This window comes from Triturus cristatus, chromosome 10 (genome assembly GCF_964204655.1).
Source record: "Triturus cristatus chromosome 10, aTriCri1.1, whole genome shotgun sequence".
Taxonomy (NCBI): domain Eukaryota; kingdom Metazoa; phylum Chordata; class Amphibia; order Caudata; family Salamandridae; genus Triturus; species Triturus cristatus.
The window spans coordinates 15,232,691-15,521,048 of record NC_140593.1 but is presented as its reverse complement, the minus strand read 5'-3'; the positions used below and the strand labels follow the sequence as shown (position 1 = coordinate 15,521,048).

General features: G+C 44.5%; 1 protein-coding gene across 1 annotated transcript; it reads right to left on the bottom strand.

The window, feature by feature from the left end:
- Positions 1 to 58,852: 58,852 nt before the first annotated feature.
- On the bottom strand, positions 58,853 to 251,346 carry LOC146788729 (vomeronasal type-2 receptor 26-like). Its single transcript, XM_085630948.1, has 4 exons — positions 251,242 to 251,346; positions 236,582 to 236,809; positions 114,926 to 115,049; positions 58,853 to 59,760 (listed from the first exon to the last, which is right to left on the bottom strand). The coding sequence occupies exons 1-4, from the start codon at positions 251,344 to 251,346 to the stop codon at positions 58,853 to 58,855; spliced, it is 1,365 nt and encodes a 454-aa protein (XP_085487074.1).
- Positions 251,347 to 288,358: the final 37,012 nt, after the last annotated feature.

Here is a 288,358-nt window from a genome sequence, read left to right as displayed (position 1 = left end):
ACATGGACCCAGAGGAGATGGAGAACAGGAAGTTAGAAAGGTAGCTCAAGCTGCAATTGACAAAATGAGTCTAGAGGCAGAGGAGAAGACCGCTGAGAAAGGCTTTTTTGTGTGCAGATTTAGATTCTGTATATCGGTTTCCCGATTAATGCCCTTATATAGTTACAATTCACATTGCCCTTATTTGGACAGAGAAATCCAGCCCTCATTTAGACATTGTCCGTACAAACCAAATACAGGCATGGCCACCTACATCCGTACATCCACGTCACAACAAATTCTTGGAAAACCAGACCCTTAAGCCTTTAGGAATTTCCCTCAGCTTGAATATTGATTTCTCCAAGAACTCATTAAATATGCATGAACATCTATTCTTTAGGGGTTCATTCATGACGTTCCTCTGCCCATTTTTATGTCCATACTAGCATTCCTAGACACCTTCAAGGTATAAATATACCAGCATTTGCCCTGGCAAAAATCTGGTTCCCGGGGGATTCGATCCAACCCAGACTACGCGGTTCACCACGGCAAGTTCGGAAAGAGATCGAGTTCCAGCCTGATGCACTGACCTGATGCTGCCATACTCCTCGCAAAGAATCCAGCTACAGTGCTCTCTGACTTCCCTTGTGGGGGGTTAGACTATTGATTCCAGAAAAGATATTCCAATCTCTCTCATTCTATGGTATGGAGCTGACTAGGACTTAGAGAAACTTATGGCAACTCTTGGCTAAACTAAAATATAGCTAGCTATACTTTAGAAATGCCACCTACTTCAAACCTCATACTGCACTTAGGTTAGGCACACTGGGGAAGAACAATTTAGAAGCATCAGATGAGTATCACATTTTAGCTTATGTTATTTATGTATGTATTTTAATTAATATATGTCATAGCTACAAACCATGCTATTGCAGTTTTATTTTATCTTACTGCTAACCTCGTACATATTGTACTTCGCAGTCTGTCTTACGATTGTAGCAATTCATATCTCTTGCACGAGAAATAAGACTGTTCAATAAACCCTTTTATTGAAATGCCCATCCCTTTATTTCTGTGCAACTCTGTAGAAACGAAGCATGCACTATAGACTGAGTGAAACTTTTATCTATTGTTTCCATGATTCTGAGACTGTTCCGATTCTAAAAGGAAACAAAGTTGTCATGTTTATGCTGTTGTCAGAGACTAATCCCTTCTTGCACACACAAGTAAGTAAGTTTAATATACTCGATAGAGACATACTGACCTTAGTCCTATGTCAAATCTACAGTGTATGTTATTCCAATGCGCAGAGCCTATCAGGGATATAGGAACTACACTACATGGTACCCAACGGTTTGGTAAGGCACTAATTTAACGCTAGATACTGAAGTAACTCAGTTGTGCTTCTCTCAGAGACCCTCTACTCATAAAACTCCATAAGACGTCTGGAGTGGGTAGGGATAATATCAGCCAAAGCTGAGTAGGACGAAAGTCCTATGTATTAGCTGTTTGGTTTTGTTTAACGTTGAAGGATACAGTGTTTCAAAATATTGTGCACCTTATCTTTGTTTCCTTGAAACTTGCTCTGCAACTTTTATTAAACAATGTCGGAGAACGACGATCCTATCGTCAACAACGGTCAATCTGCGGCTGACCTTGCAGGTCTTAATGAAGACGAGGTGGGTGTTATACACATCCCACCAAATTTAAAGAGAACCATCACTCTAAAACTTATAAGACATGGTCTGACACCAAGAGGTGGTAGAGCAGTTTTCGTGATAGAGGCACATGAATCTCACCAGACAGAGGTATTCTATTAATGGATACTATTCCCAGAATCAAATCTAGTAACACATGTGTTTCACTTGTACAAAGAAGATGAACCACTTGAGTTATATATTCCTTTCAAGGATATTGAAATTCCACTCACATACCAGGTGCATGAGCTCTGGTTTAAAGGTACCCTAAAACATTACAATCACATTACCAGGCTCGGTCCACTAGGTAGACCAGGAGCAACATGGCTGATTTTAGACGGCTATACACCTCATCTTGACATTGAAACTATGTCAGATATAGATTTACTTGCTCAACTCATGGATTTAATCAAGATTTAGAGACAATTGGTTCAATATGTAATGCTGACTTTCACAATCTGACAAACATTAACAATTTAAAATCCAGCCCCTCATCAGGGGATTACGTAAAAAATTACTCCACAGACTTTACACTCAGTCATGGGTAAATTACCCGCAAAATGCGAACAAATTCCATTCTGGTTAGCTCAAAAAATTACTCAAATCGAAGCAGTATTTCCTAATACTACCCTTTTTGAAAAACATAGAATTTTAACAATTTGTTTACCAATGGGGATCACACCACATCTGGAAAACTACACCTCTTGGAGCACAGTCTTTGCTGATATCTACACAAAAACACATGGTGTTCCATCAATGATGGTAATACCTGATGTCTTGAAACAGATTCAAAACGAATAAGGGGCAGAGCCTGCTCTGAATTTAGGTATGAAGTTACTTAAAAATTTCGACCAGGTGTCAGCAATAATATTATCTAATATTAAAGGAGAAGCAGCATCAGTGGTGATCCGCCAGAAACTAAGGGAATTTGATGTAACAGAACGACCTCAAGAACTAGCCAGAATAATTGAAAAATCCTATGTGGATTCCGCAGAGACAGTCTGGGAGGGAAACCAGTAAAACCACATCTGTCTGAAAGTCCTGATAAGGTCTTTTTTAAAAACACTCCTGCCTCTTCTAAAAAGAAGTGGGAAAATAGCAAACAGAATTCCAAAGATAAGTGTTCTCATTCCCGAGGCAGGTCTCCTCCACAGAAGGAGCCCTCTGAAAGGAAGTACAACCTCAGGAATAGGGATAATTTGAGAAAACCTGACTGATATCAAGATAATGATATACGTCCCTCTCGTACCTTTCAGATATCATTTTCTGTCTCCAAACCAGACAATACATATTGTCTAATTTTGGATTACAGACACTTAAATTCTTGTTGCAAAACATTTGCAGTGCAAAATGCACATGGTACAGCATTAATAAATAAAATTGTGCGTAAAAAATTTAAAACCACATTAGACATTTCAAATGGTTTCTTTTGCAAAATATTGCACCAGAAGGCAGATTTTTGAGCGCTTCCTCAATAATGGGGACCCAGCGTCAATTTTGTTGACTGCCCCAGGGATTCAAAAACAGGCCGGCGTTATTCCCAGCAAGGGTAACAGAGTTACTACAAACTTATGATGACGAGACATTGTCATATGTCGATGATATATATCTGACAGAAGATGACCGGGATAGGCACTTGAACAGGGTGAGCACCATAACGTTGGGCTTCAGAGGGTTACAAATTCAACTTTAAAAAGTCAAGAATTGCCCACCTCAACGTCCTTTTCCTGGGATATGAACTATCAAGTGAAGGCAAAAGCCTGGCAGCCAACTTTTTAGAAAAGTGTGCGCTGCTCCAACCGCTAAAAACGGTGAAAATTCTAGGATGCCTGAATTTTGAAAGAACTTACATTTTAAATTACACAGAAAGGGATAAACCTCTCTACGAATTAATCAAACCTGATTTTAAAATTACACATTGGACATAAAAACACACAGAAATGTTGCGTTCACTCCAAACAGACATGTTAGCAGCGAAATAATTGCAAACGTGCATAAACGTACGCGACTTAGTGATCCGAATAATTTCGGGTCAATGCGGATTCACCTACTTAACTTTTAACAAAGGTGAAAAAGTACCAATTGCATACAAATCCCACTTGTATACACAAGCAAAAATTCTGACAGCAGTTCAAACCGCTGGAGCAAAAGAAAGAGCCCGAGCACTGGGGAAACGCATTATGGTTGTGACTCCTGTACCAGCCCTAGAGTCAGTTGCAAAGGCGAGCATTCCAAATGCAAAAGCTTTACATCCGAGATGGATACAATGGGTTCATTCTCTTGCTGCAACTGATGTTGAATACGTTTTTGATCCTTATTTAAAGACACAAGAATTCCTGCAATACGAACATGAATGTCCTCTGCCTACTGAAATTCTCCCTCTTGACCAGTACGAATTTATAATTTATACTGACGGATCTGCAAAGCCCGCTACGGATAGTAAACAAGCTTACAGTGCAGCGTGTGTTATCGTTAAAGGTCGCATGCGAGATGGCAAATTCAGACCAATGGTCACAAAAACCCAATCTCTAGGAGACTGTACAGTTCAGCGAGCTGAACTACAAGCATTTAAGATGGCACTTGAGAATACAGATCGCGAATTCCCCACACTGATAGTGTGCGATTCTTTTTTCTGTGTTCAATCTTACATTGAATTCTTACAGAATTGGATTCAAAATGGTTTCAAAGATGCACAAGGTGGCACAATCAAGGACAAATTGCTTTGGGAACAAGTAGTTCAGTTGTGAAACGGACTACAGAACACTCACGTGATACACACGCTGAGTCACCAACGTGATGGCGTTCACGTTGAAGGGAATTCATTGGCTGATGAAGCTGCAAAAGGGGCTGTACAAATGGCTTCCATAGCTGCAATCACTCATTCAAAAATGAAAATACACAGCGAAATAATGCTGGCTGTCAATGCATCAAGCAAAGGCAGCGGTGCGGCATTACCTAAAATGTTTCCACTCAAATACTCATATATAATTGATGCGAACAGCGTTCCGTTTGCTCGAATCCCTGGAGTGGGGGATAGAGTAATTCCAAACAGGGAACGTAGAGCAGCTTTGATTTACGAAGCGCATCTGGGAGAGGGTCTGATACATCAGGGGATCTCAAAGACAATTTTAGAGTTAAAAGAGAAGTACTGGTGGCCAGGGATGAATACTCTCATTCACAACTTCATTAATAACTGTATAGCATGCAATAGAGATCGCAGTACAGAACACCACCAGACACCTGACTACAATGTAGCCAGCCCAGTTCAGAGACCATTGCTAGACAGCATCAGACTAACAATATACATGTGTACTCATGGACAAATGCAATCCCAAAAACACTATGTCAAGGTTCCTATGGATGTGACCTCAGCGCTCGCCTGAAGCTCAAACTGTTATAAAACATTTGCGAGTCCTTGTCGGCACATACGCAATAGGCACACTACATTCTGACCAGGGTCCTGCATTTAGCACTAGGGCTTACAAAGAAGCCATGGCCAGTCTGAGCGTAGCATTGTGGTATTCTTCTCCATTCCATCCTGAGGGAAATTCTGTTGTGGAAAGAAAAAACCGGTACATAAAGCAGTCTATAACAGCTAGGTTATTAGGTTTGGGTGATGGGTGGGTCAAACATTTATATGGGGTCCAGCGCGCAATAAACAACTTGCCATGAAGTTCTCTAGGGAGTGTCACTCCATATGAGGTCCTGTTTGGGACTAGAATATTGGTTCCGGACTTTGATATGAAAGGCACAGTGGTGGATATCAAAGATCGTTTGGCTATTTTACAGGACTTAAATGAACTAAGAACGCAACAAAGCAACGTGGTCCTGAAGTCAACCACCACTGAGAAAAATCCGGCTGTCCCAGCAAGTCCTGTCTGGATCCCAAAGCTTGAGGATCTAGTCAGAGAAAAGATCGCAAATAAGAAGGAATTTGGGCATTCATATAGACAACCAGTACCTGTCCTAGCAATCCACGGATCAAGAACAGTACTTTTGCCGCTGGTAAAAAGGAGAAAATATTTGTGTCCAGCGACCTGATCAAACCACACTATGTGGCCGATACTGAACAGTAGGCCAACTCCGCCAATGTAGCAGACGCACTCCTCTAGCTACAATCCAAGAGGTTCAAACTGAGAAACTCATCACCTTTGAAGATTCAACAGTAAGAAATAGAGGGGTAAGCAACAATGCTATGGACCTTGTACCTCTTGAGACCCAAATAACTGTTCGCCCAGATACACCTGTTTACAACAAAGTAACAAGTGATCAACTGGTTCCAGCAATTTCATCAAATACAGATGCAATTCCAACCATTGACAGAACTGCTTCTGGCTATTTCATGAACTTTGATACATTTTCTGAGTATCCCAGCGAGCCAGAAACGACACCAGTACAAAGAACTTTCAAAGAACAAGCAACAGCCTTTTTTCATCTACTGGAAAAAACTTATCTGGTTTCACCATGAATTGAAGTATGGATTGTTTTGGAAATATTCTTTTTTCTACTTTGGTTAGCTCTGGTAATAACTCTGTGTACGCTGATTAATAGAAGTTATATTCTAATGGACACAGCAAGTAAAAAAGTGAACTTACTTCTCCAGCCACAAAAAACATCCCATCTTGAATCAAGAGAATTGTCAGCAGTGAACATAACAGCGATTCCTATACCAGAGGGTATAGTTTGGGACAAAACAGAATATGACATTTTGGGCCCGTCAGAGCTTTTGAAGATTCCACATTTATTTAAAATTTCATAAGTGACTTTATTACCTCCAGTACCTTGTCTGATGATTGGTTCTTCGAGACTGTTAATAATATGATGTCTGATCTAGAGATGTCAACTGCATTCACTAATGATGAATACTTACAAGGTTCATCAGACTATGAACAACTGTATTGTTATAACCACTATGGTCATCATTTCTTGCATAAATCTGCAACACCTAGAAATTTATTTATGTATAACCAATGGGAACATTGTCCTACGCCACGAAAGGGTAGCTCGAAAACATTTGCAATGAAATTTCCATATTTTTCAGGGTTTAATATCTCGAATGCAGAGACATTTAACTTTAAGAATGTCAATAAGACAGGAATGAAAACTATGTTAACGAATACAAAACAGATTTATTCTACAGCATGTATTGCCCAATTGTCTAGACAGGGTTACAACTTTTGGAACGACAACATTGAGACGAAAACTGTATGGGGTACTAAAGATTGACAAGTACAGTGAATAGAAGCTTTCTTTAGAGCCTGTATCAATCCTGAGCAAATTAGGTTTTTGAACGACACTGTCCAACAAACATCATGCCTTGGAAAAGCCAAGATACAAGACATGAACACTCCGTCTATACCTGCACCTACAAGTGAAAGCACTACACAGGGGGAGGCCGACGTACATACTATTTTGAAGTATAACAGATCAGATCCTGAAAGGAAGAATTTATTGCACTGCCCCTTAGACACAAACAACTGTCAAGCTAGGTTTCTGAACAAAACAAAAGGTTTTACCCACGTTATGTCCAAAGACAACATTCGGGGATAGTAACAACTTACAGTGTAGGGAAACTTTGCCTTGATTGGCTACAGAAAGCTACACTAGAGGACGTAAAAGAACACTTAATTTTACTTCAAGAAGGCGCAGACCTTAAGGAATTCTTGCTAGGACCAAGAAAACCACATCAAAAACGTTTCATATATGCCGGTATCTACGCTGCTTATAATGAAGCATGGAAGGTCACCCAAGCAGAGACTGCAGAACAAATCCGAGAAATCGATCGTATAAATTTAGAGAAATCTATCTCTGTAGTAGACAATGGGTTAACAACTCTGTCATCCAGGATATATTCTTTGGACAGCATTATATCCTCTGTCATACACATCATGGAATAAGACTTGGTCATGTTGCAACACGGTCAGTCACAGCTATGTACTGTCATGCTATTAGGCTGGACGCTTCAAAACCTGCGTTCTGGCTGTGTGCCTTGACGTTTAATCAATACTACTTCACTGTTTGCAGAATTCAATCTGTACGGTGGTGAGCATTTAAAAACTGTAGAAATTCACAGTGGCAGAAAAACCAGCAACTGAGTGGATCATACATGGTAAGATTGCTCTGCCTGTTGCGACTTTCCATTTTCGGTGTTGCCTAAAATATATACCAGCAGGTAAATATGACAGTTTGGGTAAAGAATACATCAAGACATTTACCATACACACACAGATGTTGGAGTGGGGGATGTGCAGTGTTTCTTAGTGGTGAAAACTGTGAACACCCACTAAGCGGTTCTCTCCTTTGTCAGGGTATTAACTTACACGGGGCCTGTGACGGTTCCACTACAAACGTATCCTGCCACCTGCACGGTTCACCGGCAGCAGTGATTAATCCAATCTTTGGTCAACTTTCGAATGGGAGTTACATTATGTTGAATGATCACAGCTGCTGTGGCATGCTGCCAGGTATCCCATATCTAGTAATGGTTACATCCAGCGTCACTTGCTATATGCAAGTCTTGTTTCCCCAAATAGACATAGTCAGGGAGTCACCTTTATGGCCTTCACTGAATATATCTTCTATATGAGTTGATACTCAAAGAAACCTATGATCTCCAGTCGCAAGAACTTCTGCAGAGATACATACCCTTTTGTATACAAACTGCCCTGTGCATTTCTCAGAAATGTTAGGTCGCATCTTAAACATGTCTGATATGAGCGGTATTGTACTTGTATTTAAGAACATGTGTGCAGGACTGTTAGCACCTTTTCAAGCAGCAGTCCTCTGAATTTTTCCAAACTTTGTGCACTCTGTGTTTGGCAGACTGCCACTCCTTTTAGCACTCGTTTTAGGGATACTATCTTTGCTCCTACTACTACAATATGGCAAGCCAAATCACCAGCGACACCCAGTTCTACATGAAAATAACTCTATTGGAGATGAAGTGTCGTGAGTGCATCGTCCAAATTCTGGGTTTACCTCGTCTATGAGAATTAAACACCACTTGGTTTCTGTCATTCAGACCAATCTGGCAAGATTGCATCTTACCTGTTCTACGCTGCCTGCTATGCGGTGAAGAATGCATGCTGGACATTTGTCTGACACTCCCATCAGTCATGCCTACGGATATCGATACTATGCTGGATCCGATAAGGGCCAATGCTGTGTGTTGTACCCAGCGGCTACCAATCCTGATGGCGGAATTCATTGAGATCTCACAAACGCAACATGCTACTGCTGAGGTACGAGAGGAAACACCAGGCGCGCAGGTAACATCCAATCCGGACATTGCTGATGCTTCCCATGCTGAAGGTGATAGTTCGCATCTATGTGCTGTTGATCTTCTACCCAAGGTATTCCAACTCTCACCCACAACGGTAGATGACTTGTTGTCTACAGGTTTAGAAAATTTTATGTTTTCTCCATCCCCACACACTGTCTTTTGATTCAAGCCCAAAGTGTTCTGAAGAGACTCTGAATTTGGCCTTCATTCTTTTTCAAACGTTTTACTGACTTTGGAACTTTTTCTATGATTATATATATATTTTTTTCTTCTTCCCGTCCCAAAATTTTATTTTTCAATTTTTGGCACAGTAATCTGCTTAAAGTAGAACTATTCATACTGAACATAATTCTTTGATAACACTTCCAGGGATAGTATGCCACCTTGTCATGAATAACATTTTGACTTGTGTAACCTGATATGAAATAGTTTTGGCCCCTTTTTCTTCTGTATTTACGAGCCATTTCGTCACATGTATATATTTTGGTTAATTTATTGAACATTCCAGTGTAATCCTATGCTCAGAATGTAACATTGGCTTTAATATGTACACCACTTTATGCAAATATACCAGCACTTGCCCTGGCAAATTGCGGTTCCCGGAGGATTCAATCCAACCCAGACTAGGCGGTTCACCATGGCAAGTTCGGAAGGAGATCAAGTTCCAGCCTGATGCACTGACCTGATGCTGCCATCCTCCTCACAGAGAATCCAGCTCCAGTGCTGTCTGACTTCCCTTGCGGGGGGTTAGACTATCAAGTCCAGAAAAGTGATTCCAACCTCTCTCATTCTCCAATCCAATCCAATCCAAAAAGCTTTATTCGACATTTGTCATAAAAGCAGCGAAACCAGTACAGGAACAGCATATATACAAGTCAAAAATCATTAAAAAAACCCTAAAAACAGCTTGATTGACATGTGCATTTAAAAAAACAATCATTAAAATATATACATAGGTTAAGAATACATTAAAAACAGACTCTCGGTAAATACTGATTCATATCCAGGGGCCACTAGTAAATCAATCAACAATGCCACGTTTTCTTATGATCCAAGCCCATCCTAGAAACTTTGCCACAGCTACAACAATAACTGATGATGTGCTAGTACATAGGATCCTCAATGCCTCACCGCTTAACCTAGTACCCAATTGCTTACAGATTGGTCTCAACCACACCCTCCTAGGAGATAAATATGCGGGACATACAAAAAACATATGACTTATTGTTTCATCTTGAGACTTGCACAATGGGCATAGGGTAGCTTGACTCGTGGAGACATTAGACCATCGAGAAATAAAAGAGTTCAGAGGCAGGGATCCCACCCGCATCTGAAAATACAACTTTCTGTCTAATACTTTAGTAACTAAATCCCAAAAGGGCTCCAGCCTTGGGACAGATTTTATATTCAAAAAGTCATCTGTTAGAGAGGAGGGTTTACAATCAATCACTATCCTTGTATTAATCATCTCCCAGTATTTCCCTTTTAGGTAAGATTTTGACGGGAAAGAAACAACCGTGGGCTTAGTCCATAGATCACTCATACCAAGCGCCTCAAGGGTTTTTCTAAGGTCCTTAAACCACCCAATATCACGTGATCCAACCATGGACAAGATATCTTTAAAACCAGCTGCATACTGAGATAGTGCCGGTGTAGTCCAAAGTCTGCGCCAGTATAGATTTGGGCGTAATCTAGCTAAGTCAGCAATGGAACTCATACCCAGATCATGCCTAAGAGGAACCAGCGGTGTACTCTGTGGAAGAGATGTGATACCTTGAAAGAACCTATTCTCAGAGGTGGTTAAAGAGGACAGGCCCTCGAAGCCCCACAGTTCAGCTCCATATAGTGATGCACTAACTTCTTTAGCGCTATAGACCTGGAGAACAGGCTTGATTGGTTTTGTTATTGATTTCTTAAATTCGCCACTTATTACCCTGGCGAGCTGTCTATGCTTTAAAGCTGCCAGGTCTTTCTGTTTGGACCATTTAAGATTATTCTGAATATTCACCCCTAGATAAGTAAAAGACTGTACTTGATTGGTTAAACAATAAGAACGAGTTTTTAAAATGCCGGTGGGGATTAAAAGCCATAAATTTAGTTTTCTTAACATTTACTTCAAGACCCCGTTCCGTACAAAAATTCTCAAAAATGCCCAATGCTCGCTGAAGACCGCTTGGGGACTTGGCAATTAAAAGCGTGTCGTCAGCGAACATTAGAATCGGAACTCTTGTACCCGCAAGTGAAGGAGCATCAATATTCTCAGCTAAAAGTCGATCCGCAATACCATTAATGTATAAGGAAAAAAGAGTAGGGGCCATTGCACACCCTTGTCGAACCTCCCTTTCTACCGGGAAAGTCTCCGTTGTCTCACCCTGGCCTCCCCATCTTATTCTAGCGGTATTATCCTCATGAAGCCTCTGGATTAAAAGTTGCAGTCCTCGATGCAGTCCCAGATCATTCAGGACCTTCCATAATTTAAGGTGAGGGACTAAATCGAAGGCTGCCCTTAAGTCCACAAAGACCGCATAGAGGCTCCCTTTACCCAGAATCACAGTTTTCCAATATAGGAGGACAAAGCGGAATACCTGGTCCACTGTACTTATGTGCTCACGGAAACCCGCTTGGAATGGAGACAAAATATTATTAGAAGCAGCCCACAAATGCACACGATTTAAAATCAGCCTACCAACTATCTTCTGGGTCGCATCAATCAGGCTGATAGGCCTATAATTTTCAGGGAGCGATCGGTTCCCCTTTTTAAACACCGGAATTATCTCTGCCAATTTCCATGCACTAGGGATGGGAGCACCGTACACCAGGGCATTAACAACCAGTTGAATGTATCTCCCCCACTTGACTTTGTCATACAGAAGAAGGTCAGCAGGGACCCCGTCAGGACCAGGGGCTTTTCCTAGAGCTACACCCATAAGGGCCAAATTCACTTCCGCAGTGCTGAACTCAGAAATTAAGGGGACATCGTCGGCAGGATCTGTACTAACAGATGTATCCTGGTGGGCAGCGTATTGGGGTTTAAAATACTCAACCCACCTCTCTGGGGCAACATTGTTTTGCGGCCTCTCTGGAAGGCCACCATAGCCCCACTTCACAATACCCCAGAACAGTTTACTATTATTCTTAGTACTTGCTTCCAATAGATCCAACCACTTGAGTTCTTCCCATTGACGTTTAGCTCTGGTAATACTATTTTTGTAGTTATTTCTACTAGCACGGATATCCCATACGTCTCCGACCTTTAAGGCTTTCCCCAGCTGTAACCTAGACTGTCTGCAGTCCTCATTATACCATCTGTCTCGCCTCGAGGGCGCTCTTGGACCGATAGTCCCTTTCTGTATAAAATAAGATCTTAGGGAAACAAAAAGACTAGTGTGGATAGTTGTTACGTCCCCTAACTCCCCATTAGAAGAACAAATCTGTTCCATTTCTTGAATAGAACTATCAACCTCTCTTGAGATGCTCTGAAGGGCATTTGAATTCTCAAGTATACAGGACCACCTCAGGCGTCGTTCATCATTAGATAAAATGACATTCGAGGCGGGCAACTCTCCAGCCACCCGTACAGCAAGTTCCCCCTTCCATAGCTTATGGGATAGACAAAGTGGGTTGTGATCGCTTTCGGGCAAGTCAAAGACCTTCATGTCAACAAGGGCATACCACAGACTCCCTGCCGCAAGTATATAGTCAATGCGACTCTGCTTTAGGCCGTTATTAAATGTGTATGCACCAATACGGTCACTAGGCATCCTACCGTTCAGTGCCCTCAAACGTTTCTCCATACAGATAGAGTTGATCTGGATTATTACTTCCGTCCATCTATGTATAGGAGGTAATTCTGATGTGGGGATTCCCCATGAAGTATCTTCATTTTCTAATTCATCACCCACAAATAGTGTCAGAGGATCAAAGGTGACGTTAAAGTCCCCTATTACCATCACCTGGGAACCAGCTGAATAGCAATCAAGCAACCTCAGTAGCTCATCGAAAACTGTGGATCTTGCCCCTCCCGAGCCCGTCGCGTAGATGTTGTATATATCAATTGTGCCCAGGGTTGCTATTTCTAATCTAATAGTTGTATATCAGAGCACCCCGTATGAATAGACTTACTGTTTAAATTTAGACCTTGCCGAAGCCATATCGTTAAACCCCCCGATGGGCGGCCATGGGCCCCTTTTTTTGCTGGGATATGATAATTTAAATATCCTAAACAAAACCTGGGTTCCAGCAACCAGGTCTCCTGGAATAAGCAGATATCCATATTATTAACAAATGCAACCCAATCTTCGATGGAAAACTTAGAATTTAATCCCGCTATATTCCAGGATAAAAAAGAGCCACCCTCCATTGACAAAAATGCATCAATAGGGGTGGGGGGTTGCGGGGCAACACTAACGATATTTGTTGGTAAAATAAGATCAGAAATCTGCTTAGAAACCCTAGTGGAAGAACAATTATTAGAACCTAGAACCCTAGGTGGGACAGACCCTTTACAAAAACCGACGCAGGAGCTGTTAATACTATGCCAAAGGGTTTCATCAATTAGTTCCCTTGGAGCAGAACAACAGAGATCTGCATCACCCAGAGTACTCGGTCAATCGACATTATCCAGAGAAGACCCGACCTCTCTAACAGGGTTACTCTGATGGGCCCACTTAACCCAACTTGGGCCACACAGTATAGATTTCCTTAGCTGGATAGGGGATCCATTGGGAGGACACGACCTAAACTCCAGGGTAAAAACATTCTCCACAAGGTCAATAGTATTTAGCCTTAATCCAATGCAATCAGTAGGGGACAATGGGGAGGATAGTCTAGCTGCACTAATAATATCATCTCTAATAACAGAGCGGCAACCTCTGACGTGTCTAAGCCAATGGATCGCTTTATTTTTCAGCGACTCAGCATTCTCGTGGCCCTGATTATTGGACAGTTTCGGAACATTGGTCATAAAATGTTTGTTATTTATGCAACTATTAACAGAGAACATGGGGTGCTCTTCATACAGCTCGCTTTCTACAAGAAAGCCAGGATCCAAGAAGTAGTTTCAAGCAGATTTATTGAGGTTGGTTACAAGATCAGAAATACAGCCCCACCAGGAGCAACCTTCCAGGTGCTCAGCCCTTCTCCAATTGTCCATTCCCACTCCCAACATTCCATCTAGCATCATACTGTCAACATTCCACTGGCACATCTTAAACCATACCAGACCAGGATACTACATATCCTCCTTTGTTCCAATAAAAACAAAAAGGAACGCCAAAATCTAGAATGACAGGAGAGAAAAAGAACAGCAACTAGACACAGGCTACAAGAAGGAGAAAACTGGAAAACACATAAAAGAGTAAAGGCAAAACATAACGAAAGAAGATGAGAGAGAATAACAAAAACCAAACCCATCTTCCCTTCCAAGGATAGGAACCTAACAAAAACACCAAGGAGAGTAAAGGCAAAACATAATGAAAGGAGATGAGAGAGAATATCATAAACCAAACCCATCTACCCTTCCAAAGATAGAAAGAAATAGAAGAAGAAAGAATCCATTAATGGCTGTCCTCTGCAAACCCACTGGCCAGGTAGAAATACAAGAAGGCAGCTCAAATCAGGAGAAGACAAGACGACAGAGAAGAAGAGAAATCCAAGTACTCACACTTCCCCATCGACAGCAAGAAAAAGAGATTACAAATATAGAATGCAACTGGGCTACAGCGTGCAAAACAAAACTAGAACAATTGAAACGCCCAGTGTAACGTGAACCATGCACTGTGGTGACTTAATCCACACACCCACCAAGGGTAACAACATTTGCTTCTGCAAGGCAAACCTCGAGTGGAGGTATAAATATGTGCACTTTTGAAAAAAAAAACATGTCCAACCTTAGACAACTAAGAAAGGAAAAGCGTGCACTGCCGTGGAGGCAATTGACAAATAATGTGATGTCCACCTACGGACGCACCTCGACTGGAGGTAAAATTGATATGCACCGGATAACGGGGAAAAGCCCCACAACACACCTCCGGAGAGGTCAACAGATTGTGCATAGAAAACACAGGACACAAGTCCGCGCGACACACCTCTACTAGAGGTCAACTAATATGCACATGAACTAGGGACATAACCCTAACACACACCTCACGGAGAGGTCCTTGGATTAACATGTGCGAGTGGGACAGTAGTCCACACATAACCACGTACCCTATGAAAAAAAAGATACACCTCACGGAGAGGACAGCAAACATTGTGCATAATAAAAAAAATCAGTAAATGGAATGAGAGACACTAAAGTGAAATACATTTTGACTTGCAAAATTGGCATACTACTCAGAGAGAACACACCTACAATACTTCCTTATTCACTGAGAGTGGGACCTAATATCCCCAATTGGCTTAATGGCGTTCATAGGAACTGAAGAGGGAGGAGGGGGCCGCTCTAAAGAACATTTCTTAACGGCAACAGTCAAATTTGTTATCACTACTTTCAGAGCACTCACTTCCTCCTGTAGAGAATAGACTAGCTGCACAAGAGTTTGAAGAGAATCTTTGTGTACATTAACTATATTACAAGAGGGGCTTGGTGATAGAGGTATGGAGGAATCAATGACATCTACATTGTTCTGCCCCACCTCATTTACTAGTGGTGCAAATCTATTGGAGCACAGAACCGCGGGAGCAGCTTCCGCAGAAGATATAGAAGCCCCGGAGGGGGTGACCAATTTTCCACCAGACAAAGCAGCCACCTCACCGCAGCTCTGGGCCCCAAGAGAATTTTTCTGCTTAATGCTAAACATAGCCGGAATGGTTGGAGTTAGACTAGGATTACTATGTACCCGAACATCTGCTGGCACTCCCGCTAAGGCTCCAACAGGTTCCTCGTCTGACCCCAATATGGTTTCACACTCCCCCACCAGCAAACTAATACGATTCAATGCCCCCTCAGGGTCGGGAAATTTAGCTGATTTTTTGGCTCTCTTCCTTTTGCCAACTTTAGATACAGTGGTACCCTCACTCCCCACAGCTTGGCTCTCAGCATACTTGAGTTTTGCCATGGAAAAAGATTCAAAGCAATATGAAGAAGTAGAATAAACCTAGGCACAGCAATCCTTGAGCTGAAAGACCCACAAAACTCACAAAGGTACCAGCAGTCACGATCAAAGGGAATGGCCCAGTCCAGCCTCCTTCAGCCCCCGACGGCCACAGACGGCCCGCCCTTTGACCGGGCTTCGTCCGGCGCGCCCGCTCGCGTGCCGCGTAGCTGGGAGCACTATGTATTATATAGCGATGTGGGCGGCGTTTCCAGGCAGCAGGCAGGTCACTGAGCCCCTCTGACCTCTGGGACAATGAGTTCTTTCACAGGCAGCACCCTCCTTACGACGCGTTTCCCGCGAAGCGGGAAGCACTAGGTGCTTTTAAATGCGATGTGGGTGGCGTTTCCAGGCAGCAGGCAGGTCACTGAGCCCCTCTGACCTCTGGGACACTGAGTTCTTTCACAGGCAGCACCCTCCTTACGACGCGTTTCCCGCGAAGCTGGAAGCGCTAGGTGGTTTTAAATGCGATGTGGGCATCGTTTCCAGGCAGCAGGCAGGTCACTGAGCCCCTCTGACCTCTGGGACAGTGAGTTCTTTCACAGTCAGCACCCTCCTTACGACGCGTTTCCCGCGAAGCGGGAAGCGCTAGGTGCTTTTAAATGCGATGTGGGCGGCGTTTCCAGGCAGCAGGCAGGTCACTGAGCCCCTCTGACCTCTGGGACACTGAGTTCTTTCACAGGCAGCACCCTCCTTACGACGCGTTTCCCGCGAAGCGGGAAGCTCTAGGTGCTTTTAAATGCGATGTGGGCGGCGTTTCCAGGCAGCAGGCAGGTCACTGAGCCCCTCTGACCTCTGAGACACTGAGTTCTTTCACAGGCAGCACCCTCCTTATGACGCGTTTCCCGCGAAGCTGGAAGCGCTAGGTGCTTTTAAATGCGATGTGGGCGGCGTTTCCAGGCAGCAGGCAGGTCACTGAGCCCCTCTGACCTCTGGGACACTGAGTTCTTTCACAGTCAGCACCCTCCTTACGACGCATTTCCCGCGAAGCGGGAAGCGCTAGGTGCTTTTAAATGCGATGTGGGCGGCGTTTCCAGGCAGCAGGCAGGTCACTGAGCCCCTCTGACCTCTGGGACACTGAGTTCTTTCACAGGCAGCACCCTCCTTACGACGCATTTCCCGCGAAGCGGGAAGCGCTAGGTGCTTTTAAATGCGATATGGGCGGCGTTTCCAGGCAGCAGGCAGGTCACTGAGCCCCTCTGACCTCTGGGACACTGAGTTCTTTCACAGGCAGCCCCCTCCTTACGACGCATTTCCCGCGAAGCGGGAAGCGCTAGGTGCTTTTAAATGCGATGTGGGTGGCGTTTCCAGGCAGCAGGCAGGTCACTGAGCCCCTCTGACCTCTGGGACACTGAGTTCTTTCACAGGCAGCACCCTCCTTACGACGCGTTTCCCGCGAAGCGGGAAGCGCTAGGTGCTTTTAAATGCGATGTGGGCGGCGTTTCCATGCAGCAGGCAGGTCACTGAGTCCCTCTGACCTCTGGGACACTGAGTTCTTTCACAGGCAGCACCCTCCTTACGACGCGTTTCCCGCGAAGCGGGAAGCGCTAGGTGCTTTTAAATGCGATGTGGGCGGCGTTTCCAGGCAGCAGGCAGGTCACTGAGCCCCTCTGACCTCTGGGACACTGAGTTCTTTCACAGGCAGCACCCTCCTTATGACGCGTTTCCCGCGAAGCGGGAAGTGCTAGGTGCTTTTAAATGCGATGTGGGTGGCGCTTCCAGGCAGCAGGCAGGTCACTGAGCCCCTCTGACCTCTGGGACACTGAGTTCTTTCACAGGCAGCACCCTCCTTACGACGCGTTTCTCTCATTCTAAGGTATGGAGCTGACTAGAACTTAGAAAACCTTTTGGCAAGTCTTGGCTAAACTAAAATATAGCTAGCTATACTTTAGAAACGGCACCTACTTCAAACCTCGTACTGCACTTAGGTTAGATACACTGGGGTAGAACAATTAAGAAGCATCAGATGAGTATCACATTTTAGCTTATGTTATTTATGTATGTATTTTGATTCATATATGTCATAGGTACAAACCATGCTATTGCAGTTTTATTTTATCTTACTGCTAACCTCGTACATATTGTACTTCGCAGTCTGACTTACAATTGTAGCAATAAATATCTCTTGCATGAGAAATAAGACTGTTCAATAAACCCTTTTATTGAAATGCCCATCTGTCTGTTTCTGTGCAACTCTGTAGAAACAAAGCATGCACGATTGACTGAGTTAAACTGTTATCTATTGTTGCCACGATTCTGAGACTGTTCCGATTCTAAAAGGAAACAAAGTTGTCATGTTTATGCGGTTGTCAGAGACTAATCCCTTCTTGTATATTCGAGAAGTTTCTAGTGACCTCTGAGTTAGCTGGAATACACAAGTAATTAAGTTTAACATACTCGATAGAGACATACTAACCTTAGTCCTATGTCAAATCTATAGTGTATGTTATTCCAATGCACAGAGCCTATCAGGGATATAGGAACTATACTACAGCTTGGCAGAAAAAAGAATGCTGCTGGAGCATGAGAGGAGCCTGAAAGAACTAGAGATCAAAGCAAGACAAGGCTGAGAATACAGCTGTGGTAGAAGCTTATCTATAGTGTCTGAAGGTGACGAGAGGTCCGCATACCCAAAGACCGGGTGCCCAACTATGAGGTGGGGGATGATATTGATAGGTGATTTTCTGCATGAGGTAGCCCTGAGGATACCCAAGATACCAGAAGAGTGTTTGAGTTGGCTTGCGGAAGTATATGCTTACAGTGGGGAGGGACACATTACTTCAACTAGCAGAAGATGACCAGACTAAGAGTGCCCCCGTGAAGGCCATCCTGATCGCAAAGTTTGGGCTGACCCCTGAAAAATACCATCAGAGGTTCAGGGACAGCCACAAACTTTCTAACCAGTCTTGGATAGACTTCTTAGATTACTCTAACGAAACACTAAATGGTTAGGTGAGAGTCAGCAAAAGTGAACAATTATTATGGGCTGTACAACCTAATTCTGGGAGAGCACATGCTCAGTATTTGTTTTACAGAGCTGTGCCAGCATCTGGTGGATAAAACTCTGACTGATCCCAGGAAGCTTCCTTGAGAGGTGGACATCTGGGTCAGCACCTGGGTGTCCAAAAAGGCATCTGGGATGGTAATCCCAAAAGAGTGGTCAGGGTTGCCAAAAGAAGGAGTGTCCAGATAAAAAAAAAATAGGAAGTTCTCACATGGCCCCTAAAATAGTTCACAGGGCGGAGGGTCCCAATCTCAATCTGGCTACCAAAAGAAAGGATTTGTTGACAAACACAATGGCAAGTTTGTCCCTAGGTGCTACAAGTGCTACCAGTGTGGGCATGTCAAGTGAGATATTAATGGCTCAATAGGCTAGAGAGCCCTAGTGTTGGGCAGTCCTCAGATTCTTTCTACAGGACTTACCTCATCTTCCAAGTGAGTGGGAAGACAGAGAAGAGACTTAAGGCTCCCCTAACTCCCTTGTCTGTCGCTGGCACCCCCTTTGAGAGGGTGGGAATTGCCACTGTTGGGCCCTTGGACCCCAATTCTGCCTGAGGCAAAAGGTTTGTCCTGTTCCTGATGGCCCATGCCACCAGGTACCCAGAGACCATCCCTTTGAGGTCCATACCTGCACCTGCAGTGGCTAGGGAATTATGGAGATTTTTATCCATGTGGGATTCGCCAAGGAAATGGTGTCAGGCAGGGGCAAGAACTTCATTTCGGCCTTCATGAAGGCCATGTGGAAGGAATGTGGGGCAATCTCCAAGTTGTCCACTCCTTACCAACCTCACCCCAATGGACTTATTGTGAGGCTCAACAAGCCCCTTGAAGGCATGATCATGGGTCTGTCAGATTCCTTGAGGTGGAAGTGGTATGGCCTCTTGCCCTGTCTACTATTTGGCTTAAGGGTGGTACCACAGAAAGGAATAGGTTTTAGTCCTTGTGAACTTCTCTATGTTCACCCTGTCAGGGGACTTCTCAGATTGGTGAAGGAGGGGTGGGAGCAAGCTACCAAGAAACCCTTTCAGGTCGTGGTCAGCTACATGTTAGCATTCAGAAACCAAATGCAGACGCTCTGGAAGATGGCTACCAAGAACTAAGAAGCTAGCTAGGAGATGATGAAGAAATGACATGATGAGATGACCACACTTGTCAAGTTTCAGTCTGGCTAGAAGGTTTGGATGATGGATCCAGATAAGCCCAGGGCCCTCCCAGGGCCCTCCCAGACCATTTGACAGGGCCCTATGAGGTGACTGATTGGAAGGGGGCTGCCACCTACTTGTTGGACCTGCAACCTCACTGCAAGACATATGAGATCAATATGTTTTCGATGATGGATGATGGATGATGGAGTAGAAAGGAGAGTTAACCTCTACCTGATCTCCTGTCATCCAAGTAGAAAGATGGGTTAGTGCAGGGTGTCAGCCTTACCCCTACTCTGACCCCAGAGTGTCAGAGGAACTGTCACCAGCTATTGGGGCAGTTTGTCTCTCTGTTCTCCCTCACCCCATGGCTTTCACACTTGTGTACCCACAATGTTCACACTTCTGACAGTTCCCCTGTCTAGAACAACATCTACAGCCTTTCAGACAATGTGAGGGCTGGAATCAATGCAGAGGTCTTCAAGATGCTGGAGGTAAGAGTTATTTAGCATTCCAGTAGTCCCTGATTCAGCCCAGTGGTGCAAGTTTCAAAGGATGCTCTACCTGGCACCACACCAGAACTTCAGTTCTGTGTGGTCCACAGTGGGCTCAGCTTAATCACAAAGACTGGGGCTCAGCCATTCCAAGAGCCGATAAGCTAATTGCTCAGTTGGGGGCTACCAAGTTCCTGAGTATGTTTGATTTGAATTCATTGTACTAGCAGATTGCTTTAACTGAGGGGTCTAAAGTGAGGATGGGATTTTCTTGCCAGAGAGCCACTTCCGATTCCCTTTGACCTGAAAAATGCTCATGCCACCTTCGAGAGGCTGACAAACTTGTTTTTGACTGGAATGGAGGCCTTCAGCATTGCATACTTGGATGACATTTACAGTGGCAGCAGGGAAGACCACCAATCTCATGTCCAGGAAGTGCTTAAGGCTGGTCAACAGCAGGCGTGACTATCAAGGCCAGTACGTTCCATATAGAGCAGGGATTAATAGTGCACCTGGGACAACTTGTGGGTGGGGGTAGGGTGCAGGCCCTGCACCACGCCAAGATAGAAACCATCATGGCCTGGGACCCCCCCAAATTGCATACAGAAAGGAGGCCTCACTGGGTATTATAGGGAGCTTTCAAGGGGTACGGCACCATTGTTGCCCCCCTGGATTGGGGTGCCTTGAAAGAAGCAGTCAAAGAAGGTGATCTTGACCGAGGCCTTTCAGAAAGCCTTTGGACTCCCTCAAACAGATCATAAGTGCAGCCCATGTGCTCAAGGCTCCTGGGATTCCCAAGGAATTTACCATGGAACCTGACTATAGGCAGTATTGTCAAAGTTAAATGAGGAAGGCCTACACCTGCCTGTAGCCTTCATCAGCAGGAGGATACCTCCTTGGGAACAGAGGTGGAGTGCTATTGAGAGACAAGTATTTGCTGTGGTCTGGACACTGAAGAAGATGGAATCATACCTGTTGGGACTCACTTCTGGGTTCAGGCAGACTGCGCCCCTTAGATGGTTGATGCTGTTGAGGGTTGAGAATCCCAAATTGTTGAGGTGGTGAATCTCCCCACAAACAATTGACTTTACAGTAGAAAACAGCCCTGGGTCAGACCACACCAATCCTGATGGTCTCCATAGGTTTTGCTGCCTTAGTGAGGAGAACTCCCAGGAGGTTTCTTAGTTCTCTAAACTTACATTTGGGAAGGGCACTTGTTATACCTGTGAGCCTTAGGGTGGTCTTCCAGCAAACGTTTTGCGTTTCTCCCCTTATTTTTGCTGATCTCCTTTCCGTCAGCCTTAGAATTCTGAGCACTTTACTACTGCTAACCAGTGCTAAAGTGAATGCTCACTCCTTAAAACATGGTAACATTGGCTTAGCACCCCTCGGCATATTTAATTTACCTGGAAGCCCTTAGTAAACTGATACTACATGTGGCCAGGCCCTGCAGCACTGATTGTGCCTCCCACTTGAGTAGTCTCTTAAACATGTCTCAGGTCCTCCATTGCAGTCAGTGTGTGTGCAGTTTTAAACTGCCATTTTGACCTTGAAAAATAAACCAATCAATCAATCAGTGGGTTTTAAGCATGCTACTCACCCGTGAGGGTCTAAAGGAGATAGGGGGAGGAGGCTGGGCACCTCCAGTCAGTCCAAAATCCAGGTCTTGAGGGTCTTCATGAAGATGTGCAGGGTGGGGGCGCATCTGATGTCCATCGGGAGATCGTTCCATGTCTTCGCCGTTATGCAGGAGAACGTTCTTCCCCTATTCTTGCTCTGCGGATATACGGGGTTTCGGCAAGGGTGAGGTTTGTGGATCAGAGGTTCAATTTGGCTGCGTAGAACGAGATTCTATTGTTGAGATATTGGGGTCTGATGCTATATAGGCATTTGTAGGCATGGGTGAGTATCTTGAAAGGTACTCTCTTTTCAATGGGGAGCCAGTGGATGTTACGCAGGTGTTGGGAGATGTGTTTCTGTCAAGGGATGCAGAGGATGAGACTGACTGCAGTGTTCTGTTTGGTCTGGAGTTTGTGGAGCAGAGACTTGTTGATCCCAGGGTAGAGGGTGTTTCCGTAGTCCAGACTGCTAGTTATGAGTGCGTGGGTGATGGTCTTTCTTAATTCGGGGGGATCCATTTGAAGATCTTACGAAGGATGAGGAGGATGTTGAAGCAGGTAAAGGCGAAGGCGTTGACCTGTCGGGTCATGGAGAGGGAGGAGTCGAGGACGTTGCCAAGGTTTTGGGTGTAGTCCATGGGAGTGAGGAGGATGCCAAGGGCGGAGGGCCACCATGTATTGTCTAATGTGGGAAACAGCCATTCCAACGCAACTTTTACTACCCGTTGCTAATACATTGCATGTGTTACAACGCATGCGATGTAACAACCCGTAGCGCTTACTACTCATACCATTACATCACATGCGCTTTTTTAACACATGCGATGTAATGGCTATCCAAGTCGTTGTGAGGAAACTGAGGCTGTTTCCTCACAACAACGTGCACCGCCCCCCGAAGCAGAAAGCAGGAACCGGGAGCAAAGATGGTGACGCTGGAGAGGAACCACGAGGAAAGAGAGGTAAGGGGGTTTGTGCTTGTGGTGGGGTTACTTTTGTAGAGTTTAGGGTAGTGTCAAAGTAGTGTTGTAATGTGTGTGTTGTGTGGGGTTGTGTCTTACGTTTTAGGGTATTTTTAGGCTGTTTGTGTAGTGTAGTGTAGTGTTTTAGGGTTGTGTCAGTGTTTTAGAGTTTAGGGTAGTGTTGTAGTCTTTGTGTAGTGTTTTAGGGTTTAGGGTAGTGATGTAGTGTTTGTGTAGTGCAGAGCACATGGGAGCTATGACAGGGTTCCTAGAATTTCACAAGCAAGCACAGAGAGTGAGTTTGAAAGGTTGACCCAAAGGCGACCTAGCGATATACATCTCAGTCATGCTTGAAATAAAGGTGAAAAAAATTTGATATCATGCAGGACTCGCTCAAAGCTTTTAAAATTGAGAACTCATGCTGGTGGGAGAGCAACCACTCCTCTTACTTAATGTATACATTAACTTGTGCCCCAAAGCATCCGCAATAAAGCCGTTTGAAGCCATAGTCATTTTCTAGCTGATGACAGAGAATGGCACAGACCACATAACTCTAATCTTCTTCAATCTGAATTGCAGGGTGAGAACACAATTGCACAAAATTTATGAGCATGTTAAAAAAAATGGTGTAGGGCAGCGTTGCAAATCATTTAGCTGCGCTGCCCTATTCCAATTTGAAAGGCCAAGAATGCACCATGGTAGAAGGGTGTCTGTGCTGTGGGCATGATTGTTTTTGTGCTGAAAGGAGCACCTTCCTGCACAAAAACAATCAAAAGAGGGGTTTTCCTTCTTCTATGTGTCCTGTAGAATGCATTCAAAGAGGAAAAACCAGAAGAAATGTAAACATTCCTCTGTGTTATACCTGCTCTGGGGAGTAGTAAATTGTTGGTGCTGTCCTGGATTTACGCTAAGTTGTAATTCTGGGGCAGTGTCAAAATCCATGGTTGTTGAGTGGGAACACCCCCAGCAATACCCGTGGCACGCCTCCCTGTTGCACTGTAATGCAATGCAGCACCTTGCCCTTCGTTGCCATACACCATCTCTACCAGGCTATGAAAAGCAAAACAGGCTGCCTTTGCATGGCCTTGTAGATATGGACCAGCACTGTGCGCTACCGGAGCATCACAGAAATGGACAGGGATTGTAAATATGCCCCTTCGTCTGGATTATTCCAGAACAGACAAAACCTGCATCATGAAGAAAGAAGGCCCAGGCCTTGCAGCTTGCACTTGTTTGAGAGTCACGGTTTTTGCACTATGAATGGAAGATGCACAGAGGACCAGCCCCAGTCCTGGACAAACATCTCACACAGGTCAGCAGCCACAGCCCTGTCTTTCATCAAACACATCAGGGCTTCAATATTGAGGAATGCAAGGAAAGTGATGATACAATCCAGATAGTAACTCAAAAACACGGCCCCCAGATTAAAATGAGGGATTTACTACCAGCCAAAGATCTTTTTTGCCTACTCTAAAGTACAACATTTGAGACCGCTGAGGTAGTAAGAGAATTTGCATGAACAACTAGGGCAAACGTGTATCGAGCTGCGTGATGAGTTGCAGAGACAATACACAATCTGATAACATTGTGGAAACAATATTGCAAAACGCTGCTAAAGAAGTATTGGAAGACGAATGTTACGGGTAACGGGGTGACCATCGAAGGGAAACTACACCCTTGGATAGCCAAACAGCTAATCTCAGTAAGGAAACCACTTAACAGAGAATACCCTAAACTAAAAAAGAATACCATGAATACAATGCAGTGGGAGCAATTAAGAACTATGCAACAGAATTATAAGTGTGCAGTGTGGCAGCCAAAAAAGATGGCCAAGGTCCAGCATCCACGCAAGTCAAAAACCCCAAAGCCTTTTGGAAAATCATAAATTATTATTAAAACTTATATAGCGCACAGCTACCCTGGGGCATCCCGGCGCTATGAACAGTGCATCGACCGTGGGACCATGGAGTAGAGATAGCGACTCACCGGGGAAACAAATGTGTTTTCAAGTCTCTGCGAAAACGCAGGGTACAGGTCTCAGCGCGGAGTTTTAATGGGAGGGAGTTCCAGAGCATTGCTGTATGCACAGAGAATCGCCTCCCTCCCGTGCGTGATCTTTTTACTCTCGGGACCTGGAGCAGACACCTCTGGTCAGACCTCAGTGCTCTATTCGCTTTATAAGGTACTACCAGGCTCCCTAAAAGAGGGGGCCCGCCGCCCTGGAATGTTTTATGGGCGATGGACAGTGCCTTGAACTGTACTCTCTCCCGCACCGGTAACCAGTGCAGTGCCTTGAGAGCGGGTCTGGCGGATTCTGTCCGGGGGATACCCATAAGGAGTCTAGCTGCCGCGTTTTGCACCTGCTGAAGCTTGTTAAAAGTCGATTCAGGGGCGCCCAGAAACAGACTGTTGCTGTAATCAAGGCGAGATGTTATCAAACCCTGAATCAACAACTTCCTTGATGGAAAAGGAAGAAGCGGAAGAATTTTCCGCGCAGCCCGCAGCAGGGCAAAACAGACTCCCGCAGTTCTTTTGGCGTGGGTTCTAAGGGAAAGATCTTGCTCCAGCCAGACTCCTAAGCTCTTGATCTCCTCTTTCATGGTTGGAAAGTCACCCATACAGCTTGGCCAACATGAAGGTGGCAGTGGTGGCGCTTTGTTTCCAAGCAACATAATCTCTGTTTTAGAGCCGTTCAGCTTCAGGGCTGAACTGCTCATCCAGGTGTGGACGTCCGCCAGACATGAGTGCAACAAGTCAGGGTTCTCCACCAGTTGAGGAAGGGCGACCACCAGCTGAGTATCATCAGCGTAGCTGACGATTTTGATGTTATAAGGGGTCACCACATCCTCCAGGGGGGCCATGTAGACATTAAATAATGTCGGGCTCAGGGACGAGCCCTGCGGCACCCCCCACTGGAGAGAAATAGATGGAGACTTGTTGCTTCCTTCCCAGACCTGATAGGAACGGTCTTCCAGAAATGAGCAGAGCCATTTCAGGGCGACACCTGCCACACCCACCTTTGACAGCCGTTGGGTCAACACCTGATGGTCAACGGTGTCGAATGCCGCACTCAGATCCAGGAGGATCACTGCCACTGATCCTCCCGAATCTAAGATGCGCCTCGATTCCTCAACGGCCGCCAGGAGGGCCGTGTCGGTGCCATGGCCGGGACGGAAGCCGGTCTGTGAGTCTCGGAGCAGGCCATTTGACTCAAGAAAGTTGGACAGTCGATGGTTAGCAAGTTTCTCAGCAATTTTGCTGAGACCTGGCAACAGAGAAATGGGCCTGAAATTGGCCAGCTCAGTCGCGTCGAGGTTAGATTTTTTTAGAAGAGCCTTGACCACGGCTTTTTTCCAGGTGGGTGGCACCAAACCACGAGAGAAGGAGGCATTGATCAAGTTCGTAATGGGCCCAACCACAGCGATTGCCGCTTGTTTTAGGATTTTAAAAGGGACAGGGTCCATGGGGGAACCGCTTTTTATGGAAGCTATAGCTTTTAATGTTTCACTTTCTGAAACTGGGCCGAACATGTCAAGGGAGAAGGGACCCTCTTTTATCCCCACAGGGAGGGGTTCTTCTTGAATCCCATGAGATATAGCCACCTGGGGTAAAGAGTCTAGTATTTTTACTATTTTAGTATGGAAAAAATTAGCCAACTCCTTACACCTCTCAGGGTCATGGGTGACTGCTGGCTCAGGAACTTTTAGCAGTTCTTGCACCACCTTAAAGGTCTCCCTGGAGGAGTTTGAGGCAAGTTGTATTCGCTCCTCAAAAAATTGTGCTTTTGCCAGGCGGAGGGCCGCTTTATAGGCTCTCATCGCTGTCCAGTAATCCTTGCGCCTGGCCGCATCAAATTTCTTCCTCCAGGCCCTTTCCAGTTTCTTACATCCTTTCTTAAGCCGGCGGAGCTCATCCGTGAACCAGGGGGCAGAACCCACTCGTTTCTCCCTCTTCTGTAGGGTTTTCACCGGTATGAGGCCATCAAGCGAGGCAGTCAACCATCGGTTGAGGTCAGCATCTCCTTGAATCGGGTCTGCCTCAGCTACGGGTTGTGAATTTGCCAGGGCCTGAGTCCAGTCACCGATCGGTAGTCTCGACCATATACGGTCCACCACCACCTCTTGAGGTGCCGGTTTAGAGGGCAGATTGATTTGCCATTCCATCGACACTAAGGAGTGATCAGACCATGGGAGCGGAAGAGCTGGTCTGGCCCTCAGCCGAGGGATGTTCGAAAATACCGGATCCAGCAAATGGCCCTTCACGTGGGTGGCTCCTGAGTTGACTAACCGGAGCTCACAAGCCGATAGATCTCCTTTGAGGTCTGCTGCAATCATGTCCGCCGTGTCCTCAAAGTGCAGGTTCAGGTCCCCTAGCACAATGAAGGAAGATGTGGATGTTGCCAAGAGGGTTACCGTTTCCATCACAGAGCTTACAAAGTTGCCGACCTTACCCGGGGGTCGGTAAATAAGCAGGCCAGCCAATGTAACCGTTGGTGATACCTGTATGGAAAAGTGGCAACTCTCACAATCTGCCACCAAGCCCCTCCAGACCCTACAGTTAAGGTTATCCCGATAGATAACGGCAAGTCCACCCCCTCGTCCCTCAGGTCTATCCAAATGACCGATAAGGTAACTTGGAGGGAGGGCAAGTACAATGTCCGCATCAGAACCAGGAGTAATCCACGTTTCCGACAGAAACAAGATGTCTAGTTCGTGCTCTTGAATAAGGATGTTAATTTCTACGGCATGACACGGAAGTGACCTGCAATTAAGCATGCCCCATAGTAAAGTACTTGTATCAGGAGGAGGATGAAGCAATGCGTCCAATCCTCGTGGGGGGAGTGTCCGCGCACCCAAGTTGGTAACAGGGTGCTTTTCCGGGGGATTGATGCGTAATGCAAGTAACTCCTCTCGTGAGTAGATGATACGCAGTGGTAGAAAATTTGACATAGTGCCATGCCCTAAGCCCGTCTGAGCCCGGACGAGCCCAGACGGGCAGGACTCTGGCTGGACTCCGGCGTGGGTCCGGCGACTCCGCTGCGCATCTCCGCTGCGCGTCGTCATAGCGAGCTTTAAGTAGGGCGTGGAGTCCGGTCTGCGAAACTAGTGCGCTGGCCGAGTGTCACCACGAGGAGTCCCTGCCTCACCCAAGATGGCGGACGCCGTTCCGAGAGTGTGTCCAGAGAGCTAAGTGAGTCCGCTCCCAACAGCGGTGCTTATTAACTTTTATGTGGGGGTAAGCGCTATATGTCCGGTCGAAAAACACAATTTGCACCTTAAAAACGGGATAATATTAAAAAAGCGCTAAGCGCTACCAAAAATAACAACTAAAGTTTTAAAAGCGCAAGAGCGCTAACCGGTATCGTGTGAGCGCGTCAAACTCCTCCTGGAGCGCGGTACGAGTGCCTTAATTCAAGGCAGAGCGAGCCTCAAGCTCACCTTAAATGAGATCAATAGAGATCCATCATCTTCCTGCAACTCTAAAGTCACTGAGGAGTTATGGGATTGGTACCTGAGGGGCCATAACCCGATCATTGAATTATTATAAGATAACTATAAGGTACTCAATATGGAATTATACAGCACTATAGGAAAAGCATAGGACTCAACTTTGCAGCTGCGAAACAAGTGTACACAGGAAGCGACCAATATAGAATACTAGGTAAACACTCTTAGGGCTTCATCAACAACCCAATTGCGCCGCTGGTGCGTCACTTTTTTTGATGCACCAGAGGCTCATTGGGCATTCCCAAGTTTACAGGGCAACGTACAGTCACTTTACATGGCGCTGTCAATATGGGCCTGTGGGAGGGAAGGTCTGATAAGCAGGCGAGTTTGTTGGACATGCGATATCTGGAGGACAGTGTCCCTTCTGGTTTTCGTCCTGCGAGCGTCTTGGCTGGGTCCGATGGGGATGGGGAACTTGACGTGCCAGGTTTTTCCTCGTCCTTGTCGCGGCCGTCTTCCCGGAGGCTCATAGGAGGAAAAGAGAGGGAGCCGTCAGTTATATCTTTTATAGGCCTTTTCGGCTTCTATTATCACCGTCACCACACCACGAAGTGTTGCTCAGCGTCTATCGCCTGAGGGGTCGTGAAGGGAAAGGGCAGAAAAGGGACAGAGGATGCCAAAACCAACAAGACTCTTCCGATGTGTTACCTGAGCCTTTTTCTACCTATTACTACGATATACCTAGTTTAGCAGTGTGTGGAATCACTGGGGTATCAGGTTTTAACAAAGTGAAATAAGGGTATACGGAGCTATCTGCGTATTAGGGCAAGCACCGTGCAGCCAGGACCTAGGGTGACTATAGCGTGGCAGCCAGGTGCTAGGGTGATGAAAGCACCGCCTTCTTATCCTCCCAGCCTCCCACCCGTACCACTTACTGTACTCACTCTCCCCCCTCCCCCGGAGACCCAGTCGTTAATCCCTTGGGACGGTCGTACTCACCGGCTCCGCCGCAACTCTCCAGAGTTGCGGCCGCTCCCCAGCATCCTCCGGCGGGCACCACCACTCCTCGCACCACCGTTCTTCCGGATCTGCGTCGTCGCTGTCTTCTTTCCGGGCGTCCTCGTTCGCGGTTTCCCCTTCCGTCTTCCTTGGACCGGATCCGTGTTCTTCCTTCCACTCGTCCTGCCAACCTTCTTCTCTCCTGCCGTTGGTCTGAGACCCCGTCTTCCTTCCACCTTCTCCTTTCATTTGATATCTGATTGAGCTTCCGGGGTCAACCCCGCCCTCTTCCGGGTCCTCGGTCCCCGTCTGTGGATAGACAGGAGAGGTGTATGGGTACTGTAGTTCTCGACAGTCCCGCTCTTCCTGATGGTGGGGAGTACTTCATATGTTACGAACAGAGCCCTTCCATGGTGCCATGCTCGTGAGTTCGCACTGCAATCTCTCACACATCCTTTCCCTTGCTGTCCTTCTACTGGGGTTTTGTTCCTGGGGAAACCTAGACAAGTAATCCACGTTTCCTTGTTCGCTCCCTTTCCTATGCTTGGTACGGAATCTGTATGGTTGTAGGGCTAAGAACCACCTAAGGACTCTTTCGTTATGGCCTTTATTCCTGGCTAGCCATTCTAACGGGGCGTGGTCAGTGAATAAGGTGAATTCTCGGCCATCCAGGTAATAGCGTAGGGTCTCTAAGGACCACTTAATGGCCAATGCTTCTTTTTCAATAGTGGCATAGTTCTTTTCTCTCGGGAAGAGTTTGCGACTGATGTATAGGATTGGTTTCTCTCGTTGGGGGGGTCTCCTGTGACAAAACAGCCCCTAGACCCTGATTGGAGGCGTCTGTTTGAAGGGCAAAGGGAAGGGAATAATCCGGACTAATCAATACAGTGTCTGAAGTGAGTGTTTGTTTTCAGGGCGCTGAAGGCTTGCAAAACCTCCAGGGGAGGGTTTCGTAGTATCTCTTCGGTGTTAATATTTTTCTGGAGTAGGTCAGTTAGAGGGGCCGCCAATTGGGAAAACAGAGGGATAAACCGGCGGTAATAGCCCAGGAGTCCAAGGAAGGCCCGAAGATCCTTTTTGGTTTTGGGGAGAGGAATTTGAGAGATTGCGGTCAGTTTAGAGGTTTGTGGTCTTATGACCCCCTCACCCAATAGATACCCGAGGTAGTGAACAGTCTGGGCTGCGAGATGGCTTTTGGCGGGGTTAATTTTAAGGCCGTGTTGACCTAAGGTCTGGATAACGTGAGATAGATGTATTAGGTGTTGTTCCCAGGTGTCGCTATAGATGATTATGTCATCTAGATATGCGCCTGCGTAGGACTCATGGGGTTGCAGCAATACATTCATTGCTCTCTGAAATGTTGCTAGGGCCCCATGTAATCCAAAGGGCAACACCTTAAATTGATACAACCCATCCGGGGTGGAAAAAGCCGCTTTCTCCCTATCCTGTTTTCTGAGCGGCACCTGCCAATAGCCTTTGCACAAATCCAAACTGCTGATATATTTGGCCTTCCCAATCCTTTCCACCATCTCATCTACTCTAGGAAGGGGGTAAGTGTCGAACTCTGATATTTTGTTGACTTCACTGAAGTCGATGCAAAAACGTACCAATCCATCCGGCTTCGGTACGAGAACGATCGGTGAGTTCCATTCACTCACAGAGGTTTCAATGATATCCATGTGCAGCATCTTTTGTACCTCCTCTCTTATAACTTGACGGCGGGCTTCCAGTATACGGTAAGGCCGTAGACGAACCCGTTTCCCTTGAGGAGTTTTTATGGCGTGTTCGATAAGCGTGGTTCGGCCAGGAGTGGTAGAGAAGGTGTCTGTCAGAGGGCGCAACACTTGGGAAAGGCTGTCTCGTAAGGGAGGGGGTAGATCGGAGTCGAAACACTGATCAAACAAGGGAGGTCGTACCCCCGCCATGTTTACCGAGAGAGGCACAGGGCCCTCCCATTTCTTTAGTAGGTTCACCTTGTAGACCTGGGTGGTGTGTCTAGCTGGATCTGTTTCAACACGGTAGGTTACCGGGGTTATCTGTTCCACTATAGAAAAGGGGCCCTGCCATTGTCCCAGTAATTTCTGGTCTGACGAAGCCATCATAAGCAGCACTAAGGGCCTCATGTAGGTAGCATACCAGTTACCACTTCTAAAATACCAAACGATACCGAATCGGTATTTTAGAAGTGGTAACTCGTATGTAGGTAATGAGTCGGTATTTTTTACCGATTCGTTACAATTCGGTAATTACCGAATCGGTATTTACCGATTCGGTAATGAGGCATACCTTCCCATTGAGGGGAAGGTATGCCTCATTACCGAATCGGTAAATACCGATTCGGTAATGGTGGAGAAAATGCAAGGGTGGCAGGGTGTCACATTGACACCCTGTTGCACCCCTGATTCGGCCATGTGTGCACATGTGGCACAAATACATGCCCTAAGGGCATGTATGTATGCCACATTGCACACTGCTACGCGCTTCCAAATGCATACACACATACATTAATTATTTACCACCAACTAAAAGTTGGTGGTAAATACCGACTCATAAACACACACACACACTCCCCCTACATATCATTTCTGAAATTGGAATTTACCGATTCGGTAAATTCCGATTTCAGAAATTGACCCCTACATACCAATAGCCAATATACCGGTCGGTAACGGTATAATTACCGAAAATCGGCCGTTACCGACCGGTATATGGCTACCTACATGAGGCCCTTAGTCACTTACTTGGAATTTCCTCTCTTTGGTTCTTCTGTCATATTGCCCTTTCTGAGCCTTCTGTGCGTACTCTAAATTGGTGCGCAAAATAGTCCTAATCTGACTTAGGTGCGTACGTAAGTTGGACACATAGTCGGTTAGGGGATTGGAGGAGTCTGATTCTTTTTCCCATCCCTCCTGTGCCATTTCTAATAAGGTACGGAGTTTACACCCATATAATAATTCAAAGGGCGAGTAGCCGGTGCTTTTTTGTTCCTTGCATCGAATGGCGAATAAGGCCAGAGGTAGTATATCCTCCCATTTTCACGTTTCCAGGGCAAAAAGCTTCTTGAGAGTGGTCTTAATGGTACCATTATATCTTTCCACTAATCCATCCATTTGTGGATGGTAAGCTGCTGTTTTAATCTGTTTGACCACTAACTGGGAGCAGACCTGTCTCATTAGGCGGGATACAAAAGGAGTACCTTGGTCGGTCAGAATTTCCTTTGGAAATCCGACCCGTGAGAAGACAATAATCATGGCTTTAGATATGTTAGAGGCATCAGGTCGATGCAAGGGTATGGCCTCTGGGAATCGAGTGGCGTAGTCCACTATAACCAGGACATACCGACACCCACTGTGGGAGAGTAATAATGGTCCTATTATATCCATACCAATACGTTGAAATGGTTCGTCTATTATGGGAAGGGGCCGCAGAGGAGCTCTAGGAGGATGATATCTACTATTTCTTTGGCATACTGGACACTCTCTGCAGTATCTCTTAACATGTTGATAGATCCCCGGCCAATAGAACCGTTCTATAATCTGTTTCTCCGTTTTCTCTGCTCCCAAATGACCCCCTAATAAGTGGCTGTGGGCAAGGAACAGGACTTTGTCACTGAAGGGGCCTGGAATCAATAACTGGGCTTGTAGTATGGGGGATCCTTTTATATATAGCAAACCATGTTTCTTAAAGAAATAAGGACCTACGTGGTGTGGATCTTCATTGTCTAGGGCTTCATTCCACGCTTCTTGTAGTCCCGGGTCCTCTCGCTGTGCGGCATGGAAGCTTCTATGTGTTTCCCAGGGGTTCTTGTCCAGAAGGACCGGCAACGCCAGTGGATTTCTGGATTTGTCGGCTCCCCTTTGTTTTCTGCTTTTTCTCGGTTTTGCTGGAGGCCATTCCTTGTCTTTCTCTTGGGACAAGGGCGCAGAAGACCACCATTCTTCTTCCTTGGACCTGGTACCATGTAACAACTGAGACATCTTGGGGTAATCGTTCCCGAGTATAGCTTGTTCCGGTAAGCGAGGTATCAAGCCCACGGTTAGGAGTGTTCCGGAGTCTTATGGATGTTGTATTTGTACTTGGGCTGTGGGATAGGGTTTAGTATCCCCATGTACACAACGGATTGCTACAGTGCCATCGATAGGACCGATACGATTCCCCAGTTCTTGTGGCCGTATTACACTATGTAAACACCCTGTATCAGCTAAGGCAGTCATTGGTTGGCCATTCACGGATATTGTGCATCGGTATGGTGATGATTATAGGCCCCAGCTAGGCCCGCAGAGTACAAGGGTTCGCTCTCCTGTAACGGAAACTAGAAGGAAGTTGGCACGGAAACTGCAAAGTACAAAGACAGAGTTTATTAAAACTTAAGGGTGGTCCTACAACCTATACAACACTCTTCAGTATTGCATAGAGTAGCACAAAGAACTTGCGTACACAGTCCCCTTTTATACACAACAGAGGGGCTCATAAGTGGGTGGATACAACATGAAGCAAGGAATGTTGCCTTTTATGGACATTTTCGATACAGAATCAATATGTGGGCGGAGTTAACACACTCCTTGAGCCCGCGAAAACATGGTCAAGCAAGGACTAACTGATAACATATGTGGTCAAGTCTGGGCATGCGCCAGACGGACAAAGGAGCTATTTATAGACTGTTACTGGGCAGATATAAAGAGCAACTGATACGGAGATAGGACTCTTCTCGTGCTGAGCACGTGGAGACACGACAATGAAAAATGGAGTCCAAACATTAGTCAACGTAAGGGAAGAAACTCGGTCCTAAGGGGAATTCATGTCTTTAGTGAATGCTTAATCACATCGCTGTTTCAATTTTCAACAATGGGGCCTTTTCTTTTTCAGCAGGAGAGCAGTAGTAATTACGGGCCATCCCTATTTCCATCGGTTCCTCCTTCAGGGGGCAAAACCGGGCGATATGTCCCATTCCTCCACACTGGAAACAGTGAGGACCCAGTGACAGGGGTCGAGGAGCGGGGACGATGGTTATAGGCTCCGGTCTTTTAGGTATCTGTGGCCATAGTAGACGATGGGTCCCGGGACATGTGGTTTTCGCTGCGGTCTCTTCACGCCACTTCTGTATCTATTGGGCCCTACTATAGGCACTGGCGATGTCCACTGCTGTTTCAAGGGTAAGGTTGGCCTGTTGTCGTACCCACCTTTGGATAGGGGGGTGCAGGGAGGACAGGTATTGTTCTAAATATATTTTTGCCATAATCCCCTCCTTATCCGTTGTGGTGGGTTTTAACCACCGATCGGCCATGTCCTTCACCCTAAAGTATAGGGCTCGGGGGGTTTCTTGTGGCCCCTCCTTCATTTGCCGTAATCATCGCCGATATGTCTCATCATCTACACCCAACCTTTCCATACGCAGCGTTTTATGTCGGTGTAGGGAACCACCCCCTGTATTGTGGCGGCCTGGTAGGCGGCCTGTAGGTCTCCTGATAGGAGAGGTCCCAGATATTGGCCCCATTTATCGGCCGGCCAGGAAGCCGCAGTCGCCATTCGTTCAAAATTTGTAAAAAAGAAATCCGGGTCTTCACCAGGCACGTAGCGCTGCAGGACCACAGATGGAAGGGTGGTGGGACCTCTCTGATGTCCGAGGGCCTCGGTAAGCTTGTCCATAGCTGCCCCATGAGTTTGGCCCTGCCCTGTGAGCACTTGTTGTCACTTGCCCCGGTCTTCTTCCACAACTGTCAGGAAGCGCTCCGTCACTTTGCCCATATGTTCCTGGTATTCTGCCATTTTGGCTAAGGCCGCCTCCATGACGCCTTTCAATCCCACTTCTGACACCACTTGTGGGAGGGCAGGTCTGATAAGCAGGCGAGGAGGCTGTATATATTTGCCAAAAGAAAGATTTTTATTTCCTTTATTGGACAAGAGATATCTGAAGGACAGTGTCCCTTCTGGTTCCCGTCCTGTGAGCGTCTTGGCTGGGTCCGATGGGGATGGGGAACTTGACGTGCCAGGTTTTTCCTCGTCCTTGTCGCGGCCGTCCTTCCGGAGGCTCATAGGAGGAAAAGAGAGGGAGCCATCAGTTATATCTTTTATAGGCCTTTTCGGCTTCTATTATCACCGTCACCACACCACGCAGTGTTGCTCAGCGTCTATCGTCTGAGGGGTAGTGAAGGGGAAGGGCAGAAAAGGGACAGAGGATGCCAAAACCAACAAGACTCTTCTGATGTGTTACCCGAGCCTTTTTCTACCTATTACTACGATATTCCTAGTTTAGCAGTGTGTGAAATCACTGGGGTATCAGGTTTTAACAAAGTGAAATAAGGGTATACGAAGCTATCTGCGTATTAGGGCAAGCGCCGTGCAGCCAGGACCTAGGGTGACTATAGCGTGGCAGCCAGGTGCTAGGGTGATGACAGCGCCGCCTTCTTATCCTCCCAGCCTCCCACCCGTACCGCTTACTGTACTCACTCTCCCCCCTCCCCCGGAGACCCAGTCGTTAATCCCTTGGGACGGTCGTACTCACCGGCTCCGCCGCAACTCTCCAGAGTTGCGGCCGCTCCCCAGCATTCTCCGGCAGGCACCACCACTCCTCGCACCACCGTTCTTCTGGATCTGCGTCGTCGCTGTCTTCTTTCCCGGCGTCCTCGTTCACGGTCTCCCCTTCCGTCTTCCTTGGACGGGATCCGTCTTCTTCCTTCCGCTCGTCCTGCCAACCTTCTTCTCTCCTGCTGTTGGTCTGAGACCACGTCTTCCTTCCACCTTCTCCTTTCATTGGATATCTGATTGAGCTTCCGGGGTCAACCCCGCCCCCTTCCGGGTCCTCGGTCCCGGTCTGTGGATAGACAGGAGAGGTGTATGGGTACTGTAGTTCTCGACAGTCCCGCTCTTCCTGATGGTGGGGAGTACTTCGTATGTTACGAACAGAGCCCTTCCATGGTGCCATGCTTGTGAGTTCGCCCTGCAATCTCTCACAGGGCCCCTTTCATGCATTACACTGTGTAAAAGGGGCTTTCCATGGGTGTTCCCATGCAACATCCATGGAACCCGACACATTGCCAGATTTAAAATATTTGTAAAGCTGGGAATGTGTCAGAATCCTACGCCATCAATGAAAGTTTTTGTGCAGGAAGGTGTCCCTGCCTGCCTAAATACAATCATGCCCGCAATACAGGCACCCTTACAAAATGACGCAAGGGTGCTCAAGCTGGCGCATGGCAGCAAACTGTGCTCCAGCACAGGGGAAAGCAAAAGGATTTGTTGCATTGTTGTTAATACGATGCAACTGTGTACATTGAAGATGATGCAGCTCGGCCCAGCAAAACGGCTTGTGGCGCCACCCTGCGTCATTTTCTTGTAAATGAGGCCCCATGTATTTATATGAATGTCTTTGTGAAAATACTATGACTCTTAATATTTTATATTACTCAGTGCTGGTGAACCCTTTGATACTGGAGTCATGGCATGGATCAATAATACATCCAACTTATAAAGGGGGAGGGAGGAGCAATCCGTTAAACTACCAATTAATTGCTTTGTTAGATCTCGAAGCCAAATACTTTGCCAGTCTCTTTTTGCAGGACCTAGCAGCATAGGCCAACTCTCTGGACCTTATTTTGCTAACTCAATCTGGTTTCTGCACGGGGAAGGTCACTTTGTCAAATCTAAGTGCTCTCCTTATTTGTATGAGATCCACCTTACCACCAAAACCATGGTTTACACTTATTTCGTGGACTTAAAGCAGCATTTCATAGGGTCCCAGGCAGCCTATTACGTCACGAATTAGTGTGCGCTGAGATCCTAACCGAAACTCTAAAAGTAATTCAACTTTTGTATACTGACACCTGGCTCCACGAAGGGGGGGTGGTAACACACCTTCACAGATGATACAGACAACAATGGGCTTGAAGCAGGGTGTGTTCTTACCCAGATGTTGTTCATCATATACATTTCCCACCTTTCTCATGCTCTAACCACTTTAGAAGTTCACCCCTCAAAATGTGGTGGTTCAACCTCGACGCACATCCTGCATGCAGACGACCTGCTACTAAACCTTGTAAATGTAAATGTTGTAGACTTGTAAAGCGCACAGCTACCCCAGCAACGGGGCGTCCCGGTGCTGTAGACCGCTGGGGAACCCGTCCTGGCTATCCCTGTGAGATGGTCCCTTTCTGGGTATCTCCAAGGTGAAACCAGGGATCCCCGGCGTCTGTGGGGGGCCGTTGTAGAGATGAGGCAAGCTTAGTGCCCAGAGTTGCCGAGTGTGTTCCTGGTTAGAGTAGGTACCGAGGCGAGAATTATCGAGTCCGTTTCTGACCCTGGTCCACGACCCTGCCGTATCGGGAATTGAACCCTGGTCCCTGGCCGATTCTCTGCTTACGGGTCTGCCGCCTCTAACTAGTGAGCCACACCTCTCCACAGCACCCCTTAAGCATCCTTTTATCTTACACACAGCAGAATAAATTTGAGATGAACCTTGCTTAGTAAAATTCATGAAGAAATTTCGATCCCCATGGGCCTGGTTCATCAGAGGATCTCACCTTGAGTGCACTTCATAATATAAATATATAGTGGTGTTTGATTCTAGAGAGTTCTTCATCCCGCACATGGAGCTAATGTCTGAGTGTCACTGCATGTTCCCATCCTTGTCCTGTGCAGCAGATGATGGTAGCCAAACTCTGAAATTGTAGGAAAGGAAAAGCCTTTTTTTAGATCTATTAACTGCTAAGACCTACTGCTCTGTTTTTAACCCCGTCAGCGCGGCGCGGATTACCGCGCTGTGCTGAAGATTCTATTGCGCGGGCGGGGCCATGACGGAGCGGTTCCGTCATACGCACGGCGCAACCCACGCGCATGACGGAACCGCTCCGTCACTCGCATCGATGTGGTTAAATTGCCGACCCACACCTTAGCTGCACCTTTGAATTTGGCCTCACAAAACCTTGCTGGGCTATTAAAAAATCCTTCTTTTTAGGTCTTGGCTAGCGTGGGCTGCGCACATGCGCAGTCTCTCTGGCGAGATTTAACGTTTTTAGGTATATTCTGTAAGAGGCTTTAAGTCTGCCCCTCTTTTCCATTGGCTGGCTTCACCGTTTATGCCAAACGGTGGCCAGCCGTTGGAAAAGAGCTTGTTGTGACGTTTTCCTTCGGCTTTTTGAGCCGTCCCATTTGGACGGCCTCGCCTGCTTTCCTTCTGAAGTAAAAGGTTTCTTATCTTTATGGGGCCAAACACATGGCCCCATAAAGATAAGAAATCTTTTACTTCAGAAGGAAAGCAGACGAGGCCGTCCAAGTGGGACGGGCGAATAAGCCAAAAGTCTACATCATGGCGAGAGCTTGCTTTAAAGCTGTTGTAGTAAGTCCTGTGAGTGACGCATCAGAGGTCCCTGTGATCAGAGCGCTTGTGATCGGAGGGTTTGGTGTTGATTTATTCTCGTCTCCTTCTCAAATAATCGTACAATGTCCCGTGCAACCAAAGGGCTTGCTATTTAAAAACCCCATTAGTAAAGCAGCCGCCTCAGTGAATGTTTTATAATGTAAACATGTTTATTGCAAACGTGCGGCAGCCAAGTTTAGACACCTGCATTTGATTGGATTTAGTTTTGTGGCATCTGCTTGCATTAGACAAAGAGAAGCAATGGAAGCCCCGCCGTTTGTGATTTTAAGGGAGCACAACTGAGTGAGAGCTGTAAGGGCATATGAGCTGAGTGCCCCCCTTCTCTCCCTCACACTGGACAGAGTGCACGTCTATGAGGCTGGCAGGACAATCGCTGTCTGCTCCTGCTTCTTGGCACTACATTTGCAGTTTTCTATAGCGCGACCTCGACCCGAGGGTATCGGAGCGCTTTACATGAGCACCAGTTGTGTTACAAGAGGATACATTCATCTTTGCTCGGCGGGGGGGAATAGGTGATTTGGCCAGAATCACAGGATGTTTAGAGTCATTGCCAAGACTCAAACCTACTCGATCCTCTGCTCCAAAGTCGTCTGCTCTGGGTGTTAGGCCACATCCTCCCCAGGTGCCTGTGCAGCTGAACTCTGCTGCCAAGAGGCGCACTCTTGCACCAAGATGTAGAAACCACTGCAGACCAGGCGTTAACCAAGCGATGAGGGCAAGAACAGGGGCTGTGGGCATGAGAGCACTCTCTGGCACCCCTGCCACTGCCCACCCTTGAAGAGTAGAGTGAGTGCCCCCCACTCCCCTGGTATTGGTCCCTGGTGATGGAGGGCAGAGGTTAGGGCTGCAGAGCGCCTCCTGCTGTGACACGTTACAAACTGGACAGAGCGCACCTCCATGAGGCTGGCAGGACAAGTGCTATATGCTCCTGCTTCTTGGCGCTACATTTGCAGTTTCCTATAGCGCGACCTCGACCCGAGGGTATCGGAGGGCTTTACATGTGCACCAGTTGTTTTACAAGAAGACACATTCATCTTTGCTCGGCAGGGGGGAATAGGTGATTTGGCCAGAATCACAGGATGTTTAGAGTTATTGCCGAGACTCGAACCTACCCGATCCTCTGCTCCGAAGTTGTCCACTCTAGGTGTTAAGCCACATCCTCCCCAGGTGCCTGTGCGGCTGAGCTCTGCTGCCACAAGGTGCTCTGTTGCACCAGGATGTAGAAACCACTGCAGACCAGGCAGTCTGTTGTTGATAGATGCTGAGAAGGGAGATAGAGATGGTGAGGTGGACTCGTCCAGAGCATGTGTGGTTTGCGTTAGATTGCTGGTGCTGTTGAGAAGACGAGGTCATAGTTGTGGCATTTGAAGCGTGTTGGTTGAGTGATGTGTTGTATAGTGTTTACTGTGTCGATGAGGTAGGTGAGGGTGTCTCTTGTGTTTTTGAGCTTTGGTTATCTGTGAAGGTGAAGTTACCCAATAGGGTGGTGTGGGTGTGTCTGAAAGATGAGGTGGTTACACCACCCAAGAACTCATCAATTATGATCATATACGCCCAAGGAGGCTTTGGCGTTGAGTGTTACTTGCATAAGGTGCAGGACCAGGATGATTTACAGGTGATACCAAAGCCTCCTCCTTTCTTTTGTGCACAGTCCACACGACGGCTGCTGTAGCCTGTGTGGAGATGGTTCCTAGGATGTGTGATGATGTGGGTGTGAGCCATGTTTTTGTGATGAGGAGGGTGTCAAGCTTGTCATAGCTGATGCGATCTGCGACGTCTGGTGCATGGAGTATGCTGAGTGAGCGTTAATGAGCATAAGTTGGAATGTGTGCTCTGTAGTTAAAGAGGTGTGTGCATTAGTTAGTGGGGCGTGTACAAGGTTGTGTATGTGTAGCACCAATGCTATGCGAGTGTCTGGCTTGTCTGTATCTCGGTGTGGGGGTTGATGGTATGCAGGGCTGGGTGACGCACAGGGGTTTCTGGCACAAACAGTCAGTGCTTTTGTCTGAGTCCACGCTTTGCTGGGGTGCCCAGGGGAGTTGACTGAAGTAATGAGAAGGCAGGAAGTGATGTCACTTCCTGTGCAGATGAATGATGGGAAGTGAAGTGATCTCCTCTTGTTGGCTTCTCCTTTTCAAGTTGGTTTTGGTGGGATGCCAGTAATGTTGTTTGCTGAGGAGATTAGTGATGGGTCATTTCTTATGTGGTGCCTCGTTGCAAGATAAACCTCTCTTTAAAGTTTGTAATCGGTACTGTCAATTGTAAGCAAGTGGAGAGCCAATTGCTCCTCTAAGCTTCTTAGCTGAGACATTTGGGCATCAAATACTGTTTTTAGGTCGAGCCTGGGCAGTACATGCGCTGCTCTGCGAGGCATGCTGTATTCAGGTATGGACTTGAAGCTCCGCCCACTCTCTGCCCATATTTTGTATTGGCTTGTGCCATTGTCCACAAGTTGCCTTTCTTAAGTATGTGTGAGGTGCTAAGAAAGTGTGATCCTTCGTTTTCCCTGCTGCATTTGCATCAGGTGTGAGGCTCCTGACTGCTCCCAACCAAGAGACTCAAACAAAAGGAGGCCTACACACTTACCTATATACATGCATACATATATATGCATATAGATAAAGATATATATGTATACATATGTCAATATATATATGAATATATCTTTCCACATATATATGCACATATATACATATATGTATACACTAAATAACAAACATTACAAATGCAACAGGTCTCGCATTTGTGAAAGTTGAAGCAATTTTATTAAAGATATCACTATATATACATATATCCATCCCAATATCACAAAAATATGCTTTTATACATGTATATAACTGTATATGTATGCACACTATGCTATTATATACCTATATACATCTATAGACCAACATGTATATGCACATATATACACATACAATACATCTGCATATCTAAATAACAAAACCTCTAAATGCATGCATAAATATGCATATTATGTACATTGAAAACTGCTAACACAATAATAAAAAGACTTCTAAAAAGAAACACCATTTGCAAAAAAAATGCTCTAATTTGGACAAAGACGAGACCTGTTGCATTTTTAATGCTTGTTTATTTCTTCAGGCCAATACCAACACTGTGATAGCTCGGGCCCGGCAGAAAATAAATTCAGGCATCTCAAAAGAGGCGGCAAACGTCTATCTAAAGAATGTAATGCAATCTCTCATACAAAAAACATATGCGACTTGCAAATCTTGCCTGAAGAATCTAAGAGACATATCCATTCTAACACCAAGGCACTCCTTCCAGGAGGACGAATCCACTCTGGCCATGATACAAGCTATTGACTCCTACAAAGTATTAAAACCTCTGTTTTACTTTGACCAGGGATACCCATTTCCTCTGGAGTTAGCGTTCATGCAACTGTGTTTTGTGACCAGTACCCCCGGGATCAGATCCCTGCCTTGTCTAGGACAGGCAAAGCAAACAAAAGCTGGCTGTGGGACCATGTATCGAGTTGATGGACTCTTTGCCCGGTGTTACTTGGTGTTAGAAATGAGGGGGCTCTGGTTGACGCAGGTGTGAACCCACAACAAGCAGGGACCCTTTACTTCTTGTCAGGGCGAAGGATGACTCCCCAGAATAACCCCTGCTCACCCTCTAGGTGCGTGGCGCGAGCAGTCTAGGCTAAGTCTCAGGCGTACACGGTTAAGCAAATGCAATTACGCATACAGTAAACCCCTTGCATGCACCACAAACGGACACCAATCCGGGAGTATATAAAAATAAGCTTTTATGTAGTTTCAGCAGAGTTAAATACAAGGCCCAGTAACGTTGAACTGATGGGGCCACAATTTTTGGAAATACGGTCAAGTTCTCTTGGTTTTACGGAAAGTTCTTTAGGCGGGCACAAGGTAACTTGTAGGCCTCAGCGCACTTCGTGCTGAAGCAGCGCCCGGGGAGCACACAGCAGATGACAGGGAAATAAGAACGTTGCGGACCCTGGATCCGATGCGAGCTCGCGGTCGAGTTCGTAAGTACAGTACCTTGTTTCTTGACGCAAAGGCGGGTGCGGGATTTCAGCGGCTCTTCGACAGAAGAGCGAGGCGGCGTCCGGGGCTCCCACACTTCACGATGGGGGTCTGATCTTCAGGCTCACAACAGGAGCGGGGTGTTGCAGGTGGCGGGTGAACAAAGCGGGGCAGCCGGGCACGCCGATGCGTCCGGGCCGTCCGAGGCTTGGAGATGCTCACAAACGCCGATTCCGGCGGGAGGGTGAAGGGGCACAGCGAGCCTCCACGAGCGAGGTGACGGGGCAGCCCAGCACAGCGTAGGGGGAGCGGCTCCGATCGAGCGAGGCTCTTCCCAAGGCGGGGGCGGCTAAGCAGTCCTGGTCACGGCTCAGGGAGGGACTGGGCACGAGGGTCACAGCTCCGGCGAGGGAAAGGACACCACAGTCCAGCAGCAGGCGAGTGAAGATCAGGTAGAGCCCAATGTTCCTGGGGCTCAGTTCAGGGGGCAAGCTCAGTTCCAAGCCCTTGGAGATCGTTTTGGAAAAGCACAAGTTTTGAAAGTAAAAGTAAAGTAAAAGTATTCAGCAACAGTTTCTCTTCTCTCCTTTGGCAGCAAGGTCACCACTGCAGGCCAATCCCCCAGGATAGGGACAGTCTTCCTCCTACAGCTTTCCCGGTGCCTCCTCCTCAGGCAGAGATTCTTCTTGGTCAAAAGCGGATCTAGTTTCTTAGGAGCAGGGCTCCTCCATTTATACCACAAATCTTTTTGTTCTCCCAGGCCAGGGGGGCCCTTGCCTAGTTCAGTCCGGTTTCTGAGCACTTTGTTTACGTGATGCAGGCTTCTTCTTTCAGAGTGCAGGGCAGAGTCATCAGACGCCCCACAGGGGGTGGAGCCGGCATCGAGGTAGCGGAGCACTGTCCTATTCAGAGCCTAGGAGCACTCCTCCCACCCATCTACCTGTCGATCGTCCTATTCATACCAGGCTACCTAGCCCTGCCCATCTGGGTTCCCCCAGCCCTGTCACTCACACCAGCCAGACATCAGATACACATCACGCAGAGGCGGCTGAAATAGTTAGGCAAGCAAAGGCCAACTTTCTAAAAGTGACATTTGCAAACCCGGAATATTAAAATAAACCTTGCGAAAAGATGTACCTTATCATTCCGAGTTCAGGCATACTAAACTCGATCTCCTACCATGTTCCCTGGGTCGGTTAGGATCATAGGGTGTAATAATCCAGGCCGCCCATACTGGCCTATGAGAACAGGGTAGCCTTACAGTAGTGAACAACAAAATGGCGGTCATTCACTACCAGGACATGCCACGCATCTAGGCTTGTCCTACCTCAGGCTCACAATGCACCCTGCCCGTGGGCCTACCAGAGGGGTGACTAACATGCAGCTAAGGGAAGGTTTCGGGGACCGGCAAGTGTGGGCACTTGTCGGTCGGCGCGTCAGTACCAGACTGCACGCAGGCTCTGCGGCGGCAGACCTTAGACGTATTTTACCGGCCGCTTCCGTGGGTGGCACAACCCGTGCTGCAAGCCCACCAGCGGCTTTTGCCTTTACATGCCCTGGCGCTCCTGGCGCACTTTACTGGGGTCTGATAGTAAATCAAACAATCCAATCATGGAATCCAACCAACACATACAATTTATAAAGGGAGCACTCGCACCGTGACACTGGTTGGCAGTGGCACAGCGCGCTGAGCGGCCTACACCATAAAATCACATGAGGCACAGCGACAAAAAGAGGAAGGGAGACTCACGCCAAGGTGCCAGGTCTAACACGTGTCCCCTCCAGCTGAAAGGTGGGGAGAACTACCCTACCCCAGGGAGTTCCTCACCACTAAGGCGGAAAAATCTGGACAGACCGTCAGCATTGGCGTGATCTGTACCAGGGCGATGTTCCACCGTGAAATCCATCCCCTGTAGGGAAATGGACCACCTCAACAGCTTTGGATTCTCACCCCTCATATGCATCAACCATCTGAGGGGCCTGTGGTCCGTCTGAACCCGGAAGTGAGACCCAAACAAGTAGGGTCTTAGCTTCTTCAGCGCCCAGACCACAGCAAATGCCTCACGCTCAATAGCACTCCATCTCTGTTCCCGTGGAAGTAACCTCCTGCTAATAAAGGCTACGGGTTGATCTAGGCCCTCCTCATTAATCTGTGAAAGAACAGCCCCCACACCATGCTCTGAAGCGTCTGTCTGAACGATAAACTCTTTGGAGAAGTTGGGAGCCAAGAGCACGGGCGCCGTGCACATAGCAGTTTTCAAGGCCTCAAAAGCTCTCTGACAGGTGTCAGTCCAGATCACCTTCCTGGGCTGCTTCTTCGAAGTCAGCGCTGTCAAGGGGGCAATCAGGTTGCCATACCCCTTGACAAACCTCCTGTAGTACCCGGTGAGACCTAGGAAGGCTCTCACCTCCGTCTGGGTTTTGGGCGCCTCCCAATTCAGGATGGTTTCTATCTTGGGCTGAAGGGGTGCCACCTGGCCACTCCCAACTTGGTGTCCCAAGTACACCACGGAACCCTGCCCGATCTGGCACTTACTCGCCTTGATCGTGAGGCCTGCCTTCCGCAGCGCCATCAACACTTCCCAGAGGTGTCGCAAGTGTTCCTCCCACGTGGAGCTGAACACGGCGATGTCATCCAGGTAGGCTGCACTGAACGAATCCAGCCCAGCCAACACCTGGTTGACCAATCTCTGGAAGGTGGCAGGGGCATTCTTCATCCCAAATGGCATAACCCGGAACTGGTAGTGCCCATCTGGGGTGGAAAATGCTGACCTCTCTTTGGCCCCCTCGGTCAAGGCGATCTGCCAATACCCAGACGTTAGATCAAACGTGCTGAGGTAGTTGGCAGCCCCTAGCCGATCGATGAGCTCATCAGCTCTGGGGATGGGGTGTGCGTCAGTCCTAGTGACTGAATTGAGTCCTCTGTAGTCCACACAGAACCGGAGTTCGGGTGTGGCTCCCGGCGCTGCAGCCTTTGGGACCAAGACCACGGGGCTGGCCCAAGGACTGCTAGAAGACTCAATGACCCCGAGTGCAAACATCTTGGAGACCTCCTCCTTGATGCATGTCCTCACCCTGTCAGTCACCCTGTAGGCCTTGTGCCGTACAGGAGGGCTATCCCCAGTGTCCACATCATGGACGCACCAATCAGTGACACCAGGGACCAGGGAAAACAGATCAGAAAATTGTCCCAGCAACTGGCGACAATCATCCTGTTGCTCAGGGGTCAGGGTGGAAGAGAGGATGACACCATCCACTGACCCATCTTGCTCCTTGGCTGACAGGAGGTCCGGAAGAGGTTCGGTCTCCTCTTCCATCCCCGCATCTGTTGCCAAGAGCATGCCCACTTGGGACCTCTCCAAGTGGGGCTTGAGGCGGTTGACATGTAGGACCCGTAAGGGGTTCCTGGGAGTCTTCAGGTCCACCACGTAGGTAACAGGACTCTTTCGCTCCACCACCTCAAAGGGACCGGTCCACTTATCCTGGAGCGCACACGGCTCCACGGGGGCCAAGACCCATACTTTCTGCCCAGGCTGAAGCTCTACCAGAGTGGCATTCTGGTCGTACCACCGCTTCATCTCCTCCTGGCTGGCTTCCAGATTTGCCTCAGCAAGTTGCCTGAAACGCCTAGTCTGATTCCTGAAGGCCAGCATGTAGCTATATACATTCTGGGGAGGTTTCCTGGGAGATTGCTCCCAGCCTTCCTTGACCAGACTTAGAGGTCCTCTGACGGGGTGACCATACAGAAGCTCAAAGGGACTGAACCCCAGAGACTTCTGTGGCACCTCACGGTAAGCGAAGAGAAGGCATGGTAAGAGGACGTCCCACTTGCGCCTCATGGGTCCTTCTAGGCCCATTATCATGCCTTTGAGGGTTCGGTTGAATCTCTCAACCAACCCGTTTCCTTGGGGGTGGTAAGGTGTGGTGAACTTGTAGGTTACACCACACTCTTGCCAAAGAGATTTCATGTACTTGGACATGAAATTGGTACCTCGGTCAGACACCACCTCTAGAGGGAATCCCACTCGGGAGAAAATTCCCATCAGTGCACGTCCCACCACGGGGGCCGTCACTGTCCTCAGAGGAATGGCTTCCGGGTACCGGGTGGCATGGTCCACCAGGACCAGGATGAACCTATTGCCCATCGCTGTCTTGGGGTCCAGTGGCCCTACAATGTCGATCCCCACTCGCTGGTATGGAGTACCGACCACAGGGAATGGCTGGAGTGGAGCCTTCTGCTTCCTTCCACTCTTTCCACTTGCCTGGCAAGTCTGGCATGTCCTGCAGTGAGTATCCGAACTCCTGCGCATTTGGGGCCAATAAAAGTGGGTGACAAGCCTTTCAAAGGTCTTGTCCTGCCCCAAATGCCCTGCCAATGGCACATCGTGAGCCAGCCCCAGTAGGAAGGCTCTGAAGTCCTGGGGTACCACCAGCGCACGGGCTGACCCAGGCTCAGCAACCTTAGGCTCTGTATATAGGAGGTCGTTCTCCCAGTAAATGAAATGTGATCCTGACTGATCACCTGCGGCCTGGTCTGCAGCCTGCTGCCGCATACCCACGAGAGAAGGGCACTCCTTCTGTGCCTTGCAAAAGTCCTCCCTGGTGGGACCCCCTTCCTGCTGCCAGTGGGTCAGCTCCGGCAGGTCTCCCAGTTCAGCTATCTGCTCCCCTGTAGGCTCCAGGGCATCCCCCTCAAGGTCTGCTTCCTCCTGGACCGTGGGAACTTCAGGGGCCGGCTTCCCACGCCCCTTGCCCCTTCTCTCTGAGGCCGGTTCCTGGGCCTCCCTCTCAGGCTCCAGGACCTCTCGAGTACCTTTACTGGCTGCCATGGACCGTGTGGTCACACACGCCCAATCCGGCATACCCAACATCTCCAGGTGAGCACTCTGCTCCACCTGAGCCCAAGGTGAGCTCTCCAAATCGTTCCCTAACAAACAGTCTACAGGCATGGCGGGCCTCACAGCTACCTGAAGAGTACCAGAGACCCCCCCCCACTCGAAGGGAACCTGAGCCACCTTGCAGTGCCTCTCTGTGTTGTCAGCGGCAACAACGGGATAGAATGCATTGGGGACCACCTGCTCCTGAGACACCAGGTGACACCTGACAGCGGTCACACTGGCTCCTGTGTCTCTAAGAGCTTCCACCCTATGGCCATTTATGGTCACCCACTGCCTGTACTTCTTAGTGTTCTCAGGCAGCTGGGTTGGAGGGACCACTTCACGGTCTCCTAGCGAGACCAGGGACATCTCTGCGGGACCCCACCCACCCTGGACATCCCTCTCCTCCCCCAAGGCTACACTAGTCACCTGCCGGGGTGGAGCACCGGTGGGTGCTGGTTTACCAAACATCGGACACTTCACATCAGAGGCAAAATGCCCCAAATTGTTACACCTGTAACATCTTACGGGCCCCTTCTGAACAGGAGGACCTGTCGGGGCCCCGGTCGGTTTCTGGGGTGGGGGAGGCTGAGAACCCTTCCCTTGGTTCCCGTGGGGATTATTTTGTGGCCCTTTTTGGAACTGCTTCTGTTTACCCCTGTCCCCCCCACTCTTCGGCTGGGGACCCTGCCCACCTTTGGCGGAATCTCCCACGGTACCCTTGTGGACCCTGGTACTGACCCAGCGGTCCGCCTCCTCAGCAAGCTTCCTCGGGTTAGTCAGCTTACTATCGATCAGGTGCTGGCGCAGCTCAGGAAAACAATTACTGGACAAGTGCTCCTATGCCATTAGATCAAGAAGCCCTTGATAATCAGTCACCTTACTACCCTTCACCCAACCATCCAGCGCTCTGCAAAAGAAAGTCACATACTCCACATACGTACTATTGGGAATCTTAGTGCAACCCCTGAACCTCTGTCTATATAACTCAGGGGTCAACCCATACCTAGTCATCAATGCTTCCTTCATATGGGGGTAAGAATTACGAACATCAACAGGTAAATCTAACAGTGTGTCCCGCCCTTCACTCAGGAACCTTCCCCACAACCCCGCTCCCCAATCTTTCTCAGGGACCCGGTGGGAAGACATGGCTACCTCGTAGGCTCTGAACCACTGCCCGATGTCGTCATTCCTGAAGAACTCCTTCACTACATCCTTAGGAATGTAAACTCTTGGTTCCGCCGATCCTGGCGGTGTGCTGCCACCAGAGGGATTAAGCTCCAAACTTTTGGCTTTCAGCTCCAGCTCCCTCAGCTTCATGTCATGCTCTAATTGTAGTTTCTTTTCTTCCATGGCTAATCTTTGTTTTTCCATATCCATCTGCCCATGAAGTTTCGCCATTTCCACCTCGTGTGCCCGGGTTGCTGCCCTGTCCGCCAACTCCTCTGGCGACAGGCATCTGCCGAACTCATGGACACTTTCTGGTGGAACCACTTCCACCTGATTCTCTGGTGCCTTTGACTCATACCAGGCCCTCAGCGCCTTTACGAGTTGCTCCTTCTTTTTCAATCCAGTTTGGGCAATCCTGAACTTGGAGCAAAGACCTTTCAAGTCTTCATTGGTACGATCATGAAGTGCGCCTTCCTCCCAACCTATGTCTTCAAATCCAGAGATTACGGAAGCCGCCCTTCCGGCGGAAAGTGAACCAGGCATGGCTCTAACAACGGAGATTCTTGGCAAAACAAAAACAATGCTAGCCTTGTGGCTGTGTTACTGGTCTGCTCTCACTACGTGGTGATCAGTGATTCAATACACGCAAACCACAAATGCAAATCCGTAAATCCCACCGCTGCCACCAATGTTAGAAATGAGGGGGCTCTGGTTGACGCAGGTGTGAACCCACAACAAGCAGGGACCCTTTACTTCTTGTCAGGGCGAAGGATGACTCCCCAGAATAACCCCTGCTCACCCTCTAGGTGCGTGGCGCGAGCAGTCTAGGCTAAGTCTCAGGCGTACACGGTTAAGCAAATGCAATTACGCATACAGTAAACCCCTTGCATGCACCACAAACGGACACCAATCCGGGAGTATATAAAAATAAGCTTTTATGTAGTTTCAGCAGAGTTAAATACAAGGCCCAGTAACGTTGAACTGATGGGGCCACAATTTTTGGAAATACGGTCAAGTTCTCTTGGTTTTACGGAAAGTTCTTTAGGCGGGCACAAGGTAACTTGTAGGCCTCAGCGCACTTCGTGCTGAAGCAGCGCCCGGGGAGCACACAGCAGATGACAGGGAAATAAGAACGTTGCGGACCCTGGATCCGATGCGAGCTCGCGGTCGAGTTCGTAAGTACAGTACCTTGTTTCTTGACGCAAAGGCGGGTGCGGGATTTCAGCGGCTCTTCGACAGAAGAGCGAGGCGGCGTCCGGGGCTCCCACACTTCACGATGGGGGTCTGATCTTCAGGCTCACAACAGGAGCGGGGTGTTGCAGGTGGCGGGTGAACAAAGCGGGGCAGCCGGGCACGCCGATGCGTCCGGGCCGTCCGAGGCTTGGAGATGCTCACAAACGCCGATTCCGGCGGGAGGGTGAAGGGGCACAGCGAGCCTCCACGAGCGAGGTGACGGGGCAGCCCAGCACAGCGTAGGGGGAGCGGCTCCGATCGAGCGAGGCTCTTCCCAAGGCGGGGGCGGCTAAGCAGTCCTGGTCACGGCTCAGGGAGGGACTGGGCACGAGGGTCACAGCTCCGGCGAGGGAAAGGACACCACAGTCCAGCAGCAGGCGAGTGAAGATCAGGTAGAGCCCAATGTTCCTGGGGCTCAGTTCAGGGGGCAAGCTCAGTTCCAAGCCCTTGGAGATCGTTTTGGAAAAGCACAAGTTTTGAAAGTAAAAGTAAAGTAAAAGTATTCAGCAACAGTTTCTCTTCTCTCCTTTGGCAGCAAGGTCACCACTGCAGGCCAATCCCCCAGGATAGGGACAGTCTTCCTCCTACAGCTTTCCCGGTGCCTCCTCCTCAGGCAGAGATTCTTCTTGGTCAAAAGCGGATCTAGTTTCTTAGGAGCAGGGCTCCTCCATTTATACCACAAATCTTTTTGTTCTCCCAGGCCAGGGGGGCCCTTGCCTAGTTCAGTCCGGTTTCTGAGCACTTTGTTTACGTGATGCAGGCTTCTTCTTTCAGAGTGCAGGGCAGAGTCATCAGACGCCCCACAGGGGGTGGAGCCGGCATCGAGGTAGCGGAGCACTGTCCTATTCAGAGCCTAGGAGCACTCCTCCCACCCATCTACCTGTCGATCGTCCTATTCATACCAGGCTACCTAGCCCTGCCCATCTGGGTTCCCCCAGCCCTGTCACTCACACCAGCCAGACATCAGATACACATCACGCAGAGGCGGCTGAAATAGTTAGGCAAGCAAAGGCCAACTTTCTAAAAGTGACATTTGCAAACCCGGAATATTAAAATAAACCTTGCGAAAAGATGTACCTTATCATTCCGAGTTCAGGCATACTAAACTCGATCTCCTACCATGTTCCCTGGGTCGGTTAGGATCATAGGGTGTAATAATCCAGGCCGCCCATACTGGCCTATGAGAACAGGGTAGCCTTACAGTAGTGAACAACAAAATGGCGGTCATTCACTACCAGGACATGCCACGCATCTAGGCTTGTCCTACCTCAGGCTCACAATGCACCCTGCCCGTGGGCCTACCAGAGGGGTGACTAACATGCAGCTAAGGGAAGGTTTCGGGGACCGGCAAGTGTGGGCACTTGTCGGTCGGCGCGTCAGTACCAGACTGCACGCAGGCTCTGCGGCGGCAGACCTTAGACGTATTTTACCGGCCGCTTCCGTGGGTGGCACAACCCGTGCTGCAAGCCCACCAGCGGCTTTTGCCTTTACATGCCCTGGCGCTCCTGGCGCACTTTACTGGGGTCTGATAGTAAATCAAACAATCCAATCATGGAATCCAACCAACACATACAATTTATAAAGGGAGCACTCGCACCGTGACACTGGTTGGCAGTGGCACAGCGCGCTGAGCGGCCTACACCATAAAATCACATGAGGCACAGCGACAAAAAGAGGAAGGGAGACTCACGCCAAGGTGCCAGGTCTAACACTTGGCGAAATGAAAACAAGCATTTTCAATGAAATCGGTATCACATTTTTTAGAATTAGAGCTATTGACATTGTAAGTGGTTATTTTTTATACATATGTGTTTTGTTTTTTAGTGTAGTGTCTGTATCTGTTGTGCAGTAGAAATGTTCTTATTTTTTATTTGTTAGTAGTGTATTTGTGTATGGTGTGGACTGTGTTGGTGTATTGTAATTATGTGGTAGATTGTTTATTGGTAAAGGATTATGGTGCTAAAGATAGTGGTAGTTAAAGAAAGTATGAGTGGCTAATGTAAAGTAAGAGTGGGCTTAAGAAATATGTAGCTAGATCTATCTAGTTTGTGAAAAAGTGGCATTACATGGAGTAGCATGCAGCGGCATGGAGTTCAGCATTGCATGGAGTTGTGTTGTGCGGAGCAGAGTTGTGCTGTGTAGTGTGATGTTGTGTGGAGCAGAGTGTTGCGGCATGCAGTGTCTTTGCATGGAGTGCTGTTGTTAGGAGTGGCGTTGCATGGAGTGTCTGTGCTTGGATTGGGGCTGAGCTGAGTAGTGCTGTGAAGAGTGGTATTGCGTGTAGTTAGGTGAGATGTGCTGTTGTGTGGAGTACAGCAGCAAGGGGTGGCATTGTGTGGATCAGGGTGGCGCTGCATAGAGTGGCGTTGCATGGAGCAGAGTAGCGTTGTGTGGATTGGTACTGCATGGAGTGGCATTGCTATAAGTGACTCTGCTTGAAGTTGTGTTGCATGGAGTGGCACTGTGTAGAGTGGCGTTGTATGTAGTGGCATGTGGTGTACAGTTGCCTAGATTGCAGCTAAGTTGCATTGCGTGGAGTGGTGTTGCATGGAGTTGCATTGTATAGAGTACACTGGTGATGCGTGGTGTTGTGTGCAGCAGACTGGCACTGCGTAGACTGGCACTGAATGGAGTGGAGTGGCATTGCAAGGAGTGTTGCTTAGAGTGGCATTGCTTTGAGTTTCGATGCTCGGAGTGGAGCTGCATAGAGTGGAGTGGGTTGGGTAGTGTGAAGTGCACTTGTATGGAGTACAGTTGCATACATTTGTTTTGTGTGAAGTGGTGCTGCATAAAATGGAGTGGTGTTGCATAGAGCAGGGTGGCGTTGCATAGAGGCGGGTGGTGTGGCATTGTCTGGAGTGATATTGTACTGAGTGGCATTGCTAGGAGTGTCGCTGCTTGGAGTGTTGCTGGGTGGAGTGTCACTGCATAGAGTGCCTCTTTGTAGTGTTAGTGCGTAGAGTGTCACTGCAATGAATGCCAGTGCTTGAAGTAGCAATACATGGAGTGGTACTGTGTAGAGTGGCATTACATAGAGTTGCATGCAGCGTGCAGTTGTGTGGAGTTCAGCAGAGTGGAGTGGCGTTGTATGGACTGGCATTGCATGGAGTGGCATTGCATGGAGTTGCATGGAGTGGTGTTGCATGGAGTTGTGTTGCATGGCGTGACGTTGTATGAAAGGACGCTGCGTGGAGTGGCACTGCATGGAGTGGCTTTGCCCTGAGTGTCACTGCTTGGAGTGGAATTGCATAGAGTACAGTGGGTTGGGTAGGGTGAAGTGCAGGTATATGGAGTACAGTTGCATATTGTGAAGGTGCATTGCATGGAGTTGCATTGCTTGTGCATTGCATGCAGTGATGTGCATCATGCAGTTGTGTGGAGTGCAGTGGAATGGAGTGGAGTTGCGCTGCGTATGGTCATGTTGCATAGAGCGGCGTTGCATGGAGTGGCATTTTGTGGAGTGGCATTGCATGGAGGGGGTGTTTTGTAAAGTGGGGTTGAGTAAAGCTGGTTTGCATAGAGAGGTATTGTCCTGAGTGTCACTGCTTGGTGTGGCATTACATAGAATGGAGTGGGTTTCTGTATGGTGAAGTGCAGTTGTATGGAGTACAGTTGCATAGCGTGAAGTTGTGTTGCATGAAGTTGCCTAAAGGGAGTGGTGTTGCATAGAGTGTTGCACTGTATGGAGTGGCATTTTACTGAGTGGTGTTAAGTTGTGTGTTTTTTCTTGGAGCAGCCTTGCATGGAGTATCATTGCGTGGATTGTCAGTGCTTGGAGTGTTGTTTCGTTGAGTGACGTTCTATAGGGTGGCCCTGTGTAGCATGGGGCTGCGTAGAGTGTTGCTGGGTAGAATGTTGCTGCCATGAATCCCAGTACTTGGAGTGGTGTTGCGTGGAGTGGTGCAGTGTAGAGTGGCATTGCATGGAGTGGTGTGCACCGTGCAATTGTGTGGAGTTCAGTGGAGTGATGTGGCACTGCATAAGGTGGCATTGCATGGAGCAGAGTTGCATGGAGTGGCATTGCGTTGCGTGGCATTGCGTTTAGAGGCATTGTGCGAAGCAGGGTTGTGAGAAGTGGTGTTGCGTAGAGTGGGGTTACCCTGAGTGTCACTGCTTGGAGTGCCTTGAGTTGAGTAGGGTAAAATGCAGTTGCATATAATACATGGTTACATGGAATACAGTTGCAAAGAATTAATTTGCAATGCGTGAAGTTGCATGATATGGAGTACCATTGCGTAGAGCGGGTGGCGTGGCGGTGTATGGAGTGGTGTTGCCTTGAGTGTTACTGCTTGGAGCAAGTTGTGTGGAGTGGCTTTGCATGGAGCAGAGTGGAGAAGCATAAAGTGGTGATGGGTGGAGGGGAGTGGGTTGCGGCGTGCAGTTCTACAGTTGTGTGGAGTGCAGCAGCGTGAAATGGTGTTTTTTGTAGAGGTGCTGCATGGAGTGGCTTTCCATGCAGTGTTGTTGCATGGAGTGGAGTGGCATTGCATGGAGTGGCATTGCGTGGAGCAAAGTGGTGTGTTTAGTGGCACCGTGTAGAGTGGTTTTGCATTGAATGGTTCTGTGTCGAGTGGCATTGCCTTGAGTGTCATTGCTTGGAGTATTGTTTCATAGAGTGGAATGGTACTGCATGGAGTGGAGCTGCGTGGAGCAGAGTAGCATTACATGGGTGGAATTGCATGGAGTGGTGCTGTGTAGAGTGACGTTGCCTTGAGTGGTGCTGCTTGGAGTGGCGCTGTGTAGTGTGACATTGCCTTGAGTGTCACTGCTTGGAGTGGCGTTGCTTAGGATGACTTGTGATTGGGAGGGGGAAAGAAGCTAAATAGAGGACAGAGAGTGAGTGAAGAGACATCTATTGCAAACATTGGCCAGGTCATGCACTGAGGCTTCACAGAACTGAACACAAGGACAAGGGAAACAGGGAAAGAAAGGGTTAACCACCTGTACATGCCGCAGCCACTGCTGAAGCGAACAGAGTCAGGCAGGGCCAAGTACTGGTGCTAGAGGGGGGATTTGCAGATCAATATATTTCCGCCATGAGAAACCCACAGCTGTGTGTGTGCTAGGAAGGTGGGGGAGGGCTGCGATTGCAAGGAGGGAGGGGAAAAGGCACAACCAGGCAGACAGATTTTCAATGCGTTTGTGAAGCCGAGCGAAGGGAAAGGAAAAGAGAGTGTGCAGGAACAAACATATATGAAAAACAGAGTACTACCAATTTAATAGGGCTAATCGGTTGGGAGGGTAGATACCAGAAACACCATGCCTCGCAGGGCAGTGCATGCGTGCTGCGCTAGGCCCGATCTAAAATCTATTAATTTCCTCTTTTAACCAAATCAGAGTTAGAACTTGTAGAGAAGCACTCATGCAGGGCCTCAACCCTAAAAATACCCGTTTGAAGATAAGGGTTGTTAAATGTGTAGATTCGTTTCTGGTGAAGGTAAAGGGCCAGTTGTTGAGTGTTAAACAACACTTTTAGGTGAAAGCAACACAGAAAATGAGGTAGCTACGGAACTGAAGATACTTTTCTAACTGATTTAATGTGAATGTTTGTTGTTCTGAGAGCATTTATCATTTTTACAATGTATATACCTTACGGAAATGTTTTTAAAATGTATTTTGGAGTAATAGTTTTAATTAACTATGCACTTTATCAATAAATCTGAATTTGAATAGACAGGGTTCCCTTGCATGAGACAATTTCACTTGTTTTTGATCCATTCAGTGCCAGAAGTAGAAAGATAGAGAGAGAGAGAGAGAGAGAGAGAGAGAGAGAGAGAGAGAGAGAATTAAGAGAGAGAGAGAGAGAGAGAGAGAGAGAGAGAAAGAGAGATGGAGAGAGAAAGAAAAGAGAGATTGAGAGAGAGGGAGAGGGAAAAAGAGATAGGGAGAGAGAAGAGAGAGAGGGAGAGAGAGAGAAAGAGTGAGGGAAGAGAGAGAGAGAAGAAAGAGAGATGGAGAGGGAAAAAGAAAAGAGAAATCGAGAGGGAGAAAGAGATGGAGAGCGAGGAAGGGAGAGATTGAGAGGAAAGAGAGAGAGAGAAGAAAGAAAGATGGAGGGAGAGAATGTAGAGAGAGATGGAGAGTGAGTGCTACTCTCTGTTTTCTGTAGCTCTTGACATGAGAATTGCCACTGTTCCAATTACGGCTGCTGGTAGCCAGGTTGGGAGGCTGCTGATCCACCCATTGTGGGTCTGCTTTGATTGCAAACTCAGTAACTTCTCATGTGCAGTGCATGTAATCACTGCTCTAAGTAGGCAAGCCAGGATATGTCACTTCCAGCACCTGGTGGAGTACAGCATGTGGACAGCATCATGCAGTGCTTGCCAAGCTGCTCTTTGAATAGACCATGTTTCATGGTTGCTGAGCTGCAGTACAGTTAGCAGGTGCTGTGTCACTGAAACACAAGAATACACAATACCTGGACAATAGTTGTCACACTTTGCCACCACAATGAGTTTCACCAGTTTTGTTGTTCACTCCCATGTCATCTGGAAAGAGCAGAGGAGGAAGTAATTTCAATCCCCTCATGGGTCTAAGGTATCATCAAGCGGTAACTGTGCTTCCGTAAGGCTGGCCAACTCAGCACCTCACTGAGACAGGCTTAGTTGTAGGAGCTTCTATTGGGTTTATGAAGCACCACAGATGGTACATACCTTTGGACAGCAGCTTCTCATGCTTTTGTAACAGCATTGAACCTCCACTTACAGCTACAACCCATGCCATCCTCTTGCAACAATATGCAGTTATGGTAGCCTCTAATTGACCTCATGTTCAAGAAAGTGTTGATGATATCTTGTCAGATAATCTAAGATACAGCCCCTGTGCAGGATCAGCGATGGTGTTAACCTCAAAAACATATGAGGCAATGTGCTCCAACAGATAACAGTGTGGCAGCAAATACATCAGCATTGTTGATTGAGTAAACCTGCTGCAAGGCTTTGAACCAATGAAGGTTTATCTAATAATAAAGTGCGATACAGAAGCCACTATTAATAGATAGTAAACATGCATGGTAAATCAATACAGCCAGTTAGCATGAGGCTGAGTAAAATGCAGCAAAGAGAAGGACATGAAGTCAAATCTCAGAGTAAACTACTCTATGTCATAATCAGGAGACTGATTAAAGCGGGTCTGCTAAATAAAGTCAGGGTAAACCAGACACAGCTCACATCCAAAATAACTATTTGTGGAACAAGTTTAAATATGAAAATCACATAGTCAGCATAAGGTGTTTGTGTCATTACACATAAAGGACAAATACAATACAAAATGTAATGCAGTATCATTTACCACCATCCCAACACCAACCCCAACCCCAATGTGGAATATTCCCTAATCAACCAGATGTCTCAGAACAAATCAAGTTACACTTAAACCCTTACTATCTCAAAACATAAAGTGCACTAGAGGAGTACAGACAGTAGAAGCCTTGAAATGAAGTAAATTATTCCTCTGACATTCTTCAAGAAAAGCATGTCAACACATGATGCTCATTTTTGTGATAAGAAAATACATTAAAATGCACATTGTGGCTGCTTTAGAATTCAGGATGGAGTTTATGCCTAGTTTGCACCAAGTTCTGACAAGCACAGGAAAACACAGTTTTACAAAGCACAGTGGTTTTTTTAGCGCAAAAATATAAGCACACATTTAAATAAATAAAAATCATCTCTATCAGCAGTAAAGCTTTGATAGCTAGAATCACTGATAACATATTCACTAAAGGATCAATGTTCAAGTCAGTACAATTTTGCTGTGTGCAATACAAAGCTGTTTGTGTGTAAATGATGAGCTGTGTCAATACACAAGCACAGTGTGACACCTATTTTCTTGTTCTTCATTGGGCTCGAGTGGATTTTCTACCACAAAACTGAGTGCAGAATATTGACCTGCAAAAATATCGTCAGGACAGAGTCTGCAGCTGTAATGTCAAGGTGCGTATATTGCTAAGTCTAGATTTAACGGCATATTTACTAAGACATAAGCACTGCACTGCATGATAGGGAAAGGGTATGAATGTGCCGTACTTAACAATATATGGTTCATTCCTATTGTTTCCCTGCACTGGTGTACAATGTGATGCCTAGTGCCAACGCCTGCACCCTTGCACCCGGGTGCCTGCATTATCAGCAGGATTGTTTTTGGCCAGGGAGGGAGACCTTCACCCTGAGAAATCTTCTTTCTATGTGTGCTGCAGAATCCAGCACAGATAGAGAGATGAACAAGGATATATACAGACATTTCTCCTTGTTACGCCTCACCTGGGAAGGTAGAGCATTACGATGCATTCCCAGGTCTGAGAACACAAGGAAAAGGTGAGGGGAGTGTCCAAGGGAAAAATGTAGAGACCTGCGAGAAGTGACTCCCCATATATAATAATCATAACACAATACTTCTCGGGTATATCATGAAGTGTGGTGATAATGTGTCTCTCAATAAAGCCCATCTGGGGGGGAATCAATTTCCTGTAAGTCTCAAGTGGTCACTTGCTTTCCCATTAGATATTCCTTGGTGTTGAGCTCAGGCCTAAGGAGGATGATGTAGACTTTGGGGATGAAGATACAGCCCAGCAGTCCAGCACTGGAAGTCAAGATGGTGAATATCTCCACAGCCAGCATGTACCTGCCCTTAGTGCTTAGGTATGCTGGGATGAAGGAGATCCAGACACTGCAGAATACCAGCATGCTGAAGGTGATAAACTGGGCCTCGTTGAAAGTGGCCGGTAACTTTCTTGCTCTGGTCGCAACAGCAAAACTCAGAAGAGCCAAGAATCCCATATAAGCAACCACAGCAAAGAACGCAGCAACAGAGCCCTCGTTGCATTGCAAGAGTATCTTACCAGTTTCTGACCTGGTGTCCACGTCTGGGTGTGGGGGTTTGTTGATGAGCCACACAGTGCAGATCACCACCTCCCCCAATGAGCAGAGAACCAGCAGAAAGGTGGACACTTGGGGACCCATCCACTTCCTCAGCTTGCTGCCCGGCTTTGTGGCATTGAAGGCGATAATAACTGTGATAGTTTTAGCTAAAACTGAAGAAACAGCTATAGTGAAAATGATCCCAAAGGCAGTTTGCCGGAGGAGACAGGAAGTCTTTGAAGGGTGTCCAATAAACAAAAAACAGCAGAGGAAAGACAGCAGGAGGGAGACGAGGAGGATGTAGCTGAGATCCCTGTTATTGGCTTTAACCAGAGGTGTGTTCCTGTATTTAATAAAGACTCCCAGCACTCCAGCAGTGAGGAGGGAGAAGAAACTTGTAACGGAGGTTAAGGCAACTCCCAGCAGATCCTCATAGGACAGGAACTCTACCACCCGTGGAATGCAGGCATCTCTCTTCTGATTGGACCACTGGTCTTCAGGGCATGTTATGCAGTTTGCCAAATCTGCATGAAAAGAACATTGCTCAGAATTTAATAAGATACTTTTAAATATACATATTTGAATGGAAAGAGACACAATATAGTTAGTGTGACCTACCCTATGGCTAATGGTGTACCAGTGTGTTGGTGTGTTCACAGTGGAACATGTAGACTGGGCCTTCCAACTCCGTCATAAAAACACATTGGCCAAGGAGATTTATAAAGACTACCAGGATGACAAACACAGGGGGGCAGATTTACATGCCCCTTGTGAGACATTTACGCCGCCGCTGCATCACTTCTGTGACGCAGCGGTGGCGTAAACCATGCGCCATGCTGCGCCTTATTTACAACATGACGCATCTAGGGAGATGCGTCACGTTGTAAAGCCCTGTGCTACATTAAACCTGCGTCAGGTTTAATGTATGCAGGGTGGGTGTTCCGTCGAAAAAAGCCTCGGAAAAGTGAATCAGTGAAATGTACAAGATTTCACTGAGTCACTTTTCCGACGCTGCTGCGTCAAAACCCTGCGCCTGCTTGAAGCAGGCGTACGGCATGACGCAGCATGTTAGGTATGGGCAGCCCCTGAGCATTGCTGGAGTTGCGTCGTGCTTGCGACACGACTCCAGCAATGCGCCGCCTTTATGCCATCAGATGCGTCACGCATTTGTTTATCCTTGCGCCACAATGCGCTGCATTGTAAATGCAACGCATCTGTGGTGGCGCAAGGGTAAACTTGCGTGACGCATCTTTCCTGGCGCATCCCTGCTGATGTGCAGGGATGCGCCAGGAAACATAAATCTGCCCCAGGGTATTTTCAGAGCGTAGTTATAACTGGCGGATTACGGTGGTGTCCCTCCAGCTCTTGAGTGTCTTATAAAATCCCTTATAAACCTAGGAGTAGCTCTAGATAATTTTTTAAGTACTTGGTGTAGGGTGTGCATACACTCATCCTGTCTACATAAGTGCATATATGAATCTGTGATGTGGGCGTGCACTTTGGAAACAGAAAGTTTCTCCTTTTTACAGTGTGTTGCCATCAAGAAATAAATGAATACCCAGATTTTTATGTTTGTAATAGAAGTTTACATCTGTCTTTAGAGAAGGGATCATGGAGCTGCACCTGTAATGTCAAAGTCTGGCCCTGCTTGGAGAAAGTCTCCATATTGTATATGCAATGGTGCTGCTGGGTTGGAATTGCTGCCCCTTCTGCTAATTTATGTGACTATTACAGTTTTTCAATCTAATGTCCTGACCTTATATAAACCTCATCAATATCAAGGCCCCTCCTCTGTATTATATGAACAATCTTGAAATGTATCCTCTTCCTCTTCCTAAACCCCAATACCTCAACGCACAGCTCTGATTTGCTCTAAATAAGGTTCCCTCTATAACTATTTACACCTATAAATAAATAAACATCATACTGAAAACAACAAAACAATATTGTTTGGACACTGAACAAATGCGCACGTGTCATCTTTAGATTTTTTACCAGAATGTTCTCTTCTCAAACACAAGTGCACTTTATAAACCTTAGCAACATTGTCATTTCATTAACTTGTGTTATTCATATTCAGGTCGAGCCAGACGGTGCATGCGCTGTCTCTTTAAGACTTGCTGTAATCTGTCTGTGGGCTTGAAGCCCATCCCCTTTCTTGTCATTGCCTTTCATTTGTCTATGTCAATGTCCCCTAAAAATCCTTGCTTGCTAGTGGTCAGTCCTGCATCTTTGTCCTTCCTTTCTCTCTTCTGTTCCTCCTGTAGAGCAGGGACTTAGTACTGTCTCATTCTGCTATTTTTCTTTATCTGTTCTTTTGGGGGACAATTTTTTCTTGAATTCCTGCTCTGTTACTGTGTGTCTGTCGTTAGGTTCAGTACCCTAGCTGCTTACATTGCAATGTAACATTTTTCCTCACACTGCCTCTTAATTCCACAGTTGTGTTATTTCTGCCTTTGTTACTGCTGCCTCCCCCACCGTGGCTCCTTCTCCAGTGCTTGGTTAATATATGTGAGCCCGGTGCTGGTTTCACCTTCATTTTTGTGTACTTTCTGGTATCTCCGTCTGCCTTTCTCTGCTCTCCCTCCCCCCCCCCTCTCCCAATCAGTTAGGAGGCTCCAGCCTGGCCGGCCTCACAGTAGAGCAGGGGAGCCAGGTGGACAGAGAGGGAGGGCTGTACTGCTACCTCCCTCAGAGCAGGGGGCACTGCTGTCTGTGCCTACCCCTCTCAGCTACCCGGGATGTAGAATGCCTCTGGTATTTACTCTTTGCAGAGAACTGCAGAATGAGGTATTTCAATCAGTGTAGCCCCCTTTCACAATCACTGCCCTGATTTTGCTTTTATTGTCTTTTATTCCCCCCCGCTTCTTCACCCAACTGTCTCTGCTCTCCCTCCCATCTCCCTTTCAATCAGTCACAGGGGCTGTACTTGTAGTTGAGCACTGTAAACAACGTCTGGTTTCTGGCAAGCGCTGGTGCCTTTTTTTTATTTTTTTTTTTTATATTTTTTTATTGGTTTTAACATATTTATTCCCCCCCCACCGGACAGGTAAGCATTCTGTACATTAATATCATATACTTTATGTATGTCAGTCTTAAAATAAGCATTAAAGGAAATTTTGCAAGGCATATTCAATACTTCACAGGAAAGAAAAAAGAAAAGAAAAAAGAAAAAAAAAAAAAAGACCCCTAATCCAAACAATAACATAAATACATTGTGGCATTGATAATAAATCAGATTTGTTGCTCTCGCCATGATGTAAGTGGAGACCAGATGTTCATGCCCCTTTCACGTCGCCTTTTCCCTTTCCGCTTATATATAGCTATCTCGATGTTATGCACCGCTAATAGCCTAGCAAGCCACTGTTGAAAAGTGGGTGGTAACGGGTCTAGCCACGCCGAGGCTAGACATAGGCGCCAAACGGCCACGGCAACAAAAATAAAATCATAGCGGTTTTCAGGTTTATCTGAGTCTTCTTCCCCAAGTACCATTACCTCTGGTGACAAGACAACTTTTCTATGAAGAACAGCGGTTAAAAACCTCTCTATATCTTGTACCAGAGGCATTAGCACTGGGCAAGAAGCGAAGATATGGACAGAGTTTGCTTTAAATAGATTGCATCTCGGACAGAAAGTCCCGATACCAGTTCCCCATTTTGCAATCTTGTTAGTTGTATAGTAAAGGAAAAAGCAGGTTTTATAAAATTGTGCCAGAAGTTTAATAGAAATAAGAAGAGTCTGTGCTAATTGGTAAGAGCCAAAAAATCCTTCTTTAGATATATCAAGTTTACTTTGCCACCTTATTGCCATTTTATCTAGATCGTCAGGGAGCTTGTCCAGCAATAACTCATAAACACCACCAATCGAGTGTTTCCTAGAATGTATAACTGTCTCTACTACAGTGGATTCTTCCCATAATGTTTGTGGTCCGGATTTATGAGTTAGGAAGGCCCTAATCTCAAGATATTAAAAAAAAGTCCTGCCAGTCTAAGCCAAATTCTCCCTTCAAAGCTTCGAAAGATTTAATACCCTGGTTAGTATAAAAATCACCTAGTTGTGTTATTCCCAAATTAGACCATTTATTAACACAATTATCTTTAAAGATAGTTGCTGGAAGTATCGGGTTATTTAATACTGGGGTGTAGTATGAGAATCGTCTGATTCCTAGTACTTTTTTGACAGCCTTCCATACCTTAAAACAGCTGTAGAGAGTCTTAAATTTGACTTTTTTATGGTAGCTGTCATGTATGTATTTCCACAAATAGCCATAGCAGGAATTCCCCACCAATAGCTGAAAAATTGAAGCGGTATGTACCTCTGTGTTATTTGGGCTTTGTAATAGTTCCTTGCTGTATAATAATACACATGCCCAATAATATCTCCTTAACTTTGGAAGTGCGAGCCCTCCTCTATCCTTAGACAGGGTAAGATATTTATATGCCCGTCGGGGTTGAGCATAAGACCATATAAATCTAGAAAAGGTACGTTCCATTGCTATGAACCACTGATTAGAGATTTCTAGGCAAACTGCCCTGAGTAAATACAATATCTTAGGAAAGTACACCATTTTAATTGCATTAGCTCTTCCAATGATAGACAGGTGGAGATTGTCTAACCGTCGTAGATCTTTTTGTATCGTATTTAGTAATGGCTTAAAGTTCAGATCCACAACTTCCTCTAAATTGGAGGAAATTGTAACCCCCAGATATGTCGCTCCCTTCACCACTCTAGGATCATCCAAGGAGATTTTTTGATTTAGAACAATTTGCGTCTTTCCTTGATTTAATGCATAGCCAGAGACCAATCCAAATTTCTTGGCTTCAGCCTTTATGGTCAGCATTGCTACTCCGGGGTCGGCAGTAATTATAGCGATGTCATCAGCATATGCTAATGTTTTTGTTGCATATCCCTGTGATATAATGGGGGTTATACGAATATTTTTCTCCAAGTAACGAATAAAGGGATCAATATATATTGCAAAAAGCAATGGCGAACAAGGACATCCCTGCCGAGTTCCCCTAGAAACTGTAATTTCCTTGGTTAAAGTTCCATTAACAGATACAACAGCCCTAGGATTTTTATACATTTTTTGTAGCGCCTGTATGATTTTAGTTTGAAATCCCACCGTCGCCATGGCTTTCCAGAGAAACTGCCAGGAGATCCTGTCAAAGGCCTTCTCTGCATCCAGAAGTATCAGGGCCATAGGGTCTCCGGTAGCTTCTGTTCCGTCGAAAAGTGTAATGTCCCTCTGGATATGATTTATCGTTGACCTTCCAGGAACAAAGCCATGCTGGCTTTTAGCGATAACTTTATGTATTATAGGTGCTATTCGATTTGCCAAGATTTTGGAATATATTTTTGAATCAGCATTTATAAGGGTTATTGGCCGGTATGATCCTAGCTGTTCTGGTGGTTTCCCCTTTTTGGCAAAGATGACAATTTTGGCTTTAGACCAAGAGCCTGGAGGTTCTCCCCCAGAAAAGATATGTATAATTAAGTCCCTAAGTATATGTTTAATTTCTTCTATAAATATACTATAGAATTCTGATGGAATACAGTCCAATCCTGTTGCCTTTCCTTTAGGGAGACTCTTGACTGCAATCAAAATCTCTTCCATACTTGGAGTTTCCTCTAGAGCCAGCTGTGTATTTACCTCGAGCTTTACGGTTTCACAATTCTCTAGGTATCTTTCTATTTCTGTGATATCTCTATTACTATTATCCGTATATAGTTCTTTATAGAACCGCCAAAATGCTTGTTTAATCTGTTCTGAGTCTTTTAGCTGGCCTTCTACTGGATCTACAATCTCCCTTATTAGATTAACATTGGCTTGTTGTCGTATTGCCAATTGATGTCCCACTTGCTCGTTAACTTCATAAATTAATTCCTTTCGGGCCGTGGCTTTCCGAATTGCCTTATCTGAAAATATATTAGTAATTGCTGCCTTGGCAACTGCTACTTGAGCTAATGTACTAGAAATATCCCCAGATATGTCTATGTTGCTAGTAGCACTAATCAGTCCTATTTCTGCTAACTTAAGTTCATCCTGTAGCCTCCTTAGCTCCTCTTTCTCTCGTCTGTTTACTCTGACTGAATATGAGATAGTTTCACCCCAGACCCCTGCTTTCAACGTATCCCAAACAACCTCTATTGATGTACTATTAATGTTTTCTGCTAAGAACTTGGGTATCCAATCTTTCATATGATTACGATACTGAGGGTCATTTAGTAATGCTTTTTCGAATGACCACAAAGTAGGCTCTGATTTAGCTAAGCTAATAGTCAATGTACAGAAAAGAGGGTTGTGGTCAGACAATACCCTGGTCAATTTAACAGTTTGGGAGTTCTTGATTAATGTGTTAGAAAGTAAGATATAGTCGATTCTGGTATGCGTGCGATGTGGGTTTGAATAAAAGGTGTAGCCAAGGTCGCCAGAGTTAATATTAGAAGTCTGCCAGCTATCCACCAGTCCATGTACAAGACACATATCTTTAAGAGAGCGATATACTTTAGGCTTACGTCCTTTATAGACCCAGTCATCTTTTAAGGACCAGTTGGTCGGAAGGTTTATATTGAAGTCCCCACAGATCAAGGCCGGAAGAGGCCAGTGTGATAATTCATTGGAGACCTCATCGAAGACCCCAGGGTCATCTTTATTGCTCCCATAAATAGCACAAATTGTTACATTTTGTCCAGTTTCGTAGCAGCAATTAGTGATAGCCCAACGGCCAAGTTTATCAGTTTTGGAATTCTTGAACATCAATCCCCTACCTTTAGCCAGGATAGCAACCCCCCGATTTTTAGCACCTTGTGAGGTAGCACACACCAATTTATACCCTAGTGTATTTAACAGCATGCTCTGGGACCCTTCAATATGCGTCTCCTGCATACATACGATATTAGCTCCCCAGTTTTTTAACCGAATCGCAACCATTTGCCTTTTCTTAAGATCATTCAGGCCGCCGATATTCAGAGATAATACTTTTATTCCAGCCATGCTGCTATAATAAAAGTGCCATGTTTTGTATCCAAGACGATCTGGTTTCCTGTTGTCCCTGCTGTCGTATCCCTCTTCATTTTTGACATAAATTTGCCGTCCTTTATGTCTGACCTGTCCAGCCTTCCCCCTTCCCCTTCCCCCCCCCACCCTGGTGCCTTTTTTGACATTCTTAATATATTCAGGATTCAAAATTTACCCAGACACTACTGAATTTGACATCGCCTTTCACACTCTTTGTGGCATTTGCTAACTCTGTAAATAGAATATTGATGGCATGGTGCTGATAATCTGCAGCTTCAGTAGTGTTTCAATGCATAAAAATGAGAAATTGATTAATGTCAAGCTTTTTCCTCTAACTCCAGCCTTTGATCCATTACGAAATCTGTTTTTTTTCCAACTTTCCACTAGACCTCTGGTTTCATTTTAAAGCAATTACTGAAACTGACAGACCTATTTTTCAGTAATATTAAGGGGACTTCCCATAAAAGACATCAACTTCTGAGAAAGTCAAATCTTCTTGAGCAGAGCAATTCAGCTGAAGTTTCGTTGCTGCTGACTCGCTACTTTGCCCAAACATTAAAAAGTATTTGCATTAGCTATCACGCATCTCAGTCTTCGCTCCACACTCCAGTGCACCCTTGTTTCTCCATGGAATCCCTTGACAAGGTGCATATTAAAATGTGTTTTTATCATGTTAACACATACCAAAGCAACAAAATACTTTGGGCAGCTTTACAAGGCCCTTGTTCCAGTTTTGCATCATTTTTAACATGGGAAAAGTAATGCAAAAGTGGCACAAGAGGTTTGTAAATCTGCCCCTTTGCCTGTATTACAGAGAAAATGCATGCACACTAGATATTTGAAATAATGATTAGGCTTAATTTAAACAGTGCAATAGATTAACCAAATATCTTTGGAACATTGAAAACTATAGGGCTTATTTACAAGCCCCTTGCGCTGCATGTGCGTCACTGTTTCCCATATAAAAAGTCATGTACCGGCTGCACAAGAGGCTTGTAAATAAGCCCCTATGTTCCTAGGTGATTTTATTTTAGTGTGTGCTCTTAATTGTTATTGAGAGTGTTTTCTTAAAAATATGTTATTTACAAAAGTACAGAGAAACAGATACATTTGTAATCTGTGATCCTGGGTTATTTTTTGTGGGATATTAATCTCACATCCAGGTCTGTTTTAGCTTTCCATTCTGCCTCGAATGTTCTTGAAATGAAAGTACGAAAATCCTAAAACAAATACATTGGTCCGGATGCCCCACTCTCACCTGTTATGAGCCACTTGACACCTCCCTCTAACCAGGATAACCTGCTTGAGATGGACTAACACATTTGCCCTTTACAAATGCCATAGTTTGATACTGAACTACCTGACAAAAGGTCAGAGGCCAAAACCTCAGCTGAGGTCAACACACAGGAGGACAACACACAGGAAGACAAAGCACTTTATCTTTATGGGTGGTTGGGGGGTGTGTGCATAGATGTGTGAGTAGGTAATTCACAGCGTGTATGGGTTCAAGAGTGTATTTGTGAAGGGCTGTATGGGTGGCTGAGTGTGTGTATGTGTGTGTTGGTGAATGAATGGATGTCTCAATGGTACATGTGTGAGTAACTACAGATGTAAAAGACAGTATAAGTGAGTGCTGGAGTATATAAATCACTATATGTGAGAGTGAGTGATTGTGACAGTGGCTGTATGGATGAGTGTGTGCTTGCATCAGTGATTATATAAGAGAGTAAGTATGTGTTAGTATCTGTATGAATAAGTAAGGTGATATGTGCATAACTATATAGGTGAGTAAATGGGAGTGTGAATGATTGTTTGCATGATTGACTAGGTGTGTGAGTAACTCTATGGATAAGTGGCGATGTGTGAGTGTCTGTATAGGCGTATGAGTGCAAATGATAGTGCTGTATTTATACGTGACTGCATGTATGAGTGACTGTATGGGTGAATGAATGGACACCTGTGTAGACTTAGGAATCAGTGAGTGGGTATGTAGTAACTGGTATTGGTATGTCTATGGTTTCGAAAATGGTAGTCTGTATTTTAGAGTGGGTGTATCAAAGGTTATATTAGCGTGTGAGGAGGTACATCAGATTATCACGTGGATGATGCCATTATTGATGTCATCAGTGATGTCATTTGAGATGTCATCAGTGATGTCACTGAGCATGTCATGAATGATGTAATATGTGATGTCATCAGCAGTAAATTGCGGGGGCGAGTTGTAGTTAGCTCAACTAACTATAACAGCTGAATTTCTCTGGTTTTGTACGAGTGAAATGTGCAAATAACTATAAAGTCCCTGAAACCTATGGTTTTTTCATTGAATGTCTATGGTTTTTAAAATGATAATATCTAACTATAACGTCTCTGAAACCTATGTTTTTTCAGTGAATTTCTCAGTTTTTTAAATGATAATTTCTAACTATAACGTCCCTGAAACCTATGGTTTTTACAGTAAATTTCTAAGGTTTTTTAATGCTAATTTCTAACTATGCCTACAGAGGTAGGACATGTGAAGAAAGAGGAAGAAACACACAGAAAGAAGCAAGAGAAATGCAGAAAGTGGCAACAGAAGTCCAGAAAGACGAAGCAAAGTGCAGAAAGAAGTAAAAGACATGCAGGAAGAACCAAGAGAGGTGCAGAAAGAGACCTTGTTTCAATGTCATCCTGTGCACCCAACTTTTTACTGACTGGTAACTGGTGGTAACTGACTCTGCCTAACAAGGCCTAGAGCCAGTGCTATGCTAAAAGACACTTAGAATACAGTGAAAACTCCTACATACACTCGGGATCACTATGTGTCGGGGTACCCCTGTGATTGGCATGACCTCCTCTGTAAGGTCGTAGTACATACTAGGGCAGGGGGATTAAAACTATCTCTAAGTCAAAGGTGCAGAAACATGCTTCTTTAAGTAGTAATCACATCTGCAGAGTGGTAGAGAAAGGGTGCTGAGCCTCTGACCAGCACTCAGGAATTCCGCAGAGTAGGACTTACAGGGGGTACCAGGAGGGCTTTTTTTTTTAACAGAGTTTTATATAGTGCGAACTTCACTCAATCACCCAAATCAATAGTCAGAGCACTTTACATAGCACCAGTTGCATTACATGAGGACATAGTCATTTTTTTTTGTTATGCACGGGGAGCTTAAGTGATTTGGCCAGAATCACAGGATGTTCAGCGTCATTTCTGCGACTTGAACTCAGTTCTCCAGATTGGAGGTCCACCGCCCTAGCCGTTAGGACAACTCCTCTCCCCCTCAGAAGTAAAGTGGACTTCATCCCCCATACCGTAGTCTGCCAGGAGGCGTGTTTGCTGAGTGGTGGAGAAAGGGGGCAAGGCCTCCGAAGACTTCTTACTAATCCCACTGTGTGGGACTTACTGGAGGTAACAAGCGGGCTACTTGGGGGCCGACTACCCCTCGTATTACCTCCAGTAAGTACCCCACAGCAGGGTTGATATGATCTCATAACAGTCCATGCCCCCTTTGCCCACCACTCCACAAACGCACTCCCTGGCAGGCTCTTGGATGGGAATTAAAGTCCCCTTCGCTGCTGGGGGTCATTTAGGGGCCGACCAGCCTACCTCTTACCTCCAGTTAGCCCCACACAGTGGGATTGCTGAGAGGTGGAAACAGCCATGCCCCCTTTCTCCAGCACTCTGCCAACACACCCTCTGGTACGTTCTAAGTTGGGGGATTAAGTACCCTTGAATACTGAGGGTCCCTGGGGGCCAACTAGCCTACCAGGTACCTCCAATAAGCACTACACAGCTAGATTGCAGAGAGGTGGTCTGAGGCCACAACCCCTTTTTACAGAACTCTGAAAACATGCCTCTTGGTGCACTGCTGCTCGGGGATGAAGTCCATTTGGTTCCTGAGGTCCTCAGGACACAAGAGGACCTCATCGCCCTACCAGCAGCGCACCAAGAGGCACTGTAATTCAGAAGGCTTTGTCCAGCTGCTTCTCACAGCGTGCTGATACTCCTCGCTTGCCACAATACACAAAATTCAGCCTGCTGGAGCCCGTTTGTAACACTGGGTGTCCTTGAGTTTCAATATCTCAGTCTATGGCACAGAGGTGCAGAGAAAATAAAAAGAAATGAAGCGCGGGCTCCCACGCTTCATTTTAATGAACATTTTTTGTTTAGCTTATAACCTTGGCGTCGTTTGATCAATCTTCATGACATTTTCCAAACTAATTCTTTGTTCATATCAGCTCCTATGTGGGAAGTTTGGGGATGATTCGTCAAGGGGGTTTGGATAAAAGGGAGGTCCCAAAATGTGTTTTCTCCATGTTAATTTCCATAGGACACTTTAGACAAGGCTACAGGTCGAACGGGTGAATGGAATTACCCCAAATTTGGCAGGGAGAAGAGTATTGGTCTAGAAAGCACACTTTTGTTTATTTGGTGTAAATCCATTCAGTAATTTTTGAGAAATATCGAAATTTACAGATATCGATATTTGGGAATTCTGCCATTTGAATGGCGTTACGAATATGAGCTTGCTGCTTATTGGTTGTGAGCGCTGCGAGCGGTTGCAACTAGGAAGTGTTGGCTGCCATTTTGTGATTCTGTTGAAGTGAGTAAGGGGAAAAAAGGGCAAGAAGAGTAGGAAAGAGGAGGGTAGGAGCGCTGTGAGGTCTGTGGGGTGGTTAGGGTGTGCTACACAGGGAGTGTGAAGCGATGTCTTCACCCCTACCCATTTGAAAGTGCTGTTTTGCCCAGAGTGAGATGGTGCTGAGGTGAGGTGCCGGTACACTCAGGGATGTAACCGTGAGCTGATTGCTGTAAACTGATGTGCTCTGGGTGCTGTAGGATACTGGCCGCTGTAGCATAGCTGTGCAAGTGGTGTTAGTATGGGTTTAGACTATAGCGGGAGTGAGAAGCAAACTACTCACCCCTACAGGACTGAATACTCGAATGGAGTGTTTTAGCAAGCAGGAATAAAGAAATAATCGTGTAGAATATAATGCAGAATGTTGCAATGTCACAGAAGACAAATGGTGAAATCAGGTGTGTTTAAGAAAGTGTCTGTTTGTAATAAAGCAACGGAGTCTGCAAGTTATATAAAAAGTGTCTTTATTTAAGTGCTGTAAATGGACCCACTGGTGCAAGAGCTAAGGCATCCAGTTGAGGCAAACTCCAACCGCTTCAAACCTAAGCTCCTGCATCAGTCAATTCCAGATTACATGTTACAGTTCCATGTGACATAAACAATATATATTAGACATGAATGACTGTAAACTGTATAATGAAAATAAAGGTAGGATACGATTACCACACTGTGCCAACCAGTTCCTAAACAATGCCGTGTCTTTTGTTCTTGATCACCAGTTCGTGAGCAGAGGCTGAGGATGAGCTGATTTGTGTGAAAGGGCTTCGTGGACAAGAGGCAGGCAGAGAAATGTGTGAACAATGAATAGATGTGTTTTCAAAATGGATGTTGGGTTTAGGCCAATTTAGCAGGTAAATAGTGCATTTGCATAGGCCATACATCATCCATCCCTGGTTAGTGTGGAGAGGTGAGGGCCAATAATGAAAACAGAGTTCAAATCCCTAAGCATACTTAGAAATTTATTATATGAAAATAGTTCAGTTGAAGTGTATTAAAAAATCGAATAGGAAAAAGTCAAGAAAGTTGGAAAAAGTCAATCCAAGAATAAAGTGAATTTCTTACAAGTCTTGGAGATTGAAGTCTGGAAGTTCTTCAGCGGCTTGAGATGCATAATGTTCCAAGAGGCGATTTTTGCCATCATGTGAGAAAAGCAAAACGATCCAATTCATATCCTTGAAGGGACAGTAATGTTCCTCGAATGTTGGAGTGACAATTTGAATTGGCAGGCAATCTGCAATGTTGTCAAAGGTCGCACATTGCAGGCGATCTTTTGCGGCTGCGCAGAAATCCCATTCCGCCAGGAAACCTTTTTGCGTTGCATCCGCCATTGCTCCACTGCCCGAACAATCAAGTTCATGATTTTCAAGATACTCCATTACTTGCTGGATATCAGGAGGGTTTGCTGGGATGTTGGCAAGGCATAGATCCATTCGCCAGTCGATTGGGCAAGTTTTGCAATAAAAAGATGGTTGCACGCAGATTGTATATGTGTAAATAAATGTCATGTTGTAGCTGGCTCCGATAATAGATAGAGTCAGGCAGCCAAAAAGTTGTTCCATTTTTTCACGGTATTGATGTAGCTTCACATAGAGTCGTATTCTGTCGGACATGCGTGTTACCACAGGGAGCGTAGCCATTTTTAACAAGCTAAAATAGTAGTAGGATGGCCACAAACAGAGCGAGAATTATGGGCACTGTTTCTGTTATTCCAGAGATGATCGAATGAATGAAGTCTGGTATTAGACTAAAAACAGTTTGGAAGTCTGTGAGTAGTCCGGAGGAGACAATGTTAAAAAAGTGTGCCAGACCTTAAATGTCAGATGTGTTGAAAATTGTGTAACAATTCAGAAAGTGTAATGGGAGGTTTGTATTTAAAAGGGAGTGTATTTTACTTGAAGTTTGTGCTATCTGCAGTCGATAAATTACTTTTGGAGAAGTGAGGGACACTTCTGTTTGAAACAAAAGCGCTTTCAGTTTGCTCCATTTAAAAAAATCTGTTTTCAAAGTAGATATTGAAGGCCAAGTTGAACTTTGGGAGTTACTTTGCGTGGGTAGGAATAGAGATTGCCAGAGGAAGTTATCCGGTTTGAAACAGTAAGGACATACGGTATGCCAGCTCACATTGAGTAGCAGTCCATGTTATTAAGAAGCAGATAGCTGCCGTTAGAAAGCTGTGTGAATGTTGGACTGATTGTGGGAGTTGGTGTGCTTTTAAGAAAGCACGCAAGATTGGTGACTGTAAGGTTAGAAGCGTCATGCAGTTGGACATTCTTGTATAGTAATGAATGATTGCCATTGTGGTCACACTTTTCAGCTGTGAGAAAAACGTTGGTATCCTCTTTAAGACAGCGATATGTAAATGGGAGAAACCACCGCTCGTGAATGAAAGTGGTACCTTATGTAATCACATACATGACAAACAACATGTACACCTAGCAGACACAACAACACTACGTACTGTGGGAGTCGTGGCTAGCCATGTACACAAACCAAACATGGCATGGCACCTCTGCACACTGATGAGTACAGGCCCCAGCTAGGCCCGCAGAATACAAGGGTTCGCTCTCCTGTAACGAAAGCTAGAAGGAAGTTTGCACGGAAACTGCAAATACAAAGACAGAGTTTATTAACCCTTAAGGGTGGTCCTACAACCTACACAACACTCTTCAGTATTGCATAGAGTAGCACAAATAACTTGCGTACGTGGTCCCCTTTTATACACAACAGAGGGGCTCATAAGTGGGTGGATACAACATAGAGCAAAATTCATTACCATTTATGGACATTTTCGATACAGGATCAATATATGGGCGGAGTTAACAATTTCCTGAGCCCGCGAAAACATGGTCAAACAAGGACTAACTGATAACAGATGTGGTCAAGTCTGGGCATGCGCCAGACGGACAAAGGAGCTATTTATAGACTGTTACTAAGCAGATTACAAGAGCAACTAGCGAAAAGGTAGGACTCTTCTCGTGCAAAGCACGTGGAGACATGACAATATAAAATGGAGTCCGGACATTAGTCAACATAAGACAAGAAACACGTTTTAACTGAAGAGAATTCATGTCTTCAGTGAATGCTTAATCATATCGCCGTTTTAGTTTTCAACAACACAATGCAGAATGTGGGGAGAGATGGGAGCAAAGTATGTGCAAAGGTGGCAAGTGATTCTCGATTATAAAAGTATAAAATGCAAAGTGTTGCGGGGATGTGCCGGACCGACTTGAGTATGCAGAGCACAGATATTTACATGTCAACATACACTGATGGTCTATTGAGTGAAGTCGACAGTGGACACAAACATGATAGTACAGTGAGTAGGGAAGATTATGAAAGCATAGCGCGTATGTGCCCCCCCCCCTTAAATCTTTAGCGTAGTGGGCTGGCTCAGCGTACTGAAGGCTAGCAAAGGGGAATGAATAAAAGGGACATTTCTCTGGGTGTGGTTCTCGTCCGGAATGGCAAACATGTCTGTCAGGTCTGCTCAGCTTACACCGCCACAAGGCTGACTGCGTGAGCGAAGGTGGCTGCGGGAATAATGCTCTCAGCCTGCTGCTACCCAGAAACTACTGCCTTCAATTTGCACTGCAGACAGCAATGTTCACAATTCAGATCGAGTCGCAATTGTAGATGACGCAGTCCTATAGGCAAAGAACATTGCTCCAGTGCTCTCTGTCCGCACCACGCATACGCATCATCACAGGGTCCGCACACAGTATTTGTTGCTTTGCGTATGGCAAACTGGGCAGTTCAAGTCAACGCCACGTGGCTGTTGGCCCTTGCTGACCACTCTCTGGCCTACACTGCAGACAGCAGTGTTTACAATTCTGATCGAGTCGCTATTGCAGATGATGTAGTGTTGTAGTCAACAGACATTGCTCCAGTGCGCTCTGTCCGCACCATGCATACGTCTCATCACAGGGTCTGCACAAGCTTTTTGTTGCTTTGGTGACGGCAAACTGGGCAGCTCAAGTCAACGCCACGTGGCTGTGGGCCCTTGCTGACCGCTCTCTGGCATACACTGCAGACAGCAGTGTATACAATTCTGATCGAGTCGCTATTGCAGATGATGTAGTGTTGTAGGCAACAGACATTGCTCCTAGTATGGCCCGCCCGCAGCACGCATCATCGCTGACTGTGCACATGTTGAATGCTTTTGATGTGGCTATCTGAGTGCACTAGACCTGATGGACCCTTTATGATACAATCTTTTTGTCTATCATTTCAGATCTACTGCCTGTATCACAGTATACCACACGTTATGGTTATTTTACGATAGAATATTTTCTGTATTATTTCACATCTAGTGTCCCTACTTTACTGCAGCACAAACTATTGACCCTTTATTATTGAATCTCTGTGTGTGGTCCAATGATTACTGTTGTAGTTGATGCTAGCAGCAACCATTCCCGGAGGGCTGGTTTACACTCACCCCACACGCATTCAGCACAGACGTCACTGGATATGTGACCTTGGTAATAAAAAGGAGTCGAGCGCACGTGCCCGTACCCACTTCCACTAGTATCTATCTGTGTCCGTGTGTTCATTATCTATGCATGATGCTGCCCCTGGGCCGTACCACATTACATTGTGCTGTGGACAGAGTATGCAACCATGTTACCTCTGGCAGTGGGGAAAAGTTCTGTTATGTAGCTTTTAGATGCATGGCTATCACAGGTGGAAGGCTGCTTTACAGAGCATGAATATTGTTGAAGATGATGGTTGCATGTTGTGTGTACTGTCAGATATGTGTACATAGCAAAAAGTTTTCAAAAAAGCTCTGTAAGCAGAAGAGGAGTCTCTTATCAAACGCTGTAGAGAGAATGGCGAACATGGGTGGCGTTCTCTAAATGCTACAATGGGAAATATTATGAACCAATCAAATGCTTTTCTTTAAGGTCACATGGCAATCGCGTAGCGAGTGCGCAAAGGGGACGCACCCGACGTGATTTTGAGAAAATATTACCATAATATAAGTTTATTACAGTTAGAAATATATAAATGTTTAAAATATTTTAGATTATCGCTTGTTCTCATATACACTTTAAACTTATTTAGATATAGTTTTGAGACGGAAAAAAAATGAGGGAATTGCATTCCCAACACGACATCATACGTCTATGATGTAACACAGGGCCTGGCAGCGTACACTCATCGCATATGCAATGCGCAGCAGGCGTGACCCCATGCATACATGACATAAGGCGCGGCTTGGTACTGTGTACCTGTTGCATACAAAAGTAGCAGCTGGCGCGACCACATACGTATATGATGTTACACGTGAAGCGGTGCCACGAACCCGTCAGATTCGAAATGTGCATCCTTTACGAGTTTAGCAATATGGCAGACAGGATTTGCGTGCTGATGGAGCTTGGTAAACAAATATACATTTTTTTAAAGATATAAACCATTACATATTTTTCAAATTAAAACATAAAAGGATAATAGAGTTCCAAAATATAAAAAAAAAATAGAAAAAATATAGGTTTTATAGATATTAAAATATGAAATCACCATTTAAAAAACCTTTGAAATTCACTGAAAAAACCATAGGTTTTACAGAGGTTATAACTAGGAATTAGCATTTAAAAAACCTTAGAAATTCACTGAAAAAAACATATGTTTTACAGATGTTATAGTTAGGAATTAGCATTTAAAAAACCTTGGAAATTCACTGAAAAAACCATAAGTTTCAGGGACGTTACAGTTAGTTCTACCTTTGACTCATATAAAATCAGAGAAATTCGCCCGTTATAGTTAGCTGAGCTAACTATAACTCGCGCGACCGCAATGCACTGGTGATGACGTCACATATTACATCACTCATGACATGGTCAGTGACATCACTGATGACATCTCAAATTACATCACCGATGGCATCACTGATGACATCATCCACCTGATAATCTTATGCACATACTGTAGTGAAGATTGCTATCTATATACGTACAATGCTAAGTTAGCACAACCGCGTTAGATGTTAGAAAGCCATCTTGCCGCTTTTGCTGCTTATGCACACAACACTGTAGTTAAATGTTATTAATTGAGAAATGCTTGCTCGACTTTGCTTCACATGAGAACTGTCTGTTGTTCACATCTCAAACAGTGAGCAGCGACCTTGGTCTGAACATCATGTAAAGAAACAGTCTGGGTCGCTAGACGGTGCATGTTGTTGGGTTCAGGTTGATCGGCCCACTATTTAGCCATAACACGCACACAGCTGCAAATACCTGAAAGTCGGGTGCTTTTACAGTGTTGCATGTTTTTCATGACATTCGGAGGAAGAGCTTTCCCAGGAGCAGAGTCTAGCTGATCCTGTGATGTGATCTCACTGAGCTGATCTTTACGGTATGGGGTTCCCCATTCAAGCCTAGAGACCTTTTATTAGTCTAATAATAATAATATTAGTTTATTAGCAAAAGGAAGGTGGCTGATATCCACTGTCATTTTAGTATGATTACTCCTTTAATTTTCTATGGTATTGTAACTATGCTGATGGTTTTGATCTTAATCATTTGTCTGCTTATGTTAGCCAAAGTACTGCATCTTAGGACACGAGGTTTATAAAATAAACTCTTTAAACTTTACCGTGTCTCTGTTTATTCTGTTGTGGACTGATATGGGAATAATTACGAACAGGTATTTCTTATTCCCACCATTCCTGAGAATACCCTAATTCATTTGTTCTGGGTTGTCTATACATTGTGTCCGCCGAGATAAATCTCGGATAACGAATGGGACACTGATGCTGGTCGAATAAGGGGTTCTGGGTTCTGAGGTGAGTTTTTGGTACACCACAATTCACTGAGGTCCTGGTTTCCTGTGCATAGTTCTGTGCAGAAGCAGAATCCCTGCAACAATACTGATGGCCTAAGATAAACTTTGATACACGCACTCTAAAATACAGACTACTATTTTTGAAACCATACACATAACAATTGCAGATACTACATACCACCCACTATTTCCTAGGTCTACACTCACATCCACTTGCTTATACATGCAGTTACTCATCAATACAGTACTATAATATGCACTCATACACCTATACATACAGTCACAGTCCGCCTCTCATCCATAGAGTTACTCACACACCAAGTCAGTCATGCAAATAACCAATCACATACCCATTTACTCATGTATACAGTTATACACACCAACTGTGTAATTTATACAAACACCACATCACTTATTTATGCAGATACTAACACAAACTTACTGTCTTATACAAGCACACACTGTTATACACCCACTCCTTCAAATAACTTACTCTCAGGTATAGTCATTTATATACTTCAACACTCACATATACTGCCTTAAAACATATGTAGTTACTCACACATATACCAGTGAGGCATTCATTCACTGGCCAACACACCCATACACACATTAACTCACCCATACAGCCCTTCCCAGATATACTTTTGAATCCATAGAACCAGTGAATCACCACTCAGACATGTATGCACAGTCACACACCCCCACCCACCCACACAGACACTCAGGCACTCATACAGATACTCAGACAACAAATCAATAACCCATATAGACACTCATGTAGCAACTCACCAATCCAACTGAGACACTAATACAGACTTTCACACAGTTTAGTCACTAACCCATACATACAGTAACACATGTTCAATCACTTAGTTATACAGTCAGTCATGCACCTACTAAATAATCTATTCAGGGACTTGCAAATCCACTCTTTCTTCAATACACCTTGGCATAGATATATATGAAAAATGTTTAAACTTCACAGAAACACACGTTCACTGGATTGCATATTTAAGTAGCTGTATAGATGAGTGACTGCATGAATGAGTGACCGTATGGGTGAGTGAGTGGGTGTGTGTAGACCTATGAATCAGTGAGTGGGTATGTACTAACTTGTATTTGTGTGTCTTTTGGTTTGAGAATGGTAGTCTATATTTTAGAGTGGATGTATCAAAGGTTATATTAGGGTGTGAATAGGTGCATCAGATATTAAGTGGATGATGTCATCAGTGATGTCATTTGAGATGTCATCAGTGATGTCATCAGTGATGTCACTGACCATGTCATGAGTGATGTAATATGTGGAACACTTAGAGGACATTTACCTTTAACAAATGATATTCGTGAATAGCGAAAGAAAAATATCCAGATATCTAGGCTCATCATTCCCTTGTGATTTTGGAACATTACATGTATTCCATCAACAGTTCCAGAATAGTGAACTCACTCCTGGAATCAAGTACCAAAACAAGTAAAAAAGGAGTCTCCCCTCATTACAGATTGTAATTGTTTTTGTAGACAAAATCAAGAAATCCAATGATAACAAATTTAACAATAATGAACATGAAGTGCGATACAATTGTCAGGAGTGTTGAGAATGCATCCACTGTCGAAATCATAAGGATTTTTCAAAACATAAACTTGTATAGTCAACCAAGCTGGTCATAGTTGTTAACATAGGACGGCATGGTTTTTACTTTAGGAATTAATAGACGTTGCTTCTAGGCAGTGGGGCCATTATAAGTTGAATGTGGGATCACTCATGATATTTATTGCTAACATTTCTACTTATCCTTTGTGCCTGAAATTGAGGGCATCACATGTGGCAGCTGAAATGTAAAGTTGTAAACACACTTATCATTGTATGTCCAATGATGTTGTCCCAGATTCAAGTACCCCCATTGAATTCTGCTACAAGGTTGGCTGTGACATCTGGTCAGGGACCATGATAAGTAAACCCAAGAATAATGTACCTGAATATTCATGCTTATGTAAAGTGCATTTAAACCCCGCTGTATGTTGTATGTGTATTACAACACTGTTGTCCTGCATCACAGTATGCCTACCTATGGCATTCAACCACATACCAGATCACACCATGGTGGCTAGTGAAAGGATGACACAAAATGTATTCCAAGTGAGTGCAGAATCGACATAAAATAGAATATAGTGTCATATAAAGTATACTAGCCACTAGGCCTGGGCAGTGAACTCCGCTTCGCTCGTGGAGTTTGCAGAGTTTCCTGCACTCTGCGTTACGCGGAGCTCGCGGAGATCTAATAAACTATGCTTCGCGCAGCGCAGTGGAGTTTTTTTCCTCGCTCACATTCACCAACGTCAAATTGGCGAGCGCGGCCGAGGAAAATCCACCTCCTGGCGAGATTTTTCCTCATTTGCGATCTGGTCTCGAAATACATCATATAATTTCATGATACTGGTAGTACTGCTCTAGTTGACGAGTGTGGAAAATAAACCTCCCGGCGAGATTTCTCAACGCGGTGGGGTCTGGCTTCTCATTGCAAGTGGTTGTGTATGCTCGCGACCGCGCGCGTTGAGAAACTGCCCATTCGTATTGAGAAAGCTGCAGCTCGAGTAAAAATCTACTTGAGCAGCAGCAGAAAAGGTAAGCTTGTGCTGTGCATGGTGCTGTTCACAATGATTGCACAGTGCAGAAAAGCATCCGGCACTGTGCAATCACTGCAATCACCACAAATGGCATTTTTCTACCATACTCTGCCACTCACCGAGCCCCGCGGATTGTGGCAGAGTTTTTTTTGCACTTTGCCTAGCTTCATTTTAGTACAACTCCGCGAACTATGCCCAGGGTTACAAGCCACAACTGGATTGATTTGTGCTTCAATTGTTGTAAATTGAAACAGCAATGTGATTAAGCATTTACTAAAGACATTAATTCCCTTACTTTAGATCATGTTTTCTCTGTTATGTTGACCGAAGTTCGGACTCCATTTTGTATTGTCATGCTTCCACGTGTTCCCCACGAGAAGAGTCCAACCTCTGTGTTAGTTGCTCTTGTAATCTGCCTAGTAACAGTCTATAAATAGCTCCTTTGTCCATCTGGCGCATGCCCAGACTTGACCACATCTGTTATCAGTTAGCCTTGCTTGACCATGTTTTCGCGGGCTCAAGGAGTGTGTTAGCTCCGCCCACATATTGATTCAGTATCGAAAATGACCATAAATGGTAATGTTCTTCGGCCTCATGTTGTATCCACCCACTTATGAGCCCCTCTATTGTGTATAAAAGGGGACCATGTACGCAAGTTCTTTGTGCTACTCTATGCAATACTGAAGAGTGTTGTGTGGATTGTAGGACCACCCTTAAGGGTTAATAAATGCTGTCTTTGTACTTTGCAGTTTCCGTGCCAACTTCCTTATAGATTCCATTACAGGAGAGCGAACCCTTGTGTCCTGCGGGCCTAGCTGGGGCCTGTATTCATCACAATGATATAAAAAAACTCTTGGAAAATATCAAGGGACAAATACTATTGAAATTTGTGTGGCTGAGGATTGCATTTATGCCAGTTGTGCACTTTTGTGATGAACGTATGGGTTGCTAAGATGAATCTTGAAGAAGTGAATTTTTCAATTCTCTTGGCTGAAAAGCACAAGTTTGAACTGATGTGCAAATGTGAAACTGGTCAGCCTGGTGATGTACACTTGCTTCGACTTGTCAACAGACAATATTATACGCAAATATAAGTAACCTTCTCATACACGTTTGTTTGTTGATATGTCATCTCATTGATATCAGTGTTGTGTGGAGTTAACAGCTGCATGTGAGCAGGGGCCCACATGTAAAGTTCATGAGGTAAACATGTTGCACATTGGCAAGGAATCAATGGTCCTTGAGAATAACACATACATGTTAGCTCATAGTTACCATCTGCCGTATTGACCACTAACTGGTGTTGATGTAACAACTCATCTGGTGTACTGAAATATGGATATTTATGTCTCAACACAGCTGCTGATAAGATGACACCAGTGCCACGTACAACACCACCCAGGGGAATGCAATACATCCTGGCAGCAGCAGTGAAACCCTCTCGCACCTGTCCATCAGGTAAGTGTGGTGTGAAGTGTTTCCCTTTCATAGATTCCAAAACCGTGACAAAGATCCAAATGCCCTTCTGCATAGAATCTGCAGCTGGTGTTTACAAAGTTACATACATACCACTTCATTAATATAAGTGTCACATGTGCCTGTTTGTAAATTAGTAATGCAGATCATTGAGTATGGTGTCACTTCCCTCTACAGTTGCTGAATCAGGGACTGCTTTGTCAACTCCACCTATGAGGAGCCAGGTTCAGCAGTTGATATCAGGGGGGATCACAAAGAGACCAAAAGCTGTGGCTGGAGCTGGTGAGTTTGCTTGTGCAATGTTCTTCTCTGTTCAACACCTCAGTGCTATTGTGTGAGCTGTCATGTGTAGGGGTACCCAAACCAGATCACATGTGCTTTATCTGTTGATGCAAAGTACAGTAGAACCAACCCTTGTGTTGCACCACATCTTAAACTAGGTCAATTACTTATCCTATAACAACCTCTGTGTTCCAGGTGATGATGATGATGATGAGGAGGATTGACCTTCCACCAGTGTTGGGTGACGGGCAATCAAAGGGGAAAATCCACGGCTCCTGCAGGCAGATATGTTGGCTGCAAGTACTGCGCAAGAGGAGGAGGAGGAAGTACCTAAGGAGGCTGAAGAATTTAATGATGATGAAGACTATTTGTCTATCCTCTCAGAGGATGATGATTCAGATGCCATGGCCAGAAAATTTCCCTCAAAGGTCAAATTTGGCAAGTCCTCACACCCTCTGCCCAGCAAAGTGCCTCAGCCTCCAAAAAGAAAAATTGCCTGTCATCAGGATAGAGCTAACCAGCAACAGCTCACACGCACCCCAACACAGACATCACTCCCTCACATCCCTCACATCCAGGGCAGATGTGGTGGTTCCCCTACAAACTCCTCCCTAAACAGCGTATCCAAGGCATTCTCTCTGCAATCTGAGGGAAGTACCGACCCTGTTGTGGTACAGGTATCCCCTGGGCACCATTCTCTTGTCCACAGGCTTCCACCTGCCACTCTCCTGCTGGTAGACCTAGTGGTCTCATCCATGGCCAACCCCTGCAGAGAGGGCCTGCACCTGACCATGGTGGCCAGTGGGAGCAGTACTTCTTCCAACAGCAGGCAGGTGTGAGGCTGGACATTCGTGCCATAGGGGCTACCCTGTCAGACATGTCTGAGGCCCTGCCGGACATGTGTACGATCCCTCAGGTGGTAGACAGACTGAGCCATGTTTTGGACAGGATGATGTGAACTTGGCGAGACATGTCCAAGAATATAGGAGACATGATATAAATCAAAAGGGAAGAGAGTTCAAGATACCATGCCTTAGCCATGAAGATGATGGCTGGCATGCTGAAAGTGACCCAAAGTCTCCCTCCATGGTCAATGCAGGGAGGGGAGCCATCACAACTCTCTGCAGCACATCACAGCCACACACCTGTACCACATATTACACAGGACCACAGCAAGGGTAAACCCCCATCACAGCCCCCTCTCCCGGTACTCCGCCGCCTGCACATCTACCACCGCCCCCTATCCAGGCACTCCCTCCACGTGCACATCCACTCCAACCCCTGAACAGGCGCTATCACCACCTGCACTACCACCCCTATCTCATCACAAGTCAAGACTATGTTACGTATTATTTCCTGATAGGCAAATGTTTACCAATTGTGGTGGCTCACAGATTTGAGGATGAATGTGTGTGCGTGACACATGTACAAGTGTAACACCATCATTGCAACATGCTCTCATGCGCTGAGCGAATAACTCCCAAAATATATGTCCATATTTTATCCAATGCTTTAACAATGAAGTTAAACAAGATAGAGAATGTATGATTCAAAATAGCATTTTATGAAAAATAAGTGTGGGATTAGAAATACAACTACAATACGTTTGGAAGGGAGAAAGGAAAACAAATGATATTCTTAATAAAGAAGAAGGTAACTTGGAGTGCGGTGGTGCAACATAAATATAATACATCACGGAGAGTCAGGGGAACCAGTCTATATACAAGAGGCGAAGTAAATAATTGTCTAAAAATAAATCTGTCCAACAGGTCACGTATCAATCTGGTCATCCTCAATTTGTTCAATATCTAGTTCCTCTGAGTCCAAAGCCGGTTTCTGGGTTGCGGTGCAGGACCAGGCACTAGATGGGGTTAGGACACATGAGGAGTATGGGGGTAACAGTGTGGCACAACGGACAGGGGGCGACATTGAAGGTGGTGTGGGAGGGAGGTTGGGATAGGATAGAAATCATGGCTGCACTGATGAATACAGGCCCCAGCTAGGCCCGCAAGGCACAAGGGTTCGCTCTCCTGTAATGGAATCTATAAGGAAGTTGGCACGGAAACTGCAAAGTACAAAGACAGCATTTATTAACCATTAAGGGTGGTCCTACAATCCACACAACACTCTTCAGTATTGCATAGAGTAGCACAAAGAACTTGCGTACATGGTCCCCTTTTATACACAATAGAGGGGCTCATAAGTGGGTGGATACAACATGAGGCCGAAGAACATTACCATTTATGGTCATTTTCGATACTGAATCAATATGTGGGCGGAGCTAACACACTCCTTGAGCCCGCGAAAACATGGTCAAGCAAGGCTAACTGATAACAGATGTGGTCAAGTCTGGGCATGCGCCAGATGGACAAAGGAGCTATTTATAGACTGTTACTAGGCAGATTACAAAAGCAACTAACACAGAGGTTGGACTCTTCTCGTGGGGAACACGTGGAAGCATGACAATACAAAATGGAGTCCGAACTTCGGTCAACATAACAGAGAAAACATGATCTAAAGTAAGGGAATTAATGTCTTTAGTAAATGCTTAATCACATTGCTGTTTCAATTTACAACAGACGACCCTTTCAGCATTTACTGAAGACATCCGGTTTGATAGGATAATCATCATATATGTCAATTGTCATCATTTCTTCGACTTCTTTAGCTAAACGTTTCTGGTGAGCAACATCGGCAATAGCTTTCTTATCAGGGATACAGAATGATACGCATAAGGAACAAAGCAAGGGACCACATTGAACACAGATACAGCAAGAAAACAGAACTGCTACAATAATACAAAGACCAGTTAAAACCTTCCATCCCCAGGCAGTAATCAATGCCCAAAACCATCCAGAAAAGGACCAAGTGCCGTTTTCTGTATGGATTTCAGCTGCAATTTTGTGTAATTTGTTTATGGCATTATAAACTGATGGCGTATGATCAGGGATAAACACACAGCAACTGCTTCCGATGATTTTACATGCTCCTCCTCTGTCAGCTAACATAACGTCTAATACCATACGATTCTGTAATGCAACAATTCTAGTAATTTGCAATTCCTCCGTAAGATTCCCAAGAGCAGCAGCAGTCTGGTTTGTCACAGCCTCTACCACTCTTGTTAATCTTCGGATCTTCCTACTGTTCAGGGCAGCTCCAACAAAGAAAAACAGTCCTAAGTTAAAATCAATATACTGTTGCAGACTGGTATCAGTCTGATCTACATCATCAATTGATAAAGTACGTTTATACCTATTTACAGTTACATTATTCAATAATTTCAGATCTTTATGATAAGATGCGGGTGCTAGGAATACAGGAGGTAATAGAAATGATACATAGCATACCCCAGACCACCCAGCCGGCAAACGGTAATAACCTTTATTTCCACACACAAAGTAGGTATTATGGGACGCTAGGAAGGTACTGTTGTTCAACCCATCAATGTTCAGGACGGTGATACAATCGCTGACACCGACAGGAATAGAACCCACACTCTGGACACACAGGTCCGCTTGAGCTTGTGCTACTTGAATCACAAATTTGTCCTTTCCCACAGTGTCTCTTGTGTTCGTGAAGATGTAGGGAATGGATTCATTGTCTGGTCGGTACTCTTCCCATTCCCAAATTGTCCCATTCGCTTGTGGATACCCATTTTTATCCTGATGACATTCTTTATTGAGTCTGAAAAGCAATCGTCCCACTGTCGGTTTCCGAGTGGCAAAAAGCAAAGTGTACCATGCTCTACAAGAGCCATTATGAGAGAAAGGAAGTGGTATGAATGGCGTACCTCCTTTCTTCTGATGGGCTGGCATCATCCCACATATCCAACAGTTCGTAGCGTTCGTAGCAACGTGGGTATGATGCAGCATCTGGATGAAAGTGTTATTCAAGTAAGACTGTCGATGCTTCAACTCTTGATACGGTAATGTATAAAAGTAGTACTCCTCAGGCGCCGGAGTTGTCAACACAAGTATTTTCCGAGCGGGAGTTACATCCTCCACAAACCATGTGGTTATCCCAACAATAGCTACTGTCAACATGAACCCTGATGCACAAAGGATTTTCTTTTTCTCCATGTCAAAAATAAAAAAAAACAATATCTTCCTGAAACTAAAAGTCTGTCAGAACTCTTCCCCTTGGGCAGCGGTCGATTTCTTCACCAGCGGGCCAAGACGGGTGTCGCTACACTAATGCAGGGCTGATCCCCCCCCCTTGCCTCATCGGCTCTCCGTTTCACTAACCCAAGGGCCGTTCTGACAGTATGTCCCAGCACTGGAGAACTCACTTCCTTGGTCGAAGATGATATCGCCTTCCTCCGGGTGTCGCGTGGTCCGGAAAGAGCTCCTCAGTGACGTTTGGCTCCGCAGCACGGCCTGTCTCTGCAGCCAGGATTTCTCGTTGATCGGTCAGCACGGCAGGTTCCACCAATCCGGGCGGCACCTTCCTACAGTGCAGGGAATGGATCCAATTCTTTCTGTTGGAGACTCGCACAGCCGTCCTCGTTGCGAGGAGGACCTGCTCAGGACCCACCCATCTCGGTTCCAAGCTGTTTGTTCTGTCAAAAATTTTCACCATCACGTGGTCACCAGGTCGGAGACCATGTCCTTCACCGGTAGACCGATCAGGGAGCGCCTCTCGGACCTGTTGATGAATAGAAACCAAGTTATCCGTTAACTGTGCCAGATAATCGTTCATCATTACACAAGGTACATCATACACAGCCTTAGGTTTTGGTGGACCCCAAATATTCATTGGGCGTCCGAAGACAATCTCGTACGGTGTAAGGCCAGTTCGAGAGTGCGGTACCGATCTAATTGACAATAACGCCAGTGGCAGAGCGTCTGGCCAAGTCAAGGACGTAGAAGCTTGAATTTTAGCGATCTTGAGCTTCAGTGTACCATTATACTTCTCGACTAGTCCTGCAGACTGAGGGTGAAACACGGCGTGGAACTTCTGAGTGATGCCTAGGCCCTTCAAGACATACTTTATAACATCCGCTACAAAGTGAGGCCCATTATCACTCCACAGAAGTCTACAAACGCCATATCGAGGGAAGAACTCTTTCAGCAGCAGCTTCGCAGTAGTCATTGCAGTATTGTCTTTCGTAGGGTACGCTTCAACCCATTTACTGAAGGCGCAAACCACTACTAGAACATACTTCAAATTGTTACAGCGCTCAAGCTGGATGTAATCCATCTGCAAAACCTCGAAGGGTGCAGTGGGTGTCACAAATCCTCCTGCTGGAGTTCGAGTACCCTTTCCTGGGTTATACCTCAAGCAGATCATACAGGTCTGCACCACCCTCTTTGCTGTGCTAGCAATCTCTGGATGCTCCCAGACTTGGGTAAGCAATTTCACAATTGCGGAAGCTCCAACATGTGCTAGCCCATGTGCCATCTGAACCATAGGTTGTACAAAAGCCGTAGGTAATTTCCATCTATCCATCTGCTTATTTCTCCAGCAGCCCTCGTCATCCAGTTCTCCCTCGCTAGCCCATTGTTCCCGCTCTTTGTCAGAAGCAGTCCTTTGCATTTCTCGCACTTCCTCCTTCGCATCATGCCATCTTTCCACCTGTGACTTTACTACATACATAGCAGTAGCACCGGGCTGCATCGCAGTCTCCCGTGCCACTCGATCTGCTAACGCATTCCCTTCTCCAACTTTATCAACTACTTTCCTATGGGCACTACACTTAACGATGGCAATTTTCTTTGGGTATGTCAATGCGGTTAAAAGATTGTGAACTAACTCTCCATGCATTATCTGTACCCCATGTGACGTTAAAAACCCTCTCTCCTTCCAGAGTAGGCCGAAGTCATGCGCTACTCCGAAGGCATAACGGCTATCTGTATAAATATTCACACACAGTCCTGTACTGAGCTCACATGCTCGTGTTAATGCTATCAGTTCCGCTGCTTGAGCTGATTTCTGTGGTATGCGTGCTGTCTCCACTATCGTTTGTAATGTGGTAATTGCATACGCTGCTGAAGTCGTACCATCTGGTAGCTTCAGGCATGATCCGTCCACCCACAGTTCTCCATCTACATATGGAAAGGGCGTATCCTGGAGATCAATACGACCCTTTGTTTGTTCCTCAGTCACGAGAATACAATCATGTGCTTTCCGCGCCTCAGGCTGGGTTTCGGGGTATGGCAACAATGTTGCCGGGTTTGACGTTACGCACCTTTTTAACGTAATATGAGGAGCCAAAAGCGTCAACTCATATCCCGTTAAACGGGCACTGGTCAAATGCTGCATCTTTGTTTGATTAAGCAGGGCATCGACAGCATGGGGAACTAATACCAACAGCTTATGAGATAACACAATTCCCTCACTTTGGCGTATTGACACAGCTGTCGCCGCAACCGAGCGAAAACACCCTGGTAATGCTCGGGCGACAGGGTCAAGTACAGCCGAAAAATATGCACAAGGGCGCTGCTTATCGCCGTGCATCTGCACTAAAACTGATAATGCACATCCATCTTTCTCATGCACATACAACGAAAAGGGTTTTGCATAATCAGGGGTCCCTAACACTGGTGCTGAACAAAGGGCCTGTCGTAATTGCTGAAAAGCAGCATCACACTCATCTGACCAAGGGATCGGGATAGGCGTGTCCTTTGTCAAAAGGGCTAACAATGGCTTAGCTATGTGTGAAAACCCCAATATCCACTGCCTACAGAAGGAAACAAGACCCAAAAATGCACGCACATCCTTCTGCGTGGACGGTGTCGGTGTGTCCAAAATTACTTGGATACGATCCGGTGTGAGTGCACGCCCCTCCTTAGACAAAAGGTGGCCCAAATAAGTCACCTTTGGTCTACAGAATTGCAATTTCTTCCTAGACACCTTATGATTGTGGGATGCTAAAAAGGAAAGTAAGGATAACGTACTTTTTTCACACAACTCCAGGGTGTCAGCCGCCAGCAAGATGTCATCGACATATTGAATGAGGGCGACCCCCTCGAGCAAAACAAAGGAATCCAATTGTCTTTTCAAAGCCTGACTGTAAATACTAGGGCTTTCTGTGTAGCCCTGGGGGATCCTACAAAAACGATAAGATCTATTATTTAATGTAAACCCAAAAAGATATCGGCTATCGGGGTGAATGGGAATGGAAAAGAAGGCATTCTTCAAATCGATCACAGAGAACATAGTCGCCGTAGGTGGGACCAAAGTAAGCAACGTCGTGATATCGGAAACCACTGGGTACTGAGGTATCACGATCTTGTTTACTTCTCTCAAATCAATTATAAACCGATAGACTCTGGCATCCGTATCCTTTTTCAGAATGGGAAGAATCGGACTGTTACAGATGTTGTAGGGAACTTCCTCCACTACCCCTACCGCAATCAAATCCTGCACTATCTGTATGAGAGCCTCCTCGCCCTCCTGGGAAATACGGTACTGTGGGAGGCGTGGTAACACCGCCCCCTCCTGGACACTAATGTGGACCGGTGGAATCACCATTTGTCCCACATCAGTGTCCGAAGTTGCCCACAAAGCCCGAGGGAGGGTAGCTAACAGCGCATCCTCTGACATCGCACACATCCGTTCAGACCGGGGGTAATTGTCATTCAATATCACCCGCACACCAGCAGGGGAGCAGCGGATCGTAGCCCTAAAATGCTTTAACATATCAAGGCCCATAATGTTGTCTGGTGTGTACGGGGCAAGCAGAAACAGACAGGGTGCAGAAAAAGAGTCAACCTTAAACATGAGGGGCTGCGAAAGAGGGCTTCGGGAGAGTGTACCGTCAAACCCTACCGATGTAACCATTAAGCCGGATGGGGGAGCCCCCGGAACCAATTGCTTAGACAGCGCACTACGTGTCGCTCCTGTATCCACTAGGAACTGATCAGTAGAGCCCAAAACCTCAGCCGATACATAAGGACCCTTCTGATCGACCGGCACCTCAACTGATTCTAACCCCCATCCAACGCATTCCTATGCATGCTGAGAATCATGGTACCCCGATTGGTCAATCCCCGACACTTGATACTGATGCTGGCGATCGAAAACGTTTGATCTATCTCGGTGCTGCCCAGCAGAGTCAAAACGAGCCTGTTCGTTAGAATTCCCTCTAAAGTTCGAGAAACCCCCTCTACATCGCGGGCCACCCTGAGTATGCCCCTGACGCGAAGCATGCAACACCGGGCAGTCCCTAGCCCAATGACCCGATTGCTTACAATACGCACATTGGTTCCTATTCAAATCAGATCGGCCCGAGGGAGGACCATAAGATCCTCCCCTACCTCTATTACTACCCCGTCGGGGCGGGCCATATACTTGTGCCAACATCACCTTTGTTTTTAGATCTTTCGATTTCTTTTCCTCCTGGCCCTTTGCTTCTTGCTCCTGACGTTCATAATACTGAGCGATAGTCAGGAGGGCCGTCGGGGTTGCGGAAGACCAAGAACTCTCGCTCGCTTTTAAACGGGCCGCAACTGCCGGCAGCAGATTAGCCACATATTTATCCGCAAAAAGGTGGCGGCCCGTATCGTCAGTAAGCGACTGGCCACTAAAATCATGAAACGTCTCCTCAAAGCGCGTAAAGAAGTCTGCAACCGACTCGTCAACTTTCTGTTTACATGCGGCTAACATATTCCAGTCAATCTTTTTAGGGGGGATAATTGTCTTCAACTTAGCCACAATAGCAGCAGGGAGATCTAAAATACTCTGGGGTGGTTTCTGCGCGGGCTTCCGCTCCCTATCCTCATCCTCAAGGTCAGACCACCGGGCCTTAAAGGCAACTATATCATCTACCTTTCGGACAGATCGCCACATATCCGGTGGTAGAATAAGGCCAAAGAACAGGTCTATATCTGCTAAAGTCATAACGCAAGAATTCAAGGCCCCCTCGACTTCTTCGTAGAAGGCCGCTGGATTCTTGCGGGGGTCAGGCAACGCATTCTTTAGTGCCATAACATCAGCTCTATGCCATGGAGTATAAACCCAATTGTACACAAAATATCCCTTAGCATCGGCGGAGGTAATGTCCGAGCTAGTTCCCGCTCCTTTAGGAGGAACATACAAAGGCGCCGCCTCTCGCATTGGTTTAACATGCACTATGCCATCCTTATCTGACTGGGAGGTGGATGAGTGGCCCTCTGCGGTACACGAATCCGACTGCTTCTCCTCCCCTGCTCGTTGGCGCGCTTTTTCTTTAAGGGCCAGCACCGCGTCCCGCAAGGCGAACAGCCGCCGAGCCGTATCAGGAGCCTTAGAGGGAGAGAAAACACCATCATGCAATGCTTTAGCATCCGATGTCACTTCTTCAGGCTCAAAGACACTAGAATATTTCCGGAAAGCAGCAATCACTTCCTCAGCGAAATGACTCAGAAAATACAATCTCTCTCTATCCTGCCACGGCCCCCAAGTATGGAACAATTCATCCACGGACACCTTGCCCTTAAGTGCACGGAAGGAAATTTGCCGAAGCTCAGCCATATGCTCAGCCGATAACATGGACCGCGTATCTACCTTACCCGGACCCGGGACAGAATCTTGTGGCCTCGGAGCAGATGCGCCAACATAAGGGGGCGGAGAGCGATCTAGTAAATAAAAATCATCATCAAGATTAGTAAGGACAGGATAAAGTGGCTGCCGAACAGCATATTGACCCGAGACTTGCAGCCTACGCTCTTTCTCTTGTCTCTCCGTCTGTTCTCTGTCCTCCCGACGCTTCGCTTCCTGTGCTCGCACATGATCATTCTTCCGTTGTTCTTTATCAAACAGTGCTTTCTCACGCTTCTCTCGCTCACGCACCTCCTTCACCCACAACCTCACACACTCAAACATATCCTGACGAGCACTCCGCTTACACATACACTGTTCCACATACTCAATCTTACGTATATCAAACGATCCATACAAAGGCCATCGTAACTCAGGATCTTTTTTAGTATATTTCCTCCATACTGTGCTGTACATTATGGAAGAAAGACCATGCTTCACATACATATCCCTATTAGGAGTCCCCTCTGGGGGAGCTGGAGCAGATTCCTCGAGGTTCAACCGGTTTCCAAAGCAGCAACACCACTTACGGAGTGCGCTAAAAGCAGGCATGCTCAGGAATAATGCAAAATATGCAATATTATAGAGAAAATGGCACTTAATCGTTGCGCCGTTCAAAGTTACACAGCTCCGGAGAAATCTCTCCACATTACCTGCCTATATGTGTTGCAACGCATATATTTTCACAAAAACAAACACAAAATATGACTAGTCATCACAAATCAAACTCAAATAGCCAGACCAGGCTTCAAAAACTCGGAGCAAGTACCGTACACAGGTTCTTACCAATCAAGAGTCCAGATTCCAACTGCCAAGCTCCAAAATCGCCCAAACGGCTTTCACGGCAAGACCGACAGAAGAGGTCTCAGTCGAGGACCGGCGCCACCCAGACGGTCAGCTCGGAAGGGAAGGAAGAAAAACCTCGGGATGCCAGGGCTAAGACGCCGCTGGCAGTGATCACGTCCCCGGCCAAATTCCTCACCTTCGTCGCGACCAGTCCTTCGAGCATCCGAGTCGCCGATGAGCCCCACGTGACGGGCGCCAATTGATGAATACAGGCCCCAGCTAGGCCCGCAAGGCACAAGGGTTCGCTCTCCCGTAATGGAATCTATAAGGAAGTTGGCACGGAAACTGCAAAGTACAAAGACAGCATTTATTAACCCTTAAGGGTGGTCCTACAATCCACACAACACTCTTCAGTATTGCATAGAGTAGCACAAAGAACTTGCGTACATGGTCCCCTTTTATACACAATAGAGGGGCTCATAAGTGGGTGGATACAACATGAGGCCGAAGAACATTACCATTTATGGTCATTTTCGATACTGAATCAATATGTGGGCGGAGCTAACACACTCCTTGAGCCCGCGAAAACATGGTCAAGCAAGGCTAACTGATAACAGATGTGGTCAAGTCTGGGCATGCGCCAGATGGACAAAGGAGCTATTTATAGACTGTTACTAGGCAGATTACAAGAGCAACTAACACAGAGGTTGGACTCTTCTCGTGGGGAACACGTGGAAGCATGACAATACAAAATGGAGTCCGAACTTCGGTCAACATAACAGAGAAAACATGATCTAAAGTAAGGGAATTAATGTCTTTAGTAAATGCTTAATCACATTGCTGTTTCAATTTACAACAGCACCCAAGGAAGTGACACTGGCAGTGAGGATGGCCATAGCTTGTGCATTATTCTCTCACATCATGCACAGCTCTGTACACATCTACAGCATGATGCGAGAGGCCATGTCTGGCTGACCCTCACATGCACACATCACTTCCTGTGGTGCAGCCACAGGAGTTACAAAACTGGGAGAGATTTGGGTGGAACATGAGGGGTGTGGTGCATCAGGTTCGGGGCCAATGTATACACACAGAAGAGGTCAATAGAGGATTGGGACACATGATGGTACAGCTCTGTCTTCACTCACATCATACTTTCAGACACATATTGCATATAATGTACTTAACAGGTCTCTTATCAGGTCTCGGCTGCTCAGCTTAGCATGGGTGGTCGGCAAAGATGCATGCAGTACCCTCCTGTACAGATGCGAGAGGTGGGGACAATGCATATGGTGCTGGGAAAACTGCAATAACAATCCCCAGCACACATCACATAAAAAACAAACACTGGACAGCAGTAGCACACGTAAGCTCATTACCAATTTGAATTGAATTGATTAATTCATACTGATGTAATATGTTATCTAACAGCAGTTGTTACTACAGGTATAGTCACTGACTTTGAGATTTGACATCTATTGAGGTTGCTTTTGAAATTACACATATCCCTTCACCCTTACTAAGTATTCGTACTGGAGACCAGATCGATAATCAATTTGTTGGGTGTGTAGCATGTTTGGTTAAATTATGTATTTGATAATTTTCTAAACTTGGAACTTGCAACTAGGAAGACTTGGATCTTTACATGAGTATATAGATATTTCATGTACCAGTAATTGAACATATATCAAAGTAAGATGTGGATGGGCGCAGGTGCATATAATGCTGATGATTACTTGGTTACAACAATTGTACCAATTAAAGTTGTGCCGTGTGAGGATCACAGAATAATCTCTTCTATGTTTTATAAACTAGAAAGAAGTATGATATGCATAATAGCCAAGTGAAGTATAATTGGACTACTATTTGGTGTTGTAATTGATCAGGTTGAATGTGGCATGCCCTATACACCATCCCGATGCAATTTGAACGATTAGAAAACATTCCGAGATGGCGCCTGCCCATTCTGGTTTTTCAGTTAGTCCGTCGTTAGTCTTTATTCACACGTGACTAATAGCGAAAGCATTTGAGTGTTGGAACGATGGAACACTGTCCAAGATGGCGCCCGTCCTTTCGGGATTTATGGCTAGCCGTCTTTAGTCGTAACTCACACGTGACTAATAACGGAAGCATTTCAATGCCAGGGAATCAACTTCGTACTCAAGGGACCAGCATGCAACGTTTATGCAATCAACTAAGAAAATACACGGTAAAGAGTAGCTAAGGTGGAAGAGTTTAAGTCAGGACATAGATGCAGATGATGAATTTTAAATGGCTATGATTGATAAGCTAGTATGGTTATTTGTGCTTCAAGTGTCATTGGTATTAATGGTTGTTTTTTTTACGGGGATATCAGTTAAGGAAACGAAGCCCCAGGAAATCTGATTGTTTAATAAAATTGTAACAACAATAATGGATTGACCGGGAGCGGTAGTACCAGAATGATGAAATGATATGATATATTTCGAGACCAGAGATGTGCATGGTTTTGAATTCTACCCCTTTTTTAACAGACGACACACCCATATGTTCAGTGGTCATTTTATGAACTGTTTGGAAGTTACTTGAGTACGTGTCCCCAAGCCGGAGGATAGCGATGGTTGGAATTATCACCACACTTCAAGTAGGTGGGCCACAAGGGATACATTCATGGCTTTCCGTAGTTTGGATGTGCTTACTCGGGATAGTAGCCTTTCTACACACTGAATATACGATACATTTTCCCTCTTGTTCTACAGATTGTTAAGAACAAGAGACATTAGAGGTTAGTGATTACCCGTTGTATAGCACAGATTAATGTGTAAGGTCGGTGATTATTTTGGGTGGAAGCACATTCTGTTATTGTATAGTTCAGCACTCAGGCACTTTATGTTTGGGAGTGTGTCACTATAGAGCATATCATGACATGGGCTGGTCCAATGCTTGGACGCCGGATATGGAGTAAGGGTGATGTAGATTAATGTAGAAACTAAATACACGCACATTGCACATTTCTGTTGTTATATCCGCTCATCTTGTGAATATTGGCGCACCAGACCTTCTTGCGTTTTGTACACTTGGCCAATTCTGTCTATTTATTAGCTGTGTGTCACAAGGGGCAGGTTGATATCATATCATTAAAGATGTGCTGTACACCATTTCAATTAGACACGGTGGTGGTAGTGAGGAATTGTGTATGTGACATGACAGGTGAAGACGCTATTACATTGGTGATTTTTTTCTGTATTTCTACATAGCCTTGAAAAAGTCATTGGCTTTTATACCCACTGAGCAACGAAACTCGTGTTGACTGGCTTGAATGAAAAGGAACCTGAAGAAAAGAAATTAGGGAACAAGGAACTTTATTGTGCTGTTTATTGTGTATCCAAGTGGACTTACGTGTGCTACAGCTGTCCAGTATTTGTTGATTATATAACGTGTGCTGGGGATTGTTATTGCATTTTTCAGTAGCCTATGGCCACTAGATTTGGGGAGGGTGGTGGTTCTCTCCACCCTTCAGCACCATTCAGCGATATATAGACTAAGATATTCACTGACCTCACCCTTAGAGCGCCAGGATCCCTATATTTATACCACCGATCATTTGTTTTTTAAGCTGGGAAAACTGGTCCAATAGCTCCTCGGCCTTGTGCCGGGCCCAGTGTTTTAGGTCCTTCCAGTGCTTGCGGCATGCCCTGTCCTTCCGGGTGTACATGCCCACTGCACTGTAGCGCTCACCAATGGTGGCCAACAGTGTGGCCTGCGCTCCATTGCTCAGCTGGTCCTCTTGCCCCCATATAGCTGAGGATATTTTGTAAGCACCTCCTCAGCTAAAATGTCTAATTCCTTTTCAGTGGAAGGGGGTGCTTTCTCCTCATAGCCCTTAGCCTTTTTAAGGGTAATTAGGTTAAACTGATCAGCAGGATGGAAGAGGATCTGATCTGTGAGAGAATGACTCAGACTGAAGACAAAATGACTGTCAACAACTTCCTGAGATGTATATCCTGTCGACCACTTCTGTATGTCATTTCCTGTATAAAAGAATGGGTTCTGGTCCATTTTCTGAGATTCCGGCCTGAATGCGTACTCTCCAGTTGCGGAGCGTAGGTTCCGAAAGCGTAGCGTTGAGCCCGCATACGAGGTGTACACTCCAGAGACAGCCTGCACATTGATGGAATGCCATTGTGTCTGTTGCAGAATATGTGTGCAATGAGATGAGGAGGTTGAAGGGCCACATGGGTACAATCAATTGCACCCAGCACACATGGGAAGTGAGATATGAGATACAAATGGATTGCTGCCCTTTGTCATGTGGAAATTTAGTTCGTAACTGAACATTATCTGCGCCATCTTGTCTCTCCCCAAGCACCGCACGCAGAAAACGCGCGACGGCCATTTTAGGCATCATGACCTCATTGCCGATCGCCAGCGCGTCCCCCTGGCGCTGCGAACATCCCCCCGCGCGCTGACCACCCCCGCTCTCTCATACATGGGCCATAAACTCACTCCTTCTGCGCGACCCTGCCATGGAACCACATCCCGCGCCTGACCAACACCTCCTTTCATCCCATACATGGTCATACATCCTTTTGATAACCCCCTTCCTCTGCGCCCAATTGTCCGAACCGATCCCAGGCCATCACCTAGCCCGGCGGATGCAGTTTATTGCCCCTACTGTAAGGGAAACACCTCACATCAAAGGGATTACAGTAGATCAAGGCCCCCACCCCCTGAGACCCTGTAGATATGTGTGGGAACGAGCTTGAAGTGGGGGTTCCAAGGATGTCTTTCCGTACATCAAAGTCTCAATAAGAATGTACCACGTGTAATAAAGCAATAAACCTGTGTATAAGAGGCCAGGCCTCAGAGATGTGGTTAGAGCACCTTGAGACGATACCTGGCTGTCCGATCTGATGTGTTCTGCTCCGACGGAATAAAACATTGTTTCCTGCCTTCCAGTCTCCGGCGCCTGCCTCTTTTGTTGGTTAATCATCGAATGGTATAAGAGGCGATTACCGCCGGGCAATACTTGAAAGGTTATCGACTAAAACTGCCGCTACCATTTAACAATTGGTGTCCCAAGCATGGGGCCCATCAGCGACACGTGGATCCAGTGGGAGAGGTCCTGACGACAAAGTGAACGACTGCAACGATCGGGAAGAGCTCCTGCCTGATAGACCCTCGTCTGGCAGCCGATCATCCGAACTTCACTGGTTCCGAGCAGACCTCTCTCGAGTGATCTACGGTCCTGACTGGGAACCATCAGAAGTGCCGAGGCAAATACAGAGAGTAGAGGACGATCGGGCGCTGGAGGCGGAAGACGAGAAACTGTCCATGCGGTCCGGGTAAGGTCGTATAACACAACAAATTGCGAAACGATTGATTGACTGATTGAAAATACTAGTATTGCTTATTTGATTGTTCTTTTTGAGATATTCACTGCCTACAAACGGGGATATTCTCTCTCCCTTTGCAGATAGTGAAGGGTAGGTAACACGGACTTTTGTCCCCCTTTGTAATCTGCCGTGCCTATTATTCTCCCCACTGATTGATTGTCCGAACATTGATTGTTTTTGACGAATAGTGCTTTTTGAGATATTCTCTGTTTGCAAATAAGGAAGAATACAAATATTCTGTCTAGTCTTTGCAGATAGTGAAGGGTAGGTAACGCGGACTTTTGTCCCCCGTTGTAACCCGTCGTGCCTATCTCTTTCTCACCATTGATTGATTGATTGTCCGAACACTGGTTGTTCGATATTTGTTCTTTGGAGGTATTCTCTGCTTACAAATAACGTGGAATAGAGATATTCTGTCTAGTCTTTGCAAGCAGTGAAAAGATAGGTAGTGCAGACTTTTGTCCCCGTTGTAACCCGTCATGCCTATCTTCTCCCCACTGATTGATAGTTGGTTCTGCCCGGACCGCTTATTAGAGATGAACCATCCGGCTCCTCTGGAAGGCACCCCTAATAAGGACATGTTTACTAAATATGGACTAGTCGCTGTAGCCTATAGCAAACTATGGCATAGATATACAAAGAAGGACTCCGAAAGTCAGTGGCCACTGATGGGATCCTTTGATGATCATAAAATAGAAACGCTAGAAATAGCTCTACGTAGAAATAAAACGACGCCTACTATGCTCGACAGTTTCGGCATGTGGCGCAAAGAAACAACGCAACGGAAAAAGAGAGAAGAAGTAAAGGCAGAAAAAGAACTACGAAAGGCAGCTCACCTTGGGGCATATGCATCAACATTAGCATTTGCGATTCCTTATTAGCGAAAAATAAGGATTCGCTAATAAGGAATAGCAAAAGGCTATGCATGTAGGAATCGCTATTCAAATAGCGATTCCTTAACTTTCCTTAATTGCTACTAGCAAATAGCGAGTAGCAATTAAGGAATGCCGTCCCAATCATTCCTATGGGCCTTCAGGCCCATAGGAATGAATCGGAGATTGCATGAGCAAATAGCGAGTACCAGTAGGTTCTCGCAAATTGCTCATGCAATTTCAAGGGTGCAAAGGTGTCAAAATGACACCCCATAGCACCCCTGAAAATGATATGTGCACATATGTTGCACACACACATGCTCTAAGGGCATGTGTGTGCGCAACATGAAACTTTGAAAAATGCACAAAAGTGCATTTTTCAAAGTTTTTGCAAATTACCATGCAGTTCATCTTCATGGTAATTTGCTCCCCCTATTAGCGAAATCGCTAATTTTTTAACTTTGATGCATTGCATTTAAGGAATCTCACTTTGGGATTCCTTAAATGCAATCGCTATTTAAGGAATCGGTATTTAAGGAATCCCTATTTAAAGAATCGCTATTTAAGGATTCCTTAAATAGCGATTTTTGCTTTTGGGTTGATGCATTGGGATTGGGTATTTTTAACTTAATACCGGGAGCTATTAGCGAATCGGTATTTTACCGACTGGATTTTGGGTTGATGCATGAGGCTGCTTGTCGCTAGAAAGTTAGAGGAAGAAATAAAGGAGAGAAAGGAAGCTAAACAAAAACAAGAATCTGAAACTTCAGGACAGTGCCCTGTTAGGACCCCCTCTACGCTCTACCCTGAGTTGCCTTCCAAGCAACGGGCGAACGATGAATTGCTATTAGGTCCTCCGATCATCTACATGCCCCCTCCATACGCTCCCTCCCAACCTATAGTGCAGCACCCACAACCCCCGAACGCAAGCGAAAGCAGTACCAGGGCCTCGGTCCTCACGGCCTCCGCGCCGGCCGAGCCTCTTGTACTGAACACAACGTTAGCAATAACGTTAGATGACCCCGAGACGATAAAGAAAGATTCCGCCAGAATGAATCGGCTAACAAAGGGTGAACAAGACGGAATCGATAAGGTAGTGAGAACACTAGTAGAACGGAAGGAAAGTGAGGAATTTGTGACAGATATGTATAACTCATAAGCCGACAAACACAGATGACACCTTGTCGTACGACTTTGTTATCACACTCTGAATGCCTATGAGGATAGGTACCAGGATAGAGGTCCCGAAGGCTTAGCAACCTTGTATAGAAAGGTTGATATTGGGGAAGAGGGAGAGGGCGATGTGACGGACCTCTTCACACGTACACTCGAAGTCTTCCGACATCTTAAAGAACACAGACAGACGACCAAGACAGAAACCCCCATAGCGACTGAACCCCAGGCAGGAAAAGCTGATACCATGATGCCCATCAAGGAAGCCACTCCTTACTGGGTCCCCCCACGAGGTCAGAGAACACACGATGACATCAACCACCAAGATGCGAAGGGAAGGGTTGTATATAACTGGGTCTATCAGCCATCGGACCGACAAGACATCCTGACCTTTAGAAAAACCCTACCGACTTAAGAAAGAACCCGACTGCCTTTTACACAGAGCTAGGTACGGCCTTAGGTTCAACTATAATGACCTTGGTGGATATCGATTTGTTCTTCGGGTTATGTCTGCCGGCTGATGTGTGGAAGCAAATCCGGAAAGTCGACCACGCTGAACCGTTCGGATATACCTGGGTACAACTCGATACCATAGATAAGCAGCGAGAACCTGGACAGAAACCTCTAAAGGCCATATTGGAACTGCCAGACAAGATCGTTCAGAAATTAAAGACCCTAATCCCAGAAAGGAAAGTAGACTGGTCGATAGTGACGGCTTGCCGCCAGAAACCCCAGGAGGATGTATCCGAATACTTCTCTCGATTTGAGACAGTGTTTTCCGATTATAGTGGCCAGGACATGACCACTGCAACCGGACATCACCTCTTTGTCCAGAATTATGTGAAGGGTCTGTCACAGGAAGTCTCCCAGAAGTTACAGACCAGCGAGAGTAGTTGGGCAGCCTCCAAACCCGCTGCTATCCTCCAGATGGCCCAGTACTACGAACACCAAAAGAATGAGAACGATAGGGCGTCCGAGAGAAAGAAAAAGGAGCTGAAGGAAAGGGTAATGATCGCACAGTTGCAAGGGGTGACCATAGGAATGGAACCTCCCAAGGGAAACTACCAACCGACTGCCCCTAGGAAACTACCTCCTAGAGACCATGCACCCGCACCCTACGTTGGACGCAGGGACTTAGACGAGAATCAGTGTGCGTTCTGTAAAGGGTTCGGACACTGGAAATCCCAGTGCCCGGTCCTTCTGGATATGAACAAGAATAGGGACACAAGAGACATAGCAAACAGCCCCAGAAATAGAGGACAGGGACGAGGGTACACGAACGACACCACCAGTGACAGGCCATACAGACCAAACACCTTCGACCGCCCGACAGAACCAGTGCCAGCAGTCCGACTACGAAAACACCCATGACTTTGCATAGGACCGCCAGGGCCAAGGGAGGGGTCCAGTCGAACTCCGTGTTGACCAGCAAGGTCCTTACGTCACTGCTAAGGTCCTGGGCACAAAGTCTCCATTTTTGGTAGACACTGGGGCGACACGTAGTGCGCTATCTAAACGGCTGATCCCAAGGGCACCCTTGTCTGGCTCACATGTAACCTCAATAGGCTTTGATGGAACGCCCTCCACTAATCCCTTGTCCGCACCAATCTCCTTTGACTTGGAAAATAACACCACTGACACGACATTTCTGCTCTCCTTTAACACCCCTGACGCCATTATGGGTCTTGATTTACTAAAACATTTCCGGGCTACCATCAGATGTTCCCCAGACGGAGTCCGAGTCATACTGCACGATAACCCAGATCTGTTCAGGCCTTGTCTCACACGACGTATGTTCTCCATAACCGATGCTGACCTGTCCCTACTTGACACGTTACCCACACATCTATGGGCTAAAACCGACTCAGACGTAGGACGCATGGTGATCGACCCTGTACACATAACTGTCCGACCGGACGCAGTGCTCCCAAAGCTTCCACAGTATCGGATATCGCCCGAAGGCGAGAAGGGGTTGGTGGAAATCATCCAGTCCCTAGTCGATGCAGGAGTGGTAGAAGAAGTAGTTAGTAATGTTTGCAACAGCCCTATCCTACCCATTGTTAAGAAGCAAGGCGAGGGAGATGAGAAAGCATACCGCTTCATTGTCGACTTACGAGAGGTTAACAAAGTAGTCATACCTCAGTACCCCGTAGTCTCCGATATCACCACCATCTTCACCCTGATTCCGTCCACTGCCACTACCTTTACCGTTATTGATCTCAAGAACGCATTCTTTTCCATCCCCATCCACCCAGACAGCCGCTACCTTTTCGGCTTCACCTTAAAAGCCCGTTCGTACAGATTTTGTAGGGCACCACAGGGCTACACTGAGAGTCCCAGCATATATAGCCAGGCCCTCAAGAGACAACTGGATGCAGTTCAACTACCGGACGGAGTTGTGTTAATACAGTATGTCGATGATATTCTTTTGGCAGCCGACCCCACTCCGCTCGCAGTCACAGCCACTATCCACCTCCTCCACTTCCTCGCAGAGAATGGTCACGAGGTCTCCAGGAAGAAGTTGCAATTCTGACAACCCCAAGTGACATACCTAGGCCACCTCCTATCCAAAGATGGGAGGAAGCTTACACCTGACCGAATTCAGACCATCCTAGAAACCCCCGTTCCCAAAACTCAGAAGCAAGTGCGGTCTCTGGTAGGCCTCACCTCCTTCTGTCGACAGTGGTTGCCAAACTTCAGTCCTATTGTAAAACCTCTGCTTTCCCTGTTGGCTAAAGATGTCCCCTTCCCCCTCCCCTGGACACCCGAATGCCAATCCTCCTTCAAAGAATTACGAGATGCCCTTTGCTCAGCACCAGTCCTAGGGACCCCAGACTACACTAAACCTTTCTCCCTCTTCACCCACGAAAGGGAGGGATGCGCGTTGTCTGTTCTAACCCAGTCCATAGGTCCCAAGCAACGCCCTTGTGCCTACTTCTCTGCCACTCTTGACCCCGTAGCCAGAGCTTTGCCCGCCTGCCTTCGAGCGGTAGCCGCCGCTGCTGTCTCTATCCGACAAAGTGAGGGGATCGTGCTTTCAAACCCCCTCACCGTGCTAGTACCCCACGCAGTTGACACCCTCCTGAACCAGACTAAGACTCAACACCTGACTAGCGCACGACTGACTGGTTATGAACTAACTCTGCTTGCACCCCACATCACGTTGAAACGATGCACCACTCTGAACCCAGCCACTCTGCTACATCTCCCTAACAATGACCCCAATGCGTCCCCTATACATGACTGTGTGACCCTCACCGACGAACAGACCAAGAGTAGGGTTGACCTCCGAGATACTGCCTTCCCAGATCCTGACGGAGAGCTGTGGGTAGATGGCTCATGCATCAAGCTCCCCGACGGCACCACCTCAGCCGCCTATGCAGTCACCACGGCCCGAACAGTTGTTGAGACAGCCCGCATCACACAGCGATCCGCACAGGCGGCTGAACTGATTGCTCTCACACGAGCATGCATCCTAGCAGCGGGGACAACCGCAAACACTTACACCGACAGCCAGTACGCCTTCGGGGTGGTTCACCACTTTGGGCTCCTATGGAAGGAGAGGGGATTCCTGACTTCCCATGGCACACCTATCCTACATGGAGATCTAGTCTCCACTCTGACCGAAGCAGTCCTCCTCCCCACACGGCTAGCTGTGATCAAATGCCAGGCACACAAAAAGGTGACGGACATTATAGGACAGGGAAATGCGCTGGCTGACATCACTGCCCGAACCACAGCCGAGAATAGGTCAACAACACGCATGTACGTGACCAGGTCACAAACTGAAAAATGGAAGGATGCTAGGGAAACCATTAGAGACATACAATTGGCCAGCTCACCACACGAATTGACTGAATGGGCACGGGTGGGATTGAAAGATGATGAAGGCTGCTGGCGAACTAGAGACACGAACAAATGGTTGCTACCTGACTCATACCTGATTCCCATGCTGACCATGACACACTCCCCCGCACACATAGGGTCTGCCCCCATGATTGAACTCATCTCCAAAGCCTGGCACAATGACAAAATCCCAGACTCAGCTAAACGCCTAGTCCAACAATGTCTGATATGCCTCCAACACAACCCTGGTAAAGGAACTGCTGTGCCCTGGGGAGGGTTTGGGGTTCCTAGTCACCCCTTTGAGGTCCTACAGATGGACTACATTCAGTTAGAAAGGTGCCAAACCCTGAAGTACGTGCTTGTCGTTGTGTGCGACTTCAGCAAATGGGTGGAAGCCTACCCAACCCGCGACAACACGGCTATGACTTCCGCAAAGGTACTACTGAAAGAATTCTTCCCCCGTTACGGCCTTTGTCGAATTTTATGGAGCGACAACGGCCCCCACTTCGTAGCCGAAGTTATCCAACTCATCTTAAAAGGGTTGGGTGTAAAACAGAAATTTCATGCGGTCTTCCACCCCCAATCTGCAGGCTTGGTTGAGCGACATAATGCCACATTGAAACTCAAACTAGCCAAAATAGTTGCCACCACAGGACTGAAATGGCCAGACGCCCTCCCACTAGCATAGCTATCAATACGTTCCACTCCTACCAAACACCACTTAACCCCCTACGAGGTCGTCTTCGGGCGACCCATGAACCTTTGGACTTCACCAAAACCAGCATCCATTCACGACGTCCCGGCCGTCCTCATGTCTGACTATCTGTACAATCTAACTAAAACGTTGTCTGTTATCCATCAGCAGGTGCTGCAAGCCATTCCCGATGCTTCCAGGGGCTTCTGACACGACATCCAACCCGGCGACTTTGTCCTAGTGCGCAACTTCCAGCGCGCCAAGAGTCTGGAGCCCCGGTGGACGGGCCCCCTGCAAGTCCTGATCACCACCCGAACAGCTCTTCGAGTGGAGGGGAAACGTAATTGGCTGCATGCACACCACTGCAAGAAGGTATCATCGACCCTGATGACCACCGACAACATCACCGCCCAAGAGTAACTTCTGGACAAAGACCGACCATCCCTGAGCTGCTGCCCGAATACAGAGACACTTGAATTGACTGAATATCCCGATCCCACTGTGCCATCCAAAGAAGGGTATAACCTACGACGCAAGGAGGGAACTTCGGCTAAGCAGACCACGAACTTAGTTGAAATCTCACAGCAGTAGCCTAGTCACCTCAAAGGCCTCCAGGAGAGAAACTAAACAAAGTCTGTGGTTCTGCCCGCTACCGAGTCCCTTGAAGGTGATGGAAGCACCCGACATGAAGATGATGGAAGCAACCGGACGTCCGAAGATCCACTACAAAAATCCAAAGACTGACAAAATGCACAGCACAAAGACCATTGCACTTTTTGTTACCCTTCTCCTTTGCCTCCTTCTCATGGTCACTTTCTGGATCCTGGAAGAAAACGCACCCGCTCATAAGACATTGCTGACCACTGCCCAACCCACCACCATGAAAGAACACCATCTGATTTCACTTTCACCCCAACTCCGAGAAAGACGTAAGGAGTTCTGGAACAACTCTTTTGTGCAACTGCTCCACCAACACAACCTTGCCGCCAATGCCACTAACTGCTGGATCTGTGGATTGCTACCACATGCCACTGGACATTCTATCCCTTTCATCCCTTCGCCCTTCTCTGTCCATGGCTCCTGCCTCGCTTGGCTAATCCTCCTGCAAGAAAGTTACAAGGACAATGCCACTTCCGGCAAAACTGTGTCGCACTTCTATCATGGGTTCTGGCTGAACCAAACTGGAAAAACCTCTGCCCCCTTTTGTCCTTTAAGATCAAACACCTCTTTCCATATGGACATCCCTGCCAAGGAGCGAGTTGAAATGCAGGTGTTCAACAACCCAGCCAGACCCACCTTCTCTTACCTCCGGAAATGAACGGCCGCCACCCTAACAGTGGCCCTATCCGTCGTCAACATCACAGGTCTGGTGTGCCTCGAAGGCCTAGGAACACAGCCGGTAGGCCACAGTTCCTGTCTCATCACCCGAACATTGGACTCAGTTGACCCACCCTCCTTTGTTACCTCCCCAAATATGTACTTCGTCTGTGGTACTAAGGCCTACACCTGGCTTCCGAAAGGTTGGGGAGGCACCTGTTACATCGCTTTTATCCTTCCTCCAACATATGTGGCTCCAGCAAACCATCACCGGCAGAAACGTGCAAAGGACATTGTACAAGCCGACTCCACTGGAGCACAGTTCATGGATGCAGTAAAGGGACTTGTTCCACTGTGGGGTCCAATGGCAAACAGCCGTGCCATCCGGCACCTGACCCAGGCAGTCGAAACCACAATGAACATTACAGCCGGCATCCTCACCAACAACACCGCTGAGCTTCAGGCCGTCCGCCTGGTAGCTCTTCAGAACCGCCTCGTTCTAGACGTGGTTCTGGCTGATCGTGGAGGAGCATGCCGCATCATTGGGTCCAGCTGTTGTACCTACGTACCGGATAACTCACCCTCAGTCTACAAGGCGATTGAACACCTCCACAGACTTTCCGCAGAGGTTCATCAGGAGCAAGAAGGATGGTCGCTTGGGAGTTGGTTTTGGGACACTATTAAAAGTTGGGGGTGGAGGTTGTTTACGTTTATCCTAATACCGATTGTGGTACTGTGTGGATGCTGTCTGGGGATTCAATGCTTGCCACCTCTATGTTCACTTTTCACAAACTGCATCTGCCCTAAGACTCTGAACTTTGAAGCAGAACAAATGAAAGCCCTGTATGAAATAGAAGTACGAGGTATTATGGGGATAGATCCAAACTAAACAAGCTGGCGAGATATGTTAAAAGGGAGGACTGTGGAAATTTAGTTCGTAACTGAACATTATCTGCGCCATCTTGTCTCTCCCCAAGCGCCGCACGCAGAAAACGCGCAACGGCCATTTTAGGCACCATGACCTCATTGCCGATCGCCAGCGCGTCCCCCTGGCGCTGCGAACATCCCCCCGCGCGCTGACCACCCCCACTCTCTCATACATGGGCCATAAACTCACTCCTTCTGCGCGACCCTGCCATGGAACCACATCCCGCGCCTGACCAACACCTCCTTTCATCCCATACATGGTCATACATCCTTTTGATAACCCCCTTCCTCTGCGCCCAATTGTCCGAACCGATCCCAGGCCATCACCTAGCCCGGTGGATGCAGTTTATTGCCCCTACTGTAAGGGAAACACCTCACATCAAAGGGATTACAGTAGATCAAGGCCCCCACCCCCTGAGACCCGACCAGTCGCACACACCCCCTGGAATTGGCGGAATGTCCAGCTGTGTGATAGCCATCTCCTACTGTGGGTGGGGTGGGGACTTCTACTGTAGATATGTGTGGGAACGAGCTTGAAGTGGGGGTTCCAAGGATGTCTTTCCGTACATCAAAGTCTCAATAAGAATGTACCACGTGTAATAAAGCAATAAACCTGTGTATAAGAGGCCAGGCCTCAGAGATGTGGTTAGAGCACCTCGAGACGATACCTGGCTGTCCGATCTGATGTGTTCTGCTCCGACGGAATAAAAGTTTGTTTCCTGCCTTCCAGTCTCCGGCGCCTGCCTCTTTTGTTGGTTAATCATCGAATGGTATAAGAGGCGATTACCACCGGGCAATACTTGAAAGGTTATCGACTGAAACTGCCGCTACCATTTAACAGTCACCTTTCCAGTGTATGGGGCATTTGAATGTAGATGTGGGTTCTTTTATTGATGTGACTCAGTACCTGATGCAAGCACCGCAACTGGCTTGTCTGAGAGATGGCCACATGGTCACTGGAGTCCCTTTGGAATGACCAGGTCGCAAAGAAATGGAGAGCATAAAGTACCTTGAGATATGCTGGCATGGCATGGGAGCACCAGGTCACAGAGTCAAGTTCTTGCTCCCACTCACATACCATCTCCAAGATGACTTCCGGAGGGAAGCGGTATCTGGCCCTGACGTCGTGGCTGGACATCACAAATAGGTTTATCTGTTGTATTGAGGAAATATGAATTTGATGATCAGTTATGTCCCCTATCTTAGACCCCAACGGCTCCATGTACATGCTACAAGTACATGTATGTTCCCTCCAGTTCCAGTTATGAAGACGCAAATACATGTGCGTCCACCGTTAACATGTCCTCTTTCAGATCCGCCATGAATGGGTCGGATATTCCGTTCCTAAGTATGAAAGGCCACCGACTTTATGTGGTTCACTTCCCCATTTTACAGTTCAGGCGAGTAGGCCCTGAATTCTGCCATCAAGCCTTTTCCTGCCTTCTACCTCTGAAAGCTCCAGTCTGAGCTCGCATCTGTATCCATGAACTTTGTCCTACTCCCTGCGCGGCTAACGGTGCCTGACTCGGCCTGTTGCCTGCCAAAAACTGTATTTCACCTTCAAGATTATCTGCTCCGCTCCTCATCCAATGCATTCCTGTCTAGTAGTTTAGGTAAACATTCTTCCAGCTACCGAGCAAAGGGCCCGGCCTCACTGTCCTCATGCAAGTAATTCATAGCCCCTGTTACCATGGAAGATTCCTGCCCCCTCGCATCTCATGTAGACACTTAGACGCTTGTACACGCACTAACAGTCAGTATAGAATAGATTCCGTCCGAGAGACCTTTCCTTTTGGATAACACAGTTCTTTAAACATAAGATATTAGATATGATTTGGGATTAGGTTGACCTGACCCCCCAGACTTCTGTCTCCACATGTAGAGCTAAATGTCAAGTCCCCTTCACCCTCTAGTTGCACGTCAATCACACGTCATGCGGCTGCGCGCGCATCTCTGCCAAGTATTTCTGCTGACATTGCAGGATTCTCTTATGGATCCACCCACTTGTGACATCATGTTTAATGACGTTTCTAGTTTACGCCTTTTTTCATTACATATGTGTATTCTTATCTGTATTATCAGCTGTTACGCCTCCTGCATCTGTCTCAATGTAATTCTTTTCATATAAATATCTTTACTTGTCAATAATGTATTGCCTTCCCTTCCTGAACCTTCGTGGTGATGGAATTTGATGCCTATGGTTCGAACCATTATTCCTTTGTAGAGGAATAAAGCCTTTCAGAACCTCTAATACCACGGATTCTGCCTCTTATTTTTACTGAGTTATTCTTACTAGACTTTACCGCATAAAAATAGTATAGGTAATTAAATATTTACCACAGTATGAATATCTCCTCTACTCTCCTCCTCTTTCTCCTCCACAAATCTTCCCGCCGCATAGCAAGGGGCAGAGCAACAAACACATTCAGCGACATTTTGGAAGATTTGTGTGTGTCTGCCCTGCTTTCATACATGCTGCATGGCTGGGATTGGCTGTTGGGCTGAAGTGTTTCAGCTGGAGCATGGTGGGGGCGTGGTAGGCACTTGGACAGGTGTTTAACATTGATGAAAGTGATCATCCGGCCCAAATTCAAGATTCCGGCCTGAATTCAGAGATTCTGGCCCGGAAGTGGAGATTCCAGCCCAGGAGCGTGAAATCCGCTCTCAGTATGGAAATTCCGCTGCGGGTGCTGAGATTCAGGCCCAAGTGCGGACGTTCAGATAGGAGTCGTAAGTGATTTCTGTGAATACCAAATATCGTAAATTTAGACTTTTGTCTCAGATTACTTTTGTGAATCGGGCCCAAGGATTTTGTTTTCATGAACCTAAAAGATGGCTTCAATAACAGTGCGTGACATCACCTAACCTAGTTTGAGGTTATAGTATGAAATAAATAACACAACGCCATACCACTACACTCAAAATGATTCATCTACATAATTACACCCTACTCAATCCACATAAATACACCACACATAAAACCACTGTCAAATAGCAACAATCCACATACATACTCCAGGCCATTCCACATAGTTCCAATCAGCATAATTCCACCCAACACCATAGAGTTTTACACAACACAATTCAACTCCACACATTTCCATTCCACACCACAGAATTCAACACCAAACCACAACATTCAACTCTACAACACAAATACATAACACACCACATACATTCAGTCCATACCACAGGATTCCACATCATGCCACTAAATTCAACAGCACACCACATAATTAAAGTCCACTATACACCACTCCACATCAGAAAATACCATTCCACCTAATTACACTACATTACGCACAGTTCCACTCCAAATAACTCCAGCACACTCAATACCACATAATTACTTTCTACATAATTCCACTGCACACCGTGCCACATAATTTCACTACACAAATCCACACCACACAAATCAACCACACACAATTCCACAACTAGCAATACCGAATAAACCCACATAATTCCACTGCATGCATCTACTCCACTCCAAAACTCATGGGTAAAATACATTGTCATTAACAACGCCAATAGCTCTAACTCTCACAAATGCCGATGCTTGTTTTCTTCTATTGCTTTCATACCTCATGCACTAGGCCTCAGGTCAGGGGAACCTCTTCGGCGAGTGTTACAAAGATGTGAGAATCTAGCTTAGGTGGGCTGCTTTGGACTCAAGACCCTGATTACAGGTACAGGGCTACATTTAGATCACTGTCAAAACCCGTCTGCACAGGGATCAGAATTATGAGTTGCGTGATAACTAACTATCACACCCTCAAGTTTTCCCCGGATTCAACTAGCCGGGTCAAAGCTACTGATATTTATCATTGAAATAATGGCAGCTATTCACCAGTGCATGCAGATTTCGGTGGATTCAGCATCAAAATCCGCATGTTAATCCCCAAAAACTTGTGATCAGGAGATATTTATCGCACCTGATAAAAACCAAATCTGCAGATCAGTTCCTCTCAGGTGCGATACATATTACACAAGGTATGAGGCCCCTCATAATGAGGGCCAGTCCCCTAATCTAAATTATACTATGAGAAACAGCTTGCTGTGTATTGTTAGGAACACCTGACCATACTCTGATTCATGTGTTTTCTCGGGTGGTAGTAGCGCCTTCTTAATGTTAAGAGCACTAAGGATAGAAATGTTCATCAATTCAAGCAGAACCATTTGCATCTCACCAAAGGAAGATATGTCTGGTTGAAGCTCGAAAGGATGGTAGGAGTAAAAGAGATAATAAAGAGTCACTGGGACTATCCACTGCCACTTGGTGCACAACAGAGGAGTCAAAGATGTCTCTGATCTCTTCTGATTTGAGACCAGTGAGGTGATGAAGGTCTTCTGGAAATGATCTCCCCTATGTTAGGGAGTAATTAAAGACATGGCAGTTTGATCAACTCTAATTTAATCAGTCCGATTAGGTATTTTCCAGAATAAAGAGTGCTGCTTTTTGAGGAAAATGGGGAGAAGTTTTGAATCCACAGTGCTCCTGCTGATTGGGGGACCCTCAATTTACCATATTATGGGGAAAGGGATGGAATGACAAAATCAGGGGATGGACCAAAATGGGGCCCACACCTAGAGATATTCCTGAAGACCATGGGATTGGTAGACTTGTGGTGAATGGAGCATCTGGAAGCCTGTCAATACACCTATAACTTCACCCAAAATGGATCCATGTGTAGATTAGACTACTTCTACTACTCCCATGCATTAAAATATCAATTAGGATGTTTTCAACACTTGAGATGCACTCACGATGCATATATGATAATTTACTACTGACAGTAATTCTGCAGACAGACATGAAGAGATCAAGGGGCAGTGGAAATTGCACCCCTGGGAGCTAGCAGCCTGGAGAATGAGAAACTTGTGTTGGTGGCCATAACCCAATCATTTCAGGTAGATAAAAGAAATTCAGGGGAATCTAGGACAAAGGCAGAGACTGTCAAGCATAGCAGAAGCCTCTATGACACATTTGGAGACCCTATACAGAGCTAGAGGGTTGGTTACTTCCTGGTGCGCTGTGATCATATCACTTGGGGGTAGACTTCCCATTGTAACGTATAGTGAATTTTTCAATTATGCTTTAAAAAAACTAATTTTAATAAATATTTTTATTGTAAGTATTAACATACATTAATAATACATGTGGATTTTATCAAACATGTTGCAGCACAATTACGTTAATTTTGAATTTAATATTTGATTAATTTAAATATATTAAATTGTATTTAAATCTATTTTTAAAGATTTCATTTTTAAAATTCCACCCTAAAGTAACATGATTATATTATTTATTATGTATATAAGTTACCAAAAGTTATGTGCAAAACCATTTAAATCAATTAATTAAAAAAAATGAAAGTACCATGCATTATTCCATTTAAAGAGTTGTTCAAATATTTTATAATAAAATAATATTCATTTTGAATTAATATAGGTTGTTGTATTAAACAATTACATATGCATTTGAATATATTTTAAAATTCAAAGTACATTAATTTCTTTTAATATCATTTGCTGTTTAATATTATTTTTAATACCTGCCACCGTTATTGCTATAGGAATGTTGCAGTACCAGTGGTTGGCTGTGCGTGGTGCTGAGAGTACTTGAGGCCTAAGCTAGAGAATATTTAGAACTGCTTTTGGGCCTTCTGAAGTGTGGTTTGTGATTAGCAATGGCCTTACTCTTTCATGGGTGCATGTTTGTCCGTACTTAAACCCCTCCTTAAACTTCCCTTAACTCCTCCTTAATCTTCTCTAGACACTTCCCATTTTGTAATAAGTGTTCACCATTTTCCAGTAGTTTCTCCCTGTCTCTGCCCCACATTTACAACAAAAACATAGCTTTATGTGTAGGAAGATCTCATCCACCAAGACAGAGATCTCCGCTTTTAATCAATAACGTAGACCTCTGGCTGGAGTTTGGTGAGAAGTGTTTTATATTATGTGAGTAGTACTATTGTATGTGCTTTAAAATGCAGCTTTGAATCGGCCTGAATTGACCTGAAGATAAACATCTTTGTCTGATGTTTGATCTTGTCTAAAACTCCTCCTCAGCCCCTTGTGTCTCTCCTAGTTTATCTATCCTAATTGTTTAATATAGGAGGTGTTTGCTTCTCCTCCTCTGATTCAAATCTCTGTGTTTTTACACTTCAGATCAGTCTCCTGCTCACATTTTCAGGTGGTCTAATAGAGTGTATAGTGACAGAAGCAGTTTCAAATGAGAGACAGAAAAGATAAAAGAGAGATGAAAGAAAGTCAGATAGAGAGAGGAGGAGAGCACAAAAGAGAGATACAGAGCGGAAGAGTGAGGTGAAAAGGGAGAAGAGAGAGAAGCCAACGATGAAGTGAGGAAGAGAAAGAGTCAAATGGAAAATAAATCAGTGTAGGAAGAGAGAGAGAGACAGGGATGTAAAGGGAGAAAGTGAAAACATGGAAAGAGAGGGATAGAGACATAGAGAATTATACAAAAGGGAAAATAGGATAGCTAGACTCACAGTGACAGACATAAGACGGATATGGTGCAAGGAGGGGCCAGGAGGAATAAGAGAGAGCACACGGCACAGAGCGAGCAGAAAGGTCCAGAGAGATCTCTGTGCTGACAGATGAAGAGGGTCTAGTGAGTGGTTCATGATCCTGAAAACTGAAGGAAAGGGAGAGAAGGTCTTTCACTGAGGGGTTGAGATAGGGCTAGCTTCTTCTTTGTGGTTGTCCAGTGCAACAATCTTGGTTGGGCCCCCTCATGACCGTCTTCATAGATTTCCACACTGCCACCTGCCAATGACGCCGCCTTCATCTCTCTTTACCCCCTATCTGACATGTATTTATAACGCTATTCATCCCAATGTAGACTGTCCTAGTGCTTTACACCACAAACATATTATACAGAGACAATGAGCCATACAAGTATGTCAATCAGTGCATAGGAAATGTTATTTAAGACAATGATGACTAAAAGGTGTAGGAGTCAGGTGTCATCCACAATGGTAGGCATTACACTTTAGAGTGCGTGGTCTGGAGCAATAGGATATGACGCTGTTGCTCTCTCCTCTAGTGCTTGCATACCTTAGCTGCCTTGAGCCAACGCACACACACTTGCACCATTGTGCAAAGGTACTTGAGTGATGTAAAACTTAGGGTTTATACTGGAAAGTTACACTTTCAGCACTTTCTGTGTTTGACAAACGTTAACCATCTGCCACTTTGTATGAGTGTTGTACTGTGCAGCACTTACGTTCATTTCAAAAGGTTTGGAGAAAATATATACTTTTTTACTTTACACCTGCCTCATGTCATCAAGAACTCTATTAGAGATCACAATCTATGGGTAAGTGCACAATTTCTTTAGGTGAGTGCACAGTAAAGTCCATGTGCCACCCATGGTTTGCTTCTGTTCCTAAATAATGTATAGTGCTTCTTTGTGTTACTTAGGGCTACTCTCCAATGCAATAGAATTTGTGCTGGAAAGTAAGCCCAAAACAATACTTTGCACCAGGTTTGAATCACTTTTGTGATGCAAGCTATGCACAGAGTCTTTGTAAATCTGCCCATACATGTAACGCATGATTGAGGAGTCAAGCATTGCTCCCCACAGGATGCCTTTTTAGCAATGGTGGAATAACACAGGATTGAGAAGAAGAAAACAATTAGGTTCTAAACCTCTGCCTTTCAATTTGCCAATTTGCCTGCAAGACGTTGATGCCAGTTCATAGCTCAATGCGTTATATGTGGTCACAGAAGGATCTATGTGATAAAAGCAATTACCCACTAAGCTAGCTACATAACATACTCATCTGTGATACGCATGTCATATGTTGTGTTTTGAAGCAGGAACATTAACCCTCTTTGCTACTATATCATAAATCAAAACTGTGATAGATACATCTAAGATCCATCCCTCAAGTGCATTAACCACCACAGTTATCATGCTATTAAAAATATCCTCTAAAAATGATGCTCACAAAAATATCTCTGCAGGATGCTCTTATCTCGGTTCAGCCTGCCATGCAGAGGGCACTTTGTTGACCTTGGTGCCTAGTGTGCCAATACCAGCCGCTCCACCTCAAAACTGGTACTGGTTTGGCAGAATGGAGTGAGAGAGAGAATGCATGTAAGAAATATGTGGTTTAATCATGGACCATGGACTAATTCTAGCTTTGGCAGATCCTAAAATTTATATAATTGTTCTGTTCAAATAATTTTATTTCCATGTGACTAACATGGTGAACATATGTTTAGTAAATATGTACACGTGAATGGGGCTATTCATAAAGGAAACTTACACTTGTGAGTAAAGTACACATCTTTTCATTTGGGTCTTTTAAAAGAATCTTTGGTTGGCATGCTGTGTTTTATCACCTACCAGTCTTATTGGTAATCTCTCCCTCTGGGCAGAGTGCGCAGCTGTAGCAACAGACAGGTTGCCCCTTTAGAGGGACCTTCCGGTATCCAGGAAGGCAACTCTCACTGCATACAGAGTGAGGGACCTGGAAAGGGAGAGAAGAAGGAGATGTGTCAGAGATCAACTAGGGAAGAGATAAAGGAAAAATGTGACATTACCACACACCCTGTGGACTCAGGAAGAATTTGTATATTTTCTTGTTAGAAATGAGGTCTCAAGTTGGTAGAGGTATGGAGCCTAGTCAGAGAAAGCTAGATACACACTAAAAGATAACATTTGCACACTCTCTGGTAGCTTGTTACAGAGCACTCAGGTGCATCTAAAGAGGCAATGTGTAAAGTTTTTGTGCTCCACAAAAAGACTCCACAAAGGTTTAGAAAACTAGAGAATAATTTTAGAAATAAATCAAGACCAAATGATAAAAATCCAATAGGTAGAAGTTGAATCATGAATATTTAAAGAATAAAAAGAGCTCTAGTGCTTAGAAGCAATAAGCGCCTATAGGGGTTATCATGTAGTGCTGGACCTGGGCAAAGTCAAAAGTTCAGGCTGACTGTGATGGAGTGCAGGCCAGAGACAAGAGCCACCCAGGCCCGCTAGTCAGAGTTCAGTGATCCTGGTCACAACAGCGAGATGCAGGATGCAGATGAAGGATGCGTAGATTTCTCACCTACAGTTGAGGTGATCTGTCAATTTTTTTCATGCAGTGGCAGCGATGCGTTGGGTCTGTTGAGCAAAGTACTGGTTCCGAGTGCTGAAGTTCTAAAGTGGATCCGCCGGGTTGATCAACGGTAGAGAGACACTATTCTCCAAACAGTGGCAGCGATGCTTTGGTTCTGAAGTGGTGGTTCAGGACATGATGCAGCAGTTCTGAGTGTGATGTGCCAATGTCTAATCCCTACTCCTGCAATAGGGACAATGTGCCAGATATGCTACACAGAGATGAGAGATTGATCATTTTCTCTGGTGCAAGTATCTGAGTCCACTTCCAGTGAACCAGGCACAGTAGCAGGGATAGAGACTTTAATATCCATGAGTGTCAAGCAACAGAAGACAAGCCAATAAGTCCTTGAAGATCACTTCAGTTGCAAGGCAGATTGCAGCTTTCTTCAACAGTAGCAGAGATCAGCAGGTCACAGGGCAACACAGCATAAAAGCAAGCCTTCCAGGTCAACCTATCCAGCAGAGTGTCAGTCCTTGATGAAGCACCGCAGTTCTTCTGACACAATGTCCAGTTGAAGGCTCAGAAGTGTCTGTTTTGGTGTGGTCAGAGACCCAGAACATATACCCAGTTGTGCCTTTGAAGATGGGGTGACTTCCAAGAAGGGTCTTTGAAGTGCACTAAGGTCCTTTCTTCCTAGGTCTGGCTCTAGACTATTATCAGGGGGTAATCAGTCCTCTGTGTGCGGATTGGGTACCGCCCATTCAGGTGTAAGTGTCAGCCCCTCCCTGCCTTCCTGAGCAAGAAGAGCAATCAGAATGTAGATTAGTATTCCTAATCCTTCTGTGTTTGTGACTATCTAGGGGGAATGCACAAAGTGTAGCTGTCACCAACCCCAGACCTGCATTGGAGACAGGCTGCAAGCATACAGAGTTGTAAGAGCAGAGAAATGTCCACTTTCTAAAAGTGGTATTTCTAAAATAGTAATGTTAAATCCAACCTTACCAGTAAAGAGGATTTATAATTGTCATTCCAAAGACGTGAAACAGGACACAGCACTCCTTTCTAATCAGGAAGGACAGCTTAGATGTGTATAAAGGAATTTCCAATGTTATCCTATGAGAGTAGTAGGCCTCATAGTAGTGAAAAATGAATTTAGGGGTGCTTCACTACCAGGACATGCAAAATTTTAAAGTACGTGTCCTACCTTTTACTTAAACAGCAACCTGCCATATGGGCTACCTAGTGCTTATGTTGGGGGGGAGCTTAAGGCATAGAAAAGGGTTTTAAACACCAAGTTGAAGTGGCAGTAAAACTGCACAGACAGGCTCTGCAGTGACAGACCTGAGACTTGTTTACAGGGCTACTTGTGTGGATGGCACAACCATCACTGCGGGCCCACTAGTAGCACCTAATTTACAGGTCCTGGGTATATGGTACACCACTTTACAAGGTACAAACAAGTAAATAAAATAGGCCAATTGTGTATACACCAATTTTACTATGTTTAGGGAAGGAGCCCATGCACTTCAGCACTGGTCAGCAGTGGTAAAGTGCTTAGAGTCCTAAGGCCAACAAAATGAATCAGCAAAAAGATGAGGTAAGCAGGAAAAACGCTTGAGGGAAGCCCAACCTAGGGCTGACAGGTCTAACATTGATCATCTGGGAGATCAGAGAAGAAATAAATGAAGGTCTGATCATAGCATCAGTGTGAGAGAGCCAGGAAAGGGTAGATAAGTGGCAGATATGATAACACCAATGTGAGGGATTCAGGGAGTGGGAGATGCAGGGCATATGTGATAATAACATCAGTGTGAGGGATCCAGGGAGGAAGAAAATGAGGCAGATGTGATTGAATCAGTATGAGAGATGCAGAGAGACTGAGATGTGAGGCAGATGTGGTAATGTTACTGTGAGGGATTTAGAAAGTAAGATATGTGAGGCAGATGAGATAATATCAGTGTCAGTGAACGGAGGACGAAATATCAAAGGGAACCTGGTATAATTGAGCCAGGGTCTTCATGGGGAAGAAACACAGGGTACATGAATATTATTATAGAGCCAGGAAGTCTGAGGACAATGGACTAAAGGACAACACTAAACGACCTAGCATCCAAAGGAGGAGGCACAGGGCTTCCAATCCACAGACCAACTCGAATGTATAGGTAAAGCTTACACATGCAGACCCTTAACAAGTGTCAAACTACTTTAGAAATAAGATTTTCTTCAGAGTAAACATACTTGTTTGAGGGGACTGACACGATTTTACTGACCCATTCTGACCTGGGAAATGGTGAAGCTCGACATCAGTCAAGGACCGGTGCAAATCCATTTACAGAGCGGGAATGTTCAGGAACCTGCCCCAACATTGGTGAAAATGCAGAGACAATGATTTTTTCCCATGCAAAATATTTTCTGTATTGAAAAAAATCAAAACAATTAGCACGTATCACAGACAGACGCAGGGAAAGGGAAATAGTTTTCACTTTGCCCTTGTGTCTGTCTGTAGTGAATTCCTGTTCCACAATTGCGGGTGGGGCTGTGATCGTGGAACAGGAATTCAATTAATCAGACCACCAAGGCTTTGTTTTTAGTTGTGGGTGCTGTCTGCTAGTTCGGCCATTTTTTTCAGCAGACCTGTCCCTCGGGAGAGGGGGGAATTAGAACCCTCTAGACACCAAGGATGACATTTTGGAAATTACTGCGGTGAGCGTTCCCTTGGACAAGGGTTGCTCCCGTTTGGGGCTTTTCATTTTTGCATTCCAACCCGAGGGTATATCAGTCATTTCTAGGCTGATCTGCTCTCTGAGTGAGACAAGAGCCCACTAGCATCAGGGAATTATGTTTTGAAGGTGAGTGACCCCTTGGGTAAGGGTCACTCCTCTTCACCATTGTTTTCTTTATATTCTACCCTCCCACAAATCTGGATGAGTTTCATAAGGAGGCCATTGTTGTCTTCATATTAGTCTACTTGTCCCTTGTTGGCAAAGGCTATATTTCCTGCAACCATGAGTCGTGATCAGTATTTGCTTCTGCTTCAGATGTTGCATTTTGTTGATAATGCTTCTGCATTACATAGGGTAACCCTGATTGTGACCTTCTCTATGTTCCGTGACAAGAAATAGCTGTGGATGAGTCTTTGGTCCTGTTCAAGGATTGTTTGGTTTTTAGGCAGAACATTCCTAGCAAGAGAGCATGGTATAGAATAATGATGTATATGCTGTCTGGGAGCAGTACTGATATGTCAATAATGTCAGGGTGTACAGTGGTAGGGATTTTTTTATTGAGCCTACTGGTTTTCTTCCACTTTTGGGGTCAGTGAGATTATTGTGTGGGAACTGGGTAGAGGACTGTTGGAAAGTGCTTTATTAGTAGTGATACATAGGGACCTAACACTAGTAATAAGGCCATAAACACAATAAAAGGTTCATTCAAGATCTTAATAGAATTATTCCATTGCTTATTCCTGATAGCTGACTGTGAGCAGGCAGGCATAACTTAGAAGACATGTGTGTAAAGCATTTAAAAACACCTTAAATTAGTAAGGCACAACACACAATACAAATCCAACTCCAGTTTATATGAATAGATTACATTTGTATGATCAAATACATTCCAAATTGACAGAAATGCAATGTAGGGAACCAGAGTTATGATTTTGAAAGAATTAACACATTCTAGTGCCAACTAGGGACATCTGGTCGCACTTTCCAGGAACAAAGTCAAAGTTTGAGGCCAAATGTAATGGAGGGTGGGTCGGATACACTAAGTGGGAGGCCTTGGTCAAAAGTTTACTTTCCGAACTTAGAAACGTTTTTGGGGCTTCTCCTCTTGTTGTTGAGAAAGGATCTTCTTCAAGCCAGATCTGCGTTGACTTCATCAGCTTTATTCTGGCCGGGCTCTGGTCAACTACTGCAAGTCTCATCAGTGGCTGGAGTTCGGGAGCTTTAAGCGGGATGAACCTGAAGTTCAGGCCTGGTTGCAGTTTGACATTGGCAGTTTGACTCTTGTCAATAGGTCGGTCATCTGATTGTTTCTAAAAGTTGCTCCAAACTTATCTTAATTTATGGAACTTCTTTGTGAAGTTCCTCTTGTAGGTTCAAAGTGTTTAAAACACCAATCCAAGGGTCAAGAAGCTCTGAGATGGTCCTCAGGATGTTGGAACTACATTTCCCGCAATGCACCTGGCCAAATCCTTAACAGTCCGATTGACACACTTCAACTGTGTCCTTCTTGGTGGAGATGACGCAGGTGGAGCTCTGTTAACCTGTTGCTTTCAGGGAGTTCACTCCTTCCACTTTCTAAAGCAAGACAAAGTCCTTAAGACTGTAGTTCTAAGTGTGCAGCAAATGCATTCATCCAGAGTGCAATCCTTTGGGGGTACAGGCCAGGGTACCAGCAAAGCAGTCCGTCTTCTCCTTGCAGTTCAGGCAGGGATCTGAGTTGCTTGGCATCTCTCCCATATCTGTTCAGAGATCCTGGACATCAAGCAGATGGGTACCCTTGACTTATAAGGTGCACGGTGGCACTCAGGTGTATGACCACTTCCTCCAAAATGTGATATATTCTTGGCCAAGAAAGCATTATTCTTCCAAAATGGAAAAACGTTCCCCTGAAGGGTTAGATCAGGGTAAGCCATCCAGCTGGTTTGGCTAAGTTTCCCTAAAACACCCTTCTATCCCCCTCACTATTCTAATTACTGTGGCTCCTTTTTGGCTGGGTATACAGGATGTGGGGGTGGTACCGTGCCACCCTAATATGTCATTCTTCCTTTGAAGAACAGTTTGGCTATTCCAGCCCCATCCTGTCTTGAGCTCTGCAGCTTGCAGTTCTCCTCCCACAGTAAATTCTTTGTCTCTAAAAAGAAAGTTCTGTAACTTATTTGCTGTAATAGCTATCACAAATATAACAATTGTTCGATTTATGATATTGTTTTAAGTCTCTGAATTATATTTGTAGGTCACTCCTATGAATAGGTATACTTTATATTAGTACTCCCATGTTAGCCTACTGAGCCCATGTGATACAATGGGTAAAACAAAATTGGCAGCTTGCCCTCATCAGGGCATAAAAAACTCTTTTATAATGTCCTTACTTATAATTACAAGGCACCCTACCTCTGGGGCACCTAGGGGAGCCCTTAGGTGGGACTTATATGCAAACATAAGGTAGCTGGAGACTTTGGAAGAACCGTTAATTCTAAAGTCAAATTTGCATATCATTTTAATATAAAGGCAGCCTGAAAAGAAGGGCTGCTTTTAAAATTGACAGCAGGCAACACAGTAGTGCACACTTAAGCACATTAAGTCTACTGGGCCTCTAAACCTTCATGCCCTGTTATATACAAGGGACTTACAAAGAGGATGCCATGACTGGATCGAACTGAAAGAAAACCTCTATACTGACCTATCTAATTACAGTATTTGCCAAAAGCTCATACATAAGACATGTCCCCATATACAAAATCTTATCACGTGTTTATTTCATGAAATTTTATTTCATGTGTTTATCAAAAATATAAATATTTTTTTATATATATTTTTTGTTCTTTTTTTTGCGCTCATAAAGTCATCATATAAAAACATACATATATTGCAAATTCTTATAAGATATGCACATTTGAGGTACAAATTAACCCCACAGACAACCATCATACCTGCATTCTCACCTATCAGCCTGTCCAACCATACTTTCATGCATACATACAACACAAAAGTGACAATGAAAAGGGATCCTATATGGTTTGACTTCTACAAAGACACTTGATAATATTATTATTCCTCTCATCAGATTCTTCTTTTATCTGTGCCTCTGGGGACTGTCCTGATCAACAATGATTTAGTCTTTAGCAGTGCCCGTGATACCGAAACTGAGACCGGAAATGGTGTTGCTTCATGCCCCACTTGAATGCGGTTCCGGTATCACAGGCACTACTATGTTGAAATATTTCTCCTAAATCATTGTTGATCAGGACAGTCCCCAGGTTAATGTATGTTATTATTGTTTTTACAGATAACCCCCGTCCACTCTTTTCGTGTTATGGATCTAAATCTGTTTTTGGTTCTGATGAAGGTGGTGTGAATAACTTCCCACCAAAACGTGTGTGGACCATTTCCCGAAATGTCTGATTTGTAAGTTACTAAAAACTTCATTCATATGTGTGTGTTCTCCAGACATTAGGCGAATGTTGTAGGAGTCACTGTCTTGGAAGAAACTTATTTGCACCTCGTGCAGCAGGGGTGAAGTCTGCGGTAGCATGGTTTAGTATTGATCCTATTACTGACAGCACATCAGGGGAGGTATCTGTGCAGTTGTTAGTTATTCCACTGCCGCCTCTTTTATGTAATAGGGGGTGGAAGTTGCTGTTCATTTGTTTCATGAGGCAACCTTCAATGCTTTTGTCATGTTTAAGGATTGCTCTCCAGATTCAAAGATGACTTTAGTTCAGTTTCAGCCATCTGTAATAGATAGCCTTGTATTACCCTGAGAGCCCCTCTAATCCTGGGCAATGTGTGACCGCATGTTTTAATTTGCACTACACGCAACTCAAGCTTTGAACACAACCATGAAAGCAAAAATGAACTGACTGCTCTGTATCTTTTTCCATGTTTTTATCAGCTTCATGGTTGGTGGTTATTTGAAGTATTTAGTTAGTACAGTTGTATTTGTAGTCTCAGTTGGTTTTTCATCTCCTTCAAATTGGTTGCTGTTTTCTTATTTGTTAAAAAAAGTGATGGCAGTGTGTGTGGACTGGCACTTGGCAGGTGGTATGTGTGGACTGGCACATGGCTGGTGGTGTGTGTAGATTGGTGTATGCCCTTTGATGTGAATAGACTGGTGCATGACTGGCAGTGTGTATAGACTGGCTGGCTTTTGGTTGGTGGTGTGTGTGGACTGGCACTTGGCTGGTGGTGTGCGTGGACTGGTGTTTGGTTAGCAGTGTGTATCGACAAGTGGTTTGTGTGTTCTCTCATTTGGCTGATAGTGTGTGTATGTTGTGACAAGCTGCAAGTCATTACACAGATACAAAGCCACTGAAATGCGAGTCCACACATTCCACCAGCATTCATGTGGCGTGATAATTATAACTGCCATCTGGTTCGTGGTATGTGCACTGACGGTATACTTATTCCAACAGGTGGTGTGTGTGTAGTGACCTGCTGGTGATTACTACACACACACACATTGCCAGTCAAACACACTTACATACACTTAATCAGTTGTCAGGAAGTGTGACTGCTGTGTCAGTCTGGTGTTACAACAAACAATTGATGGACGGAATGCTGACAATGCAGACATTCTCCCCCAGTCAAGAGATCTGGGTTAAATCCATCGTTCTTTTGCCCACTACACCACCCCAGTTTAGACATGGCCATATGCAAATCAGTCTTGACCCTGTGCCTCATGGGAACAGTCCAGCCCGAACTGCCAAGCCATGTCTTCCCTGGACCTGAATCAAGCATCCTAGGACCGGTTTCTGGCTATCAGCCGTCATCAGCCAGGATAGCTTGACTCCAGTGGCGTAGTGAGCACGGGTCCCACGTCTGGGAATACCCATCCCACTTAGGGCGAAAAGCGTTACAACAAACAATTGATGGACGGAATGCTGACAATGCAGACATTCTCCCCCAGTCAAGAGATCTGGGTTAAATCCATCGTTCTTTTGCCCACTACACCACCCCAGTTTAGACATGGCCATATGCAAATCAGTCTTGACCCTGTGCCTCATGGGAACAGTCCAGCCCGAACTGCCAAGCCATGTCTTCCCTGGACCTGAATAAAGCATCCTAGGACCGGTTTCTGGCTATCAGCCGTCATCAGCCAGGATAGCTTGACTCCAGTGGCGTAGTGAGCACGGGTCCCACGTCTGGGAATACCCATCCCACTTAGGGCGAAAAGCGTTACAACAAACAATTGATGGACGGAATGCTGACAATGCAGACATTCTCCCCCAGTCAAGAGATCTGGGTTAAATCCATCGTTCTTTTGCCCACTACACCACCCCAGTTTAGACATGGCCATATGCAAATCAGTCTTGACCCTGTGCCTCATGGGAACAGTCCAGCCCGAACTGCCAAGCCATGTCTTCCCTGGACCTGAATCAAGCATCCTAGGACCGGTTTCTGGCTATCAGCCGTCATCAGCCAGGATAGCTTGACTCCAGTGGCGTAGTGAGCACGGGTCCCACGTCTGGGAACGATGGATTTAACCCAGATCTCTTGACTGGGGGAGAATGTATGCATTGTCAGCATTCCGTCCATCATTTGTTTGTTGTAACGCTTTTCGCCCTAAGTGGGATGGGTATTCCCAGACGTGGGACCCGTGCTCACTACGCCACTGGAGTCAAGCTATCCTGGCTGATGACGGCTGATAGCCAGAAACCGGTCCTAGGATGCTTGATTCCGGTCCAGGGAAGACATGGCTTGGCAGTTCGGGCTGGACTGTTCCCATGAGGCACAGGGTCAAGACTGATTTGCATATGGCCATGTCTGAACTGGGGTGGTGTAGTGGGCAAAAGAACGATGGATTTAACCCAGATCTCTTGACTGGGGGAGAATGTATGCATTGTCAGCATTCCGTCCATCATTTGTTTGTTGTAACGCTTTTCGCCCTAAGTGGGATGGGTATTCCCAGACGTGGGACCCGTGCTCACTACGCCACTGGAGTCAAGCTATCCTGGCTGATGACGGCTGATAGCCAGAAACCGGTCCTAGGATGCTTGATTCCGGTCCAGGGAAGACATGGCTTGGCAGTTCGGGCTGGACTGTTCCCATGAGGCACAGGGTCAAGACTGATTTGCATATGGCCATGTCTGAACTGGGGTGGTGTAGTGGGCAAAAGAACGATGGATTTAACCCAGATCTCTTGACTGGGGGAGAATGTATGCATTGTCAGCATTCCGTCCATCATTTGTTTGTTGTAACGCGTGTCAGTCTGGTGGGCATATGAAAAAGATGGGCCTTTGAAAGGCACTATTTGTTTTTGTGAGTGTTGTAATGCGTTGGGCCCAGGGATGGCAGTGTGAATGGTTTTGTGTGTGTGATGCATGGAAGGTGTGTGACTGGCCTGCAAAGGGGTTGGTGTCTTATTGTGGTTCACTATTCTGAACTTTCAATTATTTTATTAACATTGTATGCAATTTGTGTGTAATCTTTGTTAATAAACTTTACATTTTGAACTTTTTGCCTGCCTGTATGTGTGTGTACTTGAGTAGATGATTGTGTAGTAATATTTGACTTTTCTGTCTTTGTCTTTTCTCTAGGAAAAGTCTACCAAATCTAAATATTTTGTTGTAAATGAGACACCAGGGGTCTCAAATGTGGCTTTTGTGGATCTCAAAATTACGGGAATCTGCCGGGAGCCTCACATTTCCTGTCAACCAGAGTTCCCATACATTTCCAGGTAAAAATTGTACCTCATCTATCTGGGTAGGACCAAGTGCCCACAAAAAGGTGGGGTCCAAGACGCAATGTGGCAACATCAACAAAAGGGGTCGTCTCCGTTTTTGGGCCTGGGTTCAGTGGCTACGTAGGAAAACCTACTCAACCCAGGCTTTTGAGAAAACTAGACACCCAGCAGAGCAGAGGGTGGTATGCCTCTCATAGACCCCACAACGTTTTCTTATGTATAATGCTCTGAAAATATCTGACTAACATAGCAACTTTCCTTGCATTTCTGTGACGTATACTTTCAGAATCAGAAGAATCTACAAAATACCCACCACCCAGAGTTTCCCCACTTGTCCCAATAAAAATGATGCCCTGCTTGCAGGGCTGGGCATCACACCCACAACAGGAACAGATCAAACTAACATTAAGGGGAGTCCTCGGGAAGGGACACTCATTGACCTTCATTTGATCTGTTCCTGTCGTGGGCACTAGGTCCAGCCACACAAGTGGGCAACAATGTTTTTGTGATGAGTGGAGAGTGCTCCATGGAAGGAAATGTGTGGATTCCTTATGATTCCATAAGTTTATGTCACAGAAATAAAAGGAAAATGCTCAATATTAGATAAAGATTGAGGTTTGCTTGGGATCTTGGAATAGTGGATGTTAGAAACTATTTGCTCCCTGCAGATTCCAGAACATTCAATTTGTTTTCAGTGGAAAAATGTCATGTGTGTGAATGTTGTCTTTTAGGTTTTTTCCTGTTGCAGGCACTACCCCTACCCACACAAGTGAGGTACTATTTTTATTGGGAAACGTAGGGGAATGGTAGGAAAGTAGTTGTTCTCTACAGATTCCAGATCTTTCCTTTATGTGATTTTTAGTCAAAGTTTTAGGTTTGCAAGGGCTGCTGGATAAGAAGGTCTGGTGAGAGCCACGCAATTCACCCCACCCTGGACTCCCGCAGGTGTTTAGTTTTCAAACATTTACAGGTTTGCTGGGTTTTCCTAGGTTTTGCTGACCTAGGGCCCATAATCTAACGCTATCCACATTGCAAAACAATTATCATGTCTATGTTGAATTCTGGTGCCTTTCCTGTCTTGGCCACTAGCCCTATTGAAATAGGTGTGGCTTTTTGGTATAACACCCTGGTGAGAGCCATTGAAGTTACCCCGCTCTGAATTCCTCCAGGTATCTATTTTTCAAAAATGTGCAGGTTCGTTAGGCTTACTGAGGCGCCCGCTGAGCTAGGCCAACATCCACAATTAACCACATTGTAAAAAAGGGTCAGTTTTCAGTGGAAAAATGTGATGTGTCCATGGTGATTTTTTGGGCCCTTTATTATCATGGGCACTATGCCTACCCACACAAGTTTGGAACCATTTGTATTGAGAAACTTGGAGAAACACAATAATATAAAGATTTGGCTACTACCAATTGTATTTATCTGCATTTGTACCTTCCAAATGTAAGCCAGTGTCTGAGACAGAAGACATTTTGAGCAATGACCTTTAATTCATGTTAGTATGGGTACCCACAAAATCAGAGATGTGCACATAACTACTGTTTCTGAATTACATATCTTGTGCCCATTTTATAAGTGCATAAATGTCCTTGATACCTATGCTTCGCTCTTCATATTTTACCATGTGAATTGCTCTATACCTGTGACACTATGAAAACACATCGCAAGGTGCAGCTTAGTGATTTGCTCTTGGTACATAGAGTTCTTGGAAAAGCCACAAGCCCTATATATCCCGCAATCAGAAGAGTCTAGCAGATGTATTGGTATATTGTTTTTGCAAATCGGTCATCATGATGAAAAGTTCCAAATTAAAACGCTGTCACAAATGGCCATTTTTTCCTATTAATTTTCAATATTTTATTTTTATTTCAACAGTTAGTTTATTTGGGAAAACATTGAGGCATCTACACAAATGACCCTTTGCTGAATTTTGAATTGTGTCTACTTTTCAGAAATCTTTAGCTCTCCAAGATCCCCTATTGGATTCACAGCATTTTCTACCACAAACTGGAAGAAGGATGAATGAACAAAAATTAGTAAAAAAGGGCTATGTCTTTGAAAAATTCCAAACCTGTGCTAACAAATAGTTTTTTATTCAGATCTGCATGTTTCTGAAAGCTGGGAAAATTGTGATTTCAGTACCTTTTGTTTTTGCCTGCTTTGGGGGGAAATAACAGGCACTTGTTTGCGGAGCACTTTATCCTTTTTTACAAAAAATTCAAAGTTTAGATATATTTTGCTTATTTTCTCAGTCCTTTCTAGGGAAATCCACAAACGTTGGGTACCTTTCGAATCCCAGGATGCACATTTAGGTGGAAACATAGTTATGGAGGCCTAAGCGCAAACTATCCCAGCTAGCCAAAAAAAGACTTATCACTGGGGTAAAGTCCAAGCAGCAGAAACGTTGTGTGCATCACGTTATGGAGCATCAATCATCTGCTGCATTTTCAGCAGTCATCGTTAATAACTCAAATGGAGAATCTGTCATAGAAGTGTAGATTCTGAAAGTATTTAAGTACCTTCCGGCTCAGCGCCTGTTTCTTTCTGTTTTTTATTTATTTATTTTTTATTTGAAAAGTTTTATATGGCGCTGGCCAGACGCTTTACATGAATTAGGACATTGTTTCAGAACATTGTTACATCAGTTACAGTTGCAGTTACCAGTATATGCTTAGGAGAAAACCGTGAGCTTACACAAAAATATAAGATATTAGCGCATAGCATATCCAAGACACACGTCATATGAGCAATGGAAGGTTGTGGGGGAAAGGTAAACAGGGGAGAGGAGAGCAGACAGTCAGGGAGATCTGAAGGGAGAAAGTACTCCTGGGGGAACAAAGCAGTCGAAGAGAGAGACAGATAAAACCGTAAAGAACCGTGAAAATAAATGTCCGATGTCCGGCTGGGTAGGTGACGGCCGAGGGGGTGAGCCAGAGCCAGACTCCGCTATAACTGCATAGGACAGCTCCACCGGGCAGCGGCCAAGGGTACTCGGGCTCCACGGAAGTAGAAACAGTTGTAGTTTCAGCTCGTGGGGCATCGTCATAGTTCCATAGAAGGCATCAGTGCCGGTGTTGATGGTTTGTAAATCGAACAATTAGAATGTTAAACTAAGCGTGGAGATCGGATATGGTTCCATTGCAATTAGGAGGAAAGCATTGATACAGAGGTGTTTTGCTAGTAGAGATGCCACCTGAACGTTTTTTACTTGCATGACCAGTATTTTAATGTCCAATCTGGTACACAAATTAGGAAAATCACCTAAAGCTAGTTTTTTCTAGGCCTGGGCTAAAATTCTGTTCCGTTCGCGGAAATTGCGATATTTTTGCATTTTTGCATTCCGCGGAAAGCGCGAAAATGTCAAACTTCCACATTCCGCAGCTTAGCGATAATTTGTTTCTTACTCGCGCTGTAAAAAAATACATTCTCGCGTTCGCGCTATCGCCTTACCTGAATCCCCGCGTTCGCCGAAAAGTTTTCCCGACGCGGTCGCGTTCTCCACGAGATGTTGGATTTTGGTAGCCATTTTGCGCTGTCTCGCGACAGTTTGCGGCCGCATTAACGTCATTTGTCGCGCGATCACGTCATTTGTCGCACGATCACGTCTTTCTTCTTGCGATCATGCACCGCGCGAGTATGAGAAGATTGAGATCTCGAACACGTCATTCTACATCACGAGCCAGAGGATGAGGACGCGAACACGTCATATCCAACGCGACAGGGACAAAGAAGAGAACGCGATCATGTCATTTTCGACACGCCGGCGGAAGTAATGTGAAGCTCGAGAACTCAACAACGTAAAATTTTCAATTTGGAGAGGAATATCGGCTCTACCAGCATGAAACCTTCTGCAAATGCTGATTTTGGATGAAAACAACACCTTACATTGACATTTGGCTTTCCTTTTTTGTGCAAGGGGTCATTTTTTTAAAAGGTGGAGAGAGGGAGGAAGTGACACAGAATCTCCAACTTCCTGTTCCTGTCCAGCAGGCCCCTCCCAGAGCTTTGTCCATCTCCTGCTCATTCTGCCTTTGGATCTGGAGCTGGAAAGATCACTCTTTTTGTCTGCTGCATCATTGCAATTGGATTTGAGGATTTTAGGAATAGGATATTTTACAAGTAAGTGGTTGTTGTGTTTGTTTGATTGTGGGCATTGCAGTTGTTGTAACTACAATTTATTTTTGATAATTAATTATCATCATTCCTTTTTTTTTTTTTTAATTTTGTGGGTTGTAGTAGTAGGCCCGAGCTAGCCATGGGCATGGCCTCATGGGTGTGTGTGTGCATGATGAAGCAACTGTTCCTTTTGTTGTTTTTTGAATGTATTTCATTTTCAAGCACATTTAGGGCATGGATGGCATTGGATTGAGTTGGGGAAGTGTGCTTTTTGGGGGTGGCCTTTGTGATGTTGTTGGGCCTGGCCATGTGGCTGGTGGCCATTTTGAAGCCTAGGCCTGCAAGCTTGCCTGGCCTTGTCTGCCAACAGTCCTGCTTTTTCATCCATTAGGATCAGAGCAGGTAGCCACAGCTTTATTAATCAAGTGTTTTCTGAGTGATCTGTTGAATTTAGACATCATTTAGGGCATGGATGCCGTTGGATTGAGTTGGGGAAGTGTGTTTTTTGGGGTGGCCTTTGTGATGTTGTTGGGCCTAGCCATGTGGCTGGTGGCCATTTTGAAGCCTAGGCCTGCAAGCTTGCCTGGCCTTGTCTGCCAACAGGCCTGCTTTTTTATCCACTAGGATCAGAGCAGGTAGCCACAGCTTTATTAATCAAGTGTTTTCTGTGTGATCTGTTGAATATAGACATCATTTATGCCATGGATGGCATTGGATTGAGTTGGGGAAGTGTGTTTTTGGGGTGGCCTTTGTGATGTTGTTGGGCCTGGCCATGTGGCTGGTGGCCATTTTGAAGCCCAGGCCTGCAAGCTTGCCTGGCCTTGTCTGTCAACAGGCCTGCTTTTTCATCCACTAGGATCAGAGCAGGTAGCCACAGCTTTATTAATCAAGTGTTTTCTGTGTGATCTGTTGAATTTAGACATCATTTAGGGCATGGATGGCATTGGATTGAGTTGGGGAAGTGCGTTTTTTGGGTTGGCCTTTGTGATGTTGTTGGGCCTGGCCATGTGGCTGGTGGCCATTTTGAAGCCTAGGCCTGCAAGCTTGCCTGGCCTTGTCTGCCAACAGGCCTGCTTTTTCATCCACTAGGATCAGAGCAGGTAGCCACAGCTTTATTAATCAAGTGCTTTCTGAGTGATCTGTTGAATTTAGACATCATTTAGGGCATGGATGGCATTGGATTGAGTTGGGGAAGTGTGTTTTTTGGGGTGGCCTTTGTGATGTTTTTGGGCCTGGCCATGTGGCTGGTGGCCATTTTGAAGCCTAGGCCTGCAAGCTTGCCTGGCCTTGTCTGCCAACAGGCCTGCTTTTTCATCCACTAGGATCAGAGCAGGTAGCCACAGCTTTATTAATCAAGTGATTTCTGAGTGATCTGTTGAATTTAGACATCATTTAGGGCATGGATGGCATTGGATTGAGTTGGGGAAGTGTGTTTTTTGGGGTGGCCTTTGTGATGTTGTTGGGCCTGGCCATGTGGCTGGTGGCCATTTTGAAGCCTAGGCCTGCAAGCTTGCCTGGCCTTGTCTGCCAACAGGCCTGCTTTTTCATCCACTAGGATCAGAGCAGGTAGCCACAGCTTTATTAATCAATTTATTGAATTGAGTTGGGGAAGTGTGTTTTTTGGGGTGGCCTTTCTGATGTTGGTTGTCTTAAAGACATGCTTTTGTTGTATGTGTCTGGTGTGTTGGTGTGCAATGCATGCACCCTGCAGACCCTTTTGGGGCCTGTGAATGTTCGTATTTCCATTTTGTTGCATTAAAAAGGCAGAGCAGTGTGCTTTAGCATGCATCCTTTACCTGGCTTTTATAGGCCTTTTGTCAGCTCCTGGTGTTTCCGAGGCCCCCGGCTTGTTTGTGATTTGTGAGTGTCCATGTGGGTGGTGGCCTTTTTTGGTGTTTGGACTGTGAGTTATTAGTGTCCTGCTTTTGCCATAGGCCTGCATGGTTTTCCTATTGGCTATTTGGCTTACTGCTTCCATCCATCCTCCCCCTTTGCCAGCAGCAGCTCCATGGATGCTGAGATGCTCAAATAATTTAATGGTCCACCCCACTTTCATTACATTTTTATTTTGGTGGTTATTATTAACTTTCCTATCCTTCCTGAGAGTGTAGTGTGTGGCTCTACACAGTAGTATAACATAGCTCTAGTTTAAAAAAAAGTCATAAATGGCTAGACTATCTTTTGTTTGCACTAGTACAGCACTAAGTAACTGAACCACAAAAACAAATGCAACATTTCACTGATGTTCTTCTCCTGTCTTCTTTGCTTTTAGGTGCACAAAAGACAGAGTAGGAGGTGTCATCAGCATCACCCGGCTACCTGTTGTTCTGCCAGCCAGACAGAAGTCCTGCGGCGCATCACGTCCACGTGTGACCAGAACTTGTTGTGCATCTGCATCCTGCCTGACATCTGAAGAAGATGGCCCCAAAGAAAGGTACCAGGTCCAGTACCAAGAAAGTTGTCGGAGAAAAGAAGGAACAGAAAAAGGAAGTGCCATTAACCACGACTGGTGGTGTGCCGGCCAATGTTTTTTTTGGCACCAAAGCGTTGTCCGGGAACCAAGCTGGGAGCAGCACAGCGGTCCAACCCCACCAACCTAGGCCCAAGGGCTTTAGTGTCGTAGAGGTAGCCAGTCTACTAAGGAGCAGCGATGTTGAAGAAATGTCATTACCGCAAAGTAGTACACAATCAAGTTCAACGCAGGCGCAAACTCAGCAGATCAGTGTGCAGCCGCCGCAACAAGATCAGCAGCAGCCGCCGCAACAAGAACAGCAGCAGCCACCGCAACAAGATCAGCAGCAGCTGCCGCAACAAGAACAGAAGCAGCCGCCGCAACAAGAACAGAAGCAGCCGCCGCAACAGCCCACCATAGTAGTTGTTGCTCCTGTCGTAGGGGCATTTCAGGAAATCGAGCTTCCTGCAGACAAAGTGGAGCAAAGTCAAACCACTGTTTCAGAAGATCTATTGTCTTCCAGACCACCAGCAAGGAAAAGGAGGCTTAGTCCATCATCTTCTTCTTCAAGCCCCGCTTCTGATGATCGTGAAGACACTTGGGTCTGACCAGCTCGGTCTGAGAGTGATATACGCCACAAGACAATGCTTCTGAAAAGGAAGGTCCCAGATAAACTTAGAGTCATGGAGGTAGATGTAGAAGAGGGGGGTGATGATGTTGATGAAGACGAGCCAGTCATCACGCACATTACACCCGTCCCAAAGGGATTGGAGACCGACATTCTCACCCTATCCAGAAAGGCTGCTACTGAGCGGGATGTAGCACGGATCTCACCAACACAGGTTACACCACCACTACCTCCAGCTGCCATATTTTCCAAGGCCCGGCAGGGACCTAAATCCAGCTCAACCATCTCAGTAGGAAGTGGTAGTAAAAGTCACAGTGTAGGTGGACAGGGTCACATATTTTCAAGCACCCCCTCAAGTTCATCTGGTGTTGAAAGTGGCACATCCAGCAGTGCCAGAAAGTTCTCCTCAACAGTTTGGGACTTCTTTTCTGTTAGCGCCAAGGAGGAGAACGTTGCTATATGCTCAATTTGTCGGCAAGGTGTTTGGCGTGGTAAGCTTGGTACAAACTATGGTACCGGAGGACAAGCAAGTCATCTCAGAATACACCACACTATCGTGTGGGAGGATCACCTACTTAAGTTAAAAGAAAGTAGAAAAACTAAACCCTTTGAAGTTGGTCAGGATTCTGAATCAGGGAGCGATATTATTGTGGTGGCAGGTGAAGAACAGGGAGGCATTTCTAGCCCTGTCTCCAGTAGTGCAGTCACTGCAGTGGTAACACCCACATCCTCCTCAGTAACATCAGAGTGGCACCGCAGTAAGAGCCATACTCAGAGTGTAGGTGAGACACCAAGGCGACCGGCGAGTACCTCAATGAGACAATCTGTGTCATTGAGCCTTAGTGGGTTAATGAAAACAGCACCACTAAGGAAAGTAAGCCAGCCTACCATTGAGAGCATGTTTAGGTTGGAGGGGCAGTTCCAACGCAACCACCCAACGGCACGATTGTACAATGCGAAGCTGGCTAAAATGTTAGCGCTGGACCTTCTTCCTTTTTAATTTGTGGAAGGGGTGGGTTTCCTTGAATTTGTGTCTGCCATCTGCCCGAAATAGAAAGTTCCCAGCCGGTCCTATTTCGCAAAAATTGCTGTTCCGGCACAACATCATGATGTACTGGAATTGGTTGGACAAGCTTTGGAGAAGAGTGCTGTGCACAATATCCACCTGACAACAGACATGTGGAGCCGTTGCCAAGCCACAGATTACATGTGCATCACTGCACACTGGATCTCTTTTGTGGGGGTTAGAGATAAACTATCTGCACAAGGTTTTGTTGACACAGCTGCGATTTTTGAAGGTACTCGGAAACATGCAACTGTAGACATGTTCGCCATGGAGAAATCTCATACGGCTGAAAACATATTAGAAGAGTTTCGCACCAACGGTTTGGAATGGCTGCGGCCCAGAGGTCTTGGTATTGGTTTTGTTGCCACAGACAATGGCAGTAATGTACTTAAGGCCATGGAACTTGGTTCCTATTTCAGGGTTCCGTGTTTGGCACACTGCATAAACATTATAGTGCAAGACTTTCTGAAAAAAGAACCCATAGTCAGCAATGTACTGGCCATCTGCCGAAGAATATGCACTCATTTAAGCCAATCTTTTATAGCTCGGAAACAGCTGATGATCATCCAACGTGAGCGTAGGATGCCAGTCAAGGCACTCATCCAGGAGGTGGCAACACGTTGGAACTCAACGTATTACATGCTTGATCGTCTGTGCGAACAGCACAGGTCCCTCCATGAATATGTCTGATACAGAAGCAGTGATGCTAGTGTTAAAGGCATGACCCTTCAGAGGGAGCAATGGACCCTAATTAAATGCCTGACTGAGATGCTGTCACATTTTGAGGTCTTCACACGTGAAGTCAGCAAGGAGGACTGTACAATGGGCCAAGCTATCCCATTGTTGCAAATGCTAGAGCATGAGTAATGTGTCTGAATCCTACAAAGGTGTAGAGGACAGAAGGCAAGCCCATGACTTGGTGGAGAGCTTATCCAGGCGCTTAACTGAAAATGTAAGGATACAAAATAAAATTTGGTCACAAGAACATTACATTTGTGCCACAATTCTGGATCCACGTGCAAAATTAGGACTAGTGAAGACATTCCTTGCTTTTTCCGACAATGATGTTGCCCGCTACAAAAGTTGTATAGCTGAAGCAGCCATTCAGTTTGAAAGCGAAGGGCTGCTAATTAAAAGCCCACCACATCAACGCACAACAAGTACTGATACTGAAGCAGGCCATGCAGAATCAAGTGCAACTTCGTCGGCTGAGGGTAGTGCGGTTGGCTCACAATCACAACACTCACCATCACTATCTACTACAGAAACAAAAACTGGATCATTAGGCTGAGTACAATCATCATCATTACAGGATTGGTATGTAAAGATGGGCTATTGCAAGCACAGTGCTGATGCATAGAAGAAACAGCACAAAAGCTTACCATCAGCAACCCTGAACATTGAGCGGATGGTCCAGGCCTATCTGGATGATCCAACAGTGGTGTACGTTGATCAAAACCCATTGCAGTATTGGTATAGGAAAAGGTCTGAATGGCCACAGCTCAGCAGGCTGGCGATAAGCTATCTGGCTTGCCCTGTCGCAAGTGTCTCTTCCGAACGTGTTTTCAATGCTGCTGGTTCCATTGTAACATTGAGAAGGACCAGTCTATCTCCAAAAAACGTGGCGAGGTTAACAATGATCAAAATGAATCAGCACTTCATACCACCGAATTACACAGTACATGAATCAACAGAGGAAGATGAGGACAGCGGCTCAGGTGACGGAAGTATTGTGTCAGATGATTTCCTACTACTGGAAGAACCCCCAGAATTTGAGGACGAGCTATACTTCCCTGACAATTAGGCTCGCACTTACTGTCTTCCTCCCTTTTTTCCCCCTTTGTTTATGTGTCTGTCGTTCCGGTTATAAACTTGTGTATCACAACAAAATCCATTATCACCGTCTTCTACTCTTCTAATTTAAAATACAAGTTTCAGGTGTCTGCCATTTGACAGTACAGTCCTCCGAATCCAGCTCCTCCGCTCGATCATACTGAATCTCCTGCTCAATTCCATTTCCCTCATGAATGATGATTGGATAATGGTAACAACAAATTCAAACTTTCCTCGTCCTTCCAAAAGAAGTGGACCATGAATCAGATGACTACTATAGCTATCCTCCTTTCAGAGCCGAGAGAGACTGGCCATTAACTGAAAATAAGATGGAACAGGTAATGATTGATGCCATGCATTGGACGCAGAGTCGCAGACTGAATGATTTAGATTTTGTTGTGTTTGTTGTGCATGAATTTTTGTAATTGTCCACTGCCACTAATCAACTTCCTACAGAACACACTCATTTTCCCCTTCTTGCACACAAGAAATGTGTACTTCACCTGCATCTTGGTGATACATTGCTTTTAATTCAATACAGGAAGGGGACTCACTCAATCTGCGCAATGCAAATGACTGTGACACAACAGCACCGTCCATCATGATGATGGCGAAAGAGACGGCCCGTTAACTTAAGATGAGAAGGAACAGGTAATGAATGATGACAATTAATGGCATGCATTGGACACCTGACTCTGAGCTATTGGTCTTTGTGTTTGCGTTATTTGTTTGTTGTGCACAAAGTGATGTCAAAGTGTACTAGTAGTAATCTATCTTTCTGTACACAATAAAGAATGACTCAAGTCAGTAATATTTATATTTCTACTCTTGTTGTGTCATAAAAATTTTACTTATACTGCAGGCCGATCTTCAGTCAGTCAGTAAAAGTATCAGAGATGATGATGAAGTCAGGAGGATGTTTCAGGAGTGGCATAAAACGGAAAAGCCTAAAGTTAAACACGTCAACAACAACCACAGCAGACCCAAATGTCTGTGTAGAAGTTGAATAGAATGTAGCGGTGGGATGACTGCAGTGCATTGATTTTACTAACTTAAACTATAAAATGCTATGTTTGGAATGGATAATGTGCTTTGCGTTTGTCCAACTCTTTGAGAAAAAAAAAAGGACTCTAAAGTGTTAACATAGGATGTGCTAATGCTAAGCACTGTGGGCCTGCTCTCTCCTGTTACTTTTGAAGGTCAATGCTGAAAACAGACTAGAGTAGAGATGATGCATACATGCCACCTCGGAAAGTGTTCTTGTTGCACTACACCATCACTTGTGCATTTGTTTCAACTTTCTTTCTCAATATCCCCTTTGGTTTTCCATCTACAATTACAGGCCAGGCCTTGCCCGAAACTTTGTAAAACATTACAATGCATATTAATTACCTTACCAATCCATCACCTTTTTTTTTCCAGCCGGGCAGTGGCGAGTGGCGAGGCGACACACCCAAGATTGATGGACGAGAGGAGCAAGAGGAATGCCGAGATGCAAATCCACTTCACATTTTTGACCGGGATAAGACAGTAACAGTATCCACTTTTATCTTCTTTTAAATAATTTGATTAACATCTTGTATACAATCTTTACAACAGTGTGTTTTTGGAGTTGTTATCATCATTAGGTTTGCTCTGTGTTTACGATTCTTCACTACCAATATTTAAAATTTCTATTTGCTATCTGGTAAAGTATTAAGGCCGGAACAGAACAAGAAATAGAAGTGTATGTAATCCGGGTCTCATCATCATGCATGCATTGCCTTTTTCTCCCTTAACATATGGAATGGATATGGTATGGTAGTCTTCAATGATTGTCGTTTGTTTGTCTATGTATGCATACTGTTTTTCTATGTCAAACCTTTCCCAAAAACCCCCTTCCCATCCATTCAACAAACCCTAACCCTCTTCCCCCGGGCTGTGTGACTTATTGTCGAGGTGTAACTAAATTAAATGTACACCAATACTTAATCACACACTTGCTGGGGCGGATGTGGTGAAAGCAACACTACTTCAATTTCAAGGCAGAGCGATGATCTTCTTCTGCTTGGCCACCCATGAGTAGGATATTTCAGAGGTTATTTTATTTAACAAAGGAACATATACCTCAGCATGAATTGCCGGCATTGATTGGATTTGTTTGTTGTCATTCCTCATATACAGCACTAACTGTTAGACTGTAGGCATAGTCAAGTGACTCGACACAACTATAGTTTGTAACTCTGTCTAGTAGGCTATCCTCCTAACCACCATTCAGTTTTTTTGTCAAATATTTGAGCATATTATTGTTGCTCGGTAAGTTCTGTGATGTACTTCATTCAACTACTCCTCTAACAGTCTCTCAAAGGCGATTGACTGTCTCCTTTTCTTTTTTTGGAAATGCTGCCGCCCTGCCAGTGTCTACTACTACTACTATACTACCACCACCACCACCCCAATCATGGCATGTATGAAAAAGGAAACCATCTTCACCATCCAGCCAGTGCTGTGACACAGTTGGACATAAACATCAAGCACAGGTAAGAGACAAGTTTGGGGGAGGCAGAATTAATAATGGACATGTCAATGATTTCGTTTTCACACACCGGTACAAAGAATGCATTGACTAGAGGACAGACTGAAAGTACTAGAAGGACCAGTCAATGAGTGAGGTGTGTCTCTCATCTATCTGTTTGTGTCTTATACAGTCAGCCAATTATTGAAATCAAACACAGGCTATGGGCGGCCATGCACCTGCAAGGAAACAGTGTGATGTTAAACAGTTACCCCACCTACAAAAAATTAACAACATTGCATGTAACGTAGAAAAATATATTTAATTTACCCTAACAAAAATAAACTAAACCCACAAAAGCTGACCCACCCCCCTCCCTAACCCCAACCACTGTCCATAATAGAAAAACGTCTGTAACGCCCAAACGAGTTAAGAATAAGAATTACAAAAGGGGCAGACAAGGATGACAGGGACTAACTGGTGGGGCGGGACTCGAGGAGGACACGCATCTGGCGCATCTCGCCCTCTAAACGGGTGACGCGGCGTCTCAGGGTGCGGCAGTTGCAGCCACAGTGAGGGGGGGCACCGGAGATGGCACGGTGGCGGCGGGCAGCCACCAGACAGTGGCGCCGTACCGCTGGAGGGTGGTGGCTAGGGCCCAGGCCATGGGAGGAGGCTTCCTCAATTGCAGCCACAGTCTCCTCCTCCTCCTCGGCTAAGACCACCAGCCGCCGGTATTCTCACTGGATTGCCTCCAGCTTCCGGCGCCGTGCCTTGGCGGCCAACTCCCTACGATTTAGTTTAGAGTAGCTGTGTATCAAAATGAAAAAACAAGACAATTGTAAAACATACTCTTAGAAAAACAGTAAGACATGTTAATTATTTATACACATACTGGCATGGTAGAGTAGCACTATAGAGCACAGTAGTACATAACATTTTAAATCGCGCCCGTCCTTCTTCCTTCCACCTGTCTTTCACTTTTTAGTTGAACAGTGCACCAGGTGCTCTTCTCCATAAAACTTTCAAAGCGGAGTTGAAATTAGATAGATGAGGCCATTGGTTACTCAATGCTCCCGCTCCTATGCCAATTAAAGGGATTCTAGTCTTATAGATCACACTTCAAACGTTCACAACAACTCATACTTACTACTTACGACATCGTATGGCGGGTGGACTTTGTCCGCCCGCCATCCTCATGCTAAAAAGGGTGGGGGTCCCGTGGGGACAATTAATTAGGATGATGCGCCCAGCACAGTGGCTGGCGCATTCTGTTTTTTTTACATTCTGGTTGGCGGTGCCGAAAGCAATGCTAAAAATACATGTTGTGCTGCTTTTCCAAGCACAACATGACGAGCCCCGCACGGAGCCTGTCACGTTTTGCTTGGAAATGCGGGGGGGTACCATAGCATAGGTAGGTACCCTCCATGGGGGCACCCAAGCATACTCTGCAATGTCTGCATGCCTTTCCGTGGTGGACGGCAATGCCGCCACGCAAAGGCGTTCCAAAATGCAGATTATATCAGAGAGACACTACCGGCATATTGAACCCTTTTCCGCCTGGTCGACATGTGGGGGGTCTGAATAATTTCTACAGGGATGGTGGAGGTTTGCCCCTGCGGTGTCGGCAGTGAATTCCAGCCGGCCCGGCGTTGGCACTACGCCCACCATCCTAATGGGGCCCTCAGTCACAACTGTACAGTATACATATACATACAGTACACCCTTGCAGTGAGTGTGCTGTCAAGTTCAACAATAGTTAAGGATTATGAATCTAACTTACCACCGCCTGCCACTGGTGCTGCCACTCCCCCTACCGCTCCTTCGTCGGTATCGACAGCAACTGCCGCATCCTCTCCCTCCGTGTCGCCTTGTTTGCTGGCCCCAGCACTGGTGGTCGATAGTGCGCCTAGAAAACATTACACATTTATTATTCGTCATATACACTTCCCCCCTATTGATCAGTTGCAAGGTTGAAAAATGAGTTAATACTAACATACATCACTAGTACAAATCAGGTAGTAGTAGAGTAGACACTAATAGTTATATATGATCATTGTAGCCTTTGCTTAATTAGCCCTAGCCATGCTACCATTTTACCTTTGTGGCTTTCATTTTTGCACATGTGACGTTACCTTTACTGTCTAGTCTACGCGCTGCATACAAGTGGTCCACAAACATTAACAAGCCACTTTTTTAGGAAGTACTGGTGTACTACTGTTACTGTTAGTCCATATTGCTTATCCATAGATGCTACACTTTTTGGCACGGCTGAGAAATGCTTGCAAGTTGCAATATACTAACGCACACCATTTCTTTTTTCGCATTACAGATGCAAGATTCCCTTCTACGAACCAGAGCTTCTGAATGATGCAACAACTACCAGTACTAGGTTCTTCTAAGGTGAGGGGTCCCTTCACTCACATCTTCTTTTATAAATTTATATAAACTAAATTGCTATGGGATGGTGGTGCTGCCTTCCACCACTGTTCAGTTATCATGATTTAATTCCCAACTGTATAAGTGTAACAATGTATATTGTTTTAATGTTATTGATTTTCCGGTTGGTGCTGCTAAGAGAACAGTGTACAGACCTTCTCAAATTTAAATAAACATTTTGAACTTACATAGACTTGGTGGTATTTGGTGTGGACTAACTTACACGAGTGAGCAAATTAAAGTAAGGGTGTGCATGTGAATTGCTTCCACGACTGAGAGGTTGGGTGTGTTATGTTCTGGGTTGTCTACTTGTTGGGTATCTTGGGGGGAGGGTTCCGAGACCTAATAGTTATGACAAGACAGTACTATAGTCAAGCAGTGGAATTGTGGTGGGTGCGGAATTTCTGATTGAGGTGTGCAAGGAAGGTCCAACCTACCATCACCAACATCCTATTTTCTGGTGCAAATGTATGTGCAAGATCCCTACAACAGTAGTATGTCCTATAGGGTATCATATCAAAATAGTAATACATCTGGTAGGGCTGTTGTTGCTGTGAATTTTCAAAGCCTCAAGATCAATAAGAGTAAAAGTAGTACAAGACGACGACCCAACGAATTGGACTCAATGGCTCGAGCTACTGATGAATATGAGTTTTATATTACAACCTTTCACAAAGAGTGGCACTGGCCAACTGGGCAAGACTAGCTACTACAGTACAGACAGACTGATAGTATGTAGTAGTAGTAGTACTCAGAGTCATCATAGCGGAGGCAGGGATAAGATTTTTGAAACCGTACAGATCGAAGGATAATTGGTGGTGAAAAAATAGCATTTGGAAACCAACAATAGTTCAGGAAAAATATGGGGCAGTAAAAGTTATGAAATAAGAAATATTATTAAAAACAAGAAGACTTACTGGGGCCAGCAGAGGAGCCCTCAGCGGTGTCCTCCTGGTAGTGTTGTTCCTGTCCCGCCGACTGCCCAGTCCCTGTCGGTCTGCCCCTGGGTGCTGATGAACAGGAAAGATATAAGAAAGAGACAAACATTGATGGATGGTGTCAAACAAATACAATATTTTTCAACAACGATCAAAAAACACTTATGTAAACAACAATTGCAATAACTACATTGACCGATCTCATCTGGTCAACATGTAATATCGGGGGATTCGCAGTTCGACTACTTAAGTTACTATTTATCAACAGTAATCCAGTCTTCCATTCTGATTCCAGAAAACTAAGTTACAACTAAGCCTAAGTACAACGTACCACCCAACCTAGCCCACCTATTCCAGGCATGCCAATTGTACATTAAGTATGCATTTCCACTGTATTCCTCAACAATGCGTATGGTCAAATCATGGAGGACACATGAACATGACTACATTTTTTGTATACACCAAATTTTGGTTTGATTGATGCTGATCTGCTACTGCTAAGTAACTGCTAAGCCTACCACCACTCATTGAACAAACTAGAAAAGGTTCTAAAGACTGCCGTACTAGCAGCACGTCATGTAACTGAGTGAGGGGGCATCACGCATACCACTAACAAATTAGAAGCTCATACAAAGTAGTGTACCTAAACATCAATCCACCCCTATCTATTAGTAACGGGACAAAGTAAGGAGTGGACTAGAGTCACTGTAGCATTACGTAACTTAATTTCTCTAAAATAAACTCGTAAAGAATCACGCTAAGCAAGCACAAACGCAAAGCTGCAAACAAGTAAGATTAGTAGTAGCGCAGAAGAGCACCATAATCACAGAAGACTTTTAAACGTTACTAACCTGGAATGTATTGTAAGCAGCAACATTCAAGCTGGTTGGAAGGAAAAAAAATATTCGCAATATATAACACAGAGCAGAAGAACAGATACAAAGTTGTAGTAATTAAATATGTACTCACCAAGCCCCGGGACCTCCACTCCTAGCAGGTCCAGCAGGTCCTGCTCACGGTCCAGGATGTCGGACCACCGGTGCGTCAGCTGTGCCTGGGCGCACCTTCCCCCACCGCTGCCGATGTTCCCGGAGGCCGTACCCGGACCCAGGCCTGCCACCTGCTGCCAGGGTTGAGGGGAGGTGGTGCTGCACAAAGAAAATTAGTGCAGCCAACTCCTCCTCCCCAAATAAGGCCCGTACCTGCACCCCTCGTGGGCGCCGCCTTCCGCAAGGAAGGCGGTCGCAGCTCTGGCTGCGCCGGTGAACAGCCCTACCCTTGGACATGGTTCTGGGGACGGGGCGGGAAAGAAAAGGTAAAATAAATAAAGGAGAAAAGGAAATAAATAGCAGGCAATAGAAAGAGAAAAAGTAGCTAAAAAACAAAAAAAAAGTAGGCAAAAACCAAAAATATAGAAGCAGGAAAATAGTTAGAGAAATAATAAGTAATAAAGATCCAAAAAAAGTGGCTATAAACAAAGGATTGAAAGGATTTTGGGAGGATTAAAAATCAGGTCCCAGAACCATGCAATAGAGTGAAAAACAAGATGGCCTCGCCCATTGCAAGTTCGCGCGATATTTTCTCCCCGAGCAAGCAAAAGGCAACGCGATCAAGTAAAAGCGGTTGCGAACAGGAAATTTCGACCGCGAACGGGCGCGAACATGCATTGTGCGACCCGGAACAGGAAGTAAGCATCGCGAGAGGTCAGGACAAGGGAAAACAAGATGGCCGTGCCCTTGAGCAACCGCATGGGTAAGTTGGCGACCCGCGATCACGCAAAAAATACAGCGAACAGGCGGGAAAAAAACTTCCGCGTCTTCGCGATATTTCCGGCTTGTTTGCGGAGATTTTTATCATTTTCACGATAATTTGCGAAAGTTAATTTCGCAAATTCCGCACACCCCTTGTTTTTTCTCCTTATCAGAACATTCTTAAAACAGCAATTATAAGTAGAAAGCACTATAAAATGTGTTCTAGAGCTGGCTGAATTAATTATATCTGACTGATAGTTAAAGTAAATAAAGTCAGAGAATCCAAGTTATAAATTAATATGGGCGATTTTATGTAAGGTCCTGTATCATGTCTGGGACTTTACAAAATCTTGAAACATGAACAAATGGCTGGTATATTTTTCTGGGAAAAATAGCAATCCTATGCTCTTGGGGGAGATGTTAAATGCAAAGAAAAGGAGAATCTGGAAGAATTAGTCACCCTGCTCCTAGGCAGGCTTAAGTGGATGGGGGCAGTTTGCAGTTATTAAGCTCTTATATTCTACCAAAATGGAAGATTACTATAAGGCCAGAAATTGAGTGGTGCATTCCAAAATGGTCACATCAATACAGCTCTGTGTAGTTTTGAAGATTCCTAATACAAGGAAATATAGCCATGGAATCAGTCAAAGGTAGGCCGAGTTGTTTAAGTTCAGCAGTCCAGGTGGTATTTTTGTATTATGGGGCATATTTACAAGCCCCTATCGCCACAGGAACGTCACTTTTTCTGTATTCCAATATTCTGCCAATGGTGTTAAAAACCTCATGTGGCATCTTTTTGGGGAAACAAGTTTTACCATGTAGTCTTTACCACACATTACCATTCCCACATAGCTTTTCACAGGAAATGCCTTTACCACACATTGCTTTTATCACACAAGTCTTCCCAACGAAAATGTAAGTATATGTCAGGTTGGTGTAACCCATAATAATAGTTAGTTGTATTTAGGATCTAATTTCCAAAGACAGTTCGTTTTTTGTTTTCTAATAACTTTAGCGCTGTTTGGAGAATCATAACGCAATTTTCAAAACTAGTTTGCCAGTCAAGTCAGTTCCTGTCTGGGAATATTCGGGGTGATCTGCCATGAGAGGACCTAGAAAAAGGGGGTGACCCAAAATACATTTTCCCTATGCACAATCCTAAGGGGATTTGAGACAAAACTACAGCCTGAACAAATGAACGGAATAACACCAAATTTCAAAGAAAGCAAGATCTTGGTCCAGAAGGAGCTCTTTTTTGTAATTTGGTGTAAATCTGTTTAGAAGTTTTGGAGTTATTTTAGAACATTTTGTATGTATATTTCGAGCCGTGGATCCTCTGCGAAGCCACTAAGGCGGATCTGCAGATTCACTTACCAACAGCAATGACACGATTAGCTGGCCAACAACTTGAGAGAAAAGTAGCCACAACTATTTTGGGAATTGGGACATGGTTCGAACAGGAAATAAAATAGAAATAGGATATAAGAGGTCAGAGTAGAGGTGCACTGACCCCAAGCAATTGATAGAGGGGTCTGCAAAGGACCCCCATGGGCAAGAAAATGCCCCATGCTCAGCCTGCCCCCCTAATGAATCTGCAACAGATCGAATGATCCAGTGCTCAATTAAAAATACACCCACTCACACACTATGTCACACCCTCACACAACCACTCACAAACCTATTCACACATCTATTTACCCACTCACATACTCACTCAATCACTCATACAGTCAAACACACACCCATATGGTCACTCATACATCTACTCACATACCAACACAGCACTCACACACCCATTCATGCAGCCATGTACACACCCATACAGCAAGACCACTGACACAGCTACTCACATACCTATACAACCCCCACACACCACTTGGAGACCCAGACAGACACTTACACACCTACACCCCAAAACACACGTGCATGCCCACTTACATACTCACACAACCAATCACACACCCATACTGCCACTCTCACACATACTGGGAAACCCAGAAAACAATTCACAGACTTGGTATACACCCACACTTGTACTTACACACCTACATATAAACACACACCTACGCAATCACTCATGCACCCAGTCACACAGTCATACAGCCATTTACAAAACCCACTTACATACCCATTGCATTAAATGTGTTGTTGTTTTCGATTAAATGTGTGCTTTTGGTTGGGGACATATCCACAAATCCATTTCAGGTCCACTTGCAACACAGCTTGCAGATGCCTTATTTGGCTGAGGTTTCACAGTGGATCCCCAGATCAAAGTGAGACATTACAAAAAAGAATTTGAAAAAAACAGTGTTTGGGAAAAGGGGTTGGCTCTGAAAAGAGTCTTTGTTTTTATGGTGTATGGATGATAACTACAAATAGAACAGGATAAAGTATTTTAAATTGTGGATGATCACCCTATTGCCGGTGTTTGTGAATTGGACTTCAACTTTCTTGATATATTCCATCCATTTCAAAGTGTAAGTTGTTATGGTATATAGAGCCCATGTTGTGATTTTGAAGAAAAGCAGAAACCTATTTTTTGACTTGTTTCCTGGATTTCTCTAACTGTGGATAAAATGGGGTTGAACACTGCCACTGCTGTCTTTAGCAAATATTGTAGGACACCAAGCATGTGGCAAAAGTGCCATTAATTTACTAAAGGTATCCTTCATTAGGTTTTCCAGTACTAATCCAGTAATAGTGCCTAGGTCATTGCCACTACCATGTACAATCATGTGGTCTGGATGTAGGCAATCTGCAATACATTCAACTGAAGGCAGCAGTTTATGCCACTTTAACCCTCTCTGGCCAACCCAAGTAATGACAACATTGGGTAAGTCCCTATCAATACCACTCTTAGAAGCACTCACTCTTGCCCAAAACACAAAACTATGGCCACAATCCATACTCAGACTATTTTGTAGACAGGCAAGAGTAGTACACAGGAAAATGATGCAGCAGAATGAGGCAGCTTTGAAGATGAAAGGCAGCTAAAGTAAAGAACAGAATGTAAAATATAGGCCTGGGCAGAGTTTGTGAAGTTGCACTACGCTGAACTCTGTGAAGTAGTCACAGAACTCCGCATGTTACACTGAGTTCTATGAGTGGGCGGAGTTACCCTATGTACCTGTTTGCGTTTTACATCAAACGCAATATGGATTATGCCCTCATGTTCTAACCGTGTCCGAATGGTACCACACAGCTTCAATGTATGCAGCCATCTTGTTTTCTCTATTCTGTTCACGGTGCTGGCCCTATTTTTTATCTGCTCTAAATCTTATCAATTGTCTGCTCTCCTAAGTTATTTACCTCTGATTTGTGTGTTTTGTGTCTTCATATTTTGTGTTTTTTCAATTCTTTTTATTCTTGTACTTTTTTAAATGTTTCTTTACTTCCTGTGTATGACACTCCCTTCCTTCCTTCCTTCCTTCCTTCCTTCCTTCCTTCCTTCCTTCCTTCCTTCCTTCCTTCCTTCCTTCCTTCCTTCCTTCCTTCCTTCCTTCCTTCCCTTCTTCTTTACTTCCTTCATTCCTTCCTTCCACTGTTCCCTCAGTACCATATTTGAACAGGGGAGCAGGAGCACCAGAGCCCCGACCAGCCGCCTACCCTGCAGACATCTGTGCCGCCCAGGTATGCAGCCCTGGGCTATCCTCAGTGAAGTGGAGGTGGCAGCACTGTTTTTTCTGTGACGCTCCACCTCCCCTCTAGGATGACAGCCGGCCTGGCAGTGCATACCCCCTGCATGAGTTTCAGCTGTGCTCGGAGAGGGTGCGTAGGTTTGTGCGGCACACCAGCCAGGTTTGGTGCACAGTCCAGCAGCTGACGCACCGCTCAGTGTCGACATTCGAGGCTCGGTGAGTATTAATTATTTGTTGTGTTTGTGCTCTACAATGCTAACTTTTTTTCCGAATAGCATGCTAAGCAGACTCAGAGGTAAGTTATGTTTAGTTTACATTTGAATAGAATCATTATGTAATCCAGTTTCAGCTAGGCAGGTTGCCATTGCTACCTAATCATAATCTGTGGCGCTGACTTTGATTGAATAAAAAGCCATTGAAGACTCTTCTGTCCCCGTCACCATAGTGAATCAGTAAAATCAGTGAGTTAGCATTCTCTGTGACTCTCTTTGTGTAGCGCGTTGTTCTGCTTGGGTTTTCGGATCAGATAGAACCCGCTCATCAGAGCCTCACTAACCCAGCCAGAACGTTACCCCCTCCCTAGAACCTATTTACAATCCTGCAACCACATATATCTATCACCTAAGGACAGGGGATTCCTACTATACATACCAAGACCTCTTACAATCGGCGGCCTCGCGATCCCATACGGATCCAGACCTCTCTGCCCATACGACAGTATCACCAGTGGCGGCCTCGCGGTCCCATACGAACCCAGACCTCTCTGCCCATACGACAGTATCACAAGTGGCGGCCTCGCGGTCCCATACGAACCCAGACCTCTCTACCCAGACGGCAGTCTCAGCACAATCGGTGGCCTCGCGATCCCATACGGATCCAGACCTCTCTGCCCATTCGACAGTATCACAAGTGGCGGCCTCGCGGTCCCATACGAACCCAGACCTCTCTACCCAGACGGCAGTCTCAGCACAATCGGCGGCCTCGCGATCCCCTACGAATCCAGACCTCTCTGCCCGTACGACAGTATCACAAGTGGCGGCCTCGTGGTCCCATACGAACCCAGACCTCTCTACCCAGACGGCAGTCTCACAAGTGGCGGCTTCGCGGTCCCATACGAACCCAGACCTCTCTGCCCATACGACAGTATCAGCACAATCGGCGGCCTCGCGATCCCCTACGAATCCAGACCTCTCTACCTAGACGGCAGTCTCATACGACAGTTCATCCTATGAACACCATAACATACAAAAAGGGAATCAGTATCACTATTCATCAGATCACACAAGGATTGCCAGTTCGAGCATAGCCTGTTCTCAGGTTCGAGGGGCTCCTCTTTCCCTTATTCAGTTACCACTTACCTGATCAGGGTTAACATCTGTTCATGTAGCCGCAGCTGACTAGAAGAATAGGCTACCCTCTTATACAAGAACACGCAGCACATGTTGGTTCACTAGAAACTGGATACTTTATTACTCATTACATACACAAAAACATTACGATATAACACATAACCTGCAAAGAAAAGTGAAAGATTAAGTTGTACACTCTAATAAGAAAGGGTCGACATCACCTTAGTAGTATGTAGCCTGCACTCAGTGGTCATCTAGGCTCCCTTCTCGTCTGTGCCTCGGCTCGCTTGGAATCACCCTTCTCCGAGTCACTGGGACCTCCTCCTTATCGGCTACTCTCTACTCTCTGGCTATTCTGTTAGGAAAGCATCTGTCTCTCGGTTCTTCTCCGCCTTCAAGATGGCGTCTGTCTTCCCTGGAATAAGTAGTAGCTTCACTGCTAACGGCTAGATGCCGCCTACGGACTGAACATGTAACTGCCTCAGACTTTCACTAATATAGAGGTGCATTTCCTCATGGAAAATTCCGGCCCGTAACCTGCCGCCCACCAAATTCGTGTACCTCCCCGTACCAAGGACACGTTCCCAGCCGGCCGGCCTGATGTAGTGTCTTCGGCATGAAGAAAAATACAATCCTTTGATAAGGGCCGGCCTGAACCGGTTCTCTCCAAGCGAATAACACCTCATAACTAAAACATTACTTTTGACCTAGAAGCATCCCAAGCTGCCGGAGCAGAAAGAAAGATGGAGTCTCTCCCGTTTGAGGCCTACCAGGCCTGAATTCAGCACAGCTCCATGAAATACCCTCACTACAGGACAGGTTATCCCTAATACTAACGAATCTATCCCCTAGGCTATGTGTGCAAGCCCTGATCTATGGGGAAGAGCACAGAATCATGTCGAAGTGCCTAGTAAATAGGCTCCATTCACTACTCTAACCCTTAGGCTTGAATGGTAAGAGACTGAAGTCACATTCAATCATTTTGCCTCAAAAGAAGGCCGGGAAAATCGAGCAGAACATTTCACCCTTGACTTCAGTCTATTATACATTCATTAAACAGAACTAATATCTGTGGAAGAATAATATGAAACAAGACTAACTGATCTATGTCTAGTACCAGGTGTGCAGAATTGAAGTAGTGAAGGAATACACTGAATAAAGCAACCGATAGAAATCAAAATGCCGATAGCAATCAGAATACCTCCTAATATTTGACGTAACAAATGCAAATCAGGTAACCAATTAAAGAGCCAGTCAAACCAGCCCTGGTCAATGTGTTTTCTAACTTCTTCTGTCAAGTCATGTAATTTATCAATGTGAACCTGAATGGATTTTGTATGATCCGACAAGTTAAAACAACAAAGACCCTCAAAATCAGAACAATCGTGTCCATGTTTAAGCAAAAGATAATCAATGGCCGCTCGATTTTGCAAGATAGCCCTTCGTTCACCCTGGGCTTCTAATAGCATGTCAGACAGGATTGTAGAAGTATGATTGATGGATTTTACCATCCAGCAGGCCATTTTCCCAATAGATTTGGCATTATAAACTGCCAAAGCAGGAACACCAACAATTGAAACAGCCAGGCTAAGGTATTCAGACTAGGAATATAAATGCAAAGATGAGTCACAATCCTCCTGTAACCTCACTGTATCTCGAATCACAAGAGAGTTGGCATTCGGATGTGACGAAAACATTATTAAGCTCAGTCTAGTAATGGCACAGGGGCCTCCAGAAATATTTGCGGGAATATATGGCCAGGAAGTATTACCACATGAGAAAAGCCATCCGGCAGGTAGTAACATCGTGCGATAGTGACTGGGGGTAACTACCATACTCTTGCAAGTCATGTTATTCTGAACAGAAGTACATGTTTTCGGTGTCCTTTGAAGGCACAAAGTTCGTTCATGAGCGGTGAATGAAGTGGCACCTTTCAATTTTAAACGCATACATTCAGAAATCGCACTAGGATCACAAGTAAGGAAAAAACATAAATCACCTTGTGTGATATTATAGGTAACTATTTGGGACTGGACGGGCGGTATCGGGTCTGACAGTACAGTACACAAGGGGCAATACTCATGGGCAGCGAAATCGCCCAGAAGAACATTGGGGCGAGCATTTGAAATATTAAAAATATGAGTCAAAGTCTCCAAGGAAGCAGGGACAGCAACCAAACAAGTTGCCAGTATATCCGTCACCGATCTCATCGGTGTCAAGCAGAAATGAGGGGCCTTAGTCACTTGCTTGGCCAATGTAACCCAAAAGTTCGGCGACGAATCCCACGCAGCGAAGGAACGCGACACTCGGGTTCTCAACTCAGTCCGGGTTGATGGGATCCCTCCTCTCTCGTCGTACCAGCCCAAAAGGAGTCCAATGCCGACACATCCTGCAGCAACAGTCTAAAGAATGATCTGAAAAAGAATCAAATACAGGCATTATTCATTCTCGTAAGTAACATTTGTCAGCCGGGACTGCTTCCCAGCTATCTTTCCCTGGTCTCATAACTAAAATGGTGTTGTCTTGACCGGTTGCAATCACTTCTGCTTGTTCAGGGGGATTCTTAGGCGACTGCACCCAAACTCTGGCCCCAGGATTATCTGTGGAGCCAAAACCTTTCTGGCCACGTACAGTTAGCAACGTTGGGGCAGTGCCTTTTGTCATCTCACCACTGAAGACAGGCATTATTAGCAATTGAGCCACTCGGTCAGTTTTATGTATCAGTAAGTCAACCTCACTGCTATTCAGCAGGAGCACCTTAATCTCTCCCTGATAATCACTATCAATGATTCCTCCAAGCACCTGAATGCCTTTTACAGCCAGCCCCGATCTAGGGGCAATTAATCCGAAATTTCCAGGTGGTATCTGAACACCAACACCTGTTTCAATGATGACTCGATCTTTACTTTTTATAATGGTGTCATCCATGGCATGCAAGTCTAAACCTGCCGACCCTGGGGTCGCTCTACATGGAGCCAAAGCTCCGGGAGTAATTTCCCAGTACATCACAGTCTCTCTGATCTCATTGGGCTTAGCATCAACATTCGGAGGAAACAAACGCATAAGTGGGGATTCAGCATTTAGAAAAGGACGGTTATTCAAAATCAATAGCGCTTGAGGCAAAAAATCTCGCCAATTCTTATACTTGTCATCCGTTAATTTGCGCAATTGGTCTTTCAGCAGGCCATTCAACCTCTCCACAAGACCCGAGGCCTGTGGATAATATGGTATATGAAACACCCATTCAATATTGTTTTCCACACAGAATTCCTGTACCAATCTTCCACGAAAATGGGATGCATTATCAGATTGAATTTGGAATGGCACACCATAATACATCATAATCAATTCCAATGTTTTAATAGTATTCAATTGGGTAGCTTGCTTACAGGGAAGGGCCACCAACAGGCCACTGTATGTATCAACAATGGTGCAAACATATTGACAATTCCTACTCATAGGGAGTGGACCAATGTAATCAATCTGCCAAATTTGAGCGGGCAATTTCCCGCGATGTAAATGACCTTTAACAATTTGGGGCACTTTGCGCTGCCTGATATGCTGACAAATGGGACAATGTAGAATAACATTTTTGATTAAATCTAGGGGAATATAAATTCCTCGATCAGCAGCCCACCTGCTAGTGGCTTTCTCTCCAAAGTGTCCTGCTTTCTGGTGGGCCCATTTCGCCAATCCCTCAATATCAGAATCTTGCGTGTCCACCACTGCCTCAGCAATTTTAGATTTCTCATCTGCAATATTATGAAAGAATTTGTCAAGAGAGTCTATCGGGGTATGACCATCCACATGGAAGATTGTAACAGTACTCTGTGGGAGCATTTCCCAAATCTCCTGCCATAATTCTTTTCCCCACAGTTCTTTTGAATGGATTTTCCAACTATGGGAATGCCAAGTCGGTAACCAAACTGCCAGTCCATTGGCAGTAGACCAAGAATCGGTAAAAATATGACATGTGCCAGGTAACTCTTGTTTCAGAACTTGTTAAACAGCATAGAGTTCAGCAAATTGACTGCTCTTACCCTCACCAGTTGTACTCAGCAATTTTTGTGTGATCGGATTATAGGACACTGCCTTCCAATGCCGTTTCGTCCCTATGAACCTTGCTGAACCATCCGTAAACCAGACATGGTTTCTGTCCTCTGCGGACAAATCATCAAAAGGTTTACCCCACTTAACAGGAGACTCCTGTACTAAAGGTACCGAACATTCACTCTCAGTCTCAGTCGATGGCGCCCGTGCCACCTGCTCATGCAAAGATGCAACTCCTTTTTGTCCCACACGTGCCCTGTCTTGTATATACCATTTCCATTTAATCACACTCGCCTCTTGAGCGTGTCCAATTCGGTGAGTTTTCGGCGAACTCATAACCCACTGCATGATAGGAATCTCAGGTCGCAAAACTATATCATGTCCCAAAGTCAATTGCTCGGTATCCACCAGAGCCCAATAACATGCAAGTAACTGTTTCTCAAAAGGTGTATAACGCTCACCAGCATCAGGTAACTTTTTAGTCCAGAAACCTAACGGTACTCTACTCTTGCCTTGTTTCTGCCACAAACTCCAATTCGCATAAAGGCCTTGTACAGACACATTCAAATCCACATCACCATCACATACAGGCCATAAATCCAGAGCATGCTGAATTGCTTCTTTTGCCAGACTGAACGCATCTTGCTGTGGTTTACCCCATTCAAATGCATTCTTTTTACGAGTGACCTGGTACAAAGGGGCCAATATTTGACTCAAATGAGGAATATGCTGGCGCCAAAATCCAAACAAACCAATGAAGCTTTGGGCTTCTTTCCTATTTCTCGGAACTGCAAAATCAAGAATTTTCTGTTTAACCTGAGGGATCACTTCTCGGTGCCCTTCATGCCAATTAATACCCAAAAATTTCACAGCCTGGGACGGACCTTGTAATTTATCCGGGTTGATTTCCCAACCTTTCTCACGCAAGCACTCAATGACTCTATCCAATTGGGTCTGAACTTCCTCTTGTGATTCGCCTTGGATCAAAATATCATCAATATAGTGACATATCTGAATTTGTGGATGAACCGGTACCTCAGCCAGATGCTCTGCCACCAGCCGGTGACATATCGTAGGACTATGCACATAGCCCTGAGGAAGACTTCTAAACGTCATCTGACGCCCGTTCCACGTAAAACTGAATTGTTCCTGACACTCAGGGGCAATCGGAATTAAAAAGAAAGCATTAGCAATATCAATGGACGCATACCATGTACCTGGATGTTTTTGGATTCTTTCAATTAGGGTAATAACATCCGGTACTGCAACAGTCAAAGAGGGTGTGTGTCTATTCAATTCTCGATAATCAACAGTCATGCGCCAAGAATTATCACTCTTACGTACAGGCCAAACAGGATTATTCCAAGCAGAAGTAACTGGGGTTATAACTCCTGCATCCACCAACTCCTGAATAGTGGTACTAATCTCTTCATGACCACCTGGAATACGATACTGCTTCTGACGAACCACTTTTGTCGCCTGGGGAACTTTTATGGGGGGCATTCTTAAACGACCAACCCGTACAGGCCTGGACGATATATAATGTTTAGTTCCAAATTGGTAACATCCATCATCTAAGTGCAAAGTCATTCCTTTCAAAATATCAATTCCAATTATGAATTCTAAGAGTGGCACCACTAATACAGAGTATTCTTTTCTAGGAATTCTACCTATTCTCATTTCAAGTAAGGTTTGAACTGCGGGAGTTTCCTTTCCACCTAATCCGGTAATTGTAAAAGGCTGACCTTTAAACTTCTTTGATTTTCCATGAATAAGAGTGGCCTCCGCTCCTGTATCTACCAATGCTCGGGCCCTTTGGATATTACGATGTCTCCAATAAATATCAATATCTACATAGGGTCTATTATCTCTGTGAGCCCATCTGTGTACTGGAGCTTGAACTATTTCCTAGTCCTTTTTATTGTGTTCTGTGTACCAGGATAAATCAGGATAAAGACTCTCACGGTTCCTAGGTATCGATACCTCCTGTTCATATCCATCTCCATTACGAAATGGATTACTGTTCCCTGCATTGTACTGCGGGTTTCGATCGGCCAATATGTGTCGATCCTCTCTCCTTCTCAACTCAGGGGATTGATCCCTATCATCTCTACGTCTGCTGTTAACATAATCATCTCTCCCCCTCTCTCTTTCCCCCTCTCTCTCCCTGTCTCTCTCACGACGGGGGGACAAATCACGCACATAACGTCGATCATCACGACGATCAGAGCGCCCACGGCGGTCGTCATCAACGCTACCGTCAGAAAAACCACGATCACACTCAGTCGTCCGAACACGCCGGGCACCCTCCTTTCGATCCAAGCCACGTTTGCGAAACATTTCCCACAAACGAGAAGTAGTCTCACCATCAATGTCCTCCTTCCGCACACCATCGGCCATAAGACCAAAAAACATATCACGTCTAGTAAGTTTATTGTCACCAGGAGTACGAGTGTCAGGCCGGGACTGCCGTTCAGGTTTAAACCACTCACCCAACTCTCCGAGTTGGCGTACCGATTCCAGCACCACAGATAACATGTTACCAGTCTGATTAATCAATAAAGTCATCATGACCTGCTTATAAGCAACAGGGGAAGAACGAATAATACGATTCCGCACAGAAGATGTCAAGAAAGCATCAAGCAACCTGTCGGCAGTATTTAGAAAAATTGCCGTTTTCATCACCTCCTCTTTGAGACGTTGCGCAGCATCGCGCAAAGTATACCACGGTTTGTCATTCAGAGGCCAGTCAGACTCAGTAGGATATTTTTGATTACAACCCTCAGTCGCCAATTGAAGCAAAGAAATTTGACCACCACCATTAAAGTTACGAAAATGATCCTGTACAGTAGAATCCGAACTCAAGGAACAAAACTTCAAACAATCGCCAGCATCCAACATAATGCCAGCAGCGCCCAGTTCATAAAGGCGCACCATCCATGTGAGTAAGGGCTCACCAACTCGCTGCCGAAATCGCTGCAAAATATCACTAATTTCTTGTTGAGTAAAATCCTCCAAAGAGTCTAAAGCAATACCATTCGGAGCACCGGGAGCCTGCTGCACCTTCCGCCGAAAAACTGGATGCGCTGAGACCGCGGGATGAGCATCACAAGGAGCTTGACCAGTACACGTAGAGGAACAATCAGTGGAAGAAGCATCGACCCCGCTCGAAGGACGAGCGCAATCACGGGGTGCACCATCAGAGGCGCAAGAAGCAGATTTACAAGCACGGCCGGAGCGAGAGGACTCGCGCTTGGCAGACTCCTCACCCGAGGAAGGAGAATCACTCGAGTTCCAGATATTACCATCCCATTCATCAGGATTCCAATCCAGTCCGGCTTTCGCCACGACCAGACGCACCTTTCGCGTCGAAACCCGACCACGCCGATTCTTGTATTTATAACGAGCAATTCGCACAGCCGCCCTCTCGGCAATAGTTTGGTACGTCTCAAGTTTATCAGCAAGCAACTTATTTTGACACCGCAACAAAGTATGAGCATTCTGAATCTCAACAAAGTTCGCTTCCAAATCCTTATGCAAGTTCTGTAACTTCAACAACCTCTCATGCAGAATTCTGTACGCAGACAGAACAATCCAACCTCTGCGTCCCAAAACGGGAAGCTCATCACCCTTAGATACCGGCGCCTTCTGTAAGCAAGTAATCAAATTAGACGGCTCCGCCAGCTCCAAAAAAGAATTCCAATTCTCACTCAAACCAGTAGAATCAGCCCACTCACGGGCTAAGGCTTCATAAGGCGTTGAATCCCAGCCGGGAATATCAACGGGTAACTTAAAAGTAGATTTCGACTTTCTAGAAAACATGTTTGAAAAGAAAGAAAAAGAGAAAAAGAAAAAGAAGAAAGAGAAAAGAAAACTACACTCACAATTATATAGAAATAATATACAAACGAAACCATGCACGCACCGAAAGCAAACACGATACAACCACAACGCACACAGGTTTCGTAAACGGTTCGTGACGCCAAATGTTCTGCTTGGGTTTTCGGATCAGATAGAACCCGCTCATCAGAGCCTCACTAACCCAGCCAGAACGTTACCCCCTCCCTAGAACCTATTTACAATCCTGCAACCATATATATCTATCACCTAAGGACAGGGGATTCCTACTATACATACCAAGACCTCTTACAATCGGCGGCCTCGCGATCCCATACGGATCCAGACCTCTCTGCCCATACGACAGTATCACCAGTGGCGGCCTCGCGGTCCCATACGAACCCAGACCTCTCTGCCCATACGACAGTATCACAAGTGGCGGCCTCGCGGTCCCATACGAACCCAGACCTCTCTACCCAGACGGCAGTCTCAGCACAATCGGCGGCCTCGCGATCCCATACGGATCCATACCTCTCTGCCCATATGACAGTATCACAAGTGGCGGCCTCGCGGTCCCATACGAACCCAGACCTCTCTACCCAGACGGCAGTCTCAGCACAATCGGCGGCCTCGCGATCCCCTACGAATCCAGACCTCTCTGCCCGTACGACAGTATCACAAGTGGCGGCCTCGCGGTCCCATACGAACCCAGACCTCTCTACCCAGACGGCAGTCTCACAAGTGGCGGCCTCGCGGTCCCATACGAACCCAGACCTCTCTTCCCATACGACAGTATCAGCACAATCGGCGGCCTCGCGATCCCCTACGAATCCAGACCTCTCTACCTAGACGGCAGTCTCATACGACAGTTCATCCTATGAACACCATAACATACAAAAAGGGAATCAGTATCACTATTCATCAGATCACACAAGGATTGCCAGTTCGAGCATAGCCTGTTCTCAGGTTCGAGGGGCTCCTCTTTCCCTTATTCAGTTACCACTTACCTGATCAGGGTTAACATCTGTTCATGTAGCCGCAGCTGACTAGAAGAATAGGCTACCCTCTTATACAAGAACACGCAGCACATGTTGGTTCACTACAAACTGGATACTTTATTACTCATTACATACACAATCACATAACATTACGATATAACACATAACCTGCAAATTAAAGTGAAAGATTAAGTTGTACACTCTAATAAGAAAGGGTCGACATCACCTTAGTAGTATGTAGCCTGCACTCAGTGGTCATCTAGGCTCCCTTCTCGTCTGTGCCTCGGCTCGCTTGGAATCACCCTTCTCCGAGTCACTGGGACCTCCTCCTTATCGGCTACTCTCTCCTCTCTGGCTATTCTGTTAGGAAAGCATCTGTCTCTCGGTTCTTCTCCGCCTTCAAGATGGCGTCTGTCTTCCCTGGAATAAGTAGTAGCTTCACTGCTAACGGCTAGATGCCGCCTACGGACTGAACATGTAACTGCCTCAGACTTTCACTAATATAGAGGTGCATTTCCTCATGGAAAATTCCGGCCCGTAACCTGCCACCCACCAAATTCTTGTACCTCCCCGTACCAAGGACACGTTCCCAGCCGGCCGGCCTGATGTAGTGTCTTCGGCATGAAGAAAAATACAATTCTTCGATAAGGGCCGGCCTGAACCGGTTCTCTCCAAGCGAATAACACCTCATAACTAAAACATTACTTTTGACCTAGAAGCATCCCAAGCTGCCGGAGCAGAAAGAAAGATGGAGTCTCTCCCGTTTGAGGCCTACCAGGCCTGAATTCAGCACAGCTCCATGAAATACCCTCACTACAGGACAGGTTATCCCTAATACTAACAAATCTATCCCCTAGGCTATGTGTGCAAGCCCTGATCTATGGGGAAGAGCACAGAATCATGTCGAAGGGCCTAGTAAATAGGCTCCATTCACTACTCTAACCCTTAGGCTTGAATGGTAAGAGACTGAAGTCACATTCAATCATTGTGCCTCACAAGAAGGCCGGGAAAATCGAGCAGAACACGCGTACAGTCTCAAGTTTTTTTACAGTGATGTGTAGTATTCATCAATGCATTGCAAAAACAGAGAGACTGATTTGGGCAATCAAGAGAAATGAGAATAGAATCAAAGATAATTCATTGCAAAATATTAGTTCCAAATGAAGGTTTTGTTAAGGAACTTTGGAATAGGGATTCTAGGATTACTATGGGCAACTAAATGACGGTCGATAGACTTGAAACTAGTACTATAGACAATCTGTTTAGATAAGTACAAAGTGACTGCGTTTGACTTTCATAATAATTTTTGAGACTCCATCACTAATCTATTTGTTTAATTATCTTTCATTTCCTACATCAGGACTCAAGAGCAAGTTGAGGGGTAGTTCAGGGGAGGGTCCGGGAAGAGCTGGGGAGGAGGCGCCGACCACCAGTGCCATCACTGAGGGTTCTCCTCAGACTAGTGAGTCCTAATGTTAATTATTATTATTTTCCTAATATTGTTCTTTATGATTTTTGTGGGCTTAGGGTAGAATCTTGGAGTAGTGGAATGTTGGTGGTCAATTCCAAGATAGGAGTTACTGCCTGGAGCCTCTTGTCGCTGGCAAGAAATAAAATTGCTCTGACACCCTTACCTACTGTCTTCCTTTCACATGGTGATGAGAACGGGATACAAACCTATGTATGCAAGGCACAATGGATTTGCTTTTTTCCCTCTGCCCGATATGTTACTTTTAAATATTGCCTTGTGGATGTTTTTATACTGTCTCCTTTTTTCCAAGTCCCCTATCCAATTTTTGTTTCATTCCTGTTGTCAATGCATTATCTTTCTTTTTCCTTATTCTTTGGTTTTTGTTTTGGTTGCTGACTTTTTCCAAACTGTACTAGTCTCTAGTTCTCTTATGTTCTGCTTTTCTGGTAATCTTTCTCTCTCTCTTATATATCTTGTGGTACTGTAAGACTAAGAACGCATGTTTGGTACTCTACTGTTTACTGCAAAGAATTCAGGACCAAGTAAGCTAGTATTATGAATAATATTCACCATGTATGTTTGTTGAGAATGCGTTCTTTTCCATGCTCATGCTCTCACGGTTGACAAGAGAGTGGGCTTGGTCATGGACCACACCGTTGCTGTGCTGCGTAATTCATTTATACAGTATTCTGGCAGTTTCCATGACACTGTAGCGTGGCTGGAAAGTAGGAGGTCCCATTGCATTTGCGAACCAACACCATATCTCTTTCATTGACTATTATTCCACTCCTTCATTGTGTTTCAATGACTCAGAGTCATCTTCGTCGGCTATAGCTCTGCCACTCTAGAATAAATAGTTTTCGCCTGGCTTCACTACCAGTCTTTGCCCCAGTGATATTTTGGATAGAAGATACTGCTTTGCTAATCGAATAGTTGTGATGAGTTGGATTCTGGAGGGTCTTATGAGTCCCTAGTATAAGGTATACTAGGGCATAGGTACCTCAGAAGCTTACCAGGGGCTGCAGCATGTATTATGCCACCCCTGGGATGCACTCCAAAATGACACCACAGGTATGCTACTGCAGCCTGGGTGAGGTGGTGCATCCACCCCTTACTGTGGTATAGGCTACCTATATCACTACCATTGCACACACATATAAAACCTATAAGTCACTCCTATGGCAGGCCTTGACAATCCTGAAGGCAGAGTGCTTGGTTTTTATGTGAGAGGGTGCCCCTGCATGAGCAGAGCCCCTCTGCAGCGTTCAGAGTTCCTCCTCTGATGCTGTTTGTGGTGCAGCCTGACCATATACTCTTAAGTGCATTATAACCTCGCGGTAAATGCTAACTTTACACTGGCTGTACAGAAACATGTTGTGTTTGGTGTCAAACACTTTGGAATACTACCCCCAACCAGTTCTGGCGGCGGGGGTAGCATTCCACCCTTCTAGAGGGAGAGACGTGTACACACTGGTCTTACCGGTAAAGAATTTCTAGAGCCCCGGCATCACAAAATGAATGCCACTGCCAAAGACACGGGTCTGGCCTCCTGCTGCTGACCGAATCTCTGGCAGGGGAGGCCTGGACAATAGGTTTCCTGTCCTGGGGAAGTGTAACCACCTCCCCAGACAGGCAGATGTGTATTGGGGCTGGGCGGGAGCACTCTCTGGTGCTTTGAAGTCCTGCACTGGGGGCACACTTGGTGTCCCTGTGCATAGTCCAGTTCAAACCGGTTGCAGGGGCTACCTGCCCCTGCTCTGGTGTGAAACTGGACAAAGGAAATGGGAGTAACCATCCCTCTTTCCAAACCCTCTCCTACATGGGTCCCCAGAGTATGTCCAACCCCCTATCTTAGTATAAGTATAGGAACCCAGCCCTTGAGACTTTGAATTACCCTGGACGAAACTCTGCAACATATATCCTGGACCTTCGACTTTCTATTTCAACTAGAAGAAGGAAGAAATCTCCCTCGGGGTCAAGGACTGACTCCCCTGCTTGGCAGGCACCAAAGAAGCAACTGTCCGATCTGCAACTCTGAAGCTCCAGGTGGATGCCAAAGTCTTTGCATCACCAGAGGTGGATTTCCAGACTTCCCAGAGGCTACCCTGAGTCTACAGCAAAGCTGAGGCCCATGGCTATCGTGGGTGATGTGGAACCGTGACCCCTGGACACCGTAAAGCTTTGCAGGCACATCATCTTCCTGGTCTTCCTCGAAGCTGTGCTTTGGGCTCGGAGTAGCCCCAGCCTTGGGCACACACTGCACCAATGATCTCTGGCCTCCACTCCACTAGTGACCCGTGGGCCAGTTTCCAGTGCGACTGCTCGAGGCTCCTTCGCGTTCTTAACCCGTTGGCTAGTGGGTCCCCACAAAGGCAGCTCCTTTTCTGCTTTGGCTTTCCTGGTTTATCCAGACATGCCCTGACTTACCCTCACTGGGTGAGTCTCCCAGACCTTGCTGGTCTGCACCTACGTCTTTCTTCTATTTCCACTTGACTTGCAATTGCCAAGGCTTGTTGGGTCCATTCTGGTCCCCGATACCGCAGCACTCAACAGACTTTGTGGGACAGCTTGAATCCAGCTCCTGGTCAGCATCGATGCCTCCTGGACCTTGTGGCTGAAGAGTCAAGAAACCGTCAACTCACCTGAAGCACCCGATATCTGTGGGGATTGGACTATCGTGCCCCTGGTCACTGGTAAGTGACCCAGACTCTGTCCTCTCTGCTTTCAGGTTCCTTCCATCCTTGATCCAGGCTTGCATCTCTTCAGAAACTTCTCCTCTTCACAGCAGCAGCACTTCTTTGCCAGCTTCTATTGAAAACAGCGCCGCGACACAACAACAAAAGACACCTAAGCACCCGGCTTCCCTGGGTGAGGTAACTCGAGTACTCCAGTGCTCCCGTGGGTGTTGGCCCTTTAAACCTCTAAGTACAAAAGGGTTTGCCTGTAGTCATCCTCTAAGTGTCCTTAACTTGTAATTTACCAACCGCGACTTTCCCCATAGAAGTCAACGGCGATTCGCGTCTGTGTTCTAACACTGCACACGTCCCCCGTGGGACGCCTACATCACTGCCTTGGGTGGTTCCTTGGGGCCCAAATGTTTCTAAAGGCTCTAGGCCTTGTGTCTAGTTCAGTTGTGGTTCTTATACCACTTTATTGGTATATGGTTTGGTACGCCCCTAGGGCCCAAACGTGTATTTGTGCTTTTACTGTTGAATACTGACTTAAGTATTAACTTAAGTACTTCAAACTCCAGCCTCATAAAGAGACTAGAGGGGTGTGTTTTATCCTAAATACATATATTTTGAATATATACCTGGTGTGGTTGTCCTTTCATTTGGTCATTCAAGAGATTATAGACTGGTAAAACAAGCTGCTTTACATTCCTTCAAGACTTAGCCTGAAGGCTGCTCTCCATAGCTACCACTAGGATAGCTTTCAATAAAGGTTGTCTTTAACTTATCACCGTAAGGGGTTGTTTGGACTGATACAAGGTGCCCACTAGAACTAGTGGACAGCATATATCAGGCCAACTTCTCACATTGGTGTGTAGCTTGTGGGATTCCAGCTTGCTATTTTTTTTACCAGATAATCTCAATTGAATTGATCAACTGAAAACCCCCTCCCTGCCTAAGACATTTCACCACTCATTACCAAAGTGCAGTATGGTTCAATTTTGTGACTGCATTGTTGGCTGTATAATGTGTGTCTGCTTCAGTTCATGCAGCATTTTCAAATTTCTCAATGCAGTCCAAACCGAACACATAAGCTGTGTTTCTCTTTACACACTCAGTCACATCTTAGTACTTAACTGCTTTATTCTGTCCTCTGTTCTTCCGTCCCAGCCTACCCAAACATTGACAAATGCATTCTTGACGTGTGAGAAATTTTATGGCCATGTGAAATGATTCCAAAAAATGTTTCATGTTTTCCCATAATAGTTTTATTTTGTGCCTTTTGAGCTTTTTTCTTTTCGACCTTCATCATCTACAGTGACTGAATGAGCCAAAACCTAATAGTCACATTAAAAATCGATGACCAGTGACACTCCACTGTTCTATATCAAAAGCTCTGTCTACGTGCCTAATCCCTTTACCTTACCCTGCAGTAGAGTAAGTCAGGTTCCCTTTCCCTACTGCCCAGTGAATTAATTTGTTGGAAATAATTTGTGATGGTGGGCGAGGCCAGTGGGTAAAGTAGGACTGATTGATTTCAACTTCTAGTTTTGCATATGGATACTTTGTGATGAATGTGTAAACACAACATTTATAGCCCGTTCCATTGCGTGTTGTGCAGTGCATTATTATCCCCAACATCTACTTACGGCAGACATGATAATAATATCAGTAACACAGAGAAGAGACCATGAGGACCTGCGGGGCCAACTCCCCAAAATCGAAGTCACATAGCACAGCAAGGCCACCTGGGTCTACAAAGATAGATGAGAAGTAAGAAAAATAGTGTGCTGGGATATCCTTTTAACAGGACGGCTCCTCTCACCCACCTATAGGTGGCGTGCTTCATCATAGGGAAACCTCCTCACATTGTAAACCTAGTTGCAGTGCGGGCTACAACACCCTCTCTGAGAGTGAGGAGCTCAGGAATGTTTTCAAGAGAGGTCTCCTAAAACCAATGATGTGAGCTGAGTGTGGTTAGGACAAGGAAAAAAGTGTGCAAGATAAAGCTAACTCTAATTTTATTGGGGCCTCCGGATAATAATAGCCACATTTGTTGTACATGAGGTGTATGATATAGTATCTTATTTACTATTCATCTCCCTCTTTGGAGTCAGAGTAGAATGCAAAAGTCATTTGGAAAAAAGAGGGCCATTGGAATTAATACCACATAATGCCTAACTCATTAATGAGAGATAATTTACTTTTTATGTTTGCACTCAAGGTGTTTGTTTATTTACTCAAAATGCCGTTAAAAGAAAAATTAATCAACTCGCTGTTTTATAATCTAGTGTTATTCTGCCGTAATAAGTTTCTTCAAAGCAGCCAGTGCTTTTTCAGAGAGGCATGTGTGGGTAAAATATAAAATTGGCCTTGTGAATCTCCTCATCATAATCATATCAAATTCAAATAGCACATAGGTGACCAGCAATGTACGGCTTCCTAGCCACCCACTAATTTTAAATAAATGTTTGCAAAGAACATTATTTAGATTTTTTTTCTTTTTCTTGATATAGCTACTCCTACTGGTCCACCCATCCAACCCAACAGGATGGAGATAGCTGCCCATCTGCAGCACAATATGTGGATGGAAGAAGAGGCTCGAACATCTAATTTTCAGCCAGGTCTCGGTGCAGGAAGTCAGCCTCAGCCTCCAGCCTCCCAGCCATCCAATCACCAGCATTGCTGCCAGTCAAGGGCCTCTAACTGGAACTGCTGCCACTCCCCTGCTCTGACAAAGGCAGCACATTACTGTGGCCCATCCTGCAGTGGCTGGACCATGTAGAGAGGTATGTGGACAGCTGGCTGAACAGGATCGAGTGGAGCCCGGACCAGCTCCGGACCCAAATGAACAATGCCCTCTTCTAACTCTTTTTTATATTTTTTGTTTCTGGGAGGGACTTGTTGTGGGTGGAGAAGGTGGGAAGGCCATTGGGACTGGCCTATTTGTTGGACATTTGGACATTGGTTGTGGAATGGGGATGGGTCAATTTGTTTGGGGAGATGGGAGGGCCTGTTTTGGGTAGAAAGGATGTATTGTTTTGTCAAAAATAGTCAAGGGGACACTAGTATTTCTTCACAATTTATGCCTGAAGTAGTTTATTCGTGTTTTACTTATACTTTGCACTGATGCCTTTTTGCGCAGCCTGTTTCTTTTCAAATCTTCTTATAAAAGTGTATACTGGTTAGTTAAAGTTGGATATACCTCTGTAACTATCTTGACCATTGGGGGTTGCTGCTATGACCTATATTGCTTACAACAACCTAGATAAACGATTTCATATGCAGTAGAACTTACTTGTTCACTTCACTCCAGGGTTCTCCTACCTGAATATAGATGAAGCAATAGCAATCACAACTGCACAAGCGAGGTCCTACTCCCACCCAGCTGAGCTCCAACTGCAAGATTAATCGGAAGGATTATTCATCGCAGGCCACTGAATAGAAATAAAAACACTGAGTTAGCGGGTTATAAATTGCATAACAGCTATACAAAGAATTGACACCAGACTACCACATCACACAACAAAGAATAATAGATGGTGAAAAAAATAACAAACAATTGCAAGAGTAACTTCCTCTAAGCAGTGGGTGCTAGTATTTATTTAAAACTAAAGTTACAAAATCCTCGAGTCATGAAAAGTGCACTCAAAGTCAGAAATGGATGAGATTAAGCATTCATGACGCAAAAGGCCTGAATGATGATGCTGACCACTGATGTTTTTCTATATCTAAAATATGGTTTGCTTGTATGTGTGGGTGGGTAAATTACACCAGTGTGGGCTATTGCACTTTTGGTGATAGAAGATCATGCAGTGAGTTGCTGTTGCTTTCACTACATCTGTCCCACCAAGTGTGTGATCCATTTTGGTGTAACTTACGTCAGACCTCAATACATCACACAGCCCAGAAGAAGAGGGTTAAGGGTTTGATAAATTGGAGGGAAAGGAAATTTAGGAAACATTGTGACAAGGACAAGTAATACTCAAAGGCAATGTTCGTCTCGGCGTTGAGCAGCACACCATCATCAATCTGTTGCGGAAGGAAATTAAGGAATAAGACACCATTCAGTTAAATGCATTACAGACACTACGGTCCATCAGTCCCAGAGATCCAAGTTATTATATTATTATATACTGAATGTTACAACAACCAACAATCACAGACAAGTGGCTGCATGTACTGGGCTGATAAAACCTGCAACTCTCAACATCATAATATTTAGCCTTGTGCATTTATAATGTGATGATGTGACATCATCACATGTTTGTCTCAAATGACCAACAACAGGTACCCCACCCAACCACATAGTTTCAGATCTCAGCCAGCCAGCACACACACTCAGCAGCATTGCATTTCCTAAATGATCACACCTCTCACAGCACTCAGAGTTCAGTAGGCCTCTTAGAGTCATTACCATGTTGGTTTCCTTGAAGTTGATAACTTCCTTCTTCTGGCAGTTATTGAGGTAGTTCCTTGGTGAGTCCTTCCATCATCTTCCTGTTTCCGATTAATAAATATGTCCAACTCTGTTTGGACTCATGACCCAAATGAGGGAGATCGGCCTGCAGTTCAATGCTGTTGATGAATGGAGAGGATGTAGCCTTGCACCTAGAGAGGTAGACTTCCAAAGCTGGAGTACAGGGTTCGAGTCTCTGCAATGACCCTCAACATTCTGTGATTGTTGGCAAATCACTTAATCTCCCCGTTCCTAACAAAAATGAATGTGTCCATCTGTAACGAAACTGGTACTCATGTAAAGCGCTCTGATACCTGATATCTTCGGGTCAAGTTTGCGCTATATAAAACTCTTTGAAAAAATGAAATTAAATTAACCCCTTGTATTCCCATGACGAGCTGGACTCGTCATGGAGCACAGTCGCGCTGTGCCCATGACGAGTCCAGCTCGTCATGAGGCATTCCCTAGGGAATCCCTCTGGTGCGGGCACCAGAGGGATTCCCTTTAAACCAAAATTACCTCGGGAGCTGGGGAAGAGCTTCCCCAGCTCCCGAGGCCCCCCCCCTTTCACTTTAATGACGATAGACGCGCATTACAGCGTCATTACAGTGAAAGTGAAACTGAAATGAGCCTCTGGCTCATTTCAGGTTTCACTTTGTACGTGCTCAGGGGGCTATCTCAACCCCCTGAGTACGTAGAAAGATGGGAGAGGTATCGTTGGAAAGGGGAGAATCTTCCCTTTCCAATGGTACCCCTCCACAGTGGATCCCTGCTAGGGGATCGCCACAGGAGGGATCCACCAACTAAACACCAGGGAGGGGGGAGCGGCCCCTTGGGCAAGAGCCTTTGCTCCCCCCTAGTTATTTTGGCCACATTTAGTCTTTTTGCCCCCAGTGGGGGCAGATGGCGGCAGAAGCCCCCAATCTACCCCCCGGGGGGGGGCAAAAAGCACACTAGACACCAGGGAATTGTTTTGACAATAAAAATAGGGGAGGGGGCCCCCACCCACCCACCACCATTACAGCCTTTCTGCCCCCCTGGGGGCAGATGGGGCATTGGCCCCCAATCTGCCCCCTTGGGGGGGGGGCAAAAAGACCACTAGACACCAAGGAAATGTAAAAAAATAGGGGTGGGGGCATAGGCCTGCCCGTTTTGGGCAGCCCCACACCCCAATTATCACAGTCTTTCTGCCCCCTCGGGGGGCAGATGGGGCATTGGCCCCTAATCTGCCCCTTCGGGGGTCAGAAAGCCCACTATACACCAGGGATTTGTTTTCAGTTTTTTTTTAGGGTGGCCAATGCCCCCACCCACCCGCCACCATTACAGCCTTTCTGCCCCCCCTGGGGGGCAGATGGGGCACTGGCCCCCAATCTGCCCTCCCGGGGGGCAAAAAGACCACTAGACACCAGGGAATTGTAAAAAAAAAAAAATAGTGGGGGGGGCTGCCCAAAACGGGCTGGCCCATGCCACCACCCCACCCCCCAAATATTACAGTCTTTCTGCCCCCCCCGGGGAAAGATGGGGCATTGGCCCCTAATCTGCCCCTCCGGGGGGGCAGAAAGCCTACTAAACACCAGGGATTTTTTTTTACGCAATTGTTTTTAGGGTGTGGGCTGCCCGAAACGGGCACGCAAATGCCCCCACCCCCCCCACAAAAATGACAGTCTTTCTGCCCCCCAGGAGGCAGATGGGAGCTGTAGCCTCCAATCTGGCCCCCCCTGGGGGCGCAGAATGCCCACTAGAAACCATGGATTTTTTTGTTTTATTAGTGATGGGGTAGGGGCTCCCCAAAATGGGCATGACAATACCCCACCCCACCCCCAGAGAAATTCCAGTCTTTCTGACCCCCCCGGGAGGCCAGATGGTGGCAGTGGCCGCTGATCTGTCCCCTGGGGGGGCAGAAAGCCTACTAGGCGCCAGCGAGTACACAGGCTTTTTTTTGCGTGTATGACCTTGCCTGTTGCGGGTATTTGGGCCTCCCACACGAGTTAGGCACCGTTTTTATCGGGAGACACAGGGGAACGCTGGGTGGTAGGAAATTTGTGTCAGCCCGGTGATGCCACAACTTTCCCACAAAAAAATTTGTGAAAAAGGTGATTTTTTTCAGCTAAATTTGAGGTTTGCAGGGCATTCTGGGTAAGGAAACGTTGGGGGATCCACACAAACCATACCTCCCTGGAATCCCCCGGATGTCTAGTTTTCAGAAGTGTGTGGGTTTGGTAGGTTCCACTAGGTGGCCGCCGAGCACCGGGCCAAAAACCCAGGAGACCCCCCTTGCAAAACCAGGTCGTTTTGAGGTAGGCAATTTTCATGTCGCCTCAATACGTTTTGGGCCCTTGCCTGTCGCGGGTACTTGGTCCTCCCACACGAGTGCGGCACCGTTTTTATCAGGAGACAGGGGGGGAACGCTGGGTGGTAAAAGATTTGTGTCAGCCCAGTGATGCCACAACTTTCCCACACAAAAATGTGTGAAAAAGGTGATTTTTTTCAGCTAAATTTGAGGTTTGCAGGGCATTCTGGGTAGGGAAACGTTGGGGGATCCACGCAAGCCATACCTCCCTGGAATCCCCCGGGTGTCTAGTTTTCAGAAATGTGTGGGTTTGGTAGGTTCCCCTAGGTGGCAGCCGAGCACCGGGCCAAAACCCCAGGTGACCCCCCTTGCAAAACCAGGTCGTTTTGAGGTAGGCAATTTTCATGTCGCCTCAATACGTTTTGGGCCCTTGCCTGTCGCGGGTACTTGGTCCTCCCACAAGAGTGAGGCACCGTTTTTATCGGGAGACAGGGGGGAACTCTGGGTGGTAAGAAATTTGTGTCAGCCCAGTGATGCCACAACTTTCCCACACAAAAATGTTTGAAAAACGTGATTTTTTTCAGCTAAATTTGAGGTTTGCAGGGCATTCTGGGTAGGGAAACGTTGGGGGATCCACGCAAGCCATACCTCCCTGGAATCCCCTGGGTGTCTAGTTTTCAGAAATGTGTGGGTTTGGTAGGTTCCCCTAGGCGGCAGCCGAGCACCGGGCCAAAAACCCAGGTGACCCCCGTGCAAAACCAGGTCGTTTTGAGGTAGGCAATTTTCATGTCGCCTCAATACGTTTTGGGCCCTTGCCTGTCGCGGGTACTTGGGCCTCCCACACGAGTGAGGCACCGTTTTTATCGGGAGACACGGGGGAATGCTGGGTGGTAGGAAATTTGTGTCAGCCCGGTGATGCCACAACTTTCCCACACAAAAATGTGTGAAAAAGGTGATTTTTTTCAGCTAAATTTGAGGTTTGCAGGGCATTCTGGGTAAGAAAACGTTGGGGGATCCACGCAAACCATACCTCCCTGGAATCCCCCGGGTGTCTAGTTTTCAGAAATGTGTGGGTTTGGTAGGTTCCCCTAGGTGGCAGCCGAGCACCGGGCCAAAAACCCAGGTGACCCCCGTGCAAAACCAGGTCGTTTTGAGGTAGGCAATTTTCATGTCGCCTCAATACGTTTTGGGCCCTTGCCTGTCACGGGTACTTGGGCCTCCCACATGAGTGAGGCACCGTTTTTATCAGGAGACACGGGGGAATGCTGGGTGGTAGGAAATTTGTGTCAGCCCGGTGATGCCACAACATTCCCACACAAAAATGTGTGAAAAACGTGATTTTTTTAGCTAAATTTGAGGTTTGCAGGGCATTCTGGGTAGGGAAACGTTGGGGGATCCACGCAAGCCATACCTCCCTGGAATCCCCCGGGTGTCTAGTTTTCGAAATATGCGGGTTTGGTAGGTTCCCCTAGGTGGCCTTCGATCACCGGGCCAAAAACCCAGGTGACCCCCCTTGCAAAACCAGGTCGTTTTGATGTAGGCAATTTTCATGTCGCCTCAATACGTTTTGGGCCCTTGCCTGTTGCTGGTACTTGTGCCTCCCATACGAGTGAGGCACCGTTTTTATCGGGAGACCCGCGGGGAACGCTGGGTGGTAGGAAATTTGTTTCAGCCCGGTGATGCCACAACTTTCCAGGGCATTCTGGGTAAGGAAACGTTGGGGGATCCACGCAAGCCATACCTCCATCGAATCCCCCGATTGTCTAGTTTTCAGAAATGTGTGGGTTTGGTAGGTTTCCCTAGGTGCCGGCAGAGCTAAGGTTCAAAAACTACAGCTAGGGTCATTTTTCACAGCGAAATTGAGGTGTTTCCACTTTGCGTTTTGCGCCGTTTCCTGTCACGGGCACTAGGCCGACCCACACAAGTGAGGTATCATTTTTCTCGGAAGACTTTGGGGAACGCGGGGTGGGTGGAAATTTGTGGATCCACGCAGATCCCAGAACTATCCACCAGAGAAATGTGGGGAAAAAGTCTTTTTTTTGGCAATTTTTTAGGTTTGCAAGGCATTCTGGGTAACAGAACCTGGTGAAAGGCAGTCATGTTACCCTATCCTAGATTCCCCTGGGTGTCTAGTTTTCAAAAATGTATAGGTTTGCTAGGTTTCCCTAGGTGCCGGCAGAGCTATGGTTAAAAAACTACAGCTAGGTACTTTGCCTAAAAAGGGTAATTTTTCGCTACAAAATTGAGGTGTGTCCACGTTACGTTTTGCGCCGTTTACTGTCGCGGGCACTAGGCTGACCCACACAAGTGAGGTACCATTTTTCTCAGAAGAATTTGGGGAACGCGGGGTGGGTGGAAATTTTTGGATGAACTTTCCACCAGAGAAATGTGGGGAAAAAGTGTTTTTTTGGGAAATTTCTTAGGTTTGCAAGGGATTCTGGGTAACAGAACGTGGTGGGAGGCAGTCAAGTCACCCCATCCTGGATTCCCCTGGGTGTCTAGTTTTAAAAAATGTATAGTTTTGCTAGGTTTCCCTAGGTGCCGGCAGAGCTAGGGTTAAAAAACAACAGCTAGGCACTTTGCTAAAAAAGGGTAATTTTGCATTGTGAAAATGTGGTGTGTTCTCGTTGGGTTTTGAGCCATTTCCTGTCGTGGGCACTATGCCTACCCCTACAAGTGAGGTACCATTTTTATCGGGAGACTTAGGGTAATTTAGATTTGTAAAGGAACTGTTATTACCTATTGACTTTCGATGCATTTCTGCCTTCCAAATGAAAGACATTGTGTACAAACGAAGTCATTCTAAAAAATGACTGATAATTCTCATGCTAGTATGAGTATTCCCAATTTCGGAAATGTGCAAATATCTACTGTTTCTAAACTCTATATTTTGTTCCCATTTCAGAAATACATAGGTGTCTTTCATACCGATTTTTCCATGTACACATTTTGACAGAATAATTACTATATATCCGGTACATAATAAAAAACCAATGCAAGTTGCTGCTCAGTTTTTGGCTCTGGGTTCGTCGGGTTCTTGGTGAACCTACAAGTCCTATATATCCCCACAACCAGTAATGTCCAACGGATGTAACGGTATATTGCTTTCAAGAGCTGTCAAAATTAAAAGAAGTTACAGGTGAAAACGTTGACACAAAAGGCGCTTTTTTTTTCAACAAAAGTTCAATTTTTCCTATATTTAACTGTTAGTTTCTATAAAGAAACCTTGATGGATCTACACAAATGACCCCTTGCTGAATTCAGAATTTGGTCTACTTCTCCAAAATGTATAGCTTTCCAGGATCCATTATTGCTTTTGTACCCATTTCTACCATTAACTGGAAGGAGGTTGAAAGCACAAAAAATAGCAAAAATAGGCTATGTCCCAGAAAAATGCCAAAACTGTGAAAAAAATGTTGGGTTTCTGACAAAAGTCTGATATCCCCTAAAAGCTAGGAAAATGGTGATTTCAGCCCCACAAACCCTTTTTTGATACCATTTGCAGGGAAAAACCCAGATGCTTTTATTTGCAGCCCGTTTTTCCCATTTCCCCCCAAAAAACCTAAATTTTGCTGTACTTTGGCTAATTTCTGGGACCCCCCCAGGGGAATCCACAAACCCTGAGTACCCTCAGAATCCCCATGATGTTGGAAGAAAAGGACGCAAATTTGGTGTGGATACCTTATGTGGTCAAAACGTTACAGGGGCCTCAGCGCGCACTACCCCAAATAGCCAAAAAAGGGCGTGGCACAGGCGGGGGAAAAGGCCTGGCAGCGAAGGGGTTAAATAAAAAATTTAAAAACAACTAGAGAAACATTGAGAATTTTTTTGTTGAGATTTGTGATGTTAGCTAAATGGACTGGTTGAGTCTTTACGGAGAGTGAACCGGAAAACTAAGCAGTTTCGACCTGGCAAACAAATCTCTATAAGTGTCAAAGGGGAAGTAAAACATCACCTTCCAGAATATAATGATCACCCATTAGGACACCAACATTGTTCACAACCAAACTTACAAATTATTGTTAAACACCCATCCTCACGTTCTGCCACCACATAAATCATCTCAACAGTTATAATCACTCATTTATCAATCATTGGTGCATTACTTACCTTTTCCAATCCAAACACCATGGTACATTGCTGATCCTCTTTTATTCACTCTAAACACATTGCCCAGTTTTGTTAATCAAATATTCTGGGTCAGTCCTAAAAGGGGATGAAAAAAAGAATAGACATGGGATGGAGGCAGGCATGCAGGGGATTCTTCAATGCTTACTGGTTCAACTCCAATCTGAACATACATATGCCTGAAATAATATAATGCTTCCCTAACTATATCCATTTGGTTGTTTTCAAAGCAGTTTGGGGATTGAAAGATCTATGGTGGCCCAGGCCTACTCAGAAGTCAGGGAAGCAGAGTTTGTCCTCAAACTCAGGTAGTTCACCCAGAAGTTGGTCAGCTAACACACTACCATGACCTGAGTCTGACCAATCACCCTCATCCTCCTCTTGTCATACTTCAAGTATGTTGGAATTTATAGGTATGAAGTACTGATTCATTTTGATAATGGTTAATATTTCCACATTTTGGGGCAAGAGACTGGTCCTTCCTGCTGTGACAACTGCATCAGCTGCACTGAACATATGCTCAGAAGACACCCTGGCTATCAGAAGGGCCACAGACCTTATTGCCGGCTTGCTGAGCACTGGCCATTGACACCTCTCCCATACCAATACATAAATAGGTTTTAATCCAGATAGACCTCTATAGGGTCAGCCAGATAGGCCTGACCATCCTATCAATGGTCATTGGTGCTGCAACTATCTCAACCTCTTTTGACTTCAACTATGTACTGGATTTAAGCCCTGCCTTTAGAAACCAATCAAATGCAGGTTCTGGGGATACAACTGTTCTCGCTGTTCTCACTGTTGTAGTTGGTGTTCTTTTTGTTGGTTTTGGCTGCTGTGAGCCAACAGCACTGCCCTCAGGTTCTATGGAAGTTCAATGCTGCAACCCAGAACTTTTGCACGGGTGTGGGCCTCTAATTCTCAGCTGTTGTTCTTCAAGGTCACTGGCTTTCTCCGCAATCCATGTTGCACATTTTGAAACAACCCAGTGTGAAAAAGGAATGAAAGTGGACAGTAATTGTTTGTACCATGGATCAAGAATTGTGGCACAGATGTCATGTTTGGATGACACACTGTCTCTTTACAGCCTTGTGTTAACATCAACACAAAGGATTAAGCTCTCCAGCAACTCCTGTGCATCCTTCTTTTTGTCCACACCTATTTACATTTCAGACACTTCCCTTATTAGTTCTTGTAGCATATGCAAAAATGGGATAGCCCGGCCCACCATACTGTCCTCTTTAATGACTTCCCATGTGTAAACCTCAAAAGGAAGCAGCTTCTCTGTCAGGCATTTCACTAGGCCCCATTGTCCATTTCAACGACCATGCCTTTCACAGTTGCATCCCCTCTGTGCATGACATATTCATTGATTGGTCTGTAATGCTCAAACAGATGTTGCAACATTTAATATGGTGAGTTCTAAAGTATTGACACCTCCTGTATGAGGGCTTTAGCTGGGTTTCTATTATCCCGATGAATGATTCTCCATGCTTCTGAGCTTTAAATGAATGGCTGAAATGAGTGCAGATTCTTTTGCAGGTGGACAGTGAGTTGCTGACTCGGTCTTCATTTTTGAGAAAGTCCTGTACAAAGAAGTAGTTGAAGTGCGCCAAACACAGGACCCTGAAATAGATACCATCTGAAATGGTCTTAGCTGTATTTCTGCCCATGTCCATGTCAACAAATCCAATGTTAAGCCCTCCAGGTCACAGCAATTAAAACACCTTGTCATCATGGGGACCATGGCTACTGTTGCATGCTTCTTAGTGCCACTAAATATTTCAGCAGTATCAACACCTGCAGATGTCATTTTGCTAACCCCACAAAAGAGATCCAGTGTGCAGTGATGCACAAGTAATTAGTTTGTAGGCAACTGGTCCACATGTCTGTCATCAGGTGGATGGTGTGAATATCATTCTTCTGCAAAACGTTTCCAACCAATTCCTGCTCATCATGATGTAGCCCTGGAACAGCAACTCTGGCAAAAAGGTCTGACTGGAAACCCTCCAATCTGGGCAGATGGCCACCACACAATTATAGAAAGTCCACTCCTTCCACAAAAGAAAAAGGGAAGAGGTCCAGCACGACAGTTTTAACCAGCTTTGTGTTTTACAAACAAGCCTTTGCGTGGTTGTGTTCGTACTGCCCCTTCAGCCCAAACATGCCAGGAATAGTAGTCTGAATTTGTTTCTTTTATGGTGTCACTGACGCAAGCGACTTCTTGAGAGTAAAAGGTGATAGACTCAGTGTGCTTGTCAGAGGGATAGTCACTGTATGCTCTTGCCTTGGTGTCTCGACCTGCGTCTGAGCCTTGTGCCATTGTGATGTTGTAGATGTGGGCAATACTACTGCACTTCTTGAGACAAGGCTGAATTGCATAAGGAAAATGTCACTCTCTTCTTCACCTTCACCTTCAACCCTGACCAGAGCAGATTCAGATTCCCTGATCTCACCACCTTCACCAACGCCACTTGCAGGTTTTTTGCCAAGGTGCGCCTCACAGCGGATTGCGATGTGTTTTTTTAAATTGGTTGTTTTGCCTCCATTACCATAGTGTGTACTAAACATACCTTGAATAACACTCATGTTGAAAGGTAGCATACAGCGATGTTCTTCTCGTGCTTGCTAACCATAAAGAAGCCCAAAACTGGGGAGGTCCACTTTTTGACACTGGTGCCACTGCTAATGTCCAATGTAGTGGTGGTAGATCGGCGTGTTGACGTCTGCAGAGGATGCATCTACTGAGGTAGTTGTGGATGCAGGTCGCAGGGGTGTTGCAAACATGGAAGCTAGTGGTAGTGGTATCTGTGCCTCATCCCTGAGAGCAGGTAGAGATGGGATAACGCCGGTCTCCTCTGGGGCTGAGCTAACATCCATTATGACTGGGTCATTATCCTCACTTCTTCATCTAAGGCTTTCAGAAACCTTCCTTTTCCCTTGCATGTCCTGGCATGTCTCAGTCTGAGGCAGAATCCAAGTAGGGTCTTGATCATCAGAATGGGGGCTTGGAGAAGCAGATAGTAGAGTACCCTCCCTTTTTATGTGCTTTCTTAATGAGGTACTTGCCTGGACCAGAGTCGCAATCCGCTGTTCCATGTCCTGAATAGTGGAGCTGCTCCCGGCTCCTCTGACCATCTCTAATACTGAAGCACCTGCCCTTCCCCTTCCCGTCAGGAAGATTCTCTGCCAGGATCTGTTGCTGCTGTTCAGCCTGCCCTGTGACTGGTGCCGCCTCCGCCTCTGTTGCGGTTGTCTGTGGGGATGCCTGGGCGCCAGAATGTTGGATAGCCCCTCTCCCCCTCTCCCTCTCATGCCCGCTTTTGGCCCCTTCTCGGCCGACGAGCTGTCTGCAGCGTTCCGCCCTGATGTGAGGACGAGCGCTTGCTCAAGGCACTTATAGCTGAACATCAAACGGTCTGCCTGCTCCACCAGCACTGTGACCCAAGGTAAGATGCCAACGGGTTCGAAGGATCTTATGACCAGCTGGGGGTTCTGCATGTTTGCCGCTTCATCATCCTGTGATTAAGTAAACGCCGCCACCTACGGCCGACTCATACGGCCGCCATCTTACTTTCCCCAGCACTGTTCCTCCAATCCTCTGGCTGAAGTACTGTTTGTAGGAGTGCTAGGGGATTAATAAGGTTTTCAGTATGTCCAGATGTCATTTAAAAAAAATAAAATGTGAAGGATTATTGGTGCCACTTGGCGGGTTTCACTCACTAAATTCATTAACATGTATAATATATGTCACCATTCGGGAGGGTACCAGCGTCCATCAAACACAGACAGGAATAGGTCTGTTGGTTCGCAGTTCGGGGTGGGGGGATGGACTGGGAGGGGATTGGCCAGCTCAAGGGGGAGCGGGAAAGGAAAAGACAGGGGCTTAGGTGGAAGGGGTGAACTCAGGAAAGCAGAAAGCTGGTGCAATTTAAGGAGAGAAGCAGGAGTGATTATGTGTAAATGGTACAACAATCAAGTTGGGTGTTTGGAGAACTTTTGTGATGGGTAGGTTGACTATTTGTTCTATCTACATTGGGGGCCTGAACGATAGGGGAAAGAGAGGCAGGGTAAGTGAGGTATTGCAAATCTTGGGAGTAGATGTCATCCGCCAACAAGAAACTCATATTCCACGGCATAAGGGAGGGCTTAATGTGATCCCGGGGTATACTCAGGTGATTTGCTCATCTCAATCCACTACGACTAGAGGTGTTTCAATCCATGTTTCCAATCAGATGCCACCAGTCAAACGTACATTATCTGACAATTGGTGCTGGAGGGTTTCAATAGCGAGTGGCCTAACACTTTGCACGGTCTACGTGTCGAACTTTGATGACTCTGGATTGTTGGAAGAACTCGAATTAGATTTAGCCTCTTTGCCATCCCCCCATGTCATTTGTGGTGACTTCAATATCCATATCCATCTAGATGTAGATGGTCCATTCGTGAAAGAATACTGAGGGAGGAAGCCACAGGTTGTTAAGGCTCTAGAAGCCCTGATGGCAAATCACGGGCTATATGTAGTCCCTCAGAAAGTCAGGAGACTTAGGTTTTACATATTATTCGTGCCCTCATAAAAAATATGTAATGCTGGATTATTTTTATGTTTCTGCTTCTCTTATTGAGGGTGCCAACATTAGGAAACTGCCTAAAGTACTGTTGTATCCTAACCCTTTAATGCTGGAAATTCTGATCCAGGGATATGATCGATTACCGACAAAATGGACTTTCGATAGCAAATTATTGGTTACCAAAAGGTTCATAGAACACATTGGGGGGTGGACCGACAGTTCTTTGATATGAATAGGTTCAGCACCGCCAGAGAAATTGTTTGGGATGCTTTTAATGCGGGATTAAGGGTGGAGATAGCAAGCTTTGTAGAACAACGCGGGAACAAGCAGAGGGCAGAAATACATCAATTAATGGAAGAACTGTCCAAGTGTGAGGAAAAACATACAGCAGCTATCGTGCAAAAACAGGAGGAGCAACAAACCCAACTAGGAGTCGAAGTTTTAAGGATTAAGGCAAAAATTAACGGGTTCTTTAGTAAATCAGTGACCAAAGAATATCAAACCCATGCTGGAGATAATTATGAGCATGGTAAGGCCACAGGAAAACATTTGGCACTTCATCTAAGATAAAGGGCAGCTGCAAATAACATTGTGAGGCTCAATGGGAAGGACGGAATCGTGGCTACTGAACCTCAAGAAGTTCCTAAAATATTTGCAGAGTTCTATAGGGAAGGGTATCGCTCTAGGCATGAAACTCCAACGGCAGTACGGCCGTAAATCGAGGCAAACTCCCTCAGGAATTAGAGGAAGATATGCTAATTAGTGAAGTTATAGATGCTCTTCAGGGGATGGCTTCAGGTAAGGCAACAGGTCCGGACAGTATCCCGATGGAAGTTAATTAGGTTCTACAGACAGAACTAGCCCCCCTTCTTTTGAACTTGTTCCTTGCTGTTGAGCAGAAGGGGATCCCGCCTCAATTCTGGCAAGAGACTAACATCTTTCTCTTCTTGAAGAAAGCGAAAGTGGCTGAAGTCCCGCCCTCATATAGACCCATCACCTTGATAAATGCTGATGAGACAATATACTCTAAAATCATCGCACTCAGATTAGCTAGAATTATCACCTCTCTGTTGAGCTTGTGGCAACACAGCTTTATACCAGGGAGAGGGACTACGGACCATGACTGCCGGGTAATATCATTGCTTGATATAGTGGAAGCCTCAGGGCAGCAGATGTCCCTTATCCTTCTTGACGCACAAAAAGCTTCTGATCAGGAGGAATCGACATATCTTTGGGGCAACCTTAGAACTAAAGGTTTTGGACCACGTATATTATCTGCCATAAGGGCTATATATGTGCAATCCTTTGCAAGGTTACAATTGATGGGTAGTGAGACCGAAAGGATTCTGATAGCCCGCGGTACAAGACAGGGCTTCCCTTGCTCTCCAATCCGTTTTGCATTATATATAGACCCATTCATAAGAGCAGCCTCACAAGATCAAGTAATCAAATCATTAGTGGTCAGGGGGTTTAATCCCAAGGTGTTAGCACATGCTGGTGATATAGCTGTCCTCACCCCTGGCCCAACGGGTGCAATAGCAAGGATTGAAGCTTCGGCCCTGGAATTTGGCAGGGAATCTGGGTATGGCTTGAACACAGACAAGACCAGGATTGCTTGTACTAAAACCATTACATGTCAGGACCCACGCAAGACTGATGCTGATACATATCTTTGGATAAACACTTATGCTGATGTTGGTTCCATATGGGATATTAATTTGGCTCCTCTCATAGAGAAGATAGGTAGAGATCTAAGAAGAATAGACAATTTGCATCGGTCTATTATAGGAAGGAGTAATGTGATCAAAATGACATTGTCCCCTAAGGTTTTCTACCTATTCCGATCCAGCAAATGCTTTTTTAAAGAATTTAAACTGGATTTTTTCACAATTTATCTGGAATTACAGAAATATTAGGAGATCAATGACATTTTTGACACTGCCAAAATTAAGGGGGGCGGGTTGGCAGTTCTAACCTTTTATATTATTATTGGGCCACAAAGCTGCAACAAATGGGTATAGTTTAAATCTAAAACAAGGGCAGAATCAATCCCGGGAGGATGGGAATGTGAAACCCCTCCCTCTATCTTCGAGTTGGCCATGGGTGGTGCAGCACCAGGAATCCTACTGAGGCAGTTGGAGGGGAGGTATTACAAAAAAACACGCTTTAAGCCTCTTACTGAATGAAATGAATACTGCAATTTTGTACAAAATATGGAGAAAATGTACTAAACTCTGCAACATTTTTTCTTTACAATCGAGGAAGTGTTAAATGCAAAATAATAAGTAGGCCTCTACTGAAACTGCAGGCCACCCACCACAAAACATTTTACAAATTCAATAAAAGTACAAATAAATCCCGGTGCATGCCCTTTATCAAACAAAAAACACCCTCATACAACAGTATTTGAATTTACTTGTGACATCACATAAACAAAGTCCTTAAATCTAATGGTATTCATGCAGCAGAGAAAGAGAAATATCCTTCCAGCACCAAATCAAAATGAAAAGTGATCAGGAGTTGGAAAAACACAGGGATGAGTCTACTGGAAAGGACAGGAAGTTGGAGTCTCTGGGGCACTTCCTTCTTATAAAAAAAAAGTAAAATAAAAAAAGCTCTCCTCACGTTGAAAACCAAGTTGAACGATCTGTTTGAGACGTTTTTAACTCCAAATTGTAGTTTTGAGGAGATTTAGTTGCTTATCCACAATAAAAACGTCTCCAGGTTGCAGCCACAGTTGATTACGCTCCACTACATCACAAAAGAAGCACTGGAAGCAGCTGGCAAGGCCTAAAACCCTGTTAGTGGGTGCAAAACCTCAGGGGACTTGCGGGGGCCTTGACAATCCCATGGGCACTTGAGAGCAGCCGAAAGTCTTGTTGCTCTCTCTGCCTACGCAAAACGATGTGACAATCAAGCCAACAGAAAAAAATGTGCGTAGCTACGGAAGCTATTGTAAATCAAATAAGTATATTCTCCTGGAATGTTCATGGACTGATCCGTTTGCTGTCTGACCCGATACGATATTATTTTTAAATTAATTTACATTCTTATTATTTTAGGAAACATGGTGCGAACTAATGACTCCTTTATTTGGATGTAATGAATATAGTATCCCGGCAGTGAAAACGAATAAATCAGGCCATGCAAAATGTGGACTGGCGTGCTACATTGTGGTCGACTTAAACCTAGTTGTGGACGTGGTGGACTTTATTCTGGGTTGGCTCCACTGTCTTGTGGTGAACACCACTGATTTAAGTTTAATTTTTCTCAAGGTGTATTCGAGTGCCAGTAAAAACAAGTCTACACCGTTGTATATCCTGAGAGATGTTTTAAGCACATTAATAATCCAGCACCCAGATGCTGGCTTAATAGTCTCAGGTGACTTTAATTTGCAACTAATTTGGTTCTCAGGTGTAAACCGTAAGGCTGATGGTTTGCCAAAAGAATGTTGCGATATTATGTCTGAAGCTGGGGTCAGCCAGTTAAAAAAAAATCTAGGTTCAACCCCACGTTTAGAAATTCTAAACAAGGTTCAATTATTCACTATACATTCATATCAGACAATTTTAGATAAAATATGCCCGCCCTGAACGTGATCATAACCCCCAGGTTGTAAAATGTAATGCTTCTGTGAAGTGTCATTTTAAATCTAATGATATTCCCAATATGGCACACTCTGCATATAACATGAAGAGGTTGGTATGGCATTTAGCTAAAGAGGATGAAATTACAAAAAACAGCTGAGGCATTAATTAAAGAATGTGAACAGGGGGTTCAGGGTGATATGAATATGATTAGTAAATGGAACGTGGGGAAATTTGTAGCCCGTAAGACTAGGAAACTTTATAACCATTTGAACCCCTTGAAAAATATGCCCCCCCCCCCCCCCCAAGTTATTAAAGCTAAAGACATCACTTAATAGAGCTGTTCGGGTGGCATATGCTCATAGATTCTATCAGTCCTATTCCATGTATAAAGGAGACTTGAACGAGCTTTAAATATAAACAAGAGGCTTAGAAAGCTAAACTTAAATATCCAACTGGGCCTTGGAATAGTTTATTATCTGCCTCAAAGCAAAATAATGCAACCAAATGTTGGGCAGTTATTAACAAGCTTGAAAGGGGAGACTGTAGGGCTTTTTCTGTAAATATTTAAGAAGCTAGTTGGGTAACCTTTATAGGTAACTTATAGCTAACTTGTATTGCTCATCGGTCCATATAAAAATTCAATCAGATATGTTGACTGGATATGAGGAAATTAGTATATTAACACCATATATGGGGAATGGTGAGTGTCAGGATTTGACTACCACAGTCCAACTCAAAGATTCTAGTCTTGACCCAAATTTTGATTCAGTACTCCTCCTACTCAGAGTTGTAATCAAGTATAGACCTTGTTAAGTGGACTTTATGCAAATGGTGCCCCCGGACCTAATGGGCTACCCAATGCCATGTTCCAAGCCAATATTGAGATGTGGGCTAGTATTCTGCATATTTTTTTTAGGGAAGTGTTGACACTGGAGATCATACCAGAATCATGGCAATGTAGCATACTGCAGCCCATCTATAAAAGCGGCCCGGTGGCCAATCTCACCAATTATCGGTTAATCTCATTGACTGATGTTGATGCAAAGGTGTTTGCTTCCACTCTCCTGATAGAATTGGAAGATTGGGCTATGCTGGAAGGCATTATTCCATTTAATAAGACCGTCTTTTGGAAAGGACAACCTACCATTACTAATTTGTTGGCATTAACCTTACTTGCAGAGCGGTCTGTCTTAAACAAACTAAATGTATATATTGCTTTTATTGATCTCAAGGCAGCCTTCGACTCTGTGCCACGAAACCTGTTATGGAAAAAATTGTCAGATCGGGGCATTTCAAGGAACCTGTTGAAGGCTATTATTCTTCAGTATATTAATACTTGGGTACAAGTCAATTTGGATGTTATTAACTCCTTATCAAGGAAGATTAGAACATATAGGGGAATATGTATAAGAAATTCATAAAAAGTAGTGTACATACAATTAAAAATCACAGCCCAAATATAAAGTTCCCTTGACAATTTAACAATCCATAACCGCTCTTGATTTCATTATTGATTTTAAAAAACGGACAATAAAATATATACAATCCAAATGCAGTAATTGTAAAAACATTAAAGCAGGTTTAACTTGGGTAAAGTTCATTTTCTTTAAAATTGGTGTCAGATAGGTTTTCCTGGGGACAGAGTAAAAATTACAAAAAAACATAAAATGTACTAGGTTTTGTGAAGATTGACCATCACAAACGCATACCGGTAACATCTGTCCCAAATGAACCACTTTGGGTCTAACCAATAAAAGATGGAATGTATTACATCTAAACCTGGTTAATAAAAAATTTTCATGAGTCTTAAGGGTAGACATTAGGTAAGGTTCAGCAGTATGTGTAGTTTTTAGAGCAATATATGACCGGACACTGGGTTTTGTAAACTCAGTCCCTTCCCTCTCTTGTGTCCTGTAATTCAAAAAGAGGGATTTGACCAGTTCAATGTCCTTTTCAAGGGTCTCTTCAGGTTTAGAGAACAAGGAGCCCCTTCCAATTGATTCAAAACCTTTCTTGATATAGGAAAACCACGGGATCCGTAACTTATTCTCCAAAGCCATACAATCTCTGAGTATCTCCTGAGTCAAGGGTATGTCTTTGTTGATCCAGCACTGTAGCCAAAAGGTCATGGGGCTCATTGCTATCTGGCCGGCTATGTAAGGTACTCCAAGTTCTTCGTGAGCCACCAAGTTTGGAGTACTGGACGGGACACAAAGAAGTCTTTTTAAGAACTTGTTTTCCTCGACCTGTATGGGGTTTATCGCAACACGTCCCCACACTCACTACCATAAGTTGCTATGGCGATGCTCTTTGCTCTATATACCTGTAGCATAGCCCCTGTAGGTTTCTTCCCTATTTTGGTGGCGAAGTTAAAGATTGCTGCATTAGCCCGCGCCATCTCCCCCCTTTTTTTGTGTTAAACGGCGTCCCACTTTAATTTATCATCAAATAGGACCCCCAAGTAAGAGAACACATTGGTACTTGGAATTAAATCACCCCCTGTTTTGAAAATAAAAGACTTCCTTGGTCGTTTGCCCAAACTCATAGTGTATGACTTTGTGGTGTTTATCTTCAAGTCTAGCTTGGTCATGAACCCGTGGAAAGAATTTAACAGGGTCTGAAGCCCAATTTCAGTTCTGGCTAAAAGTACAGCATCATCCGCGTACAGCAGGAGGGGAATACCCCTTCCAGCTATTCGCGGGAAATCTGCACCAGTCTCTACCAGGGTCCTCTCAAGATCATTGATATAAAAATTAAATAAAAACGGGGCCATAATGCATCCTTGCCTAACGCCTTTCTTAATAGGAAAGTCCGTAGTGACCTTTAAATCTTTGCCGTACCTAACATTTGCTCGGGTCGAAGAATGCAAATCCCTTAAGAAGTTAATCAACCCCTCATCTACCCCACTCGCCTCCATGGCCCGCCAGAGCTTCGACCTGTTGACACAATCAAAAGCTGATGAGAGGTCCATGAAGGCGAGATGAATCGAACCAGGGTTTACCACAGTGTATTTATTAAGCAACAAATACAAGTTAAGACACTGTGTGGTGGTCGAGCGTCCTGCGTGGAAACCATACTGACAATCTGTTAAAATCTTATTTTCAGCTGCCCAATCCTTCAGCCTAGTTAGAATAACACGCCCCATCACCTGCACAACTGAGTCTATAAGTGATATTGGTCTGTAGCAGCTCGTATCATTTCTATTCCCTTTTTTGAATACCCGCACTATAGTAGACAGAGCCCAGCTATTTAAACAGCCATCTGTGGCTGCCGCATTAAATACCGGACAGAGAATAGCTGCCCAGAATTGGGGATCTGATTTGTATAAATCCGGAGGAATCCCATCGGGCCCCAGAGCTTTGTTACTTGTCAGACCCTTGATTCCGTCCAGGATCTCCAATTCGGTAAATGTTAGTGTAGAGGCAGCTCTATAGTTCACTCTATTGTCATTAAGTTCGGTCGGGCAATCAAACATTACTTTAAAGTAGTTGACCCAATCACTTTCGCCAATATGAGCCACCAGACCATCCCCTCCCACCTGATGGAATAAGGGACCGTGTACAGTTTTCCAAAATCTAGCACTATCTTTTAGAGTGCTACTGTCTATTAGTTCTTCCCAGGCCTCTTCTTTTAAAGAGGACCTACGGAGTGCTAAAGTATCCCTGTACGACCTTCTCAGACTACGTACTGCCACCACGTCTCTGGGTTTTTTTGCAAGTGCTTCTTTTAAAAGTTTAGCAGCCTTGGTACAATTTTTAGCAAACCATTTTGGGCCACAGTTAACATTATGTCCTGAATTTGTTAACAGTAGTCCAGATACTTTTATGGAGAAGTTGACAAAGGCATCCGAAACGGATCTGGCCATTGTTTCGACAGTTGTACAGGTGTCTATTTCTCCCATACAATGGGTCTTTACTTTTTCATAGAAAACACTAGGCGATATTTGGGTCCACTTTAGCCTCCTTTTCCTATCGGTGGGTCTTAAGACTCCTGTAGCTGGTTTAGAACATATCGGATCAGACAGTATACCACCAAGGTAAACCGACAGCGGATTATGATCGCTAAATTCGTTAATTAAAATAAGAAAATCCCCTAAATGGGAAATTAAAGAAGATGAAATCATAATATAATCGATAAAAGTTCCGTTTCCTTTACCTATAAAGGTTGAGATGGTATACAAAGTGGACGGACTCATGTAAGACATCACTGACCCCATATCATGTTCACACAGGAAATCATTTAATTCCTCTCCATGTGCTGTATGCTCAAAATGTAGACCAGATATTCGTGGACAACCTAAGTTTGCTAAATAGGTGGTCGAAGGATTACCGCATGGATGAATATTAAAATCCCCAGTAATGATTAAACTGTGCAGGATATTGGCCATATGTTTTTTTATAAATATGGCCAGGGACTTGATGTTTCCTCCGTCTTCCACTGTAGATGGGGAGTTGTAAAAGTTTATTATCCCCCACTCTACTTGCCCCTTCCTTAGAATAATTGCTAAAATTCCGGGGTGGGAATGGGTGATCTGGCGCACATCACATTTAATGTCTAATGAGACATATGTTACAAGGCCTCCCTTAGGCCTGCCACTGGCCGAGGGAGACGCCGGAACAAAGTAAGCCTGATAACCATCTAGGTAGTGATTGTTATCCATGTCCCAAGTTTCCTGTAGGTTTATAATCATATACTGGGTTACGAACGCAATCCAACGCGGATCACTACTTTTCCTGGCCAACCCAGCAATATTCCAAGATAAGATAAGATAATATTTCTGGGAATCAGAGGTTTATCTATTACATTATCTTTGTTTTGAGCCTGTGTGGGGATTTGCGGATTTATTTCACCTAACTCCGGGGGCGTTAGTCAGTCACACTCATCAATATCTGATAGTGGCTGATATCTGTTCGTTAATTCCAATCCTTGAGCAAAGAGAGGAGTAACCCTATTCCTCATATGTTGGGGACGGTTATTTATTCGATGAAAGGGAATCTGTCTCGTGGTATCCCTTGGGTGTGTGAGATCTTTACTATTAATATCAACTCTGTGCTACCAGGATTCCTGAGGGTAAAAGTATCTAAGGGACAAAATCACTATGTTAGAACCAGTACCCGGACAACCCATTTGAAACTCCTGTAAGATTTTATTGGCAGTATATCAAAGTTCACAACAATACAATCGCCATTGTGTGATTTGGTTCTTTTGCCAATCCATTTAGTTCTACGGGCCATAATTATGAATCTATTAACATCCTGTCCCCTATATAAGTTGTTAGTAAACCATTGATTCAATTTATTTTTAAGTTGATCAAAATCTTCAGTAACCCCTTCCTTCAGTTGGGGGACATTACTTAGGATTACAGTGTAAGGTACGGATTCCCATGGGAGGTCAATTGAGTTGAATTCCTGCAGATGATAATCAGAGGATATCCGTTCCTGATTGGTCATATGATTATCAGTGGTACTATTATGTTTTTTGGATTCTTGTGGCCCCTGCGTCGGTATAGATTCAGTCAGTTGAGGGGACTGGGCGGCTATATTAGCCGGGACCTCTTTTCTCATGGTTAAGTCAACCTTGTGTGCTTTGGAATTGCCACCTGGAGGCATCTCTGCTACAGTATTTTGTGTAATGAGTGATCTGCCATCAAGTTTCCCCCCACTGTTCCTTTCTATAGTTGTTAGTCTGTTCTCTATACTAGTAAGCTTTTTTAAGATCGGGTCCAGGAACTTTTTCAGTAACTGAATTGTCCTCCTGTACATGGCTGCCCTCAATAACGTTCTTAGTTACCTGTCTCGCCCCAGTGGTATTAACACGGTCCGTGCTGTTTGGGGTTAGGGTGTTGGCTGTTGTCCCACCCTCGCTTTCTTGTACACCCACTGGCTTACGTTCCCATTTTCACTTCTTTCTGGGGTTTGGAGCCTTAGTTGGTTTATTTTTGCCCTGTTTCCCCCTGGTAATCATCCCTCTATCCACAACCACTAATTCCTCGTCCACCGGAATGTCCATCTCCTCAGCGGGATGAGAAAATGATATATTAACCGGTGAGCCCTCAGCAACATCTGATTCTAATGGTGAGGGGAGTTCTGGTGTTGCTGATAGCCTATTCAGAGAGCTGTGGAAATCTAAGGAGAGTCTGCGTTCAGTGTCCAGGATCTCTTTGGTCAATACAGAATTCACCCTGGATAAAAAAGCATCCAAAGTGCCCACCACCCTATTGGCCAAATTACCCTTAACTTTGTTCATTGTCGATTAGATAAGGGGGTTATTTTGAACAACAGGGTTTTTAAGGTACACAAGTTATCAGGCAATGAGCCAGGCAGTCCAACACGAAAGCAAACAGTACCTTAGTGATTGTTAAGCCGCTCTGTTGTTCACTCTTATAGGAAGCTCCAGCCAAATAGCGTGGCCCAGCCCAGCCCAGCCTACTCCGGGCTATGACGGGCAAGGACGGGCCCGCCCTTGGCCCGGGCTTCGCCCGGGCGCTGCCCGCGCGCGTCCCACGCTGCGTGAAGCCTGCGGGGCTTATGAGGAGCCCGGGCGCTGCCTGATGTCGTCAGCGGCAGGCGCCCGGAGCTTAGGATGCTGGGGCTTGTAGTTTTTAAGCCGTTCCCCTCACGGCGGTGCAGGAAGATTGCCGGTACACGGCAGGCAGGCAAGGCGATACTCTCCACAGAAGCCGTTCCCCTCACGGCGAGCTTTCAAAGTGTAAGGGCAAAATCTTAGTAGTGCGCGTCCCACGCTGCGTGAAGCCTGCGGGGCTTATGAGGAGCCCGGGCGCTGCCTGATGTCGTCAGCGGCAGGCGCCAGGAGCTTAGGATGCTGGGGCTTGTAGTTTTTAAGCCGTTCCCCTCACGGCGGTGCAGGAAGATTGCCGGTACACGGCAGGCAGGCACGGCGATACTCTCCACAGAAGCCGTTCCCCTCACGGCGAGCTTTCAAAGTGTAAGGGCAAAATGTTAGTAATGCGCTTCCCGCGCTGCGTGAAGCCTGCGGGGCTTATGAGGAGCCCGGGCGCTGCCTGATGTCGTCAGCGGCAGGCGCCCGGAGCTTAGGATGCTGGGGCTTGTAGTTTTTAAGCCGTTCCCCTCACGGCGGTGCAGGAAGATTCCCGGTGGACGGCAGGCAGGCAAGGCGATACTCTCCACAGAAGCCGTTCCCCTCACGGCGAGCTTTCAAAGTGTAAGGGCAAAATGTTAGTAGTGCACTCCAGTCTATATTTAATTAAGATAAGTGCTGGACACTGAACTTAATTAATTTACTATTCTCACTCCAATCTATATTGCATTACAGTAGGTCCTGGACACTGAACTTAATTAATTTACTATTCCCACTCCAGTCTATATTTAATTAAGATAAGTGCTGGACACTGAACTTAATAAATTTACTATTCTCACTCCAATATATATTTAATTAGGGTAGGTGCTGGACACTGAACTTAATTAATTTACTATTCCCACTCCAGTCTATATTTAAGTAAGATAAGTGCTGGACACTGAACTTAATTAATTTACTATTCTCACTCCAATCTATATTGAATTACAGTAGGTGCTGGACACTGAACTTAATTAATTTACTATTGCCACTCCAAAATATATTTAAGTAGGGTAGGTGCTGGACACTGAACTGAATAAATTTACTATTCTCACTCCAATCTATATTTAATTATAGTAGGTGCTGGACACTGAACTGAATTAATTTACTATTCTCACTCCAGTCTATATTTAATTTAGATAAGTGCTGGACACTGAACTTAATAAATTTACTATTCTCACTCCAATCTATATTTAATTAGGGTAGGTGCTGGACACTGAACTTAATTAATTTACTTTTCCCACTCCAGTCTATATTTAATTAAGATAAGTGCTGGTCACCGAACTTAATTAATTTACTATTCCCACTCCAAAATATATTTAATTAGGGTAGGTGCTGGACACTGAACTTAATTAATTTACTATTCCCTCTCCAATCTATATTTAATTAGGGTAGATGCTGGACACTGAACTTAATTAATTTACTATTTTCACTCCAGTCTATATTTAATTAAGATAAGTGCTGGACACTGAACTTAATAAATTTACTATTCTCACTCCAATCTATATTTAATTAGGGTAGGTGCTGGACACTGAACTTAATTAATTTACTATTCCCACTCCAGTCTATATTTAATTAGGATAAGTGCTGGACACTGAACTTAATTAATTTACTATTCTTACTCCAATCTATATTTAATTAGGGTAGGTGCTGGACACCAAACTTAATTAATTTACTATTCCCACTCCAATCTATATTGAATTAGAGTCGCTGCTGGACACTGAACTTAATTAATTTACTATTCCCACTCCAAAATATATTTATTATGGTAGGTGCTAGACCCTGAACTGAATAAATTTACTATTCTCACTCCAATCTATATTTAATTAGGGTAGGTGCAAAACACTAAACTTAATTAATTTAGTATTCCGACTCCTAAATATATTTAATTACACTAGATCATGTATACTGATCTTAATTAATTTTATATTCCCACTCCAATATGTATTTAATTACAGTAATTGCAATACAAATATATAAATATTAATATATAAAAAAAAGGTTAGTTTTAATCATTATTCCAAATTTTACATAAAACAATACCCACACTTATCCTCTACAAATCCAACTCCCCAATCTAAAATGTATCCAAAAAAATTATATTATAATATATTTTCTTTCATTATAAATTACTCAAAATTACAAATTTAAAATACTTTTTTAAAACACTCCCCACCCTCATCCCCTATAACCCAACATCCCACTCCAAAAAATAATTTTAAATTTTACAATCTAAATCAAAATGTATAAATAATTTTTATACAATATTACCAACATTTTACACAATTTTATAAAACTCCACACCCTTATCCCCATAACACATCCCGCTCCTAAAATTAAATATAACATTCAAAATTTTATTCTAAATTTCTAAAATTTTTTTACAAAATATTCCTAAATTAATCAACATTTTTAAAACACTCCCCACCCTCATCCCCTATAACCCAACATCCCACTCCTAAAAGAAAATATAAAAAACACATTTTTATTCCAAATTTCAAAATAAATTTTATTTAATATTCCAAATTAAAATCAAACTTTTACAACACTTCCCACCCTTATCCCCTGTAACCCAACATCCCACTCCTAAAATTAAGTATAAAATTCTAAATTACATTTAAAATTTATAAATAATTTTTTTTTCAAATTCTAAAATATATAAACTTTTTTAAAACACTTCCCACCCTTATCCCCTATAACCCAACATCCCACTCCTAAAATTAAATATAAAATTCTAAATAAATTTAAAATTTATAAATAAATTTTTAAAAAAATTCAAAAATATATAAACATTTTTAAAACACTTCCCAACCTTATCCCCTGTAATCCAACATCCCGCTCCTAAAATTAAATATAAATTTCAAATTTGAAATAAAATGTACTAATTAAATTTTACAATATATTACAAAAAAATTTAACATTTTAAAAACACTCCCCACCCTTATCCCCTAGAACCCAACATCCCGCCCCTAAAACAATATAAATATTTCTCATATTATATACATTTTAACAATTTATACAAACAACTTCAAAATATTTACTAAACATACAATAACGATATTTTAACATGTCGATATTACTACTAACGATATCACTTACATCGACATATAATTAAAAAAAAATAAGATATTTTTCACATCGATATTATCTATTTCGATATTTTGTACTTTAGATATTTTTTACTCAATATCTATGTCCCTCGATATTAAAAAGTCGATATGTAGACTGCTCACCCCCCCATAGATATGGTGACCCTGATAGCTAGACTTCATGAGGACAATTATGCCCAAGTTAGATGGGAAACAAATGGTGAACTAAGTGACAGGATACCCATACAGCATGGGGTGCGTCAGGGGTGCATGCTCGCTCCCACACTATTCTCCCTGCTCATTAACGATGTGGCTAGTAGATTATTGGACTGTAGGAATGACTCTACCATTATGAATGGTACAAAAGTCCTTCTCTTTTCAGATGATTCTTTACTTAGTTCCACAACCACAATGGGTCTCCAAACGCTAGGGGACACGTTTTTAGAATTCTGTAAGGACAGGAGTTTGGAACATAACATGGCCAAAACCAAATTTATGGTGTTTGGGAAAGCGAAGGGGAATTCACATGAGGTTAGGATCGCATATGATTCACTGGAGAGGGTAAAATGTTTCACTACCTAGAGATAAGATTAAGCAACACACTTGGCTGGGAGCAACAACTGTAAAAGAGTTATCTTACCCTTTGTCTTAGGTCAAAAGCAATATTGATATACCACAGGCGGTCTTGCAGCCGACCGCTGCCTCCAGCACTAGAAGTGTATCGAGCAAAGGCCCAGATTTGAGCTCTGTATAGAGCAGAGAAATGGGGATATATTAACAAAAATAAATTTATGATATCTGAAAACAACTTTGCTAGATTCCATATCTCAGTATCTATCACTACCCCTCTGATCCCTCTGTTCTTTGACTTAGGGATGGAAAGAATACGTGATATGGCCTCATTAAAACCCTAATGTACTGGCTACATTTGTGGACAACACCCCGCTCTCTGATTACAGCAATTCTCTGATGACAAAAATCTACCCTGGTTTAAACATGTCGCAAGCTGGTATAAATCACTTGGTATGTCAGAACTATGGGAACACCCAGAGAGGGCAAAAATCAGCAAAAGCCAATTAACATCGCAAATCCTAAGCGCCAAGTCATGTCCCACTTTTAATCCTTTCCTAGACCAAATTACACCACCACTTTCCAAAAGTCTATATGTTAGATTCTGGTAAAGTAACCTTTTTTGAGGATCCCTATCAATCAGGCTGCTGGATTTTCACTAGAAATATGGCTCGCCTATGCTATAATACAACAGACAGAAGCACACATAGGTGCCGATTAGGATCCTGGAGAAACCGGGTACGAACCGTCGGACGGAGGCTTTTCTCCGTCCGACTCGTACCCGGTTGTAAAACTTCACAAACATGCAAGTACGATTCGCACGGAAACACCATTTCCGTACGAGTCGTACAAAACACCGACCGACGAAAATATACATACGAATGTGATCCGGGAATGCTCCGACGTGACGTTGGGACGCTCTCAGGCAGCGTTTCACAACCCAGGAAGTACGAATCGAACCAACAGCAGTTCGGACGGCAATATTTTTACGGCACCCAAAAAGTGCCGGAAAAGCAAAGTACGCCGCGAAACGACCAGATTAGGGGGCCCGGTATGCGCCGTACCCCCCCAGCCCCCGTGAGTACGTGCCGGACCCCCCATGTATGTACACCCCTGTACGCATACGAGTCGTACCCCCACCCATGTATGTACACCCGTGTACGTACGAGTCGTACCCCCACCCGTGTATGTACACCCGTGTACGCGTACGAGTCGAACCCCCACCCGTGTATGTACACCTGTGTATGCGTACGAGTCGTACCCCCGCCCGTGTATGTACACCCGTGTTCGTACTAGTCGTACCCCCACCCGTGTATGTACACCCGTGTACGTACGAGTCGTACCCCCACCCGTGTATGTACGGTGCGTACCCCCAGCGCTACGCTACTCCAAAAAATAATTTTAAATTTTACAATCTAAATCAAAATGTATAAATAATTTTTATACAATATTACCAACATTTTACACAATTTTATAAAACTCCACACCCTTATCCCCATAACACAACATCCCGCTCCTAAAATTAAATATAACATTCAAAATTTTATTCTAAATTTCTAAATTTTTTTTACAAATTATTCCTAAATTAATCAACATTTTTAAAACACTCCCCACCCTCATCCCCTATAACCCAACATCCCACTCCTAAAAGAAAATATAAAAAACAAATTTTTATTCCAAATTTCGAAATACATTTTATTTAATATTCCAAATTAAAAACAAAATTTTACAACACTTCCCACCCTTATCCCCTGTAACCCAACATCCCACTCCTAAAATTAAATATAACATTCTAAATTACATTTAAAATTTATAAATACATTTTTTTTTAAATTCTAAAATATATAAACTTTTTTAAAACACTTCCCACCCTTATCCCCTATAACCCAACATCCCGCTCCTAAAATTAAATATAAAATTCTAAATTAAATTTAAAATTTATAAATAAATATTTTAAAAAATTCAAAAATATATAAACATTTTAAAACACTTCCCACCCTTATCCCCTGCAACCCAACATCCCGCTCCTAAAATTAAATATACATTTCAAATTTGAAATAAAATTTACTAATTAAATTTTACAATATATTACAAAAAAATGTAACATTTTAAAAACACTCCCCACCCTTATCCCCTATAACCCAACATCCCGCTCCTAAAATTAAACATAAAATGCCAAATTTATTTCAAATTTTCTAATTAAATTAAAAAATATATTACAAAATTAATAAATATTTTTAAAACACTCCCTACCCTTATCCCCTATAACCCAACATCCCGCCCCTAAAACAATATAAATATTTCTCATATTATATACATTTTAACAATTTATACAGGCAACTTCAAAATATTTACTAAACATACAATAACGATATTTTAACATGTCGATATCACTACTAACGATATCACTTACATCGACATATATTTAAAAAAAAATACGATATTTTTCACATCGATATTATCTATTTCGATATTTTGTACTTTAGATATTTTTTACTCGATATTTATGTCCCTACGCGCTGGGGGTACGCACCATACATACACGGGTGTGGGTACGACTCGTACGTACACGGGTGTACATACACGGATGGGGGTATGACTCGTACGCGTACAGGGGTGTACATACACGGGGGGTACGGCGCGTACTCACGGGGGCTGTGGGGGTACGGCGCGTACTCACGGAGGCTGGGGAGTCGTTCGGCACGTATGCGGGCACATGTCTCCATGGTTGCTATGGGAGTTCGGTGCGGACGGTGTTTTTTCCATACGATTGTAACATCGGACGCGCGGGATGGATCGTACTTGCACGGTCGGACTTCACTTTTCACATTTGTACGGTAAATCGTCCGGGAACGTGTCGGACACATTTTCCGACCCGAGGACGTGTGGGGAATTATTCCCAATGCGATTCGTATGGACTTTGTCCCATGCGAATCGTACTTGGCAGTTTGTACGGCACTTGTACGATTCGTACGGTAAAAAGACCCGATACGAGTCGTACGGGGACATTTTTTACAGGATCGTAATCGGCACCATGCTCTTTTTCTGCACTAAATATCAATTTATCCGCAGGAGCTGGATACGACCGATCTGCCTAAACCTTGGAGTCAGGCACCATCCGGTTGCCTACAGAATTTTAAAAACAGATTTTGCAGTCAGTCATTTCTTATTCTCCTTTTGGATCAATCGACAGACGTTTTTATCCTGGGCTGCATTGACTGTTTTTATTAGAACCAAAACTTGTGATTGTGAAATGTTGTCTACCGGAGCAAATGAATTGAGTGTTGTTCACAAGATCCCACTCCCAGGCCTCCCAAGCGGTGTGTCTTCTAATCGTAAGGCAGTCAACTAGATCCAGACTTGTTTTAAAGTTTTTAATGTTTTACTTCTGCTCTTTTTACTGTATATTTTAAATGCAATCCAAGAATTATATTCTTATACTAAATTGTTTTACATTGTACAATCTTGGATTTACTAGTATACTTTGATGGTTTTAAGCAAACAACTAAATAAAGTTATTCTAGACCTATTGCTCTTTTTGTGGTAGTCTGGGCAAGAATTTAGACTTATCATATGGCCGTGCTAAGCATTTGTTGTTACACACTGAGACAAGAAATAAGACAGACATTCAAAAATAAACCCGAAAACGAATTGTAGGAAAACTAACATGTATTTTCATATATTTTATGTGATATCAAGACTTCAAATTAATGATTCTAATTCTATCTTCAACTGCGGTTTTGTCAAGTGCTGCATTTTTACGAGAAATGTATATGCATGGGCGCGCGCGCATGCACAGTTTTTCAAGGATTACCAATAGGGTGAGGAAGAGGAGGAGGGCAGCTCGGGACGCCGCAGTACCAGTAAGTGTTTCTAAATTTACTTTTAATTAATGTTTAATTACTTGTTAATGGGGGGGCAGAGGCGGTGTGTGTAGTGGAGTAGGGTTTGTTTGCAACTTCATGCACCTTGGCGTAGCCCCACTACGCACACTACGCCCAGAGTTAACAAAAATTAAACACAGAAAATTTAAGGCACAATAAAAAAAGACAAAAAGACAGACAAAAAACTGAAAAATGGGCAAAAACACAAAGACAGACAACAGTGGACCAACAGAAGAGAAAGGCCTCGAACACCTATCTTACAGAGAGGTGTAGGGGCATCGGCAGTGGCACAACAGCGGAGCCGCTGGGGCGGCGAGCAGAGTCTCTGACCAGGAGGTCAGAGGTCTTGCTCACACATCCGAGCAGCGGCCGCCATTAAAATAGGAAAGGGGGAGGGAAGTGCAGCTGGGAGGTGGGAGCAGGAACTAGCAAGGGCTGTGGAACCAGCAGCGGTGGGAAAAGGGTAGCTAAAATGTGCAAAGAAAACACAAACAAGGGCACAGATAACGAAACAGGCAAAATAGAAAGAGAGACAGAAGACTCAAATTAAAGGCAGAAAATTAAAAGCACAATAACAAAAGACAAATAGACAGACAAAAAAACGAAAAATGGGCACAAACACAAAGACAGACAACGGCAGACCATCCGAAGAGCAAAGCTCTCCCACTGGCCCGCCAGGGATGAGGCACAGGCAGGAGCCTGCGGGTGGAGGAGGGCCTCGAACACCTACCTTATAGAGAGGTGTAAGGGCAGTGGGAGCGGCATTTCAGCAGAGCTGCTGGAGCAGAGAGCATAGTCTCTAACCAGGAGGTACACCCAATTGTCAAGCAATGATCACTTCTTGTGAGTCCCTTGCATATTGTACCAGTGGTACTCAGGTCAAGGATGATTAGAGGAGTCACCTAGGCTGTAGCACTTTATTGTGCCACCCTGTGTGACCCAAATAAATATATGCCTTCAGATTTGCCCTTGCAGCCCTGCACGAGCAACCTGTCTGTTCCAGAGTGACTCTGAACACCCCATGTGCTGCAGAGCCATGCCGATGCCTTCATATAAATAAGTCACTCTTAATGTTATCCTCCTAAGCCCAGGAGGTAGAGTGCATTATATTTAAGATGTGGACATATATTTTCCTGCACACGTATCCATACTGTAACCCTGTAAAGCAAGGTTTTAATGTAAGTGACTGGCATCTGAGTTAGACAGCTCCTTTATGGATTGAACAAATTGTGTTGCGTTTGGTATCAAACACCGTGCTTTTTCACTCAAAAAATGTTCATGCGAAGAGTATGATGATATGTACATGGGTGCCACCCTGCATGGGAATTCCCCTATGATGCAACGTTCCAGTACCTTGGTGACTTCCTCAAACCATCTGCCACTTAGAAATGAGTCTTTCCTCATGGTGGGATGTGCTAGCCTTTCCCCAGGATGGAGACAAAGGCTTGGGCAGGATGAAGGTCACACCTCCTCCCAGGATGGCTTGTGTTTGAAGTCATTAAGACGATGAGCTTTGGACTCCCAGACACTTGTCCCCATCTGTAATACAGATAGCTCTGCTGCACATAAAGCACCAGCACCATCTTCAGAGGTTGTTCTTTCATTTGCATGCGGGCATGCCTGCAAATGAGGTAATCCCTTTGCCTTCCTACCCGTGCCGTATTAGAGATGTGGGTACAGAGGAAAAGAAGCTATCAGAAGCTACACTGAAGTTTTCACCACCCTTGACATTACCATGACCCCCACTCGAAGACCAACCCCTTCCTGTGCCTGAAGCTCAGGCAGGTGGGAAAATTGGTTATAAAGAAGGAGTACACTCCACACAGCCTAACCACACCTTTAGGGTGGGCTAGGAGGTCTGTACATCCAAGGAAGGGTTCTGTAATTTGGATAGACCATGAAATAAAGTATTCTGGGTAGTAGAGTGACATACACCTACGGATGTTAGCACTCAAGGAGCGGGTTAGCCACAGAGACCAGTAGCTCATTTATCTCTATTTCTCATGCCCCAATGCCCCCTAAACTAGGATTCAAGGGGCTCCCCCAGCCCCAGAACATCAGAATCCGAGAAGAGTCACATTGAAGAAGCTGTCACGGAAAACAGGACTCTGGACAAAGAGAGGACACTTAAGTGCCCCGAAGAGACCATAGACTGGAACCATGTGTCAAAGCAGACTCCCCTGACTGGTGGAACCAGTCATCTGCAACCTGTAGAAGAATCGATGTGCTGCATCACAAGAATTGCGACCTGCTGGGCCTGTCGAGAGTGAGCACAAAGAGAAGTGGTCCCCTGCAAGCCTGGAGTGGTAGCTAAGCTCATGTCAAGTTTCAAACTGATGGTCCACTCCTGTCGACCTCCAGCTGCTGAAGTACCCAACGACTACATTTTCCATAGCCAAGGCTTGGTGATTGCCAGTTGGGGGTTCGACCCCTTGAGTGACGTCTCCAGCCTGAGAGCAATTCACAGTGACCGACATAGGACCCTGCTCTTGGGTTCCATCATCCTGAAGTTTGTACTGTTAAGTGTGTAGCAAAGCATCTTTTTTGCGACCTGCGCCTGTGATTGCAGCTGCCAGCTGCCTCTGCATCTGGAGTGTCCGAGCAAACAATCAATCAATCAGTTTTTGTAAAGCACGCTAATCACTCCGGGGGTATCCAGGCATGTATCTGGCAAGGTTGAAGAAATCCAGCTGTTGCACCCCGGACCAGGGAAACCAAAGGCCTCTACTTTCTGAGGGTAAATTGTAATTCTAGCTCCAACTGTGGTTTTGTCAAGTGGTGCACTTTTGACAGCTACTGTGTCTTTCGTTCAGTAGCAAGGGTAGCCAAGCAACCTCTGCACTAGACTCCCTGGGCAGAGTAAGGAAGTAATAAATGTCATGTCTTGGTCTAGGAACCCCCAGAACCTTAACCACAAGAGGGTTCATTTGAAATCTCCCTGCAAATATCATTTTCATGAGTGTGTTTTCCCCCTTTGACTTCAAGGATGAACATTTGACAGCTTTTATTGCATTTATCATTTAATACTTTCAAAATCTTTAACTCCAGTTCTTTGCAGCGTATCAAGTTTGTTTGGTTGTCAATATTTGTATAAAATGAAATCTATTTTTATAAATTGGTGTCAAGGTTTCTTTTGAGTCGTATCACTTACTTATTGTTAATTCTGGTACTGTGAACTGCTTAACAGATGCTCCTCTGAGCCTGACTGCTTTGTGCCACACTACCAGGACCAAGCTAAGGCTGCAGAGGGTGAATCCAAGGTCCATCTTGGTGCAGAGCAGATGTTAGTATTACATGATGAGACCTACCAGTCATATCACATTATACGTCCACCTTACAACAGATCAGGTAGCTCTAACTGCTGAATTTCTTTGGTTCTGAGCTTAACTATACTGTCCCTGCAACCTTTGTTTTTTTCATAACATTTCTACAGTTTTTATGTTATTTCCTAAATGTAATGTCCCTGTGATATTTAGTGTGTTTTGTGAATTTAAAAGGTTTTTAAAATGCTATTTCCTAACTATAACCGGTGACCTATGGGAGTTGATGTGTGACTGGCTGTATAGGTCAGTGAGTGGGAGTGACACAGTCTCAATGGGTCTGTGAGTTGGTGAAAGAGTGTCTGAGTAGGAGTGTGAGAGGGTGTTTAAGGGGCTGTGTGGGACTTTTCAGAGGGTGTGTGAGTGTCTGACTGGGTGTGAGAGTGTCCGAGTGTGTCTGTGAGTGGCTGTAACAGTCGCTTACTGGGTCTGTGAGCGGGTGTTTGAGTGTCCCAGTGAGAGTGTGACTGGGTGTATAAGTGTGTGAGTTGGTGTAAGATGGTCCAAGTAAATCTACCAGTAGATATGACAGTGTCTGAATGGATCTGTGAGTGGCAGTGTGACTGGCTAAGTGGGTCAGAGACTGGGTTTGAGAGTGGCTGAGTGGGTCTGTGAATGGGTGTGTAAGTGACTCAGTGGGTCAGTACACAGTATATATATAGTACCTACTGGCATTCACCAGTATGTAGTTATAGTTAGGACCTAGTTTCCATAGGAAGAGCATTTTTTTATTTGCCAATAACTTTTGTGTAGTTTGATAAATCCTCACAAAATTTTCAAAACTAGTTTGAAACTCACTTCAGCTGCTGTCTTGAAAACTTTAGACGTGGCTACAGCCTGAACTGCTGAATGGAATTCCACCAAATATGGCAGAAAGGTTGCTGTTGGTCTAGAAACTGCTATTTTTGTTAATAGTTGTAGAGTTATTAAAAGGGTGTTTAGATATATTCCTGGGGACGTGGAGAATTCTCATCCCCTCCCAAGATCTTGTGTAGAGATCTGATTGGCTGCAAACACTTCAAACCAGGAAGTGTTGGCAGTCATCTTCTGACTCGGTTGAACAGAGTCACAGGAAAAACATTTAAAAAAGTAAAGGGAGCAGGGTAGAAACACCCCTACATACTACGACTCTTGGGGTGGTCCCACATGTCCACCGCAGGGCCCCAAAAGTATTTTTTTAAAGCAATAATTCAGTAGGAGTCCCATTGGATCAGCGAACCCCACTAAAAACTGCACCAGCACTTTGAAACTCCAACGCCCAGGCTACAACGCTCCCAGGAGGGAGGTTTCCTGGCCACCCACGCTCTTAAAAGCGCCAAAAATCACCACGGCGCGGGACGCCCTAAACTGCACCAGCACTTTGAAACTCCAATGCCCAGGCTGCAACGGTCCCAGGAGGGAGGTTTCCTGGCCACCCACGCGCTTAAAAGCGCCGAAAATCACAGCTGCGCGGGACGCCCTAAACTGCACCAGCACTTTGAAACTCCAACGCCCAGGCTGCAACGCTCCCAGGAGGGAGGTTTCCTGGCCACCCACGCGCTTAAAAGTGCCGAAAATCACCGCGGCGTGGGACGCGTGCAGGCTGTGACCGGGCGAAGCCCGGGCCAAGGGCGGGCCCGTCCTTGCCCGTCATCGCCAGTAAGAGGCGGGGCAGGGCCGCCGCCCTAACGCTTGGCTCCCGGAGCTCACGTTTGGACTGACTGACGTCTAAGGTACTGTGTTCATGCTTTCCCCTATTTGTGAGTGCTCCATCACTCACTAATATCGAACTGATTGAATCTTGATACTGCCTGGGGTGATTTGATAAAATCCACAATCTGCTGTAAAAGAACCTTACCTGCTTATGATATGTTCTGGGACATATTTACTCTCTGGGTATACGTATGTTGAACAGTTTTAATACCTGTTTGTTTCTGATTTTGTTGTGTTGAGCTAGTGCCTTTTTTATCGTACTAGGTAGTTATTTATATATCCCCGGGAGTCTTTTGAGCTTAAGATTACTTAAAATCACAGGTAACCAATACGTTTGTCATGGGCAAAAGAAAGCAGGCGGCGAATCATTCGCCAAAAGTACCAAGTAAGCACAGGAAGGTCAAGAAGACCCTACTGGATTATTTAACAGGGGCTGTTGGGGATATTGAAAGGCTGATCATCTCAGCGGAGGAGACATTAAATAGTGACACTGTCGAACTATCCATATCGCAACAAAACTCTACGGATAACTTTGTGCCAAGCCATAAAGGGGTGCTAATGAAAGATTTGCCCGTAAAGTGCATCCCTGGCCAACACAAGAATGGGTGTATCCAGGAGATTGATGATGCGGTCCTTATAGGGACAGAAGTTTGCGACCCCCCCTCCCACTAATTAAAATGGATAAATTAACCAACTCAAAAAGAGTAAATGACATTCCTGATGAGGGGGAGGTGGTTGTAATTCATCCTATTCCCGCCCCCACACCAAGTTATACAAAAATCCATCCGAAAAAACAGCCGGGGAAACTACAAAGGGTCAAAAATAAAGTGCCGAAGCTAACGGGTTCAGCAAGTACCTCGAAAGGGAAAAGGTCCTGTACCGAACCAACATGTGATTTGGATAATTTGCACCAATTTATTAAAGATCTAAAAGAGCTTGTAATGCAATCAATGACCACCCTTTCTAGCAGGCTGGATAAAATATAAAAATGCCTGGATGATGTATTAGCAGGCCAATCCGACATCGTACAAACAGTGGGTGTTGTTGCACAGAGGCCTTTGGGTGCGTGCGGACAATTGGAGAGGGGGGCCTTAGGAGGACCAGTTCCGCGGTTGGACAGGGGAGCATTGGTGGTTGAGAGCCAGGATGGCCGTTTAGATTTGCATCAGAATGCACCCATGCATCAGACCGCTCCCATGGCCACTAACAGTAGCATCCTTATTGATGGCAAAACATCTAGGTATAAAAAGCTGGGTATGGCAGTCCATAAATCCCCGGACAAACATAAGGGTAGAGAATTTATAAATATCCCGCAGGATGAAAAAGTCCAAATTCTTAATCTTCCTCCAGCCGCTACACCATATACAGTCATTTTAGCGGATGTCCCCAAACTAGACCCAGTAGTAAATGAAACTTGGCAGGCATTAAGAAACAAAACTCTAAATTGGCTGGGAAATAGGACAGGCTTAACAAATGCCCTTTTTAGGGAAATTAAGATGGTGAGGAGAGTTGACTGGGTAGGAAACTCCAGAAAATTATACGAAGGAGACTGCATTGTGCTCTCGTTAGGATCACCAGCCTTGGTTAGAGAAATCCTATTGAGAATCCACAAGTCTAACCTATCTAATACCAGTATACAAGTTCTTAACTTAGCTTTTTTCTATCGCATGCCAACCATAAATACCTCCAAAAACCAAGGTTGCCTCGATCGGAACAGGGATGGCCCCCGCTTTAACTTGACAGTCTCTAACAGATTCGGCCCTTTAACCGCTCTAGATGAGAATGATTGACTACCCAGTAATAGATTTCCATCTTGGAGGACGCAAGCCCATTTCACTAGGACTGAACAGGGTGCATCAACCCTACATGACCAGCCCTGGTCGAAGTGGTTGAGGGAAAGGGTACCCAAACTAGAACCGAACAGGGTGCTTCAACTTTGCACGACCAGACCCTGGTGGAGCAAGTGGATGAGGGAGCGGGTACCCAAATTAGGAATAGTGGTATTGCGGAGACTGACATGGACCCAACTAACCATCTGGCAGAGTCCTGCAGTATCTGTTTTTGGAATGTTGCAGAATTGAAACGCAAAGTGATTGACCCAGCTTGGCTGGACTTTGCTAGAAAATTTGATGTGCTGTGCTTACAAGAGACTTGGTTAATCGATAGAGTCCACATTAATGGTTTCAAAACATACCACACACCTGCAATTCGTTCATCTAGCGGTAGGCCGCAAGGAGGGCTATGCGTCTATGTCTAAAATTTGTTGGGGGCAAGTAATGTAGAAATGGTGAGCGTAGAAGCATCTTATCAAATTGTCTTAATATACATGGACTCGCATAGTGTATTAGCACTGATTAATTTTTACAATAACATGGAAAAGGACCAGTTGGGAGCACTACTAGAAAAACTAAGTAGGGACATTAATAATTTAAAATTAAAAGGTGAGACAACTTTAATCCCTATTATCGGTGGTGATTTTAATACTAGTTTGTGTCCATTTGCAGATTTAGGGAAGTGTGGCTTAACGATGGATAAGGAAGACCCCCCAGCCCACTTTCTCCACACAGCTAAAGGCGAGCTCTTAAATGAGTTCTTGTTTAAACATGACCTTGGATTTTCCAATTGTTTATGTACGCCAAAGGTGGACTTCGGTTACACCTTTATAGGAAGAGGCGCTAAAACTACTATCGATTTTATTCTTATCCCAAATTGCCACGTTACCCTTGTAAGAGGATACAAAATTCATCAAAACATCATGAGTGATCATTTGGCGATAAACGTGAATATAGCATTCTCACATAGCGCATCCTAGAAATCAGGGAACAACATTGCTTGGTTGCAAAACATTGAACTGGGAAGGAAGAACGGGTACACGATACGTTGGGCAAGCCGGGATCCTGCCGAGCTAACTAAAGAAATTGTTACTAAGGCACTAGACCCTATTTTAACATGCCTAAGCGACTGCCCCACTCATGCTGATGTTCTAAAAGCCTTTAAGAGTATTACTGAGACAGTGAAAAGCACGCTGTCTGTGGAACGTAAAGGGACAAGTAGCCGTAAGAAAGGATGGTTCGACCAAAATTGCACTAGATGCTTTACCAACCTAAAGAGAGCATGGCATAGTGCCGAAAGAGATAGATGTGAGATTAGGGCTTGCAGAAAATTATATAACGCAGCCAGAAACAAAAGGGAGAATGAGCTGAAAGAAAATGCATGGAAGAATCTCTGTGAGGCTGCCGAGAGTAAGGACAGTTCGAAATTCTGGTCTGCAGTGAACGTCCCTTTTTTAAATAGTAACTTGGATTCTCCATCAATTGAGGTGACTATTGAGGAAAGTACCTGGATACATTTTTTTAAAAAAGTCTATTCAAACCAGGGAGACACGGAGCTAATAGTACAGGACCAACCCATAGAAAGTGCAAAACAGAAATTTTTGTCTATCCCTCTAGATATCTCACTTAAATATGTTAATGTAGCAGTTAAGGCCAGCAAGGGTGGTAAGGCTGCGGGCCCAGACGGGATACCAATAGACCTTTATAAGTCAAACTTGGAGGTTTGGGGCCCAATTTTAACTAGGGTGTTGCAAGCGAGCTGTGCAAATGGTTTTATAGATACTTGGTATGAGTCAATCATAGTCCCCATCTTCAAAAAGGGAGAACGGGAGAATCCCGCTTGTTATCGCCCAAAATCCTTGTTGGATTCCCTAATGAAGATAGCCGGCAGGGTGGTTTTAAACCACTTACAAGCGTGGACGGAAGAAAAGGGCATTTTAAGTGATGTCCAATATGGTTTTAGAGCTGGCTTAGGGACAAATGAACAGATCTTGAACCTTAGTATTGTAATTAGTAAATATACACAGGCTAAGCCAGGGAAATTTTACCTCTCCTTTGTGGATCTCACAGCGGCTTTTGATTGTGTAATACACGATAAGCTGTGGGAAGTTTTAGATGAATTAAAAGTTGACCCCGTTTTAATATTGTTTTTAAGGCAGCTGTATTTTGGTGCCAGAGCTAAAGTTCGTTATGGAATTAATGGCGAGTGCACGGCATCATTTAGGGTCGAGAGGGGTGTAAGGCAAGGCTGTGTCTTGGCACCACTCCTGTTCTCACTATATACCAATGCTTTGGAACAGGAGTTGGTGTCACATACTAGGGACCCACCGACAGTTAACACGCGCCCGATTGCCTCTCTCCGCTATGCTGATGATGCAGTGCTCATGGCCCGTACACAGGTTCGCCTACAAAGGCCGCTTTCTTCCTATACTTGTTTTATGGACAGGCTTGGGCTAAAATTGAACGCAAAAAAAAGCTTTGTTATGGCTTGCAGTGGGAAGATAAATAACCCCAGAAGCTACCAGGCGGGTGGTAGGCGGGTGGAAACTACCAATCTGTTTAGCTATCTGGGTGTTCTTTTTAATAGAACCGGTTCATGGACTGCAGCAGTTAAGGCTAGGAACTTACTTTTTATGAAGTCCATTGCGGCCCTCATAAACTTTTAAAAAAAAACTGGGGAAAAGGCCGCCCGAAATGCTATTAAAAATCTACCAAGCAAAATGTGTAAGTACAGCTACTTACGGGGCAGCCATTTGGGGTTTTCATGAGTGTACGTCCATTCAAAGTACTGAAAATGGCTTTTTAAGGTTCATCCTGGGCGTCCCAGCCAGTGCCCCAGTTTTTAATTGCCAGAGCGAGCTAGGCGTAGCCTATATTTCTGATTTAATAAAGACTCAACCGATTTTGCTGTGGCATAGAATTTGGACTTCGGACAGCACTGGCCTCAACAGAGAAATAATAATGGATGCCATGAGGTTGGATAATGTGGGGAAAATATCTTGGCTCAGATATGTAAAAAATTTCCTACATGATATTGGACGCCCGGAGTTTTTTACCCTACCGGAAAATATGACTTCCATCAATCGAAAGGATCTTAAAAAGATCTGTATGACACATCTAGAAGAGATCAGACTAGGCCTCGAATTGAACAAAACTACGGTGGTCAACCACCAAATAATCACCATTACCAGCAAAATTCAACCATACCTATTTATTTATTTGTTTATTAATTTGTGTATTTTGTAAAGCGCACAGCTGCCCCAGCGGGGCGTCCCGGCGCTAGAAACTCTGAAAACAGGGAGCAAAGGGATTAGCAGACCTACTTAAGAAGAGAAGAGATGTGTCTTCAGGGATTTACGGAAAGCAGATTCAGTTTGGCAGGTGCGTAGGGCTAGTGGGAGCTTGTTCCAATGCTGAGTGGCACAAACCTCAAAGGATTTTCCACCTGCACGTGCTCGCTTGAATCGTGGGATGACTAGGAAAAATAAGGAGTTGGAGCGTAAAGTCCTAGAGTTGACGTAGGGTCGCAAGGTGTTTTTCAAATGGGCCGACCCATGGCCTTTGGACGCTCGGAAGGCCAGCGTCATAGCTTTGAAAACACATCTTTTGGCAATGGGTAACCAATGCAGTTTACGAAGGTGTGGGGACATATGATGTCTAGTGGGGACATTCTCCACCAGCCGTGCAGCGGCGTTTTGGACTGTCTGAAGTTTATGGCAAAGACCAGCTGTGATACCAAGATAGAGGGCATTAGCATAGTCAAGATGGGATGTTATCAATGCCTGGATCAAAGTCTTACGGCAATCCGCTGGCAAATACTTGATAAGCCGTATAATAGTTCTGATCTTTGCAAAGCAAGAGGCTGCTACCGTTTGTGCCTGAGTACTGAAACTGAGGTGGCTATCCCAGCGTACTCCTAGATTTCTAACCGAGTCTTTGGGGATGGTAGCTTGGCTCAGATCGACTGGCCACCATAAACTGGAATCCAGAGGAGATGGGGAGTTGAAGAACAGAATCTCCGTTTTACCTGCATTAAGTCGGAGGGAATTGGCATCCATCCAACTAGAAATGTCTCGTAGGCAGGATTTCAGCGGATCGAAAGCAGAAACAGAGGGGGAATCAAAAGTAAAAAGTAGCTGAATATCGTCAGCATAGGAAATGGATTTAATCCCAGTCTGGGCGATCAGCTTAGCTAAGGGGGTAAAATAAACATTAAATAGAAGCGGACTCAGGGAAGAGCCCTGTGGGACTCCCCATTTGAGTGGTCTGGCAAGGGAAATGTAAGGAGGGGTGAAAACCTGCTGTGAGCGGTCCGAAAGGTAAGATGAGAACCATTTCAGCACAGCGCCACCCAGACCTAAGTCCTCCAGCCTTCTCAGCAAGATCCTGTGGGAGACGGTGTTGAATGCCGCTGATAGATCCAGCAGCACTAACACCGCCCTTGCCCCCCGGTCAAGCGTCCACCTGACCGAGTCAGCCATTTCAATAAGGGCCGACTCCGTGCTGTGGCCCGACCTGAAGCCGTGCTGGGATTCATGGAGCAGCCCATTGGATTCGATGTAATTCGCCAACTGGGAATGCACCAGCTTCTCCAGGATCTTAGCTGGGGCAGGCAGGAGAGAGATAGGCCTATAATTACTGGGGAGGTCCGGATCCAGATTGGGCTTCTTAAGAATGGGAACCAGGGAGGCATGTTTCCATTTAGCAGGAAAGCTGCCTGTTCTGAGGGAGTCATTCCAAATATGGTTCAGGTAGGGATTAAGTAGGGGTGCAAGTTTTTTGTATTGCTTGGCTGGCCAAGGATCATTGGGAGAGCCTGATTTGCATTTAAGTAGTACGGCCAGAGACTCAGCCTCTGAGACTGCTGCGAAATCGAGGAAGGAGGACGGCGGTGGCGAGAAGGTTGTAGATTCCTCTACCCGTTTTTCTATCATGGAGATGGGGAAGGAGGAGTAAATGGTCTCGATTTTGTCCTCGAAAAATTGTGAAAGTTGATCACAAAGCGACTGTGAGGCAGGCTGAGTGCGAGTCAACGCGTTGGGGTCAGTGAAAGATCTAACTACATTGAAAATCTCCCTAGCGCCATTGTTGGTGTGTTTGATTCTGGAGGCCAGCTAATCCCGTTTGTGCTCCTCAATCATTCGTCGATATTCTTTGAGGGCTGTTTTATAGATGATTTTACTTTCCGTGGTATAGTTCTGTCTCCAGTGGCGTTCAAGGGATTTACAAGAAGTCTTTTTCTGTCGGAGCTCGTCAGAGTACCAAGGTGCTGATGGTACATCCCTATGAGTTTTGTGCCAAAGCGTCTAAGGCCTGACCGATCCATGCATCCAAGTGGTCAATCTGTAGGTTGAGATCAAATGACAAGCCAGGTTGGGTGTTTTTTAGGTATTTCTGGAGTGTTTCAGGGGTGATGCGACTCCAGTTTCTGCCTGATGATTTGGGGGTAATAGCGGGTCGAATGTGGCAGGGAATGCCAATCTCAAAAGAAATGAGGAAATGGTCCGACCAAACAACCGGGGTAGGGGGGGTCGCCTGAATAGATGGTAGGTTAGAGCAAATCAGATCCAGTGTATGACCTGCTTTATGCGTGGGTAAGGTTATTATTTGGGCTAGGTTGCAGGCCGCTAACAAGGAAATGAAATAATTGCTGTGCTTACAAGAATCGTTATCAACATGGAGATTGAAATCACCTAAGGCGGTGAAGTTAGCGTAACGTGTGCTTAGCTGAATAATATAGTCCGCCAGAGCCGATAAGTGAGCCGTGTTGGAATGGGGGGGGGGCGATAGATAAGAATTCCGGAACAAAAGGAAGACGAAGAAGTTAGGACACTGAAAGGCATGCCTTCTATACAATCAATTTGGTCATATGTGGGGAGGGTGACCGTCCATATGGATTTGTGAATTAAAGCAATACCACCTCCTGGTAAATCATTGGGCCTGTTGGCACAGTTGATACTGTAACCCTCCGGTAGGGCAAGGGTGATAGCAGGGTTAGTGGTGTCATTCAGCGAGGTTTCAGTTAGAAAGAGCAGATCCCAATTGTTATCCCAAAAGGACTGCCAAATGTCGATGGCATGTTTGCTCAGTGATCTACAATTGATCAGTGCAGCTCTGAGGGTCAGGGAGGACTGAGCTCCATGTATGGAGACAGGGTTCAGAGCATGCACTGAGCAAATAGAGTAATCTGAAGCAGGGAGGGAGAAATGGCAGACTGTGCAGGCACGTACCTGGCTCAGGGCGTCAAAGAGGGAACAGGGGCAGGTCATGCAAAGGGGGGGTCTCAGAGACAACAGCTCAGTCCGCGTGTATGTGGCGGTGATGTGGCTGATGGGTCGCGGAGGGGGACCGGCCCCGGTCGCGTCCTGATCGCGGACGAGCGCAGACGTTATTGGAGCATTACGTTGCACCCTATTTTTAGTTCTGCCGGGTCTTACAGTAGTTGCAGCAGTTATAGCAGTTATAGCACCAGCAATCAGCAACCAGCAAGCAGTAACAGGCAGCAGTATTGGTTGATAAAGAGCGAGCCAGGAGCCAGGACCCAAGAGGATTTAGGGGTGGCATAGTGGCATTGTTGATCTAGGCGCAGTTGTTTCCTACCTGAGGTCATCATAGTCATCATAGTATCTGGTTTATTTAATCACAAGAAGACACAAGAAATACACCTAAAAAAGCACGGTGGGAGCAGTTCCACTATGCGCTCAGGCAGAGAAAGAGCCTCTGTAACTGGCACAAGAAGAACAAGAAAAGCTCAAGTATTAAAAGCCCCTAAAATAAAAACAAACACACTAGGAAGGGATCAATCTTTAATCTCCCCTATTGCACGAATGTTCGAAAAATCATCAAAAATTCCATATAAATTTGGCTTTATGAAAGACCCATTAGAGGCTATGATGTCGATGCAAACAGTAGTAGAAGCAAGTAATCTTCAAACACCGATTAAGCCGGATAATAATGCACAAACTCAAGGTCAAGTTTTAGATGTACAAACATTGAGTACGTCTATATCCCCTCTACAAAGAGAAAAAATTATAAAATTAAATACAACAAAGGGTCAAGTTATGGATCTTGAAACGCTATGTGTAGTCCAAGCAATCCAAAAGGAACAGAGTGATTTAGTTGTACCTGAAAGATTGCTGGAAATATCGACTGTCTGCAAACAGCCACCTTTAGAGGTAAATGTTAAAATTGAGAAAATCAAATGGGAACCTGGTACAGAGACCAATGTAATATTACCAATAGTAAACCAAAATCTTCAAGAATTAAATAAAGATGAAACATCACCATGTATAGTTAGTAGTGATGTCTGTGTAAGAATTGAGGGTGATAATGTTCCTATTAAAGAATCAGACAATGGTAATAGTTTAATGTACTATCTCAACATGGATGCCCAGTATGGATATAAAGTAAACAATGGAGAATATAGAGAAAGTAAAGAGGACATACAGTTATGCAGCACACCGAGTAATAGATGTACTTTTAATAACTCAGCATCTCATTGTAATGTAAAAAAAATCCAGGGAAATCAATTGCATAATGAAGGAGAGATTGCAAATGACACTCACTCGAATTGCAATACTAAAATGAAAAATTTGAATAGCCAACAATCCCCTCATCCCACAATCTCAACTAATCAGGAATTAGGGCCAATTTGGGATATCTTTTATCGTACATCCGCAATGACATTAGAAGCCTTGACCTTCCAATCAAACAAAATGGAGATTCGAGTGGATCTACTTAATGTGATGGCAAGCTCGGTGGTGAGCATTGATCAGAGATTAGCAGAGTTAAGTAGCCTAATCAAAAGAGCACAAACGCAGGCCTATACTACAATCATTGATTGCAAATGTGCCCCAATAATAAGTAAATTAATAACATTACCTCAGGCAATGACTACAATTCTGGAGGATGTAAAAATAAGTCTGCAAAACGTGAAATATAAGGAAGTAGGAGAGAATTGTAAAACCGATGATATCAATTTAAAATATGAGGTAAACCAACACTATGAGTCTGAACAGTGTATCCCTCTTAGGAAAGCGTCCTATAAAGGTAGTTCAACTACGCTAACGGAAAATGACTTGCAACAAGAAAGTAATATCATTGATGAGCCAAAGAATCTGGTCAATGTATGTAAGGGAGAAATTATGAAGGAACCAGTAATAAATGAATCTGAACCATTGCCCTCTAGTGAGATGAAATCATCCAGGAAGAAACTAATAATGGCAAATATGGATAATAGTAGTAAGGAAGCATATCCGAGTTTACTACAGGATACTATAAAACCAGTAAACCTAAATGATGAAACCCTTAGTAAGGTAGATAAAATGCCAGAGTATTACTTATCGAAAAAGCATAAGAAAAATATTCGTAAAGCAAGGAATAAATACAAATCTAGTTCGATAATAATATCAAAAGATTCAGAAAGAAAGTCTAACGTGTTGAAAGATAAAGATTTTAATAAAATTGAAAGCCCTAAGGGAAAACAAGCTAAAGAATTTCATGTGGATAGAAGCTCTCTAACCAATGGAAGTAGTAAGAGGTACTTTTCCCTATTTAACAAAGGCACAAATGAAAATCATCCTAAAGAAGACATAAATGATACCCAAAATATAAACGGCAGAGACAGTTCATTATCAATTAATGGAACAAACTCTTATGAACCAGAAAACGGTGGGAAAGAGAATGGAATGTTAGGATCTTACGGTCTAGTTGAAATGATTCCAATGGATCAAAACGGAAAAGAACAAATAACAAAACCAATGATCACCGTTAGTAATACAAAATTGAAGGTGAAGCAGAGTGTGAAAGTAGAAAGACAACATTTACAAACAATTCAAAGAACAATTCAGGTACAGATGGATAAGATGGATAATATAAAAATTCCAACTATAAATGAGCAGATCATGAAGGGAAGAGAGGATTAGAGTGAAAATCAATTACAATCCATATTTCAAAGATCAACTCATTCTGAACATAATTTACCATACCACACTTGTGATAAGAAGGAAATCCATAAGAAGCTAGTTGCAACGCAAAATATCGATGTAATGAGGAAAGAGGACATGGACGGTCAACAAATAAACAAAACCCTAGATCCAACTCAGGGTACAAATTACAATAGTTCCCAGGTTATCCAGAGGCAAAAATCTCAACCAGTGATGGTATAAGGGATCAAGATAAAGAACCTTGGCAGATTTCAAATGACGCCCTTCTGCCTACTATAGATCTTGGGAGACTAATGATCTCAGTACACGATAAACCACAATTGATTTTTGTCCCTGAATATTGTTCAAGAGGCAGCCATGATATCTTAAATAGAATAAATATTCTTCACCTATTCAAATCTATTCCCTCATTAGAAAAAATCACAAGTGAAAACATTGAATCCATTGAATTTCTTACAAATCCTGATAGTGGCAATTAAATGACATTGCTAACATTTGACACTACTCTTGTGCTTGAATTGATTGTAAATGTAAATGAAGTTTTTCTCAGCTGGGGAATAAAAATTATTAGGCCAAAGCCTACAATCTATCCGAAACCTTTTGCTATCCCTTTATCTCTGAACCTTCCAAAAGAAAAGAAAATAAGCTTACAGGTACACTCTGTTTTATGAAATGCAATTGGAAATACAGAATCATTGTTTAATCAATCATCGGATATAATTGAAATGAAAAAAACTATTGGAGTCAATGAAAAGTGGATAGGTATGGCGCTCCACGGCAGCAAAAGACAATGACAGAATAAAAAACGAATAAAGTCAAGAGTTAAAATAAATGAAGAAAATGAATTCCTTAAATTATGCTCATGGAATATTAATGGCCTTAAAAGAAAAATTAGTAATGCACACTTATCAACAATGTCCAGTTATTATCATGTTATACTTTTACAAGAAACTTGGTCTACTAATCCTGTCATGTTGGAGGGTTACAAAGGATATTTCATCCCTGCAATTAAACAAAGTAGAAGGGGTCGCCCTAGTGGGGGTTTAGCCACATTTGTTGCTCTAGAGTTAAAAATGGAACATGAGCAGATTGACACAAACAATCCAAATTTATTAATAGTAAAGTTGCGGTATAGGGAAAATAATGTTTTAAAAAACCTGTTTATAATAAATATATATATACATCCTACGGTAAGCACAAGAATGTTTATGACATCTTCCCTGATTGCAACTTTAACTCAGCTAATGATTGATGATCCTTTTACACAGTATATTATATCAGGGGATTTTAATTCAAATTTGTTCGTACCCAATATTAGAGATGAGTTAATACAGGAACAAGATAATCTCTGGGCAATACCGCAGCAAACATTACCAACTGTTCCTAATGCTTTCAAAACCCAATTAGGCGCAACTTTTTTTAATGACTTAGAAGCTCTCGGCTTAAGAATCCTAAATGGAAGGTTACCCCTAGACTCCCCACCGGCTTGGATATTTTATTCACAGGACTATAAATCAAGAATTGATTACACTATGGTGTCTTTGAATATATTTATTAATGTGATCTCTTTTTCAATTGAAAAAGCACCTGAGAGTGATCACAGCCAACAATTTCTTATTACTAATTTGTCCGTTAATAAACATTCTGAATATAGAACTTTGCCAGGCCAGACAGGCTCAGTAAATTATAAGAAATTAATATGGAAGGAGCATAGTAAAGAAGACACTAACAAGACAGCCCTTAAATTTGTAGAAACATGTTTTGAAGATAACACCTCAACCTCAATTGAACAATGGGTTAATTTTATACAAAAACTTGTTAATACCTATAAGCAAAAAAATTTAAAAAAACAAAAAGTGCAAACAGAAAAAGAGAACAAAATTACTCTAACTATAACAACTAGGATGTTGAAAAGATCACGTAATCAATTGAGGAGACAGAAAAAGATGAATCCTAATGATATGGATTTGAGTATAAAATTAAAAAGGGTCAATTGTAACCTACATAAGTTATTGTGGGATGAAAAGAATGAAAAGAAACATGATTTTTGTGCCAAAGTATTCTTCTGTAGCAAACAAATAAACTCCAGAAAATTCTGGATGTTGATAAACGCCTTAGCTCGAACAAACAGAACAGTTGTAACATCATCTTTAACCGAGAATGAGTGGATCAGGTTTCTGCCTAGACATTTAAATCCTGCCGGGGATACAACACAGTTGAATCCTATGGTTAATATGTCTGAGCCAATGACAAAGGATAAGATACAAGACATTTATATAACAGAAAATCAAATTTGTAAATTGATCCTGAAACATAAAAATGGTGCCCCGGCCCAAATGGTATACCGTTTGCACTTTATTAGAATGACCCCAGACTATGGTCAAGATACTTGCTAAAGGTTTTCAATGAAATTGTCCGGTCATCATTAATACCTGAAACTTGGAAGGGATCACTGATAGCTCCAATTCATAAAAACGGAGATTGGTCTTTGCCTATCAGGGATATAGGAACTACACTACACCCTTTTCTTGTTTTTTATCTTTTTTTCCCCTTTGTTTTGTGACTCGGTCCAAATGAGTCACAAGATGGCTGCCAACACTTCCTGGTTGGATTTGTTGGCAGCCAATCAGATCACAGACTTGAGATATATGAATATATGAGAAATGTTTACATTTCCCAGCAGCTACTTAACAGATTTACACCACTTAACAAAAAGAGTGCTTTCTGGACCAAGAGCTACCTTTTTGTCAAATTTGGTGTAATTTCGTTCAGCAGTTTGTGCTGTAGCCATGTCCAAAATTTCCTTTGGAAATTACCATGGAGAAAAGCCATTTTGGGGCCCCTATTTTTCTCAGCCCCCACTTGACGAATCACCCCACAACTTTCAACACTGGAACTGACCTGACTGCCTCATTAGTTTTGAAATGTTGCGAAGATTCTTCAAACAGCGCCAAAGATATTGACAAACGAAAAAACTATTTTTGAATAGAAACAAGGTCCTAACTATAACCACATACTGATGAACATCAACGTGACAGAATTGGTGCTCAAATATATATCCATCAAAATGAGAAATCGCAGAAGCCAGATTTCAAACTGGTCTAGCAGAAGACAGGTGTCTCTATGTGTGTATTATTACCAAAATAGAAGCAATGTGAATAGTATTTAGAACAATTGAAATATAACTAACTAATTAAAATTCAATGTACCTTACATCTAGGGGAGTTATGCCAGCCGTGAGGGTTGGATAGTCTAGCATTGGAGTATATACATAAGATGTGAATCAACAAATATGAAGAAATGAATGTACCTTACAACAAATTTTTCTGGAACCATTGATTTCCCCAAAATATAATATCTTAGACATTACAATTTGTTGAAATATACGTCATTTGAGATGTCATTAGTGAATTCATCAGTGATGTCACTGACCATGCCATGAGTGATGTAATGTGTGAGGTCAAAAGCATTACATTTTGGGGGTGTAAGTTAAAGCTAGCTCAGGTAACTTTAATTATTCAAAAATTCATTTATTTTTTTATTTTTTAATTAATAAAAACCTTACAATATACACGCAAAAATTCATAACAATAAAATAATTATAAAATCAAGGATAAAAACATTTAGATTTCAAGTTTGTTACATTATTGAGATATTATATACTTCCATTCTTACATTCTTTCAATGTTTGGTATTCTAGCTTGTTTCTCAATCTCATTAAAAATGTTACAAAAGCTGAGTTTAAAATTATATCATCTGTATGGAGGCATCTTATTAATGCTTGTCTGCAACTCCTTATTCCCATGACATTAAAATGTCTTTTAAGAATAGTTATTCTTTCAACTTTTAGTTCTGGACAAACACAGAGTAGATGCATGATGTTTTCTTCTCCAAATTTACATAAACTGCAAGTCGTAGGACCCATGTTACTCAACCATGGCATTAAATGACATGTGCCTGGAAATGCTCCAAAACGGGCTTTTATAAAGATTTGTTTAAATTTCTCAGACCAAGGAGTTTCAAGGTACGGTTGCACTTTAACCTTGGTATACCCATTCAGGAGCGGCCACGCATGTTTTCTTTTTGTGAAGATATCTTTATCCAAAAGTAATGATAAGTGCTTTGTTGAACTATTAATTACTTTTTTTAAAAGAGTTCAATGTAATTGGCATTTCCCAGACCGAGTTTTCTGAGTATTCCTCTAATGATGTAAATAGGTATTTCCATGCCTCAGATTTCCGATTTAAATTTATTTCCTGCCACAATAGTTTGGACAATTGATTATCAGTATCGATTCTTATCCTTTCCCACACTTTAAAGAATTGGCCTTTATGCGCAAGGACCTGATTGGTCATCCCAAATTCCATTTGTATCTGCGCAGGTGAAGCATTATGTGGGATTAAAAAAAGGGCTTTATAAATCTTTGTGGCTGCGTTGTTAATTATGACCGAATCTTTTCCACACAATGCTTCGCTACCATATGTCAAAGTTGGTAAGAGTTGTGCTGCTAATACTTTCAACAAAGGGCCGCAACTCTGCATTCTATGGATTTCTGTATAGTTCTAAATGCCACTAACAATATTTTTGCTTTCCGTTGAATGTCCATCTTGTGTGGTTGACATGATCCTCGTTCGTCAAATAATACTCCTAAGTATCTATATGTATTTACTTGCTCTAATTGTGAGTTATCAAGAAACCATTTATAATTATGTTTTGATCTTGAGTATTTATTAATTTCCATAATTTTTGTCTTTGATTCGTTATCACCATTCGATTTTCTTTGGAGTAGGTAGATATCCTTTTTAGCAGGCGTTGTAGTCCAACCTTTGTTTGGCTAAGTAGAATAACATCGTCTGCATATAACAGGTTTGATATCCTGGTGTTGGCAAGTTTGGGTGGGCAAGCATTCACCCCATCCAAGGCTTGCGTTATGTCCGCTAAAAATAGATTAAAAAGCAATGGAGCCAGGACACATCCTTGTTTCAAACCTAATGCTGTTGGAATTTTTCTGTTACTGTTAGGCCATCTCCCATCCGAACACTAACCCATGTGTCAGAGTACAATAGTTGCTCACTTACAGGGAAATTGCCGGAAAATTATCAACTTAATACACTCCAGGATACGGATGCTAAATTATTTGCTGGTGTATTACTATCTAATCTAACTGATTGGGTAAGAGAAAATCAGATAATCCCTCCGAATCAAACTGGATTTATACAAGGTTTAGGTACTACAACAAATATCCTTGTGTTATCTGTTCTAATGGATAAATATATTAGTAAGAAACAATCATTATTCTTGTGTTTTGTAGTAAGCAAAGTCACAATAGTAGGCACGGGTCCTCTAGGTGCATTAGAGGGACTATGGGTGACTCAAAGAGAGCAGGAGCACCCGGTTCCAACTGCATACGAGAGGAACCCCAGGTGGTTCTGGGAAGCTCTTACCACATGGGTGCACAGGCAGACAAACAGAGGCTGCTGGCAGCTCCCCAGTACCAGTGGGGGAAAATCCGGCCAGTCACGAGCCTGATCGGGCTTCTGCAGTGTTCCTTTCTGCAGCGTGTCGAGCGTAGTCTCAAAGAACTGCTGCATCAAAGATCCCAACAGATATTGACTCAATTCAGGTGACAAGCACCGGATACTCCTAGAGGAAGGCTATATATAGCAGCCCAGCCTCCAGGGAAGAACCGGTTCCCTGCCCAGATGCATACTGGTAGGTGTAGTTCCCCCTACCGACCCACATGCATACAATGCCTGGGTGGGGTTGTGCCAAGAAGACAACTTAAAATTACAAAGTGAACGAAAAGGAGAGGGCTCATCAGTCTCCAGACCTCCAGCCCCTGCTCCTAAAAAACAAAAATTCCAGCTGAAGTGCCGAAAATATACAGAGAAATGACACAAGATCTAAAGCGATTTTTTCTACCTCCTGCATGAACTATAACACTATTGTGACACCAGGGAAGCAGTCTTTGGATCTAATTTTCCAGAATGTAAAAAACCCTGGTTGCTCATTTTTCTTCTTCTTTTATTGCAGTAGTTTAAGCTCTGTGAAAAAAGGAAATCAAAGAAATATGTAGTATGACTGCATTTTGAACATTAGGCAACCAAGATACAATATTGAAGTGGAACATAGACTTCTTAGATGCAACTTAAGGCTGCCGGTATTATAGTACCTCTGTTTCGTTTTTATCTGTAGTAACAGAATGTAGTCCTGTAATGTTTTAGTAATTCATTTAATTTGTTAAAAACAGTATTTCATTTCTAACAACATGCTGTAGACAATAAACCTAACAGGCTGATTAATGTCTTGGAAACTCATAATTGATATACATTTCAACACAATACAACATTTTGTTATCCTGATTTGTCCTTAGAATTTTGGCTCTAGATATAGCACATAGAAGTCAGTTAGCTTTGTTATATAGACTTGATTTGAATGGCATCAAATAGAGGAATTATTCCAAAATAAGCTCAGCGCTACAGGTGGATTGACAATGTTCACAATCATTGTTCCATTCATACCTTAAACCAAATAATTCATTGCTATTCACATCCTTTTCCTCTGAAAGTCCTACCATTACCATTAAAAATGTGTGATCATCCTGCTGAACATTTTGAGAAAACACAACAAATCCAGGACAGTACCCTACCTTTTAGACGTTTCTGCAGCTCTGTTGGTGTTAACTTGCCTCTGTTTGACTCCATACAGACTATAGCATTTAACCTCTTCGCTGCGGTGCAAATTCCGCCGCAGCGCTCCCGCAGTGCTGACATTCCGATCGCGGGCGTGGTCATGACGTCTCCCGGCCGTCGTCCGCACGCGCCCATCGTGACTCATGACGGCCGGGAGACGTCATGAGCACGGAAGAGGCTAATGGATGTATAATTTGGATTAAAAATGACTCATAAACATTTAGAACATTGAAGTGGTTTTAGCATAGAAAGCAGTACTGAATTCGTAATCACCACTCTAGCTGGAATTTTATTTTCCTCTAATTGTTAGTAATAGTACTTACATAAACCTTGCTGCATGGACAAGACAAAGCATTCCTCTACAAATTAGTACACAGCAAACATTTGCAAGTTATGATTTGTTTTCTTTTTCACTTTTTAAATACAAGTCAACAGTCCATGTTTGAATGTTGTAGTGAGTGTTGACAACATATACAAACATACTCTGGCTTTTCAGAGCATGCTAAATTAAATTGTGTAATCTCTTCTTTGAAAATATCATCTATAATACTTGTAACTCCTCCTTTTAGCAACTCTTCATTTGCTGTAAACTCCTGTTCTGGACAAAAGAATTGAAAACTGCACATCATCACAAACATTTTCTACCATTCATTTCTCCTAAGCATAGAGCAGGAATTTTCACACAGTACAACCTCCTAACTAAAGAATGCATTGTTGTGTGATGTAGAGCTAACATCCTGAAATGATGAAAGGTGCTTTGTCACACTTTGTGTGGTAAACAAGCTAGTGAGTGTCTGTGCAAATTTGTAAGCTTTCTAACCTTGCAAGGATCCAATCCTACTAAAGAACTTATTTTGTGTTTTAAACTTAGCCTTGGATAGATGTGTTGAAATGATCTTATTGTATCAATAGATTGTTGTTGAATACTACAAGCACCACTACAATGTCACTCTACACAGGCACCTGACTGCCTTCCATGTTCCTGTTCTCCAATAACCTGTTCTACATGTGTATGTACCATCCCCTCTTTAGCTATAGGACTGCCATTCTTCATCTGATAACATTGTCCTCTGTTATCAATAGCATAAACTGATCTATTATCCTGGAGATGGCTTTCTTCATTAAAGAAAGAGTCCATACTAGAAGTATGTCTGTATTCTCAACTAAAAACTGCAAAGGTTACTTCTATTCACTAATCTCTTTTTCTGGTTTTGTCTCCTCATTCCAAACAACATTTTGTCAAGAGTCTTCATTGTATTTATAATGAAAATAAAAAGCTTCACCTTCAAAGCACAGGCCTTATCAACTGCTCTGTTATCTTGTTCTTTCTGTCTCAGTGCATCTCTTTTTCTTCTATACTTCCCATTTCTCTGTGAATTTTTGACCACTCTATTATGAAATATCCTGGCTCTGATTTCCTTAAACTGCATTTGTCTCCTGGTTAAGGTGTGTCCATCTTTTTTACATTCTTTACTGTTTTTGTAATATAGATTGTGTCCATCTTTATTGTTTTCCATAGTTTGTTTTGTATTTACATTATTTTGTAATCTTTGCAGGTGTCCACATAAGATGTGACTTTGTCCTCTTACCAGTAGCTTTTTTTCTTTCACCACTGCATGTTTCCCCGTTTGTGTTTCAGTTTTTCAGAGATACTGCAATTGCTTCTGTTGGTTTTTTCTCCAACCTTTTGTAGGTATTCTGTCTGTAGTTAATTATATATTTTTCTGTAAAAAATACATACGTATATTTCAATTTTTACTCTTACCAACGAACCAACTATTTTACTACTGACTTACACATAATACAAAAACATTTTTTACGTTAGGTTGCAGTTTTGAATCAAGCGATACCAAAGGGGATTTGTTCGCCCTAAGTTGGCAGGGTATGCCCAGACGTGGGTCCCTTGCTCACTTTGCCACTGGATTCAAGATATCCTGGCTGATGAGGGTTATGGACCTGAAACCGGTCCCAGGATGCTTGTTTCCGGTCCAGGGAAGACATGGCTTGGCCGTTCGGTCTGGACTGTTCCCATGAGCTAAAGAATGATGATGGATTAAACCCAGATCAGTTGACTGGGGGTGAGTGTTTGATTAGCTCAAATGCTCCGTCCATCATCCCCTTTGGCATCACTGCAGATGAACCTAGCGTTATAAATACATGCACTTACTTCAATAAAGCAAACACAAAGCAAAACACAAAACTTTATGTATCAGTTACCTTATAATATTGTAGTAACCTCTCCTCCCACACAGCTGCACCTTCACTCATTACTCCCTTTTACATGGTGTAAGACCAGTTTATCCCTTCTGGAGGAATTTTGAAAATGAACATCAACCAAAGTGTAGAAGTCTGTACAGTGTCTCAACACTGTAAATCCGAAACACAACATAAGAGCTATTTCTCTGCCTCTCTAACTCTGTGTCACCGTTGTTTTTAGTGTCTCAGCACTTTTCTACTTTAATATATCACATCTATTTTTTGAGAAACAATGCATATACACATCTTCACATTAATCTCTATCAGAGCATATAGCTCACTAATTTGTCTTTGTACATGCAAAGAGTGCGTGACAGTTTCCATATATAATTCACCAGATGGAGTTAAACGACTACATATTCCTTACTAAAACTTGTAAATACATGTGTTTAAATACATTAATTCTCCCTGGATTATTGGATGAGTACGTAGGTAGTGCCTGGGTAATTCCCAGAGGATACAGGTAGTGCCTGAATGATTCCCGGATTATATGAGAACTCAATGGTTTGTTCCATATCTGTATAGTTAATGCCTGCATGTTTGCATATGCACATCACTACTATCTGGGTGTTTAGATGAGTGCATGACCAATGCCTCATTGATTCAATACATGCATAGATAACATAACATGTGTATTTGTAAAGTGCAAGTTCACCCCAACGGAGTATCTTGGCTCTGAATAAGAGATAGTCTTTGGATGATCAAATGAGTGTATCTCTAGTGCCTAAATGATTACAGGAGTGTACGCATACTATATAGATGATTTATAGAGTGCATAGATAGTGGGTACATGATTGTTGACGTGCATACATAGAACCTAGCAGATTGGATGAGTGCATGAGTAGTGTTTCAGTGATTGGATGAGTACATGGCTGCTGCCCATGTGTTTTAGTTTGAGGGAACAGGTAGTGTCCGGGTGTTTAGATAAGTACATGAAAAGTGCCTGGATAATTGAATGAGTGTATCAGTAGTGCCTGGCTGATTAGATGAGTGAATGACCAGTGTCTGAATGATTGCATGCCTCCACTGCTAAAGTTTGAGAGATTGGATGAAAACAAGTGAACTACTCAGCTGATAGTATAAGTGCAACTGTTTTGCCTCAGTAATTGAATGAGTGCATAGGTACTGGATGGGGTATAGGTTCACTCCAATGGTACTGCCCGCATAATTGGATAAGTGCATGTATTGTTCCTCAGTGTTTCGATGAGTACATGGGTGGTAAGTGGGTATTTTAATGACTGCATTGGTACAGCCTTGGTCATTGTATAAGTGAATGGTTAGTGCTTGAGTGATTGGATGAATGCATGGATAGTGCCTGCATAATTCAATGGCTACACAATTAGTGCATGTGTGATTGCAAGAGTGCATATGTAGTGCCTGGGTAATTGAATATGTACATAGACAGTGCTTGAGTGATTCAATGAAGACCTTAGTAGTGACTGGCTAATTGGATGAGTGCCTGAGTAGTGCCTGGCTTACCTGGAAAGTACCTCCATTGCTGTTAGATACATAACAGGTGTGACTATATCTATGACTCATTGTTTAAATCTTCCTGTCAGTATGAAACTACTTGTTTTAGTGAATTCAAGGTTTTCTGCTGAACTATGTGTGAGTGAAGTCTAGATATCACATTTGATATATAATTGGATACATGGGCCTCTAGGAGCATACATTGCTCTGTCACTCAGCGTGCATATGCAGCTGTAAATTTCTAAAACTGAAACAAAAATTCACTCTTTTTCAAAGCACAAAACTTTCTGGCTGGATTGGCATGGACCTCATGCAAATCTGCCCCTTCACTATTGCCTCTAGTTCTGAACTCCAAATCACCTAGCTAGGGGTGGAAGGCTGCACACTAATCCATTTACACTAGAATTTTGTTGGTTGACTTTGGAGCCAGCTGTGTGAGTTCACTCTTAAGCATCTTCAACTGCTAGATAACACCCAATCAGGACACAGGAAGATCCACAGCACCGAAACAGCATTCATTGTGACCACTGACGACATCCGGATCCTCCTGGACTGAGGAGAAACAGCGGCCCTCATCCTGCTTGACATCTCTGTGGCTTTGAACACTCTCCCACGCTACGCTCATCAGAAGAGTCCATAAGATTGTAATGCATGGATCTGTATTCACCTAGATCTGCTCCTTCCTTACAAGAAGAACACAAAGGGTCAGATTGCCATCTTTCACATCAGAAACCAAGAATCGTCCCTCAGCATGACACCGCTCACCAACATTATCTGTTCACAACACATCACTGTCAAGTTTAAAAGTTCTGGTCTTCATAAGCAAGGTCCATTCATACGACTCCATCTGGTGGTAGTCAGAGCTAGGACCAACACCCACTGACCACACAGAAAATCTGTGGATCATCCCACAGGACAACATGATGGTACAAGTCAATGCAGTGAGTGCTTCCTGCTTCCACATCCTATGTATACTACAAAAGATTTAATGGTGCTTCCCCAGAACACCAGATGGACTGTTATGACAAATACAGTTCACTAGCAGGCTGGACTACGACAACATACTGCATGTTGAAATCTTCAAATAACATCTACACAGATTTCAGATCATTCAGAACACGACTACAAGACTGAAACTGAACCTCACACACTGCACCCACATCAACCTTTACCTCAAAGTGATTCACTGGCTCCCCATGCACAAGCACAGCTAATTCAAGCCTTTCATGCACATATCCAAAGCCTTTTAAACAACAATGGACCAACATACTTCAACAGTCGCATGCACTTCCACCAGCCTGCCAAACACCTATGCTCTGCCTCACTCTCATGCATCCCACGTATCAACAAAAGCAGAGCCGGAGGTCGCTCATTCTCTTACATTGCACAGAAACATGAAACTACCTCCCTCATCACATCAGAGCCTCCTCCTCACTTCTTGAGTTCCGCAATAGGCTGAAGAGCTGGTTCATTGAATAACACAACAGGGACTACTTACCAACATGTCTGCTCAAGTGCCTCGATACCCTCATGGGTGATTAGTGCACTATACAAAGGAACAGAACATCACATAGTATAACATATGAAAACTTAACATAACATAACATGTATCTCTATTCCAAGGTGCAGTAGTGATTGTTTGTGTTTGGTAGCCCCACATGGCTAGTCATCCTCTTTTATGTGGACAAGGATGCTGCCTGGCATCCAATCCAGATGCTAAGCTTAACATTGTGAGTGTAATAAGGATTTGTTGATTGGTCTTTGAGGCATGGAGCCACATTGTCTCAGTCTACTCAGATCTTGTGAGAAGCCAACCAGACTACAGCACCTCAGTATTTGATTTGGAAGACTTCTACCCTGACGTGCCAGTGACCAGTGCCCACAACACCTCCTATTCCAGAGATTACACTGAATATAAAGCTGCTACTCCCAGCCACATGGGGCAAAGGATCGTTGCTGGACCTTATCCGCATGCCCTGAGAGATGAATCACCCCTCTACACCACCTTTACACAACCTTCCTACAACTCCGACTGCCAGAATTTCTTGTTCCCAAAACATTTGAGGATCTGGTTCCTTGAGTGAATCTCTGCAAAAGATGTGAGCAGGCCCACCGTGACCTTGACTCCACCTGCACACATAAAATCTTCTGATCTATGGTATATCACAAAAGATTAACAACTAAAGAAGTAGCTCAGTTACTGTAGCACAAATATTAGAAAAGCAATAAAAGTCATAGTTAAAGATTAAAATGATGTAATTATGTTTATCTGGATGCAGTTGCAAATGGCTCATTGAAAGAGTCATTTGCCGGGGCAATAAGGTGTATTAATTTCTCAACAATAACCATTGTATGTGGTTTGTAAACTTGATTATATTAGCAATGTCATGCAAATGTTGTCAATCCTGCACACGTCACAACCGGCATTTAGAGGGAGGTGGTTGTCCTGCTGGCCCATGAGGTTAGCACAGGCTCTAGTCTCTGCACCTCTGATAAAGTGCCGCCACTTGCATTTAGAGACCTCTGGCGGGGACCTGTGATCCTTCAGAGTATCCACTGCAGAGGTGCTGCATTATGAAGCGCACATAGAAAGAGGAAAACACCTTGTAGGGTTATTTTTGTGCAGAATGGTGACCCTTCCAGCTCAAAATAAATCCTGCCTGCAATGGAGGCACCCTTGCACCATGGTGCAAGGGTTTCTGTGTTGGCGCTAGGCTGCTGAAAAAGCACCAGCGCAGGGAGAAAGGGATGAATGCACCATAATTCCTAAATATGGTGCTTTCCTGCCCTTTCAATTGGCATAGGGTAGTGCAGCACCGCTAAATGGTGTTTTCTCAGAAGGCAGGAGCTCATGCACGATAAAAAAATGTCTTGTGTGTTTTAAACTATACTCCATGAGCTAGAGTATTTTCATGAAAAACAAAAGTCAATGGCCCTGGAATTTATTCTCTTAAGGTAGAACCCCACATTGCTCCACCTCTAAATGGGGCAGGGAAACTGAGGGCCTCATTTACAAGTCCATTGTGCCACCGGTGCTTCACTTTTATTAACGCACCTTCAGCGCAATGAGCTTGCCCATATGGGCTTGCCATATTTACAAGTCCACTTAAAGTCACCCTGCATGAGTTTCATGGCCTTGTTAATATGAGTATCTTTCACACATTACTCTGTATGAAAGGGGCATTCCATGGGTAGAGATGTGGATGTTCTCAAGCAATAGGCACGTAACTTGATGCATTCTCAGTTTTTCAACATTTTGTAAAACTGGGAATACATCAAGAATCCTATACATCCCCAGGGTGAAGAACCAGAACCTTTTGGGCCTGGCGGCGCAGGGTACGCCTTAATCTCCTGGGTTCTCCTGCTCAGCTACACAGAGACACGGGACATTCTGTTAGGCGTTAGAAGATCAGATTTATTAGCTGCAGCTAGTACAGTTATCCCAGAAGTACACAAGGTAGGTTCTCAGGAGACTGCCACTCCACTCTGTGGCGCACAAACTTTTATACCATATAGGTAACATATACATTAACCAAGTATACACCCAACAAATACAAGAAAGAGCCAATAAGGAAAGTTGAAAAACAGGACAGAACCAATAGGAGAGATTTGAAAACAAAAGTATCAGATGACTCGAAGAAACCTCTCCTCCAACTGTGTTTGTCACCCCCCCCTCAAACTAATTTATTAACGGATTTGTAACAAACTTGCAGGAGGCGAGATACGTTTGTGTGTGTTGGAGGACAGTTGTGAAATGAGAGAATGCTAGCAGAGGACAGTGAAGGCCAGACGATAAGATAAAGTCGGAAAAGAATAGTGTGAACCAACAGATAGTTGAGACGGGGATTAGAAAAACTAGACAGGGATTAGTGTACTCGGTCAGACCTAACACCAGCTTATTTTGACACGAAGCTGTAGAAAAAGCAGGATAGACTTTGTTCGCCGTGCTGCCTGAGTGATGGCAACATAAAATGGCGGCGGAGCACAAAATGGCGGGTCGATTCGATCGCGATCGGAAATCGAAGTTCCTCAGACCCTCCTTTTGCCAGAACTCAGGCAAGGTAGACTCATGTTAATCTGAGTCAATGTCGATAGCCATGAGGTCATCGAGCTGTTGCTGTAACATCATTTTTATGTTTTCTGTTCTTGGTGATTTGGGTTTAGCGATGCACATAGTAGCTCATAGGTCACAGATGGCGGGACCACAGTGCATACAAAGGCAGCAGGAAAAAATAATGGTCAAAATTATTCCGAGAAATGTCAATGCTTTCCAACCCCATTTGGACAGTAGTCCCCAAAACCACTCCGAAAAGGACCAATCTCCTTCGTCCTGGTGAATCGACTCAGAGATTATATGCAACTTGGAGATAGCTTGGTATACTGTCGGAGCGTCATTAGGTATGAAAATACAGCAACTTGACCCGATCAATTTGCACACTCCACCACGATCTGCAAGAAAAAAATCTAGGGCAACTCGATTTTGTAAGGTCATAAGACGGTCCGCCTGTAGTTCTGCCGTGATATTACTTAAGGCTCCTACAGTGATGTCTATTGTGGTCTCTACGACACGGACTAGTTGCCTTATATTTTCACTGTTGGACATTGGACCCCAAAAAGGAAGAAATCCTTTGAGGAAATCTCCTCCCTCTTGTCCTGCTGTGTCTTTTGAATCAATAATTCCTCTGCCATATCTGTTTTGATGATAGTTTACAGAAGCGGTGTATGTAGGAGGAAGAAGGAAAGCTATATAGCAGGTACCAGAAAAATCCATGGGTAACCATGTGTAAGCTCTATTGTGGCAGATAAAATACGTGCCCTGAGATGGCACTAGAGGAGGCGAGTTCTGAGAGGAATAAACGTACATGTGAGAACAGTTATTTCTTTGTGCGGTGTCAGAGGAGCAATCATTGACTTGCAGACAGAAATTTCCCTGATGAGGAATCGTCCAAATTGGCGGAGATTTTCTTTGTTTGTCTTTATCACTAAGACTAGTGATATACTGGGTAACGTTTCAGTTTGTATAAGCTTTTCTTTCATCAATGGAAATCTTACTATTTTCCATGATTTTAGCCATAGCTACCATTCCCTTAATTAATGAGCTATGACTAAAATCTGGACCACCAATATATGAATTAATGGAGCGTTTGAACTTACTTTGGTAGGCATTAGAGAAAATAACAAAATAAGCCCAAGTAGAATCCTCATAAGAGAACGGAAGAACTAAATATGGCATTCCTTTCTCTGTGGTTTGTGGCATAAGCCCACACACCCAACAGTCAGTCGTATTGACCACTAACTGGTGTTGATGTAACAACTGGACAAAGGTACTGTTGTAGTATTCAGTTCTTCTAATGAGTTCATGTTGAGGAAGGGTATGAAAGAGATGTGGAGAAACAGTAGAAGAAGACAAAGAGGAAGAAGGAGAGACAACTTTTTGCTGCAGAGCATAAATAATCCAACCGATAAACGTCAAAGCAATACACAATAGTATAACGACACATAAGGTTATATTAAAACGACTGTACATTAATTTACAGGATTCTTTCTTCATTTCATCCTTTCTCTCTCTTATGCCTAGTGTAGTTTGCATCTTTCTAATGGATGCTCACGGCAATCTTCCTCGATCACTCAATTATGATTATCTGCCGTCCTATGACACTGCAAGTCCTGCAGGCCTATTGCCACTACTCAGGTCACAATTAAGACTCCTACCACTGTGACCCTGCAACCGGAACAGAATACTACACAAGAGAGGAGAAACCTTAAGAGTTCTTTTGTCTAGGTCTCAGATTATAATGTTCTTTTCCAGGAGTGTTTTGATTTTGAAACAATGTTCGTGGATTGGTTGTATCTAATCGACGATGCAATGGTATTGCTTCCTGTAGAATGTTGTCGTCCTCTTTCTCAGACAATGTCCCATTCAGGTGTGCATCACTGAAAGGTATGAATCGTGGAAGTTTTTCACTTTCTGCATCACCAACACCCCTACGAACCCACTTATCAAAGGGTAGAGGCAAAGGCACTTTCTTACAATGCACACCATGAATCCAATTTTTCTTCCCTTCGACTGCTGTTCTCGTGGTGAGCAAAACCATTCGGGGCTCCAAATTTCTCGTACTTTGGAAATTCTTGGTGCAGACCCAGTCACCAGGTCGGATGGAATGACCTGGGTCTGTGGAAGCCTCTGATAAAGCACTTTGAACCTGTTGATGGAGAATAAGCAATTTAGTCGTGAGATCATGCAGGTAGTCAATCAACATTGGATATGGCAAGTCTGAGTATTTCTTAGGGCGAGGGACTCCCCATACTTTAGCCGGGCGTCCAAAAACTACTTCGTAAGGGCTAAGTCCCAAACGAGACTGTACTGCAGTTCTGGTGGACAGTAGAGCTAATGGCAAAGCATCAGGCCAATTGAGTCCTGTACTAGCCTGAACCTTTGCTAACTTTAGCTTCAATGTACCATTGTAGCATTCTCCTAAACCCGCTGATTGTGGAATGATTTGCCGCATGGAACTTTTGCTTGATACCAAGACCCGCACAAACGTTTTGCATGACTTGGCCAACACATTCGCTCCCATTGTCACTCCAGACAATGCGCGGCAAACCAAACCTAGGGAAAAATTCTTTCAGTAGAATTTTAGCTGTGGATAAAGCTGTGTTGTCCTTTAGAGGGTATGCTTCTATTCATCTTGAAAAGACACATACTACCACCAGAACATATTTGAGGTTGTTGCATCGTTCCATATGAATATAATCGATCTGCAACACCTCAAATGGATGTGTTGGAGGAGCAACGTGACCTGCTGGAGTTGGGGTTCCCTTTCCTGGGTTGTACATCAGACAAACAATACAATGTTTCACTACATTGTCTGCACATTTTGGGATTTTGGCATTTTGCCACACTGGAGCCAGAAGTTTGCATATACCTTTCGCACTTAAGTGGGCTGGACTATGCGCCATAGTAATCACTGGGAGCACATAGGCATCTGGCAACAGCCAACGTTGGAGTTCAGATAGTTCCACCCAACAACCCATCTCATTTAACATTCCTGTACTTTCTCTCCACTTGTTCAACTCTTTCTCTGAAGCCTCTTTCTAATTCGCTCATACACTTTCCACTGTATCCTCATACATTCCTCTCTCTCTAACCCAATTTGCAGGACCTGCCACATACATTTGACTTTCTCTGTGGTATGTGGCATAAGCCCACACACCCAACAGTCAGTCGTATTGACCACTAACTGGTGTTGATGTAACAACTGGACAAAGGAATTGTTGTAGTATTCAGTTCTTCTAATGAGTTCATGTTGAGGAAGGGTATGAAAGAGATGTGGAGAAACAGTAGAAGAAGACAAAGAGGAAGAAGGAGAGACAACTTTTTGCTGCAGTGCATAAATAATCCAACCGATAAACGTCAAAGCAATACACAATAGTATAACGACACATAAGGTTATATTAAAACGACTGTACATTAATTTACAGGATTCTTTCTTCATTTCATCCTTTCTCTCTCTTTTGCCCAGTGTAGTTTGCATCTTTCTAATGGATGCTCATGGCAATCTTCCTCGATCACTCAATTATGATTATCTGCCGTCCTATGACACTGCAAGTCCTGCAGGCCTATGCCACTACTCAGGTCACAATTAAGACTCCTACCACTGTGACCCTGCAACCGGAACAGAATACTACACAAGAGAGGAGAAACCTTAAGAGTTCTTTTGTCTAGGTCTCAGATTATAATGTTCTTTTCCAGGAGTGTTTTGATTTTGAAACAATGTTCGTGGATTGGTTGTATCTAATCGACGATGCAATGGTATTGCTTCCTGTAGAATGTTGTCGTCCTCTTTCTCAGACAATGTCCCATTCAGGTGTGCATCACTGAAAGGTATGAATCGTGGAAGTTTTTCACTTTCTGCATCACCAACACCCCTACGAACCCACTGATCAAAGGGTAGAGGCAAAGGCACTTTCTTACAATGCACACCATGAATCCAATTTTTCTTCCCTTCGACTGCTGTTCTCGTGGTGAGCAAAACCATTCGGGGCTCCAAATTTCTCGTACTTTGGAAATTCTTGGTGCAGACCCAGTCACCAGGTCGGATGGAATGACCTGGGTCTGTGGAAGCCTCTGATAAAGCACTTTGAACCTGTTGATGGAGAATAAGCAATTTAGTCGTGAGATCATGCAGGTAGTCAATCAACATTGGATATGGCAAGTCTGAGTATTTCTTAGGGCGAGGGACTCCCCATACTTTAGCCGGGCGTCCAAAAACTACTTCGTAAGGGCTAAGTCCCAAACGAGACTGTACTGCAGTTCTGGTGGACAGTAGAGGTAATGGCAAAGCATCAGGTCAATTGAGTCCTGTACTAGCCTGAACCTTTGCTAACTTTAGCTTCAATGTACCATTGTAGCATTCTCCTAAACCCGCTGATTGTGGATGATTTGCCGCATGGAACTTTTGCTTGATACCAAGACCCGCACAAACGTTTTGCATGACTTGGCCAACACATTCGCTCCCATTGTCACTCCAGACAATGCGCGGCAAACCAAACCTAGGGAAAAATTCTTTCAGTAGAATTTTAGCTGTGGATAAAGCTGTGTTGTCCTTTAGAGGGTATGCTTCTATTCATCTTGAAAAGACACATACTACCACCAGAACATATTTGAGGTTGTTGCATCGTTCCATATGAATATAATCGATCTGCAACACCTCAAATGGATATGTTGGAGGAGCAACGTGACCTGCTGGAGTTGGGGTTCCCTTTCCTGGGTTGTACATCAGACAAACAATACAATGTTTCACTACATTGTCTGCACATTTTGGGATTTTGTCATTTTGCCACACTGGAGCCAGAAGTTTGCATATACCTTTCGCACTTAAGTGGGCTGGACTATGCGCCATAGTAATCACTGGGAGCACATAGGCATCTGGCAACAGCCAACGTTGGAGTTCAGATAGTTCCACCCAACAACCCATCTCATTTAACATTCCTGTACTTTCTCTCCACTTGCTCAACTCTTTCTCTGAAGCCTCTTTCTAATTCGCTCATACACTTTCCACTGTATCCTCATACATTCCTCTCTCTCTAACCCAATTTGCAGGACCTGCCACATACATTTGACTTGTTGCATCTCTCGCTGTCTTTTTCGCTACTTCGTCTGCAAATGCATTTCCTCGACCAACGTCATCCTTAATCTTTTTGTGTGCACTACACTTCACAATCGCTATTTGGGTGGGTAAGGCAAGTGATTCAAGGAGTTCAGTCACTAACTGACCATGTTGTATTTTAGCGCCATGTGAAGTGAGAAATCCCCTTTCCCTCCAAAGACGCCCAAAATTGAACGCTACACCAAAGGCACACTGGCTGTCAGTATACACGTTCACTCTCTTCCCTTTTGACAATACACATGCTCTTGTTAATGCTATTAATTCTGCTGCTTGAGCTGAATTATGCCTAATACGTGCTGTTTCCACAACTGTATGCAAAGTAGTCACAGCATAGGCTGAAACTGTATCTCCATTAGGCATTTTAAAACAAGAACCATCTACCCATGGAGTTCCATCCGGATTCTCTAACGGTGTGTCTTTTAGGTCAATTCTTCCTTTTGTCTCTTCTTCAGTACGAAAGAAACAATCATGTTGCTCCTCAACACTTTTCTCATCTGGAAGGGGCAACAGAGTGGCTGGATTTAGGGTATTACATCGTTTGATGTGCACGTGACTAGCCAACAGCGTCAGCTCGTATGCAGTTAGATGAGCGCTCGTAAGATGCTGCGTTTCGTTCTATTTAGTAAGGTATCCACTGCATGTGGTACCATGACAATGAGAGTGTTATCCAACACCACTCCAGCAGACTGTCGGATAGAAATTGCTGCTGCTGCTGTCGCTTTGAGGCAATTGGGCAATGCTTTAGCTACTGGGTCTAACGTAGCCGAAAAATATTCACATGGTCACTGCTTGTCTCCAAATCGCTGTATTAAAACTGACAACGCACAACCTTCTATCTCGTGAACATAGAGCGTAAAAGGCTTATTGTAATCAGGAGAGGCCAATACGGGTGCGGAACACAGAGCAGCGCGCAAATCGGTAAAACTCTTTTGGCACTCATCAGTCCATGGAAGGGGGTGAGGCGTATCTTTTAAAGTGAGGGCCAACAAAGGTTTGGCTATCAGAGAGAAGTTAGGGATCCATTGCCTACAATAAGAGGTGATACCCAGAAAGGCACGTACCTCCCTTTGTGTGGATGGCACAGACATTTGCGTAATCGCTTGTATTCGTTCTGGTGTTAGTCGCAGTCCCTCCTTTGATAGGAGATGACCCAAGTAGGTAACCTCTCGACGGACATTTTGTAGTTTGGAAGGAGAAACCTTATGATTCAGAATAAACAAATGGAGTAACAATGCAACAGTGACATTTTTGCAAATCTCTTCTGAATCAGCAGCGATTAACAAGTCATCCATATATTGGATAAGAGCAGCACCAGACGGCAAATGAAAAGTATCAAGATGACTTTTTAAAGCTTGGCTATAAATAGAGGGACTTTCACAATAGCCTTGAGGTGCGCGCTTAAACCGGAAGCTTCGGCCTCCAAGAGAGAAGCCAAAAATGTCCCTACTCTCTTCTGCAATGGGAATACTAAAGAAGGCATTCTTTAGATAGATAACAGAAAACCAGGTCGCTGTAGAAGGTATCATCGTCAACAAAGCAGTGATATCTGATACTACGGGAAACTGTGGCATGACAATTTTGTTTATCTCCCGGAGATCAATCACAAAACGATATACAGGTGGCTGAGAAGCATCAGTGCGTTTAAGAACAGGAAGAATAGGACTATTGCATGTGTTACCTCTTGTTTCTTCAACCACATCTTTCTGAATCAAGTCATGAATGATTTCCAAAAGCGCTTTTTCACCTTCAGTAGAAATTCTATACTGTGGGATACGCGACAATTCAACATTGGGTTTAAGAGTGACAACATAAGGTGGAATCTCAAGACAACCCACATCGTTTGGACCCGTGGCCCAAAGCTTTGCTGGAAGAGAAAGCAATTCAGGTGGAAACTGATCTTTGGACAAATACATTGGAGAAGTCAGTTTCTGTCCTAAAGTAAGATGTATACCAGAAGGAGAACAATATATCGTAGCATGCATTCTTTTCAATAGATCTAAACCCAACAGATTCTCACCACAACCATTCGTCAAGAGAAGTGGAGCTTCCAAATCATAAGGGCCAATTGTAATAGGCAGAGGGCAAGAAACTGGATTACGAACAGGGGCGCCAGAGAATCCTACTTTAAGCCAGACAAAGGTGCCCCAGGGAGTTTAGAATGAATGATAGAACTTCTCATCGCCCCAGTATCTAGAAGAAATGGCTCTGAAACACCCATCGTAGTGACGTTAACATAAGGTCCATTCTGATCTACTGGAATCGACACAACTCCCTTACTTTGTCCATGGCTGTCCTAGTTAGCATGAAGACTCTCATTTTCGTTTTCAACATATTAATCTTCATTATAATATTGCGTAGACTTAACATTTTGCTGATCAAAACAGTTCACAGAATTGGGAGAAGGAAGGGCACGCTGTTCTTGAGTCAACACACCTCGACCTCTACCTCTGTTTGCTGACTGGAGGTCAGCACGACCTTGTGGAGCAGATAATGCTCCGTTGCGTTGCAATAGAACCGGACAACTATTCTTAAAATGACCTTCCTCTCTACAATAGGCACATTGATTAGGTCCTAACAAAGGTCGCAGAATGTACGGCTCAGGTTTTTGATACAACCTCTGAAACTGCAGAGGCTGTTGAAACTGAGGCTGAACATAGCAAGGAGGATAAGCTTGTTGCAAGAGGACCTTCGTTTTTAATTCTTTCGTCTTTTTCTCTTGCTTTTCCTTCTCCTCCTTATCTCTGTTTTCATGATATTGTGCAGTAGCCAATATCTGGGCAGAAGAAGAAACAGCCCATGAACTTTCAGAGTCTTTTAATTTGTGTGACAGCTCGGGAAGCAAATTAAATACGAATTTGTCCACAAATAATCGCTGTCCACGTTCTGTAGCCATATCTAGACCACTGTGATCGATAAATGTCTCCTCGAAATGAGTGAAGAATTCAGAGACACTTTCATCTTTCTTCTGTTTGCATGCTGCTAGCTTATCCCAGTTAACTCTCAATGCAGGCATCATAGTTTTCATTAATGTAATAATCCTACCAGGGAGTTCCGAAATCAAAGCTTCAGGCTTTGCACCACCCACTTGGTCTCTATCTGTGGTAGTTATAACATCCCAAGTGGCACCTAATTCCTGTACGTGATTCTCTTTATGAATCTTAGCCCATATTGTCTGTCGGACTACATTTCCCATTAACATGTCAATATCAGCTAAATTCATGATGCAAGCATCCACTGTCTGTGATAGTTCTTTGTAATAACCTGCAGGGTTCTTACGAGGATCTGGTAAAGTCTGCTTAAGGGCCAAGACTTCAGATCGTTTCCATGGAACATGTACCCATATACGCTGAAAATGAGCAGGAATAAGTGGATTAGCACCTACTGCTGCAACCTCTTCCTTGCATACTGGAGGAACCTCTCTCATAGGATAATTTTTCAGTGTCAACCTAACCGACGGATCAGAATCAAGGAAAGCCTGAGAAAACAACAAGGATCTATAAGAAATAAGTGTCCTTACAGCTTTCTCAACCTTAGAACCCACAATAAGTCCTTTATCAAAATCAGCCTGAATATCTAACAGATCTTGTGGGATCGGACTCGAATTCACATCTTCCCATTCTTTGATGAGAGTATTGCACATTGCATTAAAAACATATCTTTGTGTGGGCGCATTCCATTGTAAGAAAGTAGGCATAATATCGGGCACACTGTATTGACGACCCTTCTTGATCCACTTACGTGCGAGAGAGTCTAACTTTTCTCGTTCTTCAAAATCTGGGAACTGACTACGAGACTGTCTTCGAGCAAAAGCCGGAGACACATTTAAAGCTCCAAAGAAAGGAGATAGAATACCAGTGACAGTGTCTGTGAGACGTTTTAGCACAGACGGAGAATTAGACATAAGAATTGGAGACAAAGTATTAGGAGAACTGACAGGAGGAGAACCGATTATTGCAGGAGGAGCAGAAGGCAAAGGAGATCTAAGATCAGGAGATGAGGGCAAAGAAGTTGAAGTTAATGGTAACACTGGCAGAGGCAGTAATACTGGAGGAAGCAAATGCGAAAGAGCCGGAACAGGCGGAGGTACCGCTGGTGGCTGAACAGGCTGTAATAATTGGGGTGCATTAGCACTTTGTGCATAGGGCGGAGGCAACCTCAATAAATGGGACATTAGGGGATCTTCTTCTATATCTTTCTTATTTTCAGAAGGGGAAACAGGCAACACTGGATAGCATTTATCTATCGCCATTCGATGCTGTCTCTCTGAAATTTCAGTTACTTTATCAATGTCATCATCTTTAAATTGTTGAGCAGCCTGTATAATTGTCATACCCTGTGCTTTCCTATCTCGTTTTGCTTGCTTAATTTCTTTCTGTTTGGCTTCCTTACGCCAAAGGCGAAGAGAGTCAAACATTGCCGGCCGGGCTTTTCTTTTGAATAGGGCTGCTTCCAAATTATCTAGCACATCGGGATCAAAGCTACCATTTTCTGGCCATTTTAGAACACCATCTTTCTTCGTGTATCGGGTCCATACCTCGTTAAAGGAAATTCGAATAGAGCTCATATGTGGGAGTTCCAACCGAAGAAATCGGACAAGAGTCCTCAAGTCGGGAATCCCTATTACAACCAAAGCAACCAAATTTTTCAAACTTAGTCAGACCAGGCATCTCGTGATTTCACCTGACTGTTCACAAACTTCAAGGGAGTAAAACTCAGTTTACGCAGCACAAATGCACTTAACCTCGGCTTCGGCTATTGCAATAGTCAAATCTAAGAGCCACAAATGCTAAAAAGACAAAGGACAAAAATTGTGGGCGCGACCCACGAAGATACTTAACTAAGGACGTCTTCTCACACCAACAGAGGCCCGTCTATCGTCTCGCCTTACCATACATCATCAAAGAAAGGGCCAAGGCAGGGCGGCAGTCAGGGCAGCGGTTGTTAGTAGCCGTCAGGAAGGAGTAACCGGGCTGCAAAAGACCTTCGGACCACTTTCAACATACAGGGGTCGCTTGATGTGGCTCGCAAACCCTCTGGAATTTTCTTGCGGGGTTCCTCACGACCTTCAGGCAGAACCGGTACCACTGAAACCGCCCCACAGTGGGCGCCAGTTGAAGAACCAGAACCTTTTGGGCCTGGCGGCGCAGGGTGCACCTTATTCTCCTGGGTTCTCCTGCTCAGCTACACAGAGACACGGGACACTCTATTAGGCGTTAGAAGATCAGATTTATTAGCTGCAGCTAGTCCAGTTATCCCAGAAGTACACAAGGTAGGTTCTCAGGAGACTGCCACTTCACTCTGTGGCGCACAAACTTTTATACCATATAGGTAACAAATACATTAACCAAGTATACACCCAACAAATACAAGAAAGAGCCAATAAGGAAAGTTGAAAAACAGGACAGAACCAATAGGAGAGATTTGAAAACAAAAGTGTCAGATGACTTAAAGAAACCTCTCCTCCAACTGTGTTTGTCACCCCTCCCTCAAACTAATTTATTAACTGATTTGTAACAAACTTGCAGGTGGCGAGATACGTTTGTGTGTGTTGGAGGACAGTTGTGAAACGAGAGAATGCTAGCAGAGGATAGTGAAGGCCAGACGATAAGATAAAGTCGGAAAAGAATAGTGTGAACCAACAGATAGTTGAGACGGGGATTAGAAAAACCAGACAGGGATTAGTGTACTCGGCCAGACCTAACACCAGCTTTGCAAATAGAGGCAGAAGGCTTATTTTGACACGAAGCTGTAGAAAAAGCAGGCTAGACTTTGTTCGCCGTGCTGCCTGAGTGATGACAACACAAAATGGCAGCGGAGCACAAAATGGCGGGTCGATTCGATCGCGATCGGAAATCGAAGTTCCTCAAGGGGAGCCATAAGGAGGCACAATGAGGAGAAATACTATTATTTCTCTTTGTTTTTTTCTCTTACCTTTTTGCTCTTTCTCTGTGTATTTCATACTGAAGAAAGCATAGAAAGAGGAAAATGCCATTGATGTTTATTTCTGTGCAGGAAGGTGCACAAAAACAATAATTCCCGCAGCACAGACAACCTAGTAAAATGATGCATGGGTGCCTATGCTAGCGCATGACAGCCAATTATGTGCCGGCACAGGGAAAAGCACAGGGATGTGTCGTATTGTTTTTAAAATGACACATTTTGGTGCTTTGAAAATGATGCAGCACGGTGCATCTATATGGCTTGCGCTTCACGCTGCATAATTTTCTTATAGATGAGGCCCTGAGAGTGTAGTGAGACAGCTGAACTGTGATTTGTTTTCACAAACTCACAATGAAGCAACAATTACTTATCTAGTTGATTATTATTGTTCTTTCACATCCATATGGTTCTCACCTTTTTCAACGTTTGTTCCCAAATCAGACAGTGAAGTACTGGGTATTTTAAGCCCAGCGGTGCAGGGGAACACACCCTATGACTTCGGGGTTCTTCCTGTTTCAGACCTACAGAAACACAGAGTCTTCTGGGTGAAGTCAAAGATCAGTTTATTGGCTGCAGACCAATTACAGGTATCCTAGAAGTACAACAGCGTGTATGTTCTCAGGAGACTGCTGAAAATCACAGAAACGGGCTTCTTCTTAAATACAGAATATCCTGCCTCAGACATACATTCCTTAGTTTATGGTATGGTCATTTAAAGTATACATTACAAAACGAAAAGGCAGAGTCATGATGACCATCCCACATTCCAGTTAAGCCAGCCCGCAATTTTTTACCCAGCAAGGCTCAGATCCCACATCAGATATCGATAGGCCCCAATAAACATGAGCATCTCCTGTTTTGGGAAACAAGCCATAAAGCAGGAACAGTCAGGTGCGAAAGAGATTAGCTGGAGGCTTGTGTAGGATGAAAAGACTTTATGGTGCGTCAAGCCCTGATGCTAATCACAGGTGGCCAGAGGACGGGGAACTCGTGAGCCCAGTTTGACCTGGGGCGGCGGAGCCAAGCTGCCCAGGTCACAGAAAAGTCAAAGAAAGGCACATGTGCTCTCAAAGGCCCGTTTTCGCTTCATGCTATATAGCCTATGTGAGGGCAACCATAAGATGGCCACGGATACAAAATGGAACCCACGTAGTGATGTGAAATAGCATATACACAGTGCATTCATAGCTAAAACATTACACAAAGCACTTGTACATACCGCATTAACCATTCGGGGTACACTATTACCGAGATAGACAGGGGTAGGGCCCTGCCTCCTACGCGGTCCCAAATTCTAAAGTACGACAACAGGAGCCATTACCTGCTTAAAGTCCGGGTGCCAATGAATGGCTCGGTCATCAATGACGAACTGTTCCTCCCCGGAAGGGCTTAGATGGAAGCTTCCCACTTTGATCCTTGTAGCATTCCTGGGGCTGTAATAAATCCAGCTGGAGAAGTCAAAGTGTGTGGGTGGATCCCCTCGATCATCAAAGTAGACTTCATCACCAGAGGACGTTTTAAAATGAAGATCCCTCATGTAATGATGTAACTGGAAGAAAACAGAGAAATAGAGAGAGGACACAGTGAATAAATAACCACACATTACAACAATGCCTACAACAGAGTGAGTAGGTCCTGACTAAGCTTCTCCTGATAGACATAACATTGTTGCACTTGAGGTTGTGATTAAAGCCTGGTTGGTGGGCAGAGGTCATAAAGATTCCACATCAATGCACCTCGTTGTAGCTGCAATTCTCTAGGTGTAGTCATGCAGACAGCGCATGCAGTGAATGAGGTGCTGCGCTAGGTTTGAGGCAGCGAATGTGCTGTTGATACAAGATGGACAGCTGTGGTAGCAACCACACCACCGCAGTTGAAGGGGCATTGGATGCGTGTACCTGGCAGACGGGTGTGATTGAAGCCATAGGTGTCACAGCAGTTAGTCATGATGGCAGGCCATTAAATCAATAAATGGAGTAATTTAGTGGGCAGCGCTAGGATACGTGTGCCAGGGCTTGACTAGAAAGAGCCAATGGCTGTGCCATGCACTACGTGTGGAATAGGGCAGTGTGGCAGGGAGTGGTTGCAAAGAGCCAATGGATGTGGCCATGCACTACTTGTGGAAGAAGGAGGTGTGGTTGAATGTGTTCTCTTCATGCAGAAGTCATCACAGAGATACTGAGGGCGTGCTTGATCACAGAGTGATGGTTGAAAAAATACCTGGGTTGATTTACCTCTAACCACTGAGATATTCTGACAGTGACTTCTTTAATATATATTTATTTTATTCATTTTGAGGTTTTGTGGGGAAACACCTAGGACCATATGTACAAAGTGTTTTTGTTGTCAGAAATGTCCCGATTTGTAGAATCGGCCATTTACAACAGCAAAAATTCTGTTACTTTATCGCAATTTGTGTTTGTGATTTGGTATTTCGAAGGGCTGTGTTTAGGGGTCCCTTCCAAATACTGAATCAATATGGTATCTATTACTGTTTTGTGAATGAATTCTGATCACAAAACAGTAATACTTTACCACCAGTTTAAAACTGGTGGTAACCCATTCCAAAGGGGAAGTGGTCCCCAAGGGACACGTTTGCCTTTGAGAATGCAAATGAAATATTTTTAAGAGCAGACAAAGGTCACTGTATATTCTTAGAAAATTAAACTAAAATGTTTCATTTTTTCATATTACAAAAATCCATTTTCATTAAGGAAAATTGGTTGCATTTCAAGAAATAAAAAAACTGCTTTATTTAAAAGCAATCACAGCCATGGTGGTCTACTGACCTCAGTAGGCCACCATCCCTGTGATGGTGTTGATTCTAACAGGTTGCACATTTCCACCTACCTTATTAATATTCATGAGGTAGGTCTATTTGTGGCCCACTCTAAATGAAACTCAATGAGTTTTATACATTAGCAATAATGATTTCATAATTGCGATCCTAATGGTAGTACATTGGGCCTTAAGATGTGTTCAGATGCTTCAAAGGACTGACAGAAAAGAGAAGCATACAATTTAAGGAACACATTGGAAGTTTGTGTCGACTCAGCAGGATGAGCAGAGAAACAGCTAGTTTGGCATGAACAGTCATTTAGAGAACCTATATATGTATAAAGTGTTATATGGAACACAAACAGAGTCTGACATTCGGGCATATTTACTAACAAGTCACACAACGCAACACGGCAAGGCAAGTTGCTGCACTGAGTGAACGGGAAAGCCGCAACGCATCATATCTATGAACATACGATGCTCACCAGCTCTCTACCTGCACTGGGGCCCTTGTGGCTGCCCAGCACAAACTCAGAAACCCTCACAGCATAGTGAAAGGGTTCCTGCCTTCTAGTGACCCAAATCCAACACAAAACCTTAGTAAATGTCCCCCTTATTGTTTTTATTGAGCAATATTTCTAACCTGACGCCGAACACTCCTTGTCTGCGCACAACTATCAAATTTATTGAAAACACTCTAGCCTTTTTTGCCAACAACAAATGTACATAAAATAATACAAAAGCCAAACTCAGCAAATTACACTACATTATTACTTTACAAAACTCTATGATGTGAAGGCTTGTGAAAAGACCGGATAATCAGCGAACAACAATTCAGAGCCAGCTAGCGCTGTGTCATAGGACACTCTCCTGGACCACCTCAAAAGATCAGCATGCTTCTATTAGTGTTTAATTTGTCAAGTATTGATGCCTAAGGTTTTTCCCAGTCTCTCACAGACCCCTGACCAATTCTGGGATTGCCAAATACCAAACGCACAAAAAGTGATGGGAGGAATGTTTGCCATTAGACTAACCACTTGCAATCTCTCGGGTGGCATTCAAAACCATTTTCTTGGCCCACCATGCCTCTTTAAATTAGACCCACCCATATGCAAATCGGCATTTGTCCTGTTTCAATATGAATAGTTCAGCCTGAGCTGCCAAGCCAGGTCCCCTCTGAACTAAAACACAAGCAATCCAAGACCATGATTGCTGAGTACCAACACTGTGTATTCTTGATGTCACCTCACGCCTCTTTCATTCAGGACCAGTCACACCCTACCCCTTTATTTCATTCTTTTAGTACTTTTTCATCCCTGCTTTGTCCCTTTATCACCATTTCTCTTGCTCTGGGTCAAAGTCTGATGAGTAAAAGTTGATGATGGTCCCCAAAGTCAGTGCCGATGGGCCCCACCTGCAACATAAGCTGGAATTAAGAACTCGTCCCTATAGTGCACAAAGAGCGATAACGTCTTATAGTCCCTAGCCGCGTGGGAGTCTCCTACAATACCATAGCAGAATTGAAGTCTCCTTCAATCTCTAACAAAGTTGTAGTCCCTTACAGTCCCTTGCAAAAAAGCAGCCCCCTACGATGCACAGCAGAGTAGGAGCATCCAACAGTGGCCTAGGAGATTAACACCCTCCAACCATGTTCAAAAAGCTTAGCTGCCTTCCAACAGAATAGCAGCCTCCTACAGTGCCATAAAGAAGAGGTGCCCTCCTCTGGTGCCCTTAGAGATGAGCACCCTCCTTTAATGCCATAACAGAGCAGCAGCCTCCTACAGTGCCATAAAGAAGAGGTGCCCTCCTCTGGTGCCCTTAGAGATGAGCACCCTCCTTTAATGCCATAACAGAGCAGCAGCCTCCTACAGTGCCATAAAGAAGAGGTGCCCTCCTCTGGTGCCCTTAGAGGTGAGCACCCTCCTTCAATGCCATAACAGAGCAGTAGCCTCCCACAGTGTCCCTTCAAAGTAGTAGCCTTCTACAACACCCTAACAGCATATCATCTCTCTACAGGGAGTGACCTAACAGAGCAGCAGCCTCCTACATTGCCAAACAGGACGAGCCAGGCAGGACTGCAGAGCCCAGGCTCCATCAAGGCCACATCATCTCCCGTCATGCCTGGAGGTGCATCATTTTAGCCCAGAAGCCCGCTGTGCAGGATGCCAAACAGGATGAGCCGGGCTGGACTTCTGCTCCCAGGCTCCATCGAGGCCACGTCACCTCCCCCGTCGCTCCTGGAGGTGCAAAATAGCGACATTTCTCCTATTATTTTACTCTGGAACGCCCCCTTTGCATCTCATTAGAGATGCAAGGGGAAGCGTAGAGTAAAAGGGTGCTAACATGCCAATTTGCATTTTAGCACCCTGTTGTTGATAGGGTGCTAGTTTTATCTCTGCTTTTTTGGCTTTTAAAGCCAAAAAAGCAGAGATAAAGCCCCTGTTGATATGCCCCCTAGTCTGGAAGTGAGTAGAAGTGGGGTAATTTCATGCTCCGGGCTCTAACAAGCAAATTCTTAAGATTCATCTGGGAGGAGGGGAAAATTTGAGCTTAAACAAAATCTCCTAGAATGTAGCCTGGCTAGCCCTAAATTTAGGAATGAAAGATGGCTCCAATTTATTAGATCTTATTACATTATTTGTGTCTAGGAGACATTGGAGACCGACAGCAACCTTTTTCTTGAGGGTTATAAAGCCTTTTTTTGCCCGACAGTAGGGTCAAGTATGGGAAGAGCTAGGGGTGGATAATTTATTTTTTTATAGATTGGAGGCTTTGTGGAGCTGTGAAGTATTTAAAGTGGGATTCTAAAATTGCACAATGGCTGACAATTGTGATGGTTAAATCATTTTGTTTCACTTTAATTAATTTTTACAACGCAAAACAAAAGAACTATGGTCCCTCACGCTTTGAAGGTTTTCAGCATGGTGATTTGTATTTAGTGGGTGATTTTAATTGCCATCTTTGTTTGCAGTTATTATCGAATACACATGAGTGGGGCACGTGCACGATCAGGGATGCTTTGCACATGGAATACTCCGTGGAAGGACATGATCTGAATACTTTGTTAGCCACGTATGGTTTAATCCATACACATTGGGGGTGTTTTTTTTCACGGCAGAATTATAAAGGCAGGGGCTCAGCTACAACTTTTGATTTTCTTTTCATCTCCCCCCTGAAGTGGTTTGTATCTTCTTTCAAAATTCAGCACAGTCCTTTTAGTGACCAAAATACCCTGAATTTGCTGCTTGAACTCCCTGGCAGATGGACCATGCCCGAAGGGGGACGTGGCGTCACTGGTCGCAACTAATCAAGGGAAACGCTTGAGGTGAACACTATTGTTTTTAACCAAGCACTTTTTAGTTTGAGACAGCAGGAGATTTTTAACTGTTTAGATCTATCAGTATCGGGAGAAGAAATCATATATGCATTTTATTGTAATTGCCCAATCAGTCGCCAGTTTACTAACAGTCCCGGTAGCTACTGTTAGCTCTGATTCGCCTAAATGGTTTGACAGTGAGTGCTCTCGGGCCTTGCTTCAACTTAAGAAGGCCATTAAACAGATCCCACGTGGCAATGCCAGGGTGGCAACATGTTGCAGTAATTATAAGGGGGCCATTAAAGGGCGAAGCGCTTCCTCCAGAAACAAGCCTGGGAGGAGCTGACAGAAGCATGCAAAAAGAAGGATTGTACCCTTTTTTGGAAGGTTTTTAACAGCCCCTGTTATATAGACCCAGAGAAGCCAGGACTAGTTCATAATATCACCCCAGAATAGTGGAAGGACCACTTTGAGAGTGTGTATAACCATTGTTAAAGTGATGAACCTATTGTGGTTGGTATTTCTCCATCTAGTTTTAGAGCTTCTTCTTTCCATCTTGATGAGGTGAGACCTGGCATCGAGTGACTATCACGGAACAAGGCCCCTGGCCCCGATGGGATCCCTCTGGACCTTTTTCACAACAAAATAGAGGTCCTTCTTAACCAGGGTTTAAAATCTTGTGGTCCTCGGCACTCATTGTCACGATTTTTTAAGAAAAGGGACAGGAATAACCCTCACTGCTATCGCCCTCTATCACTCATTGATGCCACAGTTAAAGTCCTCGGACGCGTGCCTCTCAACAGGCTCTCTGTATGGGCGGACACTAAGCAAGACATCTCAGAGGTACAATATGGGTTTCGCATAGGTAGGTCAAATACAAACCAGTGCCTAAAACGTTATCTTTTTATAGCGAAATATACAATAGCTAAGCCTGGAGCTCTGTTCTTTGGTTTTATGGACCTTACTGCAGCGTTTGATCAGGTGACCCACCATAAACATTAGGCGTTGTAGGGTGATCTTGGGGTTGACCCTGCGATCATAAATATCTTAACGACCCTACATTTGAACACTATCGCTGCAGTTAGACACACTCAGGAAGGGAACATGACTGATTCTTTTGAATGTCCTAGAGGGGTATGACAGGGGTGTCTACTGTCCCCATTTTATTCACGTTATTTATTAATGGGCTGGAAGCATGCTTGAGTGCGTTACAAGCTAACAACCCCAGAATAGGCAGAAGATCTGTCCCAGTCGTATTATACGCAGATGATGCAGTATTGCTAGCACAAACCCCTAGAGGTTTGCAGGTTTTACAGGATGGTTTTGTGGCCTTCATGAGTGGAATAGACCTTTCACCGAACTTGTCAAAGTCGCATATAATAGAATTTGGCAAGCAGATCACGAGGAACAATACCTACAAAGTAGGTACTCATAGGTTAGAGAAGGTACTGACCTTTTCTTATTTAGGTATTTTATTTGAGAATAAGCTTAATTTTAAACTTTTGCAGGAGTGAAAGATGCTAGAGCCGTGAAAATCAAAGGGAGCAATTGCAAATGATGCACATAGACTGAGATCATCGTCACCTTGTGTAATAGTAAAATTGTATAATTCTTTCTGCATTTCAAGGGAGCTATGCGGCAGTGAGGTATGGGGTTATGCAGCGGCTAACACTCTCCAAACCACAGAAAATAAATACCTCCGAAGATTTTGGAAAGTGCCCCAGGCTATTGCTGCGTACACAGTACACGAAGAATTAGGACTGAATTATATAATAGACTGGGTGACGTTAAACCATTGCAATGTTGGAGGAAGATCTGGATAAGTCAGGAGGCGGGTTTTAATAGATTAGTGATGGAGGATTGACTATCACTGGATCATGGTTTAAAATCCCATGGTTAAAAAATGTTAAGGATACTCTCATAGCCCTAGGTAGAGCAGATATCTTTACACAACATGACACAATGAAATTACAGGATACACTTAGAGGGAAATAATTATGTTTTAAGCACTCCATGGCTTCTAGGGAGGAAAAGGGGCTATTAAAAACGTATGGTTGAAGTGCATGCCCTAGTAAAATCAGTATTGGGAATGGAGAATTATTTATTGATTTAAACAAATGCTTCTGATAGATTTTCAATTACACATTTTAGATTTAACCTGTTACATCATTTATTGGCTTCACATCCTGGCTTTTTTTGCGCATGTTGAAGGCAGAGGTCCCTGTGGATACCGTACACTTTGCCTTTTTTAACGTAAATATTTCACATATCCAAGGCATCTGTTTCTTAAATCACTTTTTAAAGAAATTAATTTTAGGGATATCCGTGTCGTCTTACTGTATCTCCAGCTCCTTCAACACGCCATTCTGTGTTGGTAACTTTTCAAGAGCTGCCCAAAGTCTAGATATTCTAGAGGTGACTAAAAAGGTGTTTTGTTTTTGTATACTTCATGTCCAGGATCATATTAGTGGGTTCTTTTTTCTGTCAACATCTAAAGTGGAAGGTGGTAGTGTATTGGGTTATTTTCTTGATGGGGAAGTGATTAATGTTTACATTATTTATTTGCGCATTTTGCACATGGTGTTATGCTGTAAACACATGCTCCTGTTGCTGATGTTTATTTTATTTTAACGTTGTCTCTTTTATGGCTGTGACTAATGCAGAATGAAGGTTATTACTATTATTACATTGTCTAACAGAATGGCAGCATACACAATTTCTTCAACAAAGTAGGAGAATCTCACCACGCCCTATCTAACTAGCACCATCCTGTAATAGCCTTACAGATTAGGAGGTTCTTACAGTACCCTAACAGAATAGCAGCCACCTACAATAACAGAGTAGTGGACTCCTACAATACCCTGACAGAGAGCGTGTCCAACCTCCAAAGATAATGGCTGCCAGCTAATGTGGCTCTGGAGTTTGACTCCTTGAATACCCCAACATCCATCCTGAAATCTGGCCCACACTGACATCTGGCATGTTGCAATGATGGGGCCATTATTAAGAGGGTGGAAAAGAGAGAGGCTTTCAACCGTGTGTGGATTCCTGAGCTCAAGTGGCAGCAAAGTCACAGTAAATCCGCAGCTTGAGAGACAGTGTGGCAGAGGAGGTTGAGATGTGGTGACCCATAAAGGGCAGGTAAGAACTGTTCAATGATGGACAAAACACATTGTGGAGCCCGGGCCCACAGTCCTCAACCTGACTGGTTGACACCCAACTCTGAATGGCAGACTGGCTGTGAAGCCAGGGAAATTATCCGGCCCACCCACCCCGAGTTGTGACTGTTGCAAAACACTCCTGACACATCTACTGAGTGGGCCACAAGACGAACAAAGTCACTATGAAAACAATCATTGGACATGCAATAGGTCTTGCACTTGTTTGAGTTAGAGCTAATGGCATTGTAAATGTCAATGCTTTTTCCCAGTGTGTTATGGAGTGTATATGGCGTGTAGTGAAATTATCTTGGTTGTATTGTATTAGCTGTTCTATTGTGTGGTATGGAATGGATTTCTGGAGAGGGGATTATGTGGTATGATGTGCTGTGGAATTATATGGAAGACTGCATTAAAATTACTCCTGTCTGTGGAATGTAGTGTTGCTGGTGGCAAGGATTGAGCTAATAATCTTTTTACAGAGAAAGAGCCTTATTTAGAAATCGTCTGGTGCGATATTTTCAGTACAGACGTGGCAGATATCCAGTCTGCCATGTTACACATGAAGTACACTTCATTATAGCTCTGCCACTTGTAATACTGGGGGTGGAATATCCACCATGTTTGGGACAGAGTATCCTCCTACCAGACTATAAATAAGGGCCAGAGTCTTTCATTTCTGCTGCAGAATAATATATTATTCTTCCCATTTTTGTGATTCTCCATACACATGACACTTCTTCACCATGTTAATGTCAAAGTGTCACAGCTGCACAATGCTGGGGGGTTCTTAACAAACCGCCACCTGTCTGTAATTGTCCAACAGCTTTCAGGCATGTCTGACTGTAGCTTGCAAATGCACTTCGAAAGTAACTTTGGTTTAAATTGTGATACAATTCTGGGCAGTTCCTCAATGAAGATATGCATCCCTTTATGCTGCTTGCATCTTCAATTAATGTTGCCATTTGCTTAACTCCCCTTCCCAAGTAATCCCTTTGCTGTCTGCAACTCCCCCACCACCCTGTTTCCCACACCCCACCCTCGTGCCCTCCACACCCCACCCTCGTGCCCTCCACACCCCACCCTTGTGCCCTCCACACACCAGCATTGATCTTACCCATAATCAATGCCCTTATTTGTGCAATATATAATCCATTGGCGAAGGGGTAGTGGAAGAGTCAGTGGTGCGGGAGAGGCCTGAAAACAACCTCTGGAGAAGGGACTTATTGAAAGGCAGCAAGAGCTTGCAACATGAGTCTGCTTTCAATCCAAATGAAAGTATAAGAATGATCACACATTGTTTGTATTAGTTATAAAGCTGCATAATAGCACTGTGAATTAAATGTGGTCACCATTAGGCCCGGGTGGAGTTTGTGGCGTTTTACTCCACGTAACACAGAGACGTGCCAGAAAAACTCAGCCACACTCCACAGAGTTCCACCAGCGGCAGAGTCTCTTAAGTAGCATTGCTTGCACTGGTTTTTAGCGCCAGGAGTTTGCAGCACGAATGGCATTGCATTTATATTCTAGTCGAACGGCAGATTCCTCAACAGGAATGGCAGATTTCTCAGTACGAGTGGCCAAGGCCTGCAGCAACATCCGTAATGAGAAATCTTGTGGGGAGGAGGTCTAGTGTGTGATTTTTTCTCATGAGTGCTCGCCAACTTACCGATGGTGAGCAGCTCGAGAGAAAAAACTCTGTCCCATCTCACTTCGCAGAGTTTTTAAGAACTCAACACTTCGCGCAAATCTCCACGAACTGCACCGGTGGAGTGGAATTCTTCACCCTCCCCTTGTAACTACCCAGTTCAACTCCACTGCATTTGGGTTAAAGTAAACACAAACTGCTACAGAAATGTTGAAGAAAGAACTTACTTTCCATCGCCCCTGCGATGGTATTTGTGGAGTTGTCTTCCAGGCATACCTTCATTGTAGGCAAAAAAGCAGATGCCTGCTTTGGCCCAGGAGGAATACTGAGTGCACAGTGATCAGGAAGCACTGACGTCTGTGCCTGATGATACCCCAGGGGACTGCTGAGTGTGGGCTCGATCAAAGCATTTTGAAGCACGTAAAAAAATACGATCCGAATGAAGTATAAATTGCTTTTCTAGCCCAATAATGATTTAAACATCACCTTAACAACAAAAAAACAAAAAACTAAACACTACAGGCCGATTCAGAAAAGTAATCTGAGACAAATCCTTAATTTACGACTTTCGGTACTCAAAGAAGGCATTTAGGAGTACTAAAGTTAGGATTTTTTCTCAGTTAATCTTAACTTTTGGTCTTAAGTTAAACTTAAGAAAAACGTAAGTTTAACTGAGACAAAATCCTAACTTCCTCACCATTTCTTCATACTAGGCAAAGCTAGAATCAGACACATACTCACCATCTTTTTCAATACCTCAGTTGTCACAGCCACCATCCCAGAGGACTGGAAAGATGCATGAAGTCAACACCCTACCAAAAAACTCTTTGGCAGACCCAGCAAGCTCAAAAACATCTAGATTCAGCAGCAACCACAGCACGGAAACAGCCCTCATCATTGCTACCGGTGACAAGCAAGCCCTATTCTACAGAGGAAAGACTACTGTTTCACAATATTTTCGAATCAATATTTCTGTCATTCGGCTGCTAATCATCTTCTGCATGACTACCAGTCTGGCTTCAGCTCATGCTGCAACATGGAAACCACCACCTTACACATGCTTGATGAAAAACCCACTCAGGTGCCCCAACGGACTCCTGCCCACCGCACATATTCCACAAGGCCGCAGCCGCCATCGCACCCGAACTCAGACTGACCATCAACGCGTCCTTCATGTCCGGCATCTTCCCAGAAAACTGGAAACGGGCAGAGGTTAAACCACTCCTCAAGAAATTTACAGCTGACTCAACTGACCTGAAAAACTATCGCCCATCTCTCTCCTCCCTTTTGCAGCCATGGTCAACGAGAGACTCGTGAATACTCAGCTGACGACCTTCATCGAAGAGCACTCCATCCTTGACGCATCGCAGTCTGGTTTACAAGGCAACCACAGAACCGAGACCGCCCTTCTCACCACCAACGACGACATCTGCATGCTACTCGACCAGGATCACACCGCAGCCCTCATCCTCCTAGACCTCTCTGCAGCTTTTGACACCGTTTCACACTGCACACTCGCAGCCAGCCTTCATGACGCGGGGATACAAGGAGCCGCCCTCAACTGGATCCAATCCTTTCTCGCCGGCAGAACCCAGAGGATCAGACTCCTCCTTTCATCTCCAAACCAACCGAAATCGATTGCGGATTACCTCAAGGTTCTTTGCTCGGTCCCATGCTCTTCAACATCTACATTGGTCCCCTCGCCACCATCGTAAGACAGCATGAGCTCAGCATTGTATCCTACGCTGATGACACCCAGCTCTATACCTGTATACCTATACTGTTTGTCTTTGATTATTCTATATTTATAATTAGTGTAATATCTTTGCTGCTAACAAATGGTATATCAATTTAAATTCTGTATATAGAATGCTTTTATGGTTTTAACTAGCCGAATAAAGTACTTTTTTGACTTTGGCACCCAGCTCATCCTCTCAGTCGCTAAGAAACCCGAAGACACCAGACTCCGCTACCAGGAAGGAATGAAGAATGTGGCAGCCTGGATGAAGGACAGCTGTCTGAAGCTTAAAGTGATACGCAAAAGTTTTCCTAACCAGAATCACCTGCAAACCTCAAATTTCTGTGTGGAAAAGTTGTGGGATCACCGGGCTCTCACAAATTTCCTACCTCCCTGCGTTTCCCCAGGTCTTCAGATAAAAATGGTTCCTCACTCATGTGGATGTCCCAAGTACCCACGACAGGCTAGGGCCAAAACCATATTATGAAGACATAAAAATTAACTATCACAATACAAACTGATTTTGCAGGGGGCGCTCCTGAATTTTGGACCCTGGCTCAGCGGCTATGTAGGTAAACCTACCAAACCCACATATTTCTGTAAACTAGTCACCATGGGGAGTCTGGGGAGGTGTTGCTTGCTTGGATCCCCAAAGGTTGTCCTACCCAGAATCCCCTGCAAACCTCAAATTTAGCTGAGAAAATCGAATTTTTATCCAATTTCAGTGTGGGAAAGTTGCGGGATCACCAGGCTGACACAAACTTTCTACCAACCAGCATTCCCACAGGTCTCCCAATAAGAATGGTACCTCACTCGAGACAGGCAAGGGCCCAAAACGTATTATCGACACATCAAAATTACCCAGCACAAAACGACCTGGTTTTGCAAGTGGGGGCACCCGGGCTCAGCGGCAGTCTAGGGAAACCTGCCAAAGCCATACATTTATGAAAGCTAGACACTCGGGGGAGTCTAGTGAGGTATGCTTGAGTGGATCCCCAAAGGTTTCCTACCCAAAATTAACCGTGGGCAGAGAGCTCTGCTTCACCCGTGGAGTGTGCGGTGTTGTGCTCCCGAATGCGCAGATCATCGTGAAACCAGGGAGGAAGGCAACCCGGGGACGCCGCAGGTAAGGTAAGTGTTGATTTTTTTAACCTTTAAAGTATATTTAAAGTAATTCTTCCTAGGGCTGGTGGAGGCGAGCGGTGGAGCAGAGCGGAGTTTCCATGGAGTTGGTCTCCAACTCTGTGGACCTCCGTGTAGTGCCGCTCTGCCCAGGCCTACCCAGAATCCCCTGCAAACCTCAAAGTTAGCTAAAAATATCACTTTTTCTCAGATTCCTATGTAGTGAAAGTTGTGGGATCATCCGGCTGATAAAAATGTCCTACCACCCAGCATTACCCCTGGTCTCCAAATAAAAATGGTACTTCCCTTTTGTGGGTGGGCCAAATACCTGCTACAGACAAGGGCCCAAAACATATTTTCAAGACATCAAAATGACCTATCACAAAACAGCCTGGTTTTGCATCGGGGGTCACCTGGGTTTTTGTGCGGTGCCCAGCGGCCATCTAGGAGAACATACCAAACTTGCACATTTTTTTAAACTAGTTACCCTGGGGAGTCCAGGGAGTATAGCTTGTGTGGATCCCCAAAGGTTTTTCTACCCAGAAAACCCTGCAAACCTCAAATTTAGCTGAAAAAATCTAATATTTTTCATATTTTTGTGTGTGAAAGTTGTGCAATCACCAGGCTGACACAAATTTCCTATGACCCAATGAACCCCCAGGCCTTCTGATAAAAATGGTACCTCCCTTGTGTGCTGGGCCAAGTACCCGTGACAGGCAAGGACCCAAAACATATGGTGGAGACATCAAAATTGCCTCGTTTTGCAAGGGTTGGCACCTGGGTTTTTGGCCCCAGGATCAGCGTCCATTTAGGGAAAACTACAAAGCCCAAACATTTCTGAAAATTAGACACCCGGGAAGTATAGGGAGGTATGGCATGCGTGGATCCCAAAAGGGTTTCCTACCCAGAATCCCTTGCAAACCTCAAATTTGACTGAAACTGTAATATTTTTCTCAAATTTCAGTGTGGGAAAGTTGTGGGATCACCGGGCTGACAAAAATGTCCTACAACCAAGCATTCCCTCAGGTCTTCTGATAAAAATGGTGCCTTACTCATGTGGGTGGCCAAGTACCAGCGGGAGGCAAAGAACCCAGAACTCATTGTGGAGACATCAAAATGACCTGTCACAAAATGACCTGGTTTGTCAAGGTTGTCACCTGGGTTTTTGGCCCCAGGTTTGGCAGCCATCTTGAGAACTAGCAAACCCATACATTTCTCAAAACTAGACATCCTGCAGAGTCCAGGGAGGTATGGCTCGCTTGGATCCCAAAATATTTTCCTACCCAGAATCCCCTGCAAACCTCAAATTTAGATGAAAAATTCAAATGTTTATCAAATTTTTGTGTGGGACGGTTATGGGATTACTGGGCTGACACAAATTTCCTACCATCCAGAGATCCCCCAGGTCTCCTGTAAAAATGGAACCTCTCTTGTGTGGGTGGGCCAAGTACCCGTGACAGGCAAGGGCCCAAAACATAACGTAAAGACATCAAAATTACTGATCACAAAATAACCTGGCTTTGCAATGGGGCACCCAAATGTTTGGCCCGCGCTCGAAGGCAAACTAGGGAAAACTACCAAACCCACACATTTCTGAAAACTAGACAACCTGGGGAGACCAGTGAGGTATGGCTTATGTGGATCCCCGAAGGTTTTCCAACCCAGTATCCCCTGCATATCCCAAATGTAGCTGAAACCTTCACATTTTTCTCAAATTTCTGTGTTGGAAATTTTTGGGAGAACCGGGAAACATAAATTTCCTACCACCTAGCATTCCCCAGGTTTCCTGATGAAAATGGTACCTCACTTGTGTGGGTGGGCCAAGTACCCACGACGGCCCAAAACATATTGTGGAGACATCAAAATTACCAATCACAAAAGAACCTGGTTTTGCAAGGGTGGGCACCTGGGTTTTTTGTACCGGGCTCAGCGGCCATCTAGGGAAACCTACCAAACCCACACATTTCTGAAAACTAGACTACTAGGGGAGTCCAGGGAGGTATGGCTTGCGAGGATCCCCAAAGTCTCCTACCCAGTTGCATGATCCTGCATGGAAGCACGATGCAGTGGGCATGTTGCATCCCCAGCGGGGGCTCAAAGGTGATGCCTGTGATTCTTGAAAGGGTGTCCCTGAGAAATGTTTTGGCATATGGTCCTCCTATTGATTCTGGGAAACCAAAAAAGTGGATATTGTGTCCATTCCTTCCAGTCGACAAATTACTGCTGATATTTCCTGCAGGATGCGGTCAATGGTTTCGCCCTGCATAGAGTCTGTTGAGGTCTGAGGTGGGTTGTCTGTCGGGGGAGTGGCACCCTTTGTGGCCATGATGCATTGCTGCTTGAGTGCTTAAGTGCTTCCATAAACAGGAGTTGCCGTGAAGACTTGCTTGTATGCTTGCCAGATGACATTCACACTCAGATGTAGAGTAACACTCTACTCCTCCATGCTGTTGGACCTGTTTCCCACAAAGGAAGGCAGACGAGGCAGTGGTTAGAAGTCGGTTTCCTCTGGGTCCTGGACGGTTGCACAGATGGAGTCAGGGGGGAGTGCATGCAGGCTGTTGTGAGGTGCCCCACAACTTTCCTTGAAGAAGGACGATGAGGTGGCACCAGGACACAGATTACCTCCAGGGTGAGGGTTGCTGGAGAGAAGGCCGTGATTGCTTTAGCACACCTGTAGAATGCGGGAGTGAGGTCCCCTTGTCTGGCTTTTCTCCCTAGGTATGCTGTTGTGGCAAAACCCAGTACTCTAGCGGGGCTGTAAGGTATGCAGCATGGATACCAGGATGGCAGGCAATCTGAGGATAGTCAGGCTGAGACATGGACTGCCTTGCCCCTCTCCGAGTCCACCTGTGGGCAGGCCATTATGTGGAGATTTGCAGATTGTGGTGTGCCAAGGCATAAATGGTAGAGCTGCAAAAGGCCGGTAGGAAGGCAAACATTTCAATGGTAGTGTCCTTTTAAGTGGGGTCTCTTGGGCCATTTTAGGATGAATGTTGCGGGTGTGCCACAGGGCCTCTGGGAATGTGTTAGTCCCGGTGACAGGCCTCATCCACCTTGGTGCTGAGATGCAGGTCAGGAATGGTGGAGACTGGTGGCTGCTGGTAGTAAGTGGAGGGGAAATGAAGAAATATCACCAAGCCATCATTCCCCCTGGTTCTGCTCCTCACCTGTCTGGATACGTAGAGGCTCAGGCTGATGCAGGCCTCCAATGAGGAAACAAGTCCCCTCCAAGCGGTCCGAGGTTGCATCGGCAGAAGGGACTCCCTCCTTGGACCTCCGGGTCCCTGCCCATCCTGCGGTGTGCTGCGCATGGCCCCGGTGATCCCTTGACGGGTGAACGGGTGAGTTGGGGCTTCACCAAACCCACTGGCACAGACTTGGGTTACAGCGCCGTAGGCCGGTATCAAGGTCACAGGCACCAGGTGCGCATGTTGTATGCTGCAAGGGGTGGGATGCTGGCAGTGAGATCTGGAAGTGGCAGCAGGGCCGGATCTGCAAGCAAGGGTCCAGAGTTTGCACATCACCCAATGCCTCTGGGTTCCTGCCCAACTTGCGGTGTGGTCCAGGGCAATTCATGGACCCAGTGGTCTTTTGCAGGTGAGGTGGGGCTCTGTCAAAGACTTTAGAACAGTTCCAGGTGTCACCGCTGCTAGCTGGTTCTGCGGGTCACAGGTCACAGGTGTTGGTGCTGCGCAAAGCAAGGGGTGGGCCAATGATGGTGAAATCTGTAGGTGTCGGCAGGTCCAATTCTGCACTTAAGGGCTGTGGCTTCTGCTAAACCTCTAGGCCTTGCTTTTGCACCCTTCCCGGTTCCTGCCTAGCTTGTAGTGTGGTCCGGGGCCATGCTTGGGCCCAGTGGTTGCTTGCGAGGCATGGCTTCATCAAAGCCACTGGCACCGTGTCTGGTTTTACCACTTCCGGCTGGTCCCATGGGTCACAAGCCCCAGGTGCACGTGAAGTGTAAAGCAAGGGGTAGGCGTCAGGCTGTGAGTTCTAGAAGTGGGGGTGGGACCGAAACTTCATGCAAGGGCCAAATCTTCTGCTGTACCTCTAAGCCCTGCGTCCACACCTAGCTGCTGGGATGTCAGGGCTCCGACACACCAATGTGCGTCCCGTTCTCTGCTGCCCAGACATGGGTCCCGTGCTCTCCATGCCACTGGAATCAAGCTATCCTGGCTAAAGTGGGGTGAAACCCCAAAACCGGTCCTAGGATGCTTAGGAGGACCTGGCTTGGCAGTTTGGGCTGGACTGTTCCCATGAGGCACAGGGTCAAGACTAATTTGCATATAGCTGGGTTCAAACTGGAACGGCATGGTGAGCAAAAACACGATGGATTCAGGCCCAGATCTCTGTACTGGGGTGAATGTATGACATTGGTCTGCATTCTGTCCATCAACTGTTGTTTTTGCATTCGTCACCCCGAGTGGGAAGAGTATGCCCAGACGTGGGTCCCGTGCTCTCCATGCCACTGGAATCAAGCTATTCTGGCTGAAGAGGGGTGAAACCCCGAAACTGGTCCTAGGATGCTTGTTTCCAGTCCAGGGAGGACCTGGCTTGGCAGTTCGGGCTGGACTGTTCCCATGAGGCACAGGGTCAAGACTGATTTCCATATAGCTGGGTTCAAACTGGAACAGCATGGTGAGCAAAAAAATTATGGATTCAGGCCCAGATCTCTGTACTGGAGTGAATGTATGACATTGTTCTGCATTCTGTCCATCAACTGTTGTTTTTGCATTTGTCATCCGGAGGTCCGAACAGAGGAGGAAGAATGCATAGTGAGCCCCCAGCTATGTTGAGAAGGCCACTGTCTCTGTTTGGGGGCCCATCTTGGAGCGGAGCACACAGCTTAGGTGGCCATCTTCACTAGTGGCCAGACCAGGCCCCCTCAATTTCTATTACTTACATTTTTTTTTCAAGTATTGTTAATTATATATTTCATTTCAATATTTTCATTTAAAAGTATTTTCTTTCTGTTTTGCCTTGATTGATTCATCACCCATCCATTCATCCACCGATAGCGCACAACAGTGAAACAGCATTGTTTTTGTAGATATATAATTCCATTTCCTCCTGGACATCCTGGCCATGGTGCACTTTAGAGTAGACATTTTAGCATCATTCATTTGTGTAATTATGATGATTATTCCATTTACCCCGGACCACATTGCATGCAATAGGTACACACACTAACCTCCATTTTTAAAGATTACTATTCCATTTACCCATTCAGTGCCACAGGCATCTCCTTTTGAATATATGTACATAAAGGAAAGAGCTTGATCAGTCTGTATATTGTGTGTTATTCTGATGGGGAATTATGGTATGGTGGTGTTGTGGTTTGACTTTAAAGTGGTTGATATTAACTAAGTAAACAAAACACCCACACTAATATTGCATTTGTCTGTACTAAGTCAAACTGCAAACAATACCACACTTCACACTCAATATTTATCTTGCTTGTTTACTTTTAGGTGCACAAGAGAACATACATAATCACTTGCAGTACTGCCAAACAGAAAGCCTGTTCAGTGACATCACATCAGTCCTCCAATCTCTTCTGCTTGTGCAGCTTAGTGCAACTGTAAACCGAGAGCTTTAACATTTCCCCAAAGAAAGATACTTCCAAAAATGTGATCAGTGAGAAGAAGCAGCTTTCCATCAGTGGCGTGCAGACCCAAATCTGTTTTTAGACAGCCGTGTCGTGTGCCTGCCGCATCGGCCTCCGGGAAGCAAGCTGAGAGCAGCACTCCTGCATCAACAGCACCACCCCAAACTAACCCCTGGACCATGTCAGGGAGGCAGCAGCTACAATCTTGTCAAAGAGCAGTGACATTGAATTGAATTTGTCCCTTATACAAAGTAGTACACAATCCCTTTTAGGAAACAGAGGAAAGTGGACAGCAGCCGCAGCCAGGGATAGTGCATGTGTCTGATGTTGGAGCAGAATAGGAGGATGAGCTTCCTTCCGAGTAAGAACCTTCTTTTTTAGAATCATTGGCTCCTAGATCTCCAGCAAGGAAAAGGAACGGTGCTACTACACTATCTTTTCCAATCACCACTTCTAATGATGATGATAGGGACATGGATTGGACCCTGGCAGAGTCCAAGAGACATCAGGAGAGGCAAAGGAAAAGTGAAGTTCCTGAAAGATTTTGAATTATAGCATGGGATGATGAGGAGGATAACAACGATGATCCAGTCATTGTGGAAGGTGAAACAGGGTAGTCTGAAATCATTCAACCTGCTCCCTAGAGATGTGACACATGTAGCACAACCAGCTCCCATATTTACAAAGCCCCAGCTAAGACCTGCACCTACCCCAACCTCAGTAGTCACTGCAGAGAAGCAATCCAAATTGATGACGTACCTAGCAACCTCCAGTTTTCTTCAGGCATTGGCAGTGGCACAGTGGAAAAGTACATCTCTCCAGTTTGGGGCTTTTTTTTGGTTAGCAAGGAGAGGGAGGGCACTGCAGTATGCAACATTTGCTCCAAACAATGTTTGGCAAGGTAAGCCCGGTGCACATTATGGTACTGGAGGACAAATGACCCATTTGAAAAGACACCACACAGTCAAGTGAGAAGAGCACCTTTAAAAAATGCTGAACATGGTTGTGGTGGTGAGGAGAGCCCTGGGACATCACCAGAAGTCCAATCACAGTAGAAGGAAATGAGAGGAAGAAGAGGGTGACATCTTCATGGAAAGCAGCTGTGTCCCCAGCAGTGTGCCAGCAGTATCACCCACCACTTTGACTTCACAATGGCACCAGCATAGGAGTGAGATGGAGATACCAAGACATCCAGTGACTGCCCCACCAGGATGCACATTAAGTCTACCACCACCATCTACTTCCCAAAAGACACCTCTATCAGTTACCCCCCCAAACAAATATTTGGGCTGCTATTATGGGCATGTTTATGCAGGAGGGTCCCTATGAGCTGAACATTTGTACAATAGGAAGCTGGCAAAAATGTTAGTGCTGGACCTCCTTCCTTTTTCTTTTGTGGAAGGAGGGGTATTTGTAGCAGTCATCTGCCTGAAATGGAAGGTACCAATTCGGACCTATTGTGCCAGAGTTGTTGTTCGAGCACTGCATCACGATGTGCTGCAGTTGGTTTGACAGGTTTGAGGCAAAGTGTTGGTCACACTATCCACCTGATGACAGACATGTGGACCAGTTGTTAGGTGACTGAATAATTGTGCATCACTGCACACTGCATCTCTTTTGTGGAGGTAAAGCAAAAAATATCTGCAGGTCTTGGCCCTGAAGAAGGTTTCAAAATCGTTCAGCGGCATGCAACAGTACCCATGCTCGCCATGTGGAAATCCCATACAGCTGTAAACATCTTGGAATCACCTAACAGCAAGATGTATGAATGGTTGTGACCAAGAGTTCTCAGAATTGGATTTGTTGCCATGGACAACGGCAGTAACATAGTCACGGCCATGCCAGACAGAAGCTCTTTCCGGGTACTGTGTTAAGCCCATTGCATCAACGTGGTGGTGCAAGACTTCCTCAAAAAGGAAGACATGGTCAGCAACATAATGACCACCTGCAGAAGAATCTGCACCCATTTCAGCCATTCTTTTAATGCCCAGAAGCAGCTGCGGATTATTCTGTGTGCTAATAGAGCACCAGTTAAAGTCCTGATACAGGAGGTGCCATTAAGTTGGAACTCAACATATTACATGTGGCAACATCAGTTTGAGCACTACAAACTGATCAATCATTCAAAGAGGAGGGGATGCAGTTGGGAAAACTATGACCGTGGATGCAGAAACATGTGTCATAGTCAAATTATTGAAACAGATGCTATTCCATTTTGAGGCTTTCAAGTCGGAAGTTAGCACAGAGGAGAGCACGATGGACCAAGCTATCTTTTTGTTGCATCTGCTACAAGACCAGGTAAAGAAGGTGTCTGAAAGGTTCACCCCGCAGGTGTGGATGAAAACACAGAAGCGCATGCCTTGGTTGAGACCTTAATTCTTCGTTTGGCTTGTATTTCAAGGCTGCAACATGACATCATCTCATCCAAACAGTGCATCTGTGCAATGTTTTTGGTCCGAGTGGTTGGAGATAATTTTTTCCCTGGAGGTGATTGACCTTTACAAACTTACCGAAAATGAACCTGTATAATCCATTCCTATGATCCTTTTTTTCATCATCTAAGATGGTTGCCCCGGTCCAATGATTGATTTACAAGACTGACAAATTCTAATCTGTTGCTGGCATCAGAGTGTGCATATTGTACTTACCGCTGTGCTTATATTGGAAGAGGTAACCATTGCACCAATGAGTCATTGAATTTTCAAGTGATTGTGACTAGTGATGACTGAGTATTCATGTTGTGGCAGACGATGAGGAAGTGTGTTAAACTGTAATGTAGGAACTTGCCTGAGGTGATTGCTTTGCAATCTTTGGGGCCTGAGTAATGGGCGGTCCTTTTTTTTCCCTAGAATTGATTGGCCCTTTCACACTTAGCCATTTTTACTTGAAGGGTCCTCTCCTTCTTTCTAGTTCTTCAGAAACAAGAGCAGTCACTTTAGTTAACAAACAAAAACGCATGCAAAATCCTGCAATTCTGTTTCTTATTCTTCAACATTACAGAAGTCCTCTACATGTCTATCTTGCTCGTGTCAGGATGACTGGTCTGGGACGGAGTTACTCAGAGTCAGCAGGAGGAAGGAAGAACTCAGGGCAGAAGCTGCCTGACTACCTCATCACCTTTGATTTGTGAAATACGAGTGTGTGTGTGTGTGTGTGTGTGTGTGGGTGTGTGTGGGTGTGTGGGTGTGCTGGACTTGCGGAAACAGTGCAACTCTGAATCCCCCTCTTGTTTTTTTTACTCTGAATTTTCTTGATACCCTCTTGATGAAGCTTACCTTCCTTCTTTCCTTCTCCTCGATTCTAAAATACAGTTTCTGTTTACAATCTGCAGGTCAATCAATCAACAAACTTAATTCTTTATTTTAGCTTAAATCATACGTCATACAAACATCAATAAAACTCCACGTATATATAGAATATCTCAATAAAGTGACCTTGATAAAGTGATTAAAATAAGACGATAAAAAGAGGAAGAAACTCGACTGACAAAATTAATCACAGATTAACCTGAGCCTAATGGCAGTCCGTAAAGACTTTCTAGTGACCTTGTAAAAACTACAAAACATTATCATGTCCTGTGGAGACCGATTATCGCAGCCACAGGGCATGAGGCACTGGGTTCTATGGGCGCCTCGAGGTTGGGCCAACAGATAATGAAAAAGGTTGAGCCTAAATCTAATGAGTAAAAAACAATCATGATTACATTTGATTCCCCAGATGGAATGGGTCATTAGTTTGTACAGTTGTTAATCCAATGTACATATGCACACTTGGCTTCCTCAGCTCTATTGCTTTTCTATCACTGCAACTTCTGCTAAAAAAACATTATTTTGCCCAGATAAGATCCTTCCAACATATACCCTCTGGGTTATCAAATGAATCCATTCTTACCAGGGCATATAGGCCATCTCTTACATACTTTAGCCAGCGGATGCGGCTAACATTGTCAAGGGACAGGCAATCCTTTAAAATCCCTTGCCTAGAACATGTTCTTTCTTGGCAAATCTTTAACCACAGTGCTATTGAGCAGAATGCCAATTCATCTGGCAGAAAGGCCATTCCCAACTCTTGAGGCACCGCATATGACAAAGCGCTTTGTGGTAAAGAAAGTAACCATCTGAAGAACGTGTTTTCTATGACTTGCAGGGCCTCCAGCCCAGCGTAGCCCCAAATCTTACTCCCATAGCTGACCTTTGAAATGGACTTGGCTCTATGGACCTGCAGAAGAGCCCCTATAGGTTACCGCTCCCACTTTGAAAGCAAAGTTAAAAGCAGTTGCAGTCGCTCTGACCAGGTCCCCCTTCTTCCGGATAATCAAAGGGGACCAGCTCAGTGCGTTATCAAACACTACTCCCAGATAGGAGAAAAGTTTTGTCTGTTGAATTGTCAAGGTTCCTATCTTAAAAGTAAAATGCCGGGGTATACAAGAGCCCACCTGCATGACAAATGATTTACTGTGATTGTTCGATCCAAGTCTCCCATAATGGGATGAAGGAGTTTAACAAAAGCTGTAACCCCCTAGCAGTCCTTGGCATGAGGACAGCATCATCTGCATATAGGAGAATCAGCAACCTTCACTTGACCACCTGTGGGCTATTGGCTGGTGCCTCCAAGAGGACATTCTCCAGGGAGTTAATATTTAAATTAAAGAGAAATAAGGGGCAAGCTGCCCCCTTGGCACACCTCTCTTCTGATGTCAAGCTTACGGGTTACCTTAGATCTTTTAAATAGCGAACAGAAACTTTACTTCTCAGTGAAGGTCTCTTAGAAACAAGAGGATATCACTCTTGACATCAAGTGCCAAAACTTTGATCTGTTAGCCCGATCGAAAGCTGAGGATAGCTCCATGAACGCTAGCTGAATCGAACCAGTACATGACACGTTGTACTTGTTTAATACCATATTTAAATTTAAACATTGTTCCACAGTGGAGCGCCTGGAATGGAAGCCATATTTTACCTCAGTTAAGATATGATTCTCATCTGCCCAGGTTACCAGTCTGTCTAAAACTAATCAACCCACCACCTTCACCCCAGAGTCCAAGAGAGAAATGGGTCTATTACTAAGGGCGCTGTCCCGATCACCTTTTTTAAAAACACGAACAATAGTTGATAAAGCCCAGGAATCAGGGCAGCCATCCTGGACCGAGGCATTAATAATTGCTGTCAGTAATCGCACCCAAGTTTCCACTTCCGTAATATAAAATACAGTTTCTGTTTGCAATCCACAGGTCTTCTAGTCTCCTGCATGAATGAAAGGCAAAAGATGAGCTCATCACTCCTGCTTACCTACCGGACCAGTACAGACAGGCACCTAGAGAGATGGACACTCCCAACGAGAATGCAGATTCACCACCAAATTTTGAAATTCAGTATCATTTTTGTTTTAACATATTTGGAGAACTGGAGGAAAACATGGTGGCCGGTTTGAACACGGTTGTGGAGGCTCCCGAGGATGAGTGAGAACTATGTCCTTTTTTAAAGGTCCCCCTGAAATTCGAAGATAAAATTAAATACCTGGCGAGGAATGGTGGTGCAACTGTGGACGTCTGTTGAGGGCTGCTGCCGTTGGATCGACGCTGTTTTGAGGCGTGGTGAGGTTGACCGAGGAGGCTTCCGTTAATTGTGGAGTTGTGGTTTCCTGCGGTTCATCTCGCTGGCTGCCCAGCGTTCTGCCCTGCTTTCTGCATTGAGAGTTGCCTCCTTGCCTTTCTCTCCCCTGTTGGTGGCATTTTGGGCAGTGGAGGGAACGGAGCCTGAGGGGTTTCCCAACTGGGAGTCCTGCTGGGCTCGAGCTGCTCATGAGCTCGGCAGGGGCCGGAGGGCGGCAGTGCAGTGCTCTATCCGGGGTAAATTGGGCAGAGGCAGCACTTTCACAAAAAGTACCCGGAGAGCAGCTTGGTAAACCGAGTGTTTTTGCTCTTTTTACTGCCATGTGTCAAATAACCTACCCTTCCTTGTTGTGAAGACAATTCCAGGAATTACCCAGACTGACTAAATCCCTGCCTATACTGACTAATCCTTGTCCCAACTATTTGTTGGCCTTCAGTATTCTTTCTCCGCATTATCCTATTTTGCAAGTTGTCCTTTGAAGCACACAAACATGTCCTGCCGTTACTGATTGACCTATAGGTGCTGTCATTGATTGACTTATGGGGTTGGGCAAAAACATGACTCAAGGGGGACGTTCTGGTTACATGATGCCTTGTTTTGAATGTTTTCCTATTGGCTAATATTTGGCAGATCTTGTATGTCCACATTGGCATTTTGCATGCTTGCATGAGCCAGGACTGCCCCTTTCTTTTATGCTGAGTATGTAACCCTCACATATATAAGGCCCCAGTGTTCTGCTCTCTTTGGACTGCCTCATTCAGTTGCTGCGGCTTCTGGGTGACGTAGTCACACTCATTTTGAGTTTAATAAATATGTTCTTTTATATTTCAGTTTCTGTGCTAACTTCTTTTTTTTTGTTAGTTTAATCCTGAGAAGGAGTTTTGAATTTCTTCAATTGGTGCCCTCTGTGAGGCTCATCAGGAGTGGCTATCTGAGGGAGCGATCTTGTCAGGAGACTGAAATCTTCTGAGGAGGACAGGACAGGACTCTACTAAGGAGGTACTCTGTGCACGGAGATTCTGGGGATTCTTTGTCTCTGCAGCTCAGTATATTTCTGATCTTCCTGATTTTGATCCTCCACATGATATCACTCCTGACTGAGAACTTTTTTTTTGGCGTGAGTATTCTAAAAAAGACCGTTAGGTCATTCAGAACTTGGCAGTTAGAATTTGGACAACCTTTTTATTGGTAAGAGTCATTATGAATTTGTGTTGGCCAACTTTGGATTTGTATTGGATTGATATGCAAATTGCAATTTGTGTAGGCAGGTCATGAGGAGATTTTTCTCTACTTTGTATAGAATTTGAACGGTACAACGTACGGAGAGTACCTTAAGCACTACTTTGATTATAAATACTTGCATATTCTGCAGTATTTTTTTGGCATGCCTGTTTCAAGCTCACATCGAAGAATGTGTTGCTTTTTTGTTTTTGAAGGTACCATAGTGAGATGTGAATTAAATTAGCCGGCTCCCATGAGGGAATACCTAAATAGGTTTAGGTATAAAAACATATTTCTTCCTTGGTGATTCTGTATCCCCAGGGAATTAAAATATGGGCATAATACATACAAGGATCCTTTGTTCTGCGCAATCTTATGAATGGAGTGTATTTTGGCTTCTTGGACATATAGCAGTCTATTGGGCTGGTTTTTTTTGCAGTCTTTTGGAACACTATTAAGAAGCGTTTTTTGTAAATATGACTTCCAACTAGTATTTACAAATGGTTTGGTTTAAGTACAGTCTGTGGGCTGTCCTTTGTTTCTATCCCAAGTGTTGATCTGTGGGTTAAATGTGTGTTTCTGTGGGTTAAATATAGGTGTCCTGAGTGTTTGACCCCTTTCTGTTTATGTCTGAAATGAGCTCAATGTGTGTTTGTGGTTTTTCTTGATGTTTTCAGTCTGTTAAGCAAAATATCAGTTAATTAATATTAAGTAGAAATTAAATAAAAATCTAGAAATGAACCATGTGATATGCTAAATAGCTATATGTTGCTATATAATTTATAGAGTAAGCAACTATGCACATGTACAAACTGTTAAATGCTTAAAAAAATTTAATTAAAATTTACATTCACTAGGAATACAATGGCCTCAAAAACGAAATTGTGTGTTTTGTAGAAAAATAAACTTATAGTATTTTTTACTTACATACATTGTATTAGATATTAACACGCAAACACTTCAGCTGAAGTAAATTTTTGCTGAACTCAAACGCAACACGTATTGATATGTCTTAGTTTGAAAAAGACTGCCACCGTGCTCATGTTACAACACTGAGAGACAAGCTTTTATTGTCGCTAAGCAAGCAGCTCTAATAGACAGGAATGTTTACTCAGCCAGGACTTCGCCCTCAGTTGAACACGGGTGAAACTTTGCATTTCAAAATGTTGTTTTAAAAAGGTTCCAAAACTAAGGTTCATTATTTTGTATTACAGGAAGACATTACCATTAAGGGTTTCCTCTCTTTAAGCATTTTTATAAGAATAGTTTTGGTTCTAATGTTAAAATAATTATTCTGTTAAAAAAATAAAAAAGTATTGAAAACTTTTTTTTTGTCATGTTTTAAGTTAGGCTTCTGTGCTTAGGCTTATAAATGAATGCATCTAAAATGATAGGCAAGGGATGCAGCTTGCTTTTATATGTGAAATTATCAAAAATGATTGGGTTTATCAAAAATAATTATTAATTATGAAAAATAATTATTAAAAATAAGTGCTTCTAAATTCATTTTTTTTACTATTTATAAAGCATTATAATTTAATTTAAGTTGTGTTGTACTGCATAGTGAGGACATTTGTATATGGAATTTCACTTGGCGCAGGCTTAAAAAAACCTAATTTTTTTAAAGGATTTGCAAGAGATATGTCTAATATCCAATATCTGCAATCTGTAAAGAACATTCTGAGGATGATTAATATGTAGCACAATTATAGGATATTTATTTTTAAGTGCCCCAAATATCAAAGTCAAAATTGGGTAAAATAGACTATTTAACAGCATTCTTGCCCTTTACAATAGCCTTAGGCTTCAGTAAATGCATATATTAAGGTATAATACAAATTTGCAGGTTGTTCCCATTTGGGGTTGCTTTTAATGTCTCAGTGAGCCAATGTGCCCAGTGCAGAGGTTTGGGTTTAATATCAAGATTGAAGGTTCTAACTCTAGCTAGACCTACTGAGACGTTCATCCTTTTAAGGTTGATGAACTAAGTACCGTTGCATAGGGTAGTAACAAACATTTGTTCTAAAGCTAGTATGTTATGTTATTATGTTCTGTGAGTTATTCACTGTAAATGTTATAATAATTTAAGAATAGAAATAAATTGTAGCCCCTAAAAGAAGTAATATATATAACATGTGTTTTTAGAAAGGGTTAATTATTGCAGGTTAGGAAGAGTTAGGAAGGTTTTTTTGTCTGTGACAAGCTTCAGGGTGAGGAGAGAGACAGGGCTGAGGAGCGCAGAACGCGAGGTAGATTTTGACCTCGAGGTCAGTAAGGTGGGAGTTAGGAGTGAGTGTAAACAGATGGAGAAACCATTGCTTGGAAAAGCTTCTCTGACAAGAAGACATTAATGCTTGCACACTATAGGAACCTTGAAAAGCGGCGGGGACCAGGAATGCTGGCAGAGGCTGGATAGCAGCCCAGAAAGTTCTGCTGAGGTGTTATTCTTAGCTCTTGGAGGACTGTGCAAGGTTGAGAAGTGCATTCCTGCACCGCCTCGCTCAAAGCAGGGCCTCAAAGGGGGTGATACATTCATATTTTTGCTTTTGAAAATACTGTCCATGTCGTTGCCTTAATTTAAGATGGTTGGTTACAATTGATATTTTGTGTGTTATGTGAAGTATCAGCAGTACGTTGAAACAAGATGATTTTTTTTTGTATGACTTCTTTGAAAACAAAACAAAATGTTTGTGTGTTTTCCATGTTTATGCATTTTGTCCTTCTATGAATTGTTCCTGCTGGTCCTGTGTGTCAGAAGTGACACAGTAAGTTATATTTGACAGCCGGTCACCACTAACTGGTGACCAGCTGTCAAACGGAGGGTTAGGAAAGTAAAAAATGCGAAATTTTAATTTTAAGCCTGACAAATTAAGCAGGCCTGAATATTGGGTTTTGGCCTGCAGGTTCATAGTGCATAAAGTACATGATATGGTGTTCTGAGGAACTGGAACATTAGCTGAGATTACCGTATATGGTGTAGGGGCCAGCAGTAGAGTTAAAATTTGTGTACTATTTTGACTTTTGTGTATCACCCATACTCTTGGTATTGTGTCACAAACTTGACTATCACCCGAGTAATTTTTTGTTCTTCCTATAGATTTTTCTTTTGCCGCTTCCCCCCTGATTGATGTTGCATTGTGCCTAGTTATTGGGGATTTTAGCTATGTCCTAGTCCTATTTCTCTTTTTCGAATTCCTTTCACCAGTCAGCCCTTTTATTATTATTGGTGTATTGTTCGGGTTCACATTTCCAGACTGTAGTAATCTACCAGGGACCCCCATATTATGTATAATTACCTTTTTGTATGACCAGACTGGTTTTTAAGAATTTTCTTTAGGCCTACTTCGATGTTTTCCAGTCTGACTGTCAGGGTAGTGATGGACTGGTTAACTGACTCAATACTATAGTAAGACAAGTTTTCCACCTCAATAGGAGATACCTTAAATTTTTTTTTTTGAACATGACAAATTTTCAATGACTATTTTAATTTGTTTTTTTACCCTTTTGTTCCTGCTTCTTTAATTTTCGGTGGGATCAGATGTGTTCTAAATCATGGAAATACCAGGACTCTCTAATTCTTGTCTTTTGTTTCCACATTTGATTATTAGCCTGTGTATTGCATAGTGCACCTGATGTACAGTTATTAAAAGGAGGTATCTACATGTCCCTGATAATCTGTATCATGTGATTTCTCTTTTGAGGTGTTCTAGATAAGGAATTTAGGAACACCTAGACGTAATCATTAAAAAAAAAAAAGAATAAAAAAAAAAAAATGTTTACTCCATTAGGCAATGCCACCATGTGATAGAATTCCCATGTAACTATCTACCCTCAGATGGCAGAGGATAATGAAGGGTACCCAAATTGAAGAGACTAGAAGTACTGCCTTTGAGAATGACAGTGTATTCTAGACCAGAGTTGTCCTATGGCGTATGGTCACTCCCTTGCAAATTGTAGGCCACCTGCTTGCACTCCCATTGTTAAATACAATGAACTGTTTTTATACTAAACTGAGGGAAACTAACAACTGTGTCACATTTCCTACGTCACTAGATTCTGCGGGAATTAAGTCATAATAACCTGCAGAACACTGATTTAAGCCTAATTCCCATCAGTGACAGCTACAGATGAAAGACGGACGTCTTGGCCCTACAGTCCCACCACCCAGAAAGTAGCAAGGCTGGACAGCGATCGCCAGCGCGCCATCAATGGGATCTCCAAAGCATCGTACTTGCTCCATCAGACGGCATTGGACATCACAAAACCAGAGTTTCAGTGTAAAAGAGCGAAAGAGAAGGATCCCTGTTGTTGATGGCAGGGCTGGTTTGAGGCTTCAGTTTTCTACCTGTCATGTGCTGGTAACCTCTGACAGTGAGCAGTCCCTTAAGCCCCTTGGCCTGAGTTTTGGCCACCCCCCCCTTTCTTTTCTTTGCTCCAACGGAAGCGCAGTGCACCGGAGGATCTAAGGCACTACATGATGAAAGGAAAATTAAATGAAAGAGCAGCCCAAACATCCTCTGACACTGAATACCGAGTGTTGGAGCCTGAAAGTGTTGCTGAGCGTGAAAGACTGCTGCTCTTTCCGATTAATAGTACTTGGGTCTGCACAAGATGATCTGTGCCCATGACCAACGAAGAGCACAATATCTGTAGTGCCTGCCGCAGAGGAAATATATTGGTGCACTGCCATGAGACATTGAGACTTTCGAGTGAGCTGTGAGTGTTTGCCGGGAGGGCACTCCAACGGATACTGAGAAGCACTATTTTCATGAAAGGCCTGAATGAAGAGGCCCAATGCGGAAGAAAACAACAGAAGCAGATTTGATGGACACGATAGAAGCCTACCAGAGAGGCTTAGAACAGACTTTCGCATAGTTATGGTTGCACAAGCGGTTCCCGTGCAATTGCATGGAATGGGTGTTAGGAGACTGATACTTATTGTTTTGCTGGCATTGTTTTAGAGTAGTATTCTGTTTAGTAAAATCAGAATGAGGTCTATCCTCTGTTGAAGAGTATTCCCATTTCACCTGAGAGCATGGATAAGGATCGCCACTGTTTCACCTGAGTATACAATAGTCACTGAAATGCATAAGAGCCCTGAAAAGGTTCGCTAAATAATTTTAGGATTTGCTTTTACCTAGGGTTGTGAAAAAATGATAATCTTGTTTGTAATAATGGTCATTACTTTCTTCTGCTATCTGAATGTTAATTATGACTCGATGCTTTGTTCTCTTTGTATCCCTGTTGATAGCTTACATATACCTGCTTAAATGAAATGAGTAGAATGGAAAATGCTCACCTAGCAATGAATTGGGATTTGCCTGAGTAATGGCAAAAGGAGGGTCTGAGGTAATTCAGTTTTAACTCAATTTTGTATTCTGTCGCCATTTTGTTGCCCTCACTCAGGCAGCTTGGTAAACCGAGTGTTTTTGCCCTTTGTACTGCCACGTGTCAAATAACCTTCCCTTCCTTGTTGTGAAGCCAATTCCAGGAACTAGCCAGACTGACTAAATCCCTGCCTATACTGACTAATCCTTGTCCCAACTATTTGTTGGCCTTCAGTATTCTTTCTCCGCATTATCCTATTTTGCAAGTTGTCCTTAGAAGCACACAAACATGTCCTGCCGTTACTGATTGACCTATAGGTGCCGTCATTGATTGACTTATGGGGTTGGGCAAAAACACGACTCAAGGGGGACGTTCTGGTTACATGATGCCTTGTTTTGAATGTTTTCCTATTGGCTAATATTTGGCATATCTTGTAGGTCCATATTGGCATTTTGCATGCTTGCATGATCCAGGACTGCCCCTTTCTTTTATGCTGAGTATGTAACCCTCACATATATAAGGCCCCAGTGTTCTGCTCTCTTTGGACTGCCTCATTCAGTTGCTGCGGCTTCTGGGAGACGTAGTCACACTCTTTTTGAGTTTAATAAAGATGTTCTTTTATATTTCAGTTTCTGTGCCAACTTCTTTTTTTTTGTTAGTTTAACCCTGAGAAGGAGTTTTGAATTTCTTCACAGTTACTTACCCTTGAAGTAAGAAACAGATTCAAAACCTCGTTATTAAGCAAAACGACATAAGAGTGGCTTGTGATCCTCTAGAGAAAAACATTGGATGATCTTGCTTCTAGAACAGCGCAGTTAGAAACTTCAGTGAAAGATCTTACATTACAAACACTGGCAAATACTAACGAAATTACGCGCCTAAAAGGGAACGAGGTGCTGTTGAGGACAAGCTGGATTCATTAGAAAATAATCAGAGAATGTGTAATCTTCGCATCTTAAAAATTCCAGACGGAGCTCAGGAGGAAGGTATAGGGACATTTGTCGCAAAAATGATTAAGTTAAGTATTCATAGTATTCATATAGAATACACTGCAGAAGATTTGGTGTAAGACATACAAAGAGTCCATAGATAACCTTTCAGACGGAACCCGAATAAAACAAAACAAAGAAAAATTCTGGTTAACTTCAACACATATAAGATCAAAGAAGACATTTTAACTCAGGCACTAAAAAAGAAAACTCTATTAGCAGGGATAAACTTTGAAATTAGATCTGATATTTCACAGATTACAGCCAGCAAGCAGTGGGAGTTTGGAAAGATGATCGAGCCCTTTAAGCGCCTGGGCGCAACTGCCCAGCTGAGATTCCCTGCAAATTTGCGGGTAATGCACAATAATAAGATGCATAATTTGTGTAAAACAGAGGAAGTCGAAGAGTTTTAATAAACCTTGTTGGGTACCGATTGGAATAGACAATGATGTCTCTTTCGGTTTATTATCTCCATGATGCATTGCTGAAACCCTTTTCTTTCTTTTCTTTTCTTGACTTTCCTTTCTATTAGTTCCAGAGGCAATAGTAGCATTGTTTAAAAATATGATATAATGGGGGACATAAATTTAGAATCGGCATATCTAGTCTCTCAACCTCGGGAGGTCTCCATAGGCTTAGGCCATAGAAGAGAAGGAAGAGGTGGGTTTTCCAAGGTGGGAGGTGGGAGGTGCATGGGCTCGGGTAGGTTTGAGCACACAGGTGGGGGTGCAGTGGGAAAACATTTTTAAAAAACGTTGTCCTCATAGAATCTATGCGAACTGAGTCCTTGAATGGATAGTGAATTTAAGGAATGACTATGATCCCTATGTGGGGGAAGCAGTTAGAACGGTTATCATAGAATTTAAATAGGTTTAGGTTGAGAAACAGGAGAGAAAAGATTCTGCATTACCTAAAGGACGTCTCATCACAGATTATTACCCTTTAAGAAACCCATTAGCATCCATTTGCAGTCATTACAGTTGATGCGACTAAAGCTTTCGACCGGGTAATTTGGGTCTACTTGCAAAAAAATCTTAAGACTAGCCAATTTAGGAAAAAATTCTGTCCATCAATAGAACTATTTTATAGTAACCCAACAGCAAAAATCTTTGTGAATGGGAACATACCAAGATCCTTTAACATACACCGTGGAAAAAGGCAGGGATGTCCGTTGTCACCTCTCCTTTTAAATTTGTATATTGAACCCCTTGCGGAGAGGATAAGGATTAGCGACAACATGCTCCCTGTTAAACATCAGTCCTGGGAGAAAAAGGTAGGGTTGTACGTGGATGATTTAATAATATACACTTCAGAGCTTACTTCAGCATCACTAACAGTATATCCAGTTAAGTTAGCATCGAGTTTTGGCTGGATTTCAGGATATTTGATAAATGAAGGCAAAAAGATAGTAATGACATGGAACTTAAACACACAGCTAAAATGTGTTAAAGATGAAATGAGGTACCTGGGTATCAAAATCGTCCAAAAAGAAGAATTAATACCCAAAATACATTTCCAAATGATTGGTAAGGAAGTGGAAATCTTTTACCTCTAAAGTAGTTAGAAATTTCATGGAAAAAGTTACGACGTCAATATGATAAAGGGGGATTACGTTTGCCATATCTTTCTTACTATGCCTGATTTTTGTTTTGAAAGGAGGAAGGATGTTATTCAGTTCTGTGGACCGTTCACATATAGGTAAAATGTTCAGAATAATGCTCCAGGATGTGAAGGGTGGAGAGTTCGCCTTTATGCAGAAATATGGGGATCCACGCTTTAAAAAAAAAAGTGCGTCTTAAGACTTTAGTTGGTTTTGCCGAGAGATGGTACAAAGTTAGGAGAGTCTCAAAGATTAACTACTATAGCGGAATGTCTCCTATCTGGGATTCACCGGGATCCCCGGAGTGGACCAAAGATTGTCTGGCTCTCCCATTAAAAGAAGCAGGGATAGAGGGGTGCGGCTTGGACGGCTGGGGCGTGGCTTGGACGTCAATAAGTGTAGACGCCTGAATCCAGCGCACCGCCAAACGTGGAAGCAAGCAACAAAAGAACACGCAAGAGCCGATCGTTTGAGGGAAAGGAACACACCGAAAGATGTCAGAGATACCAAGGAAGAAAGTGACCCGGACACACAAACCCAACCCCAACAGCGAAGTGAGAAAAGTACAGAGAAGAGGATCTCCTGGAGCGAAGAGGAAGAAACCAAGATGGTGCCCGCAAGTGAGACCATCCACCGCTGCCGGATCTGTTGCTGACTGTGCCCAACAATGAACACCTGAGGACCAGCAGCTAGCTTACATAAGGTTAGTGCTGGAGACCTCCCGTGGAGAACACCGAGGCATCGATAACATTAGTAGGAGACTCTGGTGGGGAGGACACTCGCTCACTTTCTGAACGAAACTGAAGCCACAGAAGGGGTCCGCCATCTTAGGTCTGACTGCCTGATAAACAACTTGGATTGGAAAAGAACTAGCTGGTGGGGGGAAAAAGAATCACTAGGTAGATTGCAGCAGAGGGGGTGCGCTGAATCAGCCTTGGAGAATGCGCTCAATCGCAAGTGCGAGGAACACCAACGAAAAGCCACCGACAACGCAAGCTCTCAAGATAGCCGTAATCCACAAAAACGAAAGTAAAACCATCAGTGCGAGCCGCCATTACAGTTATGGAAGAAGCACAGCGATAATAAAAGCAGCGCGTACAGCATAAGGGAAGCACCTCCAGCGCCACACAGCAATAAATGAAGGCAACACAAAACAAGTCTCTTTTTTCCTTTAATAATGGCAGTACTGAGCTAGCAGGTGAACATGTGATCAAAAGAAAAAAAAGGCAAGCCCAATAGAGATACAGAGACTTGGCAAAAAAGCGTTGACACAGCCTGACCAGGCATAGAGCTACAGCAAGCGCTACACACCCGGCAATGACACGTAAAATACAGAGGGAGTAAAGACCTCAAACCCTGGCACTCGCACATGGCACAGAGGTGGAAATTACAACAAAAGAAACGAGCAGCAGAGGAACCAACAAGTCAGGAGTGGTTAAATCACGTAGTCTCAGAAAACTCCAACATATAAGAGAAACCAGAAGGAGATGACTAAGCACAACATGAGTAAGATGTACATAACTCAGTGGGGTACATAACGGGGAGGCAAACAAGCAATTAGGCTAGACAGAGGTTAACAAGAAGACAAGAGGGTAAAAACAAAACTCCACCAACCCCACCAACAAGCCATACAGTTCTTCCAAATAAGATATAAGCTGGCAGCGGATACAACAACTACTGTGCCCAACACAGAGTAGTGAAGATTAATATCCATTAACCAATAACCAAACAACAAGAGAGACGACCAACATATACTGTTCAGGTGGTTTAACCCAAGAACAAAAGGAGGTCTTGCCTTGATAGGAGCAAGCACAGTCTACAAGGGCAGAAACCAACAACAGCTCAACGCCATCAGCACAGCAACTCCAAAAATGGTCGGAGGACAACAAGAGACGCCAAATTTTCGTCAAGGTGGGGGCACAAGAAGCTAACCATAGAGCCTAAAGTGAGAGGAAGGCTCAGCCTACAACAAGTGAGAAGAGGGCTATCAGGCATGGCTGGCACCGACGGGAGAATTACGCAGCAGCCAAAAAAGAACAAGAATGACCCTCTTGATTCCCCTATCAAACAAAGAACTGACATCAGCACCACACTGGACATGAGCCTGAAAAACTGGCGGACGTCCATGACCTAGTTAAATCGACTAAACAAACTACTGATGCTATACAGCTGGAACTGGCCGCGGTCAGAGCTGGCATCCATGCGGCGAACAACAGACTAACGGAAGTAGAGTAGAGGGTGAACGATATAGAAGATGGTGAACACAAGGTAAACAAGACTCTGTTAGAACTATCCAAAACCACTGCAATACTCCAAAGACAAACAGCAGAACTAGACGATCGTAGCAGGAGGGGGAACATCAGAATACTAGGGTTCGCCGAAGGAGAGGAAGAGAAAAGTGGGTCGTGCATCACCTTTATACAGGACATGATCCCTAAAATTACTAACATTAAGTTTGACCTCCCCTTTGAGCTAGACAAGGCCTACAGAGTACCAGCCTTCAAAACCTCAAATAAGGTGATCCCACGCCCCATTATATGCAAGCCTCTCCGATTACAACACACAGAAGCCATCTTCGCAGTGGCCAGGAAAAACCAGAATATACAGTGGAATGGCCAAAAAATAATCCTCACCCAAGACTACTCCAAACCCACAGTGGACCTAAGACAAGGATTTCTGTCCCAGTGCGACAATTTAAGGAAGGAAAACATCATCTTCTCATTCATAGGCCCTACAAAGTTCAGAATCACCGACAAAGGCAGAACGCACGTCTTTGAAGATCCCAAAGAACTGACAAGATACCTACAAGGTCCCACACAGCAAGAAATGGAAACCTCTCAAGCAAGCACGAGCAAGAGGAGAGCCTCCCCAGATCTTAGAGTGGAATGAAGGATTGTGCAAAATCTCAAAACTGTCTATGCTGGCAGTCTCTGAATCTTGGATCTACCTCTACTTTCATACACACGATCTACCTCAGACAGGACCTTAACCTCACATTATCTACCTCGAATGGCCGAACGGCCGAACCAACCTCAGGAAAGAAACCTGAAACTTGGATCCTAAAATCGCCCCAACGCAAAGAGTTGAAGTCTTCAGGGTTGCAACTGTAACAGAGCGCGCTAACCAAACAAAACAGTTGATGAGACTAAGAAGATATATGAGAGAACACTATAATGACTGATATCCTTTTTAAGAACATTTCTACAGGAATGTATAAGTGTGAATGTAGTAACCATGAGTGTACACCCGTATTGATCAATAGGGGACTATAGTGTGCTAGACAAGATATGCAGAAGCAGTTAGGCGGGGGAAAGTAACTATATAGATGCTCTGGCGTACAGAACCATAGTGTTCCAGGGGAAAGCGGCGCCAGATCTTTGCTGTCGCACGTCCAGAATTCTATCTGTAGGAACCGGGGGGGGGGGGGTTTGGGGGCGGGGGTTTGGGGGAGGTTTTAATGTCTTTTGTGTCATGTTAGTAATGTATGTCTGTATGTATTAATCCAAAAGTTGAAGTTTCACCTGGGTAGAACTGGAAGTGGCACCTTGCTTGTGAAGTTTTGATGCCTTCCTTGTTATTGCTTCATCTCTTTTCAGGTAAGAAACCTATGGAGTGAAGTGAAGTAGTTAACTTAGTAAGTAAGTAACTAACTGCAACTATTGTTTATCTAGGTTATTGTAGACAATATAGGTCATGGTAGCATCCCCCTAATGATCAAGAGAGTTGGAGAGATATAACTGTATACCTAAGCGGTACACTCTCTCTTACAAGCACATAAACAGGCCGCATAATAACTGCAGGCAGCAGTGCAAATTAAAAGTAAAACAAACTACTTCAGGCACAAATTTACAAAACTATAGTTTCCCTTTTTTTTACAAAGATACCCACTTTCTCTACCCACACAACATGCCCACTCCTCTCCCCAAACAAACTGGTCCAAGCCCTAATGTCCCAAATTTCCAATGAAAGTGCAACCTGGTCCCAACTACGTTTCCACCCTATCCACCGAGGATGTATGACGTTACAACGCACACTTTTACAACGCATGCACTTACAACGCATTTTTTACAACGCATAATCCATTACAACGCACTACACTTACAACGCATAACACTACAACGCATTTTAAAAAACTACCATTACAACGCATACCATTACAACGCATAATATTTAATTGCATTTAAGGTAAGTATTAGATAGTATAGGGGTAAAAATTACTTTTCTAACTCCAGGGGGTGCAACAGTAGGGTAAGTGTTGGATAGTATAGGGGTAAAAATGACTATTCTAACTCCAGGGGGTGCAACAGTAGGGTAAGTGTTGGATAGTATAGGGGTAAAATTACTATTCTAACTCCAGGGGGTGCAACAGTAGGGTAAGTGTTGGATAGTATAGGGGTAAAAATTGCTATTCTAACTCCAGGGGGTGCAACAGTAGGGTAAGTGTTGGATAGTATAGGGGTAAAAATGACTATTCTAACTCCAGGGGGTGCAACAGTAGGGTAAGTGTTGGATAGTATAGGGGTAAAAATGACTATTCTAACTCCAGGGGGTGCAACCGTAGGGTAAGTGTTGGATAGTATAGGGGTAAAAATTACTATCCTAACTCCAGGGGGTGCAACAGTAGGGTAAGTGTTGGATAGTATAGGGGTAAAAATGACTATTCTAACTCCAGGGGGTGCAACCGTAGGGTAAGTGTTGGATAGTATAGGGGTAAAAATTACTATTCTAACTCCAGGGGGTGCAACAGTAGGGTAAGTGTTGGATAGTATACGGGTAAAAATTACTATTCTAATTCCAGGGGGTGCAACAGTAGGGTAAGTGTTGGATAGTATAGGGGTAAAAATTACTATTCTAACTCCAGGGGGTGCAACAGTAGGGTAAGTGTTGGATAGTATAGGGGTAAAAATTGCTATTCTAACTCCAGGAGGTGCAACAGTAGGGTAAGTGTTGGATAGTATAGGGGTAAAAATTGCTATTCTAACTCCAGGAGGTGCAACAGTTGGGTAAGTGTTGGATAGTATAGGGGTAAAAATTACTATTCTAACTCCAGGGGGTGCAACAGTAGGGTAAGTGTTGGATAGTATAGGGGTAAAAATTACTATTCTAACTCCAGGGGGTGCAACAGTAGGGTAAGTGTTGGATAGTATAGGGGTAAAAATTACTATTCTAACTCCAGGGGGTGCAACAGTAGGGTAAGTGTTGGATAGTGTAGTGTAATATTATGCGTTGTAATGGTAGGCGTTGTAATGGTATGCGTTGTAAAGGTATTTTTTAAAAATGCGTTGTAGTGTCATGCGTTGTAAGTGTAGTGCGTTGTAATGGATTATGCGTTGTAAAAAATGCGTTGTAAGTGTAGTGCGTTGTAACAGTTGCGTTGTAAAGGTTGTTCCCCATCCACCGAGCCACAACAAGTCCATCCTACCAAAACATTTTTTTTTAAAGGGGCAAGAAAAGGGCATTATGGATGTTGGTCCCAAGCTGATCCAGGTTCTACTCCATCATGGTGAGCCAGCTCTTGATGGTGTCCAGCCACTGTAGTATGTGGTGTAGCAATGGCCAGTTGTCAGTGTGGGGGGTGGCAGCAGTTGTCTCATGCTAGCATTGGGATGACCAAGAGGCTGGAGGCTGAGGGGGACCTGATGCACTGGAGCCCAGCAGAGAGGCATTTATTTCTTCCTCCTCCTCATCCTCCACCAGAACCACCAGGCACCGGTATTCTTGCTGGATATGCTCCAGCCTTTGCGACCACAGCCAGGCCACTAACTTCACCCTGGTGGGACCTACGGGTGGGCCAGAAGGAGTAGCTATATTTAAAAAAACAAAAAAGACAAATTGTGAATAATGCTCTGTCCAAGCAATTGTTTTAAATTAGTGAGATGCACAGTAGGAATACATTGTTGCCCCCCTAGGGTTTGGACTTTGATGTGATTATGTTTAGGAGAGTCAAAAAGGCCAATTTGTTTTACCCACCCAGACCTTGAAAGCACTGACTGTGTAGCAGAAAATGATTAAGGTAGAATACCACCAGATTAAAAAAAACAGTGATTTGATTTTTATTTTCTTCTAAAGACTATTTCAGCTAAGTAAAAATAGACACTTTGGGCCATATGTAGGTAGCAACACATTTACCGATTCATAAATACCGAATTTTACCGATTCGGTATTTATGAATCGGTAAATGTGATGTAGGTAATGAATCGGTAAATTTTACCTATTCGGAAAAATTCGGTAAATATGAATCGGTATTTACCGATTCGGTAATGGGGCATACCTTCCCATTGATTCCTATGGGCCTGGAGGCCCATAGGAATCAATGGGAAGCCAGTCACCATTACCGATTCGGTAAATACCGATTCGGTAATGGGGGGAGCATATACAGTAGACAGCAGAGTAACAAAATGTGTTAATATTAGTCTTACTCTTACAGTACCACAAGATATATAGGAGAGAGGGAAAGATTTCCAACAATGCAGAAGATAACTTAGTGAACTTGAGACCAGAAAATGCGAATGTGTGGATAACATGTATGAAACAAAAATGTAATCCATTGTGCTTTGCACAAGTGGGTTTGTATCCGTCCTCATTGCCACATGGAACGAAAAGAAGGCAGGTAAGGATGTCAGAGAAAGTTTATTTCTCACCAGCAACACCATCCTCCAGGCAGCAACTCCCATCCTGGAACCCGGCACCAACATTGCAACATACCCAAGAGTCTACCCTAAGCTCACAACAATCATAACAAAACCAAACATTACAGGAATGATAAAATAAATATTATGACTTACAGGGGTTAGCAGAGCCCTTTGCAACGGCGCTGGTGGTTGGTGCCTTCTTACTAAGCCTGGGCGGAGTTTGCAAAGTGCAAAAGAAACTGCCAAGCTACGCGGAATTCTGCTAGCAGCGGATTGCATTAGATAAATGCCGTTTGAGGTGATTTTCAGCACCAGGTGTTTGTCTGCACTTTTCAATCATCGCAAAGGGCACCATGCACAGCGCAAGCGGGCACTGCTTCCTTTCTGCCACTCAAGTAGATTTTTTACTCGAGCAGCAGCTTTTTCAATGCGAACAGACTGTTTCTCAACACGGCATTCGGAACGAATGCATTGCAGTGAATGATCTTTGATTCTATTCTAATTTCTCAATCTCAACTCCCTTGTGGACCAACTCAGTCTCTTTTTTTTTGCAATGTATAGATGCATACTGCACATCACTGTTAGCTTGGAACTGTACAAGCTGCACAATCAAACGGTAACTTGCTGCTATCACTGATTCACTGTGGTGACAGGATGGCAGTCTTCAATTGCTTCTTAATTAATCAGTTAAAGTGAGCCACAATGATGAATGCGAATAGGTAGCACTGCTGAGCACCTGTCTACCAGAAACTAGTAACTCAATCAAAATAATAGTATTCAAACATAAACTAAACGTTACTTACCAGTGAGTGTGTGCAGCATGCTTTTTGGAATACAAACAAAACCAATAATTAATACTCACTGAGACCCGAAATTTGAATACCTATCAGGTCGATCAAGTCCTGTTCATGGTCCAAAATATCCACCTGGGAGTGCGTCAGCTGCTGCACGATGCCCGGAGCCGGCTGGTGTGCCACGGGAACCAGTGCTCCTGCCCCCAGTACTGACGATGCTCCAGCAGGGGGTATCCACTGCCGGGCCAGCTGCCTGCTACCATCCTGGAGGGGAGGTGGCACTGCACAAAACATAACAGTGCTGGCACCTCCTCCTCCCTAAAGATCTCACGGGCTGCACACCTGGGCAGCAGCGCCACCTGCAAAGATGCTGGCCTTCTGCCAAGGTGCTGGGTGGGGTAGAAAATGAGGATAAGGAAGGAAAAGGAAAGAATAAATAATGCAGTACGTGGAAAAAATAATCAAAATACAAAAAGTCAAGAAAAATACCCCAAAATCGTCCAAAAAACATAACACAAACACAACGGCACACACTATTATAAGAAATCAAAAATTAGGGGTAGACAAATGATAAAGAGGGAGGATTAAAGAGATTAAAGAGGGATTAAGATTTAGGTCCAGCTCTACAACAGAGAGCAGAAAAACAAGATGGCCGAACCCATGCTGACCACGTGGTGCAGTTTGCGGTTGATTTGGAATGCGAGGAGACACTTAAGAACCACGTGGTGCCATTTGTCAATGATTTGGAATGTGACAACACACTTCGCATTCCCATCGCAAGTCAAACAGGCGTTCCAGCAAACTTGGCCCACAAGTGGAACTTTGCGTAGCAGCAGAGTTTTTTGGGTGACAGCAGAGTTCTGTATAGCACAACTGCGCAAACTCTGTCCAGGCCTAATTTGGGCAACATATCAAGTAAGTCAGTGAGTGGAAAGTGAGTAAGTGATCAGATTATTGAGAATATAGAAGGATGAGTGAGTCAGTGTGGAAAGGTCGAGGGTAGCAATATGAGTTGCCAGGTGAGTGAGCTAACATGTTGATAAGTATAAGTGTGAACTAGCGGAGTCATTTAAAGTTTGGAGAAGCAAACAAACAGTCATACATTGTCAGTTCACCCAGCTGCCAAACTCACTAATCCGATATTATGTATAAGAGTGTGCAAAAAACTGCTTTTCTATTGGTTAAGCTTCAGATAGTTCCCATAGACTTATCATATCGGTGCTTGATTCCCTTCTTTAAGTTGAGATGATAAGCATTAGATTTCCTCCCCTCTGTCCTCCATGGGTAGAAAGATGGTCCCAGGATGAAAATCCATCAATTGCCCCCAAAGTGCAGGAACAAAATCTCACTCTGTTTCAGGGTTGTTAATTGTTTGTTTTAGTCTAACTCCCACTTTTTGAATTTGTTTATCTAAAACAGGCAGAAATGCTGGGCGAGATCCCAAACAAGATGGCACCTGTTTAGCATTTCACTGAGCCTACAAAGAAGCTGTTGAAGAGCTACCTTTACCGAAGGCCTGGAGATACCAGCCTGGTAGGTGGGCAGGTACACCAAATCAGGCAGATGGTACTCCACCAGGAATGTGGAGACAGCATCTACGCTAGCCTGGTGAACCAGCGCACCTCAAGCTTTCCTTTAGATGTTCCCTGCAGTGAATAGATGAGTGAGTTTGGGTATTACTGTATAATCTATGTCCCACGTTAAAAATGGAAACCCCACCAGCAACATCACAGAAAGATAAGATCCTGGGACTCCCTTCAAAACAGATCTCTGCTTTGTAGCTCATGTGTTCCTCATATCATTACTGTGTTCTCAGATGTCAACAAGTAAGGACCCATGCTTTTTAGTCTAGATTGACTGGAACAAAGACCTGGGATACCTGCTTAGGTCAGCATCCTACTGCCATCTTGCAACACATCCATAACTCGCAACTTAACATTTCATACAGTAACAGCCTTGCAAATGGCCGAAGCATGCACAAGAGTATTGGGAGTCAGGAGCCTTAACGTCCCTTTCCTGTTCCTGAGATGAAACTAGATTAGCAACATTTAAAAACTATATTTAAAACATAAAGATTCCCAAAAATATTCAGGAATAGAATGTCGAGGAGTATATCTAGCAACGACTGGACTTGATGAGACAGATTTATTATCTTTTTGTTCGTCCAGTCCTGCTACCAAAGTTGCTGCGTTGTGTAATGTTAAAGGTAGGGGCAGAACAGCACCGTATGTACTAAGATGTGGCGCTGTGCCTTGCTCCCACTGTGGTGCTGCATTAGGAAGCCTAGAGCCAATGCACCATAGTGCTAGTGTGTGTGCTAGCTCTCAAAAGCGAGCCTCTTCCTGTACAAAATATTGTGATTTTGCCAAGTTGAACACTTTTTTGAAGTTATTATGGGGCATATCAACAACAACCGGCGATAATTATCGCTCAGCGCTCTTAGCGTGAGGATAATTATCGCCGGCTAGCGTGAATTTTTATCGCTGAGATAGCGTGCTATTAGCAACGCTTATCTCAATAGCGATAAAAATCTACACGCTAACAGGCTAACGTGAGATTATCGCTGGAAACCCAGCGATAATCTCACGTTACCTTGTTGATAGGGACAGGCAAACTTAGCCATGATATCCTCCTTCCATAGGATATCATGGCTAAGTCTGAAAATTAGCAGACGTAAAAAAGCAGCGTTAACCGCGGTTAGCGCTGCTTTTTTTGTCTCTAACAGGGTTAGCGACATTCTTGATAATAGGAGAAATGTCGCTTAGCGACATTTCTCCTATTATTTTACTCTGGAACGCCCCCTTTGCATCTCATTAGAGATGCAAGGGGAAGCGTAGAGTAAAAGGGTGCTAACATGCAAATTTGCGTGTTAGCACCCTGTTGTTGATAGGGCGCTAGTTTTATCTCTGCTTTTTTGGCTTTTAAAGCCAAAAAAGCAGAGATAAAGCCCGTGTTGATATGCCCCTATATGTTTTGTATAGTTCAGCGTACATGCAAAGCTTATAAAGGTTAGAGAAAATATACATTCTCGAGGCATACATTTTTGGTGCATAGTTCTTTCCACCTTTTTCAATGAATTGTGATTTGAGTAAATAAATAGCTCAAAACACAATTATTATTTATTTTAGGACTATTGTCAAACACAAACGCAGGTTTGCACTGGACAATAATTCCAAATCAAGCCTTTGCACTAGTTTGCATCAACTCTTGATGAATAGCTGCAAGCTGTCTTTACATCTTGAACTTATCCTTGTTAGTTCGGGCCGAGGCTCAGAAGTGACTTCATAGTGACAAATAAGACTGTACAAAAGGCCAAATTATTAGTGAAACAATTTTATCTCTTTGGGAAAGGCATCAAATGTGTTCTATGTGAGGCAAATTATACTTGATTGACATTTATATTTGGAAACAGAAAAGCGACTCTCCTACCCGCCATGGTTGGAAGTCCCTCCTCAGACTTTCTCTCCCTGAGGGATGTCCTGAGCTGGCTTTGGATAAGATCATGCTGTGTAAGGCGTGAGCAGCTGCGTAGACCGCAGTGTAAACACTGTAAGTAATGTAGAAATTGTAAGCATCATATTCATTGAGAGGAACCTGTCTCATTGTCTGTTCCCTTTTACAATGAGGGAAGATGGATTCATAGGCAAAAGTCCCACCCGGTAAAGCAGGCGCGCACTGTAATGTTAACGCCCAAAGCTGCACAAACATGTAATTGTCTGAGAAATTGAAAGGCTTCACACTGTACAGGAAATTTGTCAATCCTGGAATCTCTCCCCTAGGAATGGAAAATTCCAGTGAGCCATTGAACATACTCATTCCAGAGTAATACATAAAATCTTTCAGATGTGATGCGACTGCAGAAGTGATATATACTTTGCTAGGCAGTTCTTCCAAGAAAGAAATGAAGTTGTAATCCATGTAAGCTCTTGAACAGTGAACTATCACCACATTCACAGAATAACCGCTGATTGTTTTAACAATCTGTTTCATCTCTTTCCACCCGGTGTGAAGGGGCTTGCGGAGTCTTTCCAAGAAAGCCACACAGACCCCACTATTTGTGGTTTCTCTTTCCAGTTCCTCGCCGGCCCTTCTGCCACCTTCATCATCTGATGTCAGGATTCCAACCCAGGTCCATCCAAACTGCTTGAGTAGCCGGGCGATGGCACGCGCCTCGTAGATGTCATTGGGGACAGTGCGGTAAAAGGATGGGAACTGATGCCTGTCATTGAAGATTGGATCCATGGCACCATAGCTGACCTGAGGAAGACATAGATATGAGCTATTAGACATATTGCACCACCCTCCGCTAAAGCATATCACTGGCCGATGGTCCATGGCTTGTGGCTCTCATTGGGGACAGTGTGGTTAAAGGATGGGAAATGACACTTGCCATTGAAGACTGGGTCCATGGCACCATAGCTGACCTGAGGAAGACATAGACATGAGCTATTAGACATATTGCACCACCCTCCACTAAAGCACATCACTGGCTAATGGTCCGTGGCTTGTGGATCTCATTGGGCACAGTGGTGTGGTTAAAGGATGGGAAATGACACTTGCCATTGAAGACTGGGTCCATGGCACCATAGCTGACCTGAGGAAGACATAGACATGAGCTATTAGACATATTACACCACCCTCCACTAAAGCGCCTCATGGCCCGAAGGTCCGTGGCTTGTGGATCTCATTGGGCACAGTGTGGTTAAAGGATGGGAAATTACACTTGCCATTGAAGATTAGATCCATGGCACCATAGCTGACCTGAGGAAGACATAGACATGAGCTATTAGACATATTACACCACCTTCCACTAAAGCGCCTCATGGCCCGAAGGTCCGTGGCTTGTGGATCTCATTGGGCACAGTGTGGTTAAAGGATGGGAAATGACACTTGCCATTGAAGACTGGGTCCATGGCACCATAGCTGACCTGAGGAAGACATTGACATGAGCTATTAGACATATTGCACCACCCTCCACTAAAGCGCCTCATGGCCCGAAGGTCCGTGGCTTGTGGATCTCATTGGGCACAGTGTGGTTAAAGGATGGGAAATGACACTTGCCATTGAAGACTGGGTCCATGGCACCATAGCTGACCTGAGGAAGACATAGACATGAGCTATTAGACATATTACACCACCCTCCACTAAAGCGCCTCATGGCCCGAAGGTCCGTGGCTTGTGGATCTCATTGGGCACAGTGTGGTTAAAGGATGGGAAATTACACTTGCCATTGAAGATTAGATCCATGGCACCATAGCTGACCTGAGGAAGACATAGACATGAGCTATTAGACATATTACACCACCTTCCACTAAAGCGCCTCATAGCCCGAAGGTCCGTGGCTTGTGGATCTCATTGGGCACAGTGTGGTTAAAGGATGGGAAATGACACTTGCCATTGAAGACTGGGTCCATGGCACCATAGCTGACCTGAGGAAGACATTGACATGAGCTATTAGACATATTGCACCACCCTCCACTAAAGCGCCTCATGGCCCGAAGGTCCGTGGCTTGTGGATCTCATTGGGCACAGTGTGGTTAAAGGATGGGAAATGACACTTGCCATTGAAGACTGGATCCATGGCACCATAGCTGACCTGAGGAAGACATTGACATGAGCTATTAGACAAATTGCACCACCCTCCACTAAAGCGCCTCATGGCCCGAAGGTCCATGGCTTGTGGATCTCATTGGGCACAGTGTGGTTAAAGGATGGGAAATGACACTTGCCATTGAAGACTGGGTCCATGGCACCATAGCTGACCTGAGGAAGACATAGACATGAGCTATTAGACATATTGCACCACCCTCCACTAAAGAACATCACTGGCCGATGGTCCATGGCTTGTGGATCTCATTGGGGACAGTGCTGTAAACGGATGGGAACGAATGTCTGTCTTTAAAGACTGGATCCATGGCACCATAGCTGATGTGATGAAGGCATAGACATGAGCTATGAGACACTGTACAAAGCGATGGGTGTTTCAAGGTGTTTTATAAAGAAGTCCTGCAGTTTGTGCATCTACAACAAATGACTTCAGTTCCAAAGTGCTTTCTCATTCCAGGAAGTCTGGTACCTCTTCACAGTGAAGTAGATCAAATATGTTCATACCCTTTGCATTAATCTATATAGACTCCACCTATGAGTTTTTACTCCTCGCCAGAAGCACTCTCACTAGACACCATCTTTGCAGATGTTCTAGTTTATTTTGCACACTGCGCGTTCTGCCCTATTTAGTGGGAGATGGGCCGTGGACGCGCTGCGGAAAGTAAGCCACATTACGTTGCCTTTTAAAAATAATATTTGATTGTGTTGTATGCAATTTTTACTTGTGTTAACGATACTGCCTTAAAAATCACTGATAAGTGAATTGCTCAAATTGCTGGAAATATTGCACTGTGCACAAAAAATATGCACTTGGAAATTACGAGCCAGAACAAGTCCACATTATTTAAATATCAATTGCTGCTAAAAAAAGCCAACTTCTGATAGACTGTTGCACTGTTTCTTGATTGCGCCTTTGCACATTTAGCTGAAGCAAAGCTTTAGAAACAGGGCAATCATTTTTACCGCTGCCAGAAGCACTCCGACTAGAAGCCATCCTGGTAAGTGTAGTTTATTTTGCACAACGCACGTCCCTCCCTGCTTAATGTCAGACATGCTGTGGAGATACCCATTGAGTGTACCACTGGCATGCTGAAGGTGTGCCAAAGGCAAGTACATACTCACCCTGCCACGCATCGACCACGCACAGAGCCAGCCACTATGCTAGTTCTCCCCCACAACACGGACCTCTCCATGACCTTAGCACTCAGGTAAAGTAGAGAAGTTACACAAGGGAAAAGCATATTACCCTGAGACCCACTTTTTCTAAGTCACAAGGCCACATTCCAGGATGGTGAGTCAACAATAAGGTCTTCCCAGCAGAAGCTACAAGATGGATAAGGCCAATATACAAAGGGAAGGGAAGGGACTCCTCCATGTTGGGCTTATTAAAGCTAGATCCCTTAGTAAACATGCCATAAAAGTGACATTCCTACTGGAGGAGACAGGGACAGGTATTCTATTTATTACAGAAACATGGGCATCACCGGACATAAATCCAGAATGTGGACAGCTTGCCCTGAGACTTATGGGATACAGGTAGCTAGAAATGAGGATTTGGGGGCCGGATGGTGGTGAGCTTAAGGCCTACTACAAAAGTAACACCAGTCCCAGTCACTCCAAACTGTAAATTAATGGCCCTTAAGGTTCAGCTGTCCGTCAAATAAAATATCCTTGTAATATCACACTATTGGCCCCCAGATTGTGATTCCAATATTGATCACAGCTTAGTGAGCTTTCTCAGCCCCCTACTCATCACAAACTCCAATTTGATTGTGCCTGGAGACTTTCATTTCTGGGTAGATAACAGAGATGACAAAAAAGCAGCTGAATTACTAACCTGTATGGAAGATATAGGCTTAATCAACTCGTATAGGGTCCTATGCATAGGCCTGGTCATACTCTGCATTTGGTGTTTCATAATACCAATATCATATCCAAACCAGAAGTAATGCAATTAGTCTGGACCAATATTTTTTGGTGACATCCTGTTTAAATACTCTATTTAACCCTTCACATTACAATATAGAAATGGTATGGCCCAGATGTTGGGCTAATCTTAGGCCCTGGATTCTAAAGGCCCGCCCCTCCACCGAGGAAATTCTAGTAGCGACTAATGTAGAAAAAGCCTATGATACTTTTCATGGTTGGATTACACAATTCCTTGATAATGGGCCCCCAGTAAAGAAAAGACACAGCAGGAGAATTCTATCCCACCCCCGGTATAACAATTGACTCAGGGTAGCTAGCTTTCGTGTAGGGGCAGAAAGAAAATGGAGGAGAAAATACCTAGACCCGGAGAAAATAAATGGAAAATTGGCATTAAGAGATTATAAATGTCTGCTAAAAAAGGTAAAGGCAGATTATTTTGCTGAACAGATAGTACAAGCGCCATTTTTCAAGATTAAAATAAAGAACATTGTAGATAACTTAAAGACAAATGATACAAATGATACAGTTAACCCTTTACAACCTGAACTCATTCTGAATCCAGAATTCATCATGCAGGAGGGGAATAACAGCAAAAAATGGCGAGGACCATCCCTCCAGTTATGGAGGAAGACTGGATATGGTTAGAGCCGTCACTTCAGGCTCTCTGCTCAACCCTTTCCCCAAATATTGGAAGGTACTTCCACCACAGTGAGCTGAGCCTTTCAGATAGATCTATACTCTGTCCCTGGACAGTGATTAGGTCTATAAGGCCTGGAAGTAGGCATTTGTTACACCGTTGCTAAAGAAACCATCCGAAGCCCAAAGACTTTGCCAATTTAAGGCCCATTTCACTGGTGCCTTTTCCGATTAAAATCATTGAAAAAGTCATATCAATAAAATTATATTATCCACCCACGTTGAGGCCACTAACTTGCTTGGAATGGCACAATGTGGGTTTAGGCCTCGTCATGGGACTGAGACAGATCTGGTCTTGGTCACTGCCGCTATCCGGTCGGCTGCGGGCAGGGGTCAGAGTGTGTCGATATCCGGTCGGCTGCGGGCAGGGGTCAGAGTGTGCCGATATCCGGTTGGCTGCGGGCAGGGGTCAGAGTGTGCCGATATCCGGTTGGCTGCGGGCGGGGGTCAGAGACAGTGTGCCGATATGCGGTTGGCTGCGGGCAGGATCAGAGTGTGCCGATATCTGGTTGGCTGCGGGCAGGGGTCAGAGTGTGCCGATATCCGATTGGCTGCGGGCAGGGTCAGAGTGTGCCGATATCCGGTCGGCTGCGGGTGGGGGTCAGAGTGTGCCGATATCCGGTTGGCTGCTGGCGGGGGTCAGAGTGTGCCGATATCCGGTCGGCTGCGGGCAGGGGTCAGAGTGTGCCGATATCCGATTGGCTGCAGGCAGGGTTAGAGTGTGCCGATATCCGGTCGGCTGCGGGCAGGGGTCAGAGTGTGGCGATATCCGGTTGGCTGCAGGGGGGGGTCAGAGACAGTGTGCTGATATCCGGTTGGCTGCGGGCAGGGTCAGAGCGTGCTGATATCCGGTTGGCTGCGGGCAGGGACAGAGTGTGCCGATATCCGGTTGGCTGTGGGCAGGGGTCAGAGTGTGCCGATATCCGGTCCGCTGCGGGCGGGGGTCAGAGTGTGCCGATATCCGGTTGGCTGCTGGCGGGGGTCAGAGTGTGCCGATTTCCGGTTGGCTGTGGGCGGGGGTCAGAGTGTGCCGATATCCGGTTGGCTGTGGACAGGGGTGACCACGTGGCTCTCGTACTTCTGGACCTGTCCACAGCATTCGATACCATGGATCACTCCATCCTCCTCAAGAGACTGGATGAAGCTGGTAGAGATGGAAATGCCTTGGATTGGTGCAGATTGTATCTGTGTGACTGTAAACAGGCAGTACAACTCCCTCCTTTTCGCTCCAGACTTTGTTGCATTAAAGCAGGGAGCTCCGCAGGGCTTCTCTCTCAGTCCCATCATGTTTAATGCATACATCCAGCCTCTTATTAAGCTCATACATGGGCAGGGAATGAACTGTATTAATTATGGGGATGACTAACTGATGATGGTTTCATTCAATCCAGGCTCTGTGGGGTCCTTTGATCCCTTTCCCCAGTGCATGAAGAGAGTTGCCTACTGGCTTAGATATGACTTGCTGCAGTTTAATGTTAGCAAGACGGAGAGCATGCTCTGCCAGGTGGGGAGGGCAGGGCCAGTCAGCCAAATAGTTTCTGGCCAACAGGAGATGAGTTTATTCCTCTAAGGGCAGACTCCGTACGAGATATGGGGGTGCAACATGACTCCACCCTCTCGTTAGTAAAACATGCAAAGAAGACATCCAATAATACCTGCTTTGCTCCTGTGAAAGCATTACACAAACTCCTCCCACTTCTTCCGACCAGCTGGCACGCCTGGATCGTCCATAGCACCATCATAGATATGATTGATTATTGTGATACCCTTTTATATCGGCGCACCTGAGAAGACACCAAGTTGTCTCTGACAAATCCAAGCTGCAGCTGCCAAACTGGGGCTTGGGCAGGAGTTCCTCCACCTTTACTACCCTTGATTCCTTGCACTGGCAACCAGTGCAAAAGATTTTCCAGAATTGGAATAGCGTGTTTGATGCACAAGACAGTCTACCAGGGGGCTCCCCGCATCCTGGCAGATACAATACTCTGTACCAACCAGGCAGATTACTCCGCTCAGCCTGAGCTCCAGGGGCAGATTCACAATAACCAATTTATTTGCGTAACTCAAAAACCCCCTTGAGCCACCATGGATGCGCCGCATTTACAATGCAGCGCACCGTGGCGCACAGATAGAGAGATGCGTGACACAGTGCTGGAGTTGTGTCGCAAGCGCGATGCAACTCCAGCACTGCTCAGGGGTGCCCTATACCTTATATGCTTCGTCACTCCTTATGCCTGCTTCAAGCAGGCGTAAGAATTTGATGCAGCTGGGACGTAAATGTGACTCAGTGAAATCTTGTAGATTTCACTGCGTCACTTTTACGGGGCTTCCTTGCGACAGAATGCCCACCCTGCATACATTATACCTGACGCAGTCATAATGTAGCGCATGAATTTACAATGTGATGCATCTCATATGTCGCATAGTGGCGCATTGTTTATGCCGCTGCTGCGTCACAAAAGTGATGAATGGTGGCGTAAAACTGTCGCAAGGGGCTTCAAAATCTGCCCCCAGATTCCTAGGTACAAGAAGGCAAGAGCCGGAGGCCGAACCTACTCAGTTCAGGGACCTAAACTGCAGAAATCCCAGCTTCAGCTGGCCCACTGAGACAGCTGTATTCCGTCAAGCGTGCCTACTTGGACCCCTCTCCTGTCACTATTCACTGACACACTCAGAGCCGATTTGGGTCCCATACTTGCAAAACTTGATAAAATAGAAAATTAAATTCCCAACATTTCCAAATCTCGGGAGTCATGGGTGATCACTGTGGCCTCTCAGGGCTCGCCCATCTGACATACTATGGAACCTCCTATACCATGCTCAGTAGGCGCGAGGGCTTTTCTGGGCCCCATTGAGTCTGGGCCACTACCAGCCCTGGGTGATTTCTCCTGCTATTAACTTGGGTGATTGTGTAGTTGGTCTGAGGAGCAAACAGGACAATAATCATCCCAGACCATCCTGGATTTCTACTCCTGACATTAAGAGCATCCTTCCTCATGTCATACACTAAACAAAAATAAACTCCCTGATACGCTAGTTAGGCAGAATATATTGCCATAATTTGGAAAAAGCTCACAGTCGAAATAGAGCCATGTGATTCAGACAATGTATATTAAAAAACTTCAGTCATAAGGCAATGAATCTCATTTGGCTCCAGAATCTTCAATGTTTAGTAGAAATCATTGTCAAATAAATGTCAATAAACGGGCTGTCTGACAAAGTACAGACTGAATAGTCATGAACACAATAAAATAACATTTACGCTCTGAAAACCTCCGAACATTCTTCGCCACCAGTACACTCATACTCATAATCAAAC

Bases quoted from the DNA above. Each gene is read 5' to 3' on its own strand.
- LOC146788729 (XM_085630948.1), bottom strand. From the start codon at position 251,346: ATGGCCACAAAGGGTGCCACTCCCCCGACAGACAACCCACCTCAGACC. The intron at 115,050-236,581 runs GTAATGGCTCCT...CTCCCTTTCCAG, and splicing joins GGCACCCGGACTTTAAGCAG to GTCCCTCACTCTGTATGCAG. The intron at 59,761-114,925 runs GTAGGTGATAAA...CTTTTCATGCAG, and splicing joins AGAGATTACCAATAAGACTG to ATTTGGCAAACTGCATAACA.